This window comes from Ctenopharyngodon idella, chromosome 20, assembly GCF_019924925.1.
Source record: "Ctenopharyngodon idella isolate HZGC_01 chromosome 20, HZGC01, whole genome shotgun sequence".
In the NCBI taxonomy this organism is placed as follows: domain Eukaryota; kingdom Metazoa; phylum Chordata; class Actinopteri; order Cypriniformes; family Xenocyprididae; genus Ctenopharyngodon; species Ctenopharyngodon idella.
Window position 1 is genome coordinate 24,623,382 of NC_067239.1, and position 282,855 is coordinate 24,906,236.

The window sequence follows — 282,855 nt, forward strand, 5'->3', positions numbered from 1 at the left end:
ACTTTAGTTTGAATAATACAAAGTTTTACACAGCTCTCTGGCATACATGATTGGTCAATCGCGTGGCATTTTCAGCAATCTAGAGAAAGTTCCAAAAAGATCACCTCAGTCATGATGATAATTCTATTCTCATTCATTTGCCCTGTTGTTGGAAGTAGTACTTTAGCATTAGAATGGGGAAACCGATTGTCGGTACTACACAAGTCTGCGTGACATACTTAACACAAGCGTGTGAAGCCACAAGCGCTTGGCTAGCACACATACTGTACTTGCTTTTGGTTATGAACTGCATGCCGACACATTTTGCAAAGTTTGAGGTCGGTGATATTTTTTAATGTTTTTGAAATAGGTCTCTGCTCAAAAAGGCTGCATTTATTTGATAAAAAATACAGTAAAACAGTAATATTGTGAAATTACAATTTAAAATTAAGTTTTCCATTATAATATATTTTAAAATGTAATTTATTTTTGTAATAGCGAAGCTGATTTTTTTATCAGCCATTACTCCAGTCTTCAGTGTCACGTGATCTTTCACAAATCATTCTAATATAGCTAGTGATTTTGTGCTCAATAAACATTTCTTATTTTTATCAGTGTTGAAAACAGTTGTGCTGTTCATATGAATTTCAATTCATTTAGGCTACTTATTTGTATTCAAATTCTCATTCAAATTCTTACGGCATTAATAAAATCATTTTTCTTCATTAATTCGCGTTTGGTATTGCACTAGCCTACTTGATGAACTTGAATAAAACAAAGTTCTATGTGGCTTTCTAGTAGCTATACATGATTCTGATTGGTCGATCACGATCTAGACGAGTCAAGAGAACGTTCTAAAAAGATCCGATCTTGGTAAAATCTACCAACCGAATGCCAGCCTGCCAAGCACTCGTGTACTTGTGTAAAGTATATTTCTGGCCTAATGGCTTCTATTTGCTTTTTCAGACCTCTCTTATGATAACTGAACCATTATATCTTGTATCATACCCAAAATCCCTTTCAAGGAAAGTCTATTCACTCAGTGGCCATATTTGCAACAGAGGGGGCAGCTATTTCGGGCATTCTAAGACCAAGTCCTATCTACTTGAATGGGGGAATCCTGAAATCTCAAAAACTGCTTGGCGAACTCACAATTAAATTACATATTTCAAATCAGCAACAAAATCTGACATTAACTGTCCACTAAATTTTGTTTCTTATGCTCAAATAGCATTAAAAAAAGGCTTATTTTTCAGGTTACACGAGCCAATGCACAATGCGCCTCGTAAAATACGTACGAATTAATGTGAGATCAGGTTAAACCGTCTTTCTATATCTATAGTCTTTGATCATACCGCTGGCCCGCTCTTGCTTGTTTAATCCAAGCGCAAATTGTGCCATTGATTGTATTGAAAAATAGATTGTACAGTAATTAGACCAAAGAGGGCTTCAGTAGGCTATTACAGTAGGCCGATTGTTTTGCATATTAATGGCTTTTTTTTCTTAGTGGCAGTCTTAACATATTATACAGGCAAAATTATATAATTTCAACTCAAATCAATAGCCTACTTGATTTTTGCGTATTGAATTTATTTATTTAAGGAGTAGGCGTATAATGTACAATCATCCAGTTATTATCGCAAAAAAAAAAAAAAAAAACCCAAGAAAACCAAAACCGAAATAAAATCGATTGGCTGGGCTGACTAACCGTACACTACCCTTATTTTCTTAGCAAGCATGCTTTTCAAGTAAGAGATGGGGCGCCAAATCTGTTTTTTTTTTTGTTTTTTTTTAATAAACACATTTCACTGAGATCTACTCTTGCACATATTTTGGACTTGAAATCTGAGCTTCCCATGTCAGAGAGCTTGGGGCCAACTGAATGAGATGAAGTTTTGGGTTGCTGGTGGGCGCACTCATCTAGAACCACACGCACATGCATCTCACTCAAGTGCACTTACTGTGAACAAGCTTCCTCAGCTTTGGAAACTCTTGCACGCTCCCCACAGCTAACCACAAACTGTGGAGCGCTCCTGCACTCTGGCAGACCCCATCAAACCCCACAGTAGGTGAAGAGCCTGCACAGCAGTCAGCGTGCCTTATATTTTCTTTGCGTTTTCTCATTTTGCTCATGGGGCTCAGGTCGAGTTAGATAAATATGAGGTTTTGAATATTTCAGAGGAAAAAAAGGATTTTACACACATTATCTTGTGACCTGGTGTGTTTAAAATATAAAAAAGCAATAACATGCTGGTAATAAGTGGATTTGGCTGAGATAATATGGCATGTGAGTGACAGTAAGTCCAAACATGAAAGCGTCCAGTTTCATAATGCTATTTAAAATGTGAAGACTAAAGTTGCATATTTTATGCAGGTTATCCCTTTATTCTAAATAATAAAAAATACACTGTCTTAGGTAATATAGGGATAAACTTAGACGAGAACATATAGTCCAGGTCACAGGAATCACACTGGCCCCTGCAACGCTGCTTTAAGTGGAGTAGTTCTTTAATCCTCATTCTTCCATCCTCTTAATGGCTTGTTCTAGGAACCATTTGTGTGCCTGTGGCAAGGGATTTTCCACTGTAAACCTCTTTGGCTGCCTTATTGTATCATAATGTAGGTTTTATGGGGGCAATTTTTTTTTTTTTTTGTCTACTACTGTCTGACATCTCTCAAAAAGTGATGGACTCAAATGGGCAATTATAGGCTACAGTAATAGGCTACTATTAAAAAATGACCTGGTGAGAAAGGGTTATGTTTTTAAATGGTTTCATTCTATTCTGGTAACCTCTATGCCTGATTCTTATGGTGGTTTGAAACATTTTTGTGATTTTTTTTTAATTATTATTAAATAAAAGCTAGGTACAAATTTACTTTATCTAGAAATTAAATGAATCTTTTATTTCAGCCAATAATGGTGGAAATGTGTAACCTTTTTTTTTTTTTTTTTTTTTTTTTTTTTTTAGGTATAGGCCTACAGTATTCACCTTATTTTGCAGGTAAGGGCGCGGCCATTTGTAAATTTAAAGGGTTATTTCACCCAAAAATGAAAATTATGTCAGTAATTACTCACCCTCATGTCGTTCCACACCCGTAAGACCTTCGTTCTTCTTCGGAACACAAATTAAGATATTTTTGATAAAATCCAATGGCTCAGTGAGGCCTGCATCGCCAGCAATAACACTCCCTTTTTCAATGCCCATAAAGCTACTAAAAACATATTTAAAACAGTTCATGTGACTACAGTGGTTCAACCTTAATATTATAAAGCGATGAGAATACTTTTTGTGCGCCAAAAACAACAAAATAGCGACTTTATTTCACAATATCTAGTGATGGGTGATGAAGCTTCAAAGCTTTTTGAATAATTTGTTTCGAATCAGTGGTTCAGAGCGCCAAAATCCCATGATTTCAGTAAATGATTATTCGTTAGGCTTCTTTCACGTGACTCTGGCAGTTTGTTACGTGCTCCGAACCACTGATTCGAAACAAATGATTCATTAAGCTTCATGAAGCAGTGTTTTGAAATAGCACATCACTAGATATTGTTGAATAAAGTCGCTATTTTGTTATTTTTGGCGCACAAAAAGTATTCTAGTCGCTTTATAATATTATATTATGATGAACGAAGGTCTTATAGGTGTGGAACGACATGAGGGTGAGTAATTAATGACATAATTTTCATTTTTGGGTGAACTAACCCTTTAATGTGTCTGGCTTCCGTTGTCATTAGCTTTCGAGTTATTTTTAGCCGTCCAAAACTGCTCGTTATGCTGCTTGATATTGCAAACTGTTATTTATTACCATATTATTTCAATGTATTGTCTTAATTATAAACACGCTGGTTTGTAGCGCAAACAGTTTTACAGTTTACTGCACTTTGATGTTATTCCCCTTATTTCTCTATAGCGGCTAAGTCTCGCACATTCACGGAAAACACCTTACGTTAAAAAATAGGCCATAAAAAAAAACCATATTCACCGAGTAAAAAAGTGTGACCAAACAATGACCTTGAATAAATAGTTGATTATATGTTTCACCTAAATATTTTACACTATATTAGGACAGTAAATAAATCCAGAAAATGATTTGCCTAGTGAGAAACAAACGAAAAACACCAAATCTCCCAAACCCTCTACACAATGAGCATGCGCGAGCACAAAGAACAGTGACACACGAGCTGCTCTGCTCAGGCAGCGATGCTTGTTCCTATAGCAACAACCTCTCGCGCACATCCGCCGCCTCCACCAACGTCTCGCACGGATCCGCGCGACCCTCTCCTCCTCCCCACTGCATAACAGCATCCCTCTGTCAACAGGATATTTCCTGAGACGGAAATACGACGGGGGAAGGAAAATGGCGCTCATCCCATCACAGATCCTCAGAGTAGCGATACTCCTCTCTTATTTTTCTATCCTCTGCAATTACAAAGCCATAGACATGCCCGCGCATCAAACATACGGCGGTAGCTGGAAGTTTCTTACGTTCATAGATTTGGTAAGTGCATGTGCATCGTTCCCATGCAGTGCCTGATTATATATATGAGATCTCCATAATGTATTATATAGACAGGCCCCTGTTATGCTGAAATATGCCAGGTTCCTACAAAAAGGAATACAAACGCCAACACAAATTGTCTTACGTCATATTTACTGATCATTAAATGTTAATCACATGACGTAATGACTTTTTAAGTCTCTAACGATGATGTCATGCTTTTCATATCTCACATCCTCATTAATAATGAATTTTATTCTGAAGGATTGTGCTGAATAATGATCAGTTCTCCGGACAATTAGGAGGACAAATTAAGGATGCATACAAAGTTTTGAAATATAAATAGCAGCATCCTTGTCTTTTGTTCTGGCAGTCTGTTAGAGTAAATACAGGTCACATTAGGCGCCAGCATCTGTATGCACACACACATACGCATTGACTGTTATGACAGTCTGTGAGCCAATGACTCACATTTTCCACATAAACAGCCCATTTTCTCCCCCTTTTTCGAACAGTGATTTTTAATAGCAATAAAAGTTGTTTTGTTACACTTCACGTTTGCACATCTGGTCCAGTGCACTGTTTGCTATTTTTTTTTTTTATTCTTGTCTGGGAATAATTTCATGTACAGATATGTTAGCTTTTTAAAACTTATGCTCGTTCATAACACTTGTTATGATGTTTTCTCTAGCGCTCTAGTGACTGCATTACAATTGAAACATATACTATATTTCACAATATTACTGTTTTTATTGTATTTTGATCAAATAAATGCAGCCTTGGTGAGCATAAGCAACTTCAACTTCATTTAAAAACATTAAAACATTTTGAAAACTCAAAAAAATTCGAAACTCCAAATTTGAATGTACCAGCAGTGACTGCATTACTATTCGAATTCTATGTACACTGTAAAATTGTTTTATACATTGAAAATACAGTTATTTTCATACTTTTAATAACACAAATGACACTTTATATACGGTTTATATTAAAGGGGTCATATAATGCCACTTTTACAAGATGTAAAATAAGTCTCTGATGTCCCCAGATTGTGTATGTGAAGTTTTAGCTCAAAATACCCCACAGATCATTTTTTATAGCATGTTGAATTTTTCACTTTTCGAGTGCTCTGTTTTTGTGTGTGTCCCTTTAAATGCAAATGACCTGAAGAGGGCGGAGTTTCAAGAGCTCATGTTAGCAGCGCTGATTACCTCACGCAGACTCACTGAAAATGTCAGAAACTGTTCAGCCTTTTATGTTCAAACCGGAGTCAGACAATGATGGAGAGACTCAAGAAGAAGTGACAACATGTAGAATGCAACATGACGTTTCTGAATGGTTAGTTGATGAATTTATGTAGCTGATGTGGTTAACTATCTTAAAGTTATTGATTGCATATTCTGTCATGATAATCTATAAATCGCTCGTGTGGGAACTGCCAGAGAATATATGCTGCATGAAGATAGAACAGGTATAGTTTAGTTTAATTACAGTTATAACTTATGTTGTCATCTCGCTTTTATGACATGCTATTGCATTTGTGTTACGTACTGTATTGCAATAACATAGCCTCAGCCCTTTGTTGCGTGTTCTCGGGGGCAGGGTTTATGTAAATTTTAGGGTTAGTGATGTCACCAACCCGGGAAGAAGCTCGTTGTAGTCCCTACCAGCCGTTTGTTGTAGTCTTTAAACAGAGAATTCTTTAAAAGAAAATATCTCCCTTTGCATTGAACTTCGAGCATTATAACTTTGCAGATGTTGTTAATGCTCTAACAGCAACATCACACACTAAGTAAAGTTAAAAAAAAGTGAAATCGCAATGAACCACCCTTTTAATGTTACATTAATAAACGCTTTCATTGTCTGTAAACACAGAAGAACTGGAATCACTTTCACCACAACCATAGAGAGATAGGGAAGTGAGTTATTGTTTATGCTGCTTTGTGTTATAGTAAAAAGATTAATTATGACAGCATTTAAGGACCTCTGACACCAATCAACCTGGATGATGGGGCTGTGTGAAACTAATATTAGAACAGACGATAAACACATGTCACATTCAGAAAGACAGATTATCTCATCTTGGCACAAGAAATGCAAGTACGCCTGGATCAAATACTTTTCGCTGTAATATCCACAACTGATATACTCCACTGTAGCATTATTAACACTCTAAGTAACTACTATTGTGCCAACTGTGCCACTTTGATTTCAGCCATTTATGTTTTCGTCAGGCCTCATTAATTATTAAATTTAGGGGTTTAGATTTGACTTTCCATTATCACAATAGGACACTTGAAGAGCCCGGCATTGAGTTGAGCTCTCGGTGTCAGACATAAAGTGCCTGGTCAAGTGTGGCCGAAAGCTTTCAGTGATCTGACAATGAGATACCCATGGATTAATTAGCAGAGTTTAATTAGCACAGATGCACAGGTTTTCTGAGTGTATCATTACTGTGATGAAAGGCAGTCTATATTTTTATGAGGGCAGTTGCTATGCTGCAAACGCTTTGCAACTATAATTATAAATTGAAATGATGCATTTGAACGCATAGCTTCTGAACTACAAGTGCACATAGTTTTATGACATTTATTTGAACATGAATGCAATATTACCTTAATTTTCTTACAGTATACTGTAGCAGCAGTCTGTTGTTTGATAAGAAGTGAGGTTTCCTAGCCCAATTATTATTATTCCCAGCCTCAAACAAGCAATTCACTAGATTTCATGGAGACTTGAATCTCAGTCCAGGAATCCTTGTGGTTGTTTATAAGCACAAAATAAGGCTTTGTATAGCTAATAAATGATTTTATGCCTCTTTTGGCTTCATGTCCTCACACTGAGGCTGTTTTTTAAATCTCAAATGATGCGAGAAAAGGATCGATGTCCATTTTTAGCTCAGCTAAAGCGAAGATCAAAAGCATTAGTGAGGGTAGAGTAAGAAAAATAGATCATTTTAGGCGGCTGGTAATAGGGATTTAAGACTTTTCCAATAAAAGATTGGTTTTGAACAAATCGAACATTTATATGAAGCCTTAGCAGGGCTTCTCCTGTCTTCAGACACCAGGAAACAAATTTAGGAGCAGAAAGATAATGAGGAATGAAATATTAAAGAGTGTATTAATGGGAGACTTTTTTGCATGTTGGATATCTGTGGAGGAGATATAATAAAGAAACCCTCATAATTCCATAATGTCTTTCCATCGTAAATTAATGTCAAAGCAATCTCCTAACACTCATCACGAATGTTCACTAATGGAAAATGGACTAAAAAAAGACATATTAGCTTAACACAAGAAATAGGTTATGGAGGAAAGGTTGTGTATTAAATCATTTCAATGGCAGTTTTCTTGTGGCCTGTCATGCATTGTAACATTTTAAAGCATGTCAACTGTATCAGTATATTGTTCTGTTTTCTGTGATGTGAGTTTGTTTGCTCTTGGAAAATGATGGCACTTAGAAATACTCATATTCTATTTTGAGACAACCAACGATGAATGCATGGCTTTCATCAAGTTTCCCTTCAACTTCCCTCTTGTGTTCCTTTTAAAAGACAGCTTTGATTTTTGTGTCAATGAAAGGCCTTCAGAAAAAAAAGAGGAAATTTAATTTATTTATTTATATTAAAAAAAAAAAAAGCTTTACCTGCTATTTTCAGTTAGGGCCTCAAATACAGCTAAATATACAGTTTGTATTTCCATAAACCAACATAAATATTTCATTTTCTACAAACTGCCATTCTTGGCTCATTTTCAGTCAGACTTGTGAATTCAGTGAATTGTTAACTGGAGACTCGCTCTGACCGGATCATTTGAATCAGTTAGTTGTTGAATCTATGCAATCAGATAGGTCCAATTCTTAAATTAATCATTCAGATTTGCAAACCCATTTAACGGGTTAATTTAAGAGAATCAGCTCGTTCACAAGTAAAATAACAAAGAACAACATATTTTTATGAAATGTCGTGGAGTTAAAAGTATGTTATTATGCTTTGGAATGTAGTGAAGGAAAAGGAAAAGTTTCTCAAAATAAAAATACTCTGATAAAGTACAGATACTTGAAAAATGTTCTCAAGTACAGTAACGAAGATGTACTCTTTACTCCAATACATTTGTAATGACTAATTTGAAGGCAGCATAGATGTATCCTTCAATATCTTGCAATTCTGTGCGTTCCATTCTGTGACAATTAAGCAAAAAAAAATAAAGATGGTGTCTGAAAGTTGTGGTTGGTGGTCAGGTTGTGTGTAAATGCATGTTTTTGATCAATATTTTCCATTTCTGATGTCATTTCTAGCAAGAAATTACTATTGTAGTAATTAAATATTTTCTTAGTTTTCACCAAAGCTCGCTATGTTTTGCTGTAGATCATTAAACGTTACTCTACCTCAGAAGCTTGTCTGAAATCAGTTTTGTGAGGTACCTTCTTGCGAAAACGCTGCCTACAAATTCATTGTCTGATAAAGCAGCAAGGCAACAAGTCAGCTGCCTAACTTTTACATTTTTCATGGCACCTAACTTTTTCTGCAGCAGTTTATTTCTGCTACAAAAGAAGCGATATCGCCATCTATAGGGCATTGAAAGTACTATATTTTGTGCGTTTTTCCCTTATTCACCCAAACTTGTCAACAAGGCTACTTTACTCAAATGTGAGTGTATTAGCAGGTAGTTGTTGAATCACGGGTGTTTCATATATTAAATGAGAACATGGCTGCAGCCAGGGATGATGCCGAAACTAGCACATCCAGAGCAAGTAGACTTTGACTATTTGATTTTACTTAACAAAATTTTATTTATCTGTTATGCTGAAGAAACCTTTTTGAAAGATGTCCTTTTTAAGCTTAAAGGGTTAGTTCACCCGAAAATGAAATTTCTGTCATTAAGTACTCGCCCTCATGTCGTCCCAAACACATAAGACCTTCATTTGTCTTCAGAACACCAATTAAGATATTTTTGATGAAATCTGAGGGTATCTGATCCACACATAGGCAGCAACGCATGCATCGTGCTGCTCACGTGACCAGAGCCAGCCAGGAAGTAAACAATGAAGCTCTGCTACGAAAATAGCGTAGCAGTATGACGGGACAGACGGATTTGTTGAATAAATTTTTTTTGTTTTGTTTTTGCGCACAAAATGTATTCTCGTTGTTTCGTAATATTAAGGTTGAACCACTGTAGTCACGTCGACGGTTTTAACGATGTCTTTAGTGCCTTTCTGGACTTCAAAAGGTGCAATGTCGTTGCTGCCTATGTGTGGATTATATACCTCTCGGATTTCATCAAAAATATCTTAATTTGTGTTCCGAAGACAAACTAAGGTCTTACAGGTTTGGGACGACATGAGGGTGAGTACTTAATGACCGAAATTTCATTTTTGTGTGTACTAACCCTTTAAGTGAGACTTGAGTGTTTGTAGACGTTTAAGAGGCTGTTGTCGACCTTGATTTATTGCAATATTGAGGTGTTCAGTTTTATTTTTTTATTTCGATTTTAGAAAATAAACGTGATTGCTGCAGTCCTCACAAGTTAACCATTTCTTATTTTTCACTGGCATGTCTCTTACTGTAGATGTTGAGGACTAGTGCATCTTTGAGCCTACATTCAGTATGAGTAAAATACTTAAGTAGTGTTAAAATCAGATACTCTAAGACATTTACTCAAGTGATATTGGAATTGGTGACTTGTAATGGAGTCATTTTCGCTGTAAGGTATCTCTACTTTTACTTAAGTATGGTTTTCAGGTACACTTTACACCTTACAAATCTGCCCCCTTTCTTAGGTATACTACATTACTCTTTCCTAACCAGTATTTTATGATTCTCTATCTCAGGTCATTCAGGCGGTGTTCTTTGGAGTGTGTGTCCTGACGGACCTCTCAAGCCTTTTGACAAAAGGCAGTGCCAGTATGGAGCAAGAGAGACAGTTGAGGAAGCTGATTGGCTTACGAGACTGGATGATGGCTGTTCTGGCCTTTCCCGTTGGTGTGGTATGTATAAATCACCAATCAGATTTCCCATTTTGCATATGTACACTAACTGACTAAGATCCATAAAAATACACTTTATTTGTGTTAGTTGGACCTACATCCGGAGATTATGGGCAGTGCTGCAGGCTCAGTGAGAATATGTTGATGTTCAGATAACATCAATGCTTAGGATCAACATTGAAAATTGGATTGAAATTGAATAAAAACACCAATGTGGCCAATTTTCTAAGTAAAATAATGCAGTGATCCAGATTATTTCTAATCTAAAGTTTGGAAAATCTTCAGCTTTTATATAAGCCTGTACATATATGTAAACATTGTACTTTTTTTATACAGAAAATCAGAAAAAGTAATTGGCTGAAGGTGACTTATGGTGCGGTTAGTTTAAAGTGTGTGAACCTACCGTAAACTCTCTGAGCCATCAAGTTCAATTGTTAATGTGGGAAAGAAAAAAACAGTACTGTAACGGAACATGAATGCAATACTTTGTCTGGAGCTGCCCTTCCCCTCCCACACATGTCATTGACATTAAGATGTCTGCAACCACAGGAAAACAGAGGCAACTGTTCAAAACTTGTTTCAAGCAATCATTCACTGGATCTAAGAAAGGAGGGTTGTGTATTGAGTACATTTATAGAGGATGCCAAAGGTAATAATACTGCTTGCTGCAAATGTATGACCAATGTTTTAATATTTTTGCAACTTAGCAATTTTCAATGCCATTCTGTTTTAACAGTTTGGGGTCAGTATATATTTTTTTTAATGTTTTTGAAAAAAGTCTCTTACAGGGCTGTCTTTATTTGATCAAAACAGTAATATTGTGAAATTATTATAAAAAATGCTTTCTATTTTAATAAATATTTAATACATTGCAAAGCTGAATTTTCAGCATCTATTACTCCAGTCTTCAGTGTCACATGATCCTTCAGAAATCATTCTAATATGCTGATTTGGTGCTCAGGAAACATTTCTTATTATTATCAAAGTTAAAAAACAGTTTTACTGCTTAATATTTCTGTGGAAACCATGATACATTTTCAGGACCCTTTAATGAATAGAAAGTTCTAAAGAACAGCATTTAGGCTGTGTGTCCAGCAAAGTGTTTTTTTCCCAAGGCTTGCATATTTTTCCCATTGTCTTTAATGGGAGCACCGCATTTTTAAAATGGCAGCGTGACGAGGTGCTGAGCGTCTATTTCACACTAAGCGTTTTTTACCGGTCGCTGAGAGTTGAAGAATCTTCAACTTTGGGTAAAACACAGTGCTCATCACTGTCACTTTTTACCCAGCCGTTCAGTCAAAGGAGGGGCGGGACAAATACCACACCAACCAACCGCCACATCCTGCTTGTACAACATATAACAAACAACAACAAGCACATCTCTTTATCCAAAAGTAGTGTCATAGCATTCATGTTGAAAAAATGATTTTTTTTTTCTTTAAAAAGAATGTATTAACCCCAAAATGTATTTTAAAAATCACATTTTACAATAAATGTAAGTCTCTCTAAATAAAACAAGCAAACTAAACAAAATGACAAACACAAGACACATATGACATAAAATCAACAGTATTGTCCAGAGTTATGGATTAGCATGTGTGCAGTCCAATTCCAATATTTACTGTGTTTTGTCTTTTTTGTAGGGCAGAATAAACACTAGGTACCTTTAGATCTGTATTTAGACCATCAAAACAGTGAATCATCGCATTCCTTAAAAGGTATAAGCCTGCAGGTCAGGTCAGACAGCATCTGTATTCTCTCAGCATATACCACTATATCTGGACACATCAACACATGCTGCTTTGAATAAGGGGACTATACAGACACCAATACGCATTGTCTTAAATGTACATCTCGTTTGCTTTGCAAATCCCTAGTCATCTATCTGGCACTGCCACAAAATCAGCTGTGCAATAAAATCCCGTCCTGCAAAGTGGAGAAGGAAACACTGTGTTGTTTCTGTTTTGTGTGTGTCAGCGATGACTATCAGATAATTACATGGAAAATATTTAAATTGTGGTCACAAATGTCTTGCTTTGTCTCTGGCTGGCTAAAGATCTTTTAATATTGCATGGCACAATGTTATTGAAGAGTTTAAGATGTCAAATGACAGTGTCAAAGTGACTTAAACCTTAAGTGGAAAGAAAATCGACTCTGCTCATTTCATTTTAATGAAAGAGACACAGGCAATCTCCTTACATTGCAAGGGATCACTAATAATAGAACCCTTTTCTTCATATAAATAAAGTAAAGTACATTTTGAAGTGTGCAAGTATCTTATGACCAGACTAAATAAGCACTTTGTTTTTTATAATTTTCCTTACTGTTTTGGGGGGAATTCTTCAACTTATTTAAAATAGCTTATTTTTATGTTCATATTAAAGGTCATCTCTGTGTGTATTATATTTTAAAATAAACTGTTCAGTTTGGAATAATTAAAATTTGGCAATAGATGCTATTTACACTAAGTGCAAATAGTGATAGATGTTATTTACACTGAAAATAGCATATTTTCTTAGCGATATGCTATTTACACTAGGTGAAAATAGATTATATTTACACCATGGAAAAGTATCAGTTCTTTGCAATAAGAGTAAATAGTAATTAGATGCTATTTATACTTTATATTGGCAGACACTATTGGCACCTCAATATTTTTGTACATTAACAGGATGCAATAATATCATAGAGTGTAAATGATTATATTTATTGAAATTATTAAATGGATGCTGCCTTATTGGGAAAAATGAAATCCTCCCTACACCTTCCCCTAACCCTACCCAATAAACACTTTTAATATTATTAAACACTCGTTCACAGTTTATTTCCACTTTTAGAACATTATTATCATTTTTATTGAAAATAAATGCGAGCTCGGCAAAAGGTGGATTCAAGCCCGCACTGATCGCGTTAAAAACCAGATCTGCGAGCCTTACTCGCTACCGCTGTGCCACTGAAGATGTTGAATTCTGCATGTCTTGACTTATCCAACCAGACATTGGTGGGTGGAGCTAGTGTAAATAGCGTTGTTAAATAGTGTTTTTGAAAGAAGTCTCTTATGCTTAGCACGGCTGCATTTATTTTAACAAAAAGTACAGAAATACAGCAAAAACAGTAATATTTTGAAAAATTATTACTGAATCTAAAATAACTTTTTCTATTTTAATATATTTTTAAATGTAATTTATTCTTGTAATGGCAAAGCTGAATTTTCAGGATCATTACTCAAGTCTTCAGTGTCACATGATCCTTCAGAAATCATTCTAATATGCTGAATCAATTATTATTGGTGCTCAATTATTAATAATGGTTCTTATTATTATCAATGTTGAAAACTGTTTGCAGCTTAATTTTTTATGGAATGATTCATTTTGTCAAGATTCTTTGAAGAATAGAAAGTTCACAAGAACAGCAACTCAGCATATTAGAATGATTTCTGAAAAATCATGTGACACTTTGACTGAAAGTGTATATATTTGTTTGTTTTTTTTAAATATAATATTAATATAACATTTTAAATATAATAAACATAGACATGCAGCTTTGACCGTTGCATCAATCTGTGGATATTTGCAGAACTTGTGGTTGCAGATTCTCAGCAGGGCTTAACGAGATGGCAGACAGAGGATGCTTCCTTGTTAGCTTGTAAAAAACTTAGCAGCCAGACAGCCATGATACAAACACAAAATAGATGCTTGACTTGGCCCTGGCCCTCAGTCTAAGAGCTGGGTATGAGGCTCAGCTAACAGCCATCACAATGAGCATCATTAGTGCTGAGGTTAATATTGGGAAACGGGCTCTACTGTGTTTGAGTGATATGCATACTTTGTTAGCTTTAGCCAGGATATTTCCTGACACCTATTAGTGGTATGTGTGTCTTGCTGATATCCACTCTTCTGAGATACAATGGGACCGAATTCTGCTCCATCTGCCTGATGACCTTAGACTATACAGTATGTCAGATGACAGGTTGAAATTTCCCAGTCCAGCTAGTTTGGCTGGATAATAGAGAAGGTTTGCCGCGTTCTATGTGGTTCATCCACAGTGCCCAGTGAGAGTGCATGGAACAGGCAAATCCAAATAAACCACCTGTCCGGCAATGAACTTATTTAACTTGCGCTTTCAAAATGAAGCCCAACGTTTACTTGAAATATGCTTCAAAAGCACAACAGATCCTTTCACAAGGCCTGTCCTCACAGTGCCGCCTGTTTATTTGGGTATGGTGACCATCATCCAAGCCCTTACTGGAAACAAAAATCCTGCAAAATAATCGGAGACACCCAAACCAAACAGAAATCTGTCACACCCATAAATGAGACCGATTAATGCAAATACGTTTGAGCAGTTCAGGATTACAGCAGGGGAAGTGAAATTCCTCCTCGGAGAGCCTAGGACTTCAAACGCTCTTTCACAAGGCCTGCATGCTCCACACCAACGTGCCTGTTTTTTAACAGCGTGTATGATGTCCTCATCATCTTAACACTGTCCTTTTTCACAGAAGGCATCTGTAGCTCCAAGTAAGTGCTGGATAAAAGCAAGGAAGAAGAAGTCAGCTCTCAGGGATTAATTATGGTATGCTGATATGAAAATATGAGCTCTCTGTGTTAGTTTGCTGTGCTCATGGCTGGTTTTAGTGCTTGTCAGTGTTTTGCGCAGAGATTGTGTCCTCTAGATTGGGAATCAAAGAGGATATTAGACAAGTTAGACTTTTCAGCATAATGAGATGTGCCGGCATGAGGCGGGAGTTCGGCAGTCTGCCCGAAGACCTGCTGGGAATCTGGGGGTGAGGAATGGGCTCAATTTAAAATCTTTGCGGGGAGTGAGAAGTCTTAAAAAGTTATGAAGTTCCTCTAAAGATAAAATGTAGTTGCAGTTTCTCTTTTTGAGCTAATTTCAAGAGAGTCAACGACGGAGATGGCTGATACATGACATACAAGAATCAATTACTATTGTAAAGCTTGTCCTGCGGAGAGTGAGAGGTCTAAAAAAGTTATGAAGTTCCCCTGAAAATAAAACATAATTGCATTTTCTCTTTTTGAGCTAATTTCAAGTAAGTCAACGACAGAGATGGCCGACACCCGACATACAATAATCAATTACTATTGTAAAGCTTGTCCTGTGCTGAATCATATAATGCTATTTAGTCATAGGAAAGAGCTTTAGCAGTGTTAATGTTTAGCCATAGAGCTCAGGAATAATCACAAACATGTCCAGTAGTATATATATATATATATATATACACACTGATCAGGCATAGCATTATGACCACCTTCCTAAAATTGTGTTGGTCCCTCTTTTGCTGCCAAAACAGCCCTGACCCGTCGAGGCATGGACTCCACTCGACCCCTGAAGGTGTGCTGTGGTATCTGACACCAAGATGTTAGCAACTGATCATTAACTTCTTAAGTCCTGTAAGTTGTGAGGTGGGGCCTCCATGGATAGGACTTGTATGTTCTGCACATCCCATAGATGCTCGTTTGGATTGAGATCTGGGGAATTTGGAGGCCAAGTCAACACCTCAAACTTGTTGTTGCGCTCCTCAAACCATTCCTGAACCATTTTTGCTTTGTGGCATGGCGCATTGTCCTGCTGAAAGAGGCCACAGCCACCAGGGAACACCGTTTCCATGAAAGGGTGTACATGGTCTGCAACAATGCTTAGGTAGGTGGTACGTGTCAAAATAACATCCACATGGATGGCAGCACCCAAGGTTTCCCAGCAGAACATTGCCCAAAGCATCACACTGCCTCCACCGGCTTGCCTTCTTCCCATAGTGCATCCTGGTGCCATGTGTTCCCCAGGTAAGCGACGCACACGCACCCGGCCATCCACGTGATGTAAAAGAAAACGTGATTCATCAGACCAGGCCACCTTCTTCCATTGCTCCGTGGTCCAGTTCTGATGCTCACATGCGCACTGTTGGCGCTTTCGGCGGTGGACAGGGGTCAGCATGGGCACCCTGACTGGTCTGCGGCTATGCAGCCCCACATGCATCAAACTGTGATGCACTGTGTATTCTGACACCTTTCTATCAGAACCAGCATTAACTTCTTGAGCAATTTGAGCTATAGTAGCTCGTCTGTTGGATCGGACCCCACGGGCCAGCCTTCGCTCCCCTCGTGCATCACTGAGCCTTGGTCGCCCATGACCCTGTCGCCGGTTCACCACTGTTCCTTCCACTGGACCATTTTTGATAGATACTGACCACTGCAGACCGGGAACACTCCACAAGAGCTGCAGTTTTGGAGATGCTCTGACCCAGTCGTCTAGCCATCACAATTTGGCCCTTGTCAAACTCGCTCAAATCCTTACGCTTGCCCATTTTTCCTGCTTCTAACACATCAACTTTAAGGACAAAATGTTCACTTGCTGCCTAATATATGCCACCCACTAACAGGTGCCGTGATGAAAAGATAATCAGTGTTATTCACTTCACCTGTCAGTGGTCATAATGTAATGCCTGATTGGTGTATATACTATACACACAGTATATTTTTACACATACATAAAATAAATTAAGAAATTTTCATATATATTTATATATATATATACAGATTTTTTTTGTGATCTGATGATTATTTATCAGTTGCGTCTTTCTTTTCTGTTTGCAGTTTGTGGTGACTATGTTCTGGGCTCTTTACCTATATGACAGAGATTTGGTTTACCCAAGACTCCTGGACAACTTTATACCACAGTGGCTAAACCATGGCATGGTGAGTGGGAAATGTTTTCTTTCTCTTTCTTTCTTTCTTTCTTTCTTTCTTGAAAGTATAAGACTGTACTATATTTCACTCTCAGACAGGAACAAAAGAAAAAGTACATTTTGTTCTTTATAATCTCTTGGGCCACATTGACATCAGTTGTGGAAATGGCAGTTGTTGTGCAATTGTTCATTTCAATCAGGTGGAACAAAAGATCTAAGGTGGGGTCAGATAGTGGCAGGTCTTGTTTTTATGACAGGTTCTGAATTGACGTGTGGTGGCATTATTGTCTGTTGTGTAATTCCAGTAGCAAATAGCAAATGTATCTCTGTTAGCATCAGTGAGCAGGAATGTTTACATGAACATATTGTTATGAATGCATCATTAATGTATCTACAGAACTGAAAATACTTCACTGCAATTAGTCTAGAAGAGTCTCCACAAGAGATATTTAATAACCTAAATGCTTCCATATTGAATCCTTCTTTAATCTGCTGAAGTGGCCTCGACGAAAGAGGTTTTGGGACCTAGAGGCTTCTGATAGATTGATAGGAAATACAGCTCAGAATGAGGCTATTACTGGAAACGTGGTTGAATGTCTTAGTCGTCGCTAATCACAGGATGTATTCAGTTGACTTGGGTATAGCCCGGGGCCAATGACAACACACGTAGCGGTTGCTAGGGAAACATGTCTCGGTTATTAATCAAAATGAATGTAACCTTTGAGCCTAATCAGAAATCGCCTCTATCTTTAATGTGCAGTGGCATTGTGAAATCATATGCAATTGGATTTTCCGCAGGGTTTTTAAACCTTTCAACATTTGTCATTAATACACATTAGAGAGTATGTGATTTTTTTTTTTTTTTTAGGTTTGGTTTTTAGGTATGTGCTAAAAACGTACATTTCTTTGCTTCATTTTCCCCTAATGTTAGATCAGTGATTATCAACTGGTGGATTGTGACCTAAAAATGAGTTGAGAGTCTGATCTGGTCAAGGACAGCAGGGAAAAAGCAATGCAAATAATAAAAACTAAATGCAAATGTAAAAGCTATGATAATACATTGTTAGGATAAAAAGAAAAAAAATGGTCCAACCCCAAATTCACATCATTAGTTGAGCCGATAATGCTAATTCAGGGTTTTCAATGAAGAGAATGCTCTTTCCTGCTAGTCTGTGGTTTTTTCCAGCCAGTGAAGCTGCAGAGGTCTTGTGATCAGTACAGTTGGACTGCAGAGGGTTGACCCACGGGAGAGAACTACCTTCCAGCTGAGAACAATTTGTGCTATGCAAAACGTTCCAGATTATCCCGCCTGCGACCGAAAGAGGGTTACTCCATTGTAAATATTTTGAAGCATTCCATGGTACCACATTTGTTTGTTTACCCATGCTGCCATGGCAACAGTCTTCTGTTCACTGGCTGCTCTGACAAAGAAACAGTGATTAAGCCTTGTTACTGTTTTAGGCAGAATCAGGCACAATCAAAGTCGAATCCGAGCTGTGGCCCCAGCATTTGTACTAGAGATAGACAGATTATCAATGTGGTAATTATGAAAAATATTATAAAAATGAAGACCATTTAGACTGCAAAACAACTTTGCATAAATAGAAATAATAATAATTTTCTTAAAATTATAAAATTTATTTACTTACATAAATTATAACAATAAAAATATAATATTAAAAAATAAATATGAAAAATATATTTAAAAATGGAGCCAGTTTAGACTGCAAAACAACTTTGAATAAATAGAAATAATAATAATAATAATACATTTCTATAAAATGAATTTATCAACTAACACATAACAATAAAAATATTATTAAAAAATAAATATGAAAAACAAAAAATGAAGATCATTTAGACTGCAAAACAATCATAGCAATTATTGCTATCATAAATTATAACAATACAATTATAATATTAACTAAATGATTAATAGATTACAATGTTGATATAAGAATTCGTATTTTAATATAATAATAATACTTATTATTATTATGTTTTCTATTGTTGTAGCCTAATGATCATTTAGTTATTGTGTCAAAACACAAATATAACAAATCGATTTGGCATATTGGTATCAAAAACTTGTATATATCGATCTATCTCTAATTTATGCCATGATGTGCCCATCAGTGAAACCCCCACATCAGGGCATTTATGAATCCTTTACACCTTGATGCACTGAAAGAGAGAGAGAGAAACTGCTTTTCACAGGCTTCCTTAGAAATTAGGCCACAACAAACTATAATAGAGCTGGGCGACTGCTCCTTTTAAGTCATTGATTCTGAATACACTAGACATATTTATAGTTATTCTGGTGCAAACAGCTCATAGCTACAAAGTCCTTTAAAACTGTCAGTGACTCTCTAGATATATGCAGACACATGCAAATATTTGTGAATATTAATCACATCACTAGAATTTGAAAACTTTGTCTCAGTAAGTGCAGACAGGAAGTGACATGAAAAGATGAGACAAAAAACACTATATTTCCCCCAAGTGACAAGGGAAAGGACATTTTCCCTGTTTTGAAGCTGTCAACGGCATAGCTGTATATTTGGCAAGCCTATCAAGACTCATAATGTGGTGATAACAATCAAAACAGAGCCACTTCAATAGTACTTAAAGAGGCCGCTACTAAACTTTCATGGCATCATCGGGAGGCAGTTTACCTGCGTCAAAGTATCTGTGACAATAATCCCATCTCTGCTTTGTGATTACTCCGCTGCAGAGAGAGGCCTGTCAGAAGAGCGTTGCGCTGCTCTAATGTTAATGCCAGTGGTCTCCCGCTGAGCAGCCACCACGTTCAAAGCGAATCGTTCCAAATGCATACCACAAATAAACATCTTAAACCTGCTTAGACAAAACACCACTGCTGCACATCTCAAAATAAAAGCACAAAAGAATCAGAGAGGCCGACTTCCCACGTGAAGGTATTTTCTGGACTAGCCTAGCTCAGTCTGAGCTCTTAGCGTTAACTTTCCTCATATTTAATTCAGCAGGTAGCTTTTAAACGATACAGGTCATTGTGCTCGGGGGCTTTTATGACTGATTACCTGTGGTAAACAACCCCAAGTTCTCCGTCGCTCCTTTATTCACACTGCTAATTGTTCGGGGGAAACAAACACGATACACAGCCATTCCTTTTCCACGGCGTGACCTTGAACGCACTTGATTCTGCTAATTAATCATGCAGTAAGTTCAAAGACAAAGTCATCAATATTTATGAGCAACTAACAGTTTCAAAACCTTCAAAAACATTTATTGCTGCAACAGAGAACAGGAATTTTTACATAAGTATCCCATTTAACCAAGCATTATAGGTCAGTAATGAATTCCAGTTGCAATTCCAGCCTGTAAAGAAAAACTCACACTGAGAGGAACCAGACTTTGCAGACTCCTCTTTTTTTTTAATTGTCTCTCAACCTGTCAAAGGCATTTCTCAACAATTCCTTCTTCTGGATTTGTGGGATGTTATTTAGAGTAGAAAATAGCTGTGCTCACAGGCCAATTTGAAGAGTGCTCTCCTTTGAAAATTGTCTCTAACTGTACGCTCCCGCTGCGACCACCAGTATGTTTAGACTGCGGGGATAAGTGTTTCACCATTTACAGTAACAAGAATCCTTCCTCCGAAAGAGAGGAGAAATACATCCATGTGACTGAAATCGATCAATGTCACAGTCCATGACTGTGCTAAACTGATCCGGGCTTCGGATGCACTCCAGTGGTGTTTTCTCTGCTTCTAATAACATGTTTGGTTTGCCACTGTCAGAGGAACCTCAGACAGACTAGTTTCTGCTTAACCAAAGGTATTACCCACCGTCTTTAGGATACCGCAAGGATAAGAACCAGATGTCAGAGCATATCAGACATTTTTCAGGATCTGTTACACTTTACACTTTTATAAAAAAAAATATGTCACTCGCTGTATAAAATAATTTTCATGATTTAACATTTTTTCTTTTGTCAAATCAACTTAGATAATTAATGTGGTTCAGATAACATAATATTTTGAGTTTCTATTGATTAAACCAATCGCCTTCATTGTATTAACTTAAATTTTTAATTTCAATGAACTCAACATTTTAGGGCAACCATGTAACTTACTTTTTTAATTTAAAGGGTTATTTCACCCAAAAATGAAATTTCTGTCATTAATTACTCACCCTCATGTCGTTCCACACCCTGTAAGACCTTCGTTCATCTTCGGAACACAAATTAAGATATTTTTGATAAAATCCAATGGCTCAGTGAGGCCTGCATTGACAGCAAGATAATTAACACTTTCACATGCCCAGAAAGTTTCCAAAGACATATTTAAAACAGTTCATGTGACTACAGTGGTTCAACCGACGAGAATACAACCGACGTGGTACAAGCGACGAGAATACTTTTTGTGCGCCAAAACCCCCCAAAAATAATGACTTTATTCAACAATATCTAGTGATGGGCAATTTCAAAACACTGCTTCATGAAGCTTCGAAGCTTTACGAATCTTTTGTTTCGAATCAGTGGTTCGGAGCGTGCATCAAACTGCCAAAGTCACATGAACCATTGAAATTTCGAAATGTTTGTGACATAACAAAGCCTCGCTTACTGAAATCATGTGACTTTGGCAGTTGACACATGCTCTGAACCACTGATTCGAAGCTTCATGAAGCAGTGTTTTGAAATCGCCCATCACTAGATATTGTTGAATAAAGTCGTTATTTTGTTTTGTTTTTGGCACACAAAAAGTATTCTCGTCGCTTCATAACATTAAGGTTGAACCACTGTAGTGACATGAACTGTTTTAAATTTGTCTTTAGTACCTTTCTGAGCATTGAAAATGTTAATTATCTTGCTAGGCAATGGAGGCCTCACTGAGCCATCGGATTTTATCAAAAATATATTAATTTGTGTTCTGAAGATGAACGAATGTCTTACGGGTGTGGAACGACATGAGGGTGAGTAATTAATGACAGAAATTTCATTTTTGGGTGAACTAACCCTTTAAATCAACAATTCTTTGTTTACAGTGCTGGGACAATAACTTATCTAACTGTAAAGGATATATATTGGCACCTTGGTAAAAATTAAAAAATAAAGTAAAAATAAAGTAAATTTTTTTTTTTTTTTTACTTATTTAAAAATAAGTAAATTTTGTCATCATTTTTTCATCCTCATGTCAATTCAAACCTGTATGACTTTTCTGAAACACAAAAGAAGAAAAAAATGTTTTTTGTCCAAACCAAGTCAATGGAGTAAGTGATGATAAAATACACCTAAATTCAATATTACTCTGGCATAAACTGTATGAAAATTACCCATCAATTATCAAACTGGCCAAGTATACAAACCAAAAGGTCTGTCTGACAACTAGAAATTACAATTTACGCAGGCTAGTAATCACTTGCATTTCCCAGAATCTGATTCATATGCACATTATTGAATGTATTAGTCTCCATTAATGTTAAAATAAGTTGGGCTGTTGACAGATTGCCACCTGGTGGTCATTGCCAACTTGGGTACTGGTAGCGTACAAGCTCAGACTGTAATTCCCCAGATTGCTGCAAGATGCAGAATCATTTTAATGACATGTTAAAACAAGGCTCCCCTTCATTATGGCCATTGAGGTTTCCCTGCAAAATCCTTTGTCCCATGGCTTGCCATTCCTCGTATGCAATGAAGTAAAGTGAAGCAAAATAAATCATCATTTTTGTGGTATTTTCCACAGTGGAGTGCCACCGTCATCTTCCATAGAACATTTACCCGCGGATTCTTTCATGCTTTTCATGCTTTGATCTTATATCAGGCTGGCCGAGAAACACAAAGTGTCTCAGTTTTGTTGCAAAGAGCGTAGTACAGTCAGCAGTTGCACTGTTGAACATAAAGGAGAGGTTAGTGTTATTATTGTTAACAAACTGAGGAAAAAAAAAGATTTCTTAACTGAAGTAAAAACCATGACTTCAATGCTAACAAAAATAAAATAAGTTATACATTATTTCAGTATTAGTTTTTAATACATAATGGCCCAGTTTCACAGACAGGGCTTAGATTAAGCCAGGATTAGGACTTAGTTCAATTATGATATTAAAGTAGCTTTAATAAACATGCCTTAGAAAAAAAAAAAAAACATTACTGTTGAGCATCTTAAGACAAAACAATGGCACTGATATATTTTAAGATATGCCAGTACAAGTTGCTTTCAGTTAAAACAGCTCAAACATGCATTTTGGTCTGGGACTAGGCTTAAAGCCTTGTCTATGAAACTGGGGAAATATATTATAAACCTCTACATTAAAGGGTTAGTTCATCCAAAAATGAAAATTCTGTTTTTAATGACTCACCCTTATGTCATTCCAAGGCCGAAAGACCTTTGTTCATCTTCGAAACACAAATTAAGAAATTTTTGATGACTCCTCAATAGACAGCAATTTAATTACCACTTTCAAGGCCTAGAAAGGTAGTAAAGACATCGTTAAAATAGTCCACATGACTACAGTGGTTCAACCTTAATTTTGTTGTGACGAGAATACTTTTTGTGCGGAAAAACAAAACAAAAATAATGACTTTATTTAACAAATTCCCTGTCAGTCTCCTACGCTGTTTATGTTGTATAGTGCAGCGCTATGTCCGAACGCCAGCTCATTTTTGGCCAGCTCCTGCATCAGCATCACACGCATGCGTCCTGCTGCTCATGTGAACAGTGTCAGCCAATACTGAGCCGGCGTTCTGACATAGAACCTGGAAGCGCTGAGCGTAAACAGCATAGGAGACTGACACAGAAGAGAAGAAATTGCTGAATAAAGTCATTATTTTTGTTTTGTTTTTGCGCAACAAAAAGTATTCTCATCGCTGATGAACCACTGTAGTCAAAAATAAATAATAGCCCTAAAATAAAATAAAATAAAAAAATAACCTGAAACTAGAAAAAAAAACAAAAAAAAAAAACAATAACAGTGAAAAGTGTGTCTGTGTATACAAATGCTGTATTGCTCAAGAATGCTTGTTAGAACACTAAAAAAGCATCTATTACCATGACAGCATCTCTGTAAACTCCCCTCATTGTGATTTAACCATGTACGCTATTCCGCATTACAGAGCGGCTGCTCTTGTTTTCTCTTTCATTGTGCTGTGGTGTTAGCGTTATCTTTTTGCTTGGCAACCATCTCACTCACTAAAGCTCTAGATTGACAGGAGGGATCTGGTTGTTTTGTCTGGCAAGCCTCCAGCCATTTACTAAGGACATAATGTTCTAAGGTCTTATGCAATGAGGCTTCGTTGCAGGTAACCCAGCATAGTGAAGTCAACGTATAATATCTTGATGTTTTATCAAAAACCTGTTACATTTTGTTTGAAAACCAAAAAGACATGCCACATCTAAGGGCTTTGACATCTTAAGCTGGATTTTCAACAAATGCTATTTGATTATATCTGATTACAACGGTCAGGTCCTAATGCGTTATGGATTAAATTAAAGCAAGCCGTGATGGAGAGCAAATTAAAGCAGGATCAGTGCTCTGCATTAGAGTGTTGAGGGACAAATTAAGGCTAGATCAGCATCCTGTCATATGATAGGCCAAAGAGCAGCTACCAAACCAACACACTTCTTGGCAAAGGGAAATAAAAAGCCCCATCATGCCAGCACTGTATCCACGCTTGCCAGAGAGCATCCCTGCAGCTGTGCCAGGCATATACTGAGCCAAAATAGCCTGTCATAACAAGAGATCATCTCCCCTAGAGACTGCCAGCAGAATCCAGCTTTCTGTTCAAACGCAAAAACACAACTGCCTCTAATCAAGCAGACAGGGGAAAAACATATTATGATTTATTTTTCACAAATTGTTCAACATGACCTCATGAGTATTTGTGTGAATTTTTACGTAAAGCGGGGTTCTACCATACATACATTTACTTAGGTTTTTATACACACTGAAACGTACAGTATTGACAGCACTAAAACTTTTTTAATCGTTATTTATGAACAACTTGTGGCATTAAAGGGTTAGTTCACCTAAAAATGAACGCACATGCACATTTAATTTTTTTTGTTGCTGTAATTAGTTTATCCACAAGGCGGCAACCATGCCCTGCGGGTGTCGATTCACAAGGTAGTCAAAGAAAAAGTACATAAACAGAACAGAGCGGAACACATGCAAGCTACAGCGACGATGGAGGCCTAGACGAGAGATTGTGCGAAGAAGGTTAGAAAGTACCGTTATTTGTACAACTCTAGCATGAAAGAATACAAAGATGTTTACATGAGTTGTAACTCGGGGTGAGAGATTGCTCAAAACTGGCTATGGTTCGAAGGCCTGTGTACACGTACAAATCAAATTAAATATACTTTGCAAGGCTGTGCGTTCGACTGTGCACGTACACTAGCGTACACTTAGAAAAAACGTATACCCAGTAAGTATACCCAGAGCTTTACTTTCCATAAAAAGTAAGGGAGTAACACAATATTGCAATGCATCACTTTTAAAAGTATATTTCCCCAACACTGCTATCACGATAGGTGTCTTGACAACTACATCAGGTGGCAGGTTCCTGTAGCCTCCCTGGACTCGTTTTTCATTGATACTCAGCTTGCTTTAAGCATTTTAGAGAACAAGACCTGTGGATGATGACATGAAAGACAATGAACAGTGACTCTTTCAGCCAAACCAAGGGGGCCTATCAACAATACCTCCTCTGAGGGGCCATTAAAGGGCTATTATGAAACAATGTTATGTTTACCAAAAAAAAAAAAAAAAAACCTTTATAGGCAAAATGAGATATTAAGGCTATGTTCAAACTGCAAGCAAATCAGATTTTTTCTCAAATCAGATCTTTTCAGGTAGACTTTCTGCACTATTAATTGTGTGTCCAGACATAACCAACCTATCTACATGAGTTGCTTTGGTAATGACATAGGCGTACCCATGAATGTGATGAGGCTTTCAAAACCAGAGGTGCATCATCTCGCTCTCCAAATAACCACCGGATGAATACCGGATGGTATTCAATATGGCATTTCCATCACCGGTTTTGACCTTATTGTTGTGTGTCACGTTAAGAGTTATGCAAATTTGAAATCCGATTTGAGCAGGCAGAGTGTCCAGACTGAGACGCATCTGTAAAAATATGATTGGAATCGCATTTCAAAACCACCTCCAAATGTGGTTTGATTCAGATTTTGAATCAGATTTTTTTTTTTTTTTTTTCAAAAGTCAAGACTTTCAAAAAAACATCTGGAAAAAAAAAAATCTAGATATGCAAAAAATCTGTTTTTTGCTGGCAGTCTGAGCATACAATTAGTCTTGTTTTTAGAGAAATTTAACTTTAGCAAGGTTTATGCTTAAAAACAAGAAAAAAACAATTTGCTAATGGGGTAAGGAACAAAAATTAAACAAGTTTATTTACTATTATTTAGATATTATAGACATTTTGCCTCTCAAGTAAATGTGTCTTATAAGGATGTTTAGATATTTACCTTGTAGCCCTACTCCAACTAAAAAATATCATGCACTTACATTTTTGGACATTTTCAGATACTTTGTTCAGCTGTGAACAAAGTGTCAGAACACAGTGTTGGGGGTAATGCATTACAAGTAATACGAGTTACGTAATCAGATTACTTTTTTCAAGTAAATAGTAAAGTAATGCATTACTTTTAAATTTACAACAAAATATCTTGAGTTACTTTTTCAAATAAGTAACACAAGTTACTTTTTTTCCCCATTTATTGTAAATATGATGGTTATTGTAGTTCTAGACTAAATTCTTCTGTATTCCAGAATGGCAGCACAGCTGAAAGGTTTTTTGAGCTGCGCCCTCTAGTGTGCAGGCATGAATTTGCATTTCCTTCAGCCTGAGGCTAATTCGTTTCACTTTTGATGTGAAAGTGCCTTAATATTTGGCAAAAATTGAACTATTTTGTTGTTAAAAAATACAAACAAATAAACAGCCCAGCCCAGATAAGAAAAAGAAACACAAAAGTAATGTAACTTTCATAAAAAGTAAATAAGTAATGCAAAGGGAGTAACGTAATATTGTAATGCATTACTTTTAAAAGTAACTTTCCCCAACACTGGCTGTGAATTCTTTCAGATATCCAGCTGTGCATGTGCGTATCATCAGGGTGAACCGGGAGGTTTCAGCTGACAGTCAGTGTGATTCTATGTGGTCTGAACTGGTTTTACGTGGAGCAGAGGAAACAGATGTGTTTTTCTGCAAAGATCAAGAGACAGATTGGGTTTTCACAGAACAAACCCAAAGTCTTAAACAACTGGTGCAAAGAGGCAAAAAACTACTATGTTCAATGATATTGATTCTAGTCTTTTGAAGTGCTTTCTGTTCAGCTATTTCCTTTGGTTTCCGTAAGTGCTGGCGGATTACTTTATAAAGATCAATAATTGCAGGTCCATTTTTCTGGACGCTAATATTTCACGGCATGCCGGTGTACAATGTCACCCTTGCACTCATGATTGAGTTGCCATGTTGAGCCTGGAAAAGTTACTAGGTGAAGTTCCTCCATCCAAACCCCGTCATTAAAACGAGTGCATAGCTGGCTCGCTAGCTCATCCTTAACAACTGGGAAAATATTTACCCATCTCAACACAGTGAAAGACGGCCGTTTCGTAGTTTGCTTTCTTGCCCATTGTTGACAAAGTTGGCGAAGAAGTTTTCACTTTGGAGGGGCTGGAAAACATCTCTAGCTCAGAATACTTAGTGTATACTCGACAGTAGAGCAACCAGTAACTCCTGCTTTTAATTTGCGCATAGAAACATCTGTGTTCACACCAGTTTTGGTATAGCAGGCTGCCAGTGAAGTGCGATCAGCAGTGCATAATGAGCTTGTGAAATCTCGTCATGTGCCTCACACCGAAAAATAGTCTCACGCATTACGCTGGAGTCTTCTGCTGGAGTCTTGCACAAAACTTGCTCGCAGTTTTCTGGCTACTAATTTCACTATCCGTTCTGTTATCATGGAGCAGGTGTCAACAACAGTATTTATAAGTGAAGTAACCTAATGTATTGATTGTTTGGATAAATACTCACTTTTAAAAATAGCAGTCTTTCATTTGTAAGTGAGAAATGTAGCTTAAAAATGATTATGATGATTATTAATTTTATTATTAAGACTCTAAATGAAAAACAATAACTCTGGGATTGTTGATTAATAATAATAAACTCATTCATATGTTTTGCAGTATAATCATTTATGCATATCGATTATTGGCGATGATGATATTAATTGTATTATTAAGACACTGAATAAATCATAACACAGATGATGATGATGATTATTAATAAAAATACATTTATAATAAACATTTTTGCAGTTTAATTATCATTTGTTTAAAACAATTACAAATAGTTTCTGTATATCAATCATAAAAAGGCTACATCTTTCAATCTGTACTTCAGTAACTGTATCTCACCATTCGTTCGACACTCAAGCAGCATCAATCTGAAGTGCATTTCACTGGAACAGGAGGATACGGAGTCAATCCTGGGAGTGTTTGACAAGGCCTATCTTGCTTATAGTTCAGGGTCCTCTGAGTGAGTTGTGCTGTTTTGTTGGAGGGGATTTTCCGCAGACAGTCCAGGCACGCTTGCCAAAACCACAAGACTCCAAGAGCTTCTCAGCTTGGTGGTCAGAGAAAGAGAGCTGCCATGTTAAATTAAGACAGGGGCCCACAAACACAAGCTAAAATAAAACAAGTCTGGGTCACATTCAAGCTCGTCTCAGTGGTGAAAAATGCACCGTCAGGCCAAATCTACTGATACCCATCCAGCTGAGCGGGGACCTAAACAGGCTCTCCTTGTGGTAGTGGCTGTTTGCGGTGCAGCTCAGGGAGGTATTTAGTGGGGATTCACACTGCCAAGGGGAGAAGGGATAAGAGGTCATGCGAGCCTCTGTTGACTGGGAGCCGTGGGGAGTATGTCACAACCAGCCTGGGAGGTTAAGCAGGGAAACACAACACCCGACCTTGGGAGCACTCTCTCCGTCACACTATACCCTCTGTGAGCTTTCTATCAGGCGGCCCGCTGCACAGTTAGCACGCATATCTCCTGTTCGGATTCCACAGGGCTCTGCCGCTTTGACAGGTCGGGGCAAGCTGGACTGTGATAAGACGGCAGTGCAAAGTGAATCATGGGCCCTAAACCAACTTGCTCATCTGTCACAAGTAACTCTATCCACAGTACCAAACAAGCTGTAGTAGGTGTATATGACATCCCATTAATCATAGTTGTCTTGTCTTTTGCTCTCTTTGCACAAATAATAATCACTATTGGTTTTTCAAGAAGAGCATTTTTGTAGGCCTTTTTGTTATGGCAAATTTTCTGTTTTCTATATGCCTTGCCTTTTTTTTGTCAGCAGTGACTAGTGATGAAAAAAAGGGATGTAAATATTTGTTCTGACACTGATTCAATTTGATTATGATTGTTTGGTTAATACATCATGAAAAACGATTCAATCCGATTCAGTCCCAATTGATTACTTTGTAATGATTCATAATTATTTAAAAAAATATGCTGCTGAATAGATAAATACATAACTAGAAAGATAATTCACACTGCAGTCGAATGTAGACAAAATATTACACCAAATATGTACTCTACCTTTCAAATGTTTGGGGACAGTACAATTTTTTTATACTTTTATTTAGTAAGAGCTTATTTAAATGACCAAAAGTGTCTTTAAAGACATTTATAATGTTACAAAATTGATATTTCAATACATCGATATTTCTTTCTTAAATAAATACTGTTCTTTTGAACTTTTTATTCATCAAAGAATCGTTAAAAATGTATCACGATTTCCACAAAGACATTAAGCAGCACAACTGTTTTCAACATTGAAAATAAAATAATATAAATAATAAATATATAAATAATGTTTCTTTAGCAGCAAATCAGCATATTAGAATGATTTTTGAAGGATCATGTGACACTGAAGACTGGAGTAATGATGCTGAAAATTCAGCTTTGTCATCACAAGAATAAATTACATTTTAAAATATATTAAAACAGAAATGTTATTTTAAATTGCAACACTATTTTACAATATTATTGAGTTACTGTATGTTTGATCAAATAAATGCAGGCTAGGTAAAAAAATAAAATAAATAAATACTAACCCCAAACTTTGAACGGTTGTGTTATTTTAGATACATGCTGATCCAATAAAAAAGAAAGTATAATATTGTGTCGCTAAATCAAGCTACATTGTAGAATTAACAATTATATATTAATGCCACTTTACAGCAAATTTCTAAGTATATTGTTCAAATAATCCAGAATGCACATAATAAATAAATAAATCACATTTGGGAAAGAAAACTACAACAGCTTACTTTGGTCAAATGTATGCAGGCATTTATGAATATCCAGAGATCCAAGGGGTATTATAGTCATCATAATCTATTATTACACTCCGCAATCAATGCATTGAGTTTTTATTATCAGATATGCATCATGACATATTTTTATACCCTTAATGACAAACTATGTCCTTGGTTCAAATACAGAGTGGCAAACCAGAGCCAAACACTAATGTGGCAGTAGCTGAAACCTTGACACTTTGACCACAGAGTGTTGGGTGGAATCCCAACCGGGACGCAGCTGTGAAATCCTCGCATACGCCGTCTCACCACTGTCAGAAGACAAAAACAAGAAACTGTGCTGCTTAACAGACTCCAGGAGCTGGAAGGTTTGGGCAAAGGTTCTGCCAATGAGCATATTCATCTGGAGCTCTCCATATCATGAAATAACTATCAGTGTCAGAGAGCATTAAACTATAGCTTATCATTGATCACAAAGGATTAAGTGTGATCACCATGCAGGCAGAGGGCTGTTCTTGGAGCTTTAGCTTTTTGCACCCACAGATATAATCTCTCTTAGTCTCGCTTTTCCCACATTGGCCAGATTTGGTCTATTCTGAGATCTGGCAGTTGTGCATCCATAACCACAACTCATAATTGCATGTGAGGTTATGATTATGACCATTTCCAATGAAACAGACACGATGTATGTGAAGAGAGGGTCCTTGGGGTCAAGCCGAACACTATTCCCAGAAGCAAGGCTGCGCTCGGTTTGTGAAGGAAAGTGTGAGAGACATTTTATGATGGAGATAGTCAAGCAGAAAGAAACTAATAAGAAGCGATAGTAGTGTGGTTTATGTCAGAGGTCATGTCAATAACATTTGAATTTTAGTATCGTATAAAAGTAAAAGTATAAAATATCACCTGTTCAATCAACTAAACATAAACAGCATAGGAGAATGACAGGGGAGAGAAGATATTGTTGAACAAAGTCATTATTTTTGTTTTGTTTTTGCGCATGCAAAATATTCGCTTCATAACATTAAGGTTGAACAACTGTAGTCACGTGGACTATTTTAACAATGTCTTTACTACCTTTCTGGACCTTGAATGTGGTACTTACGTTGCTTTCTATCGGGGATAAAAAAAAAAAAACTCTCGGATTTCATCAAAAATATCTTAATTTGTGTTCCGAAGATGAATGAAGGTGTTACAGGTTTGGAACGACTTAAAGGTGAATAATTAATGACAGAATTTTCATTTTTGGGTGAACTAACCCTTTAAATTCATTGAAAGTCTTTGGCGTAGACTTTACAGAGTGCTCACCTTTTGCATTGTCAATACAAGATTTAGGCCAAAAATCTATAGAAATAACATTACAACATTTATTTCCATCAAGAGGTGCTTGATCCAGTCATCGACTCTTAAGCATTTGCCTATTTAAATCCAAACAGCGTTTTTTTTTTGTTTGTTTGTTTTTTGGGCCGGACAGTGTATATTAATATATATATACTTTATGTGTACTTTTGAAAGACACCAGCAACTAGTGTGAATTTTATAAAGGACTTTGAAGGGCAACAGCAAATCATTAACAAGTTAGGCCTCATATTGTGTTCGATTGAATATTTGTGGCCTTCTTTGTTGTCATCTCTGTGTAAATATGTTTTTTGCTAGTTACAATTCACTTACTTGGTATGCAGTTTCAAAACCCACGCCAATCTCTGCTCAAGTGCTCAAGTACAGCCACAAGTCTCTCAGGATCAGCCTGGAGAGGTTGAGAGTCATTCCAGCGGATCATGAGGGGTTTTGATAGCGGGGCATTAATGATTACCCCTCACTGTGATTTGTTGGATGGAATGTGTGTGGGTGAATGAGCTCCTTCGAGAATACTTCAGCGTTACATGCATGCTGAGACGCATCTCCACACCTCTAGAAGCATACGTTCTTTGTTTTTTCTGCAGAGGTTTGACATTATAGCAATTAGACTGTAATCACCGTAATGAACAGAATAACCATCTATTATCCAAGTGCCAACTTTGACTCCTGACTTGCTTCTGGGAAGCGATGAAAAGGTTTTCTGAATCTCGCAAACTTGTCGCAAACATGTTTTGTAAATATTTGAGGGCATTGAACGATTAGGGAAAAATCATTATGGTGAAGAAAGACGTACACATGCACACACAAGAAGAACAGAAGGCACAAAGGTTTAGAGAGAGTATACAATATCACTGCACTGTAAAAAATCATGAATCTTCTTTGAATGTACATAGTTAAATTAACATGTTTATTTAGATTATCAATCTTAATGATTGATAAAGTAATCTTTATAATAATTAATTAATATAATAAAGAAATTAACAACTACAATAAATGTCTCATGTACCAACTTAATGTCTTTGTAGCCTGCAGTCAGACTAGCAGCCACTAAATGCACTGTGTCAAACCACACTTGCTGAGAGCAGACAGCACAGAATGAGTCATAGACTCATTCACACAAGACGTGTTATAGATGGGGAACAGAATGTAGGGGTCTTGCAACACGTTTGTAAAACCGTCTTTATTCTCGACATTAATGCCCGGTTTTACAGAGAAGGCTCATTCCCAGACTAAAATGCATGTTTGAGCTGTTTTAACTGAAAGCAACTTGCACTGACTCATCTTGAAATATTAGTGCCACTATAATGTTTTTTTCTAAGGCACATTTGTAAAAGCTACTTAAATGTCCTAATTTAACTAAGGGTGCATTCACACTTGTCATGTTTGGTTCGATTAAAACAAACCCTGGTGCGATTGCTCTGTTAGTGCGGTTCATTTGAACATGTGTGAACGCTGCCATCCGAACCCTGGTGCGCACCAAACAAGCAGACCGAGACCGCTGAAAAGATGGGCCTCGGTCCGCTTCCAAACGAACTCTGGTGCGGTTCGAATGATATATGAACGCAACACGGACCAAAGACATGTAAACGAACCAAAAACAGGAAGATGAGACCCTAAGAAGGACAGAATGCTCACGCATATCGTTTTTTTTCTCGTCATAGTCACGAGTTTGCCCATCATAGGCATCAGACGCGCGTCTCCACACAGCAGATCATTTGTGTGTGTGACAGAGGGATTCCCGCCGTTGTTTTGAGTCCTTTACACATTTAATAAGCTCTTCACGAGTTCCCAGCTGGCCAAAATACCATCGTATGCAGCCTACGCACACACAACAAGCACATTTACCTCAGCACACAGCATTGTTTTGGATGTTTGGTATGTTCTGTCTCCAAATAGGCAATACGTCATAAAATCCGACCAATCAGGTTGTGAATGTATCCCTATGCCTTTAGGTTCGGTATCTTTTGGTTCAGTGATAAAATTGCCAATCTGAACGCTAATCGGACCAGGACTAAATGTTTTTTTTTTCTTTTTTGGTCCGGACCAAATGAACCTAACGAACCGAACTACAAATGTGAACGCACCCTAAGGCCTAATCCTGGCTTAATCTAAGCCCTGTCTGTGAAACCAGGCCTATGTCTTTAAAAACGCTGCACTCATGGTGCTGAGAAAACAGGTAAAGATGTCTGTCTGGATGTGTACATAGACACATTTCTGCAAAATGGATTGATGATTGATATATACACTAGTGTCCAAAAGTGATGTCAGAAGGGGATATTTGTTTTTATGACACTACAAGTTTAATTAAACTATCAAAATATGAGGAAAATATTTTATATTTTTTAAAATATTTTAAATATGATAAAAAATAATCAAAACACTAAACTTGGTAAAGCTATTTATCAGACAAAATTATTTGGCAAGAAAAGGCAAACTTCAGGTTTTATTTTACTATGCAAAAAAATGCATATAAAAACAAAAAGCTCACAGGAAAAGCATAATCAGTTATTAATATTTCGTTGGTTCTCTCTTGTCTTTGCATGCATTCATAATTTCTTTGTATGACCTCCTGGCCAAAAATTATGTCTGCACAATTTGGCATGTTTCATTGAGTTATAACAAATAAAACAATTGACTCTAAGCACAACTATGTAATATGATTACAAAATCTTTAACAATATTTAAATAAAGGGTGAAGATGTAAATTTTCCTAGGCCAGACATTACTTTTTGCCACTACTGCATAACCTCTTATGCTTATAGGCTGCATTGATTTGATTAAAATGACAGTAAAAACAATGATATTGTGAAATATTATTACAATTATAATAATTGTTTTCTATTTTCTGTTCCTTCAGAATTCAGTCTAATATGCTGTTTTGCTGCTCAAGAAACATTTCTTAGTATCAGTGCTGAAAAGAGTTGTGCAGCTTAATATTTTTTTGTAGAAAATAGAAATCGTAATAAAAAAAATTTCAAGGTTCTTTGATGAATCGAAAGTTCAAAAGAACAACATTTATTTGAAATAGAATTAAAGTAAATTTTGAAACAGAAAAAAGTACATTTGGTTATCCTTGCCTAATAAAAGTATTAATACAGTAATAACTTCTTTTATATATATATATATATATATATATATATAAAATGTATATATTCATGCAAAACAATCTGTTCAGCCATTAATTTAGTGTCAAGACTATTATGAGTTATTATAGCTTGTTGGCATTTTATTCTTTCAAATGACTTCATATGACAAGCAAATCTAAAGAGAACATATTGCAAAGCAAAGGCATTAGGTGCAAAAGTTGCACAAGGATGCACATAGACCGCAACAAACCTCAATGACGGTGATAGTCGTCAAACAGTTCTTAGCTTTAGAAGGAGGAAGTGATAGAAGAATCATTTTGAAAATCCTTTTGACCACTGATATGTGATATACATGCAGTACTATTTGACTATTTGACACTTATTTTACACTTGGCTATATGGCATATTTTGTCTTCAGTAAACAAACAAATTAAACTTGGGTAAACTAAGTAGTGTCACGGAGAAAAGATATTAAGACTCAAAAAAAATCTCAATGCATCACATTGCCTTGATTTTTTATAGTGAGGTGCTTATGATACTCTGTAAACATGAACAACACTGGTGAAGACACCAACTACATGCTGAAAACTGAGTCACAGTGAATCAGAGCTGATCAACCAACTTATAGTATATGACTTTTGATTGACAGTGGCCGCTTTTCTAGAACGTTACAGTATCTGTTTGGTTAGCAGTAACGTGACTCATAACTGGTAACTAGCACATCATGGGTTCAGTCACAGGATGACACGCACACACAAATAGCTGCTTTCTCACTGACTGTACATCTCACTCCTGACACTTGTCAAAGACAAGTTCAGACCTGCTGATCTGATGAGACGTCAACTCGCTAAGGACTTAAACACCCAGCATCCGAGTTTTAAGCGGGTTGGCGCATTCACATCTAGGGAAAGCCCGGTAAATGTGGTCTGCTTTTTATTTAGCGTGGAAATATGATTATGTGTTGCAAAAGCGGGTTCAATAAGAGCTGTGGTGGCATGTTAAAAGCATATCAGAATATCAGCATGTCATGTAATTTCAGTAAGGCTCATAAGTCTTCCTTTGGATGGCGTTTCCAACACAGGCGTGGGGTCAATTGAGGCAAGATGTGCAGAGAGCGAGAGTTTTGACTGTCTTTATGTAAGAAGGTTGCCATCTGGTGACTGACGGTGGAAGTGAACATGCAATGAAAGGAGTCCCATGATACTTAACATTAAAGGGATAGATAGTTCACCAAAAAAATGAAAATTCTGTCATCATTTACTCGCCCCCAAGACTTTGGTTAATATTCAAAACACGTTATGAAGGCATCGTAAAAATGAGTCCATATAAATTTAGCGGTTTAATCCAAGTCCTGTGAGATACAATCGCTTTATATAATAAACAGATTTAACATAGAAGAACCATTTTTTGTTCCCCAAATAACCTTTCAATGAACAGTTCTTAAAAGAACCATTTTTTTCTTAATCTGAAGAACTTTTTTTGACTGTAAAAAACCTCTTGTACAATAGATAGTGTATGTACAATTCCAAGGATTTTTAAGGTTCTTCATGGTACCATCAATGCCAAAAAAAACATTTATTCATTTTACGATGCCTTTATGAGCTGTTTGAATCTTTTGAGTTTTGGTTACCTGAACTTTCAATGGCGAGACGGAAAATTAAAAATATCTTAATTTGTGTCTTATGGGTTTGGAATGACATGAGGGTGAGTAAATGATGACAGACTTTTCATTTTTGAGTGAACTATCCCTTTAAGTACACAATAAATGTCTGTTTTAAAATTATTAGCCTTTAATACTGACATAATGTAATATGTTATGTCATCACCGCAACTTTTAACGATCAGTCTGACTATTTTTTCATGCACGATGCACATGGTAGTGTAACCCCTCCTGTTCGAACCACCCGCTCTAAGCGGGACTCAAACTCGGGTGCACCGGCATGAGAGTCGGGTGCTCTAACAAGGAGGCTAAGGACCACAGTCTCTAGCGTCAGTCGCTAGAGCGCCTCTTGAGATCAGGGGAGTGAGGTTTACACCCACAGCTCTTACAAGCCTACGTCCGTTACGTTAACCCCTCTAAACCTCACTCCCATCCGGGTCACGGCACCAATGTAACCCCTCCTGTTCGAACTGCCCACTCTAAGCGGGACTCGAACCCAGGTCCGCCGGCATGGGAGTCGGGTGCTCTACCAAGGAAGCTAAGGACCGCAGTCTCTAGTGTCAGTCGCTGAGATCAGGGGAGTGAGGTTTACACGCACAACTCTTACCAGCCTACGTCATTTACAGTAGCACTCTCATAAAAAATGAAACGGATGTTCAGCTCTACATTTAAAAAAAAAAAAAAAACAATAAACTAAGTGTATGTTACCATCCTTGACTTGAAGTGTTTGTATTGGCTTGCATAATGGTAGTAATGGTTATAATGATGATATCTCACGCATTCTCGTCACTCACATGGTAGAAGAAGCTCCCGCCCAGGCTTGGCTCGTCTAGCATTCCTCCATCTTTTCATGTGCATGAAACCATGTCAGCTTGTTTGTCAAACACTTGGCATGAATCCACACCCAGCTTCCTTTTCACTTCTTGTATCTTCTTTACTGAGTAATTTTGCTTGAAGTTGTGTAACCGTTCTATTCTCGGTCCTAGCACAGGTGGTCGGAAGAGTGGAACGGCGAGTTAGTCGAGATGGCTGAAAAAAATAGCTGTTTGACATCTCTATTGCATAGATGGTCACATTATCCATAGCCTATTTTTGCCATACACCACTTGCTTTATCCTGCTTTGTAAATGTCTTTATCAACAAGCGTTTGTGATCTAGGCTTTTGTGAAGCAACATAAAATAATAGAAAGAATTACTCAGCAATTGTTTGGGTTTGATTGAAGTTGTGATCCAGACACAGTGAAAAACAGCACTTTTGATTCAGTAAATCTGACTAAAATCAGATGTTTTAAGCAGATTATAGGTACACTTTGTGGTTTGGGTTTCATTCTGTGCAGATTAATAAGCATTTGGATGTAAATGTGATCCCATTCCACTTGTAAATTACATTTCAACAACTGAGTTTGTAATGATTATCATTGGCCCTCTCGCGATAACCATTTTATAATTTGTTGGCGTTATTAAAGGAAATACTTTGATTGGAGCTTCAAAATTGTAATATTTATAATCTAGTCAATAGTCCAAAGGATATCAGAGTAACATAAAACAGATACTGCATATACAAGAACTATCAATCTACATTGAAATCACATTTAGAAAGTGAACATTTAAAAACTTCCCAGAAAATTTGGCTTTGCAAGAGCCAGTGCATTAAAATGTGGTGAGATTCTATGCTTTAGAATCATTTGTAAAGCTAACTATGCTGTGTTTATGTCCTTTTCAGCACACAACAGTTCTTCCTTTCATCATAATTGAGATGAGAACAACACACCATCGATATCCCAGCAGGTCCTGTGGACTCTTGGCGGTGTGCACGTTTGCTGTGGGATATGTTGTATGGTAAATCTCCCCTTCCAGCACAGTCATTTTTAATATCACACTGGGTTAATTTACAAAGGACTCCCTGTAGGTATGATGATCAGGGTAAATTGACTTTGCATTGTTCTAGCACAGTGTCAATCAAAAGATAGATTCCATCTGGCCACCTGATCTTCATGACCTCCAAATCATTTCCTTATGTCTTTCTGCACAATAATTAATTTGCTCGAATTCTGGCACTTTCCACAAATAGGGTAAACTTTGGTCTTGCATTACATTGTAAAAGCATTAGAGGCACAAATCCCATGTAAACTATCATCTAACATGAAATTAACCTAGAAAGGGAGGTAGTTTTATACACATGAAACGTCTGTATCCCCACTTAAAATGGAGACTTTGGCTTGTCTCTTTATAGAACATTTAAGTTTATTAATAAATACAAACCAACAAATGGTTAACTAGCTTTAGGCTATATCTGCGACCCTGTTACACATTCTGGTGTAGTTTAAAAATGACAACAACAATAATAATAAGTAATGTTATTGTTATTATTGTTGTTGTTAATATTATTATTAATGTTATAATATTAGCATAATAATGTTATATTAATAAATGTAAAAAATTATAATTAATAGCTATTAATAGTTATTTTATATTTTAATAAATATTATTGTTATTAATAATAAATAATAATTATGATTCATAAATATAATAAAAGGTGATGTTATAATTACGAAAAATACATAAGATTAATTATACATATTAATAATTGTTTTAATAATTATTATAAATATTATCATTATTATTGTACATATTATTAGTATTATTAAAAATAATTATGAATTATTATGATAAATATAATATGAGGTGATGTTATAATTAATTAATAAATAATAAATAATGATAAATAAGATTAATCATACATATTAATAATTAATATATGTATATAATATAATCATTATTCTTGGCTAAACAAATAACAAAATCACACAAATCTGGACTTTTACACTATTTAGACCCAATTAGTCTCAAATTGGCAACAAGGTTGGAAAAAAATGGTAAGCCTCATAAAATGAATAGAAAATAAAACAGTTTATATAACATTCAGTTTGACCTCCTGAGGTTGACAACATTTGTTGAAAAAAAGATATTTTAGGAGTTTTAAGCCCTGTTTTGTACAACCCGAATTCCGGAAAAGTTGGGACATTTTTTAAATTTTAATAAAATAAAAACTAAAAGACTTTCAAATCACATGAGCCAATATTTTATTCACAATAGAACATAGATAACATAACAAATGTTTAAACAGAGAAATTTTTACACTTTTATCCACTAAATGAGCTCATTTCAAATTTGATGCCTGCTACAGGTCTCAAAAAAGTTGGCACGGTGGCAACAAATGACTGAAAAAGCATCTAGCAACTAATTAAGTTAATTGATATCAGGTCTGTAACATGATTATCTATAAAAGGGATGTCTTAGAGAGGCAGAGTCTCTCAGAAGTAAAGATGGGCATAGGCTCTCCAATCTGTGAAAGATTGTGGAAAACAATGTTCCTCAACGTCAAATTGCAAAGGCTTTGCAAATCTCATCATCTACAGTGCATAACATCATCAAAAGATTCAGAGAACCTGGAGAAATCTCTGTGCGTAAGGGATAAGGCCGAAGACCTTTATTGGATGCCCGTGGTCTTCGGGCCCTCAGACGACACTGCATCACTCATCGGCATGATTGTGTCAATGACATTACTAAATGGGCCCAGGAATACTTCCAGAAACCACTGTCGGTAAACACAATCCGCCGTGCCATCTGCAGATGCCAACTAAAGCTCTATCATGCAAAAAGGAAGCCATATGTGAACATGGTCCAGAAGCGCCAGCCAAGGGGGCCAAGGCTCATTTAAAATGGACTGTTTCAAAGTGGAAAAGTGTTCTATGGTCAGACGAGTCCAAATTTGACATTCTTGTTGGAAATTACAGACGTGGTGTCCTCCGGGCTACAGAGGAGAGAAACCTTCCAGCGACATCTATTTCAGGGAAGGCCTTGTGTATTTCAGCAGGACAATGCAAAACCACATACTGCAGCTATCACAACAGCATGACTTTGTCATAGAAGAGTCCGGGTGCTGAATTGGCCTGCCTGCAGTACAGATCTTTCACCTATAGAGAACATTTGGCACATCATTAAATGAAAAATACGTCAAAGATGACCACGAAACTCTTCAGCAGCTGGAAACCTATATCAGGAAAGAATGGGACCAAATTCCAACACCAAACCTCCAGAAACTCATAAATTCGATGCCCAGACGTCTTCAAACTGTTTTGAAAAGAAGAGGAGATGCTACACCATGGTAAACATGCCCCGTCCAAACTATTTTGAAACCTGTAGCAGGCATCAAATTTGAAATGAGCTCATTTTGTGCATACAATTTTAAAATTTCTCTGTTTAAACATTTATGTTATCTATGTTCTATTGTGAAAAAAAAAATTGGCTCATGTGATTTGAAAGTCTTTTAGTTTTCATTTTATTCAAATTTAAAAAAACGTCCCAACTTTTCCGGAATTCGAGTTGTACCCAATTCATGTAAAGTGCCTTTTGCAGATACAACCCCAGATTCAGTGCCCCAGAAATCTTTGGAAAATTATCAGCAAAGGATTTATTTAGTCTTGCATATAACAGATTAATTAGCAATGTTAAGAAAGTCCTTGCAGCCATACTAAACTAGTCTGACAGCACGGAGGAGGCTTCTGTCAAAATCACCTTAAGTACAAGATTATCAGCACACACCTCTCTGTCTTATTTCCCTTTCCTAAATTAAGCTGATTAGGCATTGCTTTTTATTTAGTCAGGGAATAAGACTTCCCTGCAGTTGTTAAATCCATAGGCAGCTTTACATGAGGATTACCTTCCAGAGACAGCTTTTATACACTCTATTTCACCAGTCTGAGAAAACAAGGCATTTGAAAAGTAGGTAGATGGGCCTTCTTTAATATTCATCAAATATTAAAGCTAAGGTTATGAGTGCAGGAGTAGATTAAACAGACACAATCCATTACATAAACGGACTGTCAGGCTGTAGATTATAACCATGTGACGGCATTAAAATTGCTCTAGCAAAAAAAATTATTGAAGCAGCACTGCATCGTAACAAAAAGAGCAGTGTCTAGCATTCACAGACATGAATGGTAGACACATTGACAGTGTGGTGACTGCTTCTGCAGCCTTTCAAACGCTGGATTTAGCAGACAGAAGGACAAACACATTAGACAGATCATGGGTGCAAAGGTAACAGATTTTCTCTGTCTCGCTTTCATAGGATGTGCTGGGTGCACAGCATGACGGGGGTGTGGGTTTATCCTTTGCTGGAGCACATCGGGCCCATGGCCAGAATTTTCTTCTTCATCTGCCTCACGGCTCTGATCAACGTCTACTACGTTTTGGGAGAAATCCTGAACAACTACATCTGGGATTCCTCAAAGAGTAAGTTAAAGGGATAGTTCACCTAAAAAATGAAAATTCTGTCATTTATTTGCCCTCAAGTCAGTCCAAACCTGTATCTACTGAGGAACACACACACACACAAAAAAAACACCATAAATGACACAGTCCATATGACTCATGCACTATATTCCAAGTCTTATGAAGCTATACGATGGCGTTGTGTGAGGAACAGACTTGGGAAGCATCAATATTAAAATCTGGCTGATACTGATAAGCCATGTATTTTTATCTTATAGCTGATAACTATTGAAGTATGGATGCTTGTTTTCACTATGAAAAAAGGATTTTTCAACTTTTTATCTCACAGATCTGACTTTTTTCCTCAGAATTGTGTTTATATCTTGCAATTCTGTCTTTTTTTTTTCTTAGAATTGTAATATATAAACTTGTAATTGCAAGTTATAAAGTCTGAATTGCGAGATAAAAATTTGCAATTTCCTTTTTTATTTTTACTGTGAAAAAAACAAGCTTCAATGTCTAAGTTTCAATAACTTTAAGCAGTTATTGACTGAAAATGTGTAAATTCATCAGGCTCAAATTGTGAAAGAATATTTGGGAGGGAGCATGAAGAATCATTTTCACACACCTCTGAGTCCTGACCTTAACCTCAGTGTAAGTCTTTGGGGATGTGCTGGAGGAGACTTTACAGAGTGCTCACCTCTTGCATAGTCAATACAAGAACATGACCAAAAATGTATGCACTTCTTTATGAAAATAACATCACAACATTTATTTCCATCAAGAGGTGCATCAACTTTTGATCAAGATCTTGTATTGACTATGCAAGAGGTGAGCACTCTGTAAAGTCTCCTCCAGCACATCCCCAAAGACTTTCAATGAAATTAAGGTCTGGACTCAGAGGAGCCAGTTCATGTGTGAAAATGATTCTTCATGCTCTCTGAACTGAACCATTCTTTCACAATTTTAACCCTGGTAAATCTTGACATTGTCATCCTGGAATATGGCAATTATGTGTCTTCCTACACGGTTGTTTAAGAAATGAAAAGCTACACACTCCATCTTTAAGGATTAAAAGAACCATTGCCAAACATATAACATGCTAGAAACATAATAATCACTGTAATAATGATCAGTCCATAGACTCTTAAGTATTTGCCTATTAAAATCTAAACAGCAACTTTTTTGGGGGGCCGGGCAGTGTATATTGTCATACCGCAGAGGCCCGTCCTTACTGGTAAGGATTTTCACTAAATAACAACTTGCAGTCTTTCCTTTACATAAATTTATTGTGTGGTTTTAGAAGGCCTTGAAAAAACAAAAAACAAAACAAGAAACAGACTTTTCTGTAGTGTTTTATTGTGATTTTTTTCCTTGCTCACTTTCTATGGAAAAGAGCAGTGTAAACACCATCCTTTTGTGTTCCTCAGCAAAATAAAAAATACAGGTTTGGAATGACAACGACAAGACTATCACTTTAAGTGAGTGTGTGCGTTTCTGATTTTGTGTTTTCCACCATTGACTGGCTACATGTGTGAGTTGAATGTTTATCATGTCTAGCAAATTTTCTTGCTCCCCCACCCACGCTGGCATAACGGCTAGAGACATTATACACTTTCCCTCAAGTACATATACATCCCGCTTAGCTTCCTGATGCACCCACGCACACTCCTCCACCTGTTAACGCTATAGACTGAGAGCAGTGCATCGTGGGTGTAGTGCCGCCAAAGGCAGCGCACGGCAGATGGGAACAGAGCCCGTGAGCAGTCTGAGAGCAGCAGACGGCGAAGGCTTCTCTTCCTCCCACCTGTTTGACACTGACCTGCAAATCACCGAGGCAGCATACACACACAGACACACACTCGCTCTCCTATGGAGCTGATCTTTGTCCCTTTGTCCTCAGTACAAGATCTCCCTCTTATGTCCAAAGCAGTGGTACTGTAATCTCCAACAGCCCCTCCAGCTAAACTAATCATGAACACTTCCGTCACTAATGCTTTGTGCTGTTGTTCACTCTGACTCACGGTTTGAACAGCTTGTTGAAATGCACAATCAGTTGCCAAGAGATCACAGATCTTGAATATGTCACTGCAGTATCCAACAATTGTGCTAAAATATTAAAGAAAAATACTAAGGAAACCGTTGAAGAGAATACTAATATTTTGTGATGCAAAATATATGGCATCAGCTTTAGTTACTGCATTTTAATTACCAGCATAATGCTGAAGTTGCAAGCAAGAATGTAACCACATACTGATAATAATTATTACTAATTGCCCTGAAAGCAAATTGCAATTCACAAAATACACCAATCAGGCATAACATTATGACCACCTTCCTAATATTGTGTTGGTCCCCCTTTTGCTGCCAAAACAGCCCTGACCCGTTGAGGCATGGACTCCACTAGACCCCTGAAGGTGTGCTGTGGTATCTGACACCAAGATGTTAGCAGCAGATCCTTTAAGTCCTGAAAGTTGTGAGGTGGGGCCTCCATGGATCGGACTTGTTTGTTCAGCACATCCCACAGATGCTCGATTGGATTGAGATCTGGGGAATTTGGAGGCCAAGTCAACACCTCAAACTCGTTGCGCTCCTCAAACCATTCCTGAACCATTTTTGCTTTGTGGCAGGGCGCATTATCCTGCTGAAAGAGGCCACAGCCACCAGGGAATACCATTTCTATGAAAGGGTGTACAAGGTCTGCAACAATGCTTAGGTAGGTGGTATGTGTCAAAGTAACATTCACATGGATGGCAGGACCCGAGGTTTCCCAGCAGAACATTGCCCAAAGCATCACACTGCCTCCGCCAGCTTGCCTTCTTCCCATAGTGCATCCTGGTGCCATGTGTTCCCCAGGTAAGCAACGCACACATACCCGGCCATCCACGTGATGTAAAAGAAAATGTGATTCATCCGACTATAGGCCACCTTCTTCCATTGCTCCGTAGTCCAGTTCTGATGCTCACATGCCCACTGTTGCCGCTCTCGGTGGTGGACAGGGGTCAGCATGGGCACCCTGACTGGTCTGCAGCTATGCAGCCCCATACGCAAACCAGCATTAACTTCTTGAGCAATTTGAGCTACAGTAGCTCGTCTAACGGATCGGACCACACAGGCCAGCCTCCCCACATGCATCAATGAGCCTTGGCCGCCCATGAGCCTGACACCGGTTCACCACTGTTCTTTCCTTGGACCACTTTTGATAGATACTGAACACTGCAGACCGGGAACACTCCATAAGAGCTGCAGTTTTGGAGATGCTCTGACCCAGTCATCTAGCCATCACAATTTGGCCCTTGTCAAACTCGCTCAAATCCTTACGTTCGCCCATTTTTCCTGCTTCTAACACATCAACTTTGAGGACAAAATGTTCACTTGCTGCCTAATATATGCCACCCACTAACAGGTGCTGTGATGAAGAGATAATCAGTGTTATTCACTTCACCTGTCAGTGGTCATAATGTAATGCCTGATTGATGAATACTTTTATATGCCTGCTGTAGATCACCTTCAACTTCAATACAGTCACCTTCAATACAACCCTCTTGCTCATGTGATATTGCTTAAATATCCATCATAACAGTTAAGGTCATAATATAATCATCGGTTATCGGTATCAGCCAAAACGTCTATATAGAGTAATGCAGGGATGACGTATTTTTGTAGGCTAACCCGGAAGTTAGCATCACCCTGATTCCCTCGACAAAAACCCAATAGGATTTTTCCATTGGCTTTTGGATTATTGTAGAAAATAATGTCTGTGACTAACAAAAGCTTATGATTCTTACATTGCTTTTTTATTGTGATAATCTTCACAAATGAACACAACTTTAAAGCTTAAATACAATCGGCAGAAGTCAAAAGCTAAATGTAGGCTATTAACGAACTACACCACAGTCACATGACTTCAACGTCAACATCACTAAGCTTCCGACAACTCTTTCACAAGAGGGCATTACTAAGGTATTTTATATTGTAGAAAAAAAGGTTTGTGTTCACCACAGACCTTATTTCAAGCATTTAACCAAAAGCCCATTTAAAAACCCACTGACTTCAGGACGATGGAACTGGAAGTGTTAAAATGCTAACTCGTTTCTGGGCTTTGGCCTACAAAAATACGTCATCCATGAACATTGGTGCATGCCTAATGATATCCATATAAAAATGCATTTTTTTTTTCTTTTTCTAGGCACTCTAGAATCAGACAAGACCAAAATGGACTGAAGACCCTTGCCTCCTTCTCTTCTTTGGAGTTCAAACCAATATTTATCTCATCCTCATTACTGCCCCTTAACTAAAGCACAGACCTGTATTGGCTTGAAAATTAAATTGAATAATTCATGTATTTAATTTATGGTATGAGGGAATCAGAGGGAAATGATAGGTGAATAACACTGATGTAGAAGCACCTAATCCTGGTTGTAAGCCTAAACTTGACATAAACTGTAAACTTGTGTCTCCAATCTGATTGGTTGATTGGAATGTTGTTCCAGAATCAACCGAGCCGAGCCATACCATGCACTGGAAAAGCGTCATTGGTGTCGGTGTCTCGGTAGCGGCACACTTGGTGCGCTTTATGGTCTTTTTTTCCCCCATCACATATTTTAGTAATCATCATAAATTAGGTATCATTCGAAAGCTTAAACACTGAAAATTCATCCTGTGAAAAACGTTTTAATATTGGGCATTGCGTTACCATGAAAATGGTACCTTAAAACGAAGTTTTTATTTTGTGATATCAACTTCAAATTTGGAATGCAATTTGGTTAGACATATGGCTTTGATTTTGTAGCTATTTTAGAGTGCAAATTGTTTTGTAAACTATAATTTGTTTTATGAAATAAAAATTTTTTTTAAGTTCAGTATTTTCTTTAGAGTAAACAAACTTCTATAACTTTTAGCATTTTTATTTATTTTTTTAAGCTTCTTTCACTTATGCAATAGTCTGTTGAGTGTCTTCTTTAAAAAGACACCAGCCTTAGGTCTGTATTCCAAAGCATTCACTTTTAAGTTCAGAGCTATGCTCAAAAAGGGGGGTGACATGTAATGCAGAACCTGATTTCACCAAGTGTAACATTACTGCATGAACATCTTTGTTGATTCTGGAACAACATTCCAATCAACCAATCAGATTGGAGACACAAGTTTACAGTTTATGTCAAGTTTAGGCTTACAACCAGGATTAGGTGCTTCTACATCAGTGTTATTCACCTATCATTTCCCTCTGATTTCAGGGATAAGTTATGGGTAGGGTTAGGCTTAGGGGTAGGGATATGGTTATGAAAAAAATTCAGACAAGAATGTTGTTCCAGGATCAACAAAATATGCTGTCCGACTCGGCAAAATCAGGATGTGTGACAGGTAAATAAAATACAATTGTTCATTTTTGTTCTTTCATAAAACTTAGTTTTAAAAATGTATTTGTAAATGTTTTAAAATTTAAAATAAAACAGTAAAAAAAGTAACTTTGTTAACAAATGGAACCTTATTGTAAAGTGTTACCTTCCATTTAAATAACTTTTTTTTATCTTAAAGGGATGTAATTCTTCCTATCTCATGGATATGACTAGCCTTTTTGTTTCCTTCACTAATATATGTTGTTTTTTCTTTTTTTATTAATAAAAAAAAAACTTTTGAAAATCCCATTTTCTCATTGTCATTTTTATGTTCTTCCGAAGCTGTGGACATAGAGGAAGGGTGAAACGAAACCTACAGTCTTCACTCAGCTATTTTCTTTCTCCCCTTACACACAGACGCACCACAATTCTGTGGGAAAAGTAGAGCCAACCATTCAATTACAGAGGAAAAAATTGTTGTACTTATGATTTAATGTTTGGCCTATATTTTCTCTGGCCTTTTTGCCCTGGCCTTTTAAGACACAGATGTTGCCCAAACATAACAATTCCTTTGTGCAGAGCTGGACTTCTTTTAATGAGAAACACACACATTTCAGGCCTGAGGAAAAGGTTCGTTCGACAAGGAATAACAATCACCTTTTGATGGACAAGTCCAAATAACCAGGCCCTGCTGAACCTCATCCCCTTAAAGTACAATTTAAAGTCCGAAATGTGTCCCGAACAGCCAAGAAAAAGAACTTGGTGCAACTGAAAAGTGAAATGCCATGCGATAAAAGTGGATATGTGAGGAGCAACAGCCTCTCGGGCTGTTTCAAAGAAAACCGATAATGAGAAACCTTGTATTATCACATTTAAATTTTCAGACGAAACTGTCAAAATACTCTCCTGTTTCATATTCACACCCCATCATGCATCATTTTTTATTCTTGGAGGAATCGTCAAAAAATAGATGAAGAATACCTTCAACAATGACTGGCAATTAAATTTAATTATGATCCATCATAAATATTACACTTAAAATTCAGATAGGTCTGCCTGACAACAGTCTAGTTGACAATTTAGTCTGGGCACTGTGTTTGGCAGCGTGTGGAGAGAGTGAAAGTGTGCGTGCGTGTGTGTGTGTGTGCGCTTAAATTCTCTGTCAAGAGTGTTAATTTCAGAACGACACTTCATAGTCTCCTCATTAACACTGCCTCTCCTGCATGTAGAAGTACCAAACTGAACGGTTCCCTAACGTGTATTAACAAACTTTAAAAAAATAAAAAAATATGTAAATGAGGTGAATACAGCTGATTTTGTGCAGTGCAAATGGTGTGCAGGATGCATTTGAAGGACAGCTCAATGATAAATGAACAGGTCTGGACTTCACACATCTATAAATTACTACACCTTTTAACACTTTGGATCACACTGTCTAAGCTTCATTAATTGTCTTAACGTACATTGGTGGTCTTGTGAACTGAAGGAAATGCAAATTCACGCCTGTACAGTAGAGGGTGCAGCTCAAACAAACCCTACAGCCGTGTCGCTATTCTGGATTAGAGAAGAAGATGCAGGAGAAGAAAATTCAACCAAAGCAAAGTTCAACACTCTTCAGCAATAAAAAAAAAAAAAATATATATATATATATATATATATATATATATATATATATATAATTTATTAAGGTCTGCAGTGAAGACATTGGTTAATAAAGTGAGATTAAATACAAAAGTATATAACTAACGTGCGTTACTTGTAGGCTACTTGTTGTAATGCGTTACTTTGATTCACTCTATGAATGAAGCATTATGAAACACCGTCTATGGATAAAGAGTTAGACAAAATATTGTTCTCATTCCATGTGAACAGGGAGCGCGTAGGTGGATGCAGCTTGTTTTATGATGTTCTTTATTCACACTGACTCATGGCGTAACACTGCCAGGGCATAACACCTGTCAAATGCTTACCAGGTGTGGGACCAGTGCTCTGTTGTTTTGAATCGGTTACTAAGACCAAACTACTTACACAATGAATCTAAATTATTATTTGTATTTATTAATGACAGCTCCTGTCATTTCAACATCAAGATAGTATGTTCATATTAAAAAAGCCAGCTGTGAGCTCTCAATGTCTGATCATTCATCACAAAACAATTAAACCCATGGGTTCTCTACTTACAATGACAATAACAGAGCAGTAACTGACCGAGGAAATGTTTCAGATTCATATGATATGGCCGGCAGAACCCATAACCATGTAAGACGACAGGCTTTGAAAAATGACAGACCTAAAGATCTCAGACACCTCATATCTACTTCCAAAACCGCTTGATTTCTCTTTCATACGCACCCACAGAAAACCCACTTCCAGCCACTAATAATACATTACATGGCAATTTAATAATGTGGGGTTTTGAAACCATTATGGTATCGCTCATGAGAGCTAAGTTATACTTTAATAGCCAGAAATGCAACACGACATGAATACTTTCACAAGTGGAAGTGAGCAAATCAGGGTTATTATTAACTAAAACTATTATAAATATTTTTGTTAACTGAAATAAAGCTGAAATTAAATCAAATATTAAATGAAATTGTTGAAAAACTAAATGAAAATTTGAAATTTTGGAAAAAAAAAATAGTAATGAAAAAAGCACATTACAAAATTACTAAAAATCAAACAAAAATTAAAATGAAAGCTGAAAATATAAAAAATTAAAGTTAATTCAAAATACTAATAAAAATATAACATTATATAGAAATAATACTAAAACAACACTAAGAGGAAACAACAAAGAAGGTTCAGTGTTTTTGAAAGTTAGTGTGCATGAAAAAAAAAAAAAAAAAAAAAGGCAAACCAAAAGGAAAAATCTTCAAATATTTCACTTAAAATGAATGATTTAGTCATTATTTACTCACCTTCAAGTCATACCAAGCCTGTGTGACATTTCATCTTCCAGGGAACACAAAAGGATATAAAACAAAGCTATGTTTTATGATACTTTTATTGTATTTTTTTGCTACATTAAAATTTGACAGCCTCAGTCTTCATTCACTTTAATTATATTGAAAAAAAAACTAGGTGGATATTCTTTATAAAATTCACCTTTTTTGCTTCATGGAAGAAAAAAAGTATGGTGAGAAAATAATGACAGAAATTAATTTTTAACTATCCCTTTAAATTTTCTGGCAATGAAGTAAGTGGAAACTCCACCTGGGTCTGCCCTACATCTGCTAGTGAGCCCAAGACTGAGATCATTGAGAGTTCAGAACCAGTGTTCTGGGTTGTTTAAGGACACAAAGAGAGCAAAAGCTGGAGAAGAACCTGTGCTTTAATGCAGAACAGGCCCAGTCCTTTGCTTCTACATGCTGTGAAGAGATTCACTGCGTCCAGCCACAGAGAAGAAGAGGCCTGGAGGTTTACGAGCGATGTGGTCTGGCTGATGAGGCAATGTGGTTCCTCAAAAAGATTAAAATCAATGATCTCAAAAAGATGGCAAATTCATTGAGATACAAGGTCTTGTAAAAGTCTGAATGTTCAAATATTTTCCATTTCAGCTCAAAGGAGCAATTGTTTCTCTCTTCTCATCTTGTAGTCCTTGATTTACCTGAATGACTACAGCTCCACCTGGTGGACTGTTCAAATCTTTCCTCACTTTAGGTTTGGGAGCTAACAAATGGGAGAAAAAAAACATCATGTCAATGAAAACATCAATAGACATTATCATGCTTACATTAAAAAGATTTCCCTTACCATTTGGGTTTTCTTGTTTATAAAATGTCTTGAGCATTTCAACGGCTTCTTCCGCTCTATAGCCTGCGATGCACTGTAATAAGCAAATAAGCATGTGCTACAGCAAAAATATGCAATGTGGTCTAGACTAAAATCTAGGGAATGTGGAAGTTCCTACAAGAAAAATATTCTAGCCACACAGAACGGCTGGGCAAAATTCAGAATTTGGAGCATGAGCTGGAATTCAAATTGAACTGGATAGGAATTGGAGGGAATTCTTTTACCTTAAATGTAGTTCCAGTCTGTGGTAAATGATCTGATGAGATGTCCAGGACGGAGCCACAGCCTCCAAACCGCTCATTTTTGCACCCATATACAACAAGAGGTATGTCTGTCTAAATGTTAAGGTGTCCATTTAGCGATGACATCATCATTTTAATACTGCTAGACAATAAAAACCAAAAAAAAAATTCATAGTTTTATGCAGCAAGGACGCATTAAACTAATCAAAAGTGACAGTAAAGACATTTATAATGTTACACACTGTTTCCAATTTAAATAAATGCTGTGAACTTTAAAGAATCAGAAAGAAAAAATGATTTCAACAAAAATAATAAGCGGCACAAATGTTTTCAACATTGATTAAAAATAATAAATGTTTCTTGGCCACCAAATCAGCATATTAGGATGATTTCTGAAGGATCATGTGACACTGAAAACTCGGGTAATGGCTGCTGAAAATTCAGCTTTGTCATCACAGGAATAAATTACATTTTAAAATATATTCAGAATAGAAAACAGTTATTTTAAAGGGTTAGTTCACCCAAAAATGAAAATTCTGTCATTAATTATGGCTTTAATTATGGCTCAGAGAGGCCTGCATTGCCAGCAAGACAATTAACAATTTCAATGCCCAAAAAAGCTACTAAAGACGTATTTAAAACAGTTCATGTGACTACAGTGGTTCAACCTTAATGTTATGAAGCGACGAGAATACTTTTTGTGCGCAAAAAAAAACAAAATAACGACTTTATTAAACAATATCTAGTGATGGGCGATTTCAACACACTGCTTCATGAAGCTTCAAAGCTTTATGAATCGTTTGTTTCGAATCAGTGGTTCAGAGCACGTATCAAACTGCCAAAGTCACGTGATTTCAGTAACAAGGCTTCGTTATGTGATAAGTGTTTTGAAATTTCAGTAGTTCACCGCTGGGGGGCGTGACTTTGCCACTGATTCGAAACAAGCTTCACGAAGCAGTGTTTTGAAATCGTCCATCACTAGATATTGCTGAATAAAGTTGTTATTTTGCACAAAAAGTATTCTCGTCGCTTCATAACATTAAGATTGAACCACTGTAGTCACATGAACTGTTTTAAATACGTCTTTAGTACCTAGTAGAGGGTGAGTAATTAATGACAGAATTTTCATTTTTGGGTGAACAAACCCTTTGAATTGCAATAACAGTCAAAAAAAATTTTTTTTTTAAATGTATTTCTGATCAAATAAATGCAACCTTGGTGAGATTCTTTCCAAAAACATAAAAAAATCTTAGCTACCCCAAACCTTTAAATGGTAGTATATGTGTAAACATCGTTAAACTAATAGTGAACCACATTTTGGCTTCAAGGATACGAAGCAGGCGCAGAGCAGCTGCACACATGATACATGGCTCCACTGTCACATAAAGTACAGTCTGTTCACACACCTCCTTCGGGTCCTTCTCTCTGAAACGGCACCAATCGAGCACTTGATCCAGTGCCACCATTTCTGCATGCCGAGTAGCCTTGAGCAAAGCAGGCACAGACATCAGGTTGTTTCATCTAGTCCAAACGTTTCTCCCTGCTTTACTAGGAAAAACCATTAATGAAAATGCCTTGACATAACATAAATATACTGTAATATTTGGGTCAAAGGAAAATAAGGATGTTTGAGATGACAAAAAGAAGAAATTATTCTAAAAATCTAGTTCATAACACTGCAAGCGCTAAGTTCTTCGAAACATACATTATGCAACCACTAAAGTGAAACATAATCAAATATTTTCCTTACACCTTGAGTATAAACTCTTAATTATGAATCATTTACAAGAAAATAAGTCTTGTAATGATACTTTTATTTTTTACAATCTCTAAACTGTTACACCACATACACATTTTGACTCAAATAAAAGTATCAAAATGAATTTAAATTCAGAAATTGAAAACATGATATCCATCACATTCTATCATAGAAGAGGTGTATTCTATGAAAGCCCATTTCTGCCACTAAATAAAAAAATAAAAACAGTAATTGCGACTTTTTATCTCAGAATTCTGACTTTTTAATCACGCAATTGCGAGTTTATATCTCAAGTTTATCGCGAGTTTATAGTTGCAATTACTGTTTTTATTTTTATATTTAGTGGCAGAAACAGGCTTCCATATTATTCACATCACAGTCTGTATGAACCGCATTGTTTATGTATTTATAAATAACTTAACAGATCCGAAAAAATATGATTGTTGTGTAACTGATAAATTATCATTTGCAGATACATACCGGAGCATAGGGTTGTAGTCAGCTAGATTAAGTATTATTTTTAGCTTACACAAACTGTAATAAATTGAATCATAATAAATTATGATTCTTTAAATATTAATAATTAGTCACATTGTGAAGTCACTTACATTTTTTGTTTCATTCACCTCATTTCTTCCTTTTCCAATAATCTCATTGTTGTAAACCATTAGACAGCCAACTGGAACCTCGCCATTCTCAAGGGCCTCAATTGCCTTTAAAAGTAATTCATATGTTTAATATTATTCTCAAAACAACCCAAAGTACTATTACCATATACCATTACTATGACAATCAAAATACCATAGCAACTACAGTTATTATATATACAGTATCTCACAGAAGTGAGTACACCCCTCACATTTTTGTAAATATTTTATTATATCGTTTCATGTGACAACACTGAAGAAATGACACTTAGCTACAATGTAAAGTAGTGAGTGTACAGCTTGTATAACAGTGTAAATTTGCTGTCCCCTCAAAATAACTCAACACACTGCCATTAATGTCTAAACCGCTGGCCACAAAAGTGAGTACACCCCTAAGTAAAAATGTCCAAATTGGGCCCAATTAGCCATTTTCTCTCCCCAGTGTCATTTGACTCGTTAGTGTTACAAGGTCTCAGGTGTGAATCGGGAGCAGGTGTGTTAAATTTGGTGTTATCGCTCTCACTCTCTCATACTGGTCACTGGAAGTTCAACATGGCACCTCATGGCAAAGAACTCTCTGAGGATCTGAAAAAAAGAATTGTTGCTCTACATAAAGATGGCGTAGGCTATAAGAAGATTGCCAAGAATCTGAAACTGAGCTGCAGCACAGTGGCCAAGACCATACAGTGGTTTAACAGGACAGGTTCCACTCAGAACAGGCCTCGCCATGGTCGACCAAAGTTGAGTGCACATGCTCAGTGTCATATCCAGAGGTTGTGTTTAGGAAATAGACCCATGAGTGCTGCCAGCATTGCTGCAGAGGTTGAAGGGGTGGGGGGTCAGCCTGTCAGTGCTCAGACCATACGCTGCACACTGCATCAAATTGGTCTGCATGGCTATCGTCCCAGAAGGAAGCCTCTTCTAAAGATGATGCACAAGAAAGCCCGCAAACAGTTTGCTGAAGACAAGCAGACTAAGGTCATGGATTACTGGAACCATGTCCTGTGGTCTGATGAGACCAAGATAAACTTATTTGGTTCAGATGGTGTCAAGCGTGTGTGGTGGCAACCAGGTGAGGAGTACAAAGACAAGTGTGTCTTGCCTACAGTCAAGCATGGTGGTGGGAGTGTCATAGTCTGAGACTGCATGAGTGCTGCTGGCACTGGGGAGCTACAGTTCATTGAGGGAACCATGAATGCCAACATGTACTGTGACATACTGAAGCAGAGCATGATCCCCTCCCTTCGGAGACTGGGCTGTAGGGCAAAATTCCAATATGATAACACCAAACACACCTCCAAGACGACCACTGCCTTGCTAAAGAAGCTGAGGGTACCTAAACCCTATTGAGCATCTGTGGGGCATCCTCAAACAGAAGGTGGAGGAGCGCAAGGTCTCTAACATCCACCAGCTCAGTGATGTTGTCATGGAGGAGTGGAAAAGGACTCCAGTAGCAACCTGTGAAGCTCTGATGAACTCCATGCCCAAGAAGGTAAAGGCAGTGCTGGAAAATAATGGTGGCCACACAAAATATTGACACTTTGGGCCCAATTTGGACATTTTCACTTAGGGGTATACTCACTTTTGTGGCCAGCGGTTTAGACATTAATGGCTGTGTGTTGAGTTATTTTGAGGGGACAGCAAATTTACACTGTTATACAAGCTGTACACTCACTACTTTACATTGTAGCAAAGTGTCATTTCTTCAGTGTTGTCACATGAAAAGATATAATAAAATATTTACAAAAATCTGAGGGGTGTACTCACTTCTGTGAGATACTGTAATACTCAGACACAAAATTACAAAATACATATACTTTTTCGACAAAGGCAAATTTACAGTAAAAGTAATACAGTACCACAGTTACTATAGTATAGGAGGGGAAATTACAGTCATGGTAAATACTGGTAGAAGAAACAGTAAACGTCAGTCTTTACATACCATGTCAAACGCCTTTGACATCCATGTTTGAATCTCACTATCTGATGGCTGCAGAAAATCACTCTTCCCGGGAATAAAACTGTCTGCTTGCATCTCTATCAGTATCCTCAACAAAAGTATAACTGTATAAATAAAGCAGCACACATCTGGGAAAAGTTAGCGTTTTGTTTGCACGCGCACATGCTTTCGGGGGAGCTTAATACTGGACGGACCTTCCAGTGAGGGCGGTGGATCGACCGCATAATCGACCGATCGACTCAATCTGTTATCTGTAGTTCGCCTGTTTGCTGCTGCTAACATGAGAAGTTATTGCCATGTAGCATTGTGCTAGCTAGTGAGTTACGTCTAAACACGCTCCTGCATCTAGTTTTTCGTGTGTTTTTTTTTTTTTTTTTTTCTTTTGTGGTGTCAAGTCTGTTTTTAAAATGTTGAGTTCTACATGGAATTTCATCAAACGCCATAAGAGGAAATTCATCTTCACTGGGGTTTTTGTTGGAGGTAACGTGGGCAGCTAGACCACCTGCATACTTATAGTTCAGAGATTTTTAGTTAGGTGTGACTGTGCATTGAATATTTCTTGTTTTGAATAGATAAATAAAAATACTTGTAGCTATAATATCTTGTATACAGTTTAGCATGTTATTACAGTGTTGTCAAGCATTTCCACATTATATTCATTAATCTCAGCTCACCTGTCACCTAGATTTTCTATTGGCACAGTCATAGCAAAGTCGATATGGACTTTACCCTGGTATTTTTATCCAGCAGAAAGATTTTCTATTACTGAATAGATCTTGCATATTGCATATCACTTTCTTAACATGTATATATTTGTAGACATGTATATATCACTTTCTTACATTATATTATAATGTATCCTCAAACTTCATTCCCAGGTGTCTATATACTTGGTAAATATGCACAAAGAAAAATTCAGGAGATGCAGGAGCGAGAGGCAGCTGAATACATCGCTCAAGCTCGGAGACAGTTTCATTTTGAAAGCAACCAGAGGACATGTAACATGACAGGTAAAAAAAATTACATGATCAGTTCATGAAAGTGATGTTTCTTCTGCTTGATATATGTAATTGTGTCTTTTATTTGTAGTATTATCAATGCTCCCCACTCTCCGAGAGGCAATCATACATCATCTGAACTCAGAGAGCCTCACCGCTTTGCTGAAGACCAAGTGAGTCATTATTTATGTAAATTATAGATGATTATCTACATTATAATATTAAAGAATATAACTGATGTAAGTGATCATGTCTTCCCACACAGGCCAGCCAATAAACTTGAAATCTGGGAGGATCTAAAGATTATTAGTGAGTTTCTTATTTTATAGTATTCCAGATGTTTCCAGTATATCAAAATTGACCCTATTTACTTTATTAATGCACATCTTAATCTTATTGTAAACTATTGATTTGTGTACTTTATTCATAAGAAAAAAAAAAATTCTTTGTTAATAAATTAAAAAAAAAAAAATTGCTATATATTTCTTTTTGTTGAGTTATGGCAATTTAATGTAGCTTTTTCTGAGGGAAAAAAAAATACAGTTCAAAGGTATGGGGTCAGTAAGATTTTTTTTAAAGAAATTAATACTTTTATTCAGCAAGGAGGATGCCTTAAATTGATCAAAAGTGACAGTAAAAACATTTACATTGTTACAAAAGATTTCTATTTCAAATAAATGCTGTTTAAACTCTCTAATCATCAAGGAATCCTGAAAAAACTGCACCAGCATTTCCACAAAAAATTTTGAGCAGCACAACATAGTTTTCAACATTGATAATAATAAGAAGAAATTTTTCTTGAGCAGCAAAACAGAATATTAGAATGATTTCTGAAGGATCATGTGACACTGAAGACTGGAGTAATGATGCTGAAAATTCAACTTTGCATCACAGGAATAAATTACATTTTAAAATATATTCAAATAGATAATTGTAATAATATTTCACAATATATTTTAACTGTATTTTTGATCAAATAAATGAGAACTTCTTTCAAAAACATTAATAAATCTTACCAACCCCAAACTTTTGAATGCTAGTAAAAAAACAAAGTAAAATGTAATCACTTTTTTTTATTTTTTTTTTCCATTGACGTCATGTGGGTTATTGGAAAATGTTGAGTAGTGACCAAAAAAGTTATGGCATTGTTTTGGCTCAGTTCTTGTTTGGAACACCCATTTCTCACAATCAAATAGATTCCCACCCTACAATTTTTAGTTGAATGTCCTGTTTCACAATACGTCACATTATGGAAGTAAAATGGGTTATGAACAGAAATCCTAGTTGACTAATCAAACTCTCATCTATTCCTTGTTCTAAAACAATGGTCTCCGCCCTCCAGGTTTTACCCGCAGCATTGTGGCAGTTTACAGCACTTGCATGCTGGTGGTGTTACTCAGAGTTCAGCTCAACATAATTGGTGGGTACCTGTACCTGGACAACTCTGTGACAAAGAATGGAACGGTATGTCAGGGCTTGGTGTTTGAAAGGCAAAGCAGCATCATTTTACTATGTTATAGCATGTAATGGGTAACACATTTCTCTTATACTGCTACTTTAGACCCCCTTCGCCCCTCCTGATGTTCAACAACAATATCTGTCAAGCATCCAACACCTTCTTGGAGAAGGTGAGAACAATGTCAGATCTGTATAAGTGCGTCTAATCTGTATTATAGTTTAATCCTCTGTTCATACAGGCCATATGCTCTATAGTTTACACCGATGTTCCTTTTTCTGTCTTTTCAGGGCTCATTGAACTGATAACTGTGGTGAAGAAAGCTGTCCAGGAAGTTCTTGGAACGTACGCTGAGTGATTGATTGAATGAATTTGAATCTAGTCATCTCATACTTGTGGCTTTATTTGCCATTGCAGCTATTGAGCTGCGTCAGTCTTCCTCAGCTAACTGCTGTCCATGTCTCCTCAGGGTGTCTCTGAAGCAGAGTCTGTCCCTACAAGAGTTAGAGCAACAGTTAACTCAGATCAGACAGTTAGTGGAGGAGGGCTGTGCTTCCTCTAAACACAAAAGTCTTTCCTGGTACATGATGCCTGATGAAGAGAACACGCTAGCCTCACAGGTATATAATTTATTTGTAAATGATTAGTAATTTATTATTTAATTGTAATTGTATTTATTGATTTTAGAGCTGCACGAGTAATCATTAAAAGATCATGATCTCGATTCAAACAGCCACGCGACCTTATTCCTAAAAGACAATGATTCAGGCTATGTCTTATAAACCTTTGACAAGTACGATCACAGCAGAACATTAAAATCTGCACTGCCGCTGAGCCAGAGAGAGCAGTTGCATTGTGTAGGTCTAAAATAGATTCACAAACAGTCTTTTCAACCACACAGTGTCATTCTGTATTATCTTATCACAGAAGAACTGGGATAAAAGATTATAGCTCGGATATAAACACTTATGTCTACGGTAAAGATCAAAATAGAGTAAATCACCTTTTAAAAGTAACTTGATCCTTCAAATAAAGATTGTATCAATTACATCGTTACACTAGTAGGTGGCGACAAGTGACTGTTGAAAATGTATTTGTCATGGAATCATTGTCAAGAGATTCCTTCAAAAACTGTTGGACTGTCATTTTTTTTTCTTTTTCTCATATATATAACATTTATTTTGTGTTATAAACTACATTTAAATATTTTATAAATGTATATAAAATGTATAAATAATTTATTCTTTTTGTCTATTTTTATATATTTATTTATATATAATTTTATTTTCTTCTCCTAGGCCTGTGGTCTCACAGAAAATGATGTCACAACAATAAAGCTGCTGAATGAAACCAGAGATATGCTTGAAAGGTGAGGGAAATCATGGCACCTATATAAACCTATAGAATTGAAAATAAAAAAGTTAGGACTGTCAAAAGTAATTAATTCACAATTAATCTCATGATTTATTTACATTACTTCAGCATAGGCACATTTGGACATCATTGAGCTCTGTAGCTGGATACTAATTACATCTAAACTTTGTTTTCAGTCCAGATTTCAATACTGTACTCCGTACTTGCTTGAACCGAGGCTTTATCCGATTCCTAGACAACATGGCAGAGTTTTTCCGACCCCCGCAGGGAGACTCCGCCCCCTCCAGTACACCTGATCGGTCAGTGTACATGCTATTATTTTTATTAAAGAAGGTATATACAGTTACCCCAGAAAGTGGTACATTTGGACAATTAAGCCACATTTCAAAATGTATGAATGTATTTGCATTTATATAACAAAATATCAAATCTATAGAAGCTTGATTCTGCTGTGAAATAAAAGGTAATTGCAACACAATTCTGACTTTTTGTGAGTTTATATCTCACAATTGCAAGTTTATATCTCTCAGTTGCATGTTATAAACTTGTAATTGCGAGTTTACATTTTGCAATACTGACGTTTTTCCTCAGAACTTGCAATTGCAAGTTGACATCTCGCAATTGTTTTTTTGTTTCGCCACAGAATAAAGAAATAAAAAGGTCATTGCGAGTTCATTATCTCACAGTTCTGACTTTTTCCATTCACGGTTGCAAGTTTATATCTCATAATTTGGACTTCTCATAATTGTGAGGAAAAAATTCTGAATTGTGAGATATAAACTCAGAATTAAAAGAGGGAAAAGTAAAAAATGTGAGGGGAAAAAAGTTGCAATTAGCTTTTTTTTTTTTTTTTTTTTTTTTTTATTATTCTGTGGCTTAAAGGTACACTATGCAACTTTTTTTTGTTCAAAATTACAAAATTTAAATAATGAGTAAATAAAGCATCAATCCTTCCTCCAAAACGTGTTTTTGTCTTACCCTGATTCACTATGGTAAGCCTATTATAAGTGTTTATATTTTAGACCTGACGGGATGGTTTTCGCAGGAAATTGCATACATACGTCACTGGCCATGCGTGTCCATAAATAGAGAAAACTTCATTATGGCTGTTGTAGCGCTGTGCTGGAATTTAATTTCAGGGAAGTACCATGTCTATTAATGGGTATAGCTACAGAAATGTGTTCAGCTAGCTTGAGATCATTTCCATCTAAACTGGTTATATCTCTTAAGCCCGGAACACACCAAGCCGACGCCGATGAATTAGTGACGACAAAAGCAGACTGCAGGGTTGGCTCACGTCGGCAGCGTCTGGGTCCAAAGTTGCCCTGACACACCAAACCGACGCTCGACACCCGACGGCCAAGTAGTCAAGTCAAGTCACCTTTATTTATATAGCGCTTTTTACAATGTAGATTGTGTCAAAGCAGCTTTACATTGATAACTGGTACATTGTTTGGCTGCACAGCAGCTCTTAAAGAATAGTGTCAATGCAGGCAGATCAAAGCACTGTTGAATATCAAATGTCAAGTCAAGTGTCCCCAACTAAGCAAGCCAGAGGCGACAGCGGCAAGGAACCCAAACTCCATCAGGTGACATTAGGTGGCAGACAAGTGGCAAATTGGTGTTAAAATGGAGAAAAAAACCTTGGGAGAAACCAGGCTTAGTCGGGGTGCCAGTTCTCCTCTGGCCAACAGTGCTTTGTTACAATTCAGGTTGCTATCATAAGTCCAATAGGATCGCAACATTAAAAGTATTTATTTCAGTTCCATCCTATTGAGGATTACGCCGGTATGGACGGTTGTTGAGGAACTGTGTCGTGGCTGTCGTGTCGATGAGGCCCTTACAGTGGATGATCTAGTTGACTCAATCTCTGCTGATCCGTCAGGGCTGCGTTGTGGTCGTGTCAAGGTGCAGGTCCTTGGTCTCACCTGGATACGGCCCGGATCCGGTTGACTACGGTGAACCTCGGGATAAACAGAAAGACTAATATTAGCGTAGATGCCATTCTTCTTCTGATGTAACGAGTACATCAGGTGTTATAGAAGTGTTCCCGGTTCCGGCTGACCTAATTTATGCAGCCTAATAATCCTTTAACGGATTTGAAAATATAAATTGGTAATGTGTTATGTGTATGCCAGGTTAAAGAGATGCGTTTTTAGTCTAGATTTAAACTGACAGAGTGTGTCTGCTTCCCGAACAATGCTAGTAAGATTGTTCCAGAGTTTAGGTGCCAAATAGGAGAAGGATCTACCACCTGCAGTTGATTTTGATATTCTAGGTATTATCAGCTGGCCTGAATTCTGAGATCGCAATAGACGTGAAGGACTATAATGAATTAGGAGCTCGCTCAGGTACTGGGGAGCTAAACCATTTAGTGCTTTGTAAGTAATTAGCAAGATTTTAAAATCTATACGATGTTTAACAGGAAGCCAATGCAGTGTTGACAGAACTGGGCTAATATGGTCATACTTCCTGGTTCTAGTAAGAACTCTAGCTGCTGCATTTTGTACGAGCTGTAGTTTATTTATCAGGCGAGCAGAACAACCACCCAGTAGAGTGTTACAGTAATCTAGCCTTGAGGTCATGAACGCATGAACTAACTGTTCTGCATTTGTCATTGAGAGCATATGTCGTAGTTAGATATATTTTTAAGATGGAAGAATGGGGTTGTACAGATGCTAGTAATATGGCCTTCAAATGAAAGATTGGTATCAAAGAGCACACGTAGGTTCCTAACTGACGACGAAGACTTAACAGAGCAGCCATCAAGTGTTAGACAATATTCTAGGTTATTACGTGAAGAAGTTTTTGGTCCAAAAATTAGAATCTCTGTTTTTTCTGAATTTAGTAGTAGGAAATTACTGGTCATCCAATTTTTTATATCAGCTATGCATTCCGTTAATTTTGTGAATTGGTAAGTTTCGTCAGGGCGCGAAGAAATATAGAGCTGAGTATCATCAGCGTAACAGTGAAAACTAACGCCATGCTTCCTAATGATATCTCCCAAGGGTAGCATGTACAGAGTGAACAGCAACGGTCCTAGTACTGAGCCTTGTGGTACTCCATATTGAACTTGTGATCGATATGACATGTCTTCGTTTACTACTACAAACTGATAACGGTCAGATAAGTATGATTTGAACCATGACAATGCAATTCCACTAATGCCAACATAATTTTCGAGTCTATTTAAAAGAATATTGTGATCAATAGTGTCAAATGCTGCACTAAGATCCAGTAACACTAATAGAGAGATACAACCACGATCTGATGATAAGAGCAAATCATTAGTAACTCTAATGAGAGCAGTCTCTGTACTATGGTACGGTCTAAATCCTGACTGGAAATCCTCACAGATACCATTTCTTTCTAAAAAGGAACATAGTTGTGATGATACTACCTTTTCTAGTATTTTTGACAGAAAAGTGAGATTTGAGATCGGCCTGTAATTGACTAATTCTCTAGGATCAAGTTGTGGTTTTTTAATAAGAGGTTTAATAATAGCCAGCTTAAAAGTTTTTGGTACGTATCCTAATGATAAAGATGAATTGACGATATTGAGAAGAGGATCTATGACCTCTGGAATCATTTCTTTCAATAGCTTAGTCGGTATAGGGTCTAACATACATGTTGTTGATTTTGATGATTTAACAAGTTTAGACAATTCTTCCTCTCCTAAAGCAGTAAATGAATTGAATTTTTCCTCAGGGACACTACAATGCACTATCTGACACGATACTGTAGTAGACGGTTGCATGGTTATTATTTTTTCTCTAATATTATCAATCTTGCAAGTAAAGAAGTTCAAAAAGTCATTACTGCTGTGCTCTTTGGAAACATCAGAAGTTGAAGCTTTATTTCTTGTTAATTTAGCCACTGTATCAAATAAATACCTAGGGTTGTGTTTATTTTCTTCTAAGAGTTTTGAAAAATAGGCAGATCTAGTAGATTTTAAGGCCTTTCTGTACTCAATCATTCTCTCTCTCCACGAAATACGAAATACTTCTAGTTTTGATTTCTTCCAGCTGCGCTCCATTTTTCTGGCTGCTAACTTTAGGGCCCGAGTGTGCTCATTGTACCATGGCATTGGATTAATTTCCTTAATCTTTTTTTAAACGCAAAGGAGCAACTGAGTCTAATGTGCTGGAAAAGACAGAGGCAATAGTTTCTGTTGCAACATCGAGGTCTTCTAAGCTGTCTGGTATGCTAAGGCAATGAAACTGATCAGGAAGATTATTTATAAAGTGATCTTTAGTGGTAGAAGTGATGGTTCTACCATATTTATGGCATCGAGGCAGTTTAGCCGCCTTGACTAAATGTAGTATACACGAGACTAGATAATGATCTGAGATGTCGTCACTCTGCTGCAGAATTTCAACAGCATCAATATCGATTCCATGTGACAATATTAGATCTAAAGTATGATTACGACAATGAGTGGGTCCTGACACATGTTGTCTAACACCAATAGAGTTTAGAATATCTGCAAATGCCAATCCTAATGCATCTTTTTTTATTATCTACATGAATATTAAAATCACCAACAACAAGGACTTTATCTGCAGCTAGTACTAACTCTGATAGAAAGTCAGCAAATTCTTTGATAAAGTCTGTATTGTGGCCTGTATACAGTAGCCAGCACAAATGTCAACTTACATAATGTTACGTAAAGTACCATAGTTTCGAAGGAATTATATTTGAAAGACTTCTGACTAATACTGTAAATATTACTATAGATTACAGCAACACCTCCCCCTTTGCCTTTCTGACGGGCATTGTGTCGATAATCATAACCTTGAGGACTAGACTCATTTAAAGTAATGTAATCGTCCGGTTTTAGCCAAGTTTCTGTCAAACACAGCACATCTAGATTATTATCTTTGATAATATCATTAACAATAAGTGATTTTGAAGAAAGGGATCTAATATTTAACAACCCGAGTTTTATCATTTGTTTAGCATTATTATCTCTATTTTTTTTTTTATTTGTTGAACATCAATTAAGTTTTTACCATTAAATGGGTTTGGAAGTTTTTTGTTTTTACTAATTCAGGGTACAGACACAGTCTCTATTTGAAAATATCTAGGTGTAAGAGTTTCTATGTGTTGGGAGTTATCTGAATTTTCTGACTTCTGTAACGTGAGGCAGCTAGCAGACGGTCGGTTTAGCCAGTCTGTCTGCTTTCTGACCTGGGCCCCAGTTTGTCATGTTTCAGTTCTGAGACTATGTGCCATATTACTAGAGAGAAGAGCAGCACCATCCCGGGAGGGATGAATACCATCTCTTTTTAACAGGTCAGGTCTGCCCCAAAAACTTTTCCAATTGTCTATGAAACCTATATTATTTTGCGGACACCACTTAGACAGCCAGCCATTGAGTGATGATAATCTGCTAACTATCTCATCACTCCGACGAACAGGAAGGAGGCCAGAGCAAATTACTTCTCCTGACATTGTACTTGCGAGTTCACACACCTCTTTAATGTTAATTTTAGTGATCTCCGACTGGCGAAGTCGAACATCATTAGTGCCGACATGAATAATAATCTTAGAGTATTTACGATTAGCATTAGCCAGCACTTTTAAATTTGCTTTGATGTCAGGTGCTCTGGCTCCCGGCAAACATGTGACTATGGTGGCTGGTGTCTCTATTTTCACGTTCCATGTAATAGAATCGCCAATAACTAGGGCACTTTCAGCAGGATTCTCAGTGGGTGTATCACTGAGTGGGGAGAACCTGTTTGATGTTCTTATTGGAACGGAAGAGTGGTGTTTTCCGCGGCTAGGCCGCCTCACCGTTACCCAAGTGCCCTGCTGCGCGGGCTCTACAGCCAGAACCGAACAATGTACAGAGTTCACTAAGCTAGTCGCATCCAAAACAGTATCTGAAGCCCTTGCATTCTTACTATCCTCGATTAAAGTTTGGATGCGTGTCTCTAATTCTGAGATTCTCTCTGTCAGCCTGACTATTTCCCTACATTTATGACATGTAAATCCCTCGTCGCTGACAGAGAGAGCTATGGTAAACGTGGCAAATGGAACAGGTAGCAATGCTGGGAGAGGATGACATGACTCACCGTGTTTGTAGACTGATCCGACTTACCACAGCTGTTTGAAGAACGCGTTGAAAAAGGAGCGCGCGAGCGACTGTTAGCAGGTTAACAAGCTAGCGCTGCAAATGCAAATGCGTTGTAACAGCGATTTAGATTCAAAGATTACAAGCTAGCGACATCAGATTAGTGTGGTAGGCAATATTACATATAAGGTAATAAAAAAAAATAAGCAACAATGAATAAAAGAGATTCAAAACAAAGCTATACGGAGTTACAGACGCAAACCAATCTGAGCAGCGAGCAGCGAGGCAGACGTCCGTTCTACGCCTGCGTATGAAGAAATGCCTTTCCGAACCAGCAGGTGGCAGTAGCTGAACAACCAATCAGAATGATCAGATGTCCCAACTGACTGACGAGCTCTGACGCCGACGAGGACCAACTTCAGCCGATGGTGCGGACCACACTGAGAAACTTAGTCGGACGACGAAACAAGAACTCGGTGTGTTCGGGGCTTTAAGCAGTGAATGTTTTATTATGAGCAGTAGGATAACCATATTCATCCGCACAGTCACGCAGAGACAAAGCACAACCAAAACAATGTTCTTACGCAAAATACATGCAGTTTTGTTTTTAACCACCAGAGAGCCAAAAGTTACATAGTGTACCTTTAAATAAGGTTCCATTCAAACCAGTTGCCATTTGTTTTAAAGATCTCCAGGGTTCATATGGTCATGAAAAACCTGGAAAAGTCATGGAATTTTAAAAATAGCAATTTCCAGGCCTGGAAAAGTTTTGGAAAAATAAATAACCCAGAATGTTTTGGAAAAGTCATGGAAATGTATTGGTAAAAATGTGTATGAACCCTAGAAACACGCTTTAAGCAAACAATAAAATAAAAAAAATCTCAAAGTCCAAAAAGGTTTTAATTGATATGAATTTTAGCACATTTTAATGTCAGAATATCAAATGTAGCTGGGTTTTTTTTTTTTTTTTTTTTTTTTTTTTTTCCTTCAGATTTTAGCACTTTCTTCTCAAGGCCAGTATATTACAGATTTGCAAACAATATTTATAATGATGAAAAAAGATAATCAGTGCTGCTTTTAATGATTTTCTTCCAGACTATCGCATGTAAGCCTCCCATTAGCCAAAATCATTCCCATCATCAACGGACAGATACATTCAATATGCAGTGAAATACCTAGTCACTTTGTCCAGGTGAGAACCTTCAGATGCATTGACACATTTTGACTTCCATGTGTCATAAAAGTCCACACACACCAATGTATATTGTTTTCTTTCTTGTTTAGGATCTCTTGTTGATAGACCAGGTGAAAGAGTTTGCCGCCAACGTGTACGAAACGTTCAGCACCCCTCAGGAACTTCAGAAGTGAGCACGGGACTGCACAAAATGTAAACATGTGAAAGTCTAACACCTTACAGACCTACTTTAAAGAAACTCTCACGCTGTGCAGCACAGAATTACACACTAAAATCGACCTGGGGAAAGGAACTCACGGCTGTTCTGAGAGACAAGTATGTAATGGAGTTCATATAGCTTCTTATGAACTGCTAGCTGTCCTGTCTGTATGTTGTGACCCCCTTAACCTTGTCCCAGGCATGCCAAGGTTTTTACAGGCTATATATAAACCGTAGTACATTTTATTTATTTTTTAATCCCTGTAGCATAACATTCTCATTAAGTAACTCTCACAAAAAAAAAAATCATATTGGAATGCAGTATCTGCAGTATGGACTTCAAAGAGTGAATTGTGGACATTTTGTATATTATATCTCTGAATCTAATGTTGCAGCTGCTGGAACAAAACCCATGCCCACCTTTGCAACAGTAACAATTCATGATTTTTGCACTGCTACTGGTTAATAAAAGAATATTTGGGGAGTATTTTCATTCGTATTGACTTTAATATTTCAATGGTTCTACTAATTGATATAGGAATTGTTGGACTGTCATTTTTGTTTGGCAAATTCTTACAGGTTGTATGTAGTATGCTGTTCTTTTTGTAAAATGACCCATGAATGTTAATAAATAATGCGAGTAATAATACTGGAACTATTCATTGAAATGACCGAATATTGCATGCAGAAAACACTGCATGTTGTTTTGGCATTTGAAATTGTACCAACAGGCGGCTATATTACAGTAAAAGAAACATTGAGGATGTTTGTTTTTGTTTTTCTCTTCCTCATACGCAAAGTAAATCTGGCGGGTTCCTCTAGAGGGCAGCACATATCTACAATTGAGTTCATAGCAACTAAACAATTAGGTCACATCATGGTCTAACAATATGCATTTTCACCACTTAAAGTACAAAAATAAAATAAGGGAAGATATTAAGTAATATCTGACAGAATGAGATGCCTAAACATGAGGGAAGCATATGACGACTGCTCTTGCACAAAACACCACCCTTTTGATGCAACTTCCTTATACACTAAAAAAAACTTTTGGCATCTACTCTGCTCTGGATGAGAACATATGCCACTCCTTATGTAATGTTCTGGAAATAATTGAATGAATGCATTTATAATCAACCTAACTGTTCACATGACACTGCATAATCTTTTATTTGTCAATTCATACATTATATTTGGGTTACACTTCATTTTAAGGTGTCTTTGTTACAGTGTAATTATACATTTAAGTGCCAAGTAATATTAAGTAACTACATATACGTACTATAGGGTTTGGATTGGTTTTGGGTTAGTTGCATGTAATTATGCATAATTTACAGTTATTACTACAGTAACTACATGTAACAAGAACAAGGTAAAATAAAAGTGGTACCCATATTTGTATAACTTTAAGCATGTTATGGCGAATGTTTTCATTTATTTTCTACATATGAAAAACCAACAGTTCAAAAGTTTACGGTCAGTCAAAGATTTTTTTTTTTTTAAATAATGTAATTTATTCCTGTGATGGCAAAGCTGAATTTTCAGCAACCATTATTCATGATCCTTCAGAAATGATTCTAATATGCTGATTTGCTACTCCAATGATAGTGTAATAGCTGTACTATGCTCAGTTTCATTTGAATCCTAAGTCAAAAATAAATAAATTGTAGAGGTGAGAATAATTTGGCAAAAGTCAAACACTCTGAATCAGTGTGAAATTATCTGAGCTGATAAGCAAATTAGTGTTATTTTACCATCATTAAGATACTATTGTGATATTAGTTCTTGAGAAACAATTTTTTATTAATATTTTAATTTTTATTTATAAAAGGTTAGTTCTTGTTAGCTGTTTTATTCACGATAAAACATGGCTATGACCGCTTCACCCAACGGTTCTGTGTATCACTACACAACACACTTAGCAACCACTCTTAGCAACGTAAACTGTATGTTCTCAATTGATATTGTTCATTGAAGCTTACTGTATTATGAAGAAGAGTATTGTGAGAAAGAGATCGAGTGAGCGAGTTTATTACCTGAATTCAGATTTAGCATTTTCCTTCAGGTCAGTCCTAGATAATAATAAAACATCTGTTTAAATGTCCGATGTATTATCTTGTCCTTTTAACATTTAAGGGGTTTTCCCATGACTGACAGCGCTAGTCAAAGCATTTGTCAGTAGCGTCTTGTTCCGTGTTCACAACAGTTCAGTCTTTTCAGTATAAAAGTCTTCACTACTGACTGACACACTCATAAAGACAGTCTTTGCCGCCATCTAATGGCACAATAATATAACTTCTGCTGCTGTTAACGGTCAGGGACTATTTTTTCAGGCGGAAGGAAGTCTTTTGGTGAAAGTTTAATTCATGAAAGTTGCATTGATACATATTTTTGGCTTTAATATTTGTATTGTGTGGTAAGCGTTTTATAAAAGCAATAAGGTACTCGAGGCTAGTGCTGTATCGTGAATGAGTCACAGCTGAAGGGGTTGCAGGCCTTTTGCTTCGCATCGCGACTTATTCACGATACAGCAAAGCCTCTCGTACCTTATTGCTTACTTATAAAAATGTTTATTAATATTTTTAAGTTTTAGTATTTTTGCATTTTTGTTAGTTTTAATATTTTTTGTTATTTTTAAATATGTCTATACAGTGTTTATTTTTTATTTTAGGTTCATTTAGTACATCAAGTTAAAATGAGAAATGATGCCTTGGCAAATAATTGAAATAAGTTTCTATTTAAATAGAGTATTTATATTTATAGTTTTTAATAAATAAATTAATAAAAAAAGATTAATAAATACTGCAATAAATGTATTGTTAATTGATAGTTTAGGTTAGTTAATACATTAACTAACGGTAACAAAAGAGACCTTATTGTAAAGTGTTACCGTTTTTTTTTTTTTTGTTTTGTTTTTTTTGTTATTGTAAATTACATCATATTGAGGCATCATTCAGGCAGCTATGTAGGTCAGCACATGGCTAAAAGCAATGCCGATACCTACAGAAAGAAAAGGAGATGTAGTGATTTAAAGGTTATAAAAATATGACGTCAATTTGCCGATGATTATGGACTAGACAACTGAAACTGCATTGGTTATGCTTAGTTTGTTTGACAAGGATGAGCTATTTATAGAGTAAAGAGCAAAATAGTCTCATTGTTGCATAAGCCGCTTGAATGTGCTGAATAACTGTGAGGGTGTTTTCCACTGCACCGTGCACATGTAGCACCTCCAGTCACATGACTCGCTCTGTGCTCAGCGTGCTCTTTGTTGTGCACCAGCAAACAGGAAATTCCCCTTCATCACATGACTTGGGTCTTTGATTCTGCCCCGTGACCTTTTTACCGAAACTGTTTACATCAAATCCAGGAATATAAAGGAAGCATCTTCTTGTAATCATTAAGAGATTAAATAACATATTATCATTGTTTGTTGATGATAGCCCACATAATACTGCAGGACCAAGCGATTTATGGTTCATTTCTGTATTTTAAAGTACTCTCTAAAAGGTTATAAGTTATTGTTCTCGTCTTGAGAAAAAAATACTCATTAATGTAACATTTGGACAAATGCTTCATTTTTTTGAACAGTGCCAGACAAAGAATATAACCATATATTTAAGAATGGGATGAGTGTTTTAAACTTTTTTTAAACTTAAAAAGTTATTTTTGCAATTCAGTTCAGAAATGACATACTTCATCTTTTAAATAACCATATAAACTGTAGTTATGAATGTTGACAGTATGCTTTTTGTGTTGTTAATAAAGCACATTAAATTTAACTGGTTTCTAATGGGGGTTTTCAATTTTTTACATGCTACAGACTCCTAAATATAATCATCCTTGTTCAAGGGAGAAAATTTAAAAGGCATCCATATAGTTTCTTATATAAATATTAAAATTATACTGTGAAAAATCAATATTATAAATGTCTAAATAATATTTAGTTTGTATTAAATTTATCACATTTTTTGTTCTGCTCAATGTAGCACTGTACTGTCGGATGTATTATTTATTTATTTACTCATTTATTTTAAATAAATGTATTCATTTACTCATTTTTAATCTCATTTTATCTATTTATTTTAATATGTATATTTTTAAATATATTCTTTTTCATTTATTTATTTTAAAATTTTAAACTGTTTTGAAAGCATTTCCACGGACCCCCATCACTCTCTTTGACCCCCAGGCTTCTGCAACCAAACTAGATTTCCCATAAATCCTTGTGGAAGCACAAATTTGATCAAACATAATTTACGGTCACGCCATGTCGTAATTACCGTAAATAAAGCTCTGTATTGCTGCGTTCACGGCATGTCGTAATTACGTAAATAAAACTCTGTATCACTGCATTCACGGCATGTCATAATTACCGTAATTAAAGCTTCGTCTTGCTATGTTCATGGCATGTCGTAATTACCGTAAATAAACCTCTGTATTGTTGCGTTCACGCCATGTCGTACTTACCGTAAATAAACCTCTGTATTACTGCGTTCACACCATGTCGTACTTACCGTAAATAAAGCTCCGTATTACTGCGTTCACGGCATGTCGTAATTACCGTAATTAAAGCTCCATATTGCTGTGTTCACGCATGTTGAAATTACTGTAAATAAAACTCTCTATTGCTGCGTTCACGGCATGTTGTAATCACCGTAAATAAATATCCGTATTGCTGCGTTCACGCCATGTCATAATTACCGTAAATAAAGCTCAGAATTGCTGCGTTCACGGCATGTCGTAATTACTGTAAATAAAGCTCCGAATTGCTGCGTTCACGCCATGTTGTAATTACCGTAAATAAAGCTCCAAATTCCTGCTTTCACACCATGTCGTAATTACAGTAAATTAAAGCTCCGTATTGCTGCGTTCACGCATGTCGAAATTACCATAAATAAAGCTCCGTATTGCTGCGTTCATGGAGTTTTATTTAATTACCACAAATAAAGCTTCGTATTGCTGCATTCACGCCATGTCGTAATTAACGTAAATAAAGCTCTGAATTGCTGCGTTCACGCCATGTTGTAATTACCGTAAATAAAGCTCCAAATTCCTGCTTTCACGCCATGTCGTAATTACCGTAAATTAAAGCTCCATATTGCTGCGTTCACGCATGTCGAAATTACCGTAAATAAAGCTCCATATTGCTGCGTTCACGCCATGTCATAATTACTGTAAATAAAGCTCCGTATTGCTGCGTTCACGCCATGTCGTAATTACCGTAAATAAAGCTCCGTATAGCTGCGTTCACGCCATGAACGCCATGATGCCATACACCGATTGGTCTGCACAGCGCTGCTCAATGCCGAACACACCTTAAATCTGCAGTGGCCATGTGGTACAAGTCGTAGCTCTCAGGAAATTACTAGTTTACACGTTGTAATTACAAGTTCTACAAGCACGTAAAGGCTTTTTACAGTTCAGTATCGTTACGGTAATAACGACACTGCGTGAACGCACCTTGTGTTACTCATAACTGGAGTTTCATGTGAGTGTACATGATATTAAGCATATTTTTCAAACGCAAAACTCCCCTTAATAAAGGGAAATTACTAAATGTACCTCTAATTTAGTCGTGACATATTAGACAAAATGCTATATAAATTGATCTTTAAAAAAAAAAAAATCAATAAATAAACAGTAAAAGACAAATGAATGCGCATATTCATACTTACATGTATGTATTTCTATCTTATATAATAATCAGGAAATGCTAGGACAGGGTGTTTTTGTTTTGCTGCTGGTCTTTGAGATTATGACTCATCTGCTTCTACCTGCATTTCCAGAGTCCTGTTACTCTCTGACTCATCCTGATGTCAGACTGCAAACACTGAGCTCATCATCACATGAGCTTGTGCAAATTAATATTTGACCAAATTGTGGTTTATGACATATAAGCAGGCTTGAAAACAATACATGCTGATAAAGGATAATTAATATAGAATATTACGGAAATTTCAGGTTAAACATTTTTAGAGATGCCCTAACCTTGATTCAGATATATAACAGACTATTTCTATGTAGATATCACAGGTAAGGCCAAGTACAGTGATTTGGCTCCAGTCCTGCACTGCATTGATGTTTGTGAACATGCCCTGACCATGTCCTTTATCTCCGCTCTGATTGGCTGATCTCAAGGGATTATCATTAACTATTAATCCTATGCTGCAATGATGCATTCTGTAGTCACACCACAGAGCAGTCAGATGATGTCATCTCATCTTAGCAAGCTGATTGGCTGAAGCGTCTCTCGCAGCTCTGTGCTCACCGTATCAATTTTGTATCACTCGAAGATCCTTTACAGGCAGTCACATGACTTCTTAAATATGACGTGGCCCGTAAAGACTAAGTGCACTGTTTTTTTTGTTTTTTTTGTTTTTTTTTATAGGAGGCCTGTGTTACTTCAATTCTCTGCTTGAAATAAAATACCAGAAATTAGAGGCTGTTTAATTCTGCCAGTAAATAGTCAAGAGTCCCAATTAACCCAGTTCTTTGAATTTACAGCAAATTGAAGAAGTGAGGAATGGGAAATGAATGATGTAAATGAGTTCTGCCTGAGGTAATGCTCGGATTCTGACTGGATGTGGAATGAGAAAAAAAATTTCATAGAAACTTCCTTAGTCACAGAACGGCCAAATATGTAGAGCAGCATTTTACTTTCACATCTGCAGGAAGCAGATAGCATGTAGTTTATGTTACCATACATAGAAGTTTCGTTGTAAATGAAATCCAAAAACTGAAGAAAGGAAAACGAGTGGCAGTGAAAAGAGGAAGTCCTTGCTAAATGTGTTTCATTACATTTACTACATTCTGAGCGTGATTCAAATTGGTTTCTTTATGAATTACGTAAGGCATTTATGCTTTAGTGGGGAATGACCTTTAGGTATTTGCTCCCACCCTACATGCTGTTTGCACATAGGACAGAAATAACAAAACCTAGGAGGCCTGCTGGAGAGAGAAATGAGGTCACGGCCTGTGACGGGGTTGGGAATCCTGGCTTTCCCTACTTCGCCTTTCTGCGACGAAAGTCCTTTGGGCGGGAGTTCGTTACTATGGACGCAGTCAGTGTAAACATGTACACAGTGCTCTGGTGTGTATACCAGCTTGAAGGCAGTGTGAAGGTAGCACTGAGTTAACTGGGACTTTATAAATAACTATGAGTCCAACAGCTGTCTATGTCACATATGTAAGAGGAAAGCTATATAAACCATTATTTAGAGAAAGCAGTGTCAACATTTATAATGAGCCAGTGATGCTATGCATATTTGGGCCCATTGCTGCTGAGTCATTTAAGACAATTTACCTTTTAATGTTAACCTGTAAATAAATACAGTATATTATCAGATATCATTCTGATATGCTGATTTGGTGCTCAAAAAACATTTCTTATTATTATCCTTAATGTTTAAAATAGTTGTGCTGCTTATTTTTTTTCTGGAAACCGTGATACACGGTGGAAAGATTAAAAGTTTGGGGTAAGTACGATTTAAAAAATAAATAAATTAATAGTCTTAATTTAAAAAGGATGCATTAAATTGATTCGACTTGACAGTAAAGACATTTATAATGTAACAAAAGATTTCTATTTCAAATAAATGCTGTTCTATTCATCAAAGAATCATGAAAAACATATAACAGTTTTTTAACAATGAGCATCAGTAATAATTGATAATAACCTAATCAGAATATTATAATGATTTCTGAAGGATCATGTGACACTGAAGACTGGAGTAATGACGCTGAAAATTCAGCTTTGTCATCATAGGAATAAATTACATTTTGAAATATATTAAAATAGAAAATTCTTATTTTAAAATGTAATAAATTTCACAATATTACTGTTTTTACTTTATTTTTATCAAATAAATTCAGACTTGGTGAGCATAAGACTTTCAAAAACATTTTTAATTTATATTCACACATACATATATAAATATAGAAATATATCAATATAAATATATATAAAGGGTTGAAGATGCTTGTGTACGTTCCCATACTGACAAGGCTAGAAAATATTAATCTCAGCCCACACAAAATTCTTACTAAATATAGAAGTACAAAAGAATAAACCACACCAACTGAGTAATAAAATGGTAAGTCATCAGACTTTGATTTATTCTTTTTTGTAAGGTGGAAAGCCCTGAAACCAGCTAGAGCGACTCGTTTCACTTCAAAACAAAACAAAAATTTTTTTTTTTTTTTTTTTACTTTTTTACACTGTGAGGCAACCCAACAGTTTATAAAGCATGTAAAAATCAGACATTTTTAAAAAATTACCAAGAGCTGCGTAGCTCCAACAATACGCAAATTAACATGACAAACTGACATTTTGTACATACATAAACAACAGCAAAAGTGTGACAGAACAATCCCTGCATGGGCCAAATATTATCAGACCTGTGACCAATCTTTGGGTCACGACACACCAGTTGAGAATCACTGATCTAGGGTTTGGTCCACAAATACCACTACATTTACTTTTACATGTGAATATTTGTTATTAGCTCTGGAATAAACAAAAACTAAACCAGAGTTTAATGTGCATCATCAATATGTTTGAACATGGATTCTTATGACAAAGCTTATATTTTTCAAGTTAGGCTATATTATTCTGAAACTGCAGTCAGGTGATGTATAAATGGTGAAACATAGCCTACTATACAAATACATTGAACCTTTATTAAACAGGCCTACCTAGTATAAAAAAACGTACTACACATTGCTTCACCAAAATACCGTAGTTAATACAGTTATTGTTGGATTTGTAAAACCTTAATCTAAATATATTAATAATAATATGTGATTTGATGACAATATTAGCAGGCTATCGCTATTTGTGTAAATGTATTGACCTTGTATCTAGTATGCTACATAATATACTAATATATAGGCTACTGTACTCTGTCATTAGATTTGTAAGTATAATAACATCTAGAAAGAGAAACCATCAGGCGTTTTCGATGACTAACGTTTGACTGGAATGCGATGTGTCAGACCGAAAGTGCAAATCAAAATATCGATCCCGACCTTTCATTATTCCAGCAATATACGTTTCATTTGAAACGCGTGGTGTTTTGGGAAAAGGGTGATTTGACTTCTCACCTCTAAGCCTAGAAAACAACGGACAGTCTCAGGATTACTGTAGTCTCAACTTCCCGGAAGGATGACGTGTTCTCCCCTGGCGAGAATACTCGAGTAAGCTTGAATTAAAGAAACAATACGCAGTCTGTGCTTCTTATGAAAGTGCTTTGTGCGCTGCTTAACCTGTGTCTGTGACACAAAGGCCACATCATGTGGCGTTAGAAATAAATAATAAAAAATAAAAGAAATTAAAAGGAAATTAAAGTGTATAAAATATTAAAATAATTACAATTTGACCGAACTATATTCTTGTCTGGACTTGGAATTGTTAAAGGGACAGTTCACTCATAAATGAAAATCCTGTCATCATTTACTCACCCTCAAGTTGTTCCAAATCTGTAGGAATTTCTATCTTCTGCTGAACACAAAATAAAATATTTTGAAGAACATGGGTAACCAAACAGTTGATGGCCTCCCCATTGACTTCCATAGTATGGAAAAACACTATTGAAGTCAATGGGGCCCATCAACTTTTTGGTTACCGACATTCTTCAAAATATCATATTTTGTGTTCAGCAGAAGATGGAAATTCATACAGGTTTGGAACAATTTGAGGGTAAGTAAATGATGAGGGAATTTACATTTTTCAGTGAACTATCCCTTTAAAACCACAAGCCTTGTTTTTTCATAATACCCACATACAATTGGAAGGAGATTAAAATAAGACAAGAAAAAAAAAGTGATAGATATATAGAAATATATGCATATATGTAGAAGTCAAATGAAAGATATGCAACATTATTATAATCATATATAAAAAACATAGTACATAAAGTGATTCTAATGTGGTTAATGGTTACTCTTTTAAATAAATAAATGCATACATACATACAAATATTTTCTTTTAAAAATATGACTGTGTGTTCTTATCAAAAAACTGATTAGATTGAGACCAGCAGTAAAGATAGTGGAGACTTCATAAAAACAAAACTGAAAGACATGACTAAATTGTTCTTCACATCATAAAGAAACTGAATGAAAAATAAAACTGTTTGAATATGAATACCTTTATCTTACACTGTAAAAAAATATTTTCATTATTTTTTTATCACAACATTTTTTTAATGTGGTTCAGATAACAGTCATAACATTTTGAGTTTCTGTTGATTAAACCAATCGCCTTCATTGTATTAACTCAAAATTGTACATTTCAATGAACTCAAAATTTTAAGGCAACCTGGTAACTTACTTTTTTAAGTTAAACCAACAATTCTTTTTTACAGTGTACAATTTGTGCAAATGCCTTTTCTTTTACTCAAACGTTTCAAATTATTCAAGATAGACAACAATCAACAAGTAACAACAGATGGAAAAGTGAAATCACTTCTCCTGAAACTTCACAGTGTATTAATAGCTAACAGGTCAATACTGACATCATAACAGCTGTATCCATGTCACAGACACAAAATGGCCACACAGGCCTTTAAACACCTGTTTGACTTTATACGATGAACTCTATGACGTGACTCAGCCCTGTCAGATATGATAAAGAGATGATAAGATGGTGAATACTTCTATATTAAGCTCTGTGTAAGGTTGTAGATCATTCGGATGGGTCCACACATGTCCGGTGTACAGCATATTAGTATAAATTCATCTCACTATCTGTTTCAGTAATTTAAATATCACGGAGTGACTCTTTAAAATATTTAATATATTTATGGACACATTTGATCACAAACACCATTTTAGTTTCAACAGCACCTGTTGTCTTTGGGATTTTGGTTTACATAGTACTTAAATTAATACATTTCTTTTGGACATGTATAATGATGTATGGATTTCATTGCATTGGGCAACATCAAATCAAATCCAGTTGCATCATGCAAACAAATTATATACGAGACATTTTCTCAGAACTAACTTCCCTTTTCTATAACCAACTGGCGTCAAGGTAGTGCATGTATGTAGTCAGTTCCCCTCAAGTTCACACAGCTATCTAGTGTAACCACATGTGTAATACATCACATTATGTTCTCCTGACGTTTTGACAACTAGAAAGTGCTCCAGTGCTGTCTATCTTAATATTGAACAGTATATTTATTGTTTCACAATTTTAAACCTAACAAACTTCTTTTTGTAAAACACGACTAGCTTGAAAAAAATATTTTTGTGCTATATTTCTTGAAAAATAAAAGCTATTTGGTTTGGATTTAAAAAGTTTTATAAATGTTTAAATCCTGCTTACCTGTCTATGTACTTTTTGGGGCCAGTGTATCATATATCAGTAAATAAACAACAACAAATTTATTTTATAGTACTTTATAACGTGGGTTAGTAAAAATGGTAACACTTTACAATAAGGTCTCATTTGTTAACATGAATTAATGTGTTAACTAACATGAACTAATAAGGAGAAATACATTTGTAACAGTATTTATTAATTTTTTTTGTTAATAAAATCCATCTGTTCATGTTAGTTCATATTACATTAACTAATGTTAACAAATACAACATTTGATTTTAATAATGTATTAGTAAATGCTGAAATTAACATTAACTAAGGTGAATAAATGCTGTAGAAGTATTGTTCATTCATGTTAACTAAAGTAGTTAACTAATGATAAGGAAACCTACTGTAAAGTGTTACCGGAAAAATAAACCACATCAAATGCTATTAAAAAATTTGAATCTAATTCTTTGGTACTTAAGAAAACATAAATCAACAAATATAATTATTTCCATATATTGATGGATGTCAAAACAACAACAACAGCAAATTCAATTAATGTTAAACCATGAGTCAAAATGCAACTCATTCATTACCCAGATTCATTAATTCTGAGAACTTAGTTTTTAAGCCCGACAGTCATAATTTCTCTTGGGAAAAATAAATATTGCCATGTTTTGACTTTGTGTCAGGTTTAGACAGATCTCCTTGGTAACATTATTTTGTGTTCAAGCACAATTGTATGTAATAAGGGAGTGTTTTAGTAGTGATTGCACCAGGACTGGTAAAAGGAGATCACTGGAAATTTCCAGAACACAGAGGTAAGAGCGTGTTGTACTGGGTAATGACCCAACCAGAGCAAGAAAGCTGCGCTTCACATCCAGGAGAGGAATGCAGACACTGCGTACTGTCCACTCCCTGAAATCATTCCGTTGAACTCAAAGTAAACGGACAAAAGCTGAGCTCTAACATTTGTTTCACCATCTTTTGTCGTTATCTGATTATTTCATTGAGGCTTTTGTTTTGTAGGTGTTGTTTTTGATCATTTATTTTAATATTACATAGATTACAAAATACGTCTGTTCTAAAACATCTACTTATTAACAATGGAAAATAAATGCAGCTTGAATGGAAAATAAACAACTTTTCATATCCTAGCTTAAGTGATTAACCCACAGATAAAACAGGACATAGAAGAGGTTCACAATAATTAAAATAAACCACAATAAAGCACCAATATTTACAATAAAATATTTACAACCTTGAATTATATTTTAAAAATTGAACGCTGTAAAATTTAAAAGTTTATACTTTGTAAAATCAAAGTTTCACAGATACTTTTTGCAATCTTTGAATTTAATGATGAAAAATCAACATGAATGAACATAAAACTCAAGTATAAATCACAGAAATGACTATAGGACAAGTTGACAGTGGACGTGCAAAACTAAATGGTCATTTTTGAATACAAAATTTTCACTTGTGGACTAAATAAAAAGCTAAACAGACTAAATAAAAGACAGCAATACACTGACCTTGGGATCAACTCTCCATCTTCATACAATTCTCCATTAACACACACACACACAAAAATGAGTGTGCTTAGCTAACAGAATGAGAGGGATTTTCGGGTCTCATTCTGACCAACTAGCCAGTCAATCTATCCACTCCCAAGTCTTTTTTTTTTCAACTATTCAGTACATGACATTAGAGCATACCAGAGATCCCATGTCATTACACGGGTATGTCTTTATTTGCTCATTAGGTTAACATGTCAGCCTACGACTTCGATTCCTCCATTGTACGGGGAGGGCGGGGGTCTGAGCGTGCCCAGTTATGGTGCGCGCAGAGGGTTGCCTGATTGCATCATCGCAAAGACAGCTTTCCTGATACTATAAATAGGGTGACGTCACTCGCTCCGCCTCTAGTAGTAGTTCACGTCCTCCAGCCATTAAAAGGGGTGATGCAACGAGCCGGCGACAACTGTAACTTTACCAGCTGAGCGCGAGAACACTCCAGCCGGAGGAGAGCATCACAACACGCGCGTTTTATTCAGTCAAAACAAGGTGAGTGACAACATTGTTTCGCTTGTTTGTTGTAACTGTTCGAGAACACACTGTGGAAAATGTCTACGCTATGTTCTGATAAATCAACTCAGCCAGTGGCTGGTTTAAAAAATGTTTTTGGGTTAAGCGGTTGTATAGGTTAACAATCTTAATTTAGGCTACTTTATATTCAAAACGTTATATTTTATACTATATATTTCTATTTTAATGTGTTTTTTTTTTTTTTTTTTTCTTATCATAATCTAGGCTAAGTTATCTTGTTCTCGAGTAGTTGCAAAACGTGCGGAACTGGGCTGCAGTAACTCATGTTGTAATATTTGTATAACTGATTATCATATGTAGGCTACTTCTTTAGGCGAATCGTTATAGCCAACTGTAAAAATATTTACAACAATAACAGTTTACATTAACGATCAACACAGGCTACAGTGTCATCGGATTAGAGCTTATTAAACCGTTAAAGATGATGATTTGACAGGATTTTACTGATTATGTAGACCTGCATTGTATAGTTAGAGCATATGTTTTACAAAACAGTTGAGTATTGTAATTGAATGTAGTCGCTTAAATTTTGAATGAAGCAGAAAGTGTAATATATATATAGGCTAAGCTATATGTAATACATCACTGTAAAAAAAATACGATAAAATATTGACAACTGTGGTTGCCAGAACCTAAAACAAACCCTCGAAAAATAATGTGATGTTAAAAGCATTAATATATATTTTACACTTCCTATGTGATTAAATTATATTGTTTTAAAATACTAACTTGTTCGAGCTATTCAAATCTGTTTGTCATTGTAAATGTACTGAGAATAAGAGAATATGTGGTACAATTTTAAGGCTTTAATGAGTTTCACTTTGATGAAAATTTGTTTCTGTAGCAAATGTGGACGTATAATATAATAATAATAATAAGACTGAGCAGTTTTACAAACACAAAGCACCTTAAGGGTAACACATATTGTATTAAAATTATACTAAAAAAATAACTGAACAACATAAGAGTCTACCCCTTGCTAAATATATTTTTCAATTGTAAATAAAAAAATATTAATATATTGAAATAATAATAAATTTATAAATATATTTGATAAAATTATATAAATTCATCATTTTTATTTCTATAATATATTTTTACAATATTTTACAGTGCAAGTACATGTATTGATTTTTTTTTTTTTTTTTTTTTTTTTTTTTTTTTACCGTTAATCATTTAATAGGTTTTTACTGTAGCATTTTTACATTCTAACTATTTTACATACTAACTTTTTTTTTTTTACAGTTAAGTCAGTAGTATAATATTTTATAGAGAAGGGAGGGGGTAGAATGTGTAACTGACTACAAAAAGTTTACTATGATCCTTCCTTATTAGAACCATGACTTAAATCTTGCATCATATGTTTTAGATTTCGGAATGATGCTTCAGCATCCTGGTTTGGGTCCCTTTGAGATCAGTGCATCAGCTTTGGTTCCCTGCCTCTCCCCGCCCGGCTCACTCACACTGGACGACTTCACCAACTTCACCCCATTAGTGAAAGAAGAGCTGCGCTACGCCATCCAGAACAAACGCATGTCCAACGGCCTGAGCACCTTGACCTCTGATAGAGCGTGTATGAACAGCGAACGACCCACTGAACAACCTGTAATGAAGCGGGAGGTAAGAATGACTCATTTACAGTTCTAACATTTAAAACGAATGTAATTTCTTGTATTTCACATTGGTTATATTGAGTAACACACACGTAGAAAAGCCATGCTTGCACAATTCGCTTGTTCATCCACTTGTGGACCTAATTCAGAATCATTAGGTCGTTTCATAAAATCAATATTCATTATACAATGTGGGTATGTATATTTTTTTAATGTATGTGATAAATATTATAATTTCAGGCCAATCCAGAGGAAAGTGAACGAAAAAAAAGAAGGAGGGAAAGAAACAAAATTGCAGCAGCAAAATGCCGAAACAAGAAAAAGGAGAAAACTGACCATTTACAAAAGGTAGTCTTTGTTATTTTCCCTTTTTATATATATATATATTATTCATATCTAAAATATTTATTTAATATTTCAAAAATGTCTTTTGAATTTTACACTAATTTATGTTCTACAAATGTTTTTTGTTATTTTATTCAGGAGTCAGAGAAGTTGGAGTCCATCAATGCTGAGTTGAAAGCCCAGATTGAGGAGCTCAAGAACCAAAAACAGCAGCTAGTTTACATGCTCAACCTGCACAGGCCCACCTGTATTGTCCGTGCTCAGAACGGCCAGACTCCTGAAGACGAGAGGAAGCTCTTTATCCAACAAATCAAAGAGACCACCCTGCAGGGTCTGAATCTTACCACAAGTGGACCAACACACACCGCGATACCAACTAGCTGTGGGCATCTCTGAATCACAAACTGTACAGGCAAGAAGCTAATGGCTCTGCAGTCCTCGCCAAGGAACACTGGAAGGTTCACCCACGTTATAAAGGACTAAACACGGGTGCCTGCCATGCTGCCACTCAAGGTCGGTCTGAAGTACACTGAAAGAGACTGTTAAAGCACTGAAGTGTTGAAGGACGTCTGATGCGTTTTTCTCTTATTTAAATGTGTTCGTAAATGTATGATATGCTTTTTGTATGCACCAAAGCTTGATGTCATGTTGATGCTAGAACAACATGATTTCATTTATTTATCAGCTTGTTGGTTAAATTAAACCCTGGCGGTGTGTTTGACAGCAAGTACTATTCTAGTGAGGGGGAAAACGTAGTGATTTGTGTGTATCTTTTTCATTTTTTGGCAGACATACAGGGTGAATGAAGTTGTTTAATTTAGTTACATATTTATCTGTGGCCTCTGCCTTGTTAAGTGTCCACATAACATGCCACGTGAAGTATTTCAAGCTGCTACTAATCTCTCAGGACTGGGTCTATATATATATATATATATATTACAGGAAACTCTAACTAAAACAGATAAAATAACAGGGAAGTCGACGCGGAGTGGACTTTGAGACGCTACTTACAAGGAAGTCCCTACCCTTCACCACTGAAAGCCTATCTATCACCTCACCCATATAAATATATTGTTGTTACAATGCTGTGAGCAGGAGGGTCTGCATTTATCAGCACACTGTAAAAAAAAAAGGAAAAAAGTGTTTTTGTGCTTTTAGCAAGGACATACTTATTTTCTGATGTATACTGTAGCTGTGTGTTGTTATTGTCTAGATGCACAAACCTCTACACTCCCAGCTAACAGAACATTCTGACAAGGTTCTCTCGAAGTTATGAGCAAACGTTCTTCCGGTAACATTAATCGAATGTTCTTTCATGTGGTTTTTAATAATGTTCTCAAAATGTTGTTTATACATTGTTCATGGAACATTTTTTTTCTGAAATGTTTTAGATTGTTCTGAAACGAGTTGTAAGTAGACAATCAGAGAACATTCAAAAGTAACGTTCCCATAATGTTTGCAAAAAATGTTTAAATGGAACATTCCAACCCAATCTCACGGCAATTCGTACGTATTTGACGAGGTGGCTAATTCGTACGAATTTGTACAACCTCACTCGAACAAATTCGTACAAATTTTGCTAAATCGTATGTATTTTACAAGTTCCCAATTTGTATGAATTCGTACGAATGACCTACCCTTAAACCTACCCGTCACCCAAATCGTAGGAGTGAGGTCGTACGAATTAGCCACCTCGTCAAATACGTACGAATTGGTCGTGAGATAAACTAACGTTGAACATTCCCTTAATGTTTCCTCTAACGTTTGCATAACCAGGAAAGCTTTGGGGAAAAAAAATTTAACAAATTTTAAAGTTTCAGAGAACATTATGAAATAACGTTTTCGTAAGTTAATGTGAATGTTAGCAAAACGTTCTTAGAACATTTTTGTTAGCTGGGCTTATCCTAAATGGAAAAAAAAGCTTAAAATATTCAATGTAAAGCTTAAACTTTTCAACGTGAAGCTCTTAATAATTGTCTTGTTATGTTCCTGGATCATGTGTCAACCAATTTTAGTCACGCCATGTTGTTAGTGAAGAAACACATACCACAAGACATCTGATCAGGCAGTGTGACTGCATTGCCTAATATTGCAGAAAGGTGTAAGAAAATTTAAAAACATCATTTCTACCAGACAGAGGAAAACCCCTTATTGTTTCACAAACTTCTGCCTCTTGTTTTTGAGTATAGTCTAAATTTATGTTCTGCCATGTACCGAAAGGTTAAGTGACGCAGGCGTCAGGTAGCTTTTTCCTTTTTTTTGTATTTGTTCAAACAGGCATGCCACAAACTGTGGTACTACTGACATTAAATGTGTAATAAAGACAAAGCTATGCTTTCTATTTGTGATTAAAACAGGTTTTATCCATCACGCCATTTCGGTCCACATCAAAGTGTTCAAGTGCAATTGCTACCATAAGTCATGATTGAGAAGATAATGGCCTGCAACATTCAATTGCATATTTATATGAAATATATATGGCTTCATTTTGACTGTCTGTTGTTTGTTTTTGATACTTTATTAATAAAAAATGATACCACTTGCATTTGAGCCATTCTTTGCTGTCATTATTGAAGTCAAATGTGATTAAATACCACTGAATCAACCTGATTGCATCAGAAGAGGCAACACCTGAACATTGTTACTTTTTAAAGCGTACTTGACGTGTTCAAAAAGCAGTTGTGTTGAGATATTTGCTGTAGGGCAAGTCCACACATGTATAACCTGAGAGACGTGCTGACTGTAACCCTTAGGTTGATCGAGTTCATCCAGCCAGAGAACAATGATTCAGCATTTTTTGCTGATTTTAATGATTATTACTGTTAAAGTGGGCGGTTTTGTTCAAGGGAAACACGTATTATGTTTTGTAATTGATTAAAGATGAGCATAGCACTGGAAGGCTTCTAGTAAAAGTCTTCTGAAATTCATTGGAAAGCTCAAAACTGCTAGGGAACTCTTGGCTTTGGCAGTACCTGTGTTTTGGTAACTCCCTTTTTGGGGAAAATGCGGAAATTAATCAGAATTCTGAACAATTGCTAGCAAATGCCTTGGTTTGTTTTTTTCTAAAAAAACTATTCTAGAAAAAAAACGTGGTTGTACAGAATCTAAAAGTACCTTTTAAACATTTCTCTTTGAGAGGGAGTAACTTAGCATGACTGGTTTTAGCAGTGATAAAAACACACACAAATAGAGACACTGCCTAACTGTCAGTGGTTATCAATAGCAAATACATGAACAGTGGCTTTTTAATGCAACCAGGAAATTCTGTAGAATTTCTACCAAATATATAATTAAAAGATCTTACTTGTTTTTATTGTTATTGCTCTAAGAGGCTTTTTTGTCTACTGACATTTTTTGTCTACTGAAAATAGCCTTTAATTCTAATATGGCACTAAATAAATAAATAAAAATAAGGTTCCAAGGTTGATATCCTCCGCCAGAGTCAAAGGTGAGTTAAATATTATATCTTTTATGGCCATAGATAATCTTACTGTTGAATCCATCTAAATTAAAAACCTTTACATGTTTTTTTTAATTACATTGCTGGGTGCTCCCCCCCTTTCCATGATCCACAATAAAAAACGTCCCTTTTGGTCTTTTTATCTGCTATGCTCCAGTTTAGTTTGAACTCGAATAATTTTTTTTTGTTTGTTTGTGCACATCCCTAAAAGTAGAAAAACATATTTATGTGGCAATCAAGACCGAGTTGCTGCTCGTTGCTTCATCACTGATGTCAAACATGTGATAATAATCTCTCAGAAATTACTCCCGGATAACTTCCACCTCTTTTCTGAAAACATACTGTATATTGCCCATAAAGAAGAAACACTGTATTATCATCACCAGGAAACGAACACTCTTTGTACACATTTGTTTCCCAATCAGTGCACAGAAATGAATCTGAATCACTATTCGTGGTTAAAATAATTAATCCAGATATGAATACACTTTTGTAACTAAATGATCACCTTACAGAATGCATAATATAGGACATAAATATTTTGAATGTGAAATTCTGATTTCTAATCTTATATCTATTTGAATACAACATACATGTGTGTGTTTGCACTCCTGTGATATCTTACACTGAGCTGGAAGTGAACCTGGTCCCAAACACCATGACTTGACTTTCACAGTAATTCAAGTGCACTTTGCCCTGGCGGAATGTGAGCCAACATGGTCACAGCCCCTGGCAATTAATGCAATCAGCGGAAACTTCTTATTCTGATGCAACCATTTAAAAGTGTCGCAATGGAATCTTCAGATGTCAAAAGGGTGTTGTAATGATATTTCAAACACCAGTGTTATAACCTTTGGACATGATTATAATGATTTTAGAGTTTTGATGTAATGTGTTCATGACCGACAGGTTTTTAACTTGTAAGATCGCAGGAATGCTTTACTCCTTCAGGGTAAAAAAGTACCCTAACCACCCTGTAGTCTGTTGATATTACTTTTGTTTTCCCTTGGCCCATGTAGATTAAAGGGTTAGTTCACCCAAAAATGAAAATTCTGTCATCATTTACTCACCCTCTAGATGTTCCAAACCTGTATGATATATATATATATATATATATATACTATGGAAGTCAATGGGGCCCATCAACTGTTCAGCAGAAGACATAAATTCATACAGGTATGGAACATCTAGAGGGTGAGTAAATGACAGAGTTTTCATTTTTGGGTGCACTGACCTTTTAATGAATGCATTTAGTGAACAATCTAGACCACTTCCTACTCAGTACAATGGAAATGTCCCCTTTTTTACTATGGGGAAAATCAAGGAAGCGTAGGTTCAATAGGAACTTCAATGTCCACATTCTTCTTTAAGTTCCTGTAAGGTTTCCAAGAGTTTTTAGATGTGAGTGCCGAGGGCAACCACCTACATTCGCTACCAGGAACTTTGACAAGGAAGGAAAAGTTACCATAACAGAATTTTCTGCCGCGAGGCGACTAAGAAGCTCAAGACACACCCCTAATTTCCCATTTCACAATGCGTATTTGCATGCGCCTCTATTCATATTTGAAAGCATGTCCACTTTTAAGGCAATGCTAAACAGTTTCTGATAATCTTTTCTACTTCCTTCTATTTTCGTGTAGTGACGAGGAGAGACATACAGCTCTGACGCAACCTGAACTTTTACGATGTAGAAGACATAACATTTGTTGAAAATATTGATTAAACTGATTATATACAAACTATATCTATTTTTCGGTATTTTTATAATTTATAACTGATTAAATATATAGAATATATAAAATATTTAGATAAAAAAATGAATGCATGTTCATTAGTAATGTGTCCACTAGAGGGCATAATAATCAAGGAATTGTAGGCCACAAAAAGACATCAATCAGATTATAAAGCACATGCTTTAAACACGGCATCAGACTATATGTAAACACACAGAAAACAAGAATTTAAACCCTAAAGAGACACTTTTTACAAAAGAGGTTTAAAGGGTTAGTTCACCCCAAAATGAAAATAATGTAATTTATTACTCACCCTCATGTCGTTCTACACCCGTAAGACCTTATCATCTTCGGAACACAAATTAAGATATTGTTGATTAAATCCGATGGCTCAGTGAGGCCTCTATTGAGAGCAAAGCCATTGAAACTCTCAAGATCTATAAAGGTACTAAAAACATATTTTAAACAGTTCATGTGAGTTCAGTGATTCTATCTTAATATTATAAAGCAACAAGAATACATTTTGTGCGCCAAAAAAAAAAAAGAAAATTTCAAAACACTGCTTCATGAAGCTTCTGAGCTTTATGAATCTTTTGTTTCGAATTAATGATTCGGATCTCCTATCAAACGGCTAAACTGCTGAAATCACGTGACTTTGGCGCTCCGATCCACTGATTCGATTCGTAAAGCTCCGAAGCAGTGTTTTGAAATCGGCCATCACTAGATATTGTTGAAAAGTCTTCTTTTTTTTTTTGGTGCACAAAAAGTATTCTTGTCGCTTTATAATATTAAGATAGAACCACTGAACTCACATGAACTGTTTCATGTTGTTTTTAAAACCTTTTTGGACCTTGAGAGTTTCAATGGCTTTGCTCTCAGTAGAGGCCTCAACGAGCCATCGGATTTCATAAAAAATATCTTAATTTGTGTTCCGAAGATTAACGAAGGTCTTACGGGTGTAGAACGACATGAGGGTGAGTAATAAATTACATTATTTTCATTTTGGGGTGAACTAACCCTTTAAGACCTATCCATTATGTGCACCCTATCTATGTATGTATGTATGTATGTATGTATCTATCTATCTATCTATCTGTCTATCTATCTATCATGTCCAATAAAATATTCAAAGACCCTGCTGTCTATAAACTCAATTATATATAAGATTATATAAACTCAAAAATATGAGGCTGGCTTAATGGTGTACATTTGTTTAGACTTTGGGACCCTTCTGGAAGTTTGCTGAGGCCCCCAGTGGTCATTTGTTAAAAAAAAAAAAAATCATCCAAAGAAGACATTTTTACGGAACTTGCTCTGTGTCTATTGTAACTGAAACTCTCTGATATTATGGGAAAAGGTTCAAATCCAGGTATACAGACCTCTGTGACCAGAAAGTTAATAGAAGTGTTAGTTTCATTGCCATTTGGATTTATACAGCTTCTACCCTACTGTACATACGAGAAGACCCATCTATGATGCATCAAGTATAAAATATTAACTTTTTATATCGTTGCAAACAGTATTATGAGGCTGTGCATCGTTGTAAATGCTGCATTTAAAACTTGCGTGCTAAATACATTTCCTGATTCCCAAATCAAAATTAAAGCAATACTTTTTCTGTAGAAACTATTTCCTTAACACTCAACCCATTCTAAACAATTCTATGTGCGCTAGCATGGTCATAAACAAACAAATATACTTAATTATACTAAAACTTTCTATGTTTTATAAGGGTTTTTTACATTCTTTAGCAATGCTTTTTGGCTTTAACGTTTTAAAACGAAAGTCAACAGATCCATGTGGAACTCTAGGACTTTTCAGAAGAGAAGAGAAAACTGGAAGAGAAATATAGAAGTGTGTACCCGGCACTGGTTAGGAAGGTAAGTCCATGGGGGTTTGAGGAAGTGATACATTCAAGAAAAAAATCTGACCACCATTTTTACCGCAACCACCCCCAGATATGGTTTCAACACAAATGAGAGAGGAAAAAAACTACACATTTAGCCCTTTTCTGATTTGGTGACCTCATTTTAATAGAAATTGTATCACTATTACAATTGAAGTAATACTGGATTTTAATCTGCATCTGCGTCACAGAGTGTATAAACAGAGTAATTCCTTTTTATTAAAATAAAATTATTCTTCTACTTACAATACATACCCACAGCAAAACATGACCAAGCAAGACAGAATAGTAACACTGCCATTTGTGGTTATTTGTAATAGTGCAGCCATAACAAAGCGGCTGTAACAGAGTTTTGAAACTAACCTTTAGTATTTTGGTCGGATAGGCTCTCATAAAGCAGAAGTCCATTCTCGCATGTTGTTCATTCACAGTCCACTAACTGTGGTATAACAGATGGTTTAGTTAGTGGTTATTTACTCTATCTCAGTAAATACCAAAAGTGGAAGTATTCACGTGAGGCATGGCCCTGGGAAAAGTAACATATGACTAGAGATTCTGTATTCTGAACGAAACCTGTCAAAAACGCAAAAGAGAAAGTTCGAGCATGAATAATTAATTCAACTGCATGTTAACGGATACTGAACTCACGGGTTAATACTTTAGAATAAAAAGCATAAAAACTGCATGCCGCTAGTATGCACGAATCACTTGTATTAAAGATAATTAGCTTAATTTATCCTTAAATGGAAATTCCGACATCATGAGCATCAGATGTGAATGTCTTGTGGCACTGTGCCTGTGGACCTTGTTGTTGAGGTCATACCACAGTTCAAGACAGGGCACAAAGGCTCATGGGCTTTGAGGGCATCTGTTAAGCGTTGCTGTTCCTCTATCAAAAGCTGGACTTCCTTCCTCAGCAGGCTGTTCTCCTGTTCCAGACACTCATACGCCTGGTTACACAAAATTTTGGTATATTATGTAAAAACCACATCAATCACATTGGACATTTGGTGTATTTTCCAATGTCTGCCCACAATTGTCAACATATGTCTGTATGGGGCAAAATAAATGTTTACTGAGAGGAACAAATACTGAAATCAGCATCTTCTATATTCTATACAGTATATAGGCTATATAATATGCAGGTGGCAAACCTCGTGCAACTCGTCAGCTCTCTGGGTTTGTCTTTTGCGGCTTCTCTGGGCAGCAACTCGGTTCTTTTCTCTTCTTTTCAACCTTTTCTCATCATCATCAGAGCTCTGAATAACAATCATATGTTGTAGAAGTTATGATGTGTTGTTTCTTGAACATTTTACAGTACTGTGCAGGATTATCGTATTAGTAAACCATAAAATCATTTTGAGTGGCACAGATCCAAAAGATGAGAAGGCATGTTAGAAAGTCTGATTTGTAAGTTATGTAGGCTACATTTTTACATACGGTTTCATTAATAACATTGTTTATGCGTTTGTAATTATTTAAAGAAAAGAAACGAGCATAAAGAAGTAACATACCTCACTCTTTCGAAACAACCGTAAAGCTGGAGCATCACTTCGAGTAAAGTTACTTGTCGCATTGAAAAGTGACATGGCAGGTGCAGGAGAGCACGCGCACAATGAAGATTTACGTCCACTAAACTAGATAGAAAATTAAAGCAAATTACGAGGCTGTGTTAATTAGCGCAAAGTTATCCATTTTTAAACTGTCAGTCAACGTGCTACAGTGACATTAGTGATTTCTTGAAAATGCCATCGGCGGATGTTCTTTGAAGTCACGTGGTTCTCTCGAGGACGCCAGTAACTTGTCAGTGTGAATGTTTTCGCTTTAGGGTCATTCCACGAAATGACCATTTTGAAAAAGGTGCTTTTTATTTTATTTTTAATTTAAACATTCTATGAGGCAAAAATAAGTTACATTACGTTACTTTAATAGCCTACGGTGGCATATGACTTATAAAAGGTAGCATGATTTGACAGTTTTAGAGTTCATTTAGTCATTACTAACCATGTGCTCAAAGTTATGACGCTATAATGGATTTATTAGAAATCTGCACCCCTTTGGAGAAAATAAGAGTCATAAAAAAAAGACTTACTGATATGCTAAAAAATAGTGTCAGATTTTCCTTTGTTCATGAAGGATACAAAAGGAACTGTTTCAGTCAATGATAATTGGTTTGTTTAATAAAAAAGTGCCAGTTAATTTTGAAACCAACACTGGTAGACCAAGAACACCTTGTGGTATGAACCTGGACCACATCAGCACAACACTTCTCTAAAAATTTAATTTATTGGATTTAATGGAAAAAGAAAGTGGTGAAACTATACACGCAACACATTTTTGACCAGAATATTTATTTACATTAAATGAGTAAGAAGCGGCATACAAAACACCTATATAGTAGCAGGTGTCAATACACTCCCATACTGCCCTTCTCCATTTCCACACAAATGTACAAACACATACACATTAAATTGCATTTGCATCATTCTTTTGGATGATTTTAGGAGCAGGAACATAGTCTGCGCTGTATTCTGAGTCAGAAGCAGCTCTTTTGATGCTAGAAGGAAGTCGGTGGTGAAGGTCAAGACAGACATCTCCAACTGAGCTGCCGAACACTTCTCTGTAGACTTCCACCGTCTCCGCTGAAGGCTGCATGTCAAGAACCTGACGCAAGCCCTCAGCTGCCTGCTTTAGACTTTTCAGAGACTGAACAGAATGAAGGAAAATGGTGCATGTTAATACAAATGTATTTTTGTCTATATTTATTACTGAGACTTTCAGCTCATTACTAGTATACTTAAAGATTATTTTAGCTTAATTGCACAAGCACATTGTAACATGCAATTCAGAAGCACTTTATACAGATAATTATCACTGATTTGTACCTTCATAACCGTACTGGCTTGTTTGAACATTGTTGGTGCAGCAGCTGAAACATTTCTGATGATAGTGTCTGTGAAAACCATGTTTAACAGGTACTTATTAATATTGCATAAAACACTGTTTGTACCACAATATACTTTTGCTAAAATAATAAATAATTATTAATAAAATACTGATGGGGCAAACACCATGAGCTGGGTCCGGCTTTATGTCTTGTGGCTTCACTGCCTGTTCATACAAACCCTAAAATAATGGATGAAGAGTAAAAACATATAAGCTACATTCACACAGCAACATCAGGGGATTCAGTCTTCTAGGAGCTGTTCAATACAGTGTAATAAACTTTTAGCATCAAAGTGTATTGCACTTTATATCCCAGTATCTCATTTGAGTTACAGCAAACACAATAGCCTATTTTTAAATATATTAGGACATCTAGTGGCCGGAGGTGGAACATCTACAATTTTAACAATCTACAGTGTGTGATGGGTGAATAGGTCCAATTATAAAAAAATAAAATAAATAAAAAAAATATTATCCTATAAAGGCTACTATTAATTTTTCTAATGTAATTATTTTAATAATTGATTATTTTATTGTGTTTTCCTTAGACAAATGTTTCTTTAAATATACACTGCTGTTCAAAAGTTTAAAAAATGTTTTTAAAAGAACTCTCTTATGCTCACCAAGGCTGCATTTATTTGATCCAAAATACAGTAAAAACAGTGATATTGAGAATTTTTTTTATTTATTTAAAATAACTGTTTTCTATTTGAATATATTTTGAAATGTAATTTATTCCTGAAAGCTGAATTTTCAGCATTTTTTCAGGATTCTTTGATGATCAAAAGAACAGCATTTATCTAACATAGAAAGCTGTAACATTATACACTACCGTTCAAAAGTTTGGGGTCAGTAAGATTTTTTTTTTAGGAAAGAAATTAATTATTTTTTTCAGCAAGGATGCAGTAAAGGTGACAGTAAAGACATTTATAATGTTACAAAAGCTTTCTATTTCAGATAAATGCTGTTCTTTTGAACTTTATATTCATCAAAGAATCGTGAAAAAATGTACACACCTGTTTTCAACATTGATAATAATCAGAAAAATGTTTCTTGAGCATCAAATCAGCATATTAGAATGATTTCTGAAGGATCATGTGACACTGAAGACTGAAGTAATGATGCTGAAAATTCAGCTTTGTCAGCACAGGAATAAATTACATTTTAAAATATATTCAAATAGAAAACAGTTATTTTAAACTGTAATAATATTTCACAATGTTACTGTTTTTACTATATTTTGGAACAAATAAATGCAGCCTAAGGGACTTCTTTTAAAAACATTAAAATATATAAACACATAGACTTATAAATAATTATTCGTAATTCATAATAATTCGTTTAATGGAGTTACAAATAAATAAATAAATAAAAACAGCATGTCTCACCAGAAGTTTCCTCTCTGCTCTTAACGATCGCACAACCTGGTTGCGTATTTGTTTTGGGTAAGAACTGCGTTTGCAGGCGGTCTCTACTATCTTCTCATCCAGAATGTCATTTACTGTGCTCTCATAATCTAAATATTACAAAAGAACATTGATTCATAATGTCGGCATAATATCGTAAAATACTTTGTAATAAGTTCTCTGAAACCGTGACAGTAACCTACCTTCACAATATTCCTCTGACACCTCGTCCCATGACAAGCCACCAATAACTATATTTTCTTGTACTGTGAACTCAAAATTCTAAAAGAGACAAATAAGGTGAATATAAGAAAAACAAGGAATACGACAATAAAGATGGTGAAAAAAACAACACACACATTTGAGTAAATGACTTTTGGCTCTAGAAACTATGACTACAGCCACAGTTGCAAATAATAAAAGTCGATATTATAAGTAACTCCCATAATTGGTTACCAAAAAAAAAAAAAAAATACCACAGGAAAAACAGTTACTAATGTAAAACAATGGTAAACTTGATAAGGACAAGAATAATTCAGCTGACACCTCTTTTATGTAACTAGACTTACCACAACCATTTCTTGCAACAGTTTGTCCTTATCTTCCTGACAAATATGGCACTGGCCATCGAGCAACTTTTTAAATAAGTCTTTATACTTTTCAAGCTGATCACGAACAATTTTTTTCGACTTGACATTTACTCTAAAATCAGCCCCACTCGCACATTCGTCCTCCATGACTGCCGCTTATTTTTCAAAATAAACCCTGGAAACGGAAGCAGATTCAGAATGTGTTACTAAGAAACAAACCCTGAGGAACAGTTAAGCGGAAGAAACGTTCCACACTCCACGCAATCGTGAATACGCCAAACGGACAGATGGGAAAATGCCTTATTAGAGATCATGAAAACCAAAACAACGAGTGGTTTAAAAACAAGGTTATTTTTGAAGAGAAACAGAAACGTGCTCAAAATATTTTATATACACTAAAATTATGGCTAGAGAGTTCATTGACTGTCATTGTCACCTGTCAGCAAATGAGTTTACACAGGTAAGAAAACTCATGCAGTCATCAAATTCATTGCGAAAGACTTATCTTACAGTAATATCCACCAGAGCAGGTCTTTATTGTCTTATCTGTCACATCTTTATAAATGTGTGTTACAGCCCTTCTGAAAAAAAGTTACACTTAAACCAGGCTTGCTGGTCTCAGCTGGTTTAGGTGTGTTTCAGCAGGTAGTTCAGAACTAATCTATTTTTTTTTTTGCCATAGTACAGTGTACTTATAGTAAACTAGGCCACGTTTTGGCCCGAATGAAATTACAATAATCAAAACAAAGACAAATGTTTCCATATAGTGTTTTATGTAAACTGGTGTATAGGTTATGTATGTCTGTCGTCAGTATCATTGTGTTTATGTAAACTATATACAGAAATGATATGTTGCCACACCAAGCAGAAATCAAGTGCACAGTGATACAGTTACAGAAGTTACTTTTATGGGTTTTTTTCCCCCCTAGGACATAGATGATGTACTTCTGAGAGCAAAAAAGGTAAGCTTTTGTCAAAGAAATCAATAAAAGCCGATAAACAAGACTCAAATGTTGCAACAATGACCCCTTCTGTTTAATGTAATTTTAGGCTGGAGTGAAAGCTCTTGTGGCAGTTACAGAGGGAGCCAGTGAGTTTGAGAAAGTTATTCAGTTGTCAAAAAAGTAAGTTCAACACAACCTCTCATGTATCAACAAAAGCTTTGGATGAGAACTTTCTCACTTAGGAGGAGTTTCCTGAATCTCAAAATCACCATGTTGCCTTTAGAATGACACAGTTTCATTTGCACCACGTATGCTTACAATCACCGGACACATGCAGCTTTACTAATATTTAATGTTTTTCATATAGCTATCCTGGTTTTGTGTTCCCTTGTTTTGGCATTCATCCCCTTCAAGAGTCAGGGAACGACTTGCACAGTGTCAAGGTTCAGGTGAATATAACATGAAATAACAAAGAAAGATCGTTTTACTGTGCTTCATGACCTTTTGGTGCAAAAAGATTAGTTTTGTTTTGACAGGACCTGGAGCCAATCCTTCCTTTGTTCCAGAAGCACAGAGATAATATTGTTGCGGTTGGAGAGGTAAAGTATGAAAGTGTCTTGGGAAATTATATTAAATGGACACTATTGGGGATTTTTATAATACTATTTGAGTATTATTTTGAATGATTTGACACTTACCAAACCAAAATAAAACATTCAGCTTACTTTAATTACATAGTTTTTATACCTTTTTAATGGACATTATAGTCTTGTAACATAGAAGTAGAGAAATCATTTTTAAAGGGTTAGTTCACCCAAAAATTAAAATTCTTTCATTAATTACTCACTCTCATTTCGTTCCAAACCCGTGAGACTTGCAATGCAAATTAAGATCTTTTTGAAGAAATCTGAGAGCTTTCTGTCGCTCCAGGTTTAGTCCAAATTTTTTGAAGAGGCTTGATCGCTTTACATGATGAACAGATTTAATTTAGGCTTTTATGTGTGAGTTGATGAATGTTACATGCTCACCACTCAATTCATATGGATTAGTTTTACGATCTCTTTATGAACTTTTTGAAGCGTCAAAGTTTCGATTGCATAGGCTGTCTATGGAGGGACAGAAAGCTCTCAGATTTCAACAAAAATATCATCATTTGCATTCTGAAGATGAACGAAAGTCTTACGAGTTTGGAACAACATGAGGGTGAGTAATTAATGACAGAATTTTCATTTTTGGGTGAGCTGAAATTAGTCCTAAGAAGGCCTCGGCAAACTTTCAAATGCCTCAATTTGACTTAAAATTATTTAAAATAAGCCAAAACAACTAAATATTCACAAGCTATTAAAACAAACTAAATAGATATTTCTTATTATAATTCATGCCCTCAACAACTGTTTTTTTTTTCTTTTTTTTTCTTTTCTTTGAATAACTCTAATTCCCACGGTTTTGGAAAACCTGGATATACAAGCAAGCCTAATTTCAAAAGTGTGATTTCTAGACCTGGAAAAAAAAAGTAAATTACTAAAATCTTGTAACTCAATGGGCATTTTTTAAAAATAAAATAAAATATAAATAATTTTTCTGGTTGTAAAAAACTCTAACATATTTTATCAGTAGAAACTGAAAGTAAAAAAAGCATTATCCTTAATGCTTATCCAGTAAATCATGAAAAACTAAAAACGTCATGGGGCCTTCAAATATTGTTGTATACAATGGAGGGTCTTGGAGTCAAAAAGATTGAGAACCACTGGTCTAGGGATAATAAAACTGTTTTTACGAGACTAGGGGAGCTAGGCCTCACATTCCTGAAGTTGATTTTGAATCTCGAGTCTCAATATTGTACTGATGTTTTTTTTTTTCTCTCCACAGATTGGTCTTGACTTTACCCCCTGGTTTGCAAATACTAATCAAGAGCGTGATGAACAGATAAACGTCTTTATAAAACAACTTGAAATATCTAAAGAAATGGATTTACCAGTGTGAGTGGCAACATGACACTTTAATAGAGAGTAACAGGAAATCATACAAGCAGCCCAGAAATAATTGCATGATTTGCCTCATTGCAGTGGCGTAACTTTGTTTTAAAAAGTGGGTGGGACAGGAATGTGTGTATCAGGAATGTGTGTGTATCATTACAACAATAAATGCACAAAATTTATTGACATAGAACTCATGTTTAATATGATAGTTTCGTCTTTACATCTACTATAATAGAATATATTGTTAGTCTCGAATGTATTTACATTAGTCAGAAAACATGTAAATCCGCATTTAGTATTAGATTGTCCTGATGGACTAGAGGTAGAACTTTTGTTCAGCATGCCAGAGGTTCTGGGTTCTAATCCGCCCTCGTGTTATTTATTTAATTTTTTTCTCATTAAAACCAAAGATGTTCATCAGTGATTGTTTATCAAGAGCAGAGACACGTTTATGTGCATTTTGTTTATGATAGACGAATAGAGTCTGCAGCCGCAACAGCGATAGATTGAAGTGCTCGTCCGTGTGAAGACTGCACACTGTGCACTAGCACAAAGAGAACACTGTTGCGCCACTGATAACAGCGGCAACGAGCACTCAACGTGATTTCAAAAACAACACATCCCAGCACCAGATCGCCTATTATTTAACACAAACGAACAAATTGCTAATCAACTAGAGATGTTTCTTTTGTATTAGTATACATCCGTGCCGCGAGATGTTTCAAAAAGTGGTGGGGACAATATCGACCCTGGCAAAAAGTGGTGGGGACATGTCCCACCTGACCCACCCGCAAATTACACCTATGCCTCATTGTAACATTACTTTGCATAGCAACATATATTGTACATCCTGAACTGACAGTTCGTTTTGTAGTCTCTTTAATGCTCTTAATTCTTGTCTTGAAGGAATGTACATTCCCGCTCAGCAGCCAAGGTTACTATAGCCACAATGAAAGAACTAGGTAAGAGCTATTAGCTAGCAAATCATTGTGTCTCTGTGACCTTTCTGAATTTCTTGCGTAATTCTGCTTTTATGTCTTTAGGGATTAGACAAGCATTATTGCATAATTTTGCTGGGAAGCCATCGGTTGCCATGGAAGGGGTTCAGGCTGGATTCTACTTCTCCTTTCCTCCTGCCGTCAGCAAAAACGAGCAGGTTGGATAAAGATTCTCTTTTAATAACCATACTTTTCTGCCATAAAGTCATAAATAGATATGATAAGTATGCAATAAAGACATGAAACGTGTCAATGAATCTCAGATGACCCTGTTCCACGTCACATGCCATTTCACTGCAAATATTAGCACATCCCGTACACAGAATGTATGTTTGAACTGGAAATGTATGTATCATTTTAAATGTATATGAACCTTGTGTGACAGACATAAAGTTTCGTTTTCTTTAACATATTAATACTGTACTTTAAATGCAGAGAGCAAAATTAATCAGGCAGATTCCACTGGAACACATTTGCCTTGAGACCGACTCTCCAGCCTTGGGAGTTGACAAACATGTAAGTCCTAACCTGTTTTAATAATCAGATTTTCTGTATCACTGAGATGTTTTGAACCTCACTGCCTGTGTTTTTCCTTTTACTTCTCTAGGTTAGAAATGAACCCGGAAACATAATAATCAGCTGTGAATACATTGCAAAAGTTAAGGGAATGTCTTCAGATGTAGTTATGGAAGTCACAACACAAAATGCCCTTCGATTGTTTTCTAAGTTAAAAACCTAGAATTATTATCATCTTATTTAATTTTATAAATAAAGAACTCACTCAAAAACCAATTGGTTTTATACATGCACTTAAAATTAATGGAGTCTTTTAAGCTGCAAAAATGATGTAAGTATCATAAAAGGATCAATTAGATTAGTGAATATCAGGCCGGATTTGTTTTAACAAATTTTCTTCAACAAAGTTTTTAGTTTTCTGTTTCTATCAAAAGAAAGACATTCATACAGGTTTTGACATGAGCATGATGGGCAAATGAACTATTGGGTGAACTATTGATTTAATTGTGTGATAGTGACTTTGTAACATCATTGTTTTTTATATGTAAAATGGTTTAAATAATAAAAAAAAATAAACCACTGTTTTATTGCCAGATTGTTACATTATACATGTTTATTACTGTCTGTATAAAAACATTTGCTCTGCACTGAGGTTGATTGCAGTTCCTCACACCAGGTGAGCTTTATCTGGAAGGATAAAAGTAGACCATATTTTATTTTATCTCATAAAACATGCAAAATGTTGCCAATGCAATTTAAAGTATAGCTGACTTTCCCAACAAGTTTAAAACCGATTTGAGGTTCATCTTACAGCTGTCTTCAAAGTGTCTTCGCTCGGGATGTGTGGTGTTGTTGCTGCTGCTCATCCAGGAGGACCGCTGCTCGGGACGCGCAGTCTGCAGCCCGCTGAAGTCACAGCTGTTCCTGAGGTGACAACGGAAGTGTTTCCTTTCAGGTAAATTCCAGAACCTGCTGGTTGTCTCTACGCGACACCATGTCTCTCTCTTCATATTAAACTCATACAGTTGGTCTTGCTTTGATTTCGACATGTTATTATACGTAGGCTAGGCTATTTGTTAAGTCGAAATAGCATATGGCCAGTTCAGTCGTTAATGTTTAGAAAAATGTAACCATGGTAACCACGCAAGGAACCTAAATGTAATGCGTCTGACCAAAAGATATCATTTCAAAATTAACTTAAATTTCAGAGTTCGCGGTACTTTTGGTCGTGTTTTGTTTGCTTTGTGCCATGAATGATTATGTTTGATATATTAATAAAAAAAAAAAAGATTTTTGATATCCTCTCTCTCTCTCTATACATCTTAACATTTAACTGTTACAGTACTATATAAGAAATATGTATAACGGAGATAAATCATAATTGTTTTCCTCACAGGCCATAGCTTGGCATAATTTAAACTTAAGAAAGATTTATTTGTAAAAGAAAGATGTCTTTATAAAGCAAAATTAAAACAGTAACGTCAAATTCACTTGGCCTAACGTTAAGTGTGTTTAAAAATTGTGTTAAACATATGTAATTCTTTTACATCGTCACGCTTTTAAAGGGTTAGTTCACCCAAAAATGAAAATAATGTCATTTATTACTCACCCTCATGTCATTCTACACCCGTAAGGCCTTCATTCATCTTCGGAACACAAATTAAGATATTTTGATTAAATCCGATGGCTCAGTGAGGCCTGCATTCAAAGCAATGACATTTCCTCTCTCAAGATCCATAAAGGTACTAAAAGCATATTTAAAACAGTTAATGTGAGTTCAGTGGTTCTATCTTAATATTATAAAGCGACGAGAATACTTTTTGTGCACCAAAAAAACAAAATAACGATTTTTTTAACAATATAACAATATATGGGCCGATTTCAAAACACTGCTTCGGAGCTTTACGAATCGAATCAGTGACTCGGATCTCCTATCAAAAGGCTAAACTGCTGAAATCACGTGACTTTGGCGCTCAGTGTCACTGATTCGATTCGTAAAGCTCCGAAGCAGTGTTTTGAAATCGGCCCATCACTATATTGTTGAAAAGTAGTTATTTTGTTTTTTTTGGCGCACAAAAAGTATTCTCATCGCTTTATAATATTAAAGTAGAACCACTGAACTCACATGAACTGTTTTAAATATGTTTTTAGTACCTTTATGTACCTTGAGAGAGGAAGTGTCATTGCTTTGAATGAAGGCCTCACCGAGCCATCGGATTTAATCCAAATATCTTAATTTGTGTTCTGAAGATGAACGAAGGTCTTACGGGTGTAGAACGACATGAGGGTGAGTAATTAATGCTATATGAAATTACAGTTAAATATTTTCATTTTTGTACAGTGTGCTTATTAAATAAATTAAACATTTTAGGAATACGGAAAAAGAAAATTTTATTCGCCACAAGAACAAGAGGTATTACATAGTCACATACAACAATAGCTGCCAAAAAAAGCTACACACAAATGTCAGTACATTTAAAACGTTATAGGCTATGTTTTGTATATTTTTATTTATTTTTTATTTTTGGGGAAAGGGGGGGGGATTTGCTTTAAAGGTTTTCTATAATTTAAAGTCATAAAATGTAAGAAATTTGGTTTGCCTGAAGCGCCTCGTCCAACGCAGCTCTCTTTGTTCACTGTCTACTAGTGTACATGGGCTGTTGGAAGGCTCGCCCACTTGCCCCGCCCCATCTGCAGTCTCATTGGTCCTTGCCAAGCCTATAAATCCACTTTCTGTGGCGGTTGACGAGCTAAAGCGGAGCAAGCAAATCCGAAGGAGATGAGCACATCACGCCATCATCTCTCACATGCAGTTGAAGCCGGTAGTTACGGAAACGTGGGCCCCCAATTCACGCCGTTGATCATAATTACAGCGTTTTATTTGCGTTATTATCAAGTGGACCGTCCGAAAACATCATCCTTATCTCTCTGTGTGATACGCATACCGCTTCAGGAAACGTTTAGTTACTTAAAGAATTACGTATCTAGTCCGATTTGATATGAATTAGAATCGTTTATGACTAAGTGAAAAGGTTAATTTTGTCGAAATGGTGGCAGGTGAGTTTCTTCCAGAGCAGCATGTTCTGCCTGACAGCACACCTGACGGTAGTGTCACGGAAGGAAATAGAGACGAGGACAGCGGCTACAAGGAGCTTTCCAATGGATCGGTCCATATAACATTGGATCCAAAGGTGCTGGAACAGGAGCTTCCACCACCGGACGAAAAAGAGGCGATGCTTCCCGCCGAGCAGAATAACGATGAGCTCGAGACGAGACTCTACTGGAGGCGGTTTGCCGTTCTGGCCGTGTTCAGCCTCTATTCGCTAGTCAACGCCTTTCAGTGGATCCAGTACAGCATCATTACGAACATCTTCATGGAGTATTATGAAGTATCAAGCATCATGATTGACTGGCTCTCTGTGGTCTATATGGTCGCTTATGTGCCTTTAATCTTCCCCGCGACGTGGCTGCTGGATAAGAAGGGGCTGAGGATGACGGCGTTGTTAGGGGCCGGGTTGAATGCTTTGGGTGCGTGGGCGAAGTGCGCCAGCGTGGGGCCCAACCTGTTCTGGGTCACCATGACCGCACAGATCATATGCTCTGTGGCACAGGTGTTCATCCTCGGTCTCCCCTCCAGAATCGCGTCCGTTTGGTTCGGCCCGAAAGAAGTTTCCACGGCCTGTGCCACAGCGGTGTTGGGCAACCAGGTGTGACTTGTAAATGACATGACATTAGAGATAAATTTGGTTAAATATTACTCGACATATGGCATATTGCAAATAATCACTTCACTTGGTATTTAAAATTGCTTATAGTTACAGTGAGGTCAGATTCATTAAATAATTTCACGTTATGTTGTTAAGTAGCATTTACCAAAATGCCATGGATACCATAGTTTCCACTGCTGGAAAATTCAACTCTAGCTGGAAGCTGTGTTTTGGAAGCTGGTCTAAGATGATCATAAGTGAATTAGCTCTATCTTTCAAGCATTCAACAAATTCAAACTGGTCCAGGTATTTGGAAGAATATTGGTAATCAAACAGTTTCTGTTCCCATTGACTTCCATTTGTATGTTATTACCAGTAACTGTAGAAATGATTATTTTGGCGGGAACTATGGTAACCATGGTACATTTTTTTTTTTTTTAGGGTGCTTAGTATTTAAATGCATAGTCATATAAACACTTTAATTTACAGTGAGACCAGAAATATTTAACATTGCGTATTATTCTTAAAGGGATAGTTCACCCAAAAATAAAAATTCTGTCATTAATTACTCACCCTCATGTCATTCCAAATCTGTAAAACTTTCATTCATCCTTGGAACACAAATGAAGATCTTTTTGATGAAATCTGAGAGCTTTCTGTCCCTCCATAGACCGCTATGCAACTACCACTTTGACACTTCAAAAAGCTCATAAAGAGATCGTAAAACTAATCCATATGAATTTAGCAGTTTAGTCCAAATTTTCTGAAGAGACTCAACCGCTTTATATGATGAACAGATTTAATTTAACATGTAAACATTGATCAACTCACACATCAGTTGTGGTAAACGGAAGCTCAAGCATGTTTGCTTGACGCATGCGAGAACCAATGAAGTTCATTCTCGTGTGTTACGCAGGGCGTTTGAGCTTCTGCCAGAGGTTTTTGTGCGTCAAGCAGGTTTGGTTGAGCTTCTGTTTATGTTCGCTGATCAATGTTTACATGTGAATAAAAGCCTAAATTCAGTCTGTTCATCATACTGTAAAAAGCAGTCGAGTCTCTTCAGAAAATTTGGAATAACTGCTCAATTCATATGGATTAGATTTATGATCTCTTTATGACCTTTTTAAAGTGTCGAAGTGGTGGTTGCATAGCTGTCTGTGGAGGGACAGAAATCTCTCAGATTTCAATAAAAAAATCTTCATTTGTGTTCTGTAGATGAACGAAAGTCTTACGGGTTTGGAACGACATGAGGGTGAGTAATTAATGACAGTTAATTAATGAGTGTTGTTTTATTATTGTTTTATGTGCTGATTTTTTTTGTGACTTACAGTAAATGTTATTTCCCTTCAGCTTGGTGTAGCCATAGGTTTCCTGCTCCCACCTGTACTGGTTCCCAACACTGCAGACGACAAAGATCTCATGGGCCACAACATCAGCATAATGTTCTATGGAACAGCTGGAGTTTCAACTCTGCTCTTCCTGCTAACAATATTTGGTAATAATCAGTGTAATCAGTGTAATATTTCACATTGTTAGAACTTTTTTCCAGAAGTTGAGTGAAAGAAGATGAAGGAGATAAAGAAATAAACAAGGAGATATAGAAATAAATGCAACTGATGCATGTATTAATGCTACAAATCATGCAAAATGGCCTTCTCTCATTCAGTCTTCTGCATGCTATGCTTTTATGTCATTATGGTTCACAACACACAGTCACGTTGCAACTAGTTGATTTGGAACACCTTGCACATTATCTTTGCATATAATGACGTGTCGTCTGTCATCAGAATATAGAAAAGTGCTGTTTTTTATAAACATAGGCAGGAGAGTTGTATGCAACAATGATGAATATTTTAAAGAGTATCAAAATTAATACAAGTATGTTAATCTCTCACAATAGCTTTAAACATGTTTAGTAATCAGATTATCAGAATTAGATGTTCATGTGTGTGTCTCTCATTCTCACTCGTTTTCTCAGTTATTAAGGACAGACCTCCACTCCCACCCAGCAAAGCCCAAGCTGTTCTCCCCACTGGTCCAGCTGAAGACTATTCATACAAAAAATCAATCATTAACCTCTTTAGGAGCAAGCCCTTCATTCTGCTCCTCATCAGCTATGGTGAGAAAGGCAATTATTCAATACAAAATTTAAAATTCTGTCATCATTTAAGGCCCATTCATACCAAGAATGATAACTAGTGTCCACACCATATTGTTCTGTTTATTCAAAGCACATGCTACAGTTATGTGGTTTGCCACTTCAAATGCTTGAGGTGGCAGGATGGATTCTGATTTGCTGTCAATGGTTTTCTGTTTCATCAGCTGGAAAAAAAACATTCTGAAAGTGATTCGAGCGATATTGTTCCTCTATGCCATTATTGTTATAGTTGTAGTCCGTGTGGATTCTGATATTCTTTTACATTTAGAATTAATTTCAGAACTATATCTTTATTGTTATAGTTATCGTACGTCCTTGGTGTGAATGGGCCATAACTCACACATATGTTGTTTTAAACCTTATGACTTACTTTCTTCCATGAAACACAAAAGCAAAAGTTGTTTTTCTTTAAAATATAATGCATTTCAATAGATTATTTATATTTAAATTTAATTTTTGGGTTAACTGTTCCTTTAATCCAATCTTAATATTTTCCCTGTGCTTTTAACAGAGCACCATACACCATTCATTATGAGATGATTTCTGTTATTTTATCTTGTGTATGGCTTATTAATTTAATACTGTAATTATACAGTATCAACCTTCTCTAATGCTACAGTTTCAGTTTTATTATATAGAAAGTTCTGCACTTCTGCAAATATTGTCAACTCTATTTTTTTTTTTTTTTTTTTTTTAAACATCATTTTTAAAATATTTGATAATGTTTTTAGGCATCATGACCGGATCATTCTACTCTGTATCTACGCTTCTCAATCAAATGATAATTACTTACTATCCGGTAAGTGACCTTTGATAGACTCTGTATTTACAGCTGCAGCATGAACATGAAATGCTATGTGCATGTGTGTAAAGGGTCTTTTCTGGGTCCGTCTCAGGCGCACCACGGTACTCTTTGCCGGGAATGGGCAGCTGGTCACCGATTTATTGTCCAGTTCATTAGCAGCTTTTCATGCATGCCTGCTACTCATGGCAGAGTCCAAATGAATAGACGAGCTCTTCTGTGTACATTCCCAAGTTTGATCTGTCCGAATGTTCTGCAGGCTTTCTCACAAGGCTTAAGTTTAGTGACCGCACACACCATGTGATATTTCTTACTGGGCATAACACTTCCATATCTGGTCAATAAATCTTTTAAAAAGAGGTGTCACTGACATATTATTGAAAGTTAGGTCAGGTGCACACTGTACGATTTATAATAGTCCTTTACAATTTTTGCTTGTCACAAGATCCCTGTAAGCCATGTCACAGTCAAGATTCATTAAAAAGATTTGTTGCACACAAGAAGACTCTTGTGTGCAACAAAGAGCTGTTTGAGAGGCGGCTTTATGTGCGCGACACTTATATAGATCAGTAGTGCGCACGCTTACACCAAAACCTGTGAGAATGAGTAAAATGCGCAATAGCCACAATTAGTAATAGTGTGTGAGAAGAGGCTGGTGTGCGTCAATTCGCCATCTGAGAGAACGAGAATGCACAACTGGTATCGGTGTATCGATACTGCGGAAAATGAGTTTTGGAATCGTTTCAGATATTTCTGTGTCGATACATATCAAAATATCGATATTTTTGACAAAAACAAATGATCACTAAACAAATGAGGTTTTCTTGACTTTAAGGGGGTTTGTTTGTACCAAAATGCTGAGTTCAAAGCTTGCAGGAGGACAGTATCACTAGCATGTTTAAAAGTGATAGAAATGTTCATTTGAACTATTAAAACACCTTTAAACCTTGTAAAACTTTTTTTTTTTAAGGGTGAAGAGCTAAACACAGGCAGAATCGGCTTGACTTTGGTGGTGGCTGGAATGCTCGGCTCAATACTGTGTGGAGTCTGGTTGGATCGTACTAAAACTTATAAGTATGTATATCTGCTAAACCAGTGGGGTTTTTTTCTCTAATGTTTTGAAGTATTGACTTTAAAGCATTTAGCTCTTGCACTCATATTAGTACCAGGTTTTCATTATTAGCTGCTGCTAATCAGTAAATCGTTTTCACTAGGTTGAGTATATTTATTTTCTTTCTAATTTTTAATTTAAGGTGCTGCCACATTAGCAAAATTTCGACAAAATATTGTGGGCAAAAAGGTCCATTTTCTGTTGTCAATTGTGTAACAATGCATTAAGTAGTAAGATTTGGACCATGAAAATGTCATTTTATTAACCCTCATCAGTTCATCTTATCAATTTGTTTTTTTGTTTTTTTATCAGATCTTATCTGAAACAAGCAGCTTGTCAAAGATTTTCATTTTTCCTCTCACCCTTTAGACTGACAACATTGATCGTCTATGTGCTGTCCTTTATTGGAATGGTGGTGTTCACATTCACGCTGAACTTGGGATATCTGCTTGTCATCTTCTTTACTGCTGGGGTCCTAGGGTAAGCCTGCCATTAAAGTTCAACTTATTGTGCCTGTTACTATCATTTAATTTGTTACTATTTAATTTCTTACCTGTTACTATCATTTAATTTTCAGACCATAGCTATTTCACGAGTTCACACTTGCAAATAAGTCAGATAGATTAAATGGTATATGTATTCGGCGTGCTGTCCAAGGAGAGGGCTCTGGGCCCGGTATTTGGCCCGAACCCAGAGTACTCCCCCCGTATTCCTGGTTGTGAGCGGCTGTTTCTATGGGCCGCTATATGTAAGCCATCCGCCATATAGAGTGGTGCATAGATGATGCATTTTTGTAGGCCAAAACCCAGAAATGAGTTAGCATTTTAGCACTTCTGGTTCCATCGTCACAAAGTCAGTGGGTTTTTTGAATGGGTTTTTGGTTAAATGGCTGAAATAAGGTCTGTGGTTAACACAAGCTCAAGATACTTTTTATGTATTATTCAATGACATAAAATACAGTACATCAGTATTACCCCACTTTTTTTTTAAGCTGTTACGTGTCTTGCTAACAAGTGGCTAAAAGGGACTACAGAGGTTGTCAGGGACATTAAACATCATCAGCCGATGTAAGTAAGCCTAGTCCACATTTACAGCCTCGGTATGCCTATAATTGCACTCTTATAAACTATTCTAACTCAAACTTTAAGGGAAAATGTTTTTAGATAACTGAAACAGTTGTCGGAAGCTGGGTGGCGACGTTGAAGTCGTGGGACCTTGGTGTAGTTCATTTATAGCCTACCTTTAGCTTTTAACTTCTGGCTTCAAAATTCATGAAAGTTGTGTTCATCTGTGAAAATTATCTTGATAGACAAAATTTGTAAGTATCATAAACTTTTGTTGATCACAAAGCTTGTTTTTTGCAATAATCCAAAAGCTTATGGAAAAATCCTATTAGGTTTTTGTTGCTAACTGTCGGTTGGCCTACAAAGTGACGTCATACCTGCACCACTCTATTGGAACAGTCAAAGCCGGTCCGTAAACATTCGAGAGCAAGTTGACTGTGCATCTGTAACCGTAATGCATGACACCTGCGTGACATCTGACATGAACTAAAGGATCGGGCTTATATACCCGATACCAATCAGTTAAAAAAATGCTTAATCAGCCCCGATACCGATTCTTGAGATTGGTTCAGGACATCCCTAATATATATATGACTATATAATACTATGTGAATAATATAACATCATAATATATATATATATATATATATATATATATATATATATATATATATATATATATATATAGGACATATTCTCATTTGTCCTAAATGTGCCTGTGAAGCATTCTGATTATTGTAAAAATGTCAGCAGCACAAGTTCTTTGTTTAAAGATAGCAGAAGTGGTCACTGGTCAGGTTTTAGTTGTACATGCTTCTACATGCCGTACGTTAGCTTCTCACATTCAAATATTTCTCTGCCAGCCAGGTACATGACTCATGTTACTACTATTCTGTTTGAAAGGTTTTTTATGACTGGTTACCTTCCCATTGGCTTTGAATTTGGTGTTGAAATCACATACCCTGAGTCAGAGGGCACGTCATCTGGTCTTCTGAATGCTTTTGCACAGGTAAGTGTGGACTGCTCTTTCTCAACTTGCTTCATTTTTGCAATAAGCTTTCAGTTGATCATTTCCATACATGCCCTGGTAACCACTTTCAGTTTGAACAGCCTGGTGGAATACACACCCACATTTAATTTGATAAACCTTGCCCTTCAGGATTTACTCTGTTTATCTCCAATATTTTGAAGAATGAGTCATTGATATTTCAGTATTTCTGTCTCATACAATAATTTTAATTTTTAGGTGTTCGGCATCATTTTTACTCTCATACAAGGGCAACTGACCACAGACTACGGCCCACTCAGCGGAAACATTTTCTTGTGTGCTTGGATCCTCCTTGGCATTATTCTAACAGGTTACTTTTCTTATTTACAGGCCTTTCTCTTATTGATCAGTGTTGTTGGTGAACAGCGTTAAGAAACTTTTGTGTTGTTCTTACAGCTCTGATTAAATCAGACCTCAAAAGACATGGTGTCAATATGGGCAATTCAGACAAAGGACAAGCAGTAAGTCTCATTTTTATGCTATTCATCACTTTTGTAAAATAAATATGGGAATCACAGAAAGGCAGATCTTGATAATGTGTTGAGTGATAATGATAATGATAATGTGTTAATCAATTTAGTGCGAGATCAAAGTCAAAAAGGGCAAAAGCCATGCTGTTTGGCTGAGAAAACTGACCAAACTATGCTAATCAAAGTGAATATTCATTGGTACAGAGAATACAGGGATTTTGCCTGCCATATTTGAAAGTAAAATTTAATGTAATTTATTTATTTGTATTATTATTTTTGGTTATACTTTATTTTAAGGTGATGTAGTTAAACTGTAATTACTCAAATAAGTACTGAGTAATATTAATTAACTACATGTACTTACTATAGAGTTATGGTTAAGGTTTGGTTTAGGGTTAGTTACTTGTAATTATGCATAATTTACTGTTATTACTATAGTAAGTACATGTAGTAACGTGTAACTACGTCACCTTAAAATAAAGTGTTACCTTATCTGTTTTGGAAAAATATTATGATATAAATCCAGGCATTGTTTTTCAATGTACACTACCGTTCAAAAGTTTAGGATCACTAAGATTTTTTTTATTTTATTTGGTAAAGAAATTAATGCTTTTATTCAGCAAGGATGCATTTAATAGGTTTTTATAACAAAAGATTTCTGTTTCAAATAAATGCTGTTCTTTTGAACTTTCTATTCATCAAAGAATCTTGAAAACAAATAATCATTGTTACCATGAAAATATTAAATGGCTTTCAACATTTGATAATAATAAGAAATGTTTCTTGAGCAGCAAATCAGCATATTAGAATGATTTCTGAAGGATCATGTGACACTGAAGACTGGAGTAATGATGCTGAAAATTCAGGAATGAATTACATTTTAAAATATATTACTATGGTAAATAATTATATTAATTTGTAATAATATTTCACAATATTAATGTTATATTGTATGTTTGATCAAATAAATGCAGCCTTGGCGAACATAAGAGGCTTCCCAAACCTTCGATCGGTAGTGTATTTGGTCTTTGATATCCTGGAGTTCAAGATAACCATTTTATCAATTAATTAATTCCTAAAGGGAAATGAAAAGGATTTCCAGGTCTTAATGAGATCTTAATTGAACACGTGTTTCTCTCCCCTGAAGGTTCCCACTGAGCTGCCTTCTGAAAAAGTGTCCAGTGACGTCAAGCTAGAGTCGAGCTTACCTTGTGAGACTGCGATTTAAGTTTTAAACGTTTCCAACAGCACATCAACAATCACAAGAGATTACAGACTCTCCTGAGATGACTTGAAATCTCCTTATTATGCTGTAATGTAGTGTAATGTAATGATGTTCTAGCACAATTTTCTGTGAAAATGGTAGGGCTGCCCCCTAATAGTCGACTAACCGTTAGTCGACTAGAAGAGCCTTAGTCGACCAAAATTTTATTAGTCGGTTAGTCACGGGAAAAAAAAAAACGTCCACAGAAAGTGGCGAAATCACGCAGCCCGTGAGGGACAAATCGTTAACGGCGGGTCCTTGTGGTAATTACAGTATGTCGGGCAGGAAATCCAAATATTTGCCTATCACCCATCGACCTCAAATATGGCTTATCATTTGAAACATACAAGTAGTAGCAACTTTACATGGCCGCTCGCTCTAACATTAACCTAGATAAATGTGCGCCAGAGTCCTGCATGGGTCCTGTTTGATAAACCCGCACCCACCCTGCACCCGCAGTTATTAACAGCACACCCGACCCAATATCCGACAAAAACAATAATTTTAGCCCGTACCTGACCCGACCCGTTTGACATAAAATCCGCGACCCGCACCCGCATTAAATCTCCTAGGCTACATCAGGTAGACAAAAATAATTTTCTCATGTAGCCTAACACAAGCAATAAAACCAACATTAGGCATTCTATGTCGCTGCATTTAATTAAACATTGCGTTAAACAACACAAGTAAAAATAATAGAACAAAGAATGTTTTAGTTGGCCTATTTTTAACTGTAAGCGTACAGCTAGTTAAATATTTTTATCAGATTCACTCGGCATTTAAACGCGGTTGTCTCTTCTGAAACTGAGCATTGTTTACCTGTCCTCTGGTCCTCTTTGTAGCAGCGTGAAAAATATTCTAAAACTTTTATTCAAATTGTGAATAGCCTATATTAAATACACAAAGCGAGCAAAGCGCGCTTCTTTTAATATAAATCACTATAGCTTTCAATCAGATGCTGCGCGATTGGCTACAATGCTCAGCGCTGCAAATCGTGCTGTAACCCTTTAACGGTCTTCAGACAGAGCGTGAACACAAATAAGCACTGGACCATTTGAAAGCAGCTGTCAAATGCACAGAATTGAGTTGGAATAGTCTTGGATATTGGACCCGCAGTCCACCCGTGCCTACCACGCGTCCGACCTGCACTCGCACCCGCACCCGACACGTAAATATTATTCCACCCATTACATTAAATTTGGCGGGTCACCCGTACCCGCCCGCATGCAGGACTCTGATGTGCGCCATTTGTGCGGAGTGAGTGCACTTTACTGTACGACATGGAGGCGCCAGCGCAATCACTTGCATTTTTTCCTGCGGAAACAACTTAAAATATTCCGTAATTTTTGGTCCTACAGATAAGAGTACGTCATACATAATACATCACGTATTATACGTAATACATCATTCGAAACTGTAAGGGGTCTACTTTTATTTGTGGAAACTCACAATAACAAGAAAACGTTGTGCTTTTGTAAAATAAAGAAAACAAACAGGATGCGCTTTCTGCCTTCTCTGTCTTCCTGAACTGGAGCGCGTCATAAAAATGAACTGAAACTCAGAGCATATAGGCTACTTGTCTCATAGACATGAGAAATATATCTATGGAAAGTGTGAAATGTCTAATAACTAATTCGAATGGAAAAGAAATACTCTATGCTTATGTAATCCGTATGAATGGTGCATTTCTCTCTATAGGCGCGTTCACTATACTGCGGAGACAAGAGTCAGCAGTTTCATCTTTGCGGCCGACACTGACTCAAAAAACATTAGTTTATTATAGATTAATTATAATGTCTCCTTACTATTTTTTCCGGCACATTCATAATCATTACTTTTGCTGTTGTTGCGGCAAACTTTATGCCTGCGCTTGAGTGCAAAATAGGGTATATATCAATCCCCCTCCCCCCCAGGATATATTTAAGTAATTAAATTAATATAAATGCGCGATTAATAGACTAATGGCTTAAATGAACGACGATTAGTCGATTTGAAAAATCTTTAGTCGGGGGCAGCCCTAGAAAACGGACAGTGATAATTGTTCGCAAATATACTGTGAATTAAATTCTCCTAATCTAGGCTGATTGTATACACAATCTGTCTCTCATATACATGCATGATACTTTTTATTTGTTTCAAGAACTATGGACCAAATAGTAGTTATTTTACAGGGCTCGTAAGGCCCATATGCACAATCCTGTTAGTGTGATTGGAACAGCATGTTTGTTTGCTTCGTCTCAAAGCACCTTTCTCACTGTGCGCTGCTTGTTCGTTTCTAAAGTCTGCTGTTGCATTGCAGAACATCTACATGTAATAATTCCACAAAGGCCATAAATTCCCATTTTATTTATTCAGGATGATGAAGAATTCCCATGCTTTCAATGAAGAGTGTTCTGTAAACTAAAAAGACAGTATGCAAATTGTTGTGCATAGGTAAGTGCTTTAACAAATTCACCTACAATTATGAGACTGACATTATTTCAAGTGCTTATGCAGTCATTGCAAGATAAAATCAAATGTTGTGTAAGTGCTTTTTTTTTGACCTGTGTAACACATACAGTACTAGGAGAAGGCTTGTTTAGTCTTTTCCAGAGAGCACAAATCAAACGTTCAGCATTTGTATAACGTTAAGAATGTGTTTAGTTTAAAAAGGAATGTGATCTATTTACAAGGGTGTGTTGCTGACAGGCCTAGTGAGGTTTTATGAAAATGTCATGCCTCAAAAGTGAGGTAGAAAGAGCATTATTATTTTAATATTTTATAAGCCTAGGTTTACTTTCTTTTAGTAGCTAATTTTTGCACTTTTGATGCATATTTATTGGAAAGATGGCTTTTTCAGGATTGTTTTTGTATTTATTCATTTCTGCTTTGAATTTCTACTGTTTCTACTTGGTATACTTGTCGTTTAATGAAGGCAGCTGTGCAAACTGAGGTTTCACATGATTGTCACAAATGATGCTGGGAAATTCACTGTAAAGTAAAAAACTCATTTGCATTACACTGAACATTGGAGGAGTGGAAATGGCTCATGTTTCCATCACTGCTGTTGTAAAGTAAAAATGATATTGCCAAAATTAAAATATCCAGTTTGTTTATTGTGAATATGTAATGATACAGGGGTTTTCAGTCTTTTAGATGCCACGGACCCCCAGATATGATCATTCTCTTGCAAGGGACCCCATCCTTTGAATAAATGTCTAAAATATTTTTATGAAAATATTTAGTTTCTATTTAGTCACTTTTTTTAACCTATTTTCCCTACTCATTATAGTAATGTACTGTTACAGTAATGTAATCTATTTACTTTTACATTTTTTACAATGTTTTTCTTAAAACTTTCCACTGGCTTCTTAGCACTCCCGGACCCCAGATTGAAAACCTCTGAATATGTAATAAGATTTTTTGAAGGATGCTTTAGAAAGTAACTTTCAGAATTCAGATATTACTAAGACGAACATACAGATTGTGGTTTTCAATTAAAAAGTAGGCTAGGCCTATAAAGTTTACAAGACAAACAAACAAAAGAGATAAACTTGAAATGATCTACAAAACAAAGTTTGAGTGGAGTCTGACCTTTAATTAGAGGGGTTGTTGGAGCAAGTTTGAATTTAGAACTCTAGCGCCCTCTAGTGATGATACAGGATATTTGTCATTCATTAATACGTTTTGACCTTAAAGCCATTCAGTTAGAATTAAAGGGATAGTTCACCCAAAAATGAAAATTCTGTCATCATTTACTCACCCTCAAGTTGTTCCAAACCTGTATGAATTTTTTTCATAGATAATTTGATGAATTTGGGTAACCAAACAGTCGATGGGCCCCATTGACTTCCAAAGTATGGAAAAAAATACTATGGAAGTCAATATAGTCCCATCAACTGTTTGGTTACCGACATTCTTCAAAATATCTTCTTTTGTGTTCAGCAGAAGAAAGAAATTCATACAGGTTTGGAACAACTTGAGGGTGAGTAAATGATGACTGAATTTTCATTTTTGGGTGAATTATCCCTTTAAAAGTGCTTTGCCAAATTATTTTGTTAATTTTGAAAAGTTTAGATCCAATATGTAGATGTTTTATGGCATGGTCACACTATGAGTCAGGGTTATTATAGTTAACTAAAACCTTAAAAACACATTTTCATTACTTGAAATGATATATTAAAAAACGTATTTTATTTCAGCTTGTTGCCAAGGAAAGATTTCTGATTTTCATTTAACTTGATATACTAAAATAACTAAAACTAAAAGTGAAATAAAATGAATAAAAAAACTATCATATTAAAAAAAACAAAACAAATAAAAATGACAAAAACACAAAATTACTAAAACTTCAAAAATTAAAATGAAAACGGAAAATATAAAAATTAAAAGCTAATTCAAAATGTTAATAAAAACGATAACTGTCTGTCTCAGTGCTAAAATAAGACTGCTTTTTACTTTCATGTGTTTTAAGGACAATTTTTAACATAAATGAAAAGTGAAATAATTAACTTGACACAAAAATAACTACAGTTAAAGGCTTTATGCCTTTTAATATAAACTTTTGAAAATGTTATAATATATTTTTTAATGATTTTACATACACTCTCACTTTAAATCATAGACTGTAAAAAATGCACATTTTAAAAGCTCACAAAAAACCCTGCTGGATACACAACGAAGCTTCACGCCTATTTCCGCCATTTTAGCCAATCACAGACTGATCTATTTCCCTTATATGGAATTGAACCCGCCTCGCTTTGTTGCTTCATCCAATGAAAATTCGCCAGAACTTGATTGGCTGTTGTTTATGGCGATACAATAACAGTATCAAAAAACGCTAGAGTGAGTGACCATTTGTTGAGACCGTCAGTGAAAACGGTTACACGCCTACACAGAAAAACAAATCATTCATTAATACTTTACAGTCAGTTATTAAATTAGTCTACCGTGGATTATCAGCCCGTGATCCCTCCGCAGGAGTCGATAACCTCCTCAGTGTTTTTGAGCGAAAGGATGAAGTAGTTTCTGTGGCACCCTGAGCTCCGGAGCTGATCGCCAACTAACGTTACAGTATGCGGTTTGCTGGGAATATATGACAATTTCTGATTTTATTCTATCCTTCAAGGACATTCACCCATAGTTTGATACAGAAATGGTATCGCTGACCATTTTTTCTGTCTCTGGATCTTTTTCAAACCACCTGAATTTTCATACTTGAGCAGGACTGTGTGGTTTTGGCACATTAATATGCAAGCTCGAGGTGCAACATGTCTTTGTGCATGAATGCTAGGCAATCATAACTGATCTGGGGAAACAACAAGGGGAAACTCCCCTTCGGAAGACTTCTGAACAATGACCGGACCAAGCGCCACCAGCAGCGGCGGCGGCGGCTCAACGGCCAAGATCAGCAGACACGGTCGGTCCAAAAGCACCAGTACCTACTGTCACACTACGGGTCCCGCTGCTGAAACCTCCTCGTCCACTGCCGCAAACAACACCGGTAGGTCGTCCGGTGAGGAAGACGAGAAAGACGGCGGGGTCCCGTTTTTCGTGAACAGGACGGGCTTTCCCATAGACGGTGTCACCTGGGAGAGAATGTGGGCGCACGTCACCAAAGTTCATCCTGATGGACAGGAGATGGTGGATAGAATACGAAATGCAACACACCTCCCAAAAGTAAGTTGAAAGTAGTGGACTAGTTTTGTGTCTAATCATTTTTGGTAGCATATAGATTCCCCAAAATGCTTGATATTTGATACTCAAAAATGTTGTCATGTAAGAAATGATATTTTCTTGGTATGAGGCTAATTTATATGATCCCAAAATGGTGATATGTATGTGAAATATTTGAAGCAACTCATTTAAAATGGCCAAAAATGCTTTCTTGGTTGGCAAGTTACTAGGTTTTGAGTAACAGCCACAGTATGTCTGTGTAAAGATGTCAGTTTAAAAAATGTTCAAATGGACGATGGTCATACCTTGGTATTACCATGTTTTTGGAAATCTTTGAAGTAGGCTTACATAGTACATGAATATCATTTTTACCTTGGTATATATGTTAAATTTGGGGTCAGTAAGATTTTTTTGAAAGAAATGAATACTTTTATTCCACATGAAAGCATCCAATTGATCAAAAGTGACAGTAATGACATTTACAATGTTACAGAAGATTGCTGTTTCAAATAAATGTTGCTCTTTTGAAATTCTATTCATCAAAAAGTCCTGAAAAGTTTTCACAAAAATCTTACGCAGCACAGCTGTTGTCAACATTGATATTAATAATAAATGTTTCTTGAGCACCATATCAGCATAATAGAATGATTTCTGAAGGATCATGTGACTGAAGACTGGAGCATCACATGAATAAATTGTAATAATATTTAACAATATTACTGTTTTTACTGTATCAAATAAATGCAGCTTTGTTGAGCATATGAAGCTTCTTTCAAAAACATTAAAAGGTGCTTTTGAAAACTAGTGCATACAGAAATGTCGGTAATCTTTTGGTAAAACCTCCAAATTGGTCTATATGAATCCTCATTTACAGGAACAGAGTTTATATATAAATAGCCTCTTATAAACTGCCATGCATGTGACCCAGTTTTCACGCAGAGGAAGTGTAGGCTATGTGACATGTGAGCGGATTTTCTCATCCATGTGTTTTCCAACACTATGCTACATTGTCCCTTGTCATAATTTAATTAAAAACCAGTCAAAGGAGAGATTTGATCCAACCAATGACAACTATGCAGAAACATTCCTCTGTTAATGCACATTATTTTGAGGAATGATGCCATGTGACATCTCAGGACTTTCATTAGGATTAAGGATGCTGTCATGTCCCTTTATCACAATGTTGCTCTAACCTTCAAACATAAACCAATCAGTCCTGATCAGGCTTCATAGAGCATGCAAATGAAGGGCCTCGGAGGGGATAAAGCGAGTCTTAATCACAGACTAAGTAATCCCCAGTGCTCAGATAGACAGTATTCACAGGTCAAGATGTGTTTATAGTAGCTCTTTTGTTTTAGTTAACACTATTTGGCATTCCTACATGCTCATATGTGCTGATGTGTGCAGAACAAAGGTGTCCGACTGGTCGAAAGCATTGAGTCAGATCCCCAGATGTTAAAGTGATTTATTAAGGGACATTCCCCACCAGCAAGTGTTGAACAGGTGCTTGGAGTGAATCCGTCAGATCAGCCAGATTAGGAGTCACTCGAACGACTGCGACACGAGCCAGACATTCCAGTTAGATCTATTAAATGGAGTGACACTCCATGGGAAAGTCCTAGCTGTGAACCCATAAATGACTGTATTGATAAAGAATCAGAGTCTCTTGTGGTAACCTTGGATCCGAGGACACTGCAGTTATTATGTAAACAAACCACATACCGGTACAGCAGTGTCAATGTTGGTGCAGTTAAACAATATTCAGAGAGTCTATTATTTTTCATAGCACATCTTGCATCTTTAAAATCATCTTTTGGCTTTGCTTTTTGATATAATCCATTTGCTGGAGTGATATTAGGGATAATCCGTGTAATTCCTGTTATTTTGTATTACAATTTCTATAAAAATATTAAGCATGCAGCCACAAGCACAACTGTTTCAACATTGATAATAATAAGAAATTGTTATTAAGCATATTAGACTGATTTCTGAAGGATCATATGACACTGAAGACTGGAGTAATGGCTGCTGGAATAAATCACAGGAATAAATGACATTTTAAAATATATTAAACTTAAAAACAGATGAGGTTTCTTTCAAAAACATTAAAACATTTTACTGACCCCAAACTTTCAAATTATTACCTACATTTCTGTATGCATATACCTTTTTATAAAACATCTTTTGGATTTGGTTATTGATATAATCCATTTGCTAGACTGTTACTGAGGATAAGCTGCATAATTCCTGTTGTTTTGTCTAGCAGTTGGACCTTTACAGAAAACAAAACAGTCTTTGAGTCATCGTAGAAGTTACACAAATGTTTTTTTTTTTTTTTTTGTAAAATTGTTTTATCAAAATTGTATTTGTACTCTGCAATTACTTTTTTCTGTAACAACTTAAAAGTCCACATCTGTTCTCTTAGATGGACAAATGTTGTCGGTGGCTTTATCGTCACCTACAGTAAGTGAGTTTCAAGTTTCTGTACAGTCCCACGGGTGGGCAGAGGTCAGCTAACGGCTCTGTGAGTGTGGATTGTGGCCTATTTATTGCTGCTGACCTCCTTTCAGGGTAGGAGAGACCCAGTTGAGCCAGCGGAGTAGACGTAAATGAAACCTCTCTCAAGAATTCAGACTGTCAGAATCAATATTTAGAGTGTCATTTGTATTTGATACACTGTTTGGGAATTAATACGGAATTTAATGACTGAACATAAAAATTAAATTGATACCTGCACTGTGATACGATCATTTCGAGCAGTGATTCTCAACTGCTGGGTTGCTGGTCTGGACAACACAGGAAAATAATGCTAAATGTACACTATACTTTTTACTCTAAATCTTTTTATTGTTGTTTTGTGTGACAATACAGAATGATACATTGATGACAAGGTCACTATGCTTTTTAGAGTTTTTGAAAGAAGTCTCTTATGCTCGCCAAGGCTGCGTTTATTTGATCAAAAATACAGTAAAAATTTAAGTATTTCTTTTAAAAAATATACTAACTAAAAGTGTATGTGTGTCCAACTAAACTTGGTATTTTCAGCAAATCCAGCTCTAATTTGGCAGAGGGTATGTATATTTAATTAAATATAACTAAAAGAAGTTTAGTAATTGATTTTAATATTTTTTTTTTTTTTCTTTTAGACTGTTAACGTTTGTACTATGTTGAGTTCCCATTTGAGTCTTGAAGCAAAACCAGTTGGGAAATGTACTCGACTAGTAGTCAGTCAGTGTGTTCAAAAACACCATTTTAATGAGGCTGTAAGTTCTTATGACGTTTGTCACACCTTGGGTTTCTGAACACCTCTATATTTAAGTGCTGAGAAAGAGGTGTACGTTTGCAGGAAGCACGACTGTCTTTCAAAAGATATTCTATTCAGAACAACAGCATTATTATTCTGCTATCATAACACTGGCGCAGATTTAGACAGAGAAAATACAGTGTCACGTCACTCACGCGTAGCCTGTTTTGGTTTCGTTTTCTCTGTTTTCTGTTCTTGTTTTGCCTGCCTGATTTACTAGTTAATTTCCTTGTTTGTTAATTAGTCCCACTGACTCCCACACACATTCTGTTTCATCCTGATTACGTTTCCTCATGTTTATTAGCCCTGTGTTTCCTCAGTTCTTCATCCGGTATTGTTTATGGTAAAGTGTAGTTGCCCTGTTTGTTTTTCTCCTGTTTGTCTATTTCTCTTGGATTATTACAAGGACTGCCTTCATATTGAGTCATGTGCGTGTTATACTACTCGTTACATACAGATGGCAGAGCATTGAATAATATTACTACCTAAAACAAAAAGGAAAATTGATTTAAGCCAACTTATTTGAAAATTCGACTCATCAATATCCATAAAATAAAAGTGTTAACCAGATGCACACATGGTACAAAAAGCTGTCACTGGGACGGTACTCTTTAAAAAATGTTTAATATGTACCATTTAGGTACTTATATGTACACTTTTGGTACCAATATTTACTTTTGAGTAACTAATATGCACTCTTTTGGTACAAAGGATACCACCCCAGTGACAGCTTTTGTACTTTTTTTTCTGAGAGTCTATAAATACGTCTTAGATTTCAGCAGTTTTACCTAGAATACAGACAAGTTACCATGATACCACCATCACCAAACATAAGTAATTATGTCTGCTTTACTATAAAATACACACTCATTGCGACGCATTTAAAGGGGACATATCATGAAAATCTGACTTTTTCCATGTTTAAGTGCTATAATTGGGTCCCCGGTACATCTACCAACCCAGAAAACGTGAAAAAGGACAACCCAGTAACTTTGTTTTGGTAAGCCTTTCTCTGCCACTCAGATTTCGCTCCCCTTGTGATGTAGGAAGGGGATCTTATTATAATATTACCGCCTGTATGTATGTTTCCACCCACGGCGCCACCATTTTGTTTTCGCAAGTAACAGCGGTGTACCAGTAACACTGGTCCACTGCTACAACCCTGATCAAACACACTTGAATGTCTTCAGGATTACTAAAGCTACGTGAAGGAAGGTGAGTTGGGTCAGAACAAAATTCTGCAGGACAGGGGGTAAAATCCGCATTCTTGGCGGGGTTCCCCTGGTAAAATTCGCATTCCAGGGGCTAAATATCATGTTATTTAGGGTTGCTTCAACCCGCAGACATGAAAAACAACCCGCGGCAACAGTGTTAAGTAGCCCAATTCCGCGGGAAAACCTTGGCAACACTGATTGGAATCGCGAGCTTGGGGGCGGGGAACACAAGATCATTTGCATTTAAAGGTACACACACCAAATCAGTGCATTTTTTTTCTCCCACTCAAAAATAGGCAGTTAAAACATGGTATAATAAAAAAAATCCATGGGGTATTTTGAGCTGAAACTTAAGACACATTCTGGGGACACCTGAGACTTATATTACATGTTGTAAAAAGGGGCATAATAGGTCACCTTTAACAGATGCATAATTTTATGGCAAGTTAGAACCGCAACCGGTCACAAACAATAATAATACAGTAAAATAGTCTACTAACTAACTACGACCAATTATCTAGACCTATAAACATGAAAAAATAGTTCATCATACCTTTAGCCTACTCAGTAGAGCTGTGCTCTTTGTGGCACGGGAAGTTCGTAGGTTAATGTGTCAAAAGTATGTTGCCAATCAAAATGTGACTGCCTTCCAGACTGTCTTTAAACCAAAATGTTGATGTAGTAGCCTAATGTTAATGCTAAAAAGCCTATGCACTTGGCAATTGTGATTCATGGTGCCGGCCCTGCATAGTACAGTGCATTTATGTGTTTCTTTATCATGCGTTCAAAAGCTTCAAAAGTCAGCACAGACAGACAAGACTTTACTTCCCTACCTTTCTACAGTCTCTCATTCTCTTGCTTGGCAGAGAGAGATAAAGAGGAAACAGGAAATGATTCCCTTTCCTCCTGTGACCCAGTAGCTCTGGTCTCCTCAGCTGTCCTGCAACACATGCCTAATTCTGCATGCCTTTTTGTGACAAGCTTTGGATTGATGCTGTTAATGTGTTGTAGTAAAGAGCCTGTTTCAGATAGAGGATAGCCTTTTCTCTAGCTTTCATTAATTGCTTCTTTTCTTCTTATAAATGGAGGCATGTGTGCGAGAGGATGACCTTTGTTTATTGCTAATTCTCTTCGCTGCCCTTTTGCAGTTAGAAGTGTCATTGTAAGGGTGCAAATGATCAATGAGGCACTGTTTCTACAGATGATAAGGACTTTTCATGCCATTGGGAGACATCAGAATATGATTGACGAATCTTAAGGGCAATCCAGAAGTCACCTTGTGACTAGTTTGCCAACTTTAGCTGGATAAAAGTGACACCCTTCATGATATGGAAACCATGATATATTTTTGATTCTTTGATAAATAGAAAGTTCAAAAGAACAGCATTTATTTGAAATAGAACATTATAAATGTCTTTACTTTCTTCTCTCTGTTTTCATAGCACCCCGTGCCATCAGTTCCAAACTTTAAGCCATCGATGTCTGTGCCTGATTGGCTCCATGCCGTCCAGAACTACATGAGAAACCTGCAGTATCCTTTACCCTGCACAAACCACTAATTCTGGGAAAGCATTCTAAAACTCTGCTTCTTCTGGATGCATTATGAATTCATTGGTACTCGTTCCTTTGGATTGTCAGTTATGCTTTTTCACTCCATGTAATTCATTCAGTCAGCTTGAGTCACTCAAAGTGCCTTTTTGGTTGGATTGTCTCTTTAATGTAGAGTAATATTAGCCATGGGCCTGCATACTTCTGGCACACTGATACTTACGATTTTGATAAAGCCCTAAGCTGGGTGCACACTGTGCGATTTATAATAGTCCTTTACGATTGTTGCTTGTCAGACTGTATGAACATGATCCTCACGTCACACTGCGGGATCTCAGCTGTCCTATATGTCAGACTGTACGACAGTCAAGACGCGTTAAAAATGGATGCGCGCTTGAAAACTTGTCTGGAGTTTTACATCATCAACCCACACACATTCGGTGACAGTGAGATGCATTACACGCGGGACTGAAATGGTGGCTAACAAAGAAATCTCTAGCGTTCATTTTGAAAAACGAAGACAATTTGATGTTTGTCGTAGGAGAAGTCACATTGCAGGACTGTGCGCCAAAACTTCTGACACTGCCAGAATTTCGTTGGAGGTAAAATTTGATCGCAGCGGTCATTAATCGGCTGTCGGTGAACATGTCAAACTAGCGATCAAAGACTACAGTTCTTTTAGGATTCTCAAAATTTGTCTCAGACGACCAAATCGTGGCCAAAATCGCACAGTGTGCACCTTCCTTTAGTTAGACATTGCACAGTCTATAGACTCTATACTACTTTATGTTTTGGGCAGCCATTGCTAGATCCCTTCAGCTCCTGCAGATATTTATGTTCATCATAGTGTGTGATTAATATCTCTGTGTCTGACTTTTCTCCCATAAAGAGATTTAGATCTGTGAAGGGTAATGAGGACGTAGGGTTCAACAGGATATTGGTCGCAGCTGTGCATTTTGAGATGTACGAGTCACAATGAAAAAACAGGAAAACAAGAATTCCTAAATTAGTCATACAAACTTGACGTAGCTCCTTAACTGCTGACAGATACAACCACACGGGAACTCAGTTTTTTGAGATTAAGAAAACCAGACCTCTGAGTGGGTAAGTGATGCCATCGCTGAGGCATTTTCATCATCCTGTCTGCCTACCCCTTATTTCCTGTTTTTGGTCTTTTCTTTTTCCTGTTCATTCTTATTTTACACTTATTTTACTCTCTTGTGCCCTCCTTTGACTTTAATTTAGAAAGTGCTGCCATGTTCTTTTTATCTAGAGATGTACACAATTTTTAGGTTTATTTTAAACTGAAAAGAAGTCATTGACCCTGTATTACATATATTTTTTTATATTTTTCAGGTTGATGGAGACTGCCAGAGAGATGATACGAGAATCACTTCCCATCAAATGCCTTGAAGCAGTTATCCTTGGAATGTATCCTTTGGCTTTATTGACAACAGTGTTGTTATTTTAGCAAAAAACAAAACAAAAAAAAAACTATTAAAAATTGCTTTTATTTAATTGAAAAAAAGCTGAAATAAAATATAAATATTATATGAAAATTTGAAATAAAATTACTAAAACTGAAATAATAAAAAAAAATAATAATAATAAAAATATAATAATAAAATAATAATAAAATATTAATAAATATAAATAGTAATAAAATAATAATAAAATATTAATAAATACTTTAATTGTGTGTGTGTGTGTGTGTATAATATATATATATATATATATATATATATATATATATATATATATATATATAATCAGTTTAAGTACGAAAGATACTAAAACTGAAATAAAAATAAATGAAAGCTAAATAGATATATAAAAATATATTAGTATTATTAATAAAATGATAATAATTAAATATTAAATATTTAATAAAATGTTTTAATTGTATATAAATAATACTAAAATAACAGTGATTGACCAAGTGCATTCTCTAATTCATCTTATTTTTTAGTAAAATTACAAGGTCAAGAAAAAAATAAAAAATGTAACATGAATATATTAATCATTCACAATAAGATCAATAAAATGCATTTAAAAAACAGTTAGGGTGAATTTTCATTTCAAGCCAACTTTAACAATCATAGTACTCTTGCGCTGTGGATAGCACACAAATTGAGTGTTTTTTGTTTTAGTCTTGAATGTCTTTTAGTCCCTAAACTATAAATCAGTACTCATAAAAATAATTATTGCCATTGAGCACATGCAGCACTACTAATTTGTCTTGGGAAAGCCCCATTTCTCCCTAACGTTTGTTGTTGTTTTTGATATCTCACTTGCTAAAATTGGGATGGAGGAATGAGCAGCAATCTATCTAAGGCAATGTGCTTCAGATCACTGTCTTTCCTCATGATCCCCCACCCTTTCAACTCAGCCTGAAGCTTTTACGTCCTGCTGTTGCTAGGAAACTAGGAGTCGTAGTAGATTCTCCTGAAAGCAGTAACAGCTTTCTGTCCAGTAGATGCAGCTGTGCCATTCAGTGCCACTGGGAGGGTGTGTTCCTTGAGAAACTATTAGTGTCAGTTATCTCAGCAGACCCAGGCCAGGGGTTAACACAAGGTGAATGGCATCATCGTCCGTGGAAATGCCAAGTGCTGCAGAGAAACGTTCTGGAGATCTGCTTTACAGATTGTGGTGTGTTTCACAGGATCTGCAGTGTAGACTTCACTTTGAGATAAGCACCTCATGGCTCATTAGTTGCAAATAGATGCTTTCTCTCTGTGCAGATTTGTTGTGTTGAGCGGGAAGATGAAGGGTTCCAGTTTATGTCACTTTGAGATTTGTATCTTTGTGTACAAAACCCGTCTTTTAATCTACAGTGCTCTTGATGCAGTTCTCGTAAAGTCGCAGATGACTCAAACAGCATAATGGACAAAGAGCGTAAGAGTATCAGAGAACACTGAGGCTATTGTTGTTGTAAAGTTAAAGTTGCTGTAAGCAATTTTTTTTTTAAATACAGCACATAAAATATCACTGAAATAGGAGTCTTGAAAAATAACACTTGTTTAAGAGCCCTAAGCGCTGCAACAAAGAAACTGACTGCACCCGCATGTGTTACCAAAGACTTTAGATATACAAAGATGGTGCACTCATATTACTATGAATGCGAGAAAATGTAATGCACAATATGGCAGAATAAGTCCCGTCTTCTAAATAAGAGCCAATCGCCAATTGGTAAAGTCATTGCGTCACTGCAGCTGCCGTTAGAAGCTGAGATGCGCGCTTACGACTGCACACGCGCATTGGCTGGTCCAGCCTGAAAAGTTTTCTGCCATAATTTGAGCATTCGGAAAGAAAGTTTATGAGACAGTTGTTGTCAGATTTCTTTGGTGATTTCAAATATGAAATTTAACTGTAAGCTTGGTGAACAGCTTTGGAGAAATTAATGTTTCCCCATTCAAAGAGATAGAAGCTGCACTTGCATGACTGAAATAGCTGCCCGAGAGGCATTTCAAAGATGGCTGCCAAAAGAAATGACTTGCCTTAAAGGATTAGTCCACTTTCAAATAAAAATGTCCTGATAATTTACTCATCCCCATGTCATCCAAGATGTCCATGTCCTTCTTTCTTCAGTCGAAAAGAAATTAAGGTTTTTGATGAAAACATTCCAAGATTATTCTCCTTATAGTAGACTTCAATTGGCCCCTAATGGTTGAAGGTCAAAATTACAGTTTCAGTGCAGCTTCAAAGGGCTTTAAACGATACCAGACGAGGAATAAGGGTCTTATCTAGCAAAACGATCCGTCATTTTCTAAAAAAAAATGTAAAAATTATATACGTTTTTACCATAGACGCTCATCTTGAACTAGCTCTCTTCTTCTTCTTCTCTATTAGAATTCCGGCAGTGTAGACGCTGCTACGTGTATTACTGCCCTCCACAGGTCAAAGTTTGAATTAAATTGTCATATACAATATGCTAGTGCAAGTATATAACAATTAGTTCAAACTTTGACCTGTGGAGGGCAGTAATACACTTAGCAGCGTCTACACTGCTGGAATTCTAATAGCAAAGAAGAAGAAGAGAGCTAGTTCAAGACGAATGTCTATGGTTAAAACGTATATAATTTTTTCTTTTTTTTTTTTTTTTAGAAAATGACCGAATGTTTCTCTAGATAAGACCCTTATTTATTGAAGTCCGCTATGAGGAGAATAATCCTGGAATGTTTTCATCAAAAACCTTAATTTCTTTTCGACTGAAGAAAGAAAGACATGAACATCTTGGATGACATGGGGGTGAGTAAATTATCAGGAAATTTTTATTTGAAAGTGGATTAATCCTTTTAAAGGGATTTTGATGTTACCCAATCAAAACTTTCTGAAAGGCAGCTCTAAATCAATGGCATGAGTTTGGGGATGGGACTTTTCTAGTGTAATTCCATTTGGGGCTGCTATTAGCACAGAAATCACTTCTTTAAACATTGGGCCTAAAAGTCGAAAAGATGATATCCTGATAATAATTTTCTTAGCTGTAGATGTTTGCCATGTTGGATTACCTGGATGTCTGGTCCCACTTTATATTAGGTCCCACTATATATTAGGTGTATTTAACTACTATGTACTAACATTTAAATTAATCATTTGATATAATGCACTTGTGTTATATTTAAAATGTAATTACAGCTGTAATTAATTTCTGTAATTACGTCTATAATTACATTGAGTGCGTTTACATGCACGTTCTTAAGCCGACAACGAACATGGTAATGTAAACGCTGCATCTGTAACTGCATGAGAGAATAATATATGAGCTGTAAGTTTCTCGCTGACATGTTGAAAGCTTTATTTAACATCACAACTGACATAACATGGAATACTTGGAGTCAGATATGCAAATTATTATTTTTGATGTCACTACAGAGAAATAACCCGATTTATTAATAAAGTCATGTAAACATGGTTTACGTCAGTTTACTGGTTTGCATGTATATGGGGAAAACTGGTTATTTCAATAAGCTGATATTTTTGAGTTATCAGCTTACTGGTTTGCATGTAAACGTGCTCACTGTTGACCCTTCCCTTACCCCTTAACCCACCCTTAAACCTACCCATACCACCAAACCAGTCCCTGTCCTTACCCGTATCCCACCTCAATAGCAGCAAAAGTGTTTTGCAATTCAATGTGAACACAATAATTACATTGTACTTATTTTTTGATGTAAGTACATAGTAATTAAGGACACCTAATATAAAGTGTAACCAAATGCCTTGTTTTCGTAAAAGTCGTAAAAAGACTGTCTGCATATTCAAATGAAGACAAAACAAGTGCATTTGCTCACACTGTGTCTTGGAACCTATAGCAGAAGTAATCCCCGCAGGTTTGGGAATGCGTGCGTTGCAGATAAGAATGTTGAAATCCACGGCACTGCTGCTGAGAGGATCACATGGCCCTACTGATGGGTAATGTGATCCTCTGGTGTCTTCTCATTGTAACACTGGTGGGGGGTTTTGTGGGTGTGTGTATCTGTGTACACATACAGAGAGAAAACGAAACTCAAAAGAGCTGCAAAAGAACAAAACATATGGAATGGGCTTGTATTTTTTTTAAGGGCGTTTTCAGACCTGTAGATCGTTTGCTTTGTTCTTAAACAGGGACATAGTTTGTTACAATGTTGCATTTTCTTCTTGGTTTGGTTCGCTTTCACAAGGCAACATTTCAAAGCGTACCTGTCATGATCACCAGTTGAAGTGCCCTGGTTATCCACCTGAGGGCACTCCACCCCGGACTTTTGCCTCTCTTTATCATGGACTTCATTTCCCACAATCCTTGGTTCCGGATTAATCACTGTTCATTGTTCACAGCTGTTTTCACTTATGTCATTTGTTTCTGCCTATTTATACCCGGTTTGTTTCAGTCATCTTCATCAAGGTTTTTGTCACGGTGCTCTGAGACTTAGGGTAAGATCCAATTGCAGCTTTTATTTGGGGATATCCAAAGAGAAGTACAGTGCCAGGCAAAGGGTCAAAAATCCATGAAAACAGTCCACCAAGAACAAGAAAACAAAAACAAGATAGAGTTCTCAGACATGCAGGAAACAAAAACCTTGATGAAGATGACTGAAACAAACCGGGTATAAATAGGCAGAAACAAATGACATAAGTGAAAACAGCTGTGAACAATGAGCAGTGATTAATCCGGAACCAAGGATTGTGGGAAATGAAGTCCATGAGAGGCAAAAGTCTGGGGTGGAGTGCCCTCAGATGGCTAACCAGGGCACTCCAACTGGTGATCATGACAGTACCAAAATGTGTTTATGCAAGTCACATGTGAGTAAAACTGTCCTCTTATTGGTCAGAGTTTACCTGTTTACCCATTAAAGGCATAGTTCACCCAAAAATGAAAATTGTTATCATTTACTTGCCCTCATGACCGTTGAAGCCTAAAAGTTTGAGTAATAATTTCTGTTGAATGAAGTTATTTTTTGTAATGTCTATTTGGTGCTTTTCTCATTTAACACAATAATGACTTTATCCTTTGGGGGTAATTTCTCAGCCAAATTCGATGTGATTAATTTGCGATTTAATTATTCATTCATCTTATTTTATTTATCTTGTTTTTAAAGGATTTTTAGATATTTTAATGGAAAACAAGTAAAAAACATCTTATTAAAAAGAGGACATTTTGCAGTGTAGAATTGTGAAAACTAAATTTTTTTTTTTGTAGTAGTAGTTTTAATCTGAGGAATCTGTTTTTCTGTTTGTGGACCACTGGAGTCTTTGATTAATAGATGAATATGCTTGTGTTATAGACTTCAAGCATATTGTGCTTGTGATTGTCTTTGAAAGGCAGATGGCAAAGCAGTGAAGCAGTTCCAGGACGTTGCGTTGTGTTGTTGGACACACATGGCTCAACAGATCTGTGGTATGTGCTCTTGGCTGACTTGGCCGCTTGTGCCGTACCCAACTGCAAAATGACACAGGCACACTGTTTACTGACAAGTGTGACGATAATGATTCATTTAGAGGGTGGTTGCAAAGAATAAAACATCGTTTCCTCATTTTAGCAACCTCAAGGCCACATGAATTCAAATTTAGCATCAGAAAAGAGAACAGCAATCATGTTAATCTCTTTCCAGTTGGTTTGTACCCTAGTTCTTAAATTTCATCATGGATACCCTAAAACAAATACCACTCAGTTTACTGATGTCATTAATGGCATTAAGGTCAAAAAGTAGTCTTTTTTTGTCCCTAGTTGCAGATGAATCCTGGTGTGAACCCTGCAGATAGACTCACAGCCTGGTGACTTCTCATGGCAGCAACTGCCGCATCATGTGTGGCCATGCCGCAGTGAGCACTGATCGCTTACATAAGACTACAGAAGAGATCAGGCAGAGAGAAGGAAAAGCCCAAGGGGAAGGCCAGTCTAGCCGAGTGTCTGCTGACCAACTTCAATCACATCTCTGCAACTTCATGGAATCAAAAGGCTTTTGTTTAACTTGAGATGTTTGGCTTTTTATTAGAGTTCGTTTGTGATTTCAGTATTTTTAAATTATTTATTTATTTTTAAAAATTTTTTGTGTGTGACATTATTTGGTTGCTAGGGTGTTCTTGTTGGTGCATGCCCATGCAAAAGTGTTTACCACAATGCTAGAGGGTTATGGGTGGCTGCTAGGGTGTTATGCAGCTTATAAGACTTTATAAGCTGCATAACACCTCTCCGGTGTTAGTGTAGTGTAACCTCTCCGGTCCTACTCGTCCCACTTCGAGCGGGACTCAAATCGGTGTCTCAGGCATGGGCGGCACGCACACTAACAAGGACGCTAAAAGCCGCAGTCTCTAGCGTCAGTTGCTAGTGCACCTCTTGAGATTAGGTGAGTGAGGTTTACCTGCACAGGTTTTACTAGCTGGTCTCCGTTACAATCACCCCCTAAACCTCACTCCCATCCAGGTCATGGCACCAATGTAACCCCTCCGGTCCTACTCGTCCCGCTTCGAGCAGGACTCAAATCAATATCTCAGGCATGGGAGGCATGCGCTAACAAGGACGCTAAAGACTGCAGTCTCTAGCGTAAGTCACTAGTGCGCCTCTTGAGATCAGGGGAGTGAGTTTTACCTGCACAGCTCTCACTAGCTGGCCTCCGTTACACTAGGTCATTGCTAGGGTGTGCTTTATAGGCTGTTTTGAAACATACATAAAGGTGACTTGACTTCTTCTTGGTGCTTGCATATGCAAATGTTGTTGCCAAAATTTTAGAGAGTGTTATGAGTGGTTGCTAGGGTGTTGCTATGGAGCTTCTAAGGCCTTCGGAGTGTTTTGAAGTGTGTTATGTAGTTGCTAGGAGGTTTTGGGTGGTTGCTAGGTCATTTCTAAGGTGTTCTTGATGGTGCTTTCTCATGCAAAAGTTGTAGCACTGCTAGAGTGTTATGGGTGGTCGCTAAAGTGTTATTATGCAGCTTTTAAGGCATTCAGAGTGTTTTGTGTGTGTGTGTGTGTGTGTGTGTGTGTGTGTGTGTTATGTGGTTGCTTGTGAATTCTGGGTGGTTGCTAGGCCAGTGCTACGGTGTTATTGTTGCAAAGGAGTCACCACAATGCTAGAGTGGTTGCTAGGGCATCGCTATGCAGTTTCTAAGGTGTTCAGTGTAGTAGTGAATTGTTACTAGAGTGGCTACTGTAGATATGACTTGAGTACTTCATTCAGTACTGCAAATCTATGGGATTATTTCTCATATTTCACCTGATTGTTTAAAAAAGTAACAACACTCCTCAACAAGCCGCATAATTGGATGTGTCATTTGTGTATGTAGTACACTCCGAATTTCCAAAATTGAGTTAGGAAGCACAACTTTATTTAAAAAAAAAAAAAACTCAATTAAGCTCTCAGTCAGAGTGCCGGTTCTGAGATCATACACACACATTTTAGCTGTTACATATTTTAAGTGAGTTTTAAATTAAAAACTAGTTGTTAATCCATTGCCTGATTCACAGCACGGCTGCTTTTTATTGACCTACAGTAGCTGATTGATTTTCAGGAAGTGTGACCGAAACCAAACTTACTGAAAGCACAAAGACAAATCAGATAGAAAAAATCAATAGTTCACATTAAGTTTAGAGGATTTGGTATTTTTCATGTAACACTTTGGTATCCTCCTGAATTTTAACACAGAAAAAAATCATTTGGCATTTAATTATCACCTCATTCTCAAGCAGCTGCTATTTCTGGGCTTGTAAAATATACTGATTTCATCCAACCTGTCTTGATTAAACCCATCACAAATGAATGTTAACAAAACTGTACTGTTAATGAAATCCTTGATCCTATTGCTGTTAGCTACCTAACCAACGGTCTGACCTCTGTGGAGCGGTTCCCCATCAGCTTTAAGACCCAGTTCTCCGGCCACCACTTCCATCACGTCGTGCTGGGCGTTTACTGTAACGGCCGCTATGGCACCCTGGGTATGAGTCGGCGTGCTGACCTTATGGACAGATCTCTGAGCTTTCGTACTCTCAGCGAGTTGGTGTTCGACTTTGAGGACTCATACCGCCGCTACCAGCACACCATGAAGAAGATCAAAATCGGCCTGTACGTGCCCCACAATCCGCATGTTTTCCAGCCTATTGAGTGGAACTATCTGGTGATCAATGCCTGCAAGCAGGGCCGTGAAGACATGCGCAAAGAGCTGGAGAAGCACGGCCGTGACATGAGGATGAAGGTGAGTCCATAGCCTTCTATGGCACAGTGTTATTTTAGTATCATTGATATACTATCATAGTTTTTGTTAATAGTTTGAATTAGTTTTCATTTTATATATATATATATATATATAATTTTTTATTTGGTTTATTTAGTTTTAGTTATTTTAGTACTCAAAATATAACTATAACTATAATATATTATTGATATTCATATTTATGCTGCCTTGTAATTTTTATTATATATTTATTGTATATTTTATTATATATTTTAGATATTATATATTTTTTTATTACATTTTTTTGTCATGGTTTATTTAGTTTTAGTTATTTTAGTACTTCAACTTAACTAAACGAAAAAGAGAAATGTTGCAAATAAAATTTTAATCAAAATATCATAGCTATAATACATTATTGATATTTTCTATAAGTATATTATTGGGATATTTTATAAATATATTATTGATATTCATATTTATTCTGCCTTATCATTTTGCCAAAACTACATATCTTAGGTTTTGGAACAGAGACCTACGCTTCATCCGAAATTGAATACTTCCCTACTATATAGTATGCGAAAAACAGTATGGCAAAACAGTAGTATGTCGGAATACATAATATTTAAAAAACAGTAGACGAAAAGTCCCTGGATGACCTACTACTTTCACCGAGATAAGAAGTGTGCATTCGATGGACACTTTACTATCCCATGAGGCCACGGGAGGGGATTTATGAATGGAAGTGAAGCGATGCAACTGACGCTGTTTGGTCACGTGACCGTAACAACATGGCGGATATAGTACGTCTGAATTTCATTCATACTACCCATATTCATACTATATAACGTAATTTTTTTAACTGTTGCACAGTAAATTCAAATTCAAATGTAGTACCTACTCAGACAGTACGCGATTTTGGACGCAGCACTAATGTCCCTCTCAAAAATTAAGCTAATTCAGTGGAAACTAAATAAGGTCAGACTTGCTGTGGTAGGTGGAGCCACATTACAAAGATCACGCTTGCCTTTACTCTGAGTTATTTTAAAGTAAACATTTATGTTTTACCCTTGTTCAGTTATGACTGAACCAGGATCAGCAGTGTTCATATTTGTCCTTGGACGTCTCTGAAGAGTTAAACCAGCAGACTAGCTTGAGATCATCTGTATGACTGTAATATGGGACATGTTTATCATGTAGACAGTAAAAAGTAGGTCATATGCTCCCAGTTTCTCAGATGCGGCCTTGACTTGACCGCAGTCAGCTGTGACATAGTTTCCATGAACGCCGTGAGCAGAGAGTGGAAATTGTGCTCTGGATGTCTGAAAGGAATGCATCTTTTTATGGATGTTGAATTTGGGAATGTTCAAAACCTAAATGTTTTTGCAATTTGTCTTTTATATTTAAGCTATATGAACATCTCAGAACATGTGATATAGGAATGTGTTCAAGGACATAACATATATATTTGGGTTTGCAGAAATTGCTTGTACATTTAATAAAAAATTACTTTGGCAATCCATCTTGAAAGAGTTTCTTGATGTACTGAAAACCCAGCATCTGGCATCATCAGCATGGAGCCGATAGAGTCATTCATTATAAATCTCATTCCAAAAATTAACTATAACAATTGAGAACATTGCAATGTCAAGTTGCCTCTCATCGCTTGTGCTGCTCATTTGGGGAAAGCACAATATATTGAGCGACAGAGAGTTTGGGAAATCTGTTGTCTAGTAGCATAATGAAGTTAATGAACATCATCAAGTTAATGAACATAATGTGGAGTCTCTCATAACGCTAGCTTTATTTGTGCTGCAGTCACTAATGAGAAAACACAGTGAGAGCGACTCAGCGTTTGCTCCCTGTGGTGTGAAAAAGTTCAAGCCATACCCGTTTAATAAAGTGATTGTAGATTTGTCGTTTTCTAGCACCGGACCCCTGTCGAGCTGATGATAGGCAGTATTCCTCATCTGTTCCTTTCTCAGCTTGACTTTTACCACCTTGAAGATTTTAAGCCCATTTTCATTCTAATTGCCTTGAAATCCTAATTTCATGAACAAACTGAAGATAAAAATGATCTCTCCTATATAATTTTACTTTATAATCTCACTTGCATAATATATTAACTTATTCACAAATATAAAAATAATGAATATAAAATATGTGAAATTAATGAAAGTTTTAAAACAACTGGGTTTTATTGCAGATCCTCAAGTCGTCCAGTGCTCAGTCTCCAATTAAAGAACGAACCCGAGGCAAGTCTTTATCACCACGCCGCCGATCAGCCAGCAGTCCCCAAAGACGCCAACACGTCCACAGAAGAGACAAATCGTAAGTAATGGATACTCTGATGTTGTGGAAGCTCAGTACAGGGAAATATGCTGTGAAATGCATGCACTTGTGTATAGTAGAAAAGTCTCTGTCGAGAAAGTTCACCTAAAAATGATTCACCCAGAAATGTCTTTCTTCTGCTGAACACAAAAGAAGATATTTTGAAGAATGTCGGTAACCAAACAGTTGATGGGCCCCATTGACTTCCATAGTACTATTTTCTATAAGTTTAGTACTGTTCCATAGTTCCATAGTACTATGGAAGTCAGTGGGGCCCATCAACTGTTTGGTTACCCATATTCTTCACAAAAAAAAAAAAAAAAATGTGTTTAGCAGAAGAAAGAAATTGATACAGGTTTGGAACAACTTGGGGGTGAATGATGACTATCCCTTTAAGCTGTTAATGGTTTATCGGCAGTGACTTGTCATGACTTGCATCAGGCCATGGAAGCTTAAAAAGTAATTACTTTGGGGTCTATTTATTAAATGTTGAGACATTTTTAGTCATCATTTTTTGGATGCTCATGCTCTTTGAATGTACTGTAATTAGACAGCTTTTATTAAAAATCCTTTGAAAATAAGCCATTCAAAGAGCGTTCACACTAACAGTGATTAAATCTGTGGAGGTCACCGAGATGCTGTTCCTACTTGGCTTGACTGATGTGCAAAACTTTGTATTTACAAAACTGAGTAGTCAATTTAATTTTTTTTTTTACACACACACACTTGTATATGTGGTTTATGGGGACTCTGCATAGGCGTAATGGTTTTTATACTGTACACACTGTATATTCTATCCCCTTACACTAACCCTACCCCTATATATGTGTGTATGCTTGTTCAAGTTTCTATGAAAGTCCAAAAGAACATAATTTATTTGAAATAGAACATTTTTTAACATTATACATTTATTTACTGTTTACTTTCGATCAATTTAATGCATGCTTGCTGAATAAAATAATTTCTTTCGAAGCTAAATTTTGAATGTTAGTATATATATGTATGTGTGTGTGTGTGTGTGTATGTATGTATGTATGTGTGTGTGTGTATATATATATATATATATATATATAATACAGAGTTCTGTCATGAAACTCTAGATGACGCAGGCTGATAGGTCCTTAACTCAGTCTGCTTGCAATCACATCATTGTTCAGCAGAAGCGTGTAGCCTATAGCAAATTCAGATTGCAATGTCAGTGAATTTTTATCAACAGCAAAGCACGCTAAAAGATGTTGCGGTGAAGTGTAAAAATGTCTTAATTGACTTGAGTGGGATGAGTCGTGTTGGCTAATGAATTGATCATGCAATGTGAACATTATCATTCAATATGCAAACAAATATATTCACTTTAATTACAATACAGAAGTAAGCGAGCAGCTGCATTTCTGGCAGAATTAGATTTTGGGCATATATACTATCTCACAACTACAGGACAAACAGCGCTTTATGCTAATGTCGGATACTTTCATTGTCAACATATTAGTAGGCTAAAGGTAAGTATCATCCACTGTTGTCACGACTTTTTAGTCTTTTTGATGTCAGGCATTGCTGAAGATTTATCCTTATTTGTAGATGAAGAAACATCTGCATTTGTCCTTTTCATTGACCCTGTTGATAACCATTTATCCATGTTTAAATCTGTTGTAGCCTACAGTAACTGTATGCAGCAAAGTACAGTAGATAAATTGGTGGTTTATTCTACCGAACAGCGAGCTTAAATAGTGAATACACAGTAACAGTTTTATATTTTTTTATTTCATTTCATTATATATTGAATTATTATATTTGATTAATTTTTTTTTTTTTTTTTACATGGGCTACTGTATATTAACATTCTGAGCTTAGTTTCAACAGCAGGTGGCATTTTTAATCGCGTTAGTTTTTAACCGCACGCTCAAATGCTCATGAAGAAGAGCGCTCGTGCATTCGTCTGAGAATGTACTTGCACCTCAGAATGCTTTTATGACGCGAGATTAATGTAAGCAGCCCACTGCAAACACCCTTGTAATTCACTTCAATCTTTTTGAACTTTATGAATGATTATTTTATAGAAGGTTCAAGTGGTTTGTGTAAGGAATTAGATACAAGCAGAGTACAGCTGTTTCTAAAGCACGCAGTGCCATCTGCTGTTATAAACTAAGTTCAGTATCGATTCGAGAGAGAATCGCGACGTATTCGGAAAATCTCTGAATTGATCCAGAATCATTTCTCGATTCGCGATGCATCGATTTATTGTCACAGACTCGCAGCCCTAATTACCATGCCAAACAATCCAAGAGTTGTCATGACAGAAATATATATATATATATATATATATATATATATATATATATATATATATATATATATATTACAACAAAATTCCAATTCTTCTTTGAAAATGAGTAATTCTGACACTTTTCCACTTCAAATCGCAGTCAGTGTGAACTCTCCTTGACATTTGTAGACACTTCGAAAGTTTTTGTAGTGGTCACTGAGGTTACTAAACACTGAAGACGACACATTGTCTGCTCATGTTTCATGTTCATGCAGTGGCCTTAACCCAGTGCATCCTCATTAGAGCTGTGATGGTGACACTGCGAAGCAGGTGGTGGTAATTCGTTGACTAATCTCCTCTAGCAGCACACGGTTGGCGGGTTCTCATGTTACCAAAGCACAACCCTGTTTCTCTTGTCCAAGCTCTTGACTTTAATGTTTCTATAGCAGCGGCACAAGTACTAGCGGAGAAGCTCTTTTATCATGCTGAGTGGACCAGAAAGTCCCTTTTAGCACTGCTGATCACTTTACAAGGGAGACCTCGGGCTCCTTTTGTTTGTGGTGTTGAGGAAATATATCCTTTTAGTTCTGCCCCTGGGAAATATAGGCAGTGCTGTGTATCTACTAGGAACAGAGTCATAAAAAGTGACATAGTGATAGATAGCAAAGCTTCCTCCCTGACAAAAGTAGCTGTTTTAGCAAGAAATAAACACAAAGGGATCCCTAGTCTGTGGCAAAAAAGACGTAGCACAGGGAGTTAGGACTTGTTATTTAAGCAAAGTAGCTTTTAAACACCCTCTTCAGTACAACTGCCCTCAGGCATTACGCTGGGTTGGCATCCGCTCTAATAGGATGTGAGGTCAATGCAACAGCTGTGGTGGATGCAGGCCTCACTGACGTCACACCCAAATGAACCAATGAATAATCTTTCTACATGAACATACAGTGATAATCAGCAGGTCCTGTTGTGTTTTAGCATTTCAGAGCTCAGCGTCTGATGATGTAACTTCATCCTCTGATGCAACGGATTATGTTAAAGCCAGTGTGCTTTAGTTTGTGTGTGTTGGGGAGTAACTAAGGGTGCGGTCACATTTAACGCTTTTCAGTGAATTTTCGCAGGTGAATTCGAGTCATTTCAATAGGAATCCACGCATTCTGGAATTTCATGTGATTCCTCCAAGCTGATTTTGTAACAGGTTCAAGTTGACCAACAGAAAGCTGCTTGGTTTGAAATTGACTTCTGTGTGAGTGGTGCTTCATACATCATTACACTAACAATATGGACAATGGGCCGAAATTTCGTTAATGTGACCTCACCTTTTGTTGCAACACTACTAATTAACTCAATTTTTAGTAGTGTGACAGTAGTTTTCAAATGAATGTAGGTTTTCCAGTTACAAGCTACTTTTTATAAGTACCCTGTAGCAGTCCAAATCAGTCATCGCTCTCATATGTAGCATTAGAAAGTCTGATTTGTTGTAGTGAACTGGTTTGTAGCTACTAAACAGTCTTCTCTCTAGTATATAATGATAAAAGTTCTAATTCATTCTAGTGAACGAGTTCATTCTAACGTTTTCTCTCTCATATGTAACACTGAAAAAATTTCATTCTATTGAATCTGTTCATTCTATACGGTCCTTTCTGTCATATGAAGCATTGATTCATATTTTCAGTGCTATGCTTATGAGCAGTGTTGTTATTGTTAACTCAGGCCCCGTTTACACTATGCGTTTTCGTTTTAAAACGCCTAACTTTTGCTACGGTTACGCCTGTCGTTTACACTATGCTGACGTTTTCAACTCTCGAAAACAGACTTTCGATTAGTCTAGTCTGTTTTCAGTTGATGAATGAACAGAACATGTAGCGCGCCTCCCATCCAATAAATCGCAATAATTTTTTTGCTTTGTTACTTTTGATATAAAACAAAGTCTCAGATTTCAAATGACGTCCATCTTATTATGAGATTAAAAAAATAAATACCGTTTTAGCGCCTCAGTTAAAGAGAAGCGGCAGCACGGAGCGCATGTGAACATCCTCTCCTCCGCTTTAATACCAGTTACAGCGCGAAATAAACATGACTAAACATCTGAAGGTATGTTAAAATACAGTACAACTTACCGAAATCCATATCATGTCTCGTGTAATACCTCAATCAGTGTTTCAACCTCGGAAAGACGACATTTACCTCAGAAAAACATATTCAGTGACCATAAACTCATTAGTCAGCTAGAAAAATGAACTTTAGAAAGCAGCATTCTGATAAATATAGCTATGCACCGTTACATATTCATTATAATGTTCTTCAATATTTAATGCATGTTTGAGTAAATCAGTTATGACAGCCACGATTTAAATGTTCATATTTATAAAAAAAAAAAAAAAAAAAAAAAACGAATTGGAGTAGAAATATGATTATGTAATTCTAAACTTTATTTATTATAAAAAACATAATTGAGTGTAATTTAAGTGTTTGTATATAAATAAGTTAATTTTAACCTTCATTATTATAGTAAAGTAGTACCAACTGACTCCCATGTGTAGTTTACAGCATTAGTTAAGAGATTTTTTTCCTCTAGAAAATTTGCCATGTACTATAACTGATATACTACATCCAAAATAATCGATATCGAATCGAAATCGTAAACGAATTGAATCGCAAGCATGTGATTAGAAATCAAATCGAATCGTGAAAATTGTGACAATACCCAGCCCTACTAAAAATGAAATGCAAATAAAGCTTTAAATAAAAAAATAAAAACGAATAGGTTCCAAAAACCTAATAAAAATGACAAAAGCACATAAATTTACTACAACTTAAACTGAAAACTGAAAATATAAAAATAAAAGCTAATTCAAAATATTAATAAGTACTGTTATGAGAAAGAAGATGAACTTTATGATGAATCAATTCACTAAAATTAATCAGACTTTACATTTTAGTGAATCAGTTTGTCCTAAATGGTCTAATGTTCCAATGTAGTGTTGGAAAGTCCAGTTGATTCAAGTGAATCGGTTCACTAAGATGGTTCATGTAAATGAACAGATTCAGAAAAATGAGTTTCTGATTCAAGTCTCTTTACTATTTTCAGTTCGATTAGGTAGATTTTGTTGTATTTGGTATAAACTTACCTTTTCAGGTTTGACACCCTAATTGAAATGAATTAAATCAAAAAGTTTTTTTTTTGTTATGTTTTAAAATGATGCAAGATTGTCAAGGATGCTTACCTAGCGTATGTTTGTGTTGATAGGCAATTTAAAAATACCACAGCAATGTCCCCTTTGTGTTCTAGCTTGAGCCGTTGAGTTTTGTTTAATCGCATGTACTGTAGCGCTGCTAATGACATGTCTAAAACAGAACTCTTGATTGTTGTGTTTTACAATGCTGTAATTGTTTAGTCAATCTAATGCACCTCTCAGATGAGACGCTGAACCGCACATGGCATGAAATGATACCAAAGTTTAGACTTCAGATCTGTGGACCTCCTGCTTCCCGATCGAAGCTATTTTTGCTGTGTTCTATAGCACCTTCCTGTCACATGCTCTGAGATGTTAATTACTGAGCCCCACACATACACCAGTGTGCCAGGCAGCTGCTGAAACACACCACCCATTTAACGTCAGCATCACCCTCAATTACACAGAAGAACTGCACAGCACACGCTTCGCTTGGCAGATGAGTTTGTTAATTCACTTAGAGTGGAAAGAATTATGGAGTTATGAAATGAATCTGCTCTCCAACCCCCCTCAGTTCTGCAGATGATGATTATAAAGTTTTGCCACTGTGATAAAACCTGCAGTATGTGACAAGTTTCTGAAGCTCTCACAAGGAAACATCTTATACAAATACAACACCTACTATACAAATATACCTCTTAAAGGGACAGTTCACTCAAAAATTTATATTCTGTCATTATTTACTCACTCTCATGCTGTTCCAAACTTGTATTCTGTGTTTTTTGTGTGTGTGTGTGTGTAATTTTGTGTTCAGTGGAGGAAATAACAGTGTAACAACATGAAGGACTGAATTCCAATTTTATGTGAACTATTTCATGTCGTGATGAAATGGAAGTAGAGACAGGATTTCTTCCGTATTGGATTTTTTCTATTTTGCGATGTACATCTGAGTTAAACAGATTATCAAAAAAATAAAAATGTAGGGTGAGGTCTTGGTTCTATGCAACAGTAGTTTATTGGCAGATCTGAATGTGAACTTGTAGTCGATTATCAGAAAGGGGCAGAATACACCACCAGTCTTTTTCACTGGAAGATCCGGTTCTGACATTGTGATTAAAAATTATGAGGTCAAATTAAAGAAAAAATGAAGCATACATGGATGAATCATTCACAATAACATTTGTAACTTGCATTTACAAAATAGATACAGTGAATATTAATTCCATGCAGACTTTAGGACTACTGCAAAATTCTGCAGTCCCGTTCTTTGCTGTCTATCTCACCACTATTTTCCTGTCTATCTCTAATCAATGGTCAGAAGATAAGATGAAAATATGCATCTGATCCTCTACAGACTTTCCACATCAAATCTGTTGAGTGAACAGGGGAAATTCCACAGGGAAAATGAAATTTAGCTTTGGTACAACAGATCTGCTCCTGCCCTTTTCCTGAGTCCCCTCCCTGTCAAAGTACATTATCTCCACTCAAGGCTATTTCTAACACACAGGATGTTTGCTTGTCTACAGGCTCACCCCGCCTCTTCAGAGTCCTCTTTCAGTCGTCCTGAGATATCCACATAAAATGCGGACAAACACTTTCAATGCCCCCTTTGTACATCTTGTACCCACAGAGTTTGAGTGTTCAAAACTTGCCGATCTTCCTGAAGGTCATTCTTCAGTTTTCATCTGTCGAAAAAGTAATGCGTTTCGTATTTCAAATAAATGCTGTTCTTTTGAACTTAAAGGGTTAGTTCATCCTAAAATGAAAATTAAGTCATCATTTAATCACCCTGTTGTTGTTCTAATGCCGTATGCCCTTCTTTCTTTTTTAGATCACAAAAGGAGAATAAAAAAAAAAAAAAAAAATATATATATATATATATATATATATATATATATATATATATATATATATATATATATATATATATATATATATATATATATATATATATATCCCACTTGTGCTCCTTCATACAATGGCAGTGTTTGGTAAAAAATAAACAGAAATTTAATGTATTATTTAATAAAAATCCTGACCTTGGCCATTGGACTTATGTGCATGGCTGAACAACATGTGTGTTTGTGAGACTCTATTAGCGCTGCAGTTCACTCTGTCTTTCCCAGAAAAAGCACACAAGTTGTTTCTAGGCATTGTATTTCATGTAGCCTTTTTATTCATCTTGATTTCTCACACCTTGTGTGCTTTTTCTGGTTGAGACGGAGTGAACTGTGAAGCTAATAGAGTCTCATAGCCGCCTAGCCGTGCACAGAAGACCAACGGCCAAGGTCAGGATTTTCGTTAAATAATACATTACATTTTTTTTTTCACCAAACCCTACCGTATACCCCCAGAAAATCTGGTCGCTATTCACTGCCATTATATGGATGAGCCAGAGCGGAAATCTCTAATTTTTTGTGGACTTTTGTGGTCTGAAAAAGAAAGAATGGCATACTGCATTAGAACAACACCAAGGTGAGCAAATGATGACTTAATTTTTGTTTTAGGGTGAACTATCCCTTTAATATTCATCAAAGAATGCTGAAAAAAAATGTATCACGGTTTCCAGAAAAATATTAAGCAGCACAACTGTTTTCAACATTGATAATAATAAGAAATGTTTCTTGAGCACCAAATCAGCATATTAAAATTATTTCTGAAGGATCATGTGACCCTGAAGACTGAAGTAATGATGCTGAAAATTCAGCTTTGCATCTTTGCACAATCTCTTTATGAACTTTTTATGACTTTGACTAGTCATAAGGCTGCTATTATTGTTGTGGTTTCCCACAATGACTATTCAATTTACATTTGTTTGTTAGCACTGATGTTTATTTGCCTAAGAAACATTCATTCTTAGTCTTTTATGAAGGAAGGAATTGTAAAAGGCAGAGTTGGAGCGTAGAGGACCTGCCTTGGCACTGCTGTGCGATTGATTGCCTGACGTTGAAGCGCCTGCTTCAAATAGCCAACATCAGTCAAAAGAACATGGAGGCCTATTGATTTTTTCACACGAGTAGTAGCATAAAAGTGAATGGTGGAAGAGAGAATGTGATAGACCTTTAAAGGCAACAACAGCTACGGCTATGCTGGAGGTCTGTGATGAAGCGCATGGTTCTTCAGCAGCACTGTGTGTTCTCAGCAGGACTGAAGGTGGAGGTTGAACATTAATGTGATTTATCTCAGGAAACAAATCTGTGGGAAAGATCAAGTGAGATTCAAACTAGTGATAGACCAATACAACGGTTAGTTCTGGTCCACAGCAAGCATTCATGTAAAAGCACTTAATATTTTCAGTGTTTGATCAACTTTTTGGTGTTAGCATAACAGTTGTCAGTGAAAAAAGAAAAAGAAATTAGTTGGCCATATTGTGTCTAAAATGTCAGTTACTCAGTATTAAAGGTAAACTATGTAGGTTTTGTCAGGGACTATATTTTTAAGTGGAAGGATGAATTTGCTTGGGGGAATGAAGTCTTTCACTCATCTTCAGAACACAAATGAAGATATTTTTGATGAAATCTGAGAGATTTCTGTCCTTCCATTGACAGTCTATGCAACTACCACTTTGACGCTTCAAAAAGTTCAGAAAGAGATCGTAAAACTAATCCATATGAAATGAGCGGTTTAGTCCTAATTTTCTGAAGAGACTCGACCACTTTATATGATAAACAGATTGAATTTAGGTTTTTAATCTTTATATTTTTTTTGCTCTTTTTACTGAGGAGGTTGATTCTGTTCTAAAACAGCTAATCCATGAACCAAAAGGTTTGCCATATTGTCATTATGCAACAATAATGAAACTAACATAAACATGTTCATTTGCAGGCCAGCAGCACTGGACAGAAAGCCAGCAGAGCTCAGCACCCTCAGTGATGGCTACCAGATCCGCATCTGAGACACTACAGCACTGACGTAACAGCTTTATCCTCCACACGTCCTCCCTCAGTCAGATCCACCGATGATGTTTTTAAACACTATTTAATGCACATTGTGAACTGTACAGTATATTAAACATATTTATAGTTGTACTTCAGTGTTAGAGGTAAACTGGGTGCCCTTCTTAAATTTAAAAGCAGCAGAGATTCAAAAAAAAAAAAAAAAATGTTTTAGAAAGAACATGATGTTCTTTTTCCAGCCATAACATATTTTTATTAGTGGAAATTTTAAGTAGGAACCAAAATCAGCTTTGCTAAAGAATGTTTTACCCAAATAATTATACCCCCCAAAAATATTCAAGCATATATGGAAGATGTGGGGGGAAGGCTGTATTTTTAGACAGAATCTTCACTAGCAGTGAGAGCTAGAGTGTGAATGGATTGTGTTTGGCAGAGTGATGAAAACCTCGGTGCCTCGTGTTGTGGTGGTGGTAGTTTTAAAGGCTGACTGTCCCTTTTGTAGGAGAAGACAAGCTTTTTTTTGCTAGAGGCGCAAGGGACCAGAGCATCAGAGAGCTACCCATTCTGCCCACAAGAACTGTATTCAATCCAATTTACTTCTTTTTTTTTTTTTCTTTTTTTTTTTTTGTTACCTGCGCACAGTCCCAAACACTCCTGTAATGGACATGATTTATTGACTGAAGGTTTGAGGCTAATGTACATTGAAGGCTTTGTACTGTTTTTTTTTTTGTTTGTTTTTTTTTCCTCATAAAAATATCACGGTTGCAGTTGTAGAGAAATAGTTTTTTATTTTTTTGTATTATTTAAACATTTTTTCTTTCTTGTTTTTACCGGTTGCTTAACCAGTACAGTGTTTTGTGGTATGTATTTTCATTTCATTTTCTTTTTTAAAACAAAATCTCTCTGAGGTGTGAAGGTTGACGTGCTTAATTGACCCATCCATCACAAATAATCCTAAAATTTCCACACATTTGTTTGGAAAATAAATATATTTCCTTTTTTGCAGCAGCATAGATATAAGCCTTATCAGCTTGGCTAATGAATGAGTTAAGCAGATGAGTGGGTTCTTATGGAGCCCCTAAAGGAACATGGTGATGGGAAAAAATATATATTTTTGTGTTAACTTGAAAAAAATGTTGCTTTCCCTGGAGAAACTTTGCTGTGGGTGAACGCAAAACTTGTGATGGAAATAATATGAAGTGGGAGGAAAAAAAGAACATTTCAATGATTTTGCTAGCGAGCACAAAAGTTTCTTAGGGGAATACAATACTTTTGCCACAAAACACAAAAGTTTCTCGGGCGAATGTGAAAGCACTGAAATAGAATTTTTATAATATGAAGTGTGAAGAAAAACTACATTTTGATGCTTTTGCTAGTGAACAAAGTTTCTCAGGGGAATGCAAGACTTTTGCAACAGAACAGAAAAGGTTTGTGTTGGAATGCAAAGTTTATTAAGGAACGCAAAAAAAAAAACTCGCAAAAGACAAAGTTTCTTCAGAAAAAGCAAAACTTGCAAAAGAGCGCAAAATTTTTTGCGAGTAAACGCAAAGTTTTTTGAGGGAAAGCAAAACTTTTGTGAGTGAACGCAAAGTTTCTTGAGGGAAAGCAAAACTTGCAAGAAAGCACAAGTTTTGTGAGTGAATGAACGCAAAGTTTCTTCAGAAAATGCAAATCTTGTAAGAGAATGCAAACATTTTGCAATTGAACAACGTTTCTTGGGTGAAAGCAAAACTTGCGAAAAAGTGCGAAAATTTTGCGAGTGAACGCAAAGTTTCTTGGGGGAATGAAAACTTGCGCGAGTAATTGTACGCAAAGTTTCTTGGGAAAACGCAAAAACTTGCAAAAGAATGCAAAAGTTTTGCGATTGAACACGTTTCTTGTTGGGAAGCAAAACTTGCAAAAAAGAGTGCAACAATTTTGCGAGTGAACAAAGTTTCTTGGGGGAATGAAAAATTTGCAAGAGATCAAATGTTTTGCGAGTGAACAAACACAAAGTTTCTTTAGAAAACGCAAAACTTGCAAGAGAATGCAAAAGTCTTGCGATTGAACACGTTTCTTGGGAAACGCAAAACTTGCAAAGGAGCGCGACAATTTTGCGAGTGAACGCGAAGTTTCTTGGGGGAATGCAAAACTTGAAAGAGAACACACAAGTTTTTCGAGGGAATGCAAATTTTCTTGATGGAACGCAAAAACATTGAATTTAATTCTTCCTCCCATCTCATGTTTTCCATCACCATGTCCCTTTAAGTGCTCCATAGGTTCTAACTATATTAGGAATCACCTCTTACTATGTTCATTCAAGTATACACAAAATATTATCTCTTTATCAACAGCATATCGCTTCAAACTTTCCCACCTCGTGAGAATAAGCTATGCACGTGGAAAAGGTCTGCAGATTCGTCCTTCTTGACAGCAGACTTGTCTTTAAAATTGTAGCAGCGACATCGTTACTGATTTTTCATGGGCTGTATGAGCCGTTGCTCTCTTAGCGTTGTTTATTGGGTGCTGTTGACTGAACTACCACATTATAGCTCATTCTGCCTTGTAATTGGTACCAGCTTTCTATCAAAAGCTATTGAACCACACAAGTGCCAGACCACTGAGTATGTCAAACTCATCCTTAAGGCTGAGGCTTTCTTCTCAGTCACATTAAGATAAAAGGTCATGAATTTCAATGACATATCAAATGTATCATGTTGAACTGCTCAGACCCTTTATGGGAGAGAAGCGGTCTGCTGCTAATTGGAAGAACGTGAAGAACATTACATTGTTACAGATTTATATCATTTATAACTTGTTTGGTAACTGATCAGATGTGTGTGAAATTGTGAGTGAAAAACTTTTTATGGCAGACAAAAAACAAGTATTAGTTGTTTGAAAATGGCTTTCTGGTTTTAAGGAAATGCAATGATCTCCCCTTAAAGGTGCTAAGACAAGACATTTTACCCATATTATAAAATTCAATTCTTTTAGCATTGACTTTTTTATGATTAAAGAGCACATTGAAGTGACTTTTCTGTAGCACAATGATTAGGAACTGAATTTATCTCAATTAGTACAAGATACATGTTTAATGGTAAATAAATAAATAAGTGAAATGAATATTCATGAGATTACAAATGCTTTTGTGGAATTTTTATGTTTCCATGTCTTAAATGCAGTCTTGTCTGAAAATACAATCAATTTTGATGACTGACAAGTTTAATCAAAATTTTAAGGGAAATGTTTTTTCTCAGTAAGAATGTTAATGATGTGACCTTTCTCTATTTTGAAGACCTCATCTAAAACTTGTCCTCATTTTTCTGTTCAGATTTTTCGTATTATAAACGTACCGCCTAAATAAGGTCTTGACCCTCAACTGTTTTATACACATTTTTCCTAAGCCTTACCACAGCTTGCACCATCAATCCTTTTTTGTTTTTATTTTTTACCAGAAATTTGTGTTTCTGAGTCGCCTCCATTTCCCCATGAGGAAACATGTCATTTGTTAATCCTCTGTAGCATGTTTTAATAAAACTGTTTTTCTGTAAGTCTGATTCACCGTTAACTGTGTTTATTTATGCATCTCTCTGGAATACTTGATTCTGATTGGTCAGTCGCAGCTTTCTGATAGTTCCCAATGGCGCATCTGATATTTATAATGGTTAGTTCCTGTCCTTGATTCTGATTGGTCAATAGCTATGACCGCTTCACCCAACGGTTCTGTGTATCACTACACAACACCCTTAGCAACCACTCTTAGCAACGTAAACTGTATGTTCTCAATTGATATTGTTCATTGAAGCTTACTGTATTATGTAGAAGAGTATTGTGAGAAAAAGATCAAGTGAGCGAGTTTGTTACCTGCATTCAGATTTAGCATTTTCCTTCAGGTCAGTCCAATGTTCATAATAAAAAAATCTGTTTAAATGTCTGATGTATTATCTTGTCCTTTTAACATTTAAGGGGTTTTCCCGTGACTGACAGCGCTAGTCAAAGCATTTGTCAGTTGCTTCTTGTTCCGTGTTCACAACAATTCAGTCTTTTCAATATAAAAGTCTTCGCTACTGACTGACACACTCATAAAGACAGTCTTTGCCTCCATCTAATGACGTAATAATGTAACTTCTGTTGCTGTTCACAGTCAGGGACTATTTTTTCCGGCGGAAGGAAGGCTTTTATTGAAAGTTTACTTCATGAAAGTTGCATTGATACATATTTTTGGCTTTAATATTTGTATTGTGTGGTAACCGTTTTATAAAATCAAAAATGATATTGTATGTGCTCCAAAAGACAACCAGTCCGTTCTCAGGTGCGTAAAAAAAGAAAAGTTTGATCAACCAAAAAACCAAAGTTGTCCCACACTGAAAGACATGCAATTAGACCAATTAGGCAAGGGACTATCACAAAAATTACTTTAATTAAACATCTACGAGCCATCGTGCATCTCAGTTTTTGATTGTAGTGAAAATAATATTAGACTTAAGTATTAATACTGTAATGATGGATTGTTTTTTGAATGTAATATTTCATGTCCATGTATTTTGCTGACTAGCCACATAAGCTGGTTTATTTTGCGATGCTAATCGGCTGAATGTGCATTATCCCTTACTTAGCATACAAATCTGGTTTTGTAAGGTCTTAAAATCTCACTTGCACTCCCGTCTGAATATTCAGAGGTGTTGGCCGCTCTTTCTCTCTGTAGGCCAAGGAGCTGCTCTTGCAAAAGAGATTAAACCAGGTGATGTAACATCAGTGTTGCCCTAAATCTCAGCCACACAGTTACAGAACCCAGCCTGAGTGAGGTCTTTCTGCACAGAGGGAATACGCCCGCATTAATCTGCTTACAAAGACAGCATCACACACAGGAATAGAACCGCAGCGGATTTACCAAAAATCCTTCATTTCTCATCTCTTCTCCCAGGATAAAAGCACTCCTAGAACACCCACCATTGTCTCACACCTAGAGAAAATATCCCAAAGAACACTCTGCTGAATCTCAATGCCTTATCATCTGGATTTTGATAATCCAGAAATATGAGTTTTTCCCCTATCACTTCCAGAATATATTCCAGCTTTAATGCACATTTGATTTGCACAGTCATGCAAGAATTAGTTGTGGGAACAGACAAGGTTTCTGCATATTTAACTGATAGGAGATCCAGCAGTATCATTTTGGAAAGATGAGGAAAGTGTTGCCAGCTGCCTCACACAAATATCACCTTATATTTTGAACGAAGGAATTATCTCAATGTAAAAACTAATTTCAAAATCAAACATTTTCAACTTATTCTCATGTAACAGTAGGCTAGTGAAGCTCACTATAATTACAGGAATTTCCATTTTTGGAATAATATATCACAGAAAATGCTTCTAGTCTTTCATCTCGGCAGTCTTAAAGAGTCTTAATAGATATAAAACATATGGCATCCTATATCTGTACTTAAATATTACACACTATATGCAGGCTTGTTTTTTGTTTTTTTACAAGGGGTGTAACGGTACACAAAAATGATGGTTCGGTATGTACCTCGGTATTGAAGTCACGGTTCGGTACGGATTCGGTACAGCAGGAGGGAGAAAACTAAACATAAAATTGCTTTTTTTCTTTTTTATTAAACAGTGGTTTACTGAACAAATTGTGTATCTGTCTTTAAATAAATTCAATTAATTAATTTTCTTAAGGATAAAAAAATTCTATTTCTGCTAATACTGTAGCTAAACTATATACAGGGAGCACTTTCTTGTAGGCTACATTACTATAATATTAAAGGTTACAATTAACAACAGAGCCCAAACTATTAAACTACTAAATCTGTTTCTATTCCAATTGGATTAAAATACATTAATTTACACAGTGGCCGTCATAACTTGTTTTCACGACAGATTTAAACATACATTAAATAATCAAGACAGGTTAAGTAAAATATAGGCTAATATAGTGCATATATGTAGAGTTCATTTATCTTGCAAACTAACAAGCTGTGGACACTGAATGTCATGTCTGAGGTAAATGCTACGTGACATTGTTTACAAGCTGTTTTATTGATGTCTTTCCACTGATTGAGCGATTACACGAGATATGATACGTTTCAGTAAGTTGTACTCCATCTTTCAACATACCTTCAGATGTTCATTTAAATATTATACTGTAACTAGTATTAAAGAAGAGATGATCGCATTCACTTGAGCTCCGCGCTGCCGCCTGAACTGAGGCGCCTATACAGAGATCTGTCACGCCACATCAAAGAGCGTCAAAACGGCATTTATTATTTGAATTTCGTGATAAAATGGACAGAATTTCAGGGATGAGACTTGTTTCTTATCGAAAGTAACAAAACGCAGAGCTTATTGCGATTATTGGTGGTTAAATGTGATTAATGGGCTACAAATTTTTGGTACGAATAGCCTACGTGTACTGTTTCACCCCTAAAAAATAACTTAATATACTTGTGATGTACTGCAAATGCCAGAACTGGGATCAAGTAGTTTGTTCATGATGATCTGGGTTTTAGTTTTTAATCTGAGAATCAGAGAAAAGGGCCAGTCTAAATGCAAGAGTTTGTACATATAAAAGTCTAATTATCAGGGTTATTATATAGTTAACGAAAACTAAATAAACATTAACTGAAATAAATAAAATACAAAATCCTTATTTTATTTCAGCTAGCTGCCAAAGCAACATTTCTCATTTTCATTTAGTTTAACTTTATGTACTAAACTCAAACTTAAATAAAAATGTAGAAAAACATTATAGACATTTTCAAAGAAGGTTTTAAAAATTAAAACAAAATACAAAAATAAAAACTCATTCAAAATATTTATCAAAAACCATCAGTAAAATGCATCTATTTTCTCTTCCTGTAGCTCAAATATTAGAGCAAAAACGCTAGCAACACCAAGATCATGGGTTCGATTCCCAGGGAAAGCAAGAACTGATAAAATGTGCATCTCAATTTTAATGTCACTTTGGATAAAAGCATCTGCCAATAAACGTAATGTAAATGTAATACTTTAAATTTTCCAAACTTAATAAAATATTTAAATATAAATTATATTATCACCATAACAAAAAGAAAAAAATTACATGAATTTCAGAATTTCTCTTTTTGCACCACTGTACATTTTTTTGCTAAACGAACAGCAATAGAATAATACTACATGAATACTTCAACAGCTTGAAGATAAAATCATTTATTATTTTTCCTCTTTTTATTATAATCTTTAAAATGACACAGGTCTGAAAGAGATAACTTGTAAAACATTGAAAATAAAAAAATATTAACATCTTGTCATGAAATGACATGCTTAGTGTCAAAGCTGCCGTATTTCACAATAAAACATCCCTAATTTACTGGATATAGTGCGCATGTCACCACCTCATAATTAACTGGGTATCTATGCTCATAACTTACAGACAAGTTCCACTTCTGCTTCAAGTCTGTCATACACAGTCTTAAGAGAATCTGTGAATCATTTATTTGCTGGTGTGAAAAAAAAACTGTTTACATTGTACTGCGAGTTTGTTGGCCACAAAAGGATTTAAAGGCTGTATGATAATCGCAAACCCTTTTCGTTCCGTCAGCCATCAGCTCAAGGGTGCAGACGGAAGCGTGTCAAAAGCGGCAGGTGGTCAGAGGAGTTATGCTGGTTGGGAAGGCCGTTAACCTCCTGGAGTTCATCTTTCCCCACCAGGGCTAACCTACCCAGCAGCTGCAGACCCTTCTCTGGTGGCACACTGCATTCTGGGTAAGTGAGGGGGGAAAGAAAACAGTACCATGGTAACCAGCAGCAGCAGAAATTTTGCTGTTGAATGTACTGCACTGCAGCAAACTGCAGCATCACAGGTCACATGATTACAGGAGTGGTGATGTAACATTTACATTGATAGTCTAGTGGCATCAGCTTCTACTTTGAAGATATTTAACACCAATACATGTTCATGTGGTGACAGCAAACGCAATAGCTGTAGTAATAAATGATCTGAATTTATATTTGAAATGAAATGTTACATCACACAACAACTATTGAGTATTTCCTAGGAAAGAGAATAGTAATGTGATGGTCAAACCTGCTTGAGCCATCACATCCCCCAGAGCTGCGGAGTAGAAGATGTAATCGACGGTGATGGCTGTACGTGAGTGGCATGTGGTGATCTCAGGTTGACCGCTCTCTTTCAGGAAGTGGGAGTATGCAGAGGTCAGCTTTAAACAGTGCTCTATGCTGGGATTGGTAAAACTACAAAGCAGATCACAAGAGAGAAGAATTACTGTTACAAAAATTAAAGTTTGACACGCTGAGAAAAGACACATCATAGGACTTAAACAAGACACTTCACTTAGAGCTGTCAAATCGCTTCACCTTGAATTTGCTGAACAGCACTGACTGTCAAATCAGCTTGGTTATAAAATGTTGATGGTTAAGGTACACAAAAGAGCTACAGAAACTAGGGGCAAAGGTTTATAATACTTTTATCGATGGGTCTGACATAAGTGAATCAAGCGAGATACTGTAGAGATATACTGAGATTTTTATTTACCCATCCAGTTCTGTCTGCTCCAAATCCTTCAAATCAGAATCTGTGAAAATAATTCAAACTAAATATTAGCAGTAGCATATTCAAAGCTATTCCATGCCATTACAGCTGTGACTGCCTCTGTTTAAATCAATATTACTGTTTACTACACTGCAAGACTGAATGTCAAAGCTTTCTAAGTGGTCCCTTAAAGTATTTGGACACTTAAGCCACACATAATGTGTATCTATACACACACATATACACATACACATTATGTGTGGCTTAAAGGGTTAGTTCACCCAAAAATGAAAATTCTGCCATTTATTACTCACCCTCATGCCGTTCCACACTCGTAAGACCTTCGTTAATCTTCGGAACACAAATTAAGATATTTTAGTTGAAATCCGATGGCTCCGTGAGGCCTGCATAGGGAGCAATGACATTTCCTCTCTCAAGATCCATAAAGGTACTAAAAACATATTTAAATCTGTTCATGTGAGCACAGTGGTTCAATATTAATATTATAAAGCGACGAGAATATTTTTGGTGCGCCAAAAAAACAAAATAACGACTTATATAGTGATGGCCGATTTCAAAACACTGCTTCAGGAAGCTTCGGAGCGTTATGAATCAGCGTGTCGAATCATGATTCGGATCGCGTGCCAAACCGCCCAAACTGCTGAAATCACGTGACTTTGGCGCTCCGAACAGCTGATTCGACACTCTGATTCATAACGCTCCGAAGCTTCCTGAAGCAGTGTTTTGAAATCGGCCATCACTATATAAGTCGTTATTTATTTTTTATTTTTTTTGGCGCACCAAAAATATTCTCGTCGCTTTATAATATTAATATTGAACCGCTGTACTCACATGAACTGATTTAGATGTGTTTTTAGTATATTAATGGATCTTGAGAGAGGAAATGTCATTGCTCCCTATGTAGGCCTCACGGAGCCATCGGATTTCAACTAAAATAATTTGTGTTCCGAAGATGAACGAAGGTCTTACGGGTGTGGAACGGCATGAGGGTAAGTAATAAATGACAGAATTTTCATTTTTGGGTGTCAATACTTATATATATATATATATATATATATATATTATACACATATATACACACAGGCACACACATATACATATACATATAGGAGACAATGGACAGTATTTGGAAATTATAGCATACATACATTGTATGCTACATACATAATGGTCAACATACACTACCGTTCGAAAGTTTGGGGTCAGTACGCTTTATTTATTTATTTATTTATTTATTTATTTTTAAAAGTAATTATTACTGATATCCAGCAAGGATGCATTACTGACAGTAAAAACATTTACATTGTAACAAAAGATTTCTATTCCACATAAATGCTGTTCTTTTGAACTTAAAAAAAGTTAATGGTTTCTACAAAAATATTAAGTAGCACAATAATCAACATATTAATTATTATAATAAGAAATGTTTCTGAAGGATCATGTGACTCTGAATGGCTGCTGAAAATTCAGCTTTGCCATCACAGAAATAATTTTAAGATAGATTACAATAAAAAAGTTTTTTAAATACTAATGATATTTCAAAATATTACTGTTTTTACTGTATTTTTGATCAAATAAATGCAACCTTGATGAATATAAGACATCCCAAACTTTTGAATGGTACATACAGTGATCATTAGAAATAACATTTGTGGAAGATAATGTTAAATTTGTTAGTTTTCAAATGTTCATGGCAATTATTTTCCAGTTAGTGTTTGTTAATTATATTATAAGTAATAAGGGCTGAAAGATGACCTCTTGTTTGACTTTCATACTGGCACTGCTGAGAGATACCCAGACTTCTGGGCCAAATTGGCACAGTTAGAATACGCTGCCCTCTTGGATTCTCCTCCTGTCCTGACACCTGCAAAATCAAGTCAGAAAATAAAAGAGATGCCAAAACTGTGTCTGAAAAAATAAAGAGCAAGGAAACGTGTCAAGATTCTCTACCTTCCCAATAGGTATGCCATCATAGTCCAGTCTGCTGTCCTTAATAAAGCGATACAGGGGAGACCAGGGAACGGAGTTCAAATCCCCACAGAGCAGCACAGGACAAACGCTGCTGTCAGGTAACTGGGCCACCTGGCTTATCTCTGCCAGCAGCATAGCGAGCTGGGCCAGTTTAATGTCCCCACGTCTAGGGTTGTACAGTAAATGTGTGTTGGCCACACAGATGTTGGTGAGAGAGCTATGGGGGTCAATGGGCCGCAGAAGCACAATCAGGCCCACGTTATCGCGGTCCAGGAGAGGGATGCCACGTCGGAAATACTCCACAGGATGACAGGAGACCAAAGAGAAGCGATCGCGTTTGAAGACCACAGCACATCCGTCAGGCTTAAGTCCTGTTCTGCGTTTGTATTCACAATGGTAGCCTGTTTTAAAGGCAGAGAATTGCTGGGTTAAATTGCTTGTGAAAATTTTATTTTGCAATCTAATTCCATTTTTCCCCCCATTACAATAACGTCATGTTTTTATTGTTTTAATTTTTGAAAAAAATGTGAAAAAATGTTTACATAAGGTTTGGAATCCCAGATTTTCAATGTGAAACCCACTGCTTATATGCTACCAATCAAAATTTTGCAGTCCGTTAGATTTTTTTTTAAAGAAATGAATGCTTTTATTCAGCGAGGATGCACTGTTTAAATTAAGTGACAGTAAAACAAAAACAAAAAATCAAGTAAATACTGTTATTTTTTATTCTATTAATCAAAGAATCCTGAAAAAAAAGTATCTTAAAATCCACAAAAAAATATAAAGCACCACAACCATTTTCTTGAGCACCAAATCAGCATATTAGCCAATTTTTATAATCAGCTTTGCCGTCACACAGGAATAAATTACATTTTAAATATATTGCAATAGACAAAAAAAAAAAAAACTAAAGATGCATAAAGAGACATCAACGAAGTAAAGCAAGTACCTAAAGATTCTAGCGAGGGTTTGATTTGTTGTTTATAGTGGTCCTCTTGCACCTCCTGCAGGCACATTATCTACAGAAAAAAAAAGTTATTGTAGATATTTCAAGAAAAATCATACATTCATGTACACTGAAAATAAAACAAAGCATTATTAGGCATCTAACACTCATGCATCTTAGCGTTTTTAATAACACTGCTTAAATGTAATTTTGGCCAATCTTACAATTAATGTATCCATTTGTCATGCTGCACATTATGACATAAATTTGCTTGCTGAATTTAAAATTAATGACCTTACTTTTTAGTGTTTTAATTTTAATTTATTTTTTAGACAAAATAGTATAAAATTTAAACACTTACATTTAACCGTTATCATTCATAACATGAAAATGACTTTCGGCTTTTTGATATTAGCCATAATTGTAATATCTGTGCATCCCTACCATTACATAAAAATAACATAAATGGTTTTAGCATGAAAAAAAATTGAAAGGTCATGCTAGCCTCAAACTTTGTGAATTGCATTTTAGTAGTGACTGGTAACCAGTGTTGGGGAAAGTTACTTTTAAAAGTAATGCATTACAATATTGTGTTACTCCCTAAAAAAAAGTAACTAATGGCGTTATTTAGTTACTTTTTATGGAAAGTAATGCATTACATTACTTTTGCGTTACTTTTTCTTATCTGGGCTGTTTGTTTGTTTGTTTTTAGTTGTTATAGGCCCTTTCACACCAAAAGTGAAATGAATAAGTGCAAATTCATGCCTGTACAGTAGAGGGCGCAGCTCAAACAAGCCTTTCAGCTGTTCTGCCATTCTGGAATACAGAAGAATTTAGTCTAGAACTACAATAACCATCATATTTACACAACGCCTCTGCACTTACTCCCGATTTCTCTCAAGGTGGGGACAGGAGAGGTGTCAGTCATTAAATGGGAAAACAAAGTAACTTGCGTTACTTATTTGAAAAAGTAACTCAGATATTTTGTTGTAAATGTAAAAGTAACGCATTACTTTACTAGTTACTTGAAAAAGTAATCCGATTATGTAACTTGTGTTACTTGTAATGTATTACCCCAACACTGCTGGTAACAATGTACAGTATAAAACACAAAAAGCCAGAAAATGTAATCCTGCAATTTTATGCAAATAACAAGTTTTATGTGGGAATTAGAAATAATTAAAATACACGACAAATAATTCTTTCACAAAAGGCCCACTGACTTACATCAGCACTGTGTTGTTCCAGCTCTTTGATGATGTTTGGAAACCTATGGTGCCAGTCCAGAACTGGAGGGTTACAGTGTCTGTAAAGGTACGTGTTATCACAGAGCAGGTCTTGCGAGAGGATATTATAGGACATCACAGAAAAATCAAATGGCCATTTTTGTTTTCTCCCTTTCTTAGATGTAGCATTACAAAGTTGAGAAAGATCCTCCCAGTGTCTCTTCAACTCTGTGAAGGGAAAAGATTGTGGATTTGGCTTATTATGCACAACTACATAACAATACATCAGTATAAATTAAAATGAGCATCCAAATCATTTACCTGGTGTGTCTGCAGTCCTCTCTGGGCTTGAAGGAAATTTCCCAGGGGGCACTGGAATGCCAGTTACATTGCGTAGCCATTCAGGACTTCCTTTTGGACTCTTGCTGCCTTTTGGAGGTGAACGTTCAGGTAAGCGTTGAGATCTTTCCGCAGCCGGCCTCCCATCCGCACTCTTCCTCCTCTTCGGTGGTGGCTCTCTCTCAGAGCGGTCCATCAGACCTGCAGAAAGGTGAAGGCCTCGTCTGGGTTGAGTGTATGGCAGTATTCCAGTTTCCCTCCAGGAGCTCCAGTTGTACGGATCCGGAGGTCTCGGAGGCCTGTTGAAGGGGTGTCTGACAGTGCTGAAGGAGGAAAAGCGATGCTGTAGGTGAGGTGGTTGTGTCCACCATAAATGACCAGGCTGATACCAGTGTCTCCAGTGGTTGTAAACGGTCTGAGCTGGCGGAAAGCCCACTGTGCTCAGGTAACGGCCAAACATGGGATGACTGCAAGAGGAAAGAAAACCTTATTCATTATACCACAGAGCAAACTCAGAAATATTTACCATGGTTTTAACTATGGAAACACTAACAGAAGTTACTTTGCTTTAAATATTGTTGAATCATTATAAATATCAATTAAAGTAGTAGTTTACACAAAAATGAAAATTCTGTCATCATTTAGTCATCCGCAAGTTGTTCCAAACCTGTATGAATTTCTTTCTTCTGCTGAACACAAAAGAAGATATTTTGAAGAATGTCAGTAATAGTTGATGGTCCCCACTAACTTCCATAGTATTTTTTTGTTCATACTATTGAAGTCAATGGGGTCCATATACCCATATTCTTCAAAATATCTTCTTTTGTGTTCAGCAGAAGAAAGAAATTCATAAAGGTTTGGGTCAACTTTTTTTCATTATTGGGTGAACTATCCCTTTAAGACTTTTTATTAAGAATTTTTACTATAACATTTATGGTTTGTAAATGTGTTTATGCTACTATTTTTTCTAATATCATAGTTAGAAATTAAGCATGAAAATCAGGAGTAACTCATGCTTTTATGCTGTGGTTACAATAGTTATATTAGAAACAGTTACCACAGTTAAACTATGCAAGACATATAATACATTTTCATAAGGCAAGTTATTTATACAGAACTATATGTACTGTATACACAGTGACAGCCATATTACTAATTGACATAAAACAACAGTATTTCTTATTATATATGGAAGGATTTAACAGACTAAATTAAATAATTACATAATGAAATTATTAAGTACCTCATAGAATGTTGCAATAAGGTACAATGAAATGTAAGCATAAATTATTAAACAAGGCATAAAATACATTTATTTATTTATTTCATGTAAAATGAAAAGACATTTGAAATACATCCACTGAAATAAAATGTAGTAGATGATATATATCCTGAAATTGAATATACCATGACATGTTGCAATCAATAAATGAGCATAATCAAAAGTATGTACAAATAATTATAATGACCTGATATACGACATGATATACATTTTATTGTATTTATTTATCGAAACATTCTATGATATATTTAATAATTTCATTATATATTTATTCATTCAATTCAGTCTGTCTCCATAATTATGTCGATATGATAATAAAAATATTAAAATATATAATACTATCATGCCGTTTTGCTTTTGATTGTCAACAGCATAATCAAAACTCACAATCCAAATATGAACTTACTTTGGAGATACTCCTGGTCTGACATAATTAGAATTAGTGTGTCGAGGCATATAATGTCCTCTTATCATAAAACGACTCTTTTTGGCACCATCTGAGCTGAATGACACCCAAAAACTATTATGAAAACACGTATACTGTACTCTTGTTACATGCTAACACAACAAACACAGATGTGATGGCGTTTGAATATGACGTCACTAGCAATGTCCGAATCCGACTCATGAATGAATCGTTTGTTTGAGTCGGATCTTTTCTATGAATTACTCTCAGCCGAGAACCGACACTTGTATGGAGTGAAGTGCACCGATGATTTGAGTGACGGCGCGAAAAGTAAGTTACATTTATAATAACGAATAGCAGACATTAAACGCACTGTATGTTTATGTGTTAATTGTATGAGAGACAGTTTCATATACATATAATAAAGAGAACTGATAGTACTTTACATTTATGCATTTGGCAGATTATTTTATCTGAAGCGACTTGCAGTGCATTTACAGTGAACATTATGCCCCACATTTATTTATTCTTTTTTTTTTTTATGTTCTCTGCGAATTTAATCTTTGCGTCGTACCCACTTTCCCAGTTCTGGGTACTGGAACACATAAATATATAGTAAATATAGTATTTCATATAGTTATATAATATGTATAGCTTATATAGATTTTAAAGTAAATACGAATTATGTTTGGGTATGACTATTACCAGCGCGCATTTGAGAACTGAATCACTGCTGCAACAAATAGAAATGAATTGATCGAAAGAATCGATTCGCGGAAAGGAGTCAGACTCGTACTAGAAATGACGGGAAGCATTAAGTGACAAAATACTAGAAATGTCGGTCCTCCTCAAGATAATTTGTTGGTAACAGTAAATGTAGACGCTTGATTGTTTTTGAGCAGACAGATGATAACCCTGGACAAGGAATTGCCGTTATATAAAGTCTTGATCGATAGAGTATTTAGGATTTGCATCGCATATAAATAAACGTCCACTGTAGCATTTGAAAACGCGTTTCACTTACCGGTGCATTTTAACGATAAAACAAAGAAGCAGTGTGATTATTTCTTACCTGAAAATCCGCGATAAGCACACCGCGGAACTCTGGATCCAGATATTAAATGATTGCTGTCAGTGCCCCAGTGAAATCCTCAGATTGTGGGATCATGTCTGCCCCTGTCTTCTCTGACCGTGTTTGGTTTCGTGCTGTTGTTACAAAACGTTTGTTCGAAGCTCTTTCAGATCCAATGGATCAGTCACATCTCGAACTGTTGTAAAATGTTTCTAATAATTTGCGATTCATACAGTATATGTCAAGTAAAAAAAAAAAATATTTTATCCTATGAAGACAACATAGTTATACCTGTTATTAGGGGGTACAAAAGAATTCAACTGGGTTGAATAGATTTATATGTATTGTGTGAACAAATTTTGTAACCACTAGAGGTCACTCTTGTATTGTAGATCCCCAGTCAAGCTCCATTTACTCTACTACTACTCAATAAACAAATTGCCTTTTCAGAATTGAAATTATTAACGTAGGTCATTCTTAAGCCTGGGTAAACAGAAGTCTCGGTTATCATGTTTCATATCCACAATAAGGAAGAAAAACCATCGCATTTTTAGCTTCATGCTGACTTGAAGACTAAGCGTGAGAATTTTTGCAACTGTAGTACAATGCATATGAATATTTAATAAGGTAAACAACTGAGGTTGGTTGTCTGATTCTAAACGACTCACTGTAGTATTTTAGAAGTATAGAAAGTCACTGGAGCAGGTCTTTAAAACCCAGGGTTATGAAAACAGTGCTAACCACAAAGATTAATCAAACTCGTATACCTACAGATTAACTTGTGTTCCATATTTACGATATTGTTGGCTAATGTGAGCATCAGAATTTTCCAAAAATCCCACAAATCGAGACCCTTTTGTTATCTTTGATAAGGCAGCTAATCATCACTCTCCAGCCATCTGCCTGGTAGCATGACCCTACCCACCGACACAGTCCATTAGCTCATATTGCTCTGTGCATTTGCTGCAAAAATACCAGTTTTTGAGAACATTTCTTTAAAATCATTATTTGGGCAGGCATTCAAACTGATAAGTAAATAAACATGTCTTCATTTACTAAATATAAATTGGTTGGGTGGTTGGTGTAATTTGGCATAAAAAACGTGTTGATCAGGTTGACACAGCAAGGGACGTTAGAAGAGGAGGTGTTGTGCTGTAATTGGAGGTAATACTGGGAGAAAGACTATAATTAGGAGACAGTGAACTGCAACATTTTGTTAAAATGAGCTGGGGTTTTTTGTTTGTTTGTTCCAGAAAGGATTCATTATTTTTAGTTCTGCTTTAAAATTTCCATGCAAACCCCTCCAAATATTATCATGCAAAAACCCAGGGATGAAAAATTAACAGCTTCTTTTATAACACTTGTCAGCCTTAGCAGTTTTGAGGTTCACCTTGGTCCTTTTGACCACACAGACATCAAATATTAACAACCGCAGATAACCGTGAGGCAGAAGGCTAAAGAAGTGTCACGGTAAATGGGTCAAAGTAGACGGAGATCTTGCATTAATTTAGTCTGATGTGTGAAATGCATTTTCAAGTCTTTCCTTCCCCAAGGACAGTATGAGGAAAAGGTCACTGAGAAATGAGACACCATGAAAAGCAATGATTCTCAATAGAGATACTCTCTTTATAGAGCACCAACAGTGCACTGCAAAAATATGCTGTCACAGCAATGAAACATCTAATAATTTGCAATATTTTAAGAACTCATTAAACAAATCAGCTCATTTTTCCACCAATAAACACATAAAGACACATTAACACAGCCACTGTATTTAATAGCAATTAAATATAGAAAAATTCTCTCTCTATATATATAGAATATATAGACTATATATGTATATAGAATATATAGACTATATATATATATATAGTCAGAACTGGACCACGGAGCAATGGAAGAAGGTGGCCTGGTCTGATCAATCACGTTTTCTTTTACATCACGTGGATGGCCGGGTGCGTGTGCGTCGCTTACCTGGGGAACACATGGCACCAGGATGCACTATGGGAAGAAGGCAAGCCAGCGGAGGCAGTGTGATGCTTTGGACAATGTTCTGCTGGGAAACATTGGGTCCTGCCATCCATGTGGATGTTACTTTGACACGTACCACCAACCTGAGCATTGTTGCAGACCATGTACACCCTTTCATGGAAACGGTGTTCCCTGGTGGCTGTGGCCTCTTTCAGCAGGATAATGCGCCCTGCCACAAAGCAAAAATGGTTCAGGAATGGTTTGAGGAGCGCAACAACAAGTTTGAGGTGATGACTTGGCCTCCAAATTCCCCAGATCTCAATCCAATCGAGCATCTGTGGGATGTGCTGAACAAACAAGTCTGATCCATGGAGGCTCCACCTCACAACTTACAGGACCTAAAGGATCTGCTGCTAACATCTTGGTGCCAGATACCACAGCACACCTTCAGGGGTCTAGTGGAGTCCATGCCTTGACGGGTCAGGGATGTTTTGGCAGCAAAAGAGGGACCAACACAATATTAGGAAGGTGGTCATAATGTTATGCCTGATCGATGTATACAGTGCTCTCATTACAGAGTTATGATGAAATTAATTTCAGCTTGTCATGTGTGTAAAATAAGAGAACACTTTTTGAACCTGCCTTTCTGTCGTTGTGTGGTTTTGAAGGCCTGGAGGTTTATTACGATTCAGTCTTTACTCGAAACATTAGGTGGCAGGCGTAGAGGCAGATTAGTAGTTTAGCGAGCAAAGGCCATTGCCATTTCACTCTTTAATAGGATCAAGCTGGAGTGTAAAATGTGACTTGAATTAAAATATAATTACCTTACAGCAAAGACAGGCCACCAGCGGCTCAGATGTATTGATTTAATAGTAATCGAGCATGACTCCATGTTCAGCTGGTTGGAAATCGAGCCGCTGTTTAATCTGTTGTTTTATACCATCTCTCCAAAAGGACCGATCTTCAATCATGTTCACATTTTTGCACGTGTAAATATTATTATAGGAATAGAAAATTGATTTTTGGCTCATGTTATGCTACAGGGTTCATTTTTAATTGGGGAAAATACACCTAATATAATTAAATACACACCACCGTTCAAAAGTGTGGGGTTAGAAAGCTTTTTTTTTTTTTTATAAATTCAGCAAGGATGCATTAAATTGATCAAAAGTGACAGTAACAACATTTAGAATGTTACAAAAGATTTCTATTTTAAAAAATGCTGTTCTTTTGAAGTTTTTTATTTATCAAAGAATCTGAAAAACAATAAATCAGGCTTTCTGAAGGATCATGTGACACTGAAGACTAGGAGTAAGGGCTGCTAATAAAAAACAGTTATTTTAAATTGTAATATTTCACAGTACTACTATTTTTACTGTATTTTTGATCAAATAAATTTAGCCTTGGTGAGCATGTGTTTCTTTGACAGAATTGACAGAAACATAATATAAACAGTTGATACAGTAAGAAACCACTAAATCCAGTAATAATACTAAAAAAAAGTATTTACAGTATTCATTTATTTATTTCAAGTATTAAGTATATACAGTGTACAATTGTGTGAATTGTCAAACCATCTCTTTGATATATTTAAAGGTTCCATATTATGCCCATTTTACAAGATGTAATTTAAGTCTCAGGTGTTCCCAGAATGTGTGTGTGAAGTTTCAGCTTAAAATACCTCACAGATCATTTATAAATCCATGTTGTAAATACCCATTTCTGACTACAGTTAAGAACAGGCTGTTTTCGCGCATGTGCCTTTAAATGCAAATGAGCCGCTGTGCCTCGCCCCCTCTCTACGATCACAGTTTCTCTGCCAAATACAAACAAGACATCTGCTTGGTTTTAATTATCATCTATATCGCGATCACTCTCACGGATAGCATAGTTCTTCTTTCATCTTTAAACTTTATTATTTCCACGCGTTTTAAAGCTATATCAGTTTACACTTCTAATGGATCTTTTTTGAGCGCACTTATACACACACAGCTGGCTGTCAGACGTCAAGTCTCGTGAGTAACTTCTCTTTTACATTTTGTTTAAACTATAAAATACGAAATAAACACAATGTTCTGTCAAAAACACACAGTTCACATACAAAGTCAGTTATGCCTGTGAACGTAAATAGCAGGCAACGTTACAGAAATCGTATGTGTATATTAGATCTGTGGCGCATTCCCTTCACAAATAAAACGAATCCACTGAGTTCAGCGGCTCAGATGTAGGTAAATGAAGACTGTTATGTTCATTCTTACATCCAACAACAAAACATCTCAATTACTTACCAGACGTTGTTGCTACAGCCGCGGAGAAAATGTCAGACAGCGTTCAGCTCGCTGAGGGCGGAAACTATGGTAATGCAGGACTGTCAGTCAGCGGTCGTGGGCGGGGCATGAGTACTGTGACGTCACATTAATCAGAAAATCAAAACGTCTTGTCTAATGAGACTGCTTTGGTTAAATGGGGATTTAAAAAAGTAGTGGGTGGATTTTCATCATTGTAGGATGATTGTGTTCACACACTCCCAACACACATTTAAATCCAAACACCTTATAAAAGTGGATTTACCATAATAGGTGACCTTTAAGATGTTTTCTGAAGATGCCCTTGCACTAGCCAAATCTGATGTCCGAGTGACAGACTACAGGTTGAGCTGGATAGATTAAGAGCAAATATTCATCAGATCTTCTGAATATTAAATCTCTCTACGCCTGTGAGCAGCTGGTCTCATGCTCCGTATCCCTGCCACGTCTCCTCTGGAGTAGTGCGCAGATCAAAAATAAATCTGCATTCTCATTATCTAGAACATTCACTCTTTAAAAAAAAAAAAAAAGAATATTCATTGAGCTCATTATCATTCTGTCTCAGGCTAGATGTAGTAAAGATAAAATGTGAAAATGATGAATGAAACAACTGATTCATTTGATATAGAATCACATATATAGCCTAGTTCAGCAAAGTTTGATACCGTTCAAAAGTTTGGGGTCAGTAAGATTGTTTTAATGTCTTTGAAAGAAGTCTCTTATGCTCACAAAGGTTGCATTATAATGTGTATTGTGAGCTATTATTACAATTTAAAGTAACTATTTCTATTTGAATATATTTTAAAATGTAATTTATTTCTGTGATGGCAAAGCTGAATTTTCAGCATCATTACTCCAGTCTTCAGTGTCACATGATCCTTCAGAAATCATTCTAATATGTTGATTTAAAGCTCAAGAATATTTTTTTATTATTATTATTATCAAAGTTGAAACACGTTGTGCAGCTTAATATTTTTGTGAGAACCATGATATGTTTCTTTTAGTTTTCTTTAATGAATAAAAGGTTTTTTTTATATATATATATATATATTCAATTCAATATACAAACCCGATTCCAAAAAAGTTGGGACACTATACAAATTGTGAATAAAAAAGGAATGCAATAATTTACAAATCTCATAAACTTATATTTTATTCACAATAGAATATAGATAACATATCAAATGTTGAAAGTGAGACATTTTGAAATGTCATGCCAAATATTGGCTCATTTTGGATTTCATGAGAGCTACACATTCCAAAAAAGTTGGGACAGGTAGCAATAAGAGGCCGGAAAAGTTAAATGTACATATAAGGACTAATTTGCAACTTATTAGGTCAACTGGCAACATGATTGGGTATAAAAAGAGCCTCTCAGAGTGGCAGTGTCTCTCAGAAGTCAGGATGGGCAGAGGATCACCAATTCCCCCAATGCTGTGGCGAAAAATAGTGGAGCAATATCAGAAAGGAGTTTCTCAGAGAAAAATTGCAAAGAGTTTGAAGTTATCATCATCTACAGTGCATAATATCATCCAAAGATTCAGAGAATCTGGAACAATCTCTGTGCGTAAGGGTCAAGGCCGGAAAACCATACTGGATGCCCGTGATCTTCGGGCCCTTAGACGGCACTGCATCACATACAGGAATGCTACTGTAATGGAAATCACAACATGGGCTCAGGAATACTTCCAGAAAACATTGTCGGTGAACACAATCCACCGTGCCATTCGCCGTTGCCGGCTAAAACTCTATAGGTCAAAAAAGAAGCCATATCTAAACATGATCCAGAAGCGCAGGCGTTTTCTCTGGGCCAAGGCTCATTTAAAATGGACTGTGGCAAAGTGGAAAACTGTTCTGTGGTCAGATGAATCAAAATTTGAAGTTCTTTTTGGAAAACTGGGACGCCATGTACTAGTTCAAAATTTAGAGGGTTTCCAATTTTTATCCATGTAATAGCCTCCAAATGCTATGCAAATTTCTTATGTTGATATAGTGGGATATTCAGCATCTATGGTTTAAAAATATGAAATATGTCCCCGGCTAGGGTCCCCCCAGTGAATCTCAGCTATTTCCACCACAGTATATATGTAGAGAAGCAGAATGCCTATTGTCAAACATGCCTTTGTGCCTATTTCTGTTGAAAGTAAGTGTTTCAGTAAGAAAGCACCAATCATGTTGATTGACAGCACCAGCAAACTATAAATTTATTCAGACATCAGTGACCCTGATCATGTAATCAATCTTTTTTTGTGGCCCTCTGTGGCATATCTTCAGAGAACTCTAAAATGACAGTATGTGAGAAATATCAAAACTCATTACTGTTTATTTTTGTTGGGTTATAAATGCAGAGAAATGTATTCCATACAAAAGTGTAATAGTTCATTTAGAAAATGCTGTGAAACATGAATATAAATGTGAATTAGAGGCTTGTGTGAACTAATTCCCAGGCAAACAGGCCCTTTCAATTTGTAATTTTTACTTCAAACTGTGTTGATGTATTTCAGGGCTGTTTAGCCTCTAAGTTCCTTTGTAAGTTATTTCTCTCCCTTGATATAAAAATGTCTGAATATTGTGGCATAAAGCAAACAAGAATATATAAAAATCCCTTGGGACCAGATTATCAAGTGCAAGTGCATGTCTGTGTGTTATGTTGAGGTGCTTCTGATTTAAATATACGATTACATAACCATCATCTCATTTCTAGAATCTGCACAGGTTAGGTTAAAGAGTAGTTCACTCAAAAATCATTCATTCACCCCCACGTCGTTCTAAACCTAAGTGACTTTTTATTCTGTGGAATAAAAAAAGATGTTTTGGTAACCAAACAGTTTTGTAGCAGCTCTTTCTTGATGATGATGATGCTGGTTTGTTTTGAAGAGATGTTTCTTTGTAGGATGTACTACAGGAACTTTCTAGGTTGGGAGACAACCTAGATTTGAGGCCATTTGTTGCGGTTTTGCTTCGGCTCTGTAAACGCACTAGGAAGCAGAACCCTCTGTGTTACGGGTTCAGAAAACTGCGATTATCCTTCCTTAAACGCTTCTGCTTGTAGACGTGTAAATAAAGACAGTCTCACTCCAGAGGGCTGTTGTGTTGTATTCTCTGTATGAAATGTTAATGAACTGAGTGATACCGGAGACCCTCTGGTTTGTTTGAGGCGGTGGAAGTTCTACATTGTATTCGGCTCTCTGACAGCCGTAGTGTGTTCAACCGTTGTCTCAATTTCCAGTTGATTAATGTACCAAGACGTGGGAATGCATCCTTCCCTGTAGGGAGGGGAAACGCATGCCAATTTGAAGTGTAATTTCATGCACTTCTACTGAGGCATTCAAATGTGTAAAAAAAGCTTGTATTCCTTGTGGGATCAAGCGGCTGGGTAAATGGGTTTGCATGATCTGATAGCTGTATGGTGGTACGAGGCTTTTATGAAGGTGTTTTATGGCGGTTGAAAGACCTGAGCTATCCATAACCAAACATTAGACACAATGCATATTCTCAGCAAGTACATTTCTGCTCAGGTTTCATGTGCTGTATCAAACAGGCATCTTGTTCTCTGTGCTGTATCAAACAGGCAAATTTTCATTTTGAGCTCCATGAATAGACTCCTGATAAAATGCACTTCATGACAGATGCATTTCAGATGGAACAAGCAATAATGTGGGGTGCATTTAGGAGGTTTTAATTTCCTTTTGCCTTTTTTTTATCACATCCTCAATTCCAACAGACATGAATCTTAACAGGCAATCTGCCTTGGTGCTACTTGGAAGTGTTTTTGTAGTCATTCTCCTGAGCTGCAAGAACAGGCAACACAGAAGGTATGTGATATGTGACTATAGGGCTTTTCACACTTGAAACAGTTAACCCTGGGTCATTCTAAACCCTAGGTAAATGGATTCCTGGGTTATCTTGCTTCATGTTTTCCATTGCTCATAATTTATCTGGAGTTAATCCTGGCTATTCATAAGCTGCCATTTTACACTGTATATTCAACCTGGGTTCTTATTTGCATATTTGCAATGTCAATGTCACTGATTGGACAAGCACAGCATGTGATATGTTTACGTAAAGAACGACTCTAGCATTGCGTATCCTCATATCATATATATTTATCTCCGACTGTACTGTCAAGTTAATCCTAAATGGACTTTTCAGATTATAAAGGTTTGAAACTTCTTCACTCCAATTGTCGCATTTTCTGTCACCATTTTACATTTTTTCCTCTCAAACACTTAAGTGAAGTTCCAAAATGTAATTTCGGGATGAATGAACCCATCTAATCTTTCAATTAACTGCCGGAGTATATAAGCTTCCACTCACCTTGCTCCGGCATCAGCTGTTTTGCCGTCCCTCCACCTCCTCAGCTTCACCAAAAATAATTTATGAATTTTGCTACCATACTCATATTCCAAGCATTAGTAGTCCCACTATGGGGGTATAACAAAGCTCGAGTTGAAGCTGCTTCCTTGGACAGCAAGCCAAATACACTTAACTTTATTAGCTTAAAGGGTTATTTCACCCAAAAACACGGTATCAAAGTCCTGCCCTACTCCCACTCCCGCAGACTTTGGGAAAAATTATTTGAAGAATAATTGAATTTTTTTTTAGTTTGGCTCGTGTCCCATTCGATTACATGGAGAGGCGGGGTTTATAACCTATGTTGCAGCCAGCCACAAGGGGGCGATCAAAATGTTTTGGCTTCACTTTTCAGGACATGTGTGACACTCTTGCACTGTACAACTTTGGTGCCGCAGTGTGGGGTTAAGTTGGTTAACAATGCAAAAGCGGTGCTAACCCCGCTTCTAAACAAGTGTGAAACGTTCCTTTACCCAGGGTTAAAAGCAGTGTTTAGAATGACGTTAACCATGCACAGCTTGGGATTAAGCGCAGTGTGAAAAGCTTTTATGTGACTACAAAACAGTGCAAAATGAATTAATGTTGTGCCACGAAAGTCTGAAATTTAAAAATTTGTTAGATGTGAGATGTGAATTGAAAAAAAAAAAAAAAAAATCCAATGAAAGCACAATGTATTTGTGATCATCCCCCAAACTTGAGTAGAGTAGGAAGTTCATTTGGTGACTAAGCTTCTCACATTTATCATCCCGCTGTTATGCTAGCCCTGACTCTACCGTGTGTCAGAGATGTGAGAGGAGGATATCAACACATCCGCTACAATCCAGTCTCTGCATAATTTACAGCTCTGGGAACTTAAAATAGAGCCGAGTGCAATTGCAAGACATGTTCCTGCATAACATTTGTCATACATCTTAAAGAGACTGTAGATATAATGCATAAATGAAATTTAATTAAGAAGAGGCTTGCATTGGAAGCCATTACTTTTAATAAGATTTTTAACTGATTGTTGTCGCTTTGGATAAAACTGTCTGCTAAATTAATAAATGTAATGGTATTGATCAATAGATAAATAGTTTGATTACTTGTTTGATAGATTTCACATCAATGGCAAAAATACTGAATTGGTATAAAAAGCAGCTTTGTTGCTCATGGGATTGACAAAAACTGCATGGATGATTGTGAATTGAGAGGCTATTTGTTGTTTGTTAGATTAGTTTAGTGGTGAATTTGGTCAAAGATGCTATGTACACAACCATTCAAACGTTTGGGTTTTTTTTTAAGCTCCAAATCAGGATATTAATCAAATAAATGCTGCCTTATAGTGAGCATAAGAGACTTCTTTGAAAAGTGTTATTGAGTTATTAGTGAATTGCACATAAACATACAGACCAAGATCTTTTTAAATCAGCTGGACAGATAGGGACACTTCATATTCTGACCAAGTCAAGTAGTCCAAATTCTTCAGACAGATCAACTGTCAAACAACAAACTCATACGCCATCGCAATGCATCTTGATAATTGTGCATTTGCTTTGTATCTCTGTTGGTCGGGGTCGATAAGCAATATGCTTACAGATGGAGGTATTCATTTTAGAGACACTGATGGATGAGAGCAGGGAAGAAATCAATCTCTCTTTCCTTTCAGGTATTGATCACTTGTTCAAGAGAGTTCCGTGTATCGGGACACGTATTAGAAGCCAGGATGTGAGGAAGTGTAAAGCTGTTTAAATCAGTGTTGTTAAACGTGTGACAGTGGGTTTTCATTAGCGTTGTGTGTCTCTGTGGCTTCAGCACATTCATGCACAGATAATAGAGTTGATCGTGTAGAAAAGCACATAATGTGTGTGGCTTTATGTTTAAAGCTTTTAAATACACTATAAAGTGTCCTGTACATTTCTTTTTTATTATGAGTTCGCTATATTAAAAAGTGAAACCATAGAAATTTCTGACCTGCTTTATTAAGCTCTACATTAATTAAACAAGATGTTTCAGCTACTAGTACATGGTTGAGTGTGAAAGGAATCTGCCTCCCTTGTATTTTCCCATCAGTGGTCTTGGAGCATTTCTGAGCACTCCATTCTGCTCTGAGAGTTTGCACCTTAAGTAAAAACACACAGGACTGCCAGCGTGTAGTGGCGGTTTCAGTCGGTGCACCGTAATCATCTTCACAGCCTGTTGTTATCTCCACAAAACAAAATCCAACCTGCTGTCAAATTACTCACCATTGAACAGCTGCTACTGAGAGCCACAATGGCATTACAACCAGGCATGTAGCCAGCGCCTGACCCAAATCACAGATTTTCGAGAGAGAGCGCACATGCTTTGGTTTTCTTTAAAACATACTCCATTAGAACCATCTTGTTATTTCATTGATATTAGACGGAGTCGTAATTAATGCTCAGTCCCTGGACTAGTACAAGGAAGTTTGATAGGTTGCACCAGACACGTTAACCATAAAAATGGTCATTCCGGGTCATTCCGTGTCAAATCAACCAAATTTCGGAAACCCAGGCTCAAATTTTTGATTTGTTAATATTTTTTTCTGTACAAAGACAAACATAAATAGCGATTAAAGCCAAAATGTCACAGATGTATATTTATTTACTGAGTAATCCACTATTTTGTAGATGGGGGGGGTCAAAATGACAATTTTCACCTTAGATTTGGAGCCAATTTACAGGGGTGTAAAAATGTCTTTAGACATTTGGCAGCATCATTATTTCATTTTTACACTGAGATTGGTAGATGTATTAGTAAAATCTGTTGACTTTAGCCATCTTTGTTTCATTATATGCCAACGGTGACAGTTCAAAAATGGCAAAAAGCATTTCTTGTGTTTTTTTGCCTCAAGTTTGCATGCCTGTAACTCAAGAAGTATTAAAGATATCTTAATATCCTTTTAGATTCTGTTTTTTAACAAACTTTCCTTTTGGCATCTTCATTTTAAAGGCCCTCAATGGTTCACTCCCAGAGATATGGAGATCTTAATGCGGCTCCATGAGCAAATTGGTAAATTGTACACATTTATAGAGGTCAAAAACCAAATGTGGGTCACTTTGCATACAGCTGATACTTTTTTCTTTTAAAGAGGAATATCTGAAGAACAAATAATGTTGAAATTAGAAATATATCTTGTGTTTTTCTATCAGCTCAATTGCATAGAACATACCTGTCTGAGTGCCATAAATGTTCCTTTCCAAAGTTTGCATTCCTGTAACTCTAAAAGTATTCAAGATATCTTAATATCTTTCTCGAATCTCATTCTTAATAAACTTTCCTTTTGAATTCCTAATTTTCAAGGGCCCTATAGTTCAGTCCCATAGATATGGGAATCTCAAAGCAGCTCCATGTTCAAATTGTTGAATTTTACCCATTTTTAATGGTCAAGAACTAAATGTAGGTACTTTTTAAACCTATATGAAGACTTCAGATGCAAAAGCCTCTAAGTCAATCTGACATTTTTCTTTAAAATTAGCATTTTTGTCAGGCTTCTATGTATTGGTTTTTCTACCTACTGTAAGTACTGGTATTTCTGAATGGGCTGACACTGGGATTTAGCGGGTTTGAAGTGAAAGAATTTGATGAACGTATACTATGTGCAGAGAGCATTCACTCAGTATTGTTATCTAATTTTTCACCGAGGTGGCTTTTAGAGGCTTTTGCAATGAAAGCCTTCATATATACAGTGCTCAGTGTAAATGAGTACACCCCCTTTGAAAAGTAACATTTTAAACAATATCTCAAAGAACAAAAAAACAATTTCCAAAATGCTGACAAGACTAAGTTTAATATAACATCTGTTTAACTTATAACGTGAAAGTAAGGTTAATAATATAACTTAGAGAACAAAATTTTCAGTTTTACTCAAATTAGGGTGATGCAAAAATGAGTACACCCCACAACAAAAACTACATCTAGTACTTAATGGCCTCCATGATTTTTAATGACAGCACCAAGTCTTCTAGGCATGGAATGAACAAGTTGGTAACATTTTGCAACATCTATCTTTTTCCATTCTTCAAGAATGAGCTCTTTTAGAGACTGGATGCTGGATGGAGAGTGATGCTCAACTTGTCTCTTCAGAATTCCCCATTCGATGACCAAGGGCACGGAGTGATGGTAGCATCTTCTCTTCAGTATAGAGCAGTACATCTGTGAATTCATGATGCCATAAATGAAATGCAGCTCCCCAACACCAGCAGCACACATGCAGCCCCACATAAGGACACTGCCACCACCATGTTTCACTGTAGGCACCATGCATTTTTCTTTGTATTCCTCACCTTTGCGACTCCATACAGTTTTGAAGCCATCAGTTCCAAAAACATTTATCTTGGTTTCATCACTCCAGAGTATAGAGTCCCAGTAGTCTTCATCTTTGTCAGCATGGGCCCTGGCGAACTCTATGCGGGCTTTTTTTGTGCCTGGGCTTTAGGAGAGGCTTCTTTCGTGGACGGCACCCATGCATGCCATTCCTCTGCAGTGTATGCCGTATTGTGTCACGGGAAATAGTCACCCCAGTTTGGCTTTCTACTTCTTTAGATAACTGCAGTGAACTTGCATGCCGATTTTCTTCAACCCTTCTCATCAGAAGACGCTCCTGTCGAGGTGTTAACTTCCGTGGATGACCTGGATGTCTCTGTGAGATGGTTGCAGTTCCATCTTTTTTAAATTTTTGTACCACTTTTGCTACAGTATTCTGACTGATAAGTAAAGCTTTGCTGATCTTCTTGTAGCCTTCCCCTTTCTGGTGTAAAGAAATTATTTTCTTTCTCAGGTCTTGTGACATTTCTCTTCCATGTGGTGCCATTGCTGACAGCATGAAATGGGAAGGGGTTTTAACACCCTTTTTATAGTCAACTGTCTGCTGGACACCTGTGTAATGAATAATTAGACTCACCTGTGGTTGAATTCTTGTTAAATTAGACATTTGTAGTCTAAAATTTAGCTTTGCTCCAGAGACTTTCAGTGGGGTGTACTCATTTTTGCATATACATATATATATATATATATATATATATATATACACACACACACAAGGGAAGTACTGACAGTTGTTTCCATTTAGAGTACTGCTTATCATGCATTCCATTTGTTTGTTATCTCTACAGATTTGATCAGTGCTTTTAGCACTCTGACTTTAAAGCCCACATCCACTGCATCTTCTGACATCCTAACCTGTTTCTATTTCTCCTTGCACAATCCAAAAAGCCCTTTGTGTAGGAGGAATTCATTAACAAAAGTTTACCTGGATTTCTCTACATGGTTGCTTAGCCTTCTGCACTGTCTAGAATGAATAAAGCTCTCCCTATCCTCGCAGCTCCTTGGCTGCATTTATACTGCAAGACCTAATGCGCTAATCCAATACTTTGTCACGTATTTTACTTCTTTTTTTTTTGTTTTTTTTTGTCTCGACATTTTAGGTTTTTTACTGTTTACTCACCAAGATTGAGTTTGACCGTTCACGCGTGCAGCTGTATTATTGTTAGCACACAGAGCATGCATGTGCATGTGAAATTAGAGTTGTCAGGATTGAATGCTCCATCATGGCCCTTAGAAATTTTCTCAAGAACATGTTGTTTTTTTTGGGCCCCATTCTTCAAAATACTTATTTTGTGTCTCACAGAAGAAAGAAAGTCACACAGGTTTGGAACAACACGAGGGAGAGTAAATGATGACACAATTTTCATTTATTGGGTGAACTATCCCTTTAAGGAATGTGTGTTAGAAAAGGTCTTCCAAGGACAACTGTAGTCTGTTGTCTTATTTTGTGGCTCTTTTAAAGTGCAGCTACATTGTTGTGGGGATTTATATCTGAATGTTACATTGACTAACTCACTTTGCTTTGTTTATTCGTTGTCGGCTTATTCTCTGAGTCAGAACCACTTTACTACATCACACAATAGTCTACAGACAAGAGATAAGGCTGGATCACAAACGGGCTGCTGCTGGCTGTAGCTTCAAACACCTTGAATCTCTGATACCTTTCACAGATCCACCTCCGGGGTGCTCTGTCTGAGGTCAGCTTTACTCAGCCAGCTGGAACAGCTGTCCCGGCATTTGTTTCACCAGAGAAACACTGATCGCCTCAGATGTACCTTGCAGGTTCTGTCAGCTCTGTGCCGCTTCCCGGCGAGAAACATGCTGAGTGAGCGCATGCACAGGGAGGTTGTTTTGCAGGGTATTTACATTCTCAATATAGCAGCACCTTACATTTATTCTAACCCTATATCTTTGTAGTATTTTCTTGTTGTTGAGGTTCTAGGTCTGCTATGTAGACCATTTTCTTCTCATCAGCTTTTAATTTCAGATGTTAATTTGTTGTCAGGTAGTATATGGTATATATGGACCATACTTTATGACTTTAAGTCACACCTGGCTATGCAAGACTAGGTAAATGTTCTTCTTTGTACACTATTATTCAAAGGTTTGGGGTCTGTAAGATTTTTTATGTTTCTTATGCTCTCTAAGACTGCATTTGTTTGATCAGAAAAACAGTAGAAACAGCAATATTGTGAAATATTATAACTATTTTTATTTTTTTTTTAATTTTATTTTTATTTTTTTGTATTTGAATACATTTTAAAATGTAGTTTATTCCTGTGATGGCAAAGCTGAATTTCCAGTCTTTAGTGTCACATGATCCTTCAGAAATCATTCAAAAATGTTGATTTGGTGCTCAAGAAACATTTATTATTATTATTATCAATGTTGAAAACAGTTGTGCTGCTTAATATTTCTGTGGAAACTGATTATTTTTTTTTTTTTTTTTTTCAGGATATGATGAATAGAGTTCAGAAGAGTTCAAAAGAACAGCATTTATTATAATGTTTTTTTTTTGTTGCATTATAAATGTTTTTACTGTCACTTTTAATCAATTTAATGCATCCCTGCTGAATAATGTATATTAATTTCTTTCAAGGGAAAAAAAATTCTGACCCAAAACTTTTGAACGGTAGTGTGCCTTTAACCTGAAATAAAAATCGAATAGAACTGCAGTATGAATTTACATAGACATGGCAATTTGCAGTATTATATTCAATAAGTGAAAATGCTAGTAAAAATGGCTTTAGCGACTAAATAAAACCATTTGGTCAGTAACTTCATTAGTAATTGACTGTTCGCAAAGACCCGCCCCTTGCCCCTCGCGCAGTGAAAAATACATCGCGGAGCAAAGAGGAAGCCGACAACGCGTCGACAAACAAGGCAGGTTACATTTGATATGAAAGTCAAATTTCAAATTTCATCTGCTTTAAACATTACAATGCTCATGATAACTTTCATTAACTCTACAACAAGTAAATCCACTTCAACAGATAGTTATTCATTGACAGCGATGCAAAAACGGAAGTTTAAAGACAAGATTATAAAGATGGCGGCGCACTTGTTTCTCTGGCGCATAAGGTCTTATAGCATCAAATAAACATGAATGAACATCAGAGGTAATGTTGTTTCAACCGCGGAAAGATGTCAGAACACGTCATTTTTCAAGTTCAAATCCACGACGTTAATCTACTTACTGACTGCTTTGTCGGACATAACGGCGGATTCGGCGTTATGATTGGTTAGATCGTCTGTCAATCAAACTCCTGGCGAAGTAGCATAATACATGATCAAGTTAGAATTGTATCAGTAGTCTGAACATGCTGTTGAAACAACATGAACATTTTAAATCGAAGATGTACAATTTGCCTGCTAAATGTTGTGACCCAAATTGTTGAAAATGTTGTCATATTAAGCAACCAAAATGAAAATTTAAGGAATGAAATCACTTTATCTTCACTCTTTTGTGAAGTACAGTTTCACAGACTGTAAACTGGCTCAAGTTTTATATGATGCTGCGAGTAACAGTTACCTCTGCTGTTTGTCACTCACTGATAGGCCTATATGTGAAGAAAACCTCCACAAAATCCCATTGCCATAGGGGCAAAAATATATAGCAAATATATATTGGGGACAAACAGTGTGGGTTATTGTGTCATACAGTTTTATGGCCGTTAAGAGACATTTGGCCGGTACATTTTCTCAATTCACCCACCATTGGCAGGTGTGGCACAAAGTTAATTTATGACCCTGATTACTTTAGATTGAACAAACAGCCAAGAATCAAGCTGTTCAAACTCATTGCCAACTATCCTGCCGTCTATGACTGACAGCATGTTGCCTTCTGTAGAAAAATGGATGCTGACAGCTATCAGAAATCACTTCTGCACATCCACAGGCTCTAATCAGCATTATATTTGGCTTCCAGCCAGCTCGTATCCTCAGACAGATGTCTATGGGCCAGGATGTTAGATTGAGTTTCTCCCTCGTGAACCCCGGACAAGAGAAAGTCAACACAATTCACTCGTTTGCACCAAAAACCCACCTGAGTGCTGTAATCAATTAACACTGTTACACTAAAGGCAAGGGTTACATTAAAGAGGGCACATGTTCATTAGAAGCCAATCAATTGTCTCTAAGGGGTCATTAGAATCCTCTTATTTAGTTTTGTAAAGCTCTGCTTCGCAGTTGCTTTCATATACTGAACATTTTGCTTCATTGTGATCAATCTTTATTAATTATTATTAAATGGCTCTCTTGAAATACTGGATTCTAATTAGTCAATTGCATCATCCAGCATTCTCATATTTCCTAATCTTCATGTCACTGTCATCATTATTTGTAATAATGCAGTATTATTGCGCCTTGTTGCTAGGCAGATTATTTTGTACATTTGTACATTTACATTGTTTTTCAAAATTTTAAAGATATATACATAATATATTTCATGTTTTTTGGTGAGTAGCCATGTAAAAACTGGGATAACTTGCTGAATATTGCAAAATAAACTCTTGTATCACTCTGAAGGGGTTTATTTTGTTAAACTATTCATATAACATTGCAATAAATGAGATTCAGGATTCATTTTCTAGAAATCAAACACAAACCTTCAGTTGTTGTGTCTTGGATACTTCAGTTACTTCAGTTCCCCCCATTGCATTTAACAACTGACAAATTGTAGTGTGCTTACACAGTTAAAACAGGCTCTAGTGTTCAGCATAATGGTTTCCTATCACTAAATATATCTATTGCTTCTCCGCACATCGGACGTTGTATTGATTTGGGAATTTAAAGCTTTGCTCTGCCTATGTGAGCTGCTGTTAAGTATGTTGGTCATATCTAGACTGACACTATTCTCTCCGATCCAAACGGGAGTTGGACAACGACAAAGGCAAGAAGCAAAAACAAACAGTTTTTCCTGGTTGAATTTGGGCTCTGAGTGAATCGTTCTTCAGTTTGACCTGAATGTTAGAAAAACATTTGATAGACAGCATTCATTTTCAGCTTGCATTAGGGACTTAACAAAAACTGAGGCAATGCATTAAATATAACAAAATTCTAAACAAAAATCTTGAGTCAAAAACTGAGCATGCTCTGGGTTTGTCCTATATTTTGCCAGAGACTGGGGAGGCATGCCAAAAAGATCTGTGTTCCTCCATAAGTGTGTACGAACATGTTCAAAGTTAATTTACATCTTTATCTCTCCTTCTTTTTAAAATAATCAATCAGTGCTGCTCTATTTTCACTTCTAAAGCACAGATATGCTGGCAGAGGCTGCAATCTTTCTCCCTGTGATTTCATCTGTGGGATGTTTCCTATCAAAGCCAGCTTGTCCTCAAAAAAGTCCTCAATTTGAAGCTGTGCCACATTTTGTGTGTTTGTGTGTGTGTGCGTGTGGTGTTCGCGTGTGTCACTGCTCATGAAAAAAGTGACACGAGTAGCGATCCCTGCTGCTTCATTTTTTGCATCATCTTCGTTAATGTCAGGTTCAGATATTTCTTTTATATAAGTGGATTCCACCTAATAGAGCAGGCATATCTTGGAAAACAGGATTTTTCTAGCTCTTTTGAAATAAAAAAGTTTGATGTACCATGTAGACATGCTCTGACATTCATAAAGCAAAGCTTTCTCCTAGTCCACCGAGACTACTTATGGAGATTTATGCAGCAAAAATGGGTATTGATGTCACACCCATGAGCAGATTTACATATGTCCGCCTACGTTTATATATCAGCTCATCGGTTTACAGGGGGGGGGGGGGGGGTTGCTGGTAATTTTATATGTGAAAAGGTTAGCCAATCATAATAAACATCATTTATGCTACCATTGACAAGTTTGGGGTTGGTACGATTTTTTTTTATGTTTTTGAAAATCTCTTATGCTCACCAAGGTTGCATTTATTTGATAAATAACACAGCAAAAACAGTAATATTGTGAAATGTCACAGTTTTCTATTTGAATATATTTTAAAATGTAATTTATTCCTGTGATGGCAAATCTGAATTTTCATCATTACTCCAGTCTTCAGTCACATGGCCCTTCAGAAATCATTCTAAGAAACATTTCTTATTATCAATGTTTAAAACAGATGTGCTGCTTAAAGTAACTGATACATTATTCACGATTATTTGATATTTTGAAATATTTCTATTTCAAATAATTGCTGCAGAACAGCAATTATTTGAAATAGAAATATTTTTGTAATTCTTTACTGTCACTTTTGATCAATTTAATGGGTCCTTATTTTGTGTGTGTGTGTGTGTGTGTGTGTATATATATATATATATATATATATGTATATATATTATATATATATAATATTCTACTGTCAAGTGATATATAATTTTGTTTGGTTTATTTCAGCATTGTTTTGTGAGCCAGTCATCATAATATGATGCAGAAACTGCTATTACAAGATGGAGCGGTGCCAACTATATTGGATCCACCAACAATCCTACGACCCGTAAGTAACCAGTTTCATTTTATTGTTTGATCAGAGGAAGCATTTAAAATATAAAAGTCATTTTAGGCTGACAGACATCCGAGTAACTGAAATGACACAGTGACCCAAACCATTACAGTCAGTCATCAGCACAGTGAACCCAGCAAATAATGCAAAATGCCAGTCACAGACACTTAAACTTATCTGGAGAAACTTAATAACAAGGCTTCACAGGAATAAGCTCTTAGGGCTGTCGGCGCAGTATCACAATAGGCTGATGAAATGGCTTAATCAGCCTCCTTCTAACCATTCATCTGAAACCTTCAATATTATCCCACCTCGGCAGGAATTACGCTACAATTCCATGCAAGAGACAGATACAGAAAGAGAGAGATGATTAGCGTCTTATCCTGCCAGAACACTAGCTTTTACCCAGACTGCCTTGCTCTTCCTGTTGACACGTGTGGTGTAGTCATTCATCCTCCTGTTGGGCACGCTCTACTGATTCAGTGCACTGCCATATCCAATATGACTGTGATCTCTTGTTGTAAAACATATTTGTATGCAATTTCTTTTCTCTGGCACTACAATGCCTTGTTTTTATCGGCATATACGGATATATATTCAGGTCTTGCGCTGTCTTGTATATCCTAAGTGAGACCCCTCTTGAATGGGAATATTTGAACATCCATAAACTGATGAGCTGAGCTCTTATATGTGTGTGTGTGTGTGTGTGTGTTTGTATATAAGTTTGTATATATATATATATATATATATATATATATATATATAATATATAAATATAAGAGAGAGAGTATATACAGTACATATATATATGTACAGTGTGTGTGTATACTTTTAACATTTCAGCACTCTATACATTTGAAAAATGCAATAAAAGCCACTATATTGTATTTTTTCTTCTTTAAATTCATCCTACATAATAAAAAAGTTGTCCTAATTGAAGAATCACTCACATACATTCACTGGTTTATAAATGGATTATGATTGGATCAACTTTAGAAAACTGCAGACATACGCAGTCTAAGCGGTGTGCTTTATCAGCTTGTCAAGTGTGTGAAGCACAGGTAATGTTCCCTGCAATATCTTATTATCCTACTCTAAATTGAAGTTTCATTAAAAAAGGCCCAATGGGTACTCGCTTCAATGGTCGCAGATTTAGAAGTCTGCCCACCTACCACCAGGCATTTTAATCAAAGTTAAATCAAAGAAAAATGAAATCTCATCAGTGCACGTCGGCTCATTTCTCTGTCTCCCTTTCCTTAAATCAGTCAGAGATCCCAGGGCATCATGACTTTGTTCTGTACTGGCGGTTTGTACAAGTTTTAATTTCAGCTACAGCAGACTTTTTCTCTGCTTTTTTTAAGAAAGAAAAGGTTGATTACTGCCTGAGGTATTTACAGATATAAGCTGAATTTCTGGGTGAAAACAATAGACACAACGACAAAAACAAGCACAAAGGGGAAACAAGAAATAATTACTTATTTTGTTATTTTTTTTCCTGTGTTTTTGCTAATTAATGCTTCCAGCAGAGTGAAATTGTCAGAATAGTTTTAGATGAAAATAGTGCTTGATTTTGAAAAGGAATAGGAATAGTTCATCCAAAATGTATGGATTTTTTTTCTGTGGTTATATATTAAATTACATGTTGTTATTATTATTATTATTGTTACACTCTAAGAAAAGAAATGTGCAAAAACTGTACTCTTATGGGTACAACAGCTTGTCACTGGGGCAGTGCCCTTAAAAACCCTCTGTGTACCTTACTTACTCCTAAAAGGTTCCTAGTAGTACCTTAAAGGGTTAGTTCTCCCAAAAATGAAAATAATGTCATTTATTACTCACCCTCATGTCGTAAGACCAAATTGAGATATTGTTGATGAAATCCGATGGCTCAGTGAGGCCTTTATTGAGAGCAAAGCCATTGAAACTCTCAAGGTCCATAAAGGTACTAAAAACATATTTGAAACAGTTCATGTGAGTTCAGTGAAGTATCATGTGAGTATCTTAATATTATAAAGAGACAAGAATACTTTTTGTGCACCAAAAGAACAAAATAACGACTTTTCAACAATATATATATGGGCTGATTTCAAAACACTGCTTCATAAAGCTTCTGTGCTTCATGAATCTTTTGTTTCGAATTAATGATTCGGATCTCCTATCAAACGGCTAAACTGCTGAAATCATGTGACTTTGGTGCTCCGATTCACTGATTCAATTTGTAAAGCCCCGAAGCAGTGTTTTGAAATCGGCCCATGTAGATATTGTTGAAAAGTCGTTATTTTGTTTTTTTGGTGCACAAAAGTATTCTTGTCTCTTTATAATATTAAGATAGAACTCACATGAACTGTTTTAGATATGTTTTTAGTCCCTTTATGGACCTTGAGAGTTTAAATGGCTTTGCTCTCAATAGAGGCCTCACTGAGCCATCGGATTTCATCAACAATATCTTAATTTGTGTTTGGAAGATGAATGAAGGACTTACGAGTTTAGAACGACTTGAGGGTGAGTAATAAATGACATTATTTTCATTTTTAGGTGAACTAACTACTCTAATATGCACCTTTTAGGGGTAAAAATGCATAAAGATGTCTGAATTTTTACAGAAGGTCCACTTTTGTGTTCCAGGTAATAAAAACAACATACAGGTTTAACATGAGGATGAGTAAATAACGTCAGAATTTTCATGTTTAAGTTAACTATTCTTTTAAGGCCGCATCTTCAAGTAAAATGTCTTCAGGGAAAAGACAAAAAATGTTCTGTGAAAATACCTCCCTCAAACACCTATTACAGCATAAATAAGAGGTGGGAACATTGTCTTCCACAAAACCAGTTTATTTAATATATTGCACTCTCCAGAATATTGAAGAAATGTGTTCCCTGCCTTGGGTTCATCTTCTTTTTCTGATGTCTATAAAGCTATAAACATCAGCATTATGGCCTCAGGCCCACATTAGACCTTCACAGAGCATCATACCTATCAGATCAAAACCAGAGCAGTGTCTGATTGGTTTGAATGACCTTGAGAGCACAATAACTGTCCAGGCCATTTCCTGCATATCTGTAAAGGAATTTTATTCACCAGTAGCTATTTTTTGAGCTATTATGTTATAAAATTATTATATGTATTATGTTTATTTTTATATTATTATTCATTACCTTCAAAGTATACTGTTCACTGTATAAAATGCCTTCAGTTGCTGCTTTAAAATTTTAAGTAGAATCAAACTTGGTTGTACGAGTCACTTACTGTGACATGTGAAGGCCAAGTATGCCATTTTTGCTGTGGCGCCTGGAGAGCGATTGGGGGTTAAATGCCTTGCTCAGTTATTTCCTGCCGGTATTGAGACTCGAACCCACAACCTTCTGGTTACCAGTCTGACTCTCTAACCACTACGCCACAACTGCTATTTCAACTTAAATTATATTAAACTGACTTAAAAAAGAAACCAAGCGACAACCTCCCCCAGTTTCTCTTGAAGCCAATACGGAAGTGACTTAAACTGCAGTTCATCGACTGGCCGCTAGGGACGGGCTCCAAAAGAGAGCAGAATCTCATTGAGCCCCATGTTAAAATGCCCAACTTTACAGCAGAAAAAAACATGTTTACATCCTGGGTCAAATTGTGGTTTTGGTCTATACAGCTAGTTTTGCCCTTCATGACAACTCTGAGGGGGGTTAATTTTTTTATAACTCATCCATTTAAATTATATTAAGTCTTAAAGTTCTGCATAATTAAGGGCGTGGTCACTTGAGTGACAGGTGGATTGCCGCTGCTGTCTGTGAGCCATCACGTTACCTCAGCTAATTCCAGCCACTGAATTTGGCATCTCTGCCATGTTTGTGCTTTTTTGGGATTATTTCATACAATTATCAAAAAAAAATGGCTTGCTCTGCGGTTATATGGTCAAGACAGATGTGCGTCTGTGTACATGTGCACACGTGCGGAAGATAAACAGAATATGTTGTTGGATCGTCTTGGCATTGGCTAAAAGTTTTTCAGATTTACTACAATGACAACAATGGCTGGAGAATATGCCTCTCAAGACACCACAAAATCCTACAGCACTGCTTGAATATTATAACTAAAACTGCTGCACTATTTTGAAAAATTATACTTTGGACGCGGGCTCAATTGTTTGTGAGAGTCCAATGTATACGATCATATACAGTTTTACAACATAAACACTGCTCAGATTGCATAATTTCTTGAAGAATGATGCTGGAGAGCAGTTCATTCAGAAGAAACGTGATGCAAACAATGGACAATATATTAATATTTCATGGATTTAACGCTTTTTTTTTTTTTTGACAAATAGTGCTGTTGTTTGTTTTTCAATGGACGCTCATGGACATTTTACCCAAGAGCGATGGATTGGAATCCATGTCGCGATCGCTATTTCACTGCAAAGGTATGAAGTCCTGTTTTGATTTTGTGTGTTGTCATTTACACACCCGACACAAATTATAATATTACTTGTGCTGAAGCATCTATATCGTAAAAACGACACCGTAGATTGACAGTAAACCTTTAGAACTTTCAAATGATATAACTTGTTATCTTTATAATAATATTTTAGATAGTGTCTAAGATAGATAGATAGCTCCTTAGCCTGCTAACATGATCACGTTGTGCTAGGCGGACGTGGTTTCAGCAACCAGGCACCTCGGTTCCAACCACGTCCCACCTCTTTGCCCATTTTCAGTTATCCGGGAGTGATGCGCGATGACGCGCTGCCAAGATGGCAACGGCCGCTTTTGGGCTTCAAAAATGCTCTTCAGAAATCTACGGGTGACGTCACGGACCCTACGTCCATATTTTTTACAGTCTATGGTTGAAACTTATGAATCTCGTATAAATGATTTATTAAAAAAAAGTTGACATTGCTTAAATTATTTTGATGTGTTAAAGTAATGTAAAAACATAAGTTGCCATGACTTACTGATCATATGTTTTTTTTTTTTTTTTTTTTTTTTTTTTTACAGTGTATGTCATTCAGAACTGGTAGCTTTAAATTATGTTTTTACATTTTAATATGTTCTATCATTTGTAATTTTTTGCAGTCATATGACCGCAGTTAATATGACTGAAAAATTATAGACCAAAAAGTAGTGATCAGTGGTTTTGCAGCCATAGATATTACAATGCTGAATATATATAGCCCACCTTCACTCTCATATTTCCCTTTTAATAATGTCATGAAAGGGATTAAGACACCACACAGGTAATCATTGATTCCCGCTTCCAATTCACTCATGCAAACAAAGTCGATTCGAACATCTGATTTCTTGACTCGCCTCCCCAGCCTCATCAGAATATCTTTCAAAGCCCTGTTGTCCCCAGAGGCTCTTGGTTATTTTGTGTCTCCTGCTTGCAATCTGAAATTTATAACCTCTTATTTCTCTCTACTCAGGTCTGCCTAGACAGAGGAAGGAAAAGTAAGAAGTCTCCTTTTATTTTCTCTTCCCATATTGTTTTTCAGTGTCTAAATGCGTTTGATGCTCTTCAATATGATCACCTAGGTATCTGCAATAAAGGCGGTAGAGTGGCAGAGAAATAACAGCTTTAGTTTGCATTACGACCTGTGCACCAGAATGATGAAACCTGTTATTGCATGTCACGACCTCTGCAGTGCAAAAGGTAATGGAAGATAGAATGTTATTTTTAAGCCAAGCATTTATGTAGAATAATGTATTCAGCACAAGAATTTAGAGAATTGCGGCTGAAGGAAAGGGTTGAATAGCTGTGATTGAGTAAACATCATTTGATGTGCGGCGTTTGTCAGATGCTAAGTCAGCATAAGAATAGATGAATGCTCATTTCTGCTTCAGAATGAAGTTTTCCAGGTGTCTGAACAACCTGAATATGTGTTCAAGAAACAGTTCACTCAAAAATGAAAGTTCTGTCATCATTTACTTGCCCGCATAGAACCTTCCATAGAACATGAACAGAGAAATTTGGTCATTATTTTCAATGCAATTGGGAGTGGAGTTCTTAATCTTCCTAAAAAGATTCAAACACACCATAAAAAATCATAAAAGTGGTTCATATGACTGTATTCCATGTCTTCTGTCCCTGTTTTCATAGACAATGCTTAATCTTGAAAGACTAGACTTTAGTCTTGAAAGTCTAGTACCAGCATGTTTGAGCTGTTTTTTAACCAAAAGCAACTTGTATTGACACATCTTAAAATTTTTTTTTATGTCAGTGCCATTGTTTTATCTCAAGATGCACACCATAATGTTTTTTATTCTAAAGCACGTTTATAAAAGCTACTTAAATGTCCTAATTGAACTAATCCTGGCTTATTCTAAGCCTTGTCTGTGAAACCAGGCCGTAGTGTCATACAATAGCTTTGTGTCACAAACAGACAATTTTAAACCATTATTCACAGTCATTGAGTCAATTTTGAACTTGAGAACAGGATCAGTCCAATTTGTGAACAAATTGATTATACTGGTTTTGTGAACCGGAACAGCTGAGAACATTGAACTCAAAAGAATGATTCACTTCTCGCTACTTCTCTCATTAAAAGTGGGTTAAAATTGCTTTTACATGGAAGAAATAAACTCATGCGGGTTTGGAATGACTTGATAATTAGTGAATGATGACAAAATTTTCAGTTTCAGTTGAACTATCCCTTTTAAGATAGATAGACACAATACTGCAGTCAAATGTGTTCACAAGGCTGACCATTGCTACTTTCATGTTTTATTTTCTTTGCGGTGATGCATTTTTAAAACACATTTCCCACTAAACTTATAGGAAAAAGTAAAGTAAACTGATTTACAGGTAAGGAATAAACCTAAAAATGTATTGAAACAAACATTTGAGTATCCCACAAACCAAAAAAGTTCATTTGATTTTAATTGGTTTTCATTCTGAATGCACCAATAAATCATTGTCGGTCAGTATAATTGGACCGAAAGACTGATCATGACTTTTTGGACTGTGAACCATCATATCTTTCAACCCCTCAAAGGCGTCTGACTCTGCCCAGGGTCTGCTGCAACACCAAATTCAGCATTTGAGTACCGCAGCTGTGTAGTGCAGATAGCTTGCTGTCAAAAGCCGTTTCTCAGACGAGGGACAATTATGCTCAATCAGAGATGATGCTTTACTGAGTGTTTTCCTCCCTCTCATGCGCCTCTGATTTGGTTTACGAGAGAATGTGACTGATGGCGATCTTCCAGAGATGTTGAGAGAGTGGGGTTTTAAAATTGCAACAGCAGCCAATTATGGAACAGACAGAGCACATGCTCATTAAATTTGCACAAGAATCTCAGCATTTCAAAACCATTAGCTCTGAAACCTCATTCTCAATTTCAGATGTTTCTCTGGGAGCATACTGATAATAGAAGTAGTGGTGTAAAGCATTATGGAAATTCTGTGTACCAGCAGATGTGAACAGTTGAGAGTGTAGTGATCATGTTGATACTCCAGCAATTGAGGCTGAAATTCAGTTTGTTTGTTTTCTATGCCGCATGGTGCCCATTGACGGCACTCTGAAGTGCACTAGTTCATGTTCAAATAGAACCTTTTAAAGGGAAAGTCATCCAATTTAGCCATCATTTACTCACATTGGTATGGGAATCATAAATAATTTAAAGGGATCGTTGTCATTGATTATTCACTCTCATGTTGTTTCAAACCCTTTTGTTCATCTTCAGAACACAAATTTCTGTTCCTCTATTGAAAGTTTATTCACCCAAACCTCTTGATGGTTCAAAATGACAAAGATGAAGACGAAGTCTTAAGGCCGCGACACACCAACCAGACGTCAAAGAACTAGCGGCAACGAAAGCTGACGGTGTTGTCGGCTGCGTCGGGGAAAAAAATATGTGCTTAAACACACCGGAAGAACATCAGCCGACTGTCAACTAGCACGCACGTTCTGCGCCTGCGTATAAAGGAGATAACTGTCTATTTAAGCAGATATATTTGTCTATATTCGTCATTCAAAAAGGGAAAGCAAAACTAAGACTGCATGTATACAAACAGTCATGCTGATCATGTTCTTTATTCCACTCCGCTCATGTTATTATGAAAATATTTGTGCGTTCGAGTGCTCAGGTAAAATGACGTAAAATTAGAACAACCTTCTGTCTGTGCCGTCATGACTTATTTGCTTGCTTTCATAACTTTTGCTTATATTCCCGTGAACTTGTTTGCTATACTGAACAGCCAGTCAGAGTTCTCTCTCTCTCTGACTGCCCGGCGCCGATTTACCATGTCGAATCGGCCGAAAAAAAGCCAACGAGGACCAACTTCACCCGACGGTGTGGAACACACTAAGAAAACTTAGTCGGCCGACACACAAAAACTGCCCGACGGCCGACCGTCGGCTTGGTGTGTTCCGGGCTTTATGGGTTTGGAACGACATGAGGGTAAGTAAGACAGAATTTTTATTTAGGGGTCAACTTTCCCTTTAACAATTGAAGTTACAATTGCTTTTAGTGATTCTTGTTCCTTGATGATCCCATTAATAATGGAAATTCCATTGCCAAATTGAAGATTGAAGACTTTTCGTGCATTTTCAGAGGCAGCATATGATATAATTTACCTTAATATAAAATAAGTTGTTCTGTCCACATTCAGTGTCACTCTTAAAAATAAAGGTTCTTTATTGGCATTGATGGTTCCATAAAGAACCTTTAACATCCATGGAACCTTTCCATTGCACAAAAAAGATCTTTATAGTTGAAAAAGGTTCTTTAGATTATTAAAATATTTTTGACACTAAGAATAAAATTGTTCTTTTAAGAACTGTTCACTGAATGGTTATTTGTAGAACCCAAAAATGGTTCTTCTATGGCACTTCTGCGGAAAAAAAAACTAGAAAACTTTTGGAGCCTTTATGTTTAAGAGTGTTGACAGCATCATTGATTATAATGGTTTCTATTGCCTTTTGTCACATCGCAACATGTCCTGCCAAGTTAGACGCATTCCTGGGTCAACATATTTGGTTGATCCTGGAACAACATTCCTGTCTGAAAGTTTTATCCTAACCATATCATTACCCCTAAACCTAACCCTACCCATAACGTATCCCTAAAATCAGAGGGAAATGATAGGTGAATAACACTGATGTGGAAGCACCTAACCCTGGTTGTAAACCTAAACTTGACATAAATTGTAAACTTGTCCTTCAAATATGATTAGTTGATTGGAATGTTGTTCCGGCATTAACAAAGATGTTGCACTTGGTGAAATCAGGTTCTACCATGTCCGGTGTGTGAATCTATTCTCTTAGAGCAGTTTTTTTACTTAATATTTATAGTTATTGTTATATTTATATTTATCATCATGTGAACAGGCCTTTACAGTTGTAAGTTGTAGGCCTAAAGGCCTATGTTTGTTCAGTAATGAACTGGTTTTGAACTTGGCTTACATTGTGCATTATTTGAATAATGCACGCTATGCGGAGCGTTTCAAATCAGTCACTTATGCTTCCATTTCAGTTAGGATGCTGTCAGCAGCTATGTAGGTAGCGAGGCAGCTCATTAGGTTTTGGATTCTCTGTAGTATATAAAAAAATGGCAAAGAACGTCCTGTTTTGTGCAAAAACATCAGCATTTTCTAGCACAAGTTTCAAGGAAAAGTGAGGTTTTCCCTTGCTCAGCAGAGAAAAGGAGGTTTAATTTGCGCTCCAAAGTGACAGCGACTGTAGATAAGCACTATCACACTCACCTCGCAGAGAACCGCATGTTTCAATTTTAGATTTTGATTTAATCCTAAAATCCTTGTTCCAAAATCTGTATTTTCAAACTCAACAGTAAAGCAGTGAATTTTAATTGAGATCTTCAAGCAGAGCCAGAGATGAAGATTGATGATACAATCAGTTATAGCATGTCTGTGAAGAATGAGTTGTTTTTCTAGTTACTAATACACACACTACGGTGAATTATTAAGACTGTTTCTGCTCCTCGTGCGTTCATAATAATGTTCCATCACACGTTACAATCATCCAGCCTCATTCGATGCAAATTATTATTGCTGCAATATATTATCACAAACACCAACACATTTTTTTGGCTTATTTATTATTTGTGACCCAGCAGAGTAGCATGTACAATTCCACTTCCCATTGTGAGTGGGAATAAATCATATTAGATCAATAACAGACAGCCGTGTGTGTGTGTGTGTGTGTGTGTGTGTGTGTGTGTGTGTGTGTATGGGTGCGTGTGTGTGTGTGCTCACAAAGCTCACCCTACTCGATGTGAAAGCGGGAGGCGAGACCCCTCAAAGACGCATCTGTCTCTGGCTCCACTACACTGTCATCTGTATTCCTCTCTTTAAGGAATACCGTCATATGCCAGGATCAAATGGCATTCTGTCAGCATCCTGCCATGCATCTCTGGCTCCCCAAAAATCCTTGTTATTCTCCACAGCAGGATTTGTAAAAATGGACAAAAAAGAACAGAAAAACAATAGAGGCTACTACCAGACTTATTCACGAATAAGCTATTAAACTGCAAAATATTCGTTGTAAAGGTGATAATTGCATTTTACACGTTCTGTGGTTGGAACAATACATCTATTATATTATTTTCTATTTATATTGTGGTAATTGTCTCTCGAGGAACTGTTATTTTGTTTTACTAGAATGTGTTTCTATGTTTTGTGTGCCAAACTCTGCAAGGATCTCATGATTTTGAACTCCCACTTCAAAGTGTGAACTCAACGCACTGCTGTTTTGCATAGTTTCTCTCATAAAGCACCACGTCACTGAATCTTTTGTTGGAGCCGTAGTCTGCAGCCTTTGTACAAGTACAATCAATGCTGTATTTCTGCTTTTCCCTCACATCATTTCGTGTTTTTGGCTTTGATTCGAACAGAACAATGGTAAAATATATATATATATAACTGAGCTGTCTCATAACAGACAAGCATTCAAAGCAAGATTCATCCACCCACTTGGATTATGTCGTGTTGAAACAGAAGGCTGGAGAGGGATGCTTTGTTCCTGTGTAGGGGTTTTCCTGACTCAGGTATTAACGGATCTCAAGCAGCGGATCCCAGAGAGGGTGGACTTGAGAGTGCACGGTTGGGAGTGATACAATTTCTCTTCTTGGTGATAGTGGAGAATGAGGAGATACAAAAGTGATTCTGCTCCATTTAACAAATCTAAGCTAAAAATCTAGGATGCAAGTAGTGTTCACCCTTGCTTCTCACTTGAATAGGTTTGTGATTAATGAGTAGCATCTGAAACACATATAATGAGATATAAATTATGTTGTTACCAATCCGCATAGTGATTGCGCCTGCTAGAACCGGAAAAATCCATTAGTTAGGTAAAACACTTCAACAAACATTCAGCTGAAAATCTAGCGGAGGCATTTCTGAGGAGAGTATTGATTGAGATGTTTTTTGTGCTCAGCGGGTTTTTGCCTTCAGAGCCGACGGTCCAGAGGTCTCTTAATATATGAGCGTGTGCCGCTTAATGAAAGCCGCGTGCGATGCCTCCCATGCTGTGATTGCTCAGCAGGTTTGCTCTTTTCACGACTCAAAGCCCTCCTAAGAGTTAATGTGTGGTCAGAAATGTCCCTGGTTTGTGTTCTTTGGTCCACCTAAGCTTTTACTGCTATTCTGAGATACAGATAATTACCGGATGACTGAATTAGATTTCCTACTGTATTTAGAAAAATGTCATTTTTAAAAGGGGACCTATTATGCCCCTTTTCACAAGATGTAATATAAGTCTCTGGTGTCCCCAGAATGTGTCAGCTCAAAATACCCCACAGATCATTTATTATAGCTTGTCAAATTTGCCCCTATTTGGGTGAGCAAAAACACACAGTTTTTGTTTGTGTCCCCTTAAATGCAAATGAGCTGCTGCTTCTGGCGCCCTTTCGAGAAGAGGGCGGAGCTTTAACAGCTCAAGCTTTGGTTGCTCAACAACAACAAAGCTGGAGAATCTCACGCAGCCAAAATGACGATTGTCAGTAACGGTGTTCAGCCTTACATTGTTCAAACCGGAGTCGGACACTGATGGAGAGACTCAGGAAGAAGTTACAACTTATAGAATGCAACTGGATGTTTCTGAACGGTTAGTGGATAAATTTATGTAGTTGCTGTGGAGTTGATTCAACTCGTCAACTAGCATGTGCAGTCATGTTAATCTTTTGTGCAAATCCAGCATTGAATTTGTGAAGCAGTCCGGCCTAAAATTACAGCATGGCAGCAACACTCTACTACAACAACTCTTCCTCTTCTCTAAAGCAGCCCAACATGGCCTCACCCCTTTGCTGTGTGTTCTCGGGGGCAGGGTTTATGTAAATTTTGGGGTTCGTGATGTCACCAACCCGCGAAGAAGGTTGTTGTAGTCTTTAAAAAGCTATTAAATTTGCAGATGTTGTTTATATTCAAACAGCAACATTAACGTTATACACTAAAGTTAAAAAAGTGAAATCATAATCAAGTCATAATCACAATCATGTCACAATCATAATCAATATATATATATTTATATATGTATGTCAATGACACAGCATATAAGCATAAAGCAGTTTTATGGGTCCTAAATCATATTAGATTGACAACTTTGTTGTTTTTTGTTTGGAAGGCAACATTCTTTTCATGGCAACTCTATTTCAGGTCCAACACTGATGATTGTTTTTGTATAACTAACTGAATGAGACATCTCGGCTCACAAAACTGTTAAAGGTTAACTATGTTTAAACTCAACTGTCATCCTAATTCCCACACAGAGTATTCCCTGTTCTGCTATGTTGGTTCCATTAACTTTAGCTGAAGATAATCGCTTCTGCTTTCTCTTTACCCAGCTGGCCAGTTCAGATAGAAGAACTCGAGCCTCATTTGAACAGTCAGTATGCACCTACTCCATAGAGAGTGCAAACCAGAGAAGGCTGAGTTCACCCATCCAGAATAAAGCGTTATTGAGGATGAAATGGAATTTTTAATTGGCTAGGGTTACAGTGCCATGGAAGGGCTCCGACAGGTCCGGTCTTGTCACAGTGACACTGTCCTACAGTATAATGCTATGGCATTCAGCTTTCCCAAGCACAAATGCGTGTCTCTTTCCATTATATGGAATGATGGCATTATGGGACAGTGTTTTGTGGAGAAGAATCATAAATTACACCCTCACGATACTGTATTTGCATGTTAGACAGGTTTAGATTACTAGCACAGCAATATCTCATTTGTTTTTATTAAACGCTGGAGACGAGATGTTCTGGAGTGCATTATGTTCTGTCAGACTTTTTTTCTGCATTGCATTGCATTGCATTAACTTTGCCTCTGAATTTATGATTAATGCAGGACTCCAGGGCTCACCTACCATGCTCCAAAGCCTGTTGTTTTTGGAAAAATCAATATCTGAAAGGTGCAAGGTGGATTTCTCCCAGCGCTTCATGGATCGCTGACTACTCATTTAGCATGTGTATGTATTTCTAAATGTATTGCTTATCGACTAGTGTAAGAGCAGACCCAAAAGAAATGCATAGTATTCATAATGCATCACAACATTTTATGTTCTTTTACCAAAGGGATTGAATCTGCTGTAAAGAGAAGGCGTCATTATTGAACTTAAACTTTAAGAGCCATACATTTTAGAAGTTAGATATTTGGTTTGATTCAAGTATGTCTTGTATACAAAGGAGCTATGCTTAAAGGTTTATGTGAAGGTTATTGCCAACATAAGCAGTGGACAGATGGGATCTAGCCATTAACGAACCATTATACTGATTAAAGCCATTGCCAGCAGAATTATTGCTTCAATTATTGACAGCCTTTACACTAAAAATTAATTAAAGCAGAGAGAGGGATTCCTGTTAGCCGGTCCTTAACACACTAAATGCTCTCCAGATGCAATTCTGATCATATCCGTGTATATTAATTGAGATTCCAAATCGTAGAAGGTGTACATGTTCAGTCCGAAGGGCACGTCAGATGGCATATAGGGAACAAGTGATATTTTGCTTCCCAGACTGAGATGTTCATTTGGAACGCCCTGCAATGTCATGAAATAACAGCGGATCATGCAGATGTGAATTTTGAGATCTAAATACATAAATATAAATATACAATATACAGTGCCTATAGAAAGTCATAATACCCTGTGAAAATCTTTACCTTTTGTCACATTACACCCAAGAAAATAAAATAAATTAAGTCTAACTAGAATAACAGGGTTGGAAAAGTCATAAGTCACCTGATTTAATACTTCGTAGAGCCACCTTTTGCTTAAATTACAGCCATTAATATTTTTTGATATGTCTATACTAGCTTTGCACACCTAGATTGAGGAATATTTGCCCATTCTTCCTTGCTCAAGTTCATTCAGATTCTGTGGTGAGCGGCAATAGACTGCTCTCTTCAAGTCCATCGGATTTAAAGGGTTAGTTCACCCAAAAAAGAAACTCATGCCATTAATTACTCACCCTCATGTCGTTCCACCCCTGTGAGACTTTCGTTCATCTTCGGAACATAAATTAATATATTTTTGATAAAATCCGATGGCCTGCATCGCCAGCAATAACACTCCCTTTTTCAATGCCCAGAAAGCTACTAAAACATATTTAAAACAGTTCATGTGACTATAGTGGTTCAACCTTAATATTATAAAGCAATGAGGATACTTTTTGTTTGCCAATTATTCAACAATATCTAGTGATGGGCGATTTCAAAACACTGCTTCATGAAGCTTCTTTTGTCTTTTGTTCTTTTGTTTCGAATCAGTGGTTCGGATCGCGTATCAAACTGCCAAACTCACGTGAACTATTGAAGTTTCAAAACACTTATGATGTAGCGAAGCCTCGTTTAATGAAATCACTGATTCGAAACAAAAGATTCGTAAAGCTTTGAAGCTTCATGAAGCAGTGTTTTGAAATCGCCCATCACTAGATATTGTGGATTAAAGTCGCTATTTTGTTATTTTTGGCACACAAAAAGTACTCTCGTCGCTTTATAATATTAAGGTTGAACCACTGTAGTCACATGAACTGTTTTTAGTAGCTTTCTAGGCATTGAAAAAGGGAGTGTTCTTGCTGGCGATGCAGGCCTCACTGAGCCATCGGATTTTATCAAAAATATCTTAATTTGTGTTCCGAAGAAGAACGAAGGTCTTACGGGTGTGGAATGACATGAGGGTGAGTAATTAATGACAGAATTTTCATTTTTGGGTGAACTAACCCTTTAAGTCAGGGCTCTGACTTGGCCACTTAAGGACATTCATCTTCCTATCCTTAAGCCATTGCATTGTTCTTTTGGCGGTATGTTTATGATCATTGTCATGTTGGAAGGTGAATGACCTGCCCATCTTCAGTTGTCTAGCAGAGGGACGCAGGTTTTCTTCAAGAATTTGGATGTACTTGGCAGCATCCATTTTCCCTTCAATCCTGACCAATCACCCAGTCCCCGCTGAAGAGAAACACCATACACACAACATAATGCTGCCACCATTATGCTTCACTGTAGGTATGATGTGTTTTGGGTAGTGTGCTTTGTTTGATTTTCACCAAACATATATATATTACGCAAGTGAACCACTTGGAAATTATACACAGTTCATATTCGTATCCATATATGACTCAGCTGTTATTTCATGATGTTGCCTCTACAGAAATCTGAACAGCATGTAGGGACCCTTTGAGTTGGAACACAGCTTCTATCGCTTTTTCACTCTTTCTTGCAGGTTTAACCAGATTCAATTGGAAGCACATGGTTGCAGAGAAATGAGCTTGGAGAGGTGACCCCTTTAACGGCTAAAGTTTCTGAAAGGAAGAAAAAGCAGGAAAGTGGAATCTGGTTGGCATGAGGAGATGGCATGTGTGTGTGTGTGGGATTGATGTGGTGGGTGAAAATGGGAAGGTGTTGGTCAGTCAAGTGGGAAAAGTCTTCAGTTTTCCATTTCATCAAGCAATAAAACCCCCAAGCCCTTGTGGCCTTTATCTGTGCTGTGATCTAAGCACATTATAAGGCTGAAACTCAATGTTGAGAAAGCAGCTGGAGGAAGTGATGATTACTACAGAAAGTCCTGGCAAAGTAATGAGAAAGTAGCACCGGATAACATCAAAACCAATTAAGTCCATCCAGGTTCAATTCAACCTTGAAAAATTTTCAACCTGGTTTCATTTATCTATTTTGAATCCTGTCCAAATTTACGGATTAATCTGCTTTAAAATACAGGGGGAATTCACTGAGAATTAAAACGCAGTGTGCCCACTGATTGTTTATTTGCATGCTGTCTGCATTGTTTTAGTGCCCAATTCACTAAACGAATTATGCAAATCTAGGTAAAACAGCAAACATGCTCCCCAAAATGTATTTTTAAATTGCTGGTACACAGTTGTGGAGAATGCAGCAGTCTGTCACAATCTGGCATACTTTTCTGGAACCGTAGCATCGCTCCACCACTGTGACCTCTTTAAAAGGCCAAAATGTGCTTGTTTTTTGAAAATATGCCTGGTTATTACTCTTTTCTCCATCATTTGATCTTTATTTGGTGAATTAATGCTGCCATGAACAACATAAAATGTAAACAAACATCTTTTTAATAAAATTCTCTTTACCTCCTGCTGTCTGTGGGTGATAATGGCACTGCATTTTGTAAATAAGGCACAATCTATAAATAATAAGACTAATTTACATAGAAAGAGGCGTATTTGTGCTGTAAAGAATGACAGTGACTTGAACTGATTTTACCACTGATACTGGCTGGTTGAAGTAGATAGCGTCTGGTTAGTGAATAAGATATAGGAATGAAATGCTATGCAACTATACTATATAGTCTCATTTAATTCTGAATGCTATCTTACAAACCCAGGACTTGTGATGTTACTGCGATAACTAATGTGGATTTTTTTTTTTGTCAGTTAAATGAGCTGGAGGATGACTCAAAGTGAGTATGTGATAAAGAGATGCTCTGACAAAAAGCATGACACACACGCAGTGGATTCATACCAAGTTGTGCTCTATTTTCAGTGAATGACACCTTTAATTGATGCAGTGACTGGGGACTCATGTGCCGCATAGTCAGATGGGTGTGAAAAGACTGAGGGACAGAGAAAGAGAGAGAAGTGTTGCTGCTGTTTTCCCTAAGCATGAAAAATGAGACTGAGTCCATCTCAACCATATTATCCCTCTCCCAAAGTGCTTTGTGGACAGCCATTCATCTTTCTGTATCTCGCCCTCTTTATCTGTCACTCCTGTCTCATCTCTACACCTCTCATCTTGCTCTGCTCTCCTCCTCCACCTGAATACAATTTGCTGAAACTTTACCAAAGCAACTTGGGGCCTGTAACTCATCTTCATTGGCTCAGATCACTGAACGTCAAGTCACACATCTCCATTGTCTAATCATCAACGTTACCTTCAGCTTCGTAATAGCTCTGGCAGACCTGTTACAGATGTAGTGTTTAATGACAAACAGTAATCAGGAGGGAATTGGTGACGCATTTAATCTCTGGTTTTACAGCTTTGTCCATGGATGATTTTATCCCCTAAGGCAGATTCTTACGAGCTCACTTACTCAGCCTGACAGAAAGCGATGTCAGAACAGCATGATAAAAAAAGCACCGCACTGGGGAAGAGGGGGAAAAAAATCACAATTCCGCATTGTATCTCAACGACAACCACCGGGTAGAATTTTCTTTGATGGCAACTCGTTTCTTTTTTATGTTTAAATTCAATGATTGAATAAAAATGAACATTAGAATGTGGATAAATGAAGTCTCAATTTGAACTTTCCTCTATAACTCATTAAAATATTAGTTCAAGTAAAGGCATGCGGTTAACACAGTATGGAAATCATTAATGGCCTGTCCAGTATTATACCTCTAAAGTCGTTTTACATCAGAAAAATTCACCAATGATAAATATTTCAGTTTAATCATGTAATGTAAGGATCTTTTTGTGTGTGTGTGTGTGTGTGTGTGTGTGTGTGTGTATGTGTGTGTTTTGGATCAAGAATGTATTAAATTGATCAAAAGTGACAATGATGACTTGAATTAATCTTAATTATGTCAGATAACACTTAAGCAAAACATGATCAGGTCAAAGTGTCTGAATAATTTTTGGTCCCAAATTTTCATCAATTTTACTGGTAGTCCACTGTACGAAGAATTTTTGGGTATAATATGTCACAGTTTATTTTGCTATCCTCACTTACATAAATGAACAATAGTGTCCTGCACCCACTAGTAAATAAATATAAAAAATTATATCTAGTGTCTGAATAATTTTTGGTTTGACTGTATGTGTGTGTATATATATATATATATATATATATATATATATATTCCATTATAAAAATAAATAAATATCTGAATATACTGTTTATTTTTGTTTCATTATTTATATTGCACTACCATTACACAGAGGAACAGGAATTCACTGTAGGCCTAGATGTTATTTATGCAGCTCAGTTTGTGGTTCTCTGTGTAGCCATCAGTGAATTTTAAGCATATTTGTTTTTAGGTGGGTATTTGTGGATGCTTGTGTGTGAGGGTGTACATTATTAATATGAAATGAGAAATGGAGGGAATATTGGAAAATATTCCTCTGTTATTTTGTTTCTCCATTGTTCACCACTCTTATCTGAATTTGTGGCAGGCAAGAGCTCTGCAAGTGTCTCCTGTTCACATCCGTCAAGTGGTATTTGGACAACACCCATCCAAGAGAGCAAGATTGTGTGTGTGAGTACACATCTGAGAAACACATCTCACGATATTACATTCAGAGAGATGAATGTCTCCTCTTTGTTGTTTTACCAACCACGATTATTTGGTGTGTGAGACAGTGGTCTCAAAGAGGATATTTGCTGATAAGTGTGCCAGAGAACAGCTTATTCATGATGATGTTAACCCAAAGACCTTTTAAAGTCCTATAGTGTGGAATTTTTATTTTTTTTATTTCATTTTTTTTTTAAAATCTGACCAACAATCTTCCAACAAACTACATTTGCCATATTTTCAGAATGGATGGCTCGAGGGTTATGTTATCATATTTAGTGGTTAAAATCTAAAATGTATTTTAGGCTTTTGCTCAAATCATCATCATCTTGTTGAATTTAATTGAACATCAGTTTTTTTTTTTTTTTTTATGAATGCTTTTCTCTGGTGTAAATTCATTGAAATTGTTTCTCTTACAGTCACACCTTGCCTGCTTTACTGTAATCTTTGCTGACTTTGTGGGGAAGGCTGGCTTGAAAGCCTCCCATCTTCCCCACTGGCAGCTCCTCCATTACCTACAAAGTGCTTCATCTCTCTCCGCTGAGGCTGGGTCTACTGTGCTACTTCTGATTAATGACTGTGCCATTCCAGCTCAATTTATTACCATACATTTCACCATGCAATACAATCCAGCACATTCACCCTGTATGGAGGTATTAACATTGTGCCATGATACTTGACACTGTAATAGTGAAAATTATAAGAACTTATTTGTCTGGCATTTGAGACAAATCCATTAGGTTGACTTGAATAATAGCTGAGCTGAAGCTGAGGTACAACCTACTGCCCCTCGGGTGCATATATGAACACATTTAATAGTCAAAAGAGCATTATATAATAATAAAGTCCTCGAGGATCAGAAAATAGCTGACAGCGCTGAATAGAAACGATCAAACTGTGATATATCATACATTACCTGAATGATATATACAATACTATGGGTGTAGAATATTGAAGATAAACATAAATGTTCTCTTTTATGAGAGAAAAGTCACAAATAGAGAATGTTTGTCAGCGGTTTTGTGCCTCACGGGATCAGCGCTAATTGTTGGAACGCAGGATAGCTTAACAGGCAGATTGTGATGTGTGAAAGTATGTCCTTATTAAGCTCTCCACATTCACTGTGTCTGAACAAACATGCTTGGACTTCTCACCCTCAACTATTTATTCTGTTAAAGTCAGCTTTTTTCCAATCTTCACAGTTCGCTAGACAAGACTCATCTTGCACTTGTGGAATCTGACTAAGTCTCTGCTCCCACAGTCCTGCCTCCGCTTTCCAACATCCAAACATGCAGAACTGCCTCATCACCTGTTGTTCGTCTTTTACTTTCTAGCTGTGCTGGCATTTTTGCTCATTCTCTGCCAAGAACAGCAGCACTTTTACCCATTTTTTCATTTGTTCCCACTCAGATAAGGCATATTGTTGATATTGTTCGTTGAAGCTTACTGTATTATGTAGAAGAGTATTGTGAGAAAGAGATCGAGTGAGCGAGTTTATTACTTGCATTCAGATTTAGCATTTTCCTTCAGGTCAGTCCTATGTTCATAATAAAAAATCTGTTTAAATGTCCGATGTATTATCTTGTCCTTTTATCAGTTAAGGGTTTTTCCCTTGACTGACAGCGCTAGTCAAAGCATTTGTCAGTTGCGTCTTGTTCCGTGTTCACAACAATTCGGTCTTTTCAATATAAAAGTCTTCGCTACTGACTGACACACTCATAAAGACAGTCTTTGCCGCCATCTGATGGCGTAATAATGTAACTTCTGTTGCTGTTCACGGTCAGGGACTATTTTTTCTGGCGGAAGGAAGGCTTTTAGTGAAACTTTACTTCATGAAAGTTGTATTGATACATATTTTTGGCTTTAATATTTGTATTGTGTTGTAACCGTTTTATAAAAGCAATAAGGTACTTGAGGTTAGTGCTGTACCGTGAATAAGTCACAGCTTAAGGTGTTGCAGGCACTCCGCTTCGCGCCGTGTGTTGTAGCCCTTCAGCCGTGACTTATTCACGATACAGCACAGCCTCGAGTACCTTATAGCTTACATATACAACAATTCGTTCGGGTTCTCGAATCTGACTGGCTGTGAGGTTTTTCCAGCCATGCGATATTATACCAGTATAACCACAGGAAACATTTCATGGTTTGAATCACTCTTCTTTCAGCATTCTCACAGCGAGTGTCATGGCGGACAAGCAAGTCCACCACATTTTTACAGATACTACTGTTGTTGTGGCACGGAATGGAATTTTAAGAGTTTTTTTAGGCGAGAATGTAGTCGAATCACAGTCATGTTGTTATATAGAGCGATATCACATGCCTATTATATTATATTATATTATATTATATTATATTATAAATTGCATTATATTATATTATAGCCTATTATAACACATTAAAATGCACAAATTCACGCCATTTTTTTTTATTTATGTACTGCAGGAATTCTCTGACTTTTTGTCAGCCCAACCTCTTTGACGTAATATAGAGACGGGAATAAGCTTTCTTTTTTCTTTGTATTTTTATATCAATATGCTACAAGATTATCATATTCAAATCAATGTGATAAACGAGTTAGGTCAAAAGTAACCAAAAAGTAGTCAGATTATATTATACCTGAAAGGTAATGGACAATGATTTGGGTAACACTTTAGAATACTGTTCCCTCTTTAATGAATAACTACATAGGAACAAATGAGTTATGCCATATTAACACTCTAGTAACTACTATTAACGAATTAGTAAGTAATCGTGGATAGTCGAATGTGGTAGTTCACTATTAGGTAAACAATAACTTTTTTTTTTTCATACATCCCAGAGGAGTTATCTACTCAGCACTGTAGATATACTGTACATACATACATGCATATCTATTTATTTACATCCTATACTACATATAATAGATATTTTTTCTCTCTTAATTTACTGACTTCAAATGGAACACAGAAGACTGTGTTTGTATTTGGGTTCTTTTTTTACTTTACAGTGCTCTAGTTCAGATACTTGAAGGACTAGCAGTCCTAAATGATGCTCTCAGATGTTGTTTCTCTCTTCACGCTCCTGTTGGCTGCTTTTTGGCCATCGACTGTTATCGACCCATTAGACAAAGCAAAATGGAATTTCTAGCTATCTGCACCCTCTTAGTCTATTGTTTCCCTTTCAGTCACACTAAGGTAATTCGTTTTTCAGGGGCCGTGTTTCGCTCCCCTTTCACTGCTGGCTGATTGCCTTGTAGAACAGACCTGTCCATGTAACATTATCCTTGGTCTATGCTCTTTACCTCTAATTTATCTGTCTAGTAAATGCCAGGATAACCAGGCCCTCTGACATATCCACGTCCTTCTAAAATGCCATGTTCTGTTTGGCTCTTTTTGTTAGTCATTGGAGCTTTTTTAATAAAAAAATGATTATTTTTAAAATCTGTAAGTTAAAAGTGCGAGTCAATATCAGTGAACGGTAGCTTATGACCATCTAATACATATACTGTATAAACAAAAGGGAAGTAATCACTTGTGAAAACCGCAAGCTTCAATCAGATTGAACCTTCTGAGTTCTCTTCTTAGAAAAAAGGTACTTTCAACACTTTCAATGAAGAACTAATCACATGATCTGCATTCAAATTTTAATATTTAGAATTTTTGCTAGCAAGTTAACTAGATTCATGAGCAGAACTGTATATTGAGCTTTGCTGTCTGAGTTGTGAAATAACCACTGCTAGTTGCTAACACAATAATAGACACATACACCTACTCCTTTGTCTCGGTTTTGTCGGGAACTGGAGACAAGAACAAATTTGTTTCTTTCTCATCTTATCCAGAGATGCTAAGGATGACAGAGAGAATCATAAATTTTATTTAATCAACAGATCATAAATCCAATTTCATAAAGAATCACACATGATGGCCATTGTTATAACAAACTTGCATTCATTCTGGCTCCATTCATGTAACTCCCACTTTTCAAATAATTTCCATTGGATGAAATCAACCTACATTCTTCTCACTGAATATCCAGTTGCACTCTCAAATACGTCAAATTGTAGAAATAAATTGGGTTGAGATTCATGAGCAGAACTGTATATTCAGCTTTGCTTTCTGAGTTATGTGAAATAACCACTGCTAGTACACTTTTCTTCTGTGTTTTCTATATAGATAATCATTGGTCTGTGAAGACTGACTTGCTGTTATTTGCGTTTTTATCTCAAATTGAGGGCAATTCGGCAATTAAAAAAAAAAAAAAAAAAAAAGAAGAAGTTGTATTTGGATTGCATTCCTGTTCTTAATGCAATACCTAAAATTCAGTGTATTCTAAAATATGTCAAATTGTGGGGGAAAAAATGGGTTTCAAACTGCAGTCCACATTGACTTTAACAGGTTTCAGAGATGAATTGCAATATAGAGAAACAAAGAATAGGCTCATGGTTTTTAGCAGCCGTAGCATTAGCAATACTGAGCACATAAAAGTGCGAACACTATTCACAATACTAGTGAAGATGCTAAAATTTGAGAGTGGGTAGCATAACTAAAAAAAAAAAAATCAGGTTTCTGTGAAAATATTCCCTGAGCTGCATATTCAACCTTTGGCATATGGCATAAGAGCTAATTAGAACTATGCTAATGTGCTCCCTCAGGCCCAGCGACTGAAGAGGAAACCAACTATGTGCTTTGATATATCTGTCATGCTTCAGCAGACACTAACAAGGATGAATCTGAGACACTACAGACCCTGCATAATATAGGTCTGTATTGTTCAAACTTATTCTTAACTGGTGGTCTTATCAGTTTTATTTGTGACTTTTCAGTGAATTATTTACATTTAACTTCTGCATATCATATATGGGAAATACTTGTTTCCCAAGAATTTAATATTTAAGCTGTTATTGCTTAATTGAATTACGATCCTTTATGGTCTTTATGTCCTCAATTGCACTGCAAAGCTTAATTAATAATATGTCATTTAGCTGTCACTGTTGTCTTCACTGTTTTAAGGTGATGATACACGGGGCAACTTTTTGAGCAATGATGCTGGGCAATGTTGCCATCAACGGGCAACCTGGTGAGACGCAGGGCAACTAATTATGGGCAACAGTTGGCAGCACTTAATTGGAGAAGAGCAAATCTATTGCCAACCCAATAAATACTTGTTAGACACTTTATTTCAACTTTTCAAATATTTTCTTCATTTTTATTAAATATAAATGCCTTTCCAATCTGATTTGTGATGGGAAAAGGGAGAAGAGCGAGTTTGGCAAAAGGCAGATTCGAATCCGAGTCGATCGCGTCAGAAGCTATTTTCACGTGCCATACTCCCTACGGCCTACCTATGCCACTGCAGACGTTACATGGAGCACATCTTTTTAGCATTTAACAAAAAATATTTGATGGCTAAATTACAGCCTAGGTACATTAAATTGGAAATCTGTTGGTATTTTAAAGGGTTAGTTCACCCAAAAATGAAAATAATGTCATTTATTACTCACCCTCATGTCGTTCCACACCCGTAAGACCTTCCTTCATCTTCAGAACACAAATTAAGATATTTTTGATGAAATCCGATGGCTTAGTGAGGCCTCTATTGCCAGCAATGTCACTGAACCTCTCAAGAAAAGGTACTAAAGACATATTTAAAACAGTTCATGTGAGTACAGTGGTTCTACCTTAATATTATAAAGCGACGAGAACACTTTTTTTGTGCACCAAAAAACAAAATAATGACTTTTCAACAATAACTAGTGATGGCCAATTTCAAAACACTGCTTCGAAGCTTTACGAATCTTTTGTTTTGAATCAGTGGTTCAAATTGCATAAACGAAGCCTTGTTTACTGAAATCACGTGACTTTGGCGCTCCGACCCACTGATTCGAAAAAAGATTTGTAAAGCTTCGAAGCACTGTTTTGAAATCGGCCATTATTAGATATTGTTGAATAAAGTCGCTATTTTTGGCAAACAAAAAGTATCCTCATTGCTTTATAATATTAAGGTTGAACCACTATAGTCACATGAACTGTTTTAAATATGTTTTAGTAGCTTTCTGGGCATTGAAAAAGGGAGTGTTATTGCTGGTGATGCAGGCCATCGGATTTTATCAAAAATATATTCGTTTTTTTTTTTTTTTTTTTTTTTTTTGGCGCACTAAAAGTATTCTCGTCGCTTTATAATATTAAGGTAGAACCACTGTATTCACATGAACTTCTGGATCTTGAGAGGTTCAGTGACATTGCTGGCAATAGAGGCCTCAGTGAGCCATCGGATTTCATCAAAAATACCTTAATTTGTGTTCCGAAGATGAACGAAGGTCATACGGGTGTGGAACGACATGAGGGTGAGTAATAAATGACATAATTTTCATTTTTCGGTGAACTAACCCTTTAAGCATTAGAGGTAAATTCCCTGTTTTGGGTTGACACATGACAACTAACCAGCGTAAAAAGATATAAGTTCACACTCCTTTTCTTCGCTCCACTGCCGCTGAGAGGCCGCCATCTTGTTTGAATTTTTTCGGAAATCTCCAAGCAGGTCACTTGCTCGGCAACATTGCCCGGCAACGTTGCTCAAAAAGTTGCCCCGTGTATCATCACCTTTACAGTGCACTTATTTCAGGGATAGTCCTTCTGAGGTTAAGTGCCCTGTTTCAAGGATAAAATGGTGATGGATCAACTTTAATCTCAGCCTCAGACAGCATGTCCGGGGACCGCCTGCAGTCTGTAGGCTATACTGGCTGTCTGATGCATGTTGTGCTAAAAAAAATGTCAAGAGCCAGCTGAAATTGTTTGTTCCAATCTGATTGGCTGGCACTATGCAACATCCAGGAGTCAGCGGAAAAATCCACCTGGAAATTAAATGTTTACAAGCTATACAAGTGTGTCAGGTTAGTGGCATTCTTTGAGGCACTTAGTAGCAAATAAACTAGATACTCACAAGCAAAATGGCATGTTCTGCTTTGTTTGTTGTGGACTGATACTTCTGTAAATGAGGGGTTCAATGCTGGTTTATTATTGTGGTTATCTTGTATTCTTATATAACGTGATATTTCATATAAATTTAATTCAGATGATTAAATGACACTTAAAACCAAAACAAACTGTGTTAGTACTTTTCATGTATAATCAAACAGACCTTTCCTGTCTAATTGGGAATGAATTTCCATTAATGTTCTTGCCATTCATGATTCCAAGATAAGGATTTAAAACAACAACAAACAAACATTTTTACAGAGATTTTATAGAGATTTTTCCATTACTAAAAATCGCGAATAATAAAATCCTGTGATATTTTCAGGCTTCCCATGGCAGTGGGACCCCTGCTTATTGTAAGCCTATTTCACAAATAACGGAGAGAAATTCAGAGTCAATATTAGAAGCTCACCAGGAACAGCCAGGTCCGTGAAAGCGCAGTTCCGCGGTAGGTGGTGCTAAACTCATTCACATTTTGTCGGTACCTCGGTGGGTACACGGGATGATTTTAATCGCCCTGGACAGCGTCCAGCGTCACTCAAAATCTCAGCAAGTCAGCGCGCTGCGCACGAGAGCAACAACCTCATTCCTGGATATTAGGCACTACGGGCAAGTGCGCGAGCGCTGCGCGCGGACACAATTCGCCTGTCGTTCACTGAGAGAGGAGCGCGCGAATGGTTTTCAAACTGAAATGAATCGTTAACGGACGTTTGAAAATGAAGAGGCTTTCTCGAAAGCTGACTTTAGCTCTCGCAGCGCTGTTTTGGATAGCCGCTTTACTCTATTTCATATTGCTGAATAGCCGGAAAATACTACCTGACCAAAGAAACGAGCAACCGAAAGTAAAAGAGGTGAGTGATACATACAGGTAACGTTACAACCTCAAAGATGAAATAGCTTGAATTGGTTGTTTTTTTGGTTTTTAAGATCTGTCAGTAACTCTTTAATTCCTTGTTTTTATATTTCTGAGAGAAAATATTGGTATAGGCGCGTCACTTTTATGATATCCGAGCTGATAATAAAGGACAAAACTGTCCAATATGTACCCTACAATCTTTTATATGGTTGGGTGTGTAAAATTCAGAAATCCTCTTTTGAACTTATTCTCAGCTAGGAGAAATTTAACCTACTTTTCCTTCGGGAGACGAAATAATATGCTTTTGCGATAACCTTTTGGCATTTTGTTTGTTGACAAATATAATTCTATAATAGCATTTTCCCCCTCATTTTTCTCTTTTCCTAATTCAAACATGAATTCCTATCAGTCAGAATGATGGACGCAAGAAAACAGCTTTAATATATAAGTGCATACATGAGGGGGCAGATATTCAGTCTAGATAACTGAGTGGAAAGTAAATATTTAAATAGTCTGTATGAAATGTTCGTAATTAAGGCTGTACATGAAGCAAGACTATTTGTACCCATGACATTTGCTCTAGAAACTGTTCAGCCACTTTCTGACTCCCCACAGGAAAGACAAACCATTAAACAGATCTTTGTACTGTCGATTGTTTCTAATAGACAGCAGTGAGCTTTCTTTCTTAAGTCTCTTGTCTTTCTCTTGATAAATAATAATCTCACATGTGGTTCCTCTATTCTGGAGTTTCAGAGGAGTCTCAAACGGTTTGCAAAAAAAGATACCAGTGTGCGATTGAACTCAAATTCTTCACAAAATCACATTTTGTGAACTATATTCCACCCACATTCATTTTATATCTCTATATTCTTACTGCATGTAAACAGCTGTCTGATTTGCATCTATTTTACTCATTTTAAGGCATTAAAGGAGAAACATCTGAGACAAAACTGATACTTAAAGAACTCTATTAAGTCTAAGAGCAAACTATGAGCAATTAAACATTCATTTGGTCCTGGATGTTTGAACTGTCATATACTTCTTTTTGTATATTTAATTCCCCACAAGACTAATTCAAGATTATGTTTCTTAAGATGAATGCTATATACTGTATAAAACAGTCAAATTGTATGTGTGTGAGATTAAATAGTAAATATGCAGTTGATAGTTCTCTTGTTCTGAAGACATATCACCAGGAGGCACCAATCAATAAATAATTCCACTATTTTGTTCAATGTGTCTATCCCGACTAAGATAGAAAGTAATGGGAACAGAAGGTCAAGGATATTCACAAACAGTATAAAGTGAGATGGTGCTCATATCTGTTGCATTAATAGAAAAACTCTAGTTGCTGTATTGTTGCGTAAATCTGCAGCAAAGTCTTGTACATCTTGTAAGTCAGTTTTTCATTGAAACAGCGGCTGGTATATGACAATAAAGTATCACTGAGGGTAATGGGGTATGAAACATGATATATGGTGCAATATATCACAACACTGAACAACACTCTATAGGAACGGAAATATGAAACAGTTAGCACGTGCTTCTTACATCTGTATGGAGACAATGATAGACTTTTTATGGTATAATGACTGGATTTATCTCAGAAAAAATTCTTAGCTGGTGAATGCTTGAATGCTTAGTGATGGGTTTGACTTTTTTATTCTCAGCTTTTAATCTTTTTTGTACGCCCTTGTGCGAGTATGTAAAACTAAAAATAAGTAAACAGTTAATGTGGCCTTGAAAACCACAGTGTGATAGATTTTGCAGACACTCCCCCCTTAAATACAACTAAGCGCTGGGAGAGAAATGACTACTTTAGTATTCTGTGTTGAACAACATGTTTCCATTTGCTGTTTGCTTCAATATCTATTTTCTGTAATAACCCTGACAGGGAAGGCCGAACCTGCAATAGCTGTTATTGGCGAGGAGGAATATGAAATACTGGGTTGGCACAGTGGCTGTTGAGGTGAATGCGGTGTGTGTCACGGTGGCCAGTGTGTTCAAACCATTCATCAAATGGTGGTGACATCTCACTCAGATTCGATGGGAAGATACTCCCCCATCAGCAGAGTGATGCATTATCTTCATAATGGTAAGGGAGGACTGAGATATCACCCATGACATCTGCTATTACCATGATTCATGGCAGATATGTCCCACAATACAGATTACACAAGCAGACAGTGTTGTTGTGTCGTGTATTCACGGTGGCTTCGTGTCACTGGTGTTAGACCGGACAGATGGAGTTTGATGGACTCATCATTTGCTTGCACATGAATTCTGACAGAACATCGGAATGAATCATTTTAATGCAATTCCGCAGACCAGTTTTACAGTCATGCATGACTTCTGTACCTGCTGAGAGTGTGCTGGGGTCCTTAAAAAGGAGCAGGATTTCAAAAGAAGCCTTATGGAAGTTCAGTTGTGTGGTTTTGTGCTTTGCAAGAGGGCAGAGGCTTTGGTGGTGTAGAACGCTCTATAAAAAGGACCCACACAACCACACATACAGAGTACAGACGACAGGACAGGGAGGATCCAATTACCACTTCCTCAGTCTGTCCTCCTCCTCTCATTAGAAGGCTGAGCTCTGTGGGAGCTGGGGGAACACTGAGCCCCAATCGTGGCACAGCTCAAATGCCCTGATCAGTGACTGTGGAGCATCAAGGAGCTAATGATTTCAGCGGGGAGCGTGGGGGTGGGTGCACGAACGCTGCCTTTTGAAGGCGAATAAAATTGTTAAGCAGATAGGAAATTTGACACATTGATTCAGAACCTGTCATCTTTTTTTCATGTGCTAATTAAATTCTGTTTCTATTACTGAGTATGCTTAATCATTAAAAGAGTTCATTTTGCAGTGAGTCATTGTGCCCTAATCCTAAAGTGTCTAGAATAACAACAGCGTTACATTTTTACTTGCGCTCGCACCTTTTGTCATTTAAACTTTAGCTCAGCCTGTAGGCTTGACATGTCGCTTCAAAGTTTCTAGGCCTGTTTTAGACAAACTTAGAATGAATAAATTGCCTGTGGTAATGTGGGTAATAAAAACTAGGGCTGGGTTAACAATATCTATTTCTTGATTTTAATCGATTCTCATTTTGATGAACTGATATTGATTCTTAAAGGGTTAGTTCACCCAAAAATGACATTTTTGTCATTAATTACTCACCCTCATGTTGTTACAAACCCGTAAGACCTTCGTTCATCTTCAGAACACAAATTAAGATATTTTTGATGAAATCCGAGAGGTTTTTTTTTTTTAATCTCCCATAGAAAGCAACCAGTGTTGGGGAAAGTTACTTTTAAAAGTAATGCATTACAATATTGCGTTACTCCCTACTTAGTTACTTTTTATGAAAAGTAATGCATTACATTTTTGCGTTACTTTTTCTCATCTGGGCTGCTTGCTTGTTTGTTTTTTAATAACAAAAAAAGTTATATTTTTGGCGAATGTTAAGGTCTTTTCACACCAAAAGTGAAAAATAATAAGCCTCAGGCTGAATGAAGTGCATATTTACGCCTGTACAGTAGAGGGCGCAGCTCAAACAAACCTTTCAGCTTTGCTGTCATTCTGGATTAAAGAAGAATAGGATACAGGAGAAGGAAGTTCAACACTCTTATTTCAAAATCTAATCTAAAGTAATATTTGCTTATTAGTATGGCTGATTTAGATGATTGAAGGTCAGCAGCAAAGACATTGGTTAATAAAGTGAGATTAAATACATAAAGTATATTTGTGTAATTTAATATGCAAGGAATAATTGACGACGGGTCATTGGATTCTTAGAAAATAATGCACACCCCAGGTGGTAATGCCCGTGTGCATTATTTTCTAAGAACTCAATGGCCCGGAGTCAATTATTCCGTTTATACTACGGTTACCACACCCCAAGACACTGTTCCGATGGTGTATTTCAAGACATTTGTCAGTTTTTTTTTGTCCTTAAAACACTGTTGTGTGTGGGACTAATTTCTTACATCCCAAGCCTTCGTTGCTAATTTCAAAACGTCATTTCAGAACTAGTAACGGTGAGCCTTGATAGCAGAATAATACTGTTGATACAGTTATTAACGCAGTTATTAATGCAGAGAGAGAGAGAGCATATGTGAATTTGCCTACCTGAGTGTCTGTGCCTCTCTCACGGCAGCACTGTCTCTACTAATAGTGAAACGAAACTATAAGTTTATCTACCTCAAGAATCGCACAGTTATTACCTCGCTGGTGAGTCATTTTACTGATTAATTCGTCAAAGCAGCGCTGACAAAACGTTTCTGTGCGAGTGTGTGTACGTTATACAGTACGTGTGTATGTTTGAAAGAGAGAGCGAGCGCACAAGAGAGTATGCGCTTTCAGGACACAATAAAACATATTTTGTGGCAAAAACCATGACAATAATTTGTCGTTTTCATCCTATAGTTTGCTATATTTATTTGCTTGGTCGGTGTCATTGTGGGTTTTGTGTCTTTTGCTGTTATAGGCAGCAAGGACCTTTTGAAATAACTGAAATCATTTGGCGAAGTGATATGGAACTGCAATGCGGCCAAGACCTGCCTACAACTACTTTAGCCGTGCGTTTCCCTGAAAATAATTGCTCAATTTAGAACGTTGATCAACCAATCAGATTCAGCATTCAACAGCCCCGTAGTATAAAGTTAATTATTACATGTTTGCATAAAATTCTTAGTTTGAATTTCACTGTTTTTATTCATTTTGAGGAACACTGAATGTTTCCGTGCAAGCGAGTTGAGTAAATGCATGTTCACATTTAGTCTAGAACTACAATAACCATCATGTTCACACAGCGCACACAATGCCTTTGCACTTTATTTCTCTCAACATGGGGACAGGAGAGCTGTCCGTCAATAAATGTGAAAAAGTAACTTAGATATTTTGTTGTAAATTAAAAAAAGTAATGTGTTACTTGAAAAAGTAATCTGATTACGTAACTCAAGTTACTTGTAATGCATTACCCACAACGCTGAAAGCAATGAAATTACCACATTCAAGGTCCAGAAAAGTAGTAAAGACATTGTTAAAATAGTCAACGTGACTACAGTGGTTTAACCTTAATGTTATGAAGCAACGAGAATACTTTTTGTGCTCAAAAACAAAACAAAAATAGCGACTTTATTTAACAATTTCCTAATGAATATGTCACATTCCTAATGAGAACATTTACATTTCATTTGTATTATCAGAATGTGTGTCTCTGCATTTTAATATCAACCTGACTTTAAGACAGACAGAAACCATCAGTTTTGAAAAAAATCACCAATATTATCTGATAACAATATAAATGGGAAACTGAATTGGTGAGCTGAATTAAAAGCCCAGCCATTATCATGCTAAACAGTCTAAAGAAATAGACATGTGCAATTACCCACCTCTATTACTGGCTGTAAAGATGCTGTTGTGGCTGTTGTAAAGCAGCGGGCCATGACATTCTGACTACACACGCAATACTTTGAAAAGGCATGTGAGCTCAGTGGTAAATTCTAAACTCACTGTGTTTACAATGCCCTGAAGTCCACTTAGTCCAGAAGTAAAATTTAATAGCTCAATATTAATGTTGTTTTATTGCAAAAAAAAAAGTGACTATAACATTTCTTGATATTATTCCAAGTGAGAACTGGTTTGATGACTTTCAGGAATTTTTATTTTTTGGGTACTTTTTTGGGTATTTTTCTAATTATATTTGTTTTATTCTCTACATGTCTGTACACAAGCTTCACTAAGGCTTAAATTTTGAGAAAACCCATGCTTTAAAAAAATAATTCTCTGGACCCCCTTAGTCCTAATTAGCAATACCTCTGAAACTGCACCTGTCATGAGCATGGGTTATTGATTTATGATGTGTGTTTTCATAGTAACAACCCTCTCTATTGTTTTAAGCAGAATCTCTACACAAATATGAATGCTAGTAGCAATTATTTCCATGGAGGGCAGTAGCTGCATTTGGAAATGCAGGAGAGAAGGAAGCATCATCATCAGTCAGCATTCATACAGGCGTCTGGGGAGAAACTAGCAACCTGCTGGCACGGGTAATCACCAGCCCCAACCATAACCAACAGCCTCCAGCCCCCTTAATGGTCTAACATCAGCAAAAAAGCTCAAGGAAATAATAAGTGGGAAAACATGGAAACTCTCAAGCTGCTGTCGGTGCAGAATGTGGAGGTTTATTAAATTATGATTGATATGGCCTTATGGATTCCAAGACGTAGTGTGTTCAACCCTTAAAATTTGTGACTACAGCTTTCCGTGTGCTTTATATTTCAAGGGGTTTGGTGTGATTGTGCTGCAGAATGCTGAAATATTAATGACTTTCTTATGATAATTGGGAATATTGCCTACAGCCGTCAGCCATTTTATTTACTTTCCCCACTTTTAAAAGGTTTACTGAATGTTTCTTTTCACCAAATGAACATGCTCATTTTAGAGTCTTGGATTTTGCAGTGGTTTTTTATTTATTTATTTATTTATTTATTTATTTATTTGTTTGTTGCCGATTTTAGATTTGAAATTCAAAGATGCTAGGCTTTTTGTTTGGTCAGACCTGTAGGGTTAACTTATGCAACCTGAAGTGTCTTTGACTTCCAGTATTTCTTTTGAACAAGACAACAGACAGTGAAAAATGAATAGACTAAATGATTACAATATATCTGACTGCTGTGTTTCCATTACGTTGTAGATTTCAGATGCTGAGTGGGATGACCTGCTGGAAGAGTTTGAAGAGAAAAGCTACCTCAATGCTCACAAATGGAAGCAGGGCCAAGACCCCTACAGTCTGTATGCCTTCAATCAAAGAGAGAGTGAGAGAATCCCCAGCAACAGAGCACTTAGAGACACCCGACATTACAGGTAAGCCTTGTGTGTGTGTATGTGTGTGTGTGTGTGTGTGTGTGTGATCTATATATAATATCCACACGGTTCATATTAAATTAATGAAGGTGCTTCTGTGAGTTCTTGAAAACTTTTAGAAACTGATGAAAGGTTCATCAAAGTGGTTCATGGCTGGGTAGTGAGAAGTTCTCAGGTTCTATAAGGTCAGTATGCTATACTAGATGCATTTACACTACAGTTCAAAAGTTTGGGGTCGGTAAGATTTTTAATATTTTTGAAGTAAGTCTTGCTTAGTTGATCATGACTATTAATATTATTACAGTTTAAAATAACTGTTCTCTGTGTTGATGTATTGTAAAATAGGCCTATATTTTATTCCTGTTAAGGCAAAACTGAATCTTACTTCAGTCTTTAGTGTTACATGAACCTTCAGAAATCATTCTAATATGCTGATTTGGTTCTCAAGAAACGTTTCTTATTATTATCAGTGTTGAAAGCAGTTGTGCTACATAAATTTTACGTTGCTGACCCATCAGCCTATGGTTCTAATTCAGTGATTGCACAGACAAAATTTGTGTAGTGCACTTATGCCACAACCACATTTTTCTTCACCCTCTGCCATACGCAGTGCCCAACAAATGTATAATAGAAACAAAAAAGAGATGGATCTGTGCTGATTCAGGTACAATTAATTAGATTGTTAACATGCTTTCACTTGCCCTGGTAATTGTATATGAGCTTCTTAATGAGACAGCTGACTGTGATATTTGGCAGCTCTTGGTGGCAACATGACCTCATGGTATTTGTAGCTCATGAAATGAGACCGCTCCTGGACACAGTAGATTTTCACTCTCTGCAGCGCTGTGGGAGGTCACTCACTCATTAGTGCATGTCACTTCTGTCAGGCAGAGTGCCATATTTCATTTTTCAGCTATTTCTGGTTTCTTTTACTCTGTTTATACCTGGTATTAACATCCATCTTGGGTAACCAGATCGCAAGTGATCAGCTGTGACAGATTTTCGTATGTTTGCACCTCATGTTACCACTTGTGATCCTATTCATCGAGGGAAAGTGTCGTGTTGAAAAAAAAAAAGCCAACACACTGTTGCTTTGCTTCCAAATATACTTGAATTTTTAAGCTCACTGCAAATGTTACGCTTACAGGGATTCCCAAGGATTTGCATGTATTGAATTGGCTTTTCCAAGTTATTTTCTTTTAAAGCTACACTTAAAGGGTTAGTTCACCCAAAAATGAAAATTCTGTCATTAATTACTCACCCTCATGTCGTTCCAAACCCATAAGACCTTCGTTCATCTTTGGAACACAAATTAAGATATTTTTGATTAAATCCGAGAGCTCTCTGACTCCTCCATAGACCGCTATTTAAATACCAATTTCAAGTCCCAGAAAGGTACTAAAGACATGGTTAAAATAGTCCATGTAACTACAGTGGTTCAACCTTAATTTTACCTTTCTGGGCCTTGAAAGTGGTAATTAAATTGCTGTCTATATTTTAATTTGTGTTCTGAAGATGAATGAAGGTCTTACAGGTTTGGAACGACATGAGGGTGAGTGATGACAGAATTTTCATTTTTGGGTGAACTAACCCTTTAACAAACTAGTTTAAAACTCTTTGTTTTATTGCAGTGGATGATTGATAGACGGGTAAGCACTCTTTCACTGCTGTCCCTGACACATAATCATTTACACTACAAATGTGATATGGTCACATGCGTTTCTGACTACCTCTAATGTGTATGAGTGTTCAGCGCTGTCCACATGTGATCATATGTATAATCCAGGTCTAAACAGGGTCAGAGTCTTGTGTAAACAACTGAAGAATCTTTTATTTGCATTCCTTGAATAAACAAGAACTTTGATCATAACATTCTCAACATCATGGCTTATGTTCAGAAAATAGGAAAATAAGGAGTCATTTATTTTTATAAAGTTTTTTAGTAACTAGTTTAAGCCCAGATAAAATCTGTAGATATTTTTTGCCTTTCTCCAAAATAAATGCAAGTTCTTAGTTTTAATCACTTACTCTGTTTTTATTAGATTAAACATAATATGCATATTAATTCTATTATATATTTCAATATTTATTATTATTACAACTTTATTAATTTATTATTTCTTTATGTATTAGCAGACTAGGCTTAATATAGATTACAGTTAAGTTACAGCTTGTAACAGTAACAAATAACTAAAATAACTTCATTGGTGTTTAGAAAAATGGACAAACCCTGCAGTGATTGGGTTGTTTTAACCCAGCGGTTTGGTAAAAATTTCCAACATACTTTAGGTTCATTTTAAGCAAGTAATACAGTAATTTTTAAACAATAGTTGAGCTAAATAAAACTACCCAGCAGGTTGGGCAAACATTTAACCCAACGGCTGGGTTAAAACAACCCAGTTGCTGGGTTTGTCCATTTTCAACCCAACTTGGGTTGTTTTAACCCAGTGTACGCAGAGTTTTCTGAGAATTGCAGACATATTTCATAACGCAGGCCACAAACCCACTGTTTTGTCAACAGAGAAAATTATTGATGAATGTGCCTTGTCAACTAAAAGCTAACCATGGGTTATTTTCAGTTGCACAGTCTCCAAAATATGCAGGTATATGTCAGGTTTATGAGAAATCATCTAGAGAGCTGTTGGGGCCTCTATAGCGGTGCAGTATAATTCTCTATAAAATAATTCATGCAGGGGCAGGGAGACAGTAGAGAGAATCTCCGATAAAAGGTGAGGAGGCGGCTCATTATGCAGACCCTGTGCTTTAATGCTATACTCTCTCTCTCTCTTTCCCGGTGTCGACTATTTTCTATGTAGCCCTTGTTTCTTCCTTCCTCTTACATGACTCAAATGCCTTTGTAATTACAGTAGGAACACCACACTCATTGTTCATGCCGTTGTTGACCAGTAGCACAATATTGAAATTTCCAGGGAAATGCAATCAAAGTGCCAACGCTACCTCTTAATTAACTTAAGCTGAAATTGGACAAACAAAGGATAATTCTACCGTTCCAGCAGGAGCCACTGTTTGATTGTGGCTTTGGACGTCAGTATAGATGCAAGGTTTTTGTGTTAGTGTTGTGTTGACTATATTTAGTCAATAAATATAACCTTGCTGGTGCTGGATTTATATGTTCTCTTTTAACAAGCTTCTGTTGAATCTTGGTGCATTTTCTCCTACTGCATGATCAGATTAGAGTACATTAAGCAACCTAACATGGGTCATGCATTCGCACTGAACATTTGCTCTCAGTATACACATTCCTTCAGGTGTCTTCAGGCAAGCTTAGTCCCTGAACTGGCCGAGCATTCAATCAAATGCAGAATGAAACTTTGACAGCCATCTGTGGCAAGACCCTGGTCCTTTCACTTAGCCTGGTGCCTGAACCTCATTTTGCTTCAGAGAAAAGAGCCACCACCAGAGGAAATTAGCATGAACCTCAATTCAGAAGGACTTCCATTCCTCAAGGGCTAATAACAGATAAGCTCAGGCGCCAGGAGCTTTGCAAATGTTGTTCATTAAAGCTGCCATTTATTCAATTCAAAAGAGGCTTCAGAGTCACCGTGATGAAACACCAGGGAGGGGGTGGAATATAACCATGGCAAAGATGGCCTGTAGTTTTTAAGATTACTAAAACACTGCAGTCTGACTTGATGAATCTCATTGAAAGATTCTGTAAAGGACACTTACATTTTTAATGTTTACTTGGCATCTTCTTCCAGAAAGCAGGATATTATCAGGATTTCCAATTTATACAACAGTTCGTTTCGGGCCTTAAATCCTCAAATAGAGTGCTGGTAACAGTCCAACAGCACTGGAACTTAAGCCATGTTCAGAATGTCTGTCCAAATCTAATTTTTCTGCATATCCGATTGGAATCTGGATTGTATTTAGCAAGTGTAAACGGCAAAAAAATCACATGAAATTTGATTTTTACAAATCCATTTCAAGTTACATTCATATGGGGTTTGAAATCCTATTCAAATCTCATTTCTCGGACTTCATTTTGGTCCGACCACTCTGATTGTATTTCATGTAGCTTTTCTGCCTACATGTGCACTTTCTCACGACTCGCGTCACGTAATATGTAAACACGTCAGACGTCATTGCAGAAACAAGGTTGCATTGTGTTATTGTCAATATGCAGGTCATGCAGAAAATTATAATACAATGGAGACATCTCTGTGGTCCAGTGATGAGGTGTCTTCGCTTCTTTCACTGTGCAGCAGAGAGGGCAGCACGGAGTAAAGCCGCTCATGCCAGCCTCCATTCTTTCGCAGACCCCTTCATGTTGTGTTTGGTGTAGTCCTACCAACTTAACATCATTGCCATGGAAACCAACACAGATATTCCGGAAAACAAAAGAGAGCCATGGGACACATAAATCAGATCTGAACAGTTGCCATACACAGTGTGAACAGTCAATCATTTCGATCACAGACCTGCCAACGTTGGAAAGTTTTTTTTGAGTACCAGTGTCGGGACAGGACACAGGGTTTTGGGGGGGTCATATATTTTTGCATATTTTTGAGAATGCAATACACACAAACACACACACACCTATCTTCGTAAATCTAATTTTGACTGTTAAAGTTTTTTTAATTTGACCCAATTCAAAAATGTCACTACACCTGCTCAAAATCATTTTGTTAATTCATGATTAATATTGCATTACATAATTTGTGCTTATACAAACTGGCAACCAAGTGAATCGCATTCAACTATTTAATATGAACTAAAATTATTTTTTTGTTTGCAATTTCAAGTAGGCTATATTTACATACTACGACTAACCTGACAGTCCTTTATACGGGTTTTGTCATGAAAACTAGTCTAAAATTAAGAAACCCTTAGAAAACAGTAAAAACACTGAGTTTACATGTGATTCATTTAAAATACTTAATTTATTATTCCAATATCCAAATATGATACTAAATCCCACAGAAAAAAGGGTTTCTATTTGTAATGTGCTGTCTTTGAATTTGATCATTGCACATTATAAACAAGACAAACATTTGCTGAATAAACATTAGCCAATACAAACATATTTATAGAAAACAGTTGACAATGAATAGACAGGACCAATAAGAGCAAAACGAATCGATTACTCAAGAATATCAAGTAGAAGTTAGTCCGACATATACTGTAACGAGGGGTTGTGTTAACTAAGCGTCCGTCATTTAACGAATCTTAAAAACACGGAAGGATAATTCAAAATGCGTTCTGACAGAAAAATAACACCAGCAAGAACAAATTTTAAACCTAGCACGTCAATTTTCCAATCGGATACACAAATAATCAGATTTGGACTGACTGTGAACAAGGCCTTCTTGATTTTTCAGTGATTCTTTCTGCTGATTACATGCTGGTCTTTATAAGTGAGTAACTGAATCATTAATTCAGTTGATTTGTTAAAATCACTGAATCTTTCAATTCTGAATCAAGTGACTGTCTTTGTGATTTATTGAATAATTTATTTAACCAATTCATTCAAAACCTTATATCTTTCAGGAATAAAACAAGTGACTTTCTGAGTGAGTCATTGAGTGAGATGAATACATTTGAATATATGACTGTCTACATTTCGTAAACCTGTCACAATATAATAAAGACAAAAATGGTTTCATTGTAAAACAAAGCAATTCTGGTTCCATTTTAACACCATAAGTGCATCCCAGTGGGGAAAAAAATGAATAATACAAAATTTATGATATGACCCATTTAAACTTCAGATTTTGTCTATGGTCATTCTAATGGTCATTGTTAGATGTCCACATTTGGCAGACAGACACTTATTGTTGTAAATCTACCTTCATTTCTTGATGAATGCAGTCAGGGACTGGACCCTTTTATAGCCATTTATGAGTGAAATGTTACTGTAATTCAGTTTTATTGTGAGTTATGGCTGCTGTATAATGACATTCAAATAGCCTACATGGCAATGGTGAAACTATGAATTTGTAAATCAATACAGTGTTAGCAACTGCAATCGATAGATCTCTGCAATGATAGGAAACCATTATGCTGAGCACCCTAGACATTTTTAACATTGCAAGGACACTGTCATGAAAAAGTAAATAGATGTAATTTATTCAGGTGTATCTCTGTTGAAAAGGATCAGCACTTGACCAACACTTGACCAGCTAAGAACCAGCTTAAACCAGCTCAAACCAGCTGCCATGTTTCAAAACATACCTAACCAGCATATGCTGTTTTTTTTTTTGTTTTCATATAACATATATCACATATGTGTGTGAAAATTTACTCACACTTGATAGAACACTGAAATTCATGTATTTCCTAACTGATATTTATAATGAAACAGCTGCAGTGTTTATTTTCTGCCTTCCAGGAACATAATTGACAATATTTCTTTGATGCTTTCATGACTTGCGTTTTAGGCTTCATATTAGAGAAGTGTAATTTATTTTCCTCTAATTAGAGTCAACCACTCTGTATCCGCTCCCACTGCTCAATAATGATGGGCATGTGGCAGGCCTGAGAGAATGTGCCTCAGATCATCAGCAGTAGCCAATCAGACGTCAAGGACAGTGTCCTCACACCAGCATCCTTCCAAATCAAGCACAGGCTCTTTAAAAACTGGTGATCTCATGCCCATTACTTGAAGAACCATGATACAGTATCTTCTCTTGCTTCCTGTTAGGTCTCCACTGCTTTATCTATAAAATTTACAAAACTGCTTCTTTTTGGAGGTCTTTGGATATTTTGGGACTGTTTATTTCTCACTGTAGCTCAAGCTTAACTAGATAAAAAAGTTCGTCGAGACAAACTTTAAGTTGGCTTGAAAAAGTCGGTCCAGAAAGTTTAAAGTAGTTTATAAAGTTTAAAGTTTGAAAGTTTTCAGTTTGAAAGTTTAGTTTTAGTTTAGTAGTTTTGAGATAGATAGATAGAGTCAGGGTAATCAAGGTGGTTGCTAGGTTGTTGCTATGCGGTTGCTAGGGTACTCGAGGTGGTTGCTAAGGTGTTGCTATGCAGTTGCTAGGGTACTCAAGGTAGTTACTAAGGTGTTGCTATGCGGTTGCTAGGGTACTCGGGGTGGTTGCTAAGGTGTTGCTATGCGGTTGCTAGGGTACTCAGGGTGGTTGCTAAGGTGTTGCTATGCGGTTGCTAAGGTGTTCTGGGTGGTTGCTAGGTTGTTGCTATGCGGTTGCTAGGGTACTCAGTGTGGTTGCTAAGGTGTTGCTATACGGTTGCTAGGGTACTCGGGGTGGTTGCTAAGGTGTTGCTATGCGGTTGCTAGGGTACTCGGGGTGGTTGCTAGGGTGTTGCTATGCGGTTGCTAGGGTACTTGGTGTGGTTGCTAAGGTGTTGCTATGCGTTTGCTAGGGTACTCTGGGTGGTTGCTAAGGTGTTGCTATGCGGTTGCTAGGGTACTTGGGGTGGTTGCTAAGGTGGTGCTATGTGGTTGCTAAGGTATCCTGGGTCCTTGCCAGGGTGGTCCTATGTGGTTGCTAAGGTACTCGGGCTAGTTACTAGGATGTTGCCAGATTGATTTGTGTGGTTGCCATGGTGTTCTGGTTGGCTGCTATGCGGTTGCTAGGTTGTTCTGGGTGGTTGCTATGAGATAGATAGATAGATAGAGTTTGATAGATAGATAGATAGATAGAGTTTGATAGATAGATAGATAGATTTAGATAGACAGAAACAGATATAGATAGAAAGATATAGATAGATAGATTTAGATAGATAGATTTAGATAGAAAGATAGATAGAAAGATAGTTAAATAGATAGATAGATAGATAGATGAGAAGTGATAGATGAGAAGAGAGAGATGAGAAGTGATAGATAGATACATAGATAGATAGATGAGAAGTGATAGATGAGAAGAGAGATAGGTGAGTGATAGATAGATGACAGATAGATAGATAGATAGATGAGTTTATGAGTTTGAATGAGTTTAAAAATTAAAGTTTAGTCAAGTCAAGTCACCTTTATTTATATAGCGCTTTTTACAATGTAGATTGTGTCAAATTTTAATTATAATTTTAAATTCAAACTCATAAACTCATCTATCATCTATCTATCACTTCTCATCTATCTGTTCTCTATCTATCTATCTAAACTCATTGACTAAACTTCAGGGAGGGACACACACAGGGTGTGGTCCTGAACATGCTGTAGCTGTGACCAACTATAGACTGATCACCAAAGCTAATCTAACTGTTAGTCACTAGTGCTATTGACTATTCCCAATACCAGGTCATTCTGCTGTTTTAATCACTTCTTTAAATCTTTTTATTGATTTTAATCATAATAGCAGTCAGCTATTCGTTTTTACTAGTATTATTTCTTTCATCGACTTGATTTATTCATATTACAAATCAACAAATGTGTACAAATCAGTCATTTCTTTCTTTTTATTCAGACGTGGCATTGCTGCTTTGAGTGTCTATGTAAGTAACCCTTTAAACTCAATGTAGCATGTTATTCATTAGTCATTTCTTTATAATATAAATATTCTCTCTGCATTGATGTTATCTTTATTAACAAGGTTTCATTCGTAAACACATTACACTGTCACTACAACATGATAATGTAGTATTGTGAGACAACAGACACATCACAGCTTGATTGAATAGCTAGAATTTGTGGAGCTGTGAATAAAGCAATATTGTTATTTAAAAAGTTTTTTTCTCCCTAGTAGATTGGATGTCACATTTTGTTAATTGTAACATTTATCAACTGTAAGGGGTAATCCACAGCTAGAATAAATAAAAATAAAAAAATAAAATAAATTTAATCTGACAGATAGATAGATAGATAGATGAGTTTATGAGTTTGAATGAGTTTAGATAGATAGATAGATAGATAGATAGATAGATAGAGAACAGATAGATGAGAAGTGATAGATAGATAGATGATAGATGAGTTTATGAGTTTGAATGAGTTTAGATAGATAGATAGATAGATAGATAGACAGATAGACAGACAGATAGATAGATAGACAGACAGACAGATAGATAGAGAGAGAGAGAGAGAGAGAGAGAGAGAGAGAGTTTGAATGAGTCTGAATGGCAGTAATAGTACATAGAATGGCAGCTTCATTGAGTCTAATGGGCTTCAGTGTGTTTAAATTTGAATTTTTGACAGTTGGAGTTTGATGGAATGTTCAGATTTTCAATGTAAGTCAATGGGAGTTTTTTCCAGTTTTAATCAGCATTTTTAGGAAAACCATAAGTCGGATCAGTCTGAAAAGATATAGCAACTCGAGTCAGAACAGTCTGGAGGTCTAGTCCGAGTTTGGTGGTTGTAGCTTGAACAGTCTAGGAGGAGTAGCAGGGCAAAATTTAGTCTAAGAAAAATAAGCTTAAATAGAATATCAATAAGTTGGCTTTTTCAAGCCAACTTAATGAAAGGCATATTTCCTCCTGGGCTGTTCTGGCTCGCCAAGGTTGGAGCAGTGTCACTCGTTTCCCTAGAGCTCTTAGACATCCTATTGTTTGTATAACAAAAGGAGCACCTGAAGGACGTTTGCATCTCCGCAGAGCATCTGAGACATGAATACATATTTTCATGATAAACTTCCTCGTCGGTTCCTATCATTCTTCTTCGTATATCAAACAATAAAACATATGCAAAGCATGCAGAGCAATTACTCACTAGAGCAGCTTATTTAATTAGCTTTTGCTGCCTTTTCCTATTTGTCATATGCACTGTTTTCATTGGTGTAGCCATATGTTGTGATTTTGTCCAGCAGTAACAATCTTAAGGAAAGCGAGTTGGATACATCATAATGAGAAACGCTAAGACCAAATTCCCAGTTCCCAATTTTCTCAGGGACGCATCCATCATTTTGGCAAAATATCAAGTACACAGCAATATGCTTCCCCTCTCCCAGATGTTGTTTTCTGACAGAAACCCTAATGATGCTCTGTGTTTTGCTGTTTAAAGCATCCCCCTATCTCAAAAGACCTTGGGCTATAGCTGCATTGAGCGATGGATCCCGCTCCCAGGCTGGCTTCAAACAGCATATAAAGCTGTGAATGCAGCCCTTAGCCCCTTAGCTCATAAAGTGTGTTTAAGGCTGATCTAACTGTATTCATGAATGAATAAGCAAAAGCAGGATATATATGTACTTCATTCCTAAGCAAATTTATCATGACTGTTTAACCCCCAAAAGTTTTGACATTAAACATAAATACATCTGCACTTTACAGTATGTGTTGCTCCAACAGAGCACTGATGCTCTGATTAAACCATTTTAGAGGCTATGGCTTGTCTAATGAATGGCGAAATCTATATCACGTTATTTCACAGTTTGACTCAATATTTAAATGATCGCATTAGAGTGAAAAAAAATTATGGAAAAGGCCTAAATTACACTCTGCTAATGCAATAAACAGTCAATTTCAGTCACTTTCAGTAGCAGGCTTTCCAGACAGGTTGGCTCTGTTCCAAAACCAAGTGAACTGCCTACGTAGGCAGCATTCTAAAACATCCTTCACAAGCTCCATGATGCCTTCTGAGATAACTAATTGATCATTTTGCTCCAATAATTGTATGTCCTTTGAATTGTTATACTTATTACAGTTTTTTTTAATAAATACATTTTGAATCTCCTATATGTGGTTTGTGTAAGAGGCACTATAAGACTGCCTTTGTATGCAGCAGACAGCAAGGCGGCTCACCAGATTGGAACAGAGCCATTAATTAAGCAAGCCATATTAAACACAAAATTAAATAGGCATTCACTTTATGATGCAAGTAGTCAATGCTTCTACTAATATAATTAATGTAAGAGTTTTATAGGAATAGGGATTTACATGAGACCACCTCAAATTTTTGAGGTAATACGGAAGAATAGCTGACTTGCCGTAGACGTTAATATGTGACAGATTAGATAAGTAAATATTATGTTTTATGATTATGTGCCATTTTAATTGTATCTGTATATCATTTAATGCCAAAAGCAACACTTTTCTTCCTTTTTTTTTAAACAACTTTTTTTTTTTTTTACTTTGTCAAATGATTAAATGATCCATTACGCTGTCCTCTTTATTGTTGCTTAGTGATTTTTGCATTCTGTAGCTATGGCAGTTAACAGTTTACGATGATGTGGTCAGGAAGCAAAAGGGCTTTTCACACTACGCTTAACCACGGGTTATCGTTATTCTAAACACTGTTTTTAACCCCGGGTAAAGGAACTTTTCACACTTGTAATTTAGAAGCGGGGTTAGCACCACTTTTTACCCGGGGTTATAAAACCCTGCTCCGGAGCAGGGTTAGTACTGCTTTTGCGGTGTTAACCCTGCATTACGGTGCCAAACTTTTACAGTCTGAAACGATGCAAAGTTAGAAAGTTACAGCTAGACGCTTAGCAACAGACAACAATCACATACTCATATTTGCCTGCTTTGGACAGTCACAGAAACACTTCACATTGTATATAAACAGTAAATTTTGTGTTTGAGAGGAAAAGTGTCAAATGCTGACAGAAAACGCGACAATTTATGTGAAGAAGAGGAGATAATTTCATTCTTTCCTTTATAGTCCGAAATGTCCATTCGGTATGAACTCGATAGTACAGTCGGCAATACAAGGATCCGCAATGCTAGAGCTAGCTAGCCTATGTAAACAGGTTGCATGCTGCGTTTATCCAATCAATGACACACACACAGCAAACATGCAAATAAGAACATTAACCCAGGGCTTAAGAATGTACAATGTAAAACGTCAGCTTTTGAATACCCAGGATTAATTGTTAACCCTGGGTAAATTATAAGCAGTGTGAAGAATTTAGGGGTCAAAAATCGCAGAATCTGACACAGTGACTATCGTAACAGACAAAAATATCATGTAGTCTGAAGCCCGCATTTGTTTTGTGTTTTGAGTGGGGAAGACTATGTGTTATTTATACTTAGCTGGTCATTTTGATCTTTTGTTTTTTTCTTGTCCACTGACACTTTTTACAGCCAAAACCTAAAGTCTTCTGTTTTTCTGAGGTGGAGCGCTGCAGGGTAATGTCTGGTGTTTACCCCAAGTCAGAATGTTCATCCTCAAAACAAAGTGCTTTTTGCTGGCCCACTCCTCCTGCTCTTGGGGTGAAGCAAAAATGCTATTTATTTTTAATCAGATCCTCCATTATTGATGCTCCCACTCCTCTGGGTTCTGGCTGCTGTCCTTACCATTCTAACCACATGTTCCTACTTCCTCCACACAATGCGGTGCTGTTGGCCTGCTAACAGAGGCAACATCTCTCTTGACCACGGCCCGTTTTATATTGTCTATTCTTAACTGCTCACTGGTTACTAAAGCACCTTAAAAACCGTTGCTTTACGCATTTCACCAGTTGCTGTTGTTCGCCATATGCTCAAGGGCTGTCTTGACCTCCTTCAGGTTTGATTATTAAGTATGTGTAAATTTAGCAAAGGTTTTGCCACATGTTAAACTGATGCTTAATTAGTACCACAGAGTCTCATTATTTTGACTCCCTCCTGTCTCTCCCAGGTGTACAACGCTGCACTATGACCCCGACCTGCCATCCACCACCATAGTGATCACGTTCCACAATGAGGCACGATCTACCCTACTGCGCACAGTTAGGAGGTAAGGTTTGGACATAAATCCATCTGTTCCATTCTCATGCATATTTGTTCTTTTTTTTCATTGTGTCACAAAGAAAATGTACCTTTTAGCCCCCATTGTGCTACATAAAACTAGGCACTATTATTTCCTTTTGCCTTATTCACAAAATATGCAAAAATTGTATCTTTAGGAGTACAACAGCTTGTCACCGGGGAAGTACCCTCAAAGAGACATATTTGTGTTATTTACCCCTAAAAGGTTCATAGTAGTACCTTAAGGTTTACATATTACTATTCTAACACCGTGTCCTAATCTGACGCGATGTGATAAGATTCCAGCGACAAAATAATTTGTCTGTCCACACCAGACGTGACTATGAGAAGCGATGAAGTCAATCAAAAATATCAGCCAATCAGAAGAGCGCGTGGGCGCAAATGAAATGTTAATCGCAATGAAATGGATAAGTACATAATAAAATTAATGAATATTACACCATTTTAACATTATTAAAATACATACTGAGTTACTGAAACAATCTCTCAAAGAAAACACTTGTCTGTTCACAATGAGTTGACCGTTTGAACGTTCTTGTTTCCTTTTATTTATTTTGAAGATCTGAGGTGAATTGTCCATTGTTGCTTTCATTACAGCTATAAAAGACGCACAAAATGATATTCAAACTCACGTTTGGTGCTTTTAACATTAAAAACAGCACATAAACAGTACCTGAGATTATCATTTTCATATTTTATGTTGTTGTTCCAGCCGCGATTTCGCAGAAAAATAGAAGCCGTTTCTAAAATAGAAACATTGTGTGTCTGTTTCAGGGGTGAACAAGATACAAAGGTGCCCCTAAAGGTACTGCCCCAGTGACAAGCTGTTGTACCACTAATGGTACAATTTTTGCACATTTTTTCTGACATTGTTGGTGCAAATGTTTTTCCCCTTTTGATGTTAAAATCCACTCCACTTTCAATCCTGACCTTTGACCTACTGTAGGTTGATGGAGCACTGAGCAAGTCTTACTGTAGCTGCAGGTCAGGGCACATGTCAATATAGCTTCAGTATAGCTTAGAGTAGGTCACAAGAGACGAGGAGTCCATTTTAATCATCAGTTCCTAAGCAGTTATTTCATTGGAGTAAAGCTTTGTGCATATACTTAAGAATATATTGAGACATTATTTTCCCCATCTTCTAATTACCATAATGCAGAATTAATAATGATATCTACATTGTAGTATTTATACTTTCAATTTTACTTTTAATTTATACTTTTAGGTTTGTTAGTATATTTTGCACTGCCTTAAATTTATGTGGAGTTAAATAAAAAAAAAATCTGTTTCTCACTAATGAGAAAATAATGACCTTTTCAATGTCACAATGCAAATACGTCTTAATTTTAGAAATATTACTAGAAATATTAGGGTTAAGTGTTGACAAATACTCAGGATATGAATGAACACATGAATAAACAATATTGATTCAAGCACCTGAAGTATCAGTAGAATAGTGATGCGTTTTCTGTATGCTAACTATAATATGAAAATTAAAATATAGTTTATATTTTTTTTATTTGGGATGAAATATGACATGTTTTTGTTAGACTCAGCCAAAAACTGTTTTTAAAGCATTAGCAGTATCCAGGTGCAGTTTGGCCCTTGAGGCTGCAGTGAAGTGATGTGGTGTGAGGTGTTTTGCCCTCGAGTGTGTGGAATCTAAACTACTCTCATCACACATTAGTCACGGCAGCTCCTGTACACAACAGAAATGACTTTGGCCTGCTTTTACCCTCAACCTTTGTTAAAGTTACCAGCCATTTAACAATAGTTTTGATAATAACGTCAAAATATCCTGTTGACTGACTTGATATGCAAGACACCTTGTTGTCAAAGCTGTATTAAACCTTATCTTTCTATGACCTTTTCCCTATGTGTGGAATCTCTCTCTCATGCACATGAACACGCTCAAACATCCCTTCACATGAACGCTCTCATAAACTAAACATTCACACAGAGTGGGTTTGAAGTTTAAACCCCAGGCAATTTTTGATTGGTGTTGTTGCTGACAGAGGTTATTACTACAGGGGAGTCCTAAGAGGTGGAAGAGACTTACTTGAGCATTTCCTGGTTTCCTCAGACTCTGCTTGCGGATACTTATCAGGCAAAGGAGAGAGAGTGAGAGAGATGTGAGAGGAGGTATGTGGAGAGGCTGTTTGTTTTTCTTCGCCCCTCAGGTATAGTGAGGTCAGGACAGACCTTGGTGACATCTACAATACACAGGCGCTATTTCCTCCTGCCTCAAGATGAGCAATTCGTACTGTAGACTAAAAAAGCAGTTCAAGAAATGGATAAGAAAGGACATGAATTGATTTGCCAGAAGAGCCTTGAATGAACTTTTAACATTCCTGTGTCAGTATGATGGATGACAAGCAGCTATGTTGCATTTTTTGCATCTGAAAGCAGCACAGAGTTTATGCTAACTTAGTAAATTGATGGAAGAATTATTTATTCAGGTTATGTAATATTTCGATGATATAGCTACTTTATTATATGAAATGAATTAATTAATTACATCTTTTAAAATCATTAAATCATACATAGGATATCTTTCAAGATGACAATAAATTACATTGGTCATATCATGTTTTTTTTTTTTTTTGTTCACTTATGGTTGTAATTTTTATTTTTATTTTTTGCATAAATTCAGGAAGTCATTTTTGTAGTTTTGTATTTTCTGTTAATGGCCTTTCTTGGACCCAGAAGGAAGTTTTAAGTTCAGAATATTACAGTATGTTTTTATATTAGTACAATAAACTATTTTATCTTATAAGATCAGGAAAAAAGTAAATTTTCATATAACTGCTTTGAAGTAGAAAATGAGTTGCAATAACTTCTCTGTCAATGTGTTTTCCCAAATACAGCACAAATTAGAGCCCCATTGACTTGTCCAGTTGTCTGACCCTGTTTTATGGTTCGGATTGGTTTCAAAGACTCGGTTGGGCGTCAAAGCCAATGCGCTATAATGGTCTAACCTCCTCCAAAGCTACCTACAAAACTAAAAATCAATAGACTGACATTCACTCCCACAGTCAATACAGCAGTGATAGGAAACAGCAGAAGAAATTGGTGTTAAAAGTGCTTTGATTTTTAATTAGTTTTTAAGCAGGTGTAAAACGATAAGAGGGACAGTATTCCACTTCAATCAAAACAAATCAGCGAGCAAAGTAACTGTCACTTGAAAGTAAATATATCTCAATGAAAAGCAGTTAAGTCCAAGTATGCAAAATGTTTTGATTGTTAAAAATGTCCTGTTTTAGAGAAGGAAGGTCAAATGACCAGAATGCTGCAAATAAAATTTTTTGATGCAGATTTCTTGGTGCAGGATTCAGGTACTATATATATATATATATATATATATATATATATATATATATATATATATATATATATATATATACAGGCAAAACAAGTGAAAAATGTCAGTTTTGTGCGAAATTGGGTTTTCCACAAAAATGAGTTCGTTAAGCCCTCAACTAGTGATCCCAATACTCCAAATAGCAATTAAACATCTAAAAGTATTTGTATTTGTATGTTTTCTAAGAGGAGTACCTTTCCTTTGACAATGAAAAATTTGCGAATATTCATAGCGAATTACAGTAAAAAATCTGTCATGGTGAGTATTCACACAAACATTATCTGTTATGTCTTAAGACGTGAATGTTAGGTTAACTGTTGGGGAAAAACATCTGATGTGTAACATATTAGATCCGTGTGATACATTAGGTCTTAATAATATAGGCTGTCTGTTTCATTAATGTTAATCAAACAATTGTGGAATTATGGAAAAAAAGTTGAATATATATATATATATATTTTTTTTTTTTTTTTTTTTTTTTTTTTTTTTCCTATGGATATGGGCTTTGACTTGGTTTGTGCCAAATTTGGTGGTATTACCAGGGATTTTAAGGTATGGTTTTGTTGGATTCCAACAAATCATACATCATTTTGAAGGTTTTTTAATAGAGATTGAGAAAATAACAATAACTCATTTTTGAAAATTTGTTCATTGCGACTCATTTTGCCAGCAAATTCATATATATATATATATATATATATATATATATATATTCCTGTTTGGGAGAAGACAGGGTTTTTGTAGGGTGTTTGACTGGAATGATGATCTTAAAGCTCTGCAGAGATTCCTAGTGAATTTGAATTGTGCATGTGTTTACTTGTGTATATGTGAGCTTTTGTATCTGTGCGCATGGGCAGTACAGGGAGAGCTGTGATGAATGTGTCTCACTGACTCAGACATGTGGAAACATACCTGTGAGTGCAATGCAATCAGTCACCTAGCGTGAGGACAAAGAAAAGAGGTTTAGAGGAGGTCTGTGCTCTTCAGCTGCACAGCACTGCATGCACACATCACATCAGCATCTCCTACATACCTGGCTAACAACATAACTTTATTTTTTTTTTTTCTGGCTCTTTTTTTTTTTTTTTTTTTTTTTGTGGTTCTGTTTTACAGTGTTATACATAATATTATTTCTGAAGATATATTTATAGTCAATCTAATAGCATAATATTGGTATACAGTAGCTAATAAGACTTTCTCTTCAGAAATGGATCTCATGTGATATGTTAAACTGGATATGAAGTGTGACCCGTAAAGAACTCAGCAGTAAGTTATGGTGTATGTTTTGAAATTAAATTAAAGTACTTCTGCTGTATTCTTTTTCCTTGCAAACAGTTATTTGAGAATTTTCAGAACGACAGCTTTCTGTATGTGAATAAACTAGCAATTATTATTGCAGTTTCAGTATTTTAAAAACAAATCTGTGTGACTATGTATATAGAACAGTTTTTAGTTTAGTATTATTTGTTAATACTATTATTGTATTTATTATTTTTTTTAATTAGCTTTTCAAGTTTTAGTCAGTTTGTTATGTGCTTTTTTTATTAATCAAAATATTTCTTTTTAGCTTAAATTTATTTTTATTTCTGTTTTAGTCATTTTAGTACTTCAGCTTAAACTTGATTTCAGTTACAATAGTAGGCAAGGCCAAAGTTTTTGAGTTTAAGTTTATCATCTTATATTTATATTTTATTTTATTTCAATTGCTGAAGACAACTTTTAAGAATTTTAGTTTTATTTAACAATAACAGCACTGATATAGACCTCAAGAAAGATTCATTTTATAGCCCACAGCCTAAAGTGATTTGTATTACAGTTTTCTGCTGGACAGCAATTTTAATTCAGACCATTTTAATTCTGTTTCTCTTCAGTGTGTTGAATCGGACTCCTGTGCATCTGATTCATGAGATCATACTGGTGGACGACTTCAGCGAGGATTGTGAGTACAAGCACTGTGTATTATAGCATATTTGAAATTATAAATGTAACAAATTCATATTCTGATGTCATGACTATTACAGTTGCAATACATTTGATAAATATTTCAAATAAATAAATTCATTTAAATCTATTTTTTCTTTTCAGCAAATGACTGCCTTCTTCTCACCAAGTTGCCCAAAGTAAAGTGTCTTCGCAATAAACAGAGAGAAGGTAGGCCAGTGATGACATTTCTGTCACTCTCTTCCTCTGCCTGTGAATTAAATATTTCATTTTGGACTGGCAACACGCCTGTTTGTAATACCATCCAGATTCTAAAAGCAGCTGTTTGCTTTTCGCCCGTGCACTGGTGAGTGTTTTAACAGCAGGTGGTGCGTTACTGGGAGGGTGACTGTGAACAGACTGTGAAGAAGATTACTGCACATTGACTGAAACTCTGGCCAGTGTTTCACACTTCCTTACATGTACCGGTTGCACAGGTGGAAAACAGAGCAGATACAGTTCCCCCGCCACGCACTCGTGCTGTCATCCATATCTTTCCATTCCGATGAGCAGATATATTAAGTCTAGAGGGTGACAGAACATGGATTAGTTGGCAAGCAGCTCGCATAAACATAGATTTAAACTCTTGATAAAAAAATAAACATTTAAAAATCCATTTGTAAGCAGAGCATTTCGATGTGCATCTAACTGAAAACATTGGTCTTAAACCGTTATAGCAAATATTGATTTTGCCACTGCCGTACAGCCTGTGGCAGATTTTATGTCGGCCGTTGTTTGGAATGGCTGTCCGAGCCCTTAGAGATTGACTTGGGTTAAAGTGCCCACTTAATGTTTAATGAAATCCTATTAGCACGGTTTAACAACATTACGGATGTTGAAAGGTTAAGTCATCTTTATGGCTGGTTACCTTTTTGGTAAATTAAGCAGGTCAAGCTTTACATAAATTTCCATGTCCAATTTGGATTTAAATTCCCCATTTAGTTTATTAGCACTATGCTTTTAATGTCACTGGGCCAAAATGCATTCAGACGTTAATAACTAGATTTTCATACTTCTGAAGGTGATATGAGTAGGGCTTCCTTGTGCAAAACTTGCCGCCACAATGCAAAGATGTTATGGATGATTGCAGGGTGTTGCTATGTGTTCTGAGCAGTGGTATTATTTATATACTATTATACTATTTATAGTATTATATACTATTATAGTATTTATTAATATTTTGAATTAGTTTTTTCATTATTTTTCTTTTCAGGTTTCAGTTTAATTTCAGTTAAAATTGTAATAATTTTGTTATTTGCTTTTGTCATTTTTTTAAATATTTCTATGTAGCTTTAATTTATTTTTTGTTCAGTTTTAGTTTTAATATTTTTGTGCTTGAACTTAAACTTATTTCAGTTAGTTGCAAAGTTAACATTTGTAATTTTTAAGTTTTTTAAGTTCAAGTTTTTCGTCTAATATTTATATTTTATTTTATTTCAGCTTTATTTTAAAGGGATAGTTCATCCAAAAATGAAAATTCTGTCGTCATTTACTCACCCCTATGATGTTCCAAACCTGGGGTGCGTTTCCCAAAAGCATCGTTAGCCAACTAGTTCTGTCGTTACTAACATAGTTCAACGATTTGGTGTTTCCCGAAACCATAGTTTAAACAAACGTTCGCAAACTGCATCGCAAACTTGTGTGGTTGGAGCGACAGCTCTCCAGCTGTGGTCAGAAGCATAGTTTCTAGTTTTTATGACGTGGACTTAATAAATCGTTATCTTAAGCAAAATAACGTAAGCTGACATTAAGTACAATCTCTTTTCGAATACATAAAAATGTCATTTACATCTTTTAGTTTGTCAAGAGATTTAAAGTGTTGTTTTTGAAGAGTGCTCATGTGCGTACGTGCTCTAGTACATGAGAACGAGTCTATGACTGAATCTGGAAATAAAGCAAAATAACTGAGAAAAATTAGAATCAGTCCTCAGATGCCATGTTCGTAATTTATAGCAAAAAATCTATCATTAATTAGATCTCAAATGGATTCATTTCAAGAAGTTATTACTCCACCACCTGCGTGACATCATGCACCAACATGATTGAACGACAGGTTTGCGACAATACGGTTTTGGGAAATAGTCTTGACTAGCTAGTTGATTCGTTCAACAATGCATCGTACTATGGTAGTGAAGCTGCGAGTTATGTCATTGTACGGGAAACGCACCCCTGTATGAGTTTCTTTCTTCTGTTGAGCACAAAAAAATATATTTTGAAGAATGTTGGTAACCAGAGAGTTGACGTAGCCATTGACTTCCATAGTAATTTTTAATAGTTTTAGTATTAGTTAACAATAACAACACTGATTCTGAATGGTTTCTAGGCGGTCAAAAGTCCCTCAAGTCACTATGATATTCTTCTCCTTAGATAAGGTTTGATTCACTCCTTCATTTTAAGTCTGTTGGTCTATTTAAGTCTAATTTCATCATCTGCCAGGCAAAGTCCTATCCCTTAGAAAAGTAATAGTGCAGCTCTTCTAAATAATCTGCAAATAAGCTAATCAGTCACGTCCCTAGCTAGTTATGCACAAAAGTTTAATACCAGGGCTTTGAGGTTTGCTCCCTTAAACCAAAGTATGAGCAAGCTCCACTAATAATGATAATATTAGTATTTAGTAAGAATAATAATGTAACATTCAGTCATCATTGTCACCTACAACGTGAAGAAAGTAACATTGCAAAGTTCTTATTAGTAATGATCATCCACTTGCTGCCCCCTCCCTGTTTATTCCAGCGCTCCGAGGTTCCATTACACACTGTCACACATTGTCGCTTAGACAGCATTGATTAATGCATAAAACCCCTGTGCAGCCAACTCTGTACAAGAGAAAATTGTTAAAAGGTTTAAGGCATTTAAACCCCATTGTCGTCCCGGAGCTACAAACAGGGTGTGCGGTTCTGCTATGTTAACTCTATTAGCTCTAGGTGAATGTAATCTCTGCCATTCACTCACTTTCTCTCTCTCTCTTTCATTGTCTGCCTTTCTCACTCTCTCTTTCCTTCTCCATCTGCCCAGCGCATACACAGAGGGGCCACACTGGCCCAATATGCATGCACACACAAACACAGCCTGCTCTCAACAACTCTGTAGAGGGTGCGCTCACCCATCTGGAAAATACAGCCTTATTGAGGATGAAATGGGATTTTTAATTGGCTGAAGTTGCCATGCAGCGTGAAACTTTGCACGAGTCTTGCACGTTTACAATTATTATGCATCCTCAGTCAGGCTCTACCGATTTAACAGCCTTGCCTTCGTGGAAAAGCTTCTTGCTCTGATTCGATAATAACCATAAGGCTTTAATTGTCCCTTCAACTAATCAGATTTAAATGGCTCTTCTCATATCTTTTTCTGTGAATGAGATTGTTGTGATGAGAGTATTTTTCAGTTTAACAGGCTTTTCAACAGATGTAATGTGTTGCTCTGATGGAAAGCGAATTCTCCAGTGCCCCTGATCACCCACTCTGTGTTTGTGTGTGTGTGTGTTTCACAGGACTGATCCGATCCAGGGTTCGAGGAGCGGATGCTGCAGGAGCCGGGATCCTGACGTTTTTGGATAGTCACTGTGAGGTCAACAAAGATTGGCTGCCTCCACTGCTGCAGAGGGTCAAAGAGGTACAATTTTACACTCATTCTTATTGTGGCCATAATCTTTTGAGTATTTTTGCCTGGATTCTGTGGAATTGTATCCTTTTTCAGTTAATTTTCAATGGGAGAGAGTCAGCAGGCAGAACGGAGGCGGCACTGAATGTGGCACCGCTTGCCAAGCACATGCAGGAAAATCCTGCCGCTTTGTTCTCTCTGACTGTTAGCAGCACTGTCATTTCACATTTTAGCAGCAAAAATAATGTTTTTTTTTTTAACTTTTATTTAAAATATCTTACTAGTGCCAAACTATGGAAGCTTGTTTCCACCACTAAATTAAAAATTAAAAAGGTAATTGTGACTTTTTATCTCACAATTCTGACTTTTTTTTTTTTTTCACAATTACGAGTTTACATTCACACAATTCTGACTTCAGTTCTCAGAATTGAGAGATATGAACTTGCAATTGTGAGTCATAAACTCAGAGCTGCGAGAAATAAAGTAAGAATTGCGAGATATAAACTTGCAATTCTGACTTAATAACTCGCAATTCTGACTTTATATCACGTAATTCTGAGAAAAAAAGTCAGAATTGTGAGAAAAAGTTGCAATTAACTTTTTTTTTTTTATTCAGTGGTGGAAACAAGCTTTCATACCCAACTGTTAATGGCACACACTGCAAAAAAAAAAAAAAAATGTTTAAAATACAATACAATACAATTACAATATAATTCTTTTCACAACAATAAAATGGTGATTTTATTCACAACCAATCACCATTTAGCTTTTATTGGATCAAAAAACAACATGGAGGAGAACTGTTGTTAATTTTTCTGAGCACTATGACACATTTTATGGAGAAATTAGTCATTTTAGTTATGTTAGATCACAAGCAAAGCTTGCCACCTATCATGTGGTGTGTAAAATACCCTTTAACCTGTTATTCAAGTGTGAACATAGAACTCATATGTTAACTCAGAAGTGACAAGATTTTTTTTTACAGAGATCAAAATTAATAAAATCACATTTTTCAAAATTCATTTCATAAGCAGTTTGAAGTAGTTTGAAAGCCCAGTAGTGCTGACACATCTCAAGTATTCTTTTCTTTCAGCAGGACTGTATTGTGAGGCATGAGAGGGTTGAGCGATGAGGTCAGAGCGTCTGGTGTAATGATGTTGGATGAGTGTGTGTGTGTGTGTGTGTGTGTGTGTGTGTGTGTGTGTGTGTGTGTGTGTGTGTGTGTGCATACTCACTCACTCTTAGTAACACAGATAATCCCAGCTCTCGCTGATTTTCCACCTCCTTTGTTGTGAAATCAAGCTGAACAGGCAGAGAGTCGAGCCATCCACATACCCTTTCAAATCTCTTGTGCTCTTTTGTCTCATTTTGTAATATTTTCATTTTTCAGGACCCGACCTGTGTCGCCAGTCCAGTGATTGACATCATTAATATGGACACGTTTGCCTATGTCGCCGCTTCCTCAGACTTGCGAGGAGGTAAAAACTGCAATTATAATCCTCTATTCAATGTCCCGCTGCTGACATCAAGGGGCGTCGGTCATAGTCCCCAATCAGCGGTGTCACCCAGAAACAAATCTAACAATTAACTGTGATGAAAGCCCCGGCCTATCATCAGCAGTACACTTTAATTATCACCGCCACCGCGGTGTATAATTATGACTTATAAAAATTAAAGTTACAAGAAATTAGAGCAAAAAAGATCTTCATTGATCTCTCTCTCTCTCTCTCTCTCTCTCGCTCTCTCTCTCTCTCTCTCTTTCTCTTTCTCCTGTTTCCTGCCGCAGGCTTCGACTGGAGTTTGCATTTTAAATGGGAGCAACTATCAGCTGAAAAGCGAGCCAAGAGAGCTGACCCTACAGAGCCCATTAAGTAGGTGAAGAGAAGCAAAGGGGATTTTATAAAAAACATTCTGCTAAATGAGGACAGGGGTTTGGTCCAACACCTGTTGGGCTTTGAGCTTTAGCTTCTTGTTTTTTATTTGTTTGCTGTAAGTTCAAATTACTTTCTGTAAAAGTGTTTAAAAGGTTTAAAAACAACATGAAATGGCATTCACATTTAACTTCTGTGAAATTAAGTTAAACAGAATTTTGATGTAGGGTGGGATTTTTATCCATCAGGATTTGAGTGAATCGTGAATGATATTTATTTTTGTTAGCATCACTGTAACTATTGTTTGCATTTGGACTTAGGGTTTGGGTTTGATCAAATTTCTAAATATTAAACTAGCGCAGTGGTTCTCAACTAGGAGGCCAGGGCACACTAGAGGACTTCAGCAATCTTCCAAGAGTGCTACAAGATGACTTAAAAGTATTTAAATTAATATATTATTATTTATATATTAAAATAATCATTTTATTCTAAATAAAATGTTAAAAGACATAAAATCATTGCAGGAGGAACCCATATGTGACCCTGGACCACAAAAACCAGTCATAAGTCGCACAGGTATATTTGTAGCAACAGCCAACAATATATTGTATGGGTCAAAATTATCAATTTTTCTTTTATGCCAAAAATCATTAGGATACTAAGTAAAGATCATGTTCCATGAAGATATTTTGTACATTTCCTACCGTATATTTTCTCAATATTTTTTGCACCCTCAGATTCCAGATTTTCAGATAGTTGTATCTCGGCCAAATATTGTCCTACCCTAACAAACCGTACATCAATGGAAAGCTTATTTATGTATAAATCTAAAAAAATTGACCCTTATGACTGGTTTTGTGGTCCAGGGTCACATATGTCCAGAATGTCATAGAGATTCTTTTTTTACTTGGCCCAACAAGCAATTACCTGGAAATGCCCTAGAAACCACTCAACAGTCTAGCAACCGCATAGCAACATGCTGAAATCACTCACAACACTTTAGAAACTGCATAGCAATGCCCTGACAAAAAAAAAAAAAAAAAATCTATTGGGTCTCATCTATTTTGAAATTTGTTTGATTATAATTATTTTGTATTAAATCTAATTTTAGTAAGTGAATAATTTCAATCTCATAATCTGACGATTAGTATTTTGTGATTGGCTAGAATTGGCATGGTCTCAAATACACAGAGAATGAGAAGACTGGAGCTTCTTCACTTACATTGTGGGGGCGAGTTTTACATATGAAAGCATCACTTGCATTTTCTTCAGAAAATATAAAAATAAGTTGGTTAATATTGTTTTCCTCCCTTGTGTGGCCTTGGTAGCACAAAAAAGAGAAGTTGTTCAGATGTGAAGAAATGTACTACATTTCACCGAAAACAAACAATCAAAAATTCTTCAGAATAACGTGCTGAAAATCATCCTTAGTTAGAGCAGGGTTATTTATTAGGAACATATATAGGATTTTAATTTCATGTTGTCTTTGAAGGGAGAAAAGGGCATTTGAAGCATTGATTTCCACTGAGAAGTTCAGCCTGGTTGATCATTAAGAACTGAAGAGTTATATCATAATTAAAATATTGAGTTGCTATAACATTATTTAATTAATCATTTTTGATTGTTTAAACAAAGCAATATCAACATTTAAATCCTGGTTATTTTTCCTTCTTCTCCTCAATTGTCTCTCTTTCTCTCCTCTTGTTATTGTGTAATTCCCACTGTTCCTAGCGCTCTCAGAGGCTGTTGTAATGAAGGCTGTTAATAGCTCAGATAAGCAGGCAGTCGGGCTGAGAGAGGCTCAGATCCCGTCTGCTCCTGCGTGTGCTGTGTACCGGTGCAGTACTGCAGCCGGCCTGGGTCTCTCACAGCCAATCCGCCAACAGATGCAGAATAGATCGGTGATAACTGAGTCACTGAGAGCTGTGTGTGAGTGTGTGGACACAGATGGGATGTAGTGGTGTGTATATCAGGATGATATGTGAGAGGGACAGCACAACCATGACCCCTGACTGACTGCCAGTTGTTTCCCTGGCTGGCAAGAGTTTGTGTATGTTTTATATATATATATATATATATATACACTGTATATATTATTCTCCAAACATTTGAACGCTAATGTATGTACAGGTAATCTGAACACAGCAAGAGTGTGCAGTTAGCACGCAGGGTGGGTCTAGTGACACTTATAGTAGATTTATAGGTTATGTTCTTCTATGAGTGTCCCATAACATAGTTATTATTAGTGATATTTGCTAAGGCATACTTGGGATCACTGTCTGTTCAAACTCGTAAATGGTCCCACATGTTTGTACTATGGACACCTCCAGTCATGCCACTTGTTGAGTAGATGTGCACTGTTACTTTTCTAAGTGAACAGATTAGGATTATTACATGTTTTCAAGCCTGGCAGTAACGTATGCATTTCATTTATTTGCATTCCTTTATCCTAGAAATTCATTTTATTGCATTATTTAAAATTCATTCGCTCTCTCTCATCTTTGAAACCCTTGACAGGTTTTTCCACTTTACACTCATTCACTGAGCCCAATTGTTGAAGCTTTTGGGCTTTGTTTCTGCCTACTAAAATGAGATGAGAATAGCTGTGTGAAAAGTAAATGAATCTGAAATGAAAGTACGTGAGTGGCCCTGAGGAGAGGCAGAGGAAGCGATGTGTCCTACCACTTCACAATGAGAGATTATGGCTGATGCAATTCAAATGCTTCCGATAATACCGGAGCTACTTCCTCCAGTGTCCTTAGCACATGAAGCAGTTCTCTGGGTACAGTGATTTTGAAGGGCAAGCTGAGCTTCATCAGGAGAATGAGAAATGGGCCACACACCCCCACTTCAGTGACCTTTTATCCTCTTTCCTTGTTCCAAGACTCTTCACCCAAACCACATTCAAAAAGAAATGCTTTCTTACATCAATCCTGAGTGACAGCAGTATTTTAAGCAGTCACCTGGATTGAAGTGTTTAATGTCAAGACTTAACGTTTCACTCTTTTTTCTTTTTTTTTACTCTTTCAACCCTCAGAACGCCCATCATTGCAGGAGGACTTTTTGTGATTGACAGATCCTGGTTCAATCGTTTGGGAAAATATGACACAGCCATGGACATCTGGGGAGGGGAGAACTTTGGTGAGTTATTACTATGCATGAGAGCACCTGTCTGATGGCACATAAACCTCAATCACTTTTCTTCCCTGATCGAGCACTGACAGAGGAAACTTAGGGTTGTTGTCTCATCACAGAGAGGAAATGGCACACTATGACATTTGAACTTAGAAACAGCTTATCTTGATCTCTGGAATCAATTTTCTCAAACAGTATCTACAATATTTTGGTGCTTTTATTTAACTGCTAACGGTTTTCTTTTCTTGACTTTGTAAAAGCCTTAAGAGCAATGCACTGTGGGGAATTGAATGGTTCTCTGAGCTGAGTTAACCCATCATTAACCATGCATATCCTGTATAACAGAATTAGACTTGAGCTGTTGCAGCACTGTTTTTTCAGACTCAAGTATGCTACTCTGCTCATAATTGCAAATGAGTGTTGGACACTGGCATATTTAGACGGGAGATTCCAGCCGTATGATCTAATTCTTGCCATGAGAGTGATGCTGTATCCTTGAGGGCTACTGTAAATCACATATACACATGTCAGCAAGTTATTTTTCTCTACATGACATAATATGCATATGCATTTTATACTGTACATTTCTGCAATATACTGTGTCAGGAGAGCCGTCTATCAATGTACACTACTGTTTTTTAAAAGAAATTCATACTTTTATTCAGCAAGATTTAGTGTTGTCAAAAGTGCCAACCGCGATACCAAGTCGGTACTGAAATTTTAAAAATATGACCCTTTTATGCGCTGTTGAGTGGATTCATAAATACCTCTGATTGGCCATTGTGTTCACGCGCTCATCAGATATGTCTGTGATTGGCTACAATGATCAACGCACGGAAGCGTTTGAAAGCGTTTTGGGAGCGTTTGAAAGCAGGTGTGTATCTGTGTAAGCGCTCAGTCATTGATGTCTATTTACAACATGTTTTTGAAGCGTTGATCATTGTAGCCAATCACAGACATATCTGATGAGCGCGTGAACACAAAGGCCAATCAGAGGTGTTTACAAATCTGCTCAACAGCACTCAAAGCATCATATTTTTAAAATTTCAATACCGACTTGGTATCGTGGTTGGCACTTTTGACAACACTAGCAAGGATGCTTTAAATTGTTCAAAAATAGCAGTAAAGATATTGTTTTTTTTTGTTTGTTTTTTTTTTAAAGTTACTGTTATACTGTATTTTTGGTCAAATAAATACAACCATGATGAGCATAATGGTGAGCACATAAAAAAAAATCTCCAAATTTTTGAACAGTATTGTATGCTTTCTAATGCTATGTTTTTTAATTATAACACACTGTGATTGGCATTTATTGTATTGTGTTTATAGAGATTTCTTTCAGAGTATGGATGTGTGGAGGAAGCCTGGAAATCATTCCCTGTAGCAGGGTCGGCCACGTATTCCGCAAGAAACATCCCTACATCTTCCCAGAGGGCAATGCCAACACATACATTAAGTAAGTGTCAAGAGAAGTGCACATACTTATAATATTAATTCCTATCCAGCTGTGTTTTTAGTAAAATATTAAGGCTGATAAAGGATGTAACATTTTTATCGACGTTAGAAGACTTTGTTTTGTCTTTGGGGGTTGTTAACCTGTAAATTTGAATATGTTCATTTTTATTTTCATTTATTTTTATCTCTGTTGAATGTTTTCCTATGTTATTTGTTGGATTTTTCCTGCCAAAGATAGATATAATCCTCCAACTTCTGCCCGGAAGAAAATCTGCTGTGTAAAATTTGTTTGCTTTTATCACGTTTCGCCTCCGGGGAAAAACCTCAGCATGAAACCGAATGAAATATTAAGAGCATAGCACAACATTCTTTCTGAATCTGAATTGCTATGCAGTGTGCTCAGTCAACAAAATCTGTTTCCTCATATAGTTCAGAGGCTCTAATGAATAATTGCTGAAGGCATTAGCTGGCTTTACTAGATACTCTTTAAAACCATGTCATTTTACATCTGTTAGCAAAGTTATCTGTTAGATACAGTATGTAACAATCAGATATGGTTTGTTTATGTGTAGTTTTTAGTGCATAGCCTGCAATAAAATGTCTTGACGAACTGTAAATAAATAAATAGATTAAAATGATCAACTACATAAAAGTAAATAAAATGTAAAGTATCTTGATATTAAATTCACAGTAACTGTATTACAGTCAGTGCTTCCTTATTAAACCGCTTAATATTACACTTTGTCGTGGAATTCATCCTGCTCTGTTTGTGCCATAGACATGATTGAGAGCTCAATTTGTGCGACTTGTTGAAAAGAAGTGTGCTGTTTGTTTTCTAAGCAACTGGACTTTTAATGTGTAAAAAAATCTCACTTACCGGGAGGGGTCTGAGCCATATCTAGGGATCAGAATATTTAGAGAGGTCTGATCTTTTGACTTTGCCAGTATGAACCACCCAGAACACCCTTGAAGCTGCATAGCAATGTGCTAAAAAACACTCTGAATACCTTAGCAACTGCATAGCAATTACCTGACAAGCACCCACAATACCCTAGCATGTTACTGTGAGTTTTCCACTTTTCTTCACAATCTATATCTTATTACAGTTGCAAGTCTTCAATACCTGGCTGTAAAGACAATATTTTTTGAGTAAAATTTTTTAGCACACTTTGGTGTTCACATTCAATGCTCTTTGTTTCAGGAACACCAGAAGGACTGCTGAAGTTTGGATGGATGAGTTCAAACTGTTCTACTACTCAGCTCGACCAGCTGCTCGGGGGAAGTCCTATGGAGAGTGAGTGACTGATAGCATGTGTGTGTTTATGTGTGTATCTATAATGGGGAGGCATTAGGGAAAAGATTCATCTCTTATTCCGCTCATTCTCTTCCTCTCTTATCAGCATTCACAGCAGACAGGAGCTCCGCAAGAGTCTCAAGTGCAAATCCTTCAAGTGGTATCTGGACAATGTCTATCCAGAGCTCAAGTGAGTCAGTGCGATGTGTGTATTTGAGTGTCTGCGGTGCTGATTGATGATTGTAAAGTGCCATGTTATTATTTAGCATGGCAGTGTGGCTTGTTGTAGACTAGCTGCTGTCCATCTGCTCTCATCTGTCCCGAGGGAAAGATTTTCCACCCACTATGGCAGATTTTACTTAGTTTTAAGGTCCCCCCCCCCCTTAAAAATTTTTTTTGTGTGTGTTATATTTATTCATTTGGCATATAAAAGTCGACAAAAGTCCAGCATACATCACCAGAGAGAAGTCTGTTGTTTTCACTGAGACATCAGGTTATAATATTTTGATTAAATATAACAAGGTCAAAAAATAAAGTTAAACATATACATGAATGAATCATTCTCAATAAGATCTACCACATGCATTTACAAAATAGATGGGGTGAATATGTATTTCATGCCGACTTTTTCATTTGCTACTCATTGCTTTCTTGGAGAAACAATTAATATATTTATAGGATATAATTTGTTTTGTTTTTTTTCTCTATGGGGTACTTATTATCATTACACTATGGTGTATCTTTCTCCGAATGCAGAGTTCCTGATGATTCTGATGCCAAGTCTGGTGTGATTCGGCAGAGACAGAACTGTCTAGAGTCTCGAATAGTTGAGGGACAGGATCTCCCAGTGCTCACACTCGCACCCTGCATCATCACCAAAGATGTACCAGCAGCCAACCAGGTACAAGACTCAGAAAAACATGCTTGAAGCATTAAATGCGCAGCTTTATTTTTCCTTATTAATCTGCCATTGCTGTAGGAATTAGCGCTGTCTGTGTTATCCTTTGGTTATTTCTATTTGGCATTCATAAATCTTACTGTCACACCATAGAAAGTCTCATTTTACCCACTTAAAGGATTAGTTCACTTCAGAATTAAAGTTTCCTGATAATTTACTCACCCCCATGTCATCCAAGATGTTTGTCTTTCTTTCTTCAGTCGAAAAGAAATTAAGGTTTTTGAGGAAAACAATCCAGGATTTTTCTCCATATAGTGGACTTCACTCGGGACCAACGGGTTGAAGGTTAAAATTGCAGTTTCAATGCAGCTTCAAAGGGCTCTACACGATCCCAGCCAAGGAATAAGGGTCTTGTCTAGTGAAACAATTGGTCATTTTCTAAAAAATAAAAATAAAAATGGATATACTTTTTAACCACAAATGCTCGTCTTGCACTGCTCTGCGATGCGCCACGCATTACGTAATCACATTGGAAAGGTGACGCAGGCGGAAGTACCTCCTCCAACTTCAAAATCATCAGACATTGTGGTTTTACCTTTTTTTATAAGGCACATTTGACTTAGTCTTTGCACGTTTGCTTTATAGACGCTGGATTGGTACTGCCGGCTACGTCACGCATGACCTTTCCAACATGATTACGTAATATGTGGCGCATGGCAGAGCAGTGCAAGATGAGCATTTGTGGTTAAAAAGTATATAAATTTTTATTTATTTTTTTTAGAAAATGACCGCTTGTTTCACTAGACAAGACCCTTATTCCTCGGCTGGGATCGTGTAGAGCCCTTTGAAGCAGCATTGAAACTGCAATTTGGACCTTCAACCCATTGTACCCCCAGTGAAGTCCACTATATGGAGAAAAATCCTGGAATGTTTTCCTCAAAAACCTTAATTTCTTTTCGACTGAAGAAAGAAAGACTTAAACATCTTGGATGACTTGGAATTATCAGGAAATTTGAATTCTGAAGTGAACTAATCCTTTAAAGCATATCTTGCCCTTAAGCATTGTGGTCACATATTCTACTGAACAGTTTGGTCAAGATCAGAAGAGGAGCAAAGGTAGTGTGTATTTTTACTCTCACGCCAGGAATCAGTGACATCTCACACAGTTAGGCTACGCGTCTGAGATGCTAGATTACATTAAATGCTATGCAACCAGGGGCACGTTGAAAGGGCAGCTTTTACAGCGGGGTAATGGGATTTAATTCAGGTCACATTTATGCACTGCTGTGTAATTATATTAAACAAAGAGGTGCCCTCTGGTCTCTGAGCAGCTAATCTGCCCTACTGTCACCCTTCATGGCTCCCTCACCTGCACATGATCCTGGAAAAAAACAGGGTTGTGCGTCATTCAGAATTGAATCCGGAATGGCTTACAGAATTAAATTTAGATACAGAATTAAATTTTGAATTTTAAGAAACAGTGACTAAACATTGAACAGCAAATTTATTTGCATTTTATTGTGCTTTAATACTATGAATTAATAATATAAATGTATAGGGTATTTTAAAAAGAACAATACATTATTTTAATAGTAATCAATGTTTAATAATTCAATTTATTTTAACATATTTAATAAATTAACTTCATTTCATGGACCATGATGGAAAAATTCAAAGGGAGCCAATTATTAAATGTATAATTTGGTTCAACCAAAGCTAGGAACTAATAGCCATAAAGCCTTAGACCATCATTCTACCCAGAAACCTCTCTCTTGTTCCTCTGTGCATTGTAAAAAGTTTGTTTTTCAGATGTTTATTCTCTATAAAGCCCAGAGAAGATGATAGACAGTAGATTTGGTGCCTGAACACTACAAAAGTGATTTCAGAGCACTTAAGTGTGTTCATAACACCACAAGAGCATGTTTCCCTGCTGCCTGCTGCGTGTGACCTTGTTAAGCGTCTGTAAGACTCACCAGATGGGAAGCAGTTCATCAGCATGGCTCACAAAAGCACATTTTCCCACTGCCCTCGTGCGTCATTCTCTCTACATATCTCAGAACAGCAAATTAGATCACCTTCTCAGAGGAAAGCAAAAAGTGTCTGTTTTCTTCCAACATCTCTTTCTGTTTATCATTTAAGTGGCGCTGACAGATTAGAACAGACATCTTTAAATTAACAAGTCTGGAAATGCTCTAGCTTGTTTCCTAATCTAGTTTTCTAATAAACCTGATGGCGTTGTATACTATGAATGTTGTTGGCTCTATGTGACGAATTGCTTATTTTTCTTTGGATCAGAGAGTCATGCATGAATGTAAATGCAAACCTATGAAAGATGGATTGTGAAGTAAACCCATGGCATTACTGTTAAGAATAATTACAAATTCTTAAATGCATCAAAAAATTAGGATACTTGCTTTAAAAACATTGAGGTTTTTTTAGCTTCCAGTCCAATCTGTCACACAACATTTAAAACACCTGGAAGATCTTTTCTATTTACAGCAGTGACATGCAATCTATTGAAATCTGTGTAAGTCTCTAGAAAGAAAATTGCTATTGCTTTTTCATTTCATTATATGTTGGTTCAGCATCAGAAAAGCCTGCGTTCTTTCCTGCACAGGAGTGGATCTACACCCACGGACAGCAAATCCGACAGAAGCAGCACTGTCTGTCCGTCTCCACCACTTTCCCTGCCTCCCAGATCCTGCTCGTGCCGTGCAACATCAGCGACGGCAAGCAGGTACCTCCACTGCAGTCGCTCCAGACGAGAGCACAGGAGACGTCTCTGACAGACCATAAATCAGGCCGCACTTAGAAAGCTCCCGGAGGAACCCACTGACATCAGGTCTATGAGTATCAGTCCCAGCGTTAGACAGCCCCTCAGGAGAGGCTTTACTCTCAGGCCGATGTCAGCGTTTCCACATGTCACATTTGTCATGTCAGTGTCAGGGACATGCAGCATACTGTAGCATCAGAAAACATCCGATTTGTTTGTTGTGCAGGGAGGCGTACGTATAAGTAGATATGTGTGAAGTATGAATGCACACTATACATTATATGCATGATATTTTATACTCTGTCCTTAGTGAATGTGTACTTATGCATGTGTTTATGTCTCCTGTGTTACTGCAGCGTTGGCAGAAATCTGGCACTCACCTGGAGCACCTGGCGTCTCGTTTCTGTGTGGACAGCGAGATGGCTCTGGACGGCATCGAGAGCAGTAAAATGCTGGTGATCAGCCCATGCGAACTGTCAGCACACACTCAGAGATGGGAGATGCCTTTCTCGTGATCCTTCCTCCTTGGCCTCTCCTCACCTTTCAGAGCTCAGCTGGAGTCAAAGATGGATTGAGAGGCAGAGAGAGCGAGTGTGTACCTCCAGGAGGGGCTACATCTGTGTCCTGCTGTTCTGCTATGTCCACTCCCTTTGTCTCTTCCGCACACCCCAGGTATGCTGGAAATGTAGAACGTCCTGACTCACTGAAATGACCTCATTACTGTCGCTATATTAATGCTACACTCTACATTTAGGGTTTGTCTGACAAAAAGCAAGTGCTGTTTCATGTGTTATTATTTAAATGTTAACTCTTAAGCAAAACAAATTTGAGTGAGCTTTAGAGATAACCATGGAAATATTTAATGGTGAAGTGTGTAATTTTCTAATGGCAAGATATTTTCTTCTATCCCAGTTTAATATGCAGAGACAACTATAAGTAAGCTGCTTGTTGGCTGATTCCCCTGAAGACACTGTAAATATCAAAACATTGCTTGTTTATTTGAGTATCCCGACCAGGCCTGCGTTTCCCGAAAGCGTTGTAAACCAAAGTGGACTTTATTAATCATTGGCACTAATGATCTATATGATCAGCTTAGGCTCACAATGCTTTGGGGTGATATTGTTATCTACTGTTAACAATTGTTTTTGTTAAATGAAATAAAGCAGAATTAAATAATAAATGAAACTTAAACAAAAAATAGAAATGTTGCCTTGGCAACTAACTGAAATAGAATTAGTTTAAGTACTAAATTGGCAAAACTGAAATAAAAAAAAAATTAAAGCTAAAAATAAATATTTTAAAAAATAATAAAAATGGCAAAAGCACATAAACAAATTTAATAAACTAAAATTAAAATGAAAACTGAAAATATAAAAATAAAATATTATTCAAAATATTAATAAACACTGCAATTACTTTGCTTTTGGGAAACGCAGCCCAGCCTGACATAGGCCACGTACACACTGCAGCTAAATTCGGTTGTCAGTTTACCTTTTAGTGCTTAATCGCGTTCTGTATACACACAGTTCAGTAAAATACGGAAGTGACAACTGCATTCTACAACCGAATTAACTCCCGAAAAATACAGGTAGTGACAACAAATGTTCCCTCTAATTTTTTTTCACGCTGAGCAAAACTTTTCTCTGTTGAGCGCACATTTTGGCCACCTGAGCAAAAACATTCTTTATATCAGACCTGTACAATGAACGTAAACACACACACAAAAAATAGTTTTATCATGCAACTGTAACTTTTAACTTTAATGTGCCATTTCTATTTTATTTGACCCTTGATGTAACTTATGATATATTAAATCATATTTTTGAAAACGAGCAGTTCAGTCACTAAATTAAACACATTTTAGGTTACTTGAGATTTTTTCACATTGCTGTGTTAACTGTACCAGTCTTTACCAAGAAATTCTGTAAAAAAATAATTTAAACATCTCCTGCAGGACAGTTCAATTTTTTAATAATATATATGTTCTTTATTATATTATCTTTATAATAATATAATATGAGCAGTTACACTGATGGTTTGGGACAACCATAATGTGTTTTTGTACAGTAAATTATTAGCAACAGACAGTGTTAAACCATCAAAATTACATGTTTATTGCTTATGAATTTCCCAGATTTTCTATACCAGGAGGTTTCAAGATTTCTAGTGGCAAGGAGCCCTAAACAATCCCCTTGTGAGATCAATTTTTTATTAGGCTTACATTATAATATAATATAATGTTTAAGTATTTAAACTGATATACAGTATTATATCAGTTTAAATGCTTCAATTTGTTTTAAAATATTATAATATGAAAACAAACTGAAGCATTTAAACAGATCTGATAGCTAAATATTTTTAAGAAAAGTGAACATGTTAACTCTTTTATAGTTAACTAAACATCCCTGAAACCCACACCACCACCACCACACACAATAATCTATATAAACTGAGGTATATAACTGATGTATTTTGAGTTTGCACGCTACACCTGTGGTGGGTGTGTAACTGTAAATGTCTCAGAGTTTTGTTAACATTCTGTGCCCATCATCTGTTATTTCCGCCACTTTTCATTAAAACATGACGTTTTATTTCACATTTCTTTTCGTTTCGCGTTGCCTCTCGAATTGAGGTATTTAGTCCGCAAACATGACAGTATTCTTACCGCAACTGATTTGGCTCAGGCCCGCTCACACGTGCTTAATCGTTCTCTTTCTATGAAACCTGTAAACCGCATTCACCGGTTATAACTCTATAGCGACAATAACTCCATAGCGGTTGTCCAGAGCACTGCAATTATTTCTCATTTAAACTACAATCAAATGGATTTCCCCACACATGATTTCATGTCTGAGTCTGTCCTCTGTGCGGCAATTATTCTTTCTGCGTGGCCGCGCACTTCTGAAGCAGAACACGCGCAGCTTAGTGGGAACATTGGTGACAACCGCATTTACAAAAAATTCTATGCAGTGTGTACGGAACCGAACTGAACAACCAGTTGTTAATGACGTTAATGTGCAGTGAATCACAGGGAAAGCACGAGTCTTGACTCATTCATGTTACCAGACCTTGCTAAAAAAAAAATCAGCAAATAAGAACAAGCCCATAATAAACCGAAATAAATCCAAATGCTTTATGCTGAAAATAAAACCAAAATATCGCGTTTCATGTCTGCTCACTTTAATAACTCCATAAACCTGTTCACTTTATGAGACGAGCTTAAAAAACAAGCCCAAAAACGCTTATAATGAGTGATCATGTCAACACAGAAAGAGCGTGCTCTGTGTGAAACAGGCTGTACAAGCATAAACAAAAGTGACAAAAGAGTGTTTTGTCACTGTAATATTACTATGGTCACAATAACGGATACCAAACACAATAGATGCCAGAACGTCGCTATGGTTTCCAAGCTGTCAATCATCGGAGATTCGAGAGCGAGTCGTGTTCCGTACACACATGTAACGATAATTTAGGGGATTTAAATGCGGTTGTCACTCCCAAAACTTACACTGTGTATGTGGCCATAGCAACAGTCGCTCAACCAATGGCGTGAGATTGGGGCAGGACCATCATTTTTTTCCAACCAATAAGTGCAGTGTTTTCAGAATTCTTGGTTAAATACAAAGTTCTGTCATGAAACTCTAGATGGCGCAGACTGATAGGTCCTTAACTCAACCTGCTTGCAGTCACATCATTCTCTATAGGGCACAGCTGATTGGTTCCTGCTGTATCAGTAGCCAGTGAGCTTGCGTGCTCAACCTTCAAATACTTGGTTTGCATTTGCTGTAGCAAGCTTACAGAAACCCTCCACCTTTCCCAGCTCCACCTGTATAGATCTGCATATTGCTATATTGTACAGCAGCAGCATGTCTTACTTGCTCACAGCAGCGTGTCGTGTATGTATAGGCAGTAGCAAGTCCCGTACTTGCTCTGCATCAGCAGCAGCGATAACTAACAGCAGCAGCAGCAGCGTAGCAAACCTATTCCGCCTAGACCAAATATATCAACATTGTCATACACATTACCATGCCAAAACACTTACAGTGTAACTATGTTAGTGGCAAAGAAATTACACATTTCACCTTTCATTATGTAATCTATGTTGGGGGAACAATACTTTTTAAAAGTATATTTTAAAAATATACTTCTAATAGAAAGTAGGCTAATTGTTACATTTTTTTTACTTTTTATGGAAATAAAGTATTAGTTACTATCTAGCTTTGAGCTCTAACATAACAATCAGTTGGCTGAGACTCCTCTTCTTCCAAAACTTCAGCGTTGTGCTTTGCTTACAGGGTTTTTTTAATTTAAAGTAGTGGGGTTTTTTTGCTGTGTTTGTCCTCTTGACAGTCTTGCAGTGTAGATAGCTTTGTTGATTATAATGGGCTAGTTTTGCTGCTTTGTGTCATGCCAGTGTAGACTCTTTTTTGCATGCAATGGGCAAGCCTACTTGGATGCATTTTGGGGAAGGTAGTTCAGGTATTGTTATAATATACATTCATGAATTATCACGTAACTTTACTCATTTCATCCAAAACATAATCTTGATATGTAACGTGTTATTTGTAATATGTTATCCCCAATTATTTTTTGGTACAAATACAATCTTATGTTATAAAAAATACATTTATAAATTAATTTATAAAATTTGTAGCTTATAAATTAAAATGTATTTAAATTATAAGTTAATTTAGAATTTAAAACAAGTCAGCACAAGATACATTAAGGTTGCCTTCAAAAATGCAACATTCAGTTCAGACTTGATACTTTCCTACCTTCGGATACTACCTAATCAGAATATTTTGGACACAGCCTCAATTTAAAAAATTGATGAACCTCATATTAAAGTTTGACATTCATACATAGTAACCAGGCTAGCCTACCCAGGTTCCTGTGGCTGTACCTTGGCTGATCTTCTCTTCTGTCTTTCTTTCAAGGTTCCCCAGAGTGTCAATCATACTGATGCTCTCCAAAACAGAGTTTGGCAGCTGGACACACACAAACTTGTGGGACACACACTGAGTGTGATACACACTCACACTGGAGAACAACGCACAACCTTTTTTTCTGTTTCGCTTGAATTTACCCCAATACAAAGCACTTGTGAGATACATCTGCTAGCACATCGATATACAATAAATACCCTATTTTTTATTAATGGCCTGCTGCTTGCATTTATTCCTGGTTGTTTGATTGTGTAAGTAAACAGTGATCCAAGTGTATTTAAGGTAGTTGCTAACATGATCATCAAAAATAGACGAATCCCAAAAGGATTGCACAGGCAGCCTGCTTCAATTAGCATGTCAGCACAGCCTCATTAGTCCATAATGTAATGGCATAGCTGCTGCGTGCAGTTGCAGAGAGCAAACTTCTGTTCTGCAAGCAAATGAGCTCAAGATGGGCAGGAGTGGTTTGTTCTCACAAGCTCTGCGTTTGCTGCTGGCAAGTGGAGAACTGAGACTGTTTGCCTAGAGGATCTAAATAAAGCACAGCCACATTGCCACACATGCCCAGGCGACAGGACAGGGAGGATCCAATTACCACTTCCTCAGTCTGTCCTCCTCTTCTCATTAGAAGGCTGTGCTCTGCAGGAGCTGGGAGAATACTGAGACTCAGACGTGGTACAGCTCAAATGCCCTCATCACTTGCTGTAGTCTAGTCTAACCCGGCAATTACATCCAATTAGATTCTGCTGTTTCATACCTACAACTTCCTGATGCTGCACTGATTTCACCACAGGTTTTTCAATACCATCTATGCAGAGTTTGAACTTAAAAGCTTTAAAGAATTAACCATTGAGTCGTTTCGTGATTCCTGACATGCTAAAAGTGTGCACTGAATTGTACAGTATGCCCAAGTCTCCACATGCCTACTTTATTTCAGTAAGAATGAGTCATTATGAGGGAAGATCGAGATGAGAGGGGTGAGAGCAGAGAGATTTGTCTCAGACATGTTATCTAATGGTTTGTGTAGGAGAGCTGCACTAGTCAATACAATGCAGAGGAGGCTATTTTTAGGGAATCTCGGAATCCTGGTGGTTAAGAATATGTCGCAACAGAAGAGCTTCTTTATGATTTAGATCGTTATATCATAGAGATCTTTCTTTCACCTACAAATTGCATCAGCTGCACTGTAACTGGCATTTTAAAGCTGAAGCATGTCATTTTCTCGATGATAAAACATTTTTTATCACAGCTTAATGTGCAGAGACAATTATAAGACTTATGTGTTGATTTCTCTGAAATGTGTAATTGCTGTGGCTCTATGGTAGTGCTATCAAAGTGTTTTTTTGGCCATTACAACCAGCCCAGTACAGCCACATTGGCTCAACCAATAGAGTCCAACAGTCGGGTTCCAGAAGTAAAAATCCCATTCACTTTCTCCATAGGGGAATTGATTTTTAAAGGGGACCTATTATGCCCCTTTTCATAAGAAGTCTCTGGTGTCCCCAGAATGTGTCTGTGAAGTTTCAGCTAAAAATACCCCACAGATCATTTATTATAGCTTGTCAAATTTGCTCTTATTTGGGTGTGAGGCAAAACATGCCGTTTTTGTGTGTGTCCCTTTAAATGCAAATGAGCTGCTGCTCCCTGCCCGCTTTCCAAACGAGGGCGGAGCTTTAACAGCTCACACTTCAGTTGCTCAACAACAACAAAGCTGGAGAATCTCATGCAGCCAAAAATGATGATTGTCAGTAACGGTGTTCAGCCTTACATTGTTCAAACTGGAATCGGACACTGATGGAGAGACTCGGGAAGAAGTTACAACTTATAGAATGCATCTGGACATTTCTGAACGGTTAGTGGATACATTTATGTAGTTGCTGCACTATACATAGCGGGCCTGTTTGCCAAACAGAGCCAGGCTAACGTCTATGATTGCTGTCAAATGCTGTTAATGGTGTAATATTTTTTCCAAAATATCGCTCGGACAGAAACGCTCCTTTTTTAACAATTGAGCTTGCGAGGGTCAACTTGCAGGCTATCTAAGCTAACAAGTGTTTTGTGCATGTCTGTGCAGCCAATAACAGAACAGTTAGCATGTTTTACTCAAACTTTTGCCATGGCGTTAGAACTGGTACACCGTTTTCGCTTGCGGGGACCCAATTATAGCACTTAAACATGGAAAAAGTCCGATTTTCATGATATGTCCCCTTTAATGATAATTTCTAAATTGTTAAAGACAGACCTACTGTCCGCTAGGAGGTTGTTAATCAATATATGCTGTATGTTTCAACTTTTTTTTTTTAAATGGTCTTAGTCTTAGTCTTATAAAAAATTAGCAAAGTACACAAATTTCAAATACTTTTTTGGCTTCAAATCAAAGTTTGTAATGTTGTGATTTACCTTGTATCTGGTTGGTTTGGTTCATGGTTTATCACTCTATAACGAAGACTTTAAAAATCCCTATGGGAAAAATGAATGTGGAAAAATACCAGACACTGAAAAAGTGGGCGGGCACAGATGCACTCTAAGGGTGTGAGTTGGGGGCGGGCTCTCAGTTTTTCATCCAATGGCAGACAGAAAAAGAGTTTGGGAAATTGTTTATTAAATGGAATGGTTTATTATGCATGACCAACTTGAGCCTATTACGAAATTTGTTTTCAAAATTCAAGATCATGTGGATTTCTATTGAAATGACTGGATTGCAAATGTGACCGCACCTTAATATTTGCTGGTGCTACTTCATGTCTATTGCATCACACCGCAGACTCACTCTCTCTCATTTCATACACACACAATTGCCACCACCTTTTGTCTCAGTTATTGACTGTAACACAAATAACCTCAAAATACTTCAGTATTAATATTACTGTAATATAGTTGCATTGTTCGTCTTGTTGCCAGGCCAATTGCTTTGTACACACGTCATGTTTCAAAATGTCCAATGTGTTAAGTTTTAAAGATTCTAAACATTTCATGACAGAGAGAGGAAACACTGCACCACCGGAGGGCTGGAAGCTGCGGCTCTGTATTAGTCTGATAAAGACAAATTCAGTGTTTCTCTGATGCTAAATAGAGAGCAGCCCCTGCCACAACCTTGAGCATCATTCAAACAAGGTGGATTAACTTCCACTGTATCGAAGGGGCTAGAGTCCAGACAGAGAAACATATTAACCAGCTTTATTGGGTCTCAGTGGACAACAATTACTCCATCCTTGGCATTGCATGAAAATGAAATGTAATCACTGAATAACAGCAGCAGGTGTTTCATTCCTCTTGCAAGTTCTTGCAATCGACAGAAAGGCTTTTGTCTCCGTGTGCATCCCTCTGTCTCTCTGTCTCAGAGAGATTTTCCTGTCTTCAAGACACATGGTGTGCGGGGTCATCATTATCCAGCTCTCAGAATGGTTATCAGGGGGCCACTAGCAAGCTGCCACAGTGGGTTATCACAGCCAGTGACCAAATAATTCAGACCTACAGCCCTTACACTGCCGAGTGCTTCACATTTGGACATTACACAATGTAAAGAACATACAACCCTGAGGAATAATGAATGATCAAAATAGAAAGGAACATAAGAATAGAATAAGTTTAAAACATTGATTATTTATACTTTTTACTAAGTAAACATGATTTTAGTATTTTTTTAAGGTTCATTTAAAGGGTTAGTTCACCCAAAAATGAAATTTCTGTCATTAATTACTCACCCTCATGTCGTTCCAAACCTGTAAGACCTTTGTTCATCTTCAGAACACAAATTAAGATATTTTTGAGGAAATCCAAGAGCTTTCTGACCTCCCTATACACAGCAACGTCATAACCAATTTCAAGGGCCAGAAAGGTAGTAAAGACATTAAAATAGTCCATGTGACTACAATGGTTCAGCCTTAGTGTTATGAAGCGATAAGAATACTTTTTGTGCGCAAAAACAAAACAAAAATAACGACTTTATTCAACAATTTCTTTTCTCTCCTGCCAGTCTCCTACGCTGTTTACATTGTAAACGCAGTGCAGCACTTCCGGGTTCTACGTCAGAATGCCAACTCATTATTGGCTGATGCTGTACATGTGAGCACCACATGTGATGCAGGAGCCGGCCAATAATGAGCGTACAACGTAAAAATTGCTTGTCTAATATCAGATAAGCTACATAAAACAGTTAGTGCTTCTAATTAAAATGTATGAATCCTGGGTCAACATAAGAGTATATCTCTAGCATTTACAATCTTTGTAATATTTCATTATAGTGTAGGAAACTTGCTCTGCCTCATAAGCAACCTTCTTTTTTTTTCACCAAGCCATCTTAACCTATAGTCCTACTGTATAACGCCCACTTTTCATGATGTTCCAATCAGAGCCAATCAGCTTGTGACAGATAAAATTAAGTCCTTTGTGTGTGTGTGTGTGTGTGTGTGTGTGTGTGTGTACATAAATATTCTGTTTCACTCAGTTACATTTAAGGAAGTAAAATGGGCTGTAAATCCTGTCATGCCGACTTCCAACACATTCAGATTCATGCTAGCATTTCACAATAGCCATATTCAAAATCAAAACAGACACAAAGAAATGAGGTATGCCATAGGTAGCTGTTCTGGGACTAATAGTTCAATGCTGATAAAAGGAAAATCATTTCCAAAGTCATCTGTATTTAGGAGTAAACACTGAAATGATCCCTTGGCAGACTGTAAAGAAAAACATAGCTTGTCACTCACAAATGGAAGCCGGGCCAAGACCCCTACAGTTTGTATGCCCTCCGTCAGTCATAGAGAGATAGAGAGAGTGAAAGGATCCCCAGCAATAGAGCATTTAAACACTCCACTGAAGAGTTTACAGCCTCTGGCCACATTGCCATTTCAAATTCCACTAAAGTAATTGCTGGCTATTTGCAAAATTATCACAACTGTGCTTCTTAAGTAAATACAATTTGAAAACCATTTACAAGATTTGAAATAGCATCTCCATAGAAGGGGCAGTCATATTAAATATTGATTTAAGAGAAGATTATTTTATAATTTTATCTGTATATTATGTGCCTCTGCTAAGAAAAAAAAAGTCCATTATATTGTAGAAAAAAAAATCGCAACAAGACAAACACTGAAACATTACAGTAATATTATTAATACTAAAGACCTCAAAGGTCATAAAATGAGAGCAAATCGGCGGTGTGATACAAGATACAGAAAAGTAGAGCCAGCTTGAGAGATTCTGATATACAACATTGCTTTGGATGACTGGATAGTGCGATTGACCAATCAGAATCAAGTATTTCGAAACTCTCATTTATCGTATATCTCGTATGATATACGAGAATATTGAGCTCATACTCAAGGAGGAAAAAACACCTCAAAAAGTAAGATGAAATTCTGATAGCTTGTATTATAAATCAATGAGATCTTTATAACAGTATAGCAGACTACTTAAATAAAACACTTATAAATATCAGTTGTCACTTTATGTCTCCCAATAATGTGTCTTAGTAAGATGATATTTAAATGTTTAGTTTTATGATCAAAGCTCTGTAGTTTTTATTGTGGGGGGCAAAAAAGGCCTTAGAAATTGGTATATAAAATATGATACAGTAGGTTTTATAGGGTTAAACGCTCGATTTGTCTTTCCAGGATCCTCAGCAGTATCACAGAGTTCTTTGTTTTTGCTAGTGAACAGTTTCTGTTGTGAAGTCTCCCCTGCCAACACCGTCAGTGCGGGTCTCTGTGCACTTGAGGGGGAGGACACAAAAGCTTCTCTACTGGGTTTGTGTGTTAGCATAACCCCACTGACTCCAAAATGCTAGTCGCTCATAAGGTCAACAATGGAAGATCCACGGTTCCACTTTTGCTTCTGCTATGTTCAGCACTGCCAGCACCCACATCTCCCATCAGTCCACATCGTTTAAAAGATCAGGAACAGTGGGGCCATTATCGATTTTCTCTGTTATTGCTGAGTTCATGTCTAGGAGTTTGGCAGTGCTTGTTATGTGCTGGCTCTTTTGTCAACTGCATAACCCCGCTGATATTTCTCTGATATTGGAGGGAGGACGATGAAATTGCTCTGCCAGAGACAAAGGTCAAGGAAATTACCGCTGCAAGAAAATGTGAGATCCTGCCAAAAAGACTAAGATGAGCGAGGATGAATTGCTGTCATGAAATGAAGAATTGAGGATTTGGCAGTAATTTCTCCGCCTTTGTTCTTCGCCCCTTCTTGCTGATCACTCTGCTTGTAAGCGAGTACATTTTCCCCTCATTGATTCCGCCTCAAACTGTCAATCACTCCAGAGAGGTTGACGATTATCTTCTTTAAAGAGATAGTTCAACCAAAAAAATTATATTCTGCAATTTTTTAACTGCTATGTTGTTCCAAACCCACATGTCACATTAGAACCAAAATGAGATATTTTTAAAAGATTTGATATTTTTCAAATTATATATATATATATATATATATATATATATATATATATATATATATATATATTAGTGCTGTTAATCGATAAAAAAAACTAAATAATCGCACATTTTTAAAGAAATTAATCACAAATGAATGCAGAACATTAATTATAGACATTCAACATTACAGTATAACTGAAAGCTATTCATTTTAACATTTATTAGGCTTTAAAAAATAACTTTTAATTTAAGTGAACTTAAAAAAAATTCACATAAACCCATTATAATAAATGTCATATTTACCTGTGGCCTTCCTACCTGTCTAACAGGTAGGAAATATACAGAAATTGAATAGTTATCACTTTACAGTCTTCTCTGCATAAATTATAAATTAAATATAGGTTAATCCTTATTAAAGCTACAATTTTCTCTGTTACCTTTGTTCCTTGATTAACATTAATGACAGTTTGACAGTCTAATTTTGACAGAACTAATATATATATATATAATATTAATGTACAAATATATATATAAAAGACGCATTTCACTGATTTGCACCAGCTTTTTCTGTAGCTGCCCAAATTAAATTAGTTAACTGCACAAGACCCCAAACTCTGGAGAAAAAAACCCTCTTCATTCCCCATCAGTGCTCCTTCTAGAGTGAAATTAATACTGTCTTGATTCCCCCTTGCATTACCTCTCTCTCGTTTTCCCTCTTTTGTAGCTCTCACCACCAAATTTGACTTTGCTTGATGTCTGAGCCACAGTGAATCTTCCATGCTTGAAGCTTTTTCCCTTGCATGGCTGGCTATACATGTATCTTGCGCTTTTGACATCAGGTAATCTTGTTTTGCGGCAGACACGCTGTGTTGTGACATTTTATTGCGCAGACATGGTATTTCAAATGTGCAGCTGAGCGTAAGCCTTTTCTCTCTCGCTCTGTGTTTTCATCGCTCTGCCTCTCGGTCAGCCATCGATCTCCATTTGGCTGCTGTGGTTTAGTAATTACACAGCAAGCACAGGGGCACTAAATGAGTTGATTGCGCTTTGATGCCTCCTGGGTCCCTCCGACTAATGCAGTTTTCATGCGGCCTGATGTTTAACTGCTTAGGAACCAAGTCAAACAAAGAAATAATTTCATAATTGTATTATATGATAAGTTAATTTATCATCCACCTACACATTGCCCAGTAGAGGAACACACATTCGAAGAGTGTGTTTTTTGACTTTTTACTGTCTCATAAGATTACAAGACATGTCCAGTTGGAATAAAGTTTTGGGGCAATAATAATATTTTAAGAGCTTATTTTTAAAAATTGTTCCTGTTTGACTTTCTTCTGTGGAACATAAAGCTATGAACACACTAAACCGACGCTGACAAACTAGTGGCGACGAAAGCAGACTGCGCGGTTGGCTCACGTCGGCAGCGTCTGGGTCCAAAGTTGCCCTGACACACCAAACTGACGCTCGACATCCGACGGCCAAGTAGCACATCCGTTCTGCACCTGCGTAAGAAGAAATGCCTTTCCGTACCAGCAGGTGGCAGTAGCTGAACAACCAATCAGAATGATCAGATGGCCCGACTGACCGACGAGCTCCGACACCTATTGAACATGTCGAATCGGCCGAAAAAAAGCCGACGAGGACCAACTTCAGCCAACGGTGCGGAACACACTGAGAAAACTTAGTCGACCGACGAACAAAAACTGCCCGACGGCCTGACCGTCGGCTTGGTGTGTTCCGGGCTTAAAAGTAGATATTTTGAGAATCTTTAGTTACTATAATTCTTCCAAATATCTTCTTTTTTATTCTGCAAAAGAAAAGAAAATCATTGGAACGACATGAGATTGAGTGAACTATTTTTGAGTGAACTATTCCCTTAAGGATCTAGCCGAAGCCTCTGCCAACTGGTTGCATGAACCTTTTTTTCAGTATTGAAAAAGTGGACAATTCCAACAAAAGAGACTCCAGAATAATCCGCAGAAGAATGTTCTGTAACAGGAACTGTTCTTTCCTAATACCACTAGTAGACAATATGAGCATGTACAGCATGAACCTCTGTATGCTTGCCAGAAAACAAGACACCGACCTGTCAGACATGAAAGCTTTTTTCTTCTTTGGCGCTCTGTCTTCCGAACAAACATGCAACGTGTACAAGCACCTACAGATCACAGTTGCTCTTCAGCACTATGTGTCAAACTACACGTCCACCTTCTGTTCTGTGTGGTGGCTGCTGCACATCCCACTGGACCTGATGAGCAAGAGCTGTCAAGGAAAAAAATAGAAGAATATAGATTTTAAAAAACAGCAGTTATAAAATCTTTCTCTCTATATAAGCATATTATAATGAAACATACATACAATATGTGTGTGTGTATATATATATATATATATATATATATATATATATATCAGTGTTTCTATTGTTATGTAAGTTATTTAAAATGGTAAGCATCATTAACTGCAGGTCGTCACCTTCTTCATGAATGCTGATTCTGTTCTCTGCTGTTGGTAAAAATGTTCTCCGATTTAATTAGGCTATAAATTATAACTCATCCATTTAATGACATCCAAATGTCCTTTACGGCTCTTTTAAAGTCTTGCATTTGAAATCTATACACTGCCTCTTCCTTTAAGATCCCACTAACAATAAGACCTGAGTTGTGTTCAAATTAAACTAGGCAATCTTAATAACGTTTGTCACCTCTCACGGCGCACAATGGGCAGAGGCACAATGGGTGAATAAATACCGTCTGCCTAACTACTGTCTGCTTGACATTGAGGACTGTACTGTCATTTACCCCAGTCTGTCAGGTCCATCACATCAGCCGCTGCTTCACTCCTGCATTATTTAGATCTGCTCTATGAGTGCTGACTGGCGAATCGGTCTCTATATAATTTCTGTGTGGAGTTTGCATGTTCTTCCTGTGTCTGCATGGGTTTCCTTTGGGTGCTCCAGTTTCCCCCACAATCCAAAAACATCCAGTATAGGTGAACTGGAGATGCTAAATTGTTCATAGGTGTGTGTGAGTCCTAAGTCGTGTAATGGGTTGGGGAAAGACCTGGTGAACTACCCCGGAAAAAACATCGCCAAGAAAATTCATGGACAGAGATGGTCCATAGAAAGTCGGATATGACTGAAATGGTTAACGGTACATGTATTCGTCCCGAACCGTACGGTACGGACGTCACGGTTCACTTCATGCAGTCAGACGACGAATACAGTCAGTCACAGGCAATTCACACTCCAATCCAGAAGGGGGCGCACTTGGTAATGCTTGGTATATATATATACACACACACACACACACACACAGTATATACTGTATATAAGGACAGTCTTTAAATGTAGTGTGTAGTAAATGTACTATAATCTCTCTTTTTCATTACTTGCTACTTGTTTATTTCACATGAATATGGTATTCAGAGCTTCAGATTTTAATGAGATGTCATGATTCCATTATGAATACTTTTAGCTTTAAGCGTCTCCACTGAGATTTTGTGACCTGAATTTCTAAGTCAGTACTCACCTGTGATCTTTTAATAGCTTGAGCTTAAAGTAATGCATGAAAGGATGTGAGCCATGTACGGAATCCGAAAAGATTTGAGAGCCATTCTCGGTGTGGAGCACCTCATCTGATGTCGCTCCCATGGGTTTGTGGGAAATCTCAAGCGACCCCCAGCTGTGTGTGTGGAAAGAGCGCGCTGTCAGATCAGTAGAACAGAGGATGTGTTCTTTCACTCCACCCATTTGGAAACTAGGACGCATGTTTCTCAAAAGAGCCCACCAGTGGCACCACTACACTGTTGTCTGTAGTGTCTCCAGGGTTTTCTCTCTTATATGCCAGGATCTGACATCATCTTGGTGCACTTTGCTGCTTGCCTTCAGTAAATCTGCTGGATTGATGTGCAAGACAGCTGCTGTTACCTTTTGCGTCTTCTAAATGTTTATAGGCTTCCTGCTCACATTGGGTGCAAACTCAGTAATTTAGCATATAAAAAAAGATTTACTTATACTAGTGGTGCTCCTGCAGAGCCACTGTCCTGCAGAGTTCAGCTCCAACCCCAATTAAACAAACTTGAACCAGCTAATCAAGGTCTTACTATACTAGAAACTTCCAGACAGGTGTGTTGAAGCAAGATGGAGCTAAACTCCGCAGAACAGTGGCCCTTCAGGACTGATTTTGGACACCTCTGACTCCAAAGGGGTATAAATACACAGGGAAACAAGGAGCTAACGAGGAACAGGTGAGAACAATGAATCACTATGGAAACTGTGTGAGGGTAAATGAGGGTAACAAACAAGACAGCTATGGCAAAGCCACTGGAAGGCAAGCCCTGCAACCTTTAGACAAAAAAGTGTAACGGCTAATGCTAACTGGCGGTACGCATTGACGGTATGCAGGGAGGAGTTTTAAACGGCGACACGATAGGCTGAGAGGTGAGCACGTGATTAAGTTAGCCGTTATGCTTTCTCCAATGGTAAGAGATACAGACCCTCTTATCTCCCTTTAATAATACGATCTCTGGCTATGGAAACAAAAGCAAGTAGGAACTACACACAGGAAGTGAAACACTGGAACAAGGGGAACAGAAAAATACACTTCAAAATAAAAGTCCACATATCAAAACTGAGAAAAAAAAAAAAAAATAGAAGATATATATATATATGGGTCATTGACAAATAAGGTTTTTAAAAGTGTAAAAAACAAACAAACAATGGAGATATAATTAATTTTGAAGTTTATTAAGTGTTAATGAGATTATGTGGTTTTTATAGTCAATTAACATAGCTTTTGTCATCTTTTACAAGCTGGAAAATTTCGGTTTTACTGAATGACACTTTTGGTTATAGCGAATGACGATATAAAATCTACAATAATTTTATCTCAATGCATCCATCCATTGTATTTATCATATCTAACGCATTCAGATGACCTCATAGTCTTTCATAAAAATCCGATTCTCTTCATCAGGAAACCTGAACGCACAAAAATATAGTTAGGAGATTCTTTTAAATGTGCCTCTGATGAGAAAATTATGGTAATTGTGAAGTTGTCAAAAATGTCAACATTTTAAAGGGGGGAAAAAAATATCATCATCTAGAGGTACATTCAGATTGGGAATAAAAATAAATATAGCTCTTTATTATTCATGAGATTATGATCATTTGCAACATATGTTGAGGGAATGAGAGCACTATACCTTTGCTTTGGCACTAATTGCATCTCAGGTGATGGTTCACATTTGAAACGTGATCTTTTTCTTGTTTTTTGTGTAAGTTGATGCTAAAATAATACAGTATAATCTCAGCATCATCAGTCTAATATATATATATATATATATATATATATATACAATCAAACCAAAATGTATTCAGACACCTTGAACATTTCATTCATTACAGTTTATTCACTATAGTTTAATAAAATATGGCAAGATCTCAGAGTTAAACTGTCAGAAAAAAATAATCTTAATTATGTCAGATAACACTTAAGCAAAACATAGTCAGGTCAAAGTTTATGAATAATGTTTGCTTCCAAATTTTTATCAATTTTACTGGTAGTCCACTGTATGAAGAATTTTTGGGTATAATATGGCACAGTTTATTTTGCTATCCTCACTTACATAAATGAACAATAGTGTCCTGCACCCACTAGTAAAAATATATAAAAAAATTACATCTAGTGTCTGAATAATTTTTGGTTTGACTATATAAATATATATATATATATGTTTGATAGCATAGGAACCTTTACATTTATTCATTTGGCAGACACTTTTACTTATATCTGTATATGTGTTCGCTGGAAATCGAACCATGACCTTGTTGCTGCTATTATGTTAAAGGAGTAAGCCTATACATATGCAGTATACATATAATGCAATACATACTGGAAGAACATATACCTAATTTTAATGGAAATGAAATTCTGGCATGAACAAGGGAATGTGTCCAATAACTGTACTATTTTTGCCTTCACTAATTCATGTGAAAATGTCCTGCAGTGTGACGAATGAATTTTTAAAGTACAAATATTCCATATAGTCTCTGAAGTGTTATCTGTACTGAAATTGTGTATAAAGCTCCTTCCTAATAATACAGCTCATAGTGGCAGCACGTGCATGCTGAAGATTGCTTCTTATAAGCACATTGGAGGCATCCACTGAATAGAACAAGGTACTGCAGGTTACATGAGGGATTTAGTGTTTTACTTTCCACATTGTAGTGAGCTATTTAACTCCCCAACATATTAGAGATTAGTCAAAATATGCATCCCAATTCATCCCACTATTCTATGCCGTTTTGTAGTATAAATAGTCTAGAGTAGTGTGTTCACATTGAAAATTCCACATAGAAAAAGTACACTTTAAATACTCGGATGATGCTCTTAATTAACTGAAAAAAAATGAAGTGTGGGATGCTGGACACTTTAGGCACTCAACTGTCACAGCTTTAATTACATAGCTAGGGGGTTCTTATCATACTCCAGTGTTGAATGACAAAATAACCACATTAAATGTATACACATAGTGCATACTGTAAGTACATAAGTGCATATTGTGTATAGTGTGTCATTCGGGACACAACTAAAGTCTTTTTCTTAGATAGTGAACATCATCTCCTCTGTGCCGTCTATTCAAATGACTGACATTTTGTACTAGTTCCATTCCTTGCCAAAAATAAAATAAATAATCTTTTTTCAACATATGTCTGTGTAACAAATTTCCGTCTGTTTTGCACCTTTTGGCAGGTGATTCATGACTGCCTGCATGCAACTGGATTTTAATTAAAAACTGCCTCAACTCAACTGCCAGTGGAGCTGTTGTTTTTGAGAATATGAGCGTACACAACATCTAAAACATGTTGACAGCAGCTTGCAGAGAACTAGAACATTAATAAGGTTGTCTAGCTGTCTTGGCCACCATCTCAACATCGAAGGTCCAAAGTTTTCCCACCATGACAGCATATCTCAACCTGAGTTCTCCAGTAACTGTGAACACATTCAAAAACAGTGCACCTTAAATTGGACGGAGAGTGGATTTGAAGAGCAGGCTGTTTGATAGGTGTAGGTCTTGACAGTAGCTATTACTACACAGCTAAGAGGTGCAAGGGAACATTCCAGGAGTGTCAGTACATACTTTCTGTCGGCTTCAAACTGCTGCTGGCTACAGATCAAGGCAGAGGACAAGGAGAGGGGTGGGAAGGTGAGGTTAATTGAAAGTGGAAATTGAAAGGCAATTTTATTCCTGGTTTGAAGAACAAAGCTGGTGAATACAATAAACAGTTGCGTCTGGGTTTTGATCAGCATCATATTCTTGGGCCATTCAAATCTATTCAGCCAGAAAAAATTGGGCTCAACATGAAAAAATGGCTTTTGCATGCTAATAAAGAGAACACTAGATTAATATTCATTTGCACAGGTGAGCCTATTGTGGTTCGACTTTGGTTCCTAAAAGTCTGCATGAAACAGAAGTTGTTATAATCTTTTCTTCCCTATTGTGACGGCTTTTCGAACAAGGAAAAATGTAGGGCGGGACTTGATTTTGCCCATCAGGAATTGATTGGATGGTTGTGGTTTGCTATTGCCGTGATGTCATGTGAGTGACAGGTTGTCCCGCCCTCACACCAGTAAACATGTCGTCATAGAAGAGATGCTGTTGCAAGAGGGAGGGGAAGTTATTCTGATTAAAGATTATGAGGGCACATGAATTTAAAAAAATAACAAACAAACAAACAAAACAAGAATTGTCAAGTTTGATTTGATGGTGACTTTAATCATCAAATTCTGTTCTCATCTTTCCCTGTTTAAAGGGATAGTTCAAACAAAAATGAAAATTTTAAGTTTATCTGCTTACCCCCAGGGCATCCAAGATGTAGGTGACTTTGTTTCTTCAGTAGAACACAAATGATGATTTTTAACTCCAACCGTTGCAGTCGGTCAGTTGTATAATGCATGTCAATGGGAACACCATCTATAAGAGTCAAAAAAACATGCACAGACAAATCCAAATTAAACCTTGCGGCTCGTGACGACACATTGATGTCCTAAGACACGAAACGATCGGTTTGTGCGAGTAACTGAACAGTATTTCTATCATTTTTTACCTCTAATACACCACTATGTCCAACTGCCTTGAGTGCGCGCACCGCATTCGGTGCGTGAGGTGTGTACGCGCTCTGGCGTAGTCCACTTTCAAATAAAATTTTCCTGATAATTTACTCACCCCCATGTCATCCAAGATGTTCATGTCTTTCTTTCTTCGGTCGAAAAGAAATTAAGGTTTTTGATGAAAACATTCCAGGATTATTCTCCTTATAGTGGACTTCAATGGTCTCTCCAAACGGTTGAAGGTCAAAATTACAGTTTCAGTGCAGCTTCAAAGGGCTTTAAACGGTACCAGACGAGGAATAAGGATCTTATCTAGCGAAACGATCGGTCATTTTCTAAAAAAAAAATACAACTGTATATGCTTTATAAACACAAATGATCGCCTTGCACGTGCTTCCGCTTTCCGTATTCTTCAAAAAGCTTACGCTGTATGTCCTACGCCTTCCCTATTCTACTTATGGAAAAAACGGAACTGGCGCTGCATTCGTTCCGTAAGTTGAATAAGGAAGGCGTAGGACATACAGCGTAAGCTTTTTGAAGAATACAGAAAGTATACTATAAGGAGAATAATCCTGGAATGTTTTCATCAAAAACCTTAATTTCTTTTCGACCGAAGAAAGAAAGACATGAACATCTTGGATGACATGGGGGTGAGTAAATTATCAGGAAAATTTTATTTGAGAGTGGACTACGCCAGAGCGCGTACACACCTCATGCACCGGATGCCGTGCGTGCGCTCAAGGCAGTTGGACATAGTGGTGTTTTAGAGGTAAAAAATTATATAAATACTGTTTGGTTTCTCGCACAAACTGATCGTTTCGTGTCTTAGGACATAAATGTGTCGTCACGAGCCGCAGGGTTTAATTTGGATTTGTCTGTGCATGTTTTTTTGACTCTTATAGATTGAGTTCCCATTGACATGCATTATACAACTGACAGACTGCAACGGTTGGAGTTAAAAATCATCATTTGTGTTCTACTGAAGAAACAAAGTCACCTACATCTTGGATGCCCTGGGGGTAAGCAGATAAACATCAAATTTTCATTTTTGGTTGAACTATCCCTTTAATGAATGTGTAAAAAGTACTATGAGTCAAACTGTTTACACCCACATTTTAAAGAAAGCAAAAAGACTAATTGTTTTATCTTTTGCTATCTTTATCGTCTTTAAGGCTAGGGTCATTTTTCTTGTTTTCTGTTGTGTGTGAAAAATAAAAAAAATGGGCTAAAATGACATCCAGTTGGCAAAGTGAGCTGCAAAAAAATGAAATTTTTCAGCTGAGTGCTTCAGAGAGGTTTGGAGACATTATGTTTCCACCCACTCTAATTGTGCTGCAAGCTGTCTGACTATTAGGCTTATTACGCAGCACTCTGGAATACTGGATTCTGATTGGTCAGTTGCGCCAGCGAACTGATATTTTGAAATACTCATTGTCACCCATGGCAACATTCTATGTTCTATATTTCATAATTAAGAAATGTTTTTAATATATATAAAATACTTTCTTTTTAGTTATTTTCCTTTATTTTTCTTTTTTTTTTTTAACCCCTTAACTGTTAACATTTTGATAGGCGTGAAACTTCCAAACTTAAATGGTTGTAATTCATAAATGCTGTGGAATACAGACCTAAGGTTGGTCTCTTTTTAAAGATAACACTCAGTAGATTGAGCACTTCAAAAAATTAAAGTTATAGAAGTTTATTTTTACTGTAAAACAACTGTTCTGTACTAAACATTTTTTATTTTATACAATATATATATATATATATATTTACAAAATAATTTTTAGTCTAAAATTGCTATTGAATCAAAGCCATATGTCTAACCAAGATGTGTTCCAAATTTGAAGTTGATATCACAAAAATTGAAGTTCCTATGAGATTGTTTAGGTGCTATACCAAAAATAGCCACCGGGTGACACCCACATTCCATTGGATTTTTTTTTGATGCGCTCTCCTTTAACAAATTAATACATTTCTGTCACAATATCACTTCTATCACAAAACAGTAGCCAAATATGGAACCTTGAGTCTCAGACCTTTTCAACGATATATGTTTTGTCAAGATATATGACAAGAATGACCCATGCATTGCTTGCTTTGTTTTACCTCACTCCATCTTTCATATTAAAACACTGAGTCATTGTCAATTTCAAACATGGTTATTCTGCTGTACTGGAGGACCACTGAGATTTTTCCATTAATTTAATTAAATCTACAACAGAGAGGAAAGAAAATGCAATCTGCATGGTCTGTGGTCACAGCTTGAAAAGATTAATGGCTTCCAGGACATAAAAATAATCTAATAATACCCTTACATTCTCGAGAAAGAATGTTCTTATTCATGACCATGTAGCTCAAATGAAATATGCAATCTGTGGCTTCTAGCATTTCCAACCTGGCAGTACGCCTTGTTGTAATTTTGTTATGGTTCTCCCAAGCAGCTGCTAGCTTGTGAAGTGATCTAACAGCAGGTTGGATTTTGTTTTGGATAGATAACAACAGTCTGTGGAGATGACTGCGGTGTGTTGGCAGTAGATGCTGTCAGTCCAGTGTACTCACAACAAGTCAGAAGACAGAAGAACAGTGCAGTGTTTCAGAGGATGGACTTTGTTTAATTTGCTGTGTAGAAATGGCTGTTTACTCTCTTGTGTTGTGATGGCTTTTGTCTGTCTGCAACAAATATTTATCCAGTATCGCTAAGAAAACCTTCATAAAAACTTGTTTTTATTAAACGGTCAGTAAAAGAATCGGAAGATCTCATTAAAAGTGGAGTCAGCTGTCTCTGGTGATAGTGTCTGCCTCCTGTGCAATCCAGCAGAATTAGGTCTTAATGAGTATGTAGATTGCTGTATGTAGAGGTGTCCATAAAAAGTCTTTGAAGTTTCCTGCAGAGAGCTCACCAGCAGAATTAATCAGATGAACTTCACACAACCTTCTGCATTGCTGAGAAAGGAAAGAGAGTGTAACATTGCATTGTGCCCTAACAGTTTAGGCAGTACATACTTTCATTAAAGCGAGTTTGGGGAAGTTCCTATGACTAATTTTATTAGTTCGTTAGGAATGTATTCATGATGTTCTTCTTCAAGCTATTAGAGGCATTCAAAATATGTATAATTTCTAGAGATCATAAATAATTATTTATATTAAAATATGAAATCATTCTGAATAGATACACTGTTTCTGAGCATCACAGTGATTCTACCAAAAATAAGGAACAAAACGGTTTGTTTATTGTAAGCTCATGCGCTGCGGTTTCAAAGTGTGTACATGTTTTTGCTGTTCTTGTTGCATTTACACGGCTTTAACCAGCAGATGTCCTCAGCGTGCTATGTTTCCAGCGAATAGCTAGTGCAATCGATCTAATCTAACAGAATTTACCTGAGGAAGTCCATATAGTGGAATAAAAAAAAAAAAACCACCTAGGCTGTGTCCGAAATCGCCCCCTATACCCTTAAATAGGGCACTATTTGAGGGGACAGCCATTTGTAGTGGTGTCCGAAACCATAGTGGACGATGTTGAGTGCACTCATTCAATCCCACAATGCACTGCAATAACGAGTGTACAACCGATGCACGCTCAACGGCTAGAGAATACCCATAATGCATTGTGAGAGTCGCGTGCTGAATGAATTCCCGCGTCTCGCCAGGAGATGGCGCCCGCGGCTGAATCAATTATCCATTCATTTTCCAAACCGCGCTGGTCCAGTATAATATCATACAGGTATAATTTCCTTTTTAATTAATCATTAAATCGTTTAATTAAGGTTTGTACATGCTAGCTTTCATGGCAGAGTTTAACATGAATATTCATTACTACTGGAGCTGCCAGTTTGCTACATTTTAAATGATTATTAAACAGCAAGCACAAACTATGCGAAATCGGCAGCCCTTCCGGCGCGCTCAGTGTCCGAATTCACTCACTCGTTTCATTCACTCCTTTAAGTGGACTATATTAGTGGACTAATGTAGGGAATAGTTAATGAGGGTATAGGGGGCGATTTCGAACACAGCACCAGTCTTTTTTACTGCAACTTTAAAGGAAGCAAGACATGTTGTCGAAACTAGCGCTGGATCCCTGAGGTAATTTTATTTTACACTGTTTGCTAGCCTGTCATAATGATCTCACCGTTAATACTTCTCACCATTTATTCTGAGGGTATGACAGATTGTTTTCCATATATCCATTTTCTTTAAAGTATCCTTGAAATGGGGGTTTGACTTGTCAAACAGTGGTGGCTTTTTCTGGACCTCGGCGAGTAACTTCTCTGCAATGTCGTCTGCCATTTTAAATGCGCGAGCCCTTGAATTTGAATGGATTCTGATTGGCTGTCAGTGTTTCATCGTTCAGCAGCAGGAAAAAAATCATTCTGAAAGTGATCCCAGCGATGTCGTTTGTATATATCGTTATCGTTATAGCTGTGGTGTGGACAGTGCTATTCTTTTATATTTAGAATTTTTAGAACTATATCTTTATCGTTATCTTTATAGTTGTCGTTCTTGGTGTAAATGGGCCTTAAAACTGTGTTTTTTGTAATTTTCTAGCAGCAATTTTTATTATTAGCCTATATAACAAAATAAGAAATGAAACAAAATTGAATAAACAAAAATGTTGCTTTGTAGTTATTTATATACTCATATTTCCCTTAAAATAAAGACAATAACCTGTTGATCTTGTTTTTTTCTTTTAACCCTTAAACGAACCTCAGGTCTTTATCGACCTGGGACATAATTTATTATTCTCTCCCTCATTCATTTTTTAAAGTTCAGCCTTCTTAGTATTCCTCAATCTATTCATTATAAACAATATAACAAGAAAAACAAAAAATGTCTCTCTTCTAATTTTTTTTTTGTAAAAAGTGTATAGGGTCGCAAGCGACCTGAGGTATGTAACTGTGTGAGTATATTTTTTCTGCACAAAAATAATTGAATCTCTGACTCATTAATTGCAATTCACCCTCTTCAAGTTGGCAATGTCTGATACACAATGATGACGTGATGTTTCACTCATAATTACTGCAGGCATAAAACAAAAGAATACGCAAGTACTAAAATGGCTGAGCAAGTATTGTACACAATCAAATATTAGTGTCACTGTCACTTGATGGTGGATCTGGTGAAGATGCTGTCAGAGATCAAAGTATTGATTTTGAAAATGCTGAAAATTATAGTTTTGAGAATATGGTTGAGATTGTGAATATGAGCCAGATGCTGAATGTGAAAATGAGCTCTGACGATTACAGTGATGATGGTAAAAAGCATGCACAAATTGAACACTTCCAAGTTCCAAAAGGTAATGAAATATGCTTTATTTTATTCTTTTGTAATTGTTATTAAAATATCAAGAGAGTTTTATACTATTGTGGCAGTTAGAGATCCATCTGTGTTAGATATATTAGATATATATAAAGACCCGAATATGTAATAATGATTGGAAAAAAATTCATGCATTTAAGGTTAAAAAATGTAACTGTGTAAATGGAATTTGACATTTTATTTGCAATTAATATGTTAGCAATAACTAAAAATAGATTTTACAAAAATTAAATATTAGTTAAAAAAATATGATGCTGTATAGTTTGGGTTGCTATTCAGTACAGAAATTCCAGGCCTCTGAGATCTAGATAATAATTTATTAAAAATTGTGGGATTTAATCATGGGAAATAAATTCACTTGTTTTATATTTTGTCCACACAACATTATAACATTATGGTACTCTTGTGTTCAACTTGGTTTCAGCAACTTCACTCTGAAAAGAAAAATGCTGGATGCTTCAAAGTGTGTCTGGCACTGCTAAGCAAATTAGCGGTTGTGATGAGTGGCAGTTAATGGGCACGTAACACAGTAATTTGTGCTATTTTGTTGTGTTACCTCATAGTAGGAGGATCAGTCTGCTACCGGCTCTGTCTGGCCAGATTAGACCTCTTAAACCCCATCTGATACAGCACAGCATGTACTGCTACACAAAGTCAGAGTGTGCAGGGGAAGGGGAAGTCATCCAACCAAATAATAAAGTGTTATTGAGGGTGAAATGGGAATTTTAATTAGCTGGAGTCAAAAGTGCCATGTGGAACTTTAACAATGGTTGTGCACTTTCACAATGACACTGCGTCCTCAGTCAAGCCCTGTTGATGTGACTGCTCAGCCCAAACGTACGTCCTTCAGCCATTAAAGGCTTTTATAGGGTAAAATACCTTTATATTGCAGTTATCAAGATGCCACTCCCCATTTATGAACTGAAAGGTCCATTTTTACTAATTACTAATTTGTGATTTTGCCAACACTTTCAACCACAGTGACATACAGTAGCTACAAGGATAGTCTGCCTAAAATGACATGAGATGGATATATATATTGTCTGTACCAGTGGTTGTAGGTAAATATCCACCTCATTCTGTGCTCTTTATGTTTTCTGTCTTATAATGTCCTGTTACTATTTCGATGTGAGAACCAATGTGCATGAGTGAACTGTTCGTTTGACCTATTAGAACAATCGTGATTCATTCGCAAACCTGGCATTGTCTGATTCTTAACAGCTGATAGCAAAACACAAGACATGGTTTATAAAATACTGCAATGGAAAATGATTCTACGGTAATCTCTATTGATAGACATGAATTTACAAGTAATATTTTAGTGATTAAACTACCCGCTGCTGCAGCAATATCACACAATCAAGTGATATCAGACAGCACGATTGGAAATGTTATACAACTTTTGTGCTTTAATTCAACAGTTAAATAAACAATAAGATAATACCAAGTGACCTACATTTTTGATACAATATTCCTAGTTACTTGGTATTTTTGCTCCGCCACTTAAAATAATTTAAAACAAAGCCATCGCGAATTAACTGCTTACGTGTCTCCATGAATTAATCAGTGTTTTGGACAAAAAGAATGAGTAAATAATTCAACGACTCACTTATAAAGACAGTCATCTGTTTGGCTCCTAAATGAATCAGTGTTTTTGAATGAATCGGTTGAATGAATGATTCAATGACTCACTCACAAAGACAGTCGCTTGTTTCATTCCTGTATGATTCAGTGTTTTGAATGCATCGAATGAATGAATTAACCAAAGATTCACTCATGAAGATGGTTTCTTGTTGCCACTTACCAGTTTAACTATGTAACCAGCAGAACAAGTCACTGAAAAGTCCCCAGCACTAATCCACACTGCAGTCTATTGACTGGCTATATGCAATATGCAAAGGAAAGTAAAAGTAGCCTAAGTAAATTTCCCACTTTATGATTTTAGACTGGGCTATATCAAGCACATGTTTGTGTATTCATTTGAATTGATGTGTTAATGTGAGAGACATAAGGGGTATATAGAGAGAGACATCAAAAACAATGAATGAGATCTATAAAGTACACAGGCCTATGCTCGTCTTGTTGACCCATGCGAATCATCCTAGCGTTCATTGATTTTCTACTCTTTAGTTGTGAAATCAAGCTGAACAGACCTGGTGCAGTCTGACCAGCCCATAATAACCAAGGTTACAGTCTGAGTTCAGAGTCACTGCAAGGTCATGTGAGACAGATTTGATGCAATGACCCATATCGCTTCTTCTCAATTAGGTGCAATTAAATACAGCAACAATCTTAAGTGCTTGTGTTGAGCTACACAAAGTTGGGCTTAGAACAACTACAATGCAATACTGTTTGCAGGCTACTTTCTAATCAAGGAGAAATGAAGGAACTTTGTTTTTGTTACATTTTTTTTTTCTTTTCTGTGGAGATAAATTACTTGAAAAAGCCACAACAACACCAGTTAAAACAGTCCAAGCATATATTAATTTTTCATAACAACTATTGCATGTCCCCATATGTTCCCACGCTTAATTAAATTATTCAAGTGCAAGGACTTATGAGTATACCCTACGTTAAATTATTAATACTTAAAATTTAAATTATTTTGAAGCCCAAAAATGCAAGGAATGCATTTGAGTTATGATTCCAAAGGAAATGCTTAATTAAGACCAATTTGTTGTATTTTTTTTTTTTTACAGTGTAACAGTAACTCGATAAACTAACTGGCAAGAATAGCATTTATTTATTTATTTATTTTAAATCATATGATACTTTTTTATTTTATAAATATAAAACAGTATAATATAAGCAAAAATATACAACAAAGTAATAACACACATAAAAATGTACAATTAGATCAATTCAATTACTTTCTTCTCCAATATCTTGTTGTGGAGCAGTCTTCCTTGGCACATTTAATACAAACGCATGTCTCAAAAATCCTGCACTTCATACCGTCTGAAAGAGACGATCTCACCATCTATTAAGCTCAAACAGTGCTCATAAAGAAATGTCACAGTCAATAAGGATAATAGGTCCTGCCTAGCTTAGATTGATCAGTTTAATTATTCATGCAGCTATAGCTCATGACATGAAAAAGATGTGGTGTCAATAGAGCTTCATTGATCCGCTGAGCTTCTCAGCTGCTGACTGCAGCAGAAACATTATTGTGTGAAACTGGTGCATTGTACCTATTTTCACATTTTGACTGTGCTTTAATGCATCAGTATGAAGCCATACACTTCATCTGACTTTTTAATGTGTTTTGGGACTGATGCGGTACAGAAGCAAAGTGTGCAAATGGATTTGTCCTTTTTGGATGTAGATGTTCATAATTCTCCTAATGCAGGCCAAATTACTGGCTTTGATTGCCTTATTATACCTCTAAAAGTATAGCCTCAAACACATGCATGCGTTCTCCTAAGCTCACAATGGACCGATTCACAGCTAAAGACATTATCAAGCTGTACTTCGATAAATCTATGCATGAATTCTGAATCATTATCCTATGAAGCCCATGCTGAGAAACTTTTAAAGAAAGCTGCTGTATAGCAACTCTGTCAAAGTGAGTTATTAGGATGTGTGTTAGGCCTATTTTACATCCTATAGCACTACTGCAGTTTTAAATTCAGATTTGCAAGCCTATCATGGTGGAAAAGCAGTTACTGCTGGCAATAATAGGAAAGAGTGACATTCATGCTCTCAATACTGAATTGGAAGAAAATCTCTCGTTTATTGTAGACGCATTAACAGGGGAGAGAGTAAAAGAAAAGACTGTCTATCTGTAACATATGTTTAAAGGGTTAGTTCACCCAAAAATGAAAATTCTGTCATTAATTACTCACTCTCATGTCATTCCACACCCATAAGACCTTCGTTCATCTTCGGAACACAAATTAAGATATTTTTCATAAAATCCGATGGCTCAGTGAGGCCTGCATTGCAAGCAAGACAAATTAACACTTTCAATGCCCAGAAAAGCTATTAAAGACATATTTAAAACAGTTCATGTGACTACAGTGATTCAACCTTAATGTTATGAAGCGCAGAGAATGCTTTTTGTGCACCAAAAAAACAAATAATGACCTAATTCAACAATATCTAGTGACGGGCGATTTCAACACACTGAAGCTTCGAAGCTTAACGAATCATTTGTTTCGAATCAGTGGTTCGGAGCGTGTATCAAACTGCCAAAGTCATGCCCCCCAGTGGTTAACCATTGCAATTTCGAAACACTTATGATGTAACCAAAGAGTATAGTAACGAATCCTCGTTTACTGAAATCACGTCACTTTGGCAGTTTGATACACGCTCTGAACCACTAATTTGAAAAAAATGATTTGTGAAGCTTAAACTGGTCAAGTCCCGTCCCACATTTTTTCTTGTTCTAGGAGCCGTTTCACTCTGATATATGTCACTATTGGGGGAAAAAAAGGCTATCGCAACTTCGGTTATGCTTCGGTTATGCTTTTAACAAAATCATTCACTCAAAACACACCAGGCCAGATTCAAACTCAGGTCGCCAGCATATCATTTCATTACATCACATCATTTCATTGCACACTACCCACATTTCTGGCCTATCCTGATTTTTTTATCTGGTCACCTCATGTGGCCCACTGATCATTCAGAACATCACCTTCTCTATCCTCAATTAGAATGTCATCCATCATGGCTGTAGCACCAAATTCCCACTCCAGTCAGAGAGGTGACAAAGAGCTGAACTGTGGGAAGAGTGCCTGCGAGTGTCTGACAGAGGGAATCACTCCACATGAGTGCACCTGACTGGCAGGACGTCACCCTCAATCTCTTTACTGACAGAACTCCTTGAGCTCTTGAACAACAGCTCATTTGCATCAGCCTACATCACATACAGAATGTGTGTGGGTTTTTTAAACAGATGTGTTGATATTAAGAGTAAAAATTGTTTATATAAAAACTGCATTCTTCTGTAAGATTGCTTGCATTGATGTAGGTCCTTAATTATTTACAAGTGTTTCATCTCTCTCAGTTGAAGCTGTCTTGTTCTGTGTCAGATGAATTAATGTGTTATTCAAGCATCATTCACTCACACATTTCACATGTTCTTGAAAGCAGCGATATTGCAGACATTAGTAACATCGACCAAAAACATCAAACTTTTAAATAGCCATGAATGTTAACCCTTACAGCCTTAAAGGGATAGTTCACCCAAAAATGACAATTTTGTCATCATTTATTCACCCTCATGTTGTTCCAAACCTGTAAGATGAATTGGAATGTTCTCTTAACATTCGCATAACCAAGAAAATACATTTTTAAAGCATTTTAAAACATTTTGAACAAGAACATGAAGAAATAACATTAACATTTTGGTTAGACTTTATTTCGATGGTCCACTTTAGACATTTTACTAACTATAAGTAACTTGTCAACTACATGTCAACTAACTCTCATTAGAGTGTAGTAGACTGTTAGTAGCCTGTTAGGGGTTCCGGTTAGTGGAATAAGTTGACACATTGTTGCAAAGTTACTTATAGTCAGTGGAACATCTGTTGAGGGACCATCAAAATAAAGTGTTAGCAGATATTAAGCAGACAGTCTACTAATACTCTAATGTCTGGTAGTTGACATAGTTGCAAATTTACTTATAGTTAGTAGAATGTCTTAAGTGGACCATCGAAATAAAGTGTTACCCATATTTTTGTTAGCGGGGAAAGCCTTTAAAAATGAGTCGTGTCTTCATGCATTAGGATGTGAATCTACCACCAGAATAAATCATTTCTGCAGTTATTAGACTGATGGCAGAGTGAAAATGCCTTCATAAAAACTGAAATCTCATCAACCACTAAAGAAGCACAATAAGATCATAATATAACCATCTAAAAGGCAATAGAGAATTTAGCATAATAAAATCAGTGTTATTTCTAACATTGATCTTTTGCTGAAAGTCAAGGAAAATCGGAGCCACACATCATGCAGCAGCAGGCCGCCACAGGAAGTGATTCTGGACATTGTGGGAACACTGAATTGCCTTAATGGCCATAATAATGTTCAGCTATTAGCGTAGGGCAGTAATATTTGATACAGGCCACACATTTACAGTGCTGTTCAATCCTGCTGTGCAGTGGACGGCAGTGCTATGATTGACCCACTAATCTGCCCGTGGTTCTGACCCACCTGCAGTTTAGTCCATCAGTCCATTAGATTCCTCACCATTAGTGATCAGGCTCGGTGATTTTCACATCTCACTCTGTCCTCCTTTCAAATCCTCCATCACTCCCACCACCATACATTTGCATGCATAGTATGTCTTTTTATCTTATTTTATCTCTTTGAACACTATTCACTGTGCATTCATTTTGATTTTGTCTAACTTTTGATAATGAGTGTGAATGAAAAACTAGCAATCCTCCCAGAGGAAATGTTATTGCTTAAATGTTGTTTGTATTGCTTAAAAGATGTTTTATTCGAAATCAACATGAAACAGCATTCACAACCATTTTAATTCCATAATGTGATATATTTCTGTCTAACTGGATTTTAAATGTTAAAAAATGTAGGGTGGGACTTGATTTTATCCACTAGAAATTGATTGAATAATGAAAATAATAAGAGCGTTGTGTCAGAGGCAGAGTTATATTGTGATTAAAAATTATGAAGACAAACATTTTTTCTTTTGGAATTTTACAAATGGTTCATTCACAAAAAGGTCAGGATCATACACTATATTGCCAAAAGTATTGAGACACCCCTCCAAATCATTGAATTCAGGTGTTCCAATCACTTCCATGGCCACAGGTGTATAAAATCAAGCACCTAGGCATGCAGACTGCTTCTACAAACATTTGTGGAAGAATGGGTCGCTCTCAGGAGCTCAGTGAATTCAAGCGTGGTACCGTGATAGGTTGCCACCTGTGCAATAAGTCCATTCGTGAAATTTCCTCACTACTAAATATTCCACGGTCAACTGTTAGTGGTATCATAACAAAGTGGAAGCAATTGGGAACAACAGCAACTCAGCCACGAAGTGGTAGGCCACGTAAAGTCACAGAGCGGGGTCAGTGCATGCTGAGGCGCACAGTGCGCAGAAGTCGCCAACTTTCTGCAGAGTCAATAGCTACAGACCTCCAAACTTCATGTGGTCTTCAGATTAGCTCAAGAACAGTGCGTAGAGAGCTTCATGGAATGGGTTTCCATGGCCAAGCACCTGCATCCACATCACCAAGTGCAATGCAAAGTGTCGTATGCAGTGGTGTAAAGCACACCGCCATTGGACTCTAGAGCAGTGGAGACGTATTCTCTGGAGTGATGAATCACGCTTCTCTGTCTGGCAATCCGATGGACGAGTCTGGGTTTGGCAGTTGCCAGGAGAGCGGTACTTGCCTGACTGCATTGTGCCAAGTGTAAAGTTTGGTGGAGGGGGGATTATGGTGTGGGGTTGTTTTTCAGGGGTTGGGCTTGGCCCCTTAGTTGTCAGTGAAAGGAACTCTTAATGCTTCAACATACCAAGACATTTTGGACAATTTCATGCTCCCAACTTTGTGGGAACAGTTTGGGGATGGCCCCTTCCTGTTTCAACATGACTGCGCACCAGTGCACAAAGCAAGGTCCATAAAGACATGGAGGAGTGAGTTTGGTGTGGAGGAACTTGACTGGCCTGCACATAGTCCTGACCTCAACCCGATAGAACACCTTTGGGATGAATTAGAGCGGAGACTGCGAGCCAGGCCTTCTCGTCCAACATCAGTGCCTGACCTCACAAATGTGCTTCTTGAAGAATGGTCAAAAATTCCCATAAACACACTCCTAAACCTTGTGGAAAGCCTTCCCAGAAGAGTTAAAGCTGTTATAGCTGCAAAGGGTGGGCCAACTCCATATTAAACCCCACGGATTAAGAATGGGATGTCGTTAAAGTTCATGTGCACGTAAAGGCAGGCGTCCCAAAACTTTTGGCAATATAGTGTATATCAAAGAAAACAATTAATCAAGTAAAGTATATTAGTTTTGTCTGATATTTCTTCTAAAATCCCTTTAGAAGAAAAAAATGGGATAGTTGTTGACATATCTAGTTTAGTCGTGAAATTTTAGAGGGTGCAGGCTGATGGGTCCGTGACATGCAATCTGCAAGCAATCACAGCATTACCACATGGCACAAGCTGACTGGAGCCAATGAGATTGCTTGCTCAACATTTAAATGGTCTGGTTGTTTGATGTAAGCTAGTCCAGAGTTCCTCTGAAACCCTCCACCTTCCCCAGCTCCACCTGCCTAGATCTGCTACAGGATTTATGTATATCTATGCAGCAGCAGCATATCGTACATGCTCACAGCAGCGTCTCTGTGTATCTATTAGCAGAAGCAAGTCCATACTTGCTAAAAGTGGATAGTGTGTGACTGAGATAATTTGGTTTTAAAAATAATTTGATTACAAAACGTTTGAGTTCATGTTGAGCTTGCTGATTTTTCATTGCATACTGCAATATCTTGCAAATCTGTGCACAGTTTGAGACACTGATGAGGTCTCATCTGAAACAATGACTGGGGTGTTTCAAGTCTTATTTACTGTCATCTGCTGTCTATGAATGCTGTCTGGAAGCAACAATTGAGATACTACTGTAAAGAGATCTCATTTGTGATAATTCTTTTAAACTGGATTATCCAGAGCTAGCCGCAAAACCCCCAACATCCAATATGGTAAATAAGACAATTTTAACAGGACTGAAAAATATGCCTTACCGTTTATGCTATTAAACACTCTGCTGTATGGCTTAATATGTGTATATAATTGGATCCTTGTGGAGCCACTCAAACTGTTAAAAGCTGCCAGCCCACATCTCAGCTCAAGAGGAGAGAGAGAGGGAGAAAAAGATGTTTTTTCAGTACAGTAATGCTACACAACCATGAACTGTTAGGAAATTGGACGTGTAACAAAATTACAAGAAGATAAATGGGTGGCAGATTCTTGAATTTGTGATACCACTATATACAGATCTGCCCAGATAATTCAAGAGTGAATTGGCACAAACAGGTAGCAGGTCTGCATAGCCTTGTGAGCTCCACCAAAATGACAGAATCACACAAACACATGCTAGATACTATGCCTGGCGAACTCATCAAGATGTATGACACATTATAAATCAAGTCTGCACGAGCTGCCCCTGAGATTTAGTCCTTAAATATGATAAAACAGATGGAGCTTTGCACTCCCTAGGTATCCACCTCTCTCTGCCACTTTATGAGACTGTCTCCTTTCATTGTTCCCTCAAAATTTACTCAAACACCTTCTGCGGTTTCAGTTGAGATTGCATTCCATCGGCTTAAACGAATAGTTCACCCAAAAATTACAATTACGTTATCTCATCCTCATTATTACACAGCTCTCTAGAATTCATGATTCTGATTGGTCAATTGCGGCATTCCACAATTTCCTAATTTTTTAAGTTGTCCATGGCAAGATTGGACTGTACATCACCTGGGTAACGTAAACTGGTACTACTTTCCCTCAAATCACACCGCAAACTCGCACTTTCTTTTTTTCATACAAATGCAGCTCCATCTAGCGTCATTTTCACAACAATCAGTTTTCATCATAATTTATTATAAAGCGACAAGAATACTTTTGTGCACCCAAAAAAACAAAATAACGACTTTTCAACAATATCTATATGAAAGCTTCATGAAGCTTCTGAGCTTTATGAATCTTTTGTTTCGAATTAGTGATTCGGATCTCCTATCAAACGGCTAAACTGCTGAAATCACGTGACTTTGGCGCTCCGATTTACTGATTCGATTCGTAAAGCTCTGAAGCAGTGTTTTAAAATCGGCCCATATAGATATTGTTGAAAACTCTTCTTTTTTTTTTTTTTTGGCGCACAAAAAGTATTCTTGTCGCTTTGTAATATTAAGATAGAACCACTGAACTCACATGAACTGTATCAAATATTTTTAGTACCTTTATGGACCTTGAGAGTTTCAATGGCTTTGCTCTCAATAGAGGCCTCACTGAGCCATCGGATTTAATCAACAATATCTTAATTTGTGTTCTGAAGATGAACGAAGGTCTTACAGCTGTAGAACGACATAAGGTTGAGTAATAAATGACATTATTTTCATTTTTGGGTGAACTATCCCTTTAAAAGCGCACTGTGGATGTTTTTCATATTAAAGTTATAGTTCACCCAAAAATGAAAATTATTTTATCATTTACTCACCCTAATCTCATTCCAAAACTGTATCACTTTCTTTCTTCTTTGGAACATAAAAGAAAATATTTTGAAAAATGTGTGGGGTAATTTGGCCATATAATGAAAGTCAATGGTCACCTAAGCTGTATAATTACCAACATTCTTCAAAATACTTTCTTTTGTGTTTCGCAGAAGAAAGAAAATCATACAGGTTATAGGTGAGTAAATAAAGTCAAATTTTTTATTTTGATGTGAACTACCCTTTAATAGTCTTTGATAGGCTACTTGTATAGCTTCGATACAGTGCATATTCCTGCTGAATTTAGAGTTTAGAGGGACAAAAGTCTTCTTATCATATGTAACAAGTTACTTATTTTGCTTTGATCGTCCATTAGGCAAACTACTGTTGTGTCACAGTACTACTGAACAACAGTTGGCTGTTGTAATGGGGATTCAGAGAGCAATATGAACAGCCTCGGGCCTTCATGCACATGAAACAGCTCAGCAGAAGTGCGTCTTCGTATCTGTTGTGCTTCATCACCCACTAACAAGGACAACAGTGGGATACAATACAGGTTCTGAATATTAAATAGCCCAGTTTCAATTATCTTCCTTTTTCAATTATAAAAATTCAGCCCCTCATCTAGGAAAACGTGTCATGGTTGTTTGCTTCCATGTTCCTTTCATCAAAAATACAAAGGAGAGGAACTTGTTTCTGCTCTCTTATTACATAACAAAACTGCTTCACAGCATATTACATCTATTATCAGACTCTGTCTTTTACCTCACAAGAATGTAATAATAATATGATCTAATTTCAGCAGCAGTTTGTTTTCATTTGTTTCTCCAGTAATCCTGTCTGTTTTAGTCCTCGACTTGAATTAAACTTTGAAAGGAAAGATCAAAACCGTTTGTGTGACTGAGAGAGACATCTAGCGGTAAAAGCATAGTCACAGTTTCCACCCTTTTATGTACTTTGTAAGTGTTTGCGTATTAAAATTTCCAGTCTATGAGGTTTGAGGCAAGTAATATATTTTCGCTTACCTTTGCTGTTACATTATATCAGCATATTCTTCCACAGCTCTATGAGCTGGACAGTGAGTGTCCACGAGTGTTGTACAAATTTCTATTATTACAATGTTTATTTGTGTACAAACATTTATAGATAAATAAACAACATAAAAAATTAGAAAACTATTTATTAACATCAGTCACGGATTTCCAGGTTAGTGTTTCGTTGTCTTATTGCCCCATCTAGTGGTGGTATGTTCTGTTTACACTCTTTGTACTCGTTCAAAATATGCATACTAGCATTTAAAAATATGATTCGATGAAATCGAATCAATTTCCTGTTGATTTAAGGAGTTTATGTTTTTTATAGTGACCAAAATAAATTTCCGTAGGCTTTCTTCATTGTGGAAATATCATTAGTATAAAATATTTACTGAATCCTCTCATTTCCTCTGAAGTACGTGGTACCTTCACTATGCTGAATATTGCCTGCAGGCTTATCTTCTTTTAGAATATTTAATTTGTTCTGTCATGCCTCACTACAGTCTTTGAGCCCACCTCATAGTCTTGAAGATATTACAATCGGCACTAAACACGCCATTATATAGGCTATCTATAGGCATTAGGCATATATAATTGTCACATTCTTGGTGTGTTCTAGTCAACACGTAAGAAGAAGTAATAATTCTTTAATATTCAAACCAGAATGCAGAAGGTCACAGGAGAATACAGGAATACATAATAGCATGAACACATTCAAAGTAAAGACAATAACCAACAGTGAACTGAACAAAACAGGAAGTATTTATACACAGAAGCAGACAAGTGGCCTGTTGCATGAAGCAAGTTGAACAAACTCTGAGTTTCAGAGTAGGTTTAGAGTTGACAAATCCAGATAAATCCAAACTGGTTAAGATCAGGATCAGATGTTGCACAACGCTCGGTATAAACTCTCTCTGTCAACTCAGGTTTAATCCAGTTTCGCGATTAACTCTGAAGCGCATGCACCTGAAAGTGTGACACGTGCGGCAAACAGCCAATCACACGGAACATGCAGAGCATCCTTTTGATTCACTTCTCGCGAGAGAGCCGCGCAATTCACTTTTCTTCTGAAGATTAATGGTGCGTCTCAATCAGCTCCCTCTTTCAGTAGTCAGGGCACTGATCAGGGAATCAGCCACATTCATTTCCATGATATACTGATTCACGACCTAGGGAGCTAGGGAGCTGATTGAGACGCAGGGTAAGAGATCGTTATGAAAAATATCATGAAATTAAATGTATTTACAAGGCAGGAATAAACACTGCTGCAGTGAAAGTTTGAGAAGGCAGCTGAAAGAAAATATCTGACTATATCAATGCATGTGAATCAAAGAAATATGCCTAATAATTTATTAATAATTAGATTCACAAAGAGCTCAAATGAATACACATAAGCTTAATTTGTTTAAAAGCTGTATATATCGATGCATGTATTATATTTATATCAATTTAAAAGCAAAGTTAAATATTAATTGTCAAGTAATATAATTATATGAATATACTATTATATGAATTATACATAATTCATATAATATAAATATAATAAATAATTAAGCAGCAAAAGATGAGCAATTTTGTCTCTAAAGTGTTTTCACTATAAACTGATTTAATTTGGAGCGAGAGATACAGGGGGAGTGGCTTTATTGCATCAGATATATGTCACTTTACTCACAGCTGATTGGTCGAGTTTTGGTTTGCGATCTCTAACCCAGAAAAAAACCTGCTCCGGAGCAGGTTAGCCCTGTAGTGTTAGTTACCATAGCAATGAACTTCGCTAAAAACCAATCCACCTTCATAAGCCTGAAAAAACGAAGTTTACTCAAACTAATCTTGAACTTACCTGGGTAGAAACTGAAACCAGCTTTGTGCAACAGGCCAAAGTGGATTAAATGAGACCGGTATAATTAATTAAGTCCATGGTGGAACCAGGGTGACGATGGACCAAGGTCGA

The 282,855-nt window shown here is 36.6% G+C and overlaps 11 protein-coding genes and 2 long non-coding RNA genes across 15 annotated transcripts; 8 read left to right on the forward strand and 5 right to left on the reverse strand.

Moving 5' to 3' along the window:
• The first annotated feature begins 4,154 nt into the window (after window positions 1–4,154).
• Window positions 4,155–46,252, forward strand: aig1 (androgen-induced 1 (H. sapiens)). Its single transcript, XM_051874849.1, has 6 exons — window positions 4,155–4,479; window positions 10,309–10,464; window positions 17,076–17,177; window positions 38,312–38,427; window positions 41,723–41,886; window positions 46,055–46,252. Exons 1-6 carry the CDS (start codon window positions 4,339–4,341, stop codon window positions 46,087–46,089), a joined length of 714 nt encoding a protein of 237 aa, XP_051730809.1. The 5' UTR covers window positions 4,155–4,338; the 3' UTR covers window positions 46,090–46,252.
• Window positions 46,253–49,239: 2,987 nt separating this feature from the next.
• adat2 (adenosine deaminase tRNA specific 2) lies at window positions 49,240–55,842 on the reverse strand. Its single transcript, XM_051874848.1, has 7 exons — window positions 55,587–55,842; window positions 53,606–53,710; window positions 52,572–52,722; window positions 51,221–51,327; window positions 50,958–51,030; window positions 50,812–50,873; window positions 49,240–50,663 (listed from the first exon to the last, which is right to left on the reverse strand). Exons 1-7 carry the CDS (start codon window positions 55,677–55,679, stop codon window positions 50,493–50,495), a joined length of 762 nt encoding a protein of 253 aa, XP_051730808.1. The 5' UTR covers window positions 55,680–55,842; the 3' UTR covers window positions 49,240–50,492.
• A 19-nt stretch (window positions 55,843–55,861) lies between these two features.
• On the forward strand, window positions 55,862–67,548 carry pex3 (peroxisomal biogenesis factor 3). Its single transcript, XM_051874847.1, has 12 exons — window positions 55,862–56,084; window positions 56,483–56,614; window positions 56,694–56,775; window positions 56,868–56,911; window positions 57,945–58,066; window positions 58,164–58,230; window positions 58,349–58,403; window positions 58,528–58,678; window positions 59,357–59,427; window positions 59,609–59,731; window positions 66,604–66,700; window positions 66,793–67,548. The coding sequence occupies exons 1-12, from the start codon at window positions 56,012–56,014 to the stop codon at window positions 66,874–66,876; spliced, it is 1,101 nt and encodes a 366-aa protein (XP_051730807.1). The 5' UTR covers window positions 55,862–56,011; the 3' UTR covers window positions 66,877–67,548.
• LOC127502199 (uncharacterized) lies at window positions 60,800–72,791 on the reverse strand. The gene is made up of 2 exons (XR_007926794.1): window positions 72,580–72,791; window positions 60,800–61,396 (listed from the first exon to the last, which is right to left on the reverse strand). It is a non-coding gene; the product is annotated as an uncharacterized LOC127502199 (long non-coding RNA).
• Window positions 72,792–80,122: 7,331 nt separating this feature from the next.
• Window positions 80,123–84,826, forward strand: atf3 (activating transcription factor 3). The gene is made up of 4 exons (XM_051875336.1): window positions 80,123–80,281; window positions 81,693–81,943; window positions 82,177–82,284; window positions 82,420–84,826. The coding sequence occupies exons 2-4, from the start codon at window positions 81,701–81,703 to the stop codon at window positions 82,675–82,677; spliced, it is 609 nt and encodes a 202-aa protein (XP_051731296.1). The 5' UTR covers window positions 80,123–80,281; window positions 81,693–81,700; the 3' UTR covers window positions 82,678–84,826.
• A 4,655-nt stretch (window positions 84,827–89,481) lies between these two features.
• Window positions 89,482–91,166, reverse strand: batf3 (basic leucine zipper transcription factor, ATF-like 3). Its single transcript, XM_051875047.1, has 3 exons — window positions 90,895–91,166; window positions 90,535–90,639; window positions 89,482–90,330 (listed from the first exon to the last, which is right to left on the reverse strand). Exons 1-3 carry the CDS (start codon window positions 90,967–90,969, stop codon window positions 90,148–90,150), a joined length of 363 nt encoding a protein of 120 aa, XP_051731007.1. The 5' UTR covers window positions 90,970–91,166; the 3' UTR covers window positions 89,482–90,147.
• Window positions 91,167–91,647: 481 nt separating this feature from the next.
• Window positions 91,648–94,511, reverse strand: nsl1 (NSL1 component of MIS12 kinetochore complex). The gene is made up of 6 exons (XM_051875046.1): window positions 94,302–94,511; window positions 93,936–94,014; window positions 93,715–93,842; window positions 92,452–92,506; window positions 92,266–92,333; window positions 91,648–92,086 (listed from the first exon to the last, which is right to left on the reverse strand). The coding sequence occupies exons 1-6, from the start codon at window positions 94,467–94,469 to the stop codon at window positions 91,847–91,849; spliced, it is 738 nt and encodes a 245-aa protein (XP_051731006.1). The 5' UTR covers window positions 94,470–94,511; the 3' UTR covers window positions 91,648–91,846.
• A 65-nt stretch (window positions 94,512–94,576) lies between these two features.
• Window positions 94,577–99,339, forward strand: tatdn3 (TatD DNase domain containing 3). The gene is made up of 10 exons (XM_051875045.1): window positions 94,577–94,782; window positions 95,252–95,284; window positions 95,373–95,446; window positions 95,634–95,715; window positions 95,803–95,865; window positions 97,136–97,245; window positions 98,152–98,207; window positions 98,289–98,401; window positions 98,679–98,759; window positions 98,851–99,339. Exons 1-10 carry the CDS (start codon window positions 94,726–94,728, stop codon window positions 98,980–98,982), a joined length of 801 nt encoding a protein of 266 aa, XP_051731005.1. The 5' UTR covers window positions 94,577–94,725; the 3' UTR covers window positions 98,983–99,339.
• Window positions 99,340–101,272: 1,933 nt separating this feature from the next.
• Window positions 101,273–113,465, forward strand: flvcr1 (FLVCR heme transporter 1). The gene is made up of 10 exons (XM_051875044.1): window positions 101,273–102,466; window positions 103,817–103,961; window positions 104,445–104,585; window positions 105,356–105,423; window positions 106,397–106,500; window positions 106,907–107,017; window positions 108,505–108,610; window positions 108,848–108,959; window positions 109,046–109,110; window positions 110,267–113,465. The coding sequence occupies exons 1-10, from the start codon at window positions 101,807–101,809 to the stop codon at window positions 110,345–110,347; spliced, it is 1,593 nt and encodes a 530-aa protein (XP_051731004.1). The 5' UTR covers window positions 101,273–101,806; the 3' UTR covers window positions 110,348–113,465.
• A 1,731-nt stretch (window positions 113,466–115,196) lies between these two features.
• On the forward strand, window positions 115,197–146,939 carry vash2 (vasohibin 2). Its single transcript, XM_051874657.1, has 7 exons — window positions 115,197–116,041; window positions 121,999–122,087; window positions 123,152–123,208; window positions 123,461–123,535; window positions 131,386–131,767; window positions 133,950–134,074; window positions 143,333–146,939. The coding sequence occupies exons 1-7, from the start codon at window positions 115,718–115,720 to the stop codon at window positions 143,400–143,402; spliced, it is 1,122 nt and encodes a 373-aa protein (XP_051730617.1). The 5' UTR covers window positions 115,197–115,717; the 3' UTR covers window positions 143,403–146,939.
• A 3,621-nt stretch (window positions 146,940–150,560) lies between these two features.
• angel2 (angel homolog 2 (Drosophila)) lies at window positions 150,561–159,519 on the reverse strand. Of its 2 annotated transcripts, none has more exons than XM_051874655.1 (9): window positions 159,182–159,519; window positions 156,404–156,888; window positions 156,084–156,310; window positions 154,860–154,929; window positions 153,890–154,311; window positions 153,695–153,803; window positions 151,922–151,961; window positions 151,454–151,620; window positions 150,561–151,127 (listed from the first exon to the last, which is right to left on the reverse strand). In XM_051874655.1, exons 2-9 carry the CDS (start codon window positions 156,879–156,881, stop codon window positions 150,976–150,978), a joined length of 1,665 nt encoding a protein of 554 aa, XP_051730615.1. In that variant the 5' UTR covers window positions 156,882–156,888; window positions 159,182–159,519; the 3' UTR covers window positions 150,561–150,975. The 2 variants fall into 2 exon arrangements, with proteins under 2 accessions (XP_051730615.1, XP_051730614.1); XM_051874654.1 differs by lacking the exon at window positions 159,182–159,519 and adding an exon at window positions 158,110–158,306.
• On the forward strand, window positions 158,381–199,096 carry LOC127502102 (uncharacterized). Its single transcript, XR_007926783.1, has 8 exons — window positions 158,381–158,439; window positions 178,498–178,597; window positions 182,920–183,012; window positions 184,015–184,039; window positions 191,886–192,006; window positions 194,260–195,465; window positions 195,549–197,260; window positions 197,716–199,096. It is a non-coding gene; the product is annotated as an uncharacterized LOC127502102 (long non-coding RNA).
• Window positions 199,097–204,747: 5,651 nt separating this feature from the next.
• galnt14 (UDP-N-acetyl-alpha-D-galactosamine:polypeptide N-acetylgalactosaminyltransferase 14 (GalNAc-T14)) lies at window positions 204,748–250,089 on the forward strand. Of its 2 annotated transcripts, none has more exons than XM_051875617.1 (16): window positions 204,748–205,100; window positions 211,795–211,964; window positions 224,434–224,532; window positions 229,797–229,864; window positions 230,011–230,076; window positions 233,396–233,517; window positions 234,896–234,983; window positions 235,292–235,376; window positions 238,414–238,517; window positions 239,841–239,967; window positions 241,168–241,260; window positions 241,367–241,450; window positions 242,017–242,161; window positions 244,776–244,895; window positions 245,288–245,603; window positions 249,869–250,089. In XM_051875617.1, exons 1-15 carry the CDS (start codon window positions 204,966–204,968, stop codon window positions 245,444–245,446), a joined length of 1,665 nt encoding a protein of 554 aa, XP_051731577.1. In that variant the 5' UTR covers window positions 204,748–204,965; the 3' UTR covers window positions 245,447–245,603; window positions 249,869–250,089. The 2 variants fall into 2 exon arrangements, with proteins under 2 accessions (XP_051731577.1, XP_051731578.1); XM_051875618.1 differs by lacking the exon at window positions 204,748–205,100 and adding an exon at window positions 207,179–207,200.
• Window positions 250,090–282,855: the final 32,766 nt, after the last annotated feature.

What these genes read in the sequence shown, in the direction of transcription:
- aig1 (XM_051874849.1), top strand. Translation starts at nt 4,339, where the DNA reads ATGGCGCTCATCCCATCACAGATCCTCAGAGTAGCGATACTCCTCTCT. An exon ending in AGTGGCTAAACCATGGCATG is followed by an intron (nt 17,178 to 38,311) that starts GTGAGTGGGAAA and finishes TGTCCTTTTCAG; the next exon opens with CACACAACAGTTCTTCCTTT. An exon ending in GCTGTGGGATATGTTGTATG is followed by an intron (nt 38,428 to 41,722) that starts GTAAATCTCCCC and finishes TCGCTTTCATAG; the next exon opens with GATGTGCTGGGTGCACAGCA.
- adat2 (XM_051874848.1), bottom strand. Translation starts at nt 55,679, where the DNA reads ATGCAAGCAGACAGTTTTATTCCCGGGAAGAGTGATTTTCTGCAGCCA. An exon ending in TGTCAAAGGCGTTTGACATG is followed by an intron (nt 53,711 to 55,586) that starts GTATGTAAAGAC and finishes TTACTTTTAAAG; the next exon opens with GCAATTGAGGCCCTTGAGAA. An exon ending in AGACTGGAACTACATTTAAG is followed by an intron (nt 51,031 to 51,220) that starts GTAAAAGAATTC and finishes TGCTTATTACAG; the next exon opens with TGCATCGCAGGCTATAGAGC.
- pex3 (XM_051874847.1), top strand. Translation starts at nt 56,012, where the DNA reads ATGTTGAGTTCTACATGGAATTTCATCAAACGCCATAAGAGGAAATTC. An exon ending in GAGGACATGTAACATGACAG is followed by an intron (nt 56,615 to 56,693) that starts GTAAAAAAAATT and finishes TTTTATTTGTAG; the next exon opens with TATTATCAATGCTCCCCACT. An exon ending in TACCTAGTCACTTTGTCCAG is followed by an intron (nt 66,701 to 66,792) that starts GTGAGAACCTTC and finishes TTTCTTGTTTAG; the next exon opens with GATCTCTTGTTGATAGACCA.
- atf3 (XM_051875336.1), top strand. Translation starts at nt 81,701, where the DNA reads ATGATGCTTCAGCATCCTGGTTTGGGTCCCTTTGAGATCAGTGCATCA. An exon ending in AACCTGTAATGAAGCGGGAG is followed by an intron (nt 81,944 to 82,176) that starts GTAAGAATGACT and finishes TTATAATTTCAG; the next exon opens with GCCAATCCAGAGGAAAGTGA. An exon ending in AAACTGACCATTTACAAAAG is followed by an intron (nt 82,285 to 82,419) that starts GTAGTCTTTGTT and finishes TATTTTATTCAG; the next exon opens with GAGTCAGAGAAGTTGGAGTC.
- batf3 (XM_051875047.1), bottom strand. Translation starts at nt 90,969, where the DNA reads ATGTCACTTTTCAATGCGACAAGTAACTTTACTCGAAGTGATGCTCCA. An exon ending in GGTTGTTTCGAAAGAGTGAG is followed by an intron (nt 90,640 to 90,894) that starts GTATGTTACTTC and finishes ATTGTTATTCAG; the next exon opens with AGCTCTGATGATGATGAGAA. An exon ending in GAGCTGACGAGTTGCACGAG is followed by an intron (nt 90,331 to 90,534) that starts GTTTGCCACCTG and finishes TTGTGTAACCAG; the next exon opens with GCGTATGAGTGTCTGGAACA.
- nsl1 (XM_051875046.1), bottom strand. Translation starts at nt 94,469, where the DNA reads ATGGAGGACGAATGTGCGAGTGGGGCTGATTTTAGAGTAAATGTCAAG. An exon ending in GTCAGAGGAATATTGTGAAG is followed by an intron (nt 93,843 to 93,935) that starts GTAGGTTACTGT and finishes TGTAATATTTAG; the next exon opens with ATTATGAGAGCACAGTAAAT. An exon ending in AAAGCCGGACCCAGCTCATG is followed by an intron (nt 92,334 to 92,451) that starts GTGTTTGCCCCA and finishes TGGTTTTCACAG; the next exon opens with ACACTATCATCAGAAATGTT.
- tatdn3 (XM_051875045.1), top strand. Translation starts at nt 94,726, where the DNA reads ATGGCTAGAGAGTTCATTGACTGTCATTGTCACCTGTCAGCAAATGAG. An exon ending in CAGCAAATGAGTTTACACAG is followed by an intron (nt 94,783 to 95,251) that starts GTAAGAAAACTC and finishes TTTCCCCCCTAG; the next exon opens with GACATAGATGATGTACTTCT. An exon ending in CCTTGGGAGTTGACAAACAT is followed by an intron (nt 98,760 to 98,850) that starts GTAAGTCCTAAC and finishes TTACTTCTCTAG; the next exon opens with GTTAGAAATGAACCCGGAAA.
- flvcr1 (XM_051875044.1), top strand. Translation starts at nt 101,807, where the DNA reads ATGGTGGCAGGTGAGTTTCTTCCAGAGCAGCATGTTCTGCCTGACAGC. An exon ending in GATCGTACTAAAACTTATAA is followed by an intron (nt 106,501 to 106,906) that starts GTATGTATATCT and finishes CTCACCCTTTAG; the next exon opens with ACTGACAACATTGATCGTCT. An exon ending in TTTACTGCTGGGGTCCTAGG is followed by an intron (nt 107,018 to 108,504) that starts GTAAGCCTGCCA and finishes TCTGTTTGAAAG; the next exon opens with GTTTTTTATGACTGGTTACC.
- vash2 (XM_051874657.1), top strand. Translation starts at nt 115,718, where the DNA reads ATGACCGGACCAAGCGCCACCAGCAGCGGCGGCGGCGGCTCAACGGCC. An exon ending in AACTACATGAGAAACCTGCA is followed by an intron (nt 122,088 to 123,151) that starts GTATCCTTTACC and finishes AACTGCTGACAG; the next exon opens with ATACAACCACACGGGAACTC. An exon ending in GAAGCAGTTATCCTTGGAAT is followed by an intron (nt 123,536 to 131,385) that starts GTATCCTTTGGC and finishes TATTGCTGTTAG; the next exon opens with CTACCTAACCAACGGTCTGA.
- angel2 (XM_051874654.1), bottom strand. Translation starts at nt 158,177, where the DNA reads ATGATAAGAGGACATTATATGCCTCGACACACTAATTCTAATTATGTC. An exon ending in TGGAACAACACAGTGCTGAT is followed by an intron (nt 154,930 to 156,083) that starts GTAAGTCAGTGG and finishes TTTTTTCTGTAG; the next exon opens with ATAATGTGCCTGCAGGAGGT. An exon ending in GAGCAGACAGAACTGGATGG is followed by an intron (nt 151,621 to 151,921) that starts GTAAATAAAAAT and finishes TCTGCTTTGTAG; the next exon opens with TTTTACCAATCCCAGCATAG.
- galnt14 (XM_051875617.1), top strand. Translation starts at nt 204,966, where the DNA reads ATGAAGAGGCTTTCTCGAAAGCTGACTTTAGCTCTCGCAGCGCTGTTT. An exon ending in TGCTGCAGAGGGTCAAAGAG is followed by an intron (nt 233,518 to 234,895) that starts GTACAATTTTAC and finishes TTCATTTTTCAG; the next exon opens with GACCCGACCTGTGTCGCCAG. An exon ending in TTCCTCAGACTTGCGAGGAG is followed by an intron (nt 234,984 to 235,291) that starts GTAAAAACTGCA and finishes TTCCTGCCGCAG; the next exon opens with GCTTCGACTGGAGTTTGCAT.